General features: G+C 45.4%; 11 protein-coding genes across 19 annotated transcripts; 5 read left to right on the top strand and 6 right to left on the bottom strand.

Annotated features, from left to right (window-relative positions):
- Positions 1-70,781: 70,781 nt before the first annotated feature.
- LOC120960716 (myosin-I heavy chain) lies at positions 70,782-110,929 on the bottom strand. 3 transcript variants are annotated; one of them, XM_049605053.1, is made up of 15 exons: positions 110,775-110,929; positions 109,205-110,007; positions 95,301-95,416; positions 92,768-92,830; positions 83,676-84,770; positions 82,427-83,595; positions 80,829-81,359; positions 79,470-80,754; positions 79,144-79,373; positions 77,330-77,507; positions 76,302-77,253; positions 75,639-76,145; positions 74,312-74,613; positions 73,789-74,232; positions 70,782-73,711 (listed from the first exon to the last, which is right to left on the bottom strand). In XM_049605053.1, exons 2-15 carry the CDS (start codon positions 109,227-109,229, stop codon positions 73,409-73,411), a joined length of 7,200 nt encoding a protein of 2,399 aa, XP_049461010.1. In that variant the 5' UTR covers positions 109,230-110,007; positions 110,775-110,929; the 3' UTR covers positions 70,782-73,408. The 3 variants fall into 3 exon arrangements, with proteins under 3 accessions (XP_049461010.1, XP_049461012.1, XP_049461011.1); XM_049605055.1 differs by having other exon boundaries at positions 80,829-81,104; XM_049605054.1 differs by lacking the exon at positions 110,775-110,929 and adding an exon at positions 110,650-110,756.
- A 1,779-nt stretch (positions 110,930-112,708) lies between these two features.
- LOC120950988 (cytochrome c oxidase subunit NDUFA4) lies at positions 112,709-113,984 on the bottom strand. The gene is made up of 3 exons (XM_040369441.2): positions 113,788-113,984; positions 113,428-113,574; positions 112,709-113,210 (listed from the first exon to the last, which is right to left on the bottom strand). The coding sequence occupies exons 1-3, from the start codon at positions 113,827-113,829 to the stop codon at positions 113,148-113,150; spliced, it is 252 nt and encodes an 83-aa protein (XP_040225375.1). The 5' UTR covers positions 113,830-113,984; the 3' UTR covers positions 112,709-113,147.
- A 597-nt stretch (positions 113,985-114,581) lies between these two features.
- On the top strand, positions 114,582-115,794 carry LOC120949886 (NAD(P)H-hydrate epimerase). 3 transcript variants are annotated; one of them, XM_040367462.2, is made up of 4 exons: positions 114,583-114,695; positions 114,759-114,958; positions 115,026-115,609; positions 115,709-115,794. In XM_040367462.2, exons 1-3 carry the CDS (start codon positions 114,648-114,650, stop codon positions 115,579-115,581), a joined length of 804 nt encoding a protein of 267 aa, XP_040223396.2. In that variant the 5' UTR covers positions 114,583-114,647; the 3' UTR covers positions 115,582-115,609; positions 115,709-115,794. The 3 variants fall into 3 exon arrangements, with proteins under 3 accessions (XP_049461015.1, XP_040223396.2, XP_040223395.2); XM_049605058.1 differs by lacking the exon at positions 115,709-115,794 and having other exon boundaries at positions 114,582-114,692; positions 115,026-115,666; XM_040367461.2 differs by lacking the exon at positions 115,709-115,794 and having other exon boundaries at positions 115,026-115,666.
- Positions 115,602-120,370, bottom strand: LOC120949884 (kinesin-like protein KIF17). The gene is made up of 4 exons (XM_040367456.2): positions 119,674-120,370; positions 118,128-118,417; positions 117,862-118,011; positions 115,602-117,776 (listed from the first exon to the last, which is right to left on the bottom strand). Exons 2-4 carry the CDS (start codon positions 118,200-118,202, stop codon positions 115,749-115,751), a joined length of 2,253 nt encoding a protein of 750 aa, XP_040223390.2. The 5' UTR covers positions 118,203-118,417; positions 119,674-120,370; the 3' UTR covers positions 115,602-115,748.
- Positions 120,371-120,603: 233 nt separating this feature from the next.
- On the top strand, positions 120,604-123,163 carry LOC120949885 (saccharopine dehydrogenase-like oxidoreductase). 2 transcript variants are annotated; one of them, XM_040367458.2, is made up of 5 exons: positions 120,615-120,734; positions 121,362-121,519; positions 121,623-122,445; positions 122,514-122,867; positions 122,928-123,163. In XM_040367458.2, exons 2-5 carry the CDS (start codon positions 121,399-121,401, stop codon positions 123,031-123,033), a joined length of 1,404 nt encoding a protein of 467 aa, XP_040223392.2. In that variant the 5' UTR covers positions 120,615-120,734; positions 121,362-121,398; the 3' UTR covers positions 123,034-123,163. The 2 variants fall into 2 exon arrangements, with proteins under 2 accessions (XP_040223393.1, XP_040223392.2); XM_040367459.2 differs by lacking the exon at positions 121,362-121,519 and having other exon boundaries at positions 120,604-120,734.
- Positions 123,164-124,451: 1,288 nt separating this feature from the next.
- Positions 124,452-126,234, top strand: LOC120949154 (ruvB-like helicase 1). The gene has a single exon (XM_040366212.2). It carries the CDS (start codon positions 124,759-124,761, stop codon positions 126,127-126,129), a length of 1,371 nt encoding a protein of 456 aa, XP_040222146.1. The 5' UTR covers positions 124,452-124,758; the 3' UTR covers positions 126,130-126,234.
- LOC120949153 (glycine dehydrogenase (decarboxylating), mitochondrial) lies at positions 126,223-132,231 on the bottom strand. Its single transcript, XM_040366211.2, has 4 exons — positions 131,716-132,231; positions 131,439-131,517; positions 126,510-129,103; positions 126,223-126,438 (listed from the first exon to the last, which is right to left on the bottom strand). Exons 1-4 carry the CDS (start codon positions 131,932-131,934, stop codon positions 126,325-126,327), a joined length of 3,006 nt encoding a protein of 1,001 aa, XP_040222145.2. The 5' UTR covers positions 131,935-132,231; the 3' UTR covers positions 126,223-126,324.
- LOC120950172 (uncharacterized) lies at positions 132,020-159,546 on the bottom strand. 3 transcript variants are annotated; one of them, XM_040367984.2, is made up of 6 exons: positions 156,791-159,546; positions 147,216-147,765; positions 139,403-139,602; positions 138,690-139,324; positions 138,422-138,622; positions 132,020-138,349 (listed from the first exon to the last, which is right to left on the bottom strand). In XM_040367984.2, the coding sequence occupies exons 2-6, from the start codon at positions 147,352-147,354 to the stop codon at positions 134,116-134,118; spliced, it is 5,409 nt and encodes a 1,802-aa protein (XP_040223918.2). In that variant the 5' UTR covers positions 147,355-147,765; positions 156,791-159,546; the 3' UTR covers positions 132,020-134,115. The 3 variants fall into 3 exon arrangements, with proteins under 3 accessions (XP_040223918.2, XP_040223919.2, XP_040223920.2); XM_040367985.2 differs by having other exon boundaries at positions 158,729-159,546; XM_040367986.2 differs by lacking the exon at positions 147,216-147,765 and having other exon boundaries at positions 156,791-159,545.
- A 488-nt stretch (positions 159,547-160,034) lies between these two features.
- LOC120950045 (piercer of microtubule wall 1 protein) lies at positions 160,035-160,935 on the top strand. The gene is made up of 3 exons (XM_040367785.2): positions 160,035-160,324; positions 160,399-160,507; positions 160,582-160,935. Exons 1-3 carry the CDS (start codon positions 160,219-160,221, stop codon positions 160,691-160,693), a joined length of 327 nt encoding a protein of 108 aa, XP_040223719.1. The 5' UTR covers positions 160,035-160,218; the 3' UTR covers positions 160,694-160,935.
- A 5,465-nt stretch (positions 160,936-166,400) lies between these two features.
- LOC120961078 (synapsin) lies at positions 166,401-208,680 on the bottom strand. Of its 2 annotated transcripts, XM_040384699.2 has the most exons (12): positions 208,305-208,680; positions 200,121-200,213; positions 199,508-199,929; positions 196,705-196,781; positions 194,806-195,170; positions 194,335-194,705; positions 193,287-193,391; positions 172,812-173,032; positions 172,628-172,724; positions 170,649-170,816; positions 170,295-170,568; positions 166,401-169,169 (listed from the first exon to the last, which is right to left on the bottom strand). In XM_040384699.2, the coding sequence occupies exons 5-12, from the start codon at positions 195,056-195,058 to the stop codon at positions 168,997-168,999; spliced, it is 1,662 nt and encodes a 553-aa protein (XP_040240633.2). In that variant the 5' UTR covers positions 195,059-195,170; positions 196,705-196,781; positions 199,508-199,929; positions 200,121-200,213; positions 208,305-208,680; the 3' UTR covers positions 166,401-168,996. The 2 variants fall into 2 exon arrangements, with proteins under 2 accessions (XP_040240633.2, XP_040240634.2); XM_040384700.2 differs by lacking the exons at positions 200,121-200,213; positions 208,305-208,680 and having other exon boundaries at positions 194,806-195,155; positions 199,508-199,547.
- LOC120961079 (tissue inhibitor of metalloproteinase) lies at positions 174,871-193,236 on the top strand. The gene is made up of 4 exons (XM_040384702.2): positions 174,871-175,364; positions 191,516-191,664; positions 192,162-192,247; positions 192,384-193,236. Exons 2-4 carry the CDS (start codon positions 191,535-191,537, stop codon positions 192,810-192,812), a joined length of 645 nt encoding a protein of 214 aa, XP_040240636.2. The 5' UTR covers positions 174,871-175,364; positions 191,516-191,534; the 3' UTR covers positions 192,813-193,236.
- Positions 208,681-209,163: the final 483 nt, after the last annotated feature.

Here is a 209,163-nt window from a genome sequence, read left to right as displayed (position 1 = left end):
ATATGGGAAAGATGGACACCATGAAGGGTAAGATGGACACCTGTATAAATCGTTGGAAAGTGAAGAGTTTTACAGTATTTTAACAAATTCTATCGCTTTCCACGTCCTGGTACGTTTTTAAACCAATTCTTGGCTTATTTCAACGACGATTCATTCAGCCGTGGTTTTAGGACTTGTAAGCACCGCTACTAATATATCGTAGAATGCAGCATCTAAATCATTATTGAAATGTCGCGCACTTACAGCTGACGTTGCTCCAGCTTACAGAACAACAGTCTAGAACTTCCTTTAAGGAAATTACTACGCGAAAAGACCACGACCCCAGTATTTTTTGAGGGACTTGTTAATAGTTTAATCCATTTCCACCATGTCAAAATTCATGTCAACCATGTCAACATTTGATGTTTGTAATCCCATAGAATTTTTCATCTATTCCTGAACAATATCGTATCAATGCCTCATCTTTTTATTGTTTAAAGTTGTCCAAGTTGTGACAAGATATTGGATTTCGTGAAGCGCCTCATCAGCGTCGAGCGTGGAATAGTTTTGTATCTTCGATCTACAACAATAACTTTTATTAATATAATGTAATATTTTACACACGGACCAAACGATACGTCCTTTGCCTTAGCCGGTCGGGAGAGAAGAGAACGATCTCTCTATCCCGAAGAGCGTCGATCGTGCTTTCACGCATACGGTCGCCTAACATCGGGCGCATGACGAACTCTGTCAAGGCTTGTACAGGGTGGCTCCCAACATCCCTCCTTTTCAATTTCTCTGGTACGACCGCATCCACTGTGGCGATCTTCGAACACGCGTAGAACGACGTAGGGGCTGCACCGGTGAAGGCGATGATGCACTGTCAGCTGTAGCGAAATCTGGAGAACTTAGAACATCCGTATTATTTGACGATAACAAAAGGGACGGAGACGATTCAGACATGAAAGGTAACAGTGACGGGGATGACGATGAAGACGACGGAGACGACGTCGAAGACGAATACGACGATGACGAAGACGCTGACATTAAAGACGATGACGATGACGATGGCACAGAAATCCCAGGAGGTAACACCGCCGAGGTAAAGCTGTCACTAACAGTGCTTCGACATTCATCCAATAAAATGTTCAAAGCCATTGAAGTTTCCGTAGCGTCTGGTTGGACAGTATGTGTACCGATATTCAATCGTGGTCGTAGCTGGTTGATGTGTGAACGCCACTTCTTTCCGGCTGCGTTCTGTACTTCATACATTACGTTTCCACGCCGTTTGGTGATCTCACCAGGAATCCAACTCCAGGAATTATTACGGAACTCCTTAGCATAAACCGTTTCACCAACGTGGAACTTTCTGGGTGGCATCTGCTTGCTCGTTGATTCAACTTGTACTGGGGGACGCAGCAGTTCCAAGCAAGTACGGATTTTTCGTTCAAACATGACCTCTGCTGGAGTACGCATTCCTTCTAGCTGCTTGTTCGGTGTACTTCTGTAGGTCAGGAGAAACGTATCTAAGGCTTCCTGTAATGACACCTTCCCCACCTTTATCTTTTTGAGCGCTCTTTTAAAGGAATCAACAAACCTTTCTGCTTGCCCATTCGACTGAGGGTGATATGGGGCAGTCTTAATATGCTCGATTCCATTAGTGTTGCAAAAATCGGCAAAAATTGCACTGGTAAACTGCCTACCATTGTCGCTCACTATCGTGTTAGGCATGCCAAATCTAACACACAATCCTCTCAACATAGTGACGGTTGCATTAGCGGATATACTTGAAGTCGAAATAATTTCAGGCCACTTAGAAAAAGAATCAATCACCAGAAGAAAGTAGACACCATCTATAGGTCCAGCGTAATCTATATGAACACGCTGCCATGGTGCATCAGTTTTCGGCCATGATATTGGAGAGCTATGAATTGGCGATTTAGCTGCTAAAGCACACGATTTGCATAACTTTACAAGTTTCTCAACATCCGCGTCTATCAATGGCCAATAAACATAACTTCGTGCTATAGCTTTCATACGATCGATTCCTGGATGACCACGGTGCATCATTTCTAGCACCCGCCGACGCTGCGACGCAGGAATCACTAACCGCTCTCCAAAACAAATACAATTCTCAATTGTTGAAAGGGACTCTCGTCTCGCGTAGAAGTATTTCAATTCCGCATTATCTATATTCTTTGGCCACCCACTTTGTATGTAGTTATACACGACCTGAAGCAAAGGGTCGTTATGCGACTCGCGCGCTACATGTTCAAATGCCAGCGGTAAACTCTTCGCTGCATTTTTCACAAGGGCTCCGACATCATTATCTAGTTCAATACTGGCAATTATAAAATCTTGTTCCGGTTTTTCATGTTTATCCATCAACCGGGATAGCACATCTGCATTTCCGAACTTCTCAGTTGGTACATACTCTATTTCAAAATCATAAAGCAGTAATGTCAAAGCGAAACGCTGTAGACGGTTTGCGGTATATACAGGTATACCCTTTTTCGAACCAAAGATTCGGAGCAATGGTTGATGGTCTGTTTGTAGAAGAAAATGTCGTCCAAACAGCATACGGTGAAATTTAGTGACGGCAAAAATAATCGCTAGCCCTTCACGATCAGGTTGGCTATAACGCTGCTCAGCTGCTGTAAGTGCTCGCGATGCGTGTTGGACTACTTTTATCTTTCCATCCGGCCACCTATGCGATATAGTAGCTCCTAATCCAATCGATGAAGCGTCTGCCGAAACAATTATGTCGAGCCGTGGGTTATAATGCGTTAATAACAAATCTGAAGATAAAATCTTCTTGAATTGCTCAAAGGCATGCTGACATTGTGGCGTCCAGCAAAAAACCTTTCCTTCCTTGAGCAAATCATCAAGAGGATGTCGCAGCATTCGCATATTATGGACAAATTTGCCGTAAAAATTTATAGCTCCTAGGAATGACCGCACTCCCGGCACATCAGTAGGGGGCAGCAATTTTAAAATGGCCTTAATCTTGTCCGGATCTGGACGTAACCCTTTTCCATCTAATAGATGGCCCAAGTATTTAATCTGGGATTTATAAAAATTGCACTTACTTGCGCGTATGGTAAATCCATACTCTTGCAGCTTCTCCAAAACCGCTCGCAGGTTGCCATTATGGGTTGCCATGTCCTTGCCTCCAACTACGATGTCGTCCATATATGCTGCGACACCATCCAAGCCAGCTAACATTGTGTCGATTAACTGCTGGAACGCTCCCGGCGCTGCCTTGACTCCGGGTGGTAAACGGTTATATCGGAATAAACCTCGATGCGTGTTGACCGTTAAAAGTCCGCGATGATTTTCATCTACCTCTACCTGCAAAAATGCATCAGAGAGGTCAATCTGGCTAAACACAACACAATTACTCAAGTTGGCAAAAATTTCCTCGGGTAATGGCAGTGGGTACTGGTGCGCCATTAGAGCATTATTCAAACCCGTTGAATAATCTCCGCAGATCCTGATGGTTCCATTCGCCTTGCGTACCACTACAATAGGTGCTGCCCAATCCGAATATTCCACTCGTGTAATAATGCCATCATTTTCCAGCCTCAGAAGCTCATCGTCGACTGCTTGCAACATCGCATACGCTACTGGTCGCTTGGGTCTGAACACTGGTGTCACTCCTTCTTTCAGCATCAACTTCACACAACCTTTCGTACATCGCCCTAGCTTCGACGAAAATAATGCAGGAAAAGCTTTTTGCAGGGTCTTCGTATTCTCGCTTGCTTCTACGACATTTATTTCACTGCATATTGATGCCAAAGGAACATTCCAAAGACCAAATGTGTCCATTAAATCCGCTCCCAGCAACATTAGGTCAGCTTCTGTCACCCGTATTGTACAACACTTGCACTGCTGGCCAATTGTTATATCACATTGGAACTCGCCCAAAATGTGTAAAGGATCACCAGACGCCGTCCTCGCTTTCACGCTTGCAGGAATTAATGCAGGGCTACCGATTGCGTGCCACTGCTTGCTCGAAATTATGCTTATATCGGCTCCGGTATCTACCATCATCGGGATCTGGGTGTTATTCAAAAATAAATTTACACGGCCACGGCTAGCACTATTCACCCTATTCACGATCACCGATTTCACGCATCGCTTTTTTCTATTGGCCCATCTCAAAGCTGACTCGCAGTACCCTTCCTTGTGTCCGTATCTATGGCAATTATTGCACTTATAGGACTTGTGGAAATACTTTCGCGCATGGTGTCCTTCGCCACACAGCCAGCATTTTATTGCATTTAGCTTATTCGGCTGTTTCCACGCTTGGTGCTCCTTCTTAGGGTATTTTTCACGGGATCCACGAACGATGCTCACACTCTTCTCTCCCTCGCCTATCATTGCCGTATCACGCTTCAAGTTCACCATCCGTTTACACTCTTCTGCCATATCCGTTACCGTTTTATCGCTTTTCTCCTCTAGTCGATTTAGGAGCCTTATGCGAATCTCGGAATAACTGTCGTCTTTCAGACCACATACAAAAATTAGACATTTTAGTTCCTCTTCGGATAACTTTCCCAGCTCGGATTCTATAACAGCCTTGTTCACGCGGCACGAGTAAGTCATGTAGTCTTCTTCCTGCAATTTACACATCTGCAAGCATCGGTACCGTTTGGCGATGACGGATTCAGGAGAACCGAATAATTTTCTCAGCTTGCCAGTCGTCGATCTAAAATCGAAATCATTTAGTTTAGCTGGAAGAATGTGACTTACATATCGCTCGTGTTCCGCTGCACCCAGCTTCCGCAACAAAAGACGCACTCGCGCGGCATCGTCCAGACGTTCCGCATCCCTTTCGAAGAGATCTTCGTATCGCGCAAACCAAGCACTGAATGTAACAGCATCCTCCGGATCATAGTGGAACTCTTGTATGTGTTTTGCTAGGGCATCAATAATGTGTTCATTTCCCACAGGTTGTCGCGATCCAATTGAAGCTAGCACTTTAGTAATTAGCTGCTCCTGCTGTTGCAAAAAGGACTGTTGTTGCTGATGAAGAACTTCCTGTTGCTGCTTAAATATGTCTTGGATGAAGGCATTCGTGTCCAACGGTAAATTGGTGACGGTTCGCTGGCTTGAGTCATGGCTGCTCCGCGATGGCGATGGTTCACCATTTCGTTCCATCAGGTCAAAGACACGGATCCTCCGTTTACACAGAAAACGGGTAAAATAGAAATCAAAATCGATAAAATCACGGGAAACAGCTCGCCAGAATTATTCTCGTCGCCACTTTTGTATCTTCGATCTACAACAATAACTTTTATTAATATAATGTAATATTTTACACACGGACCAAACGATACGTCCTTTGCCTTAGCCGGTCGGGAGAGAAGAGAACGATCTCTCTATCCTGAAGAGCGTCGATCGTGCTTTCACGCATACGGTCGCCTAACATCGGGCGCATGACGAACTCTGTCAAGGCTTGTACAGGGTGGCTCCCAACAAATAGCATAACGCATGATAACTATTTTGACCGGTGTTTCATTTCTCGCTTATTTCAATACTCTCTCTAGTTGCTGATTGGTTTATAGCTTCGGAATACCCTTATTTAAGGTATTTGAAGAAATCTATTTATCACCAATTGATATAAGAAGTAAAATAAATCAATAAATTTGGTGTCCATCCCCAAGTGCCACAAATCCACTAAACGACCGCTAAACGGCTTCTAAACGACTCAAGTTCTCTACCTAAACGGAATATAGAAAGACTTCGTTTAGCAGACGGCAAACGACTCGTGCATTCTAAAAATAGCAAAAAAGCTGGTGGCGCTCTTTGTTGGTGGGATACCCCAACCAGTTGAGCTTCATCGCTTGGAGGAGAGCTTTCTCATTTTCTCTGTACTGTTGTACGGTTTCGCATTGAAGTTATGCATCGCTAGAACTAGAACGGCGATACGATTGTTTAAATACTAAACTCCAACGGAAACCACCAGCACTGAAGCAAGTGAGATTTGATTAACGGTCGTTGGTGTTGATATCCACGTATCTGACCCACACGACCATTCATATAGATTTTTGCTCATAATATTAGAAGGCTATATAGGTCATGATTAGATGAAACTTGTCGAAACACATTGCAAGAAAATGACAGCAAATATAATGATGAGTTGTAATGAGCCATCTATTGAGCAAAAACCAATGAGAAGCTATGGAGCTTTCGTTTTTTTTCTATGGATATTTGATTTTCCAGTCGTTTAAGCTTAATCTGTGGCGCTTGGGACCCTAGAATAGTTTCGAGCCGAAACGGATTCCCGGTGTCACCAGGTCCATCAAGGAAATATATTTGTTTATTGTGTGTCTCCTCTCCACTGGATTGTTCTGTCAAACCGTATTTGTCCACTGCTGCGGTAATTACATAATACACACTTCGTTGTTCGTTGTTTACTCGGTTCACGTTTACTAATACGTTTTCCTGCACATCGAAAGCATATGAGTGCTCCAGGGAAAATATTTCGGCAGCGGATATGTCACATTGTAGCAGGTTTGGCTGTATCTGTACAAAGTCGCCTGAATGCGGCATACTCGGAAACATCGTCAGCGCCATCCACGGCGTCTTTCGCACAGGTACTGATTAATGAGTCGTAGCGCTTTGAGGTTCTCGACAGCTCGCAGTAGCCAATTCTGTTCGGAGTTTTCGACGGTGTACTGATCCTTTGAGCCGGTCTCGTAGTACAGTTGTCAACTCGTACGACTTAACAACATGCCCGTCATGGGTTCAATCCCCAAATGGACCGTGCCGCCATACGTAGGACTGACTATCCTGCTATGGGGGGAAATCTATTAGTCACTGAAAGCCAAGCCCACAAGTGGGTACAGACAGGCCTTGACCGACAACGGTTGTTGAGCCAAAGAAGAAGAAGAAGACTGATCCTGAATTTGTGTATTTGCGGCCTTACATAACTTTATACACGTATGGACGATATTTGAATGATTGTTTATTGATATGTCGCAGGGAATATATGTTGAGAAAAACACAACTGCTTTATTCCTTAGTTCAGAATGGAATCGTCTTTATTCACTCTGATCGAGTCTTGCAATGTTACTGCGTTATGCGTGTTACTATGCAACATCTCCCCCCTTAATTCACCAATACGGTTCAAACCTGGCTGGTGGCCTACGAATTCTTCGAGGTCTTTCCGCTTTCACAGGTTGAGCAGAAGATGCAGGCATCGGTGGAGTGGCTTGAGTAGTAACTGTGGACGATGATGTTTGCCAATTTTCTCCTTCAATTTCTTCAGCGGACTCTTCATCAGCTGAATAGTAATGTTCTTGTTCAGTCATTTCAATTGAGTTTTCAACTGCCTGTGGAGTTCCCAATTCAAATTCGTCAAAGAAAATAGTTAACAAATTTCCAGTGTCGTGACAATTTCTATTTCCACACGATGTTTCCTCCTGTAGACGCTTCTTCAGTTGATTTCCATGTGAGCGAATAATTCGCTGGTTGTCTTCCAAAAACACGTTGTAATTCACTCTACCGACTCGTTCGACTATTGATGCCGGTTTCCACTCCCAGTAATTATTGCGGTGGACTTGGGCATAAACCGCTTCTCCAGGAGCGAAGAATTTTCTACCAGCTTCTGGCTTTTCATTTCGTGACCGTGAAACTGGAGGTAGTAATAATGACTGAACTGTTCGAATAGGCCGCTGAAACATCAATTCAGCTGGAGACTTATCTGGTGTAGGTGTGGTTCGATAAACTTGCAAAAAAGTCTGCAAAGCTTCATCTAAAGCCTCTCCTCTTGCTCGAATTTTTCGCAATGTACGCTTTAGTGTGTCCACGAAACGTTCTGCCAAACCGTTTGACTGCGGATGGTATGGTGCAGTACGGATGTGACAAATACCCAATTGTTTGCAAAATGCTTGGAATTCAAAGCTGGTGAACTGCGTACCATTATCAGAGACTATAGTTTCTGGAACACCAAACGTAGCGAATGATTGCGTTAAAAACTTGATAGTTGTCTTTGCTGTTGTAGTTTTGGTTGCATATACTTCTGGCCATTTTGTATATGGATCAACTACAACCAAAAAATACACGCCATCTACAGGACCGGCATAGTCCACGTGTACCCGTGACCATGGCTTTTCCGGCACAGGCCAAGATTCAGGTGTTTCTTTGATTGGTGCTTTGCCAGCAGTGCAACATGAAGTACAACGCCGGACAAAGTTTTCGATATCGACATCCATTCCCGGCCAGAAAACGAAACTTCGAGAAATGGATTTCATTCGCACCATTCCAGGATGACCGCGATGGAATTGTTGCAGTACCTTTTTCCTGTAAATGTTTGGAACAACAACTCTGTTGTGAAACAAGATACATCCATCTACATGCGTTAACGATTCTTTTCGTGTGTAATACGAACGAATGTCTTGATTTTTGATTGACGACGCTTCGTTCGGCCAGCCTTCCCGGATGAATTTCAAAACAGCTTGCAGTGTTTCGTCCAATCTTGTTGCTTTTTGAATGTCAGCAAATGATACTGGTACTTGTTTCAATGATTCGTGCATGACGTTTTGAATATCCTCTTCAAGTGAAATCGAAGCTACAACGTAATCTTCCTCTGGTTGCTTGCAACGGTCGATTAGCCTTGATAGCATGTCAGCGCACCCAAACTCGGTGGTTGAAACATATTCGATGGTAAAATCGTAGTTTAATAACATCAATGCCCACCGTTGGAGTTACTATGCAACATTCATGGTTTGTCGTTTTTCGTCCAACGCCTACATCGATGAATCGCTATGTCGGAGGAAAGTGTGCGGAAAAATCAACACGGTACAAAAATCATTCAAGCTATCTCCTCTAACATCAACTCACTAACCAACATCATCTCACTATGGAGTGAAAAAGTAACGCTCTATAGTGAGAGATTGAAAATGAGAACCTTTTTGTAAAATTTGTTATAGGATATGCCAAAAATGTTCTCAAATGTGTTGTTTAACTTTAAGTTAGGATGCTGCATTGTTGATTTTTTCGCAAATTAACATTTTGATGCATTTATGAGAAGTGTCCATCTTACCCGCAGTGTCCGTCTTTACCTACCTTCCCCTACTGGAAAGAACAAAGTTTTATGCAGCTTCCCTGAAAATTTGAAGATATTTCAATAACTAAAACAGAAGATATTATTGGAATTATAGTAAGCCGTATTTGGGTTATGAGTAATTTAATTATAGTAACCTATGAATTTGTGTAGCTATAAGTTTTTGTATGAAATACATTTCATTCTGTTTCTAACCGTACCAAGCTGGTGGACTGCACTACTTCCAATAGATATGATCAATTTATCATCCAGAAATGCTAATATAATCTGGCCACACTGGCCCCCAGTGCAAAAGCTCGCTCGAAAGGTCAATAACCGTCGCAAAACGTCAAAAACGACCGTCGCCAGCGCCTCGAAATCGTTGCGAGTTTCGCTCGCTGGCGACGTCGGTTTGCAGTACATGCGACGCCGGTTTTGACGTTTTGCGACGGTTTTGCGACGGTGGCCGCCAAAAAGCTCGCCTTGCCCTGTGGGCAAAGTGACCAGAAATACCGGTGTATATATATATCTAGGGTTTGAAGGAAAAAATCTAAATTTTTTAATCATCGAACTACAAAACTCAGCCAAACAATTAAATCAATCTAAATAATCTAGTGAAAACCAAATGACAGCATGTACAATAAAATCGTATCCAATGGAGCACTGCTGCGGCCCTGAGTGGTCGCGTGGAGCCCCGAGAAAAAGAACTTGTCACCACTGAAAAAAAAAATGTGCATCGTAGTCCTTCTTTGGCTTAGAATTCCAATTTTCAGATCGACACTTCAGAAAAATCTTCATTTGTGTAATTGATGAACCAAATTTAATCCATATCCTTAATAAAGGATGCATATTCTCGTGAGATGGAACTTTATTTTTAGCGCATTAGCACCCCCCCCCCCTCCCCTATCTCGCTTAACACTTCTTTCGCTTTTACTTCTTTGAAGTTTCGAGTTTTTACCTACCAAAAACTACCGATAAAATTTTGATGCGCCTACCGAAAACCGCCAAGCAGCTGTGGGCGCGAGGCTTTAACAGCCATTTTGCAGTGTTTTGTGTAGTTGTTAATGGTGAAACTAGTCGTAGAAGCTATATAAAACAAAGATGAGGTACATAGTGAATGAACATGGTTGTCGTTTTCATTAAAGTTGAGTGCAAAGTTACAATGTTGATATTAACCCTTCTGCTCGTACGCCAACGATCACCAGGTTTCGGTGAAACATGAATTTGCTATTCATAAAAAGAGCGGTAAGTACGGATTTAATTATCGCTATTAAAAATGTGTGCCAAGCATTTAGATGTTCAGTATTTTGAACGCAGAATAGATTGAAACAAAGATTTCATGCATGATTCCAGAAAACTACAAGATAAACCTTATTCAACCATGTAGGAACTCCCCCGATGTGCTTCCACCACAATCTATTCACGGTATCTTACGTGCCATTGAATTTTTGTTTACTGGATTTGGCGCAACAATCGCTATCGATCTAGTCGGGCAGCCTAAGCAACCAATGCGATTGGCTTGCTGTGACTTCTTGATGACTGTTGGTGTACTCATAGCAGGATAGTATGTCCCGCTTATAGGGGTTCGGTCCATACGGGACTTGAAAACATGAATGGCATCTTGTTAGGTCGGTTGCTGCAGCTAAAATCCTAACCGTCTTATTTTCGTACGGGACAAAAATAGAATGATTTGAAGTCAATATTCTTCATCATAATACCTTACCTCTTACCTTACTGCTGACGGTGCTGTGTTAATCTTGATTGCCTGTTCCAAATTCTTTATTTTATTTTTTTGGACGTATGTTAAGAAGGATCGTCGCTAACCATATGTACATCATTGTACAAGGATTGGATGACGGAAAAGTCCTGCATGATGATTTTTCTTCTGCTTTGGCACAACAACCGTTGTCGGTCAAGGCCTGCCTGTTCCACTAGTGGGCTTGGCTCTCTGTGACCTATTGATTACTCATAGCAGGATTGTCAGTCCTGGGTATGGGGGCACGGTACATTCGGTACACGATACATAACGATTATAATTCGAGGATGAAGCAATACGGCCGGGCCGTCCCTACTGAACCATAAACAATAAATAAATAATTCGAGGATGAATAATTGATTTGGGCCGGCATCGTAGTACAGTCGTCAACTCGTACGACTTAACAACAAGCCCGTCATGGGTTCAATCCCCAAATAGACCGCGCCGCCATACGTAGGACTGACTATCCTGCTATGGGGGGAATCAATTAGTCACTGAAAGCCAATCCCACAAGTGGGTACAGGCAGGCCTTGACCGACATCGGTTGTTGAGCCAAAGAAGAAGAAGAAGATTAATTGATTAAGGCAGACATGTCAAACATATGGCCCGCATAATTTTGGCAGTTATTTGAATGAAGCAGAAATAGATTGTAAATTATAAGATAAGAAAACTGGGTATATTGTTGTTTATCCCCTGAAGAAGAAGGTTTCAACAGTCAAGGTTTTCAATTGTCAATTATCAATTATTCAATTATCGAAGAGGGAGGTAAGTTACCCATAGTTACTTGTTTGGGAAGGTATCCGCGAAGATGGCATGTAGCAAGAGTTTTAGTAGTTGTTTCCAGAGAGCACTCTAAAGTCGGACTACCAATATTTTCACCCATTTTAAGACTTTGAGGCTTTCTGGAAAGTTCGGAAATCATGTAATGGAATACCACTTTCTTCACTTCATTGATGAGGGTACAGTCTGTTCCCGAGTTGCGCGGTTTATGCGGTCCCAAGGAATCTGCGTATCTCGAATATCCGCGTATGTCGAATTTTGTGGTATTCGGCCAAAACAAAATTGGTTACTCGATATTTTTTTATTAAATTTAGTACTTTTATACACTTTATCATTTAATAAATACGATTCGCGCAGAAAATTCTTATCATTCTGGCATTCTGGATTGATTTTTTAGCAAAAATGTAATTTATGCTGCATTGTACAGTTCTTGAAGCAAATTGTACTGATTTGGCATCTGATCTGTCAAATATTGAAAATCGCGTATCTCTGAATACGCGTAAGTCAAGAACCGCGTAACTCGGCAACAGATTGCACTCTTAAGATATGGTTATATAGCATATAGCAGTCAAAAATAGGTATGAACTGTATGCCTGCGCCTAAACGTATGGTCCAAAACAGCCGAAGTCATACAAAATCATGAAAATGTCTGCGCCCTTGTGTTCCGGCGTCCTCGTGAAGTTAACCGAGCCGTACCGAACAGTTGTGTTCGATAAATATGTGTGCGTATCAGGTAGCAGCATTTGTACTGCTTACCTGCCGTATGCCGCTGTGATACCGAGCGAGACGCATAGACAACGCATCAAAAGGACATGTGTAGCCGTGAGGAAATTTTTCTGTGTCTCTTTTGCCTTGTCCTTTCCTTTAGATCCTGATGAGTGAAGCATGCATTCCTTTCGGGTACGTTCGGGGTATTAGCTGTGTCCCTCTCATGTTAATGGGTAAGATAGAATCGTATGCCATCGGCTCTGCATTCGGGCGTGGGCAGGCCCGTGGACGCTGTCTGTTCGCACACTATAAGGTCGACTGTATGCTGGTAGTCTCTTTTCCTCTACAAATGGTCACATATCACGCAAAAGTTTTTGCGACAATCGCAGAAGTTTTTGCAATACTTTTTGCGACAATCGCAAAAGTTTTTGCGACAATCGCAAAAGTTTTTGCGAAAATCGCAGAAGTTTTTGCGACAATCGCAGAAGTTTTTGCGACAATCGCAGAAGTTTTTGCGACAATCGCAGAAGTTTTTGCAACAATTATTGCGACAATCGCAGAAGGTTTTGCGACAATCGCTGATGTTTTTGCGACAATCGCAGAAGTTTTTGCGACAATCGCAAAAGTCGCAGAAGTTTTTGCGACAATCGCAAAAGTCGCAGAAGTTTTTGCGACAATCGCAAAAGTCGCAGAAGTTTTTGCGACAATCGCAAAAGTCGCAAAAGTTTTTGCGACAATCGCAAAAGTCGCAGAAGTTTTTGCGACAATCGCAAAAGTCGCAAAAGTTTTTGCGACAATCGCAAAAGTCGCAGAAGTTTTTGCGACAATCGCAAAAGTCGCAAAAGTTTTTGCGACAATCGCAAAAGTCGCAGAAGTTTTTGCGACAGTCGCAAAAGTCGCAGAAGTTTTTGCGACAATCGCAAAAGTCGAAAAAGTCGCAAAAGTTTTTGCGACAATCGCAAAAGTCGCAGAAGTTTTTGCGACAATCGCAAAAGTCGCAAAAGTTTTTTGCGACAATCGCAAAAGTCGAAAAAGTTTTTGCGACAATCGCAAAAGTCGCAGAAGTTTTTGCGACAATCGCAAAAGTCGCAGAAGTTTTTGCGACAATCGCAAAAGTCGCAAAAGTTTTTGCGACAATCGCAAAAGTCGCATAAGTTTTTGGGACAATCGCAAAAGTCGCAGAAGTTTTTGCGACAATCGCAAAAGTCGCAGAAGTTTTTGCGACAATCGCAAAAGTCGCAAAAGTTTTTGCGACAATCGCAAAAGTCGCAGAAGTTTTTGCGACAATCGCAAAAGTCGCAAAAGTTTTTGCGACAATCGCAAAAGTCGCAAAAGTTTTTGCGACAATCGCAAAAGTCGCAAAAGTCGCAGAAGTTTTTGCGACAATCGCAAAAGTCGCAAAAGTGTTTGCGACAATCGCAAAAGTCGCAAAAGTTTTTGCGACAATCGCAAAAGTCGCAAAAGTCGCAAAAGTGTTTGCGACAATCGCAAAAGTCGCAGAAGTGTTTGCGACAATCGCAAAAGTCGCAGAAGTTTTTGCGACAATCGCAAAAGTCGAAAAAGTCGCAAAAGTTTTTGCGACAATCGCAAAAGTCGCAGAAGTTTTTGCGACAATCGCAAAAGTCGCAAAAGTTTTTGCGACAATCGCAAAAGTCGAAAAAGTTTTTGCGACAATCGCAAAAGTCGCAGAAGTTTTTGCGACAATCGCAAAAGTCGCAAAAGTCGCAGAAGTTTTTGCGACAATCGCAAAAGTCGCAAAAGTTTTTGCGACAATCGCAAAAGTCGCAAAAGTGTTTGCGACAATCGCAAAAGTCGCAAAAGTGTTTGCGACAATCGCAAAAGTCGCAGAAGTTTTTGCGACAGTCGCAAAAGTCGCAAAAGTTTTTGCGACAATCGCAAAAGTTGAAAAAGTTTTTGCGACAATCGCAAAAGTCGCAGAAGTTTTTGCGACAATCGCAAAAGTCGCAGAAGTTTTTGCGACAATCGCAAAAGTCGCAAAAGTGTTAGCGACAATCGTAGAAGTCGCAAAAGTTTTTGCGACAATCGCAAAAGTCGCAAAAGTTTTTGCGACAATCGCAAAAGTCGCAAAAGTTTTTGCGACAATCGCAAAAGTCGCAGAAGTTTTTGCGACAATCGCAAAAGTCGCGAAAATCGCAGAAGTTTTTGCGACAATCGCAAAAGTCGCAAAAGTGTTTGCGACAATCGCAAAAGTCGCAAAAGTCGCAGAAGTTTTTGCGACAATCGCAAAAGTCGCAAAAGTGTTTGCGACAATCGCAAAAGTCGCAGAAGTTTTTGCGACAATCGCAAAAGTCGCAAAAGTGTTTGCGACAATCGCAAAAGTCGCAGAAGTTTTTGCGACAATCGCAAAAGTCGCAAAAGTTTTTGCGACAATCGCAAAAGTCGCAAAAGTGTTTGCGACAATCGCAAAAGTCGCAAAAGTCGCAGAAGTTTTTGCGACAATCGCAAAAGTCGCAAAAGTTTTTGCGACAATCGCAAAAGTCGCAAAAGTGTTTGCGACAATCGCAAAAGTCGCAGAAGTTTTTGCGACAATCGCAAAAGTCGCAAAAGTTTTTGCGACAATCGCAAAAGTCGCAGAAATTTTTGCGACAATCGCAAAAGTCGCGAAAATCGCAGAAGTTTTTGCGACAATCGCAAAAGTCGCAAAAGTTTTTGCGACAATCGCAAAAGTCGCAAAAATAGCAGAAGTTTTTGCGACAATCGCAAAAGTCGCAAAAGTTTTTGCGACAATCGCAAAAGTCGCAAAAGTTTTTGCGACAATCGCAAAAGTCGCAAAAATCGCAGAAGTTTTTGCGACAATCGCAAAAGTCGCAGAAAGTTTTGCGACAATCGCAAAAGTCGCAGAAGTTTTTGCGACAATCGCAAAAGTCGCAAAAGTTTTTGCGACAATCGCAAAAGTCGCAGAAGTTTTTGCGACAATCGCAAAAGTCGCAAAAGTCGCAGAAGTTTTTACGACAATCGCAAAAGTCGCAAAAGTGTTTGCGACAATCGCAAAAGTCGCAAAAGTGTTTGCGACAATCGCAAAAGTCGCAAAAGTGTTTGCGACAATCGCAAAAGTCGCAGAAGTTTTTGCGACAATCGCAAAAGTCGCAAAAATAGCAGAAGTTTTTGCGACAATCGCAAAAGTCGCAAAAGTGTTTGCGACAATCGCAAAAGTCGCAAAAGTTTTTGCGACAATCGCAAAAGTCGCAAAAATCGCAAAAGTTTTTGCGACAATCGCAAAAGTCGCAGAAAGTTTTGCGACAATCGCAAAAGTCGCAGAAGTTTTTGCGACAATCGCAAAAGTCGCAAAAGTTTTTGCGACAATCGCAAAAGTCGCAGAAGTTTTTGCGACAATCGCAAAAGTCGCAAAAGTCGCAGAAGTTTTTGCGACAATCGCAAAAGTCGCAAAAGTTTTTGCGACAATCGCAAAAGTCGCAAAAGTGTTTGCGACAATCGCAAAAGTCGCAAAAGTGTTTGCGACAATCGCAAAAGTCGCAAAAGTCGCAAAAGTTTTGGCGACAATCGCAAAAGTCGCAAAAGTTTTTGCGACAATCGCAAAAGTCGCAGAAGTTTTTGCGACAATCGCAAAAGTCGCAGAAGTTTTTGCGACAATCGCAAAAGTCGCAAAAGTCGCAGAAGTGTTTGCGACAATCGCAAAAGTCGCAGAAAGTTTTGCGACAATCGCAAAAGTCGCAGAAGTTTTTGCGACAATCGCAAAAGTCGCAAAAGTCGCAGAAGTTTTTGCGACAATCGCAAAAGTCGCAAAAGTCGCAGAAGTTTTTGCGACAATCGCAAAAGTCGCAAAAGTGTTTGCGACAATCGCAAAAGTCGCAAAAGTTTTTGCGACAATCGCAAAAGTCGCAAAAGTCGCAAAAGTCGCAAAAGTCGCAAAAGTCGCAAAAGTCGCAAAAGTCGCAAAAGTCGCAAAAGTTTTTGCGACAATCGCAAAAGTCGCAAAAGTTTTTGCGACAATCGCAAAAGTCGCAAAAGTTTTTGCGACAATGGCAAAAGTCGCAAAAGTTTTTGCGACAATCGCAAAAGTCGCAAAAGTTTTTGCGACAATCGCAAAAGTCGCAGAAGTTTTTGCGTCAATCGCAAAAGTCGCAAAAATCGCAGAAGTTTTTGCGACAATCGCAAAAGTTTTTGCGACAATCGCAAAAGTCGCAAAAGTGTTTGCGACAATCGCAAAAGTCGCAAAAATCGCAGAAGTTTTTGCGACAATCGCAAAAGTCGCAGAAAGTTTTGCGACAATCGCAAAAGTCGCAGAAGTTTTTGCGACAATCGCAAAAGTCGCAGAAGTTTTTGCGACAATCGCAAAAGTCGCAAAAGTGTTTGCGACAATCGCAAAAGTCGCAAAAGTGTTTGCGACAATCGCAAAAGTCGCAAAAGTTGCAGAAGTTTTTGCGACAATCGCAAAAGTCGCAAAAGTGTTTGCGACAATCGCAAAAGTCGCAAAAGTGTTTGCGACAATCGCAAAAGTCGCAAAAGTCGCAGAAGTTTTTGCGACAATCGCAAAAGTCGCAGAAGTTTTTGCGACAATCGCAAAAGTCGCAAAAGTTTTTGCGACAATCGCAAAAGTCGCAAAAGTTTTTGCGACAATCGCAAAAGTCGCAAAAGTGTTTGCGACATTCGCAAAAGTCGCAAAAGTGTTTGCGACAATCGCAAAAGTCGCAAAAGTCGCAAAAGTGTTTGCGACAATCGCAAAAGTCGCAAAAGTGTTTGCGACAATCGCAAAAGTCGCAAAAGTTTTTGCGACAATCGCAAAAGTCGCAAAAGTTTTTGCGACAATCGCAAAAGTGTTTGCGACAATCGCAAAAGTCGCAAAAGTTTTTGCGACAATCGCAAAAGTCGCAGAAGTTTTTGCGACAATCGCAAAAGTCGCAAAAGTGTTTGCGACAATCGCAAAAGTCGCAGAAGTTTTTGCGACAATCGCAAAAGTCGCAGAAGTTTTTGCGACAATCGCAAAAGTTGCAAAAGTCGCAGAAGTTTTTGCGACAATCGCAAAAGTCGCAAAAGTGTTTGCGACAATCGCAAAAGTCGCAAAAGTTTTTGCGACAATCGCAAAAGTCGCAAAAGTTTTTGCGACAATCGCAAAAGTCGCAAAAGTTTTTGCGACAATCGCAAAAGTCGCAAAAGTTTTTGCGACAATCGCAAAAGTCGCAAAAGTTTTTGCGACAATCGCAAAAGTCGCAGAAGTTTTTGCGACAATCGCAAAAGTCGCAAAAGTCGCAAAAGTTTTTGCGACAATCGCAAAAGTCGCAAAAGTTTTTGCGACAATCGCAAAAGTCGCAAAAATCGCAGAAGTTTTTGCGACAATCGTAAAAGTCGCAGAAAGTTTTGCGACAATCGCAAAAGTTGCAGAAGTTTTTGCGACAATCGCAAAAGTTGCAAAAGTTTTTGCGACAATCGCAAAAGTCGCAGAAGTTTTTGCGACAATCGCAAAAGTCGCAAAAGTCGCAAAAGTTTTTGCGACAATCGCAAAAGTCGCAAAAGTTTTTGCGACAATGGCAAAAGTCGCAAAAGTTTTTGCGACAATCGCAAAAGTCGCAAAAGTTTTTGCGACAATCGCAAAAGTCGCAGAAGTGTTTGCGACAATCGCAAAAGTCGCAGAAAGTTTTGCGACAATCGCAAAAGTCGCAGAAGTTTTTGCGACAATCGCAAAAGTCGCAAAAGTGTTTGCGACAATCGCAAAAGTCGCAGAAGTTTTTGCGACAATCGCAAAAGTCGCAAAAGTTTTTGCGACAATCGCAAAAGTCGCAAAAGTCGCAAAAGTCGCAAAAGTCGCAGAAGTTTTTGCGACAATCGCAAAAGTCGCAAAAGTGTTTGCGACAATCGCAAAAGTCGCAAAAGTGTTTGCGACAATCGCAAAAGTCGCAAAAGTCGCAAAAGTTTTTGCGACAATCGCAAAATATTTGCGACAATCGCAAAAGTCGCAGAAGTTTTTGCGACAATCGCAAAAGTCGCAAAAGTTTTTGCGACAATCGCAAAAGTCGCAAAAGTCGCAAAAGTTTTTGCGACAATCGCAAAATATTTGCGACAATCGCAAAAGTCGCAGAAGTTTTTGCGACAATCGCAAAAGTCGCAAAAGTGTTTGCGACAATCGCAAAAGTCGCAAAAGTTTTTGCGACAATCGCAAAATATTTGCGACAATCGCAAAAGTCGCAGAAGTTTTTGCGACAATCGCAAAAGTCGCAGAAGTTTTTGCGACAATCGCAAAAGTCGCAAAAGTTTTTGCGACAATCGCAAAAGCCGCAAAAGTTTTTGCGACAATCGCAAAAGTCGCAGAATTTTTGCGACAATCGCAAAAGTCGCAAAAATAGCAGAAGTTTTTGCGACAATCGCAAAAGTCGCAAAAGTTTTTGCGACAATCGCAAATGTCGCAAAAGTTTTTGCAACAATCGCAAAAGTCGCAAAAATCGCAGAAGTTTTTGCGACAATCGCAAAAGTCGCAGAAAGTTTTGCGACAATCGCAAAAGTCGCAGAAGTTTTTGCGACAATCGCAAAAGTCGCAAAAGTTTTTGCGACAATCGCAAAAGTCGCAGAAGTTTTTGCGACAATCGCAAAAGTCGCAGAAGTTTTTGCGACAATCGCAAAAGTCGCAAAAGTTTTTGCGACAATCGCAAAAGTCGCAAAAGTTTTTGCGACAATCGCAAAAGTCGCAAAAGTGTTTGCGACAATCGCAAAAGTCGCAAAAGTGTTTGCGACAATCGCAAAAGTCGCAAAAGTTTTTGCGACAATCGCAAAAGTCGCAAAAGTGTTTGCGACAATCGCAAAAGTCGCAAAAGTTTTTGCGACAATCGCAAAAGTCGCAGAAGTTTTTGCGACAATCGCAAAAGTCGCAGAAGTTTTTGCGACAATCGCAAAAGTCGCAGAAGTTTTTGCGACAATCGCAAAAGTCGCAAAAGTTTTTGCGACAATCGCAAAAGTCGCAGAAGTTTTTGCGACAATCGCAAAAGTCGCAAAAGTTTTTGCGACAATCGCAAAAGTCGCAGAAGTTTTTGCGACAATCGCAAAAGTCGCAAAAGTTTTTGCGACAATCGCAAAAGTCGCAGAAGTTTTTGCGACAGTCGCAAAAGTCGCAGAAGTTTTTGCGACAATCGCAAAAGTCGAAAAAGTCGCAAAAGTTTTTGCGACAATCGCAAAAGTCGCAGAAGTTTTTGCGACAATCGCAAAAGTCGCAAAAGTTTTTTGCGACAATCGCAAAAGTCTAAAAAGTTTTTGCGACAATCGCAAAAGTCGCAGAAGTTTTTGCGACAATCGCAAAAGTCGCAGAAGTTTTTGCGACAATCGCAAAAGTCGCAAAAGTTTTTGCGACAATCGCAAAAGTCGCATAAGTTTTTGGGACAATCGCAAAAGTCGCAGAAGTTTTTGCGACAATCGCAAAAGTCGCAGAAGTTTTTGCGACAATCGCAAAAGTCGCAAAAGTTTTTGCGACAATCGCAAAAGTCGCAGAAGTTTTTGCGACAATCGCAAAAGTCGCAAAAGTTTTTGCGACAATCGCAAAAGTCGCAAAAGTTTTTGCGACAATCGCAAAAGTCGCAAAAGTCGCAGAAGTTTTTGCGACAATCGCAAAAGTCGCAAAAGTGTTTGCGACAATCGCAAAAGTCGCAAAAGTTTTTGCGACAATCGCAAAAGTCGCAAAAGTCGCAAAAGTGTTTGCGACAATCGCAAAAGTCACAGAAGTTTTTGCGACAATCGCAAAAGTCGCAAAAGTTTTTGCGACAATCGCAAAAGTCGCAGAAGTGTTTGCGACAATCGCAAAAGTCGCAGAAGTTTTTGCGACAATCGCAAAAGTCGAAAAAGTCGCAAAAGTTTTTGCGACAATCGCAAAAGTCGCAGAAGTTTTTGCGACAATCGCAAAAGTCGCAAAAGTTTTTGCGACAATCGCAAAAGTCGAAAAAGTTTTTGCGACAATCGAAAAAGTCGCAGAAGTTTTTGCGACAATCGCAAAAGTCGCAAAAGTCGCAGAAGTTTTTGCGACAATCGCAAAAGTCGCAAAAGTTTTTGCGACAATCTCAATAGTCGCAAAAGTTTTTGCGACAATCGCAAAAGTCGCAAAAGTGTTTGCGACAATCGCAAAAGTCGCAGAAGTTTTTGCGACAGTCGCAAAAGTCGCAAAAGTTTTTGCGACAATCGCAAAAGTTGAAAAAGTTTTTGCGACAATCGCAAAAGTCGCAGAAGTTTTTGCGACAATCGCAAAAGTCGCAGAAGTTTTTGCGACAATCGCAAAAGTCGCAAAAGTTTTTGCGACAATCGTAGAAGTCGCAAAAGTTTTTGCGACAATCGCAAAAGTCGCAAAAGTTTTTGCGACAATCGCAAAAGTCGCAAAAGTTTTTGCGACAATCGCAAAAGTCGCAGAAGTTTTTGCGACAATCGCAAAAGTCGCGAAAATCGCAGAAGTTTTTGCGACAATCGCAAAAGTCGCAAAAGTTTTTGCGACAATCGCAAAAGTCGCAAAAGTCGCAGAAGTTTTTGCGACAATCGCAAAAGTCGCAAAAGTGTTTGCGACAATCGCAAAAGTCGCAGAAGTTTTTGCGACAATCGCAAAAGTCGCAAAAGTGTTTGCGACAATCGCAAAAGTCGCAGAAGTTTTTGCGACAATCGCAAAAGTCGCAAAAGTTTTTGCGACAATCGCAAAAGTCGCAAAAGTGTTTGCGACAATCGCAAAAGTCGCAAAAGTCGCAGAAGTTTTTGCGACAATCGCAAAAGTCGCAAAAGTTTTTGCGACAATCGCAAAAGTCGCAAAAGTGTTTGCGACAATCGCAAAAGTCGCAGAAGTTTTTGCGACAATCGCAAAAGTCGCAAAAGTTTTTGCGACAATCGCAAAAGTCGCAGAAGTGTTTGCGACAATCGCAAAAGTCGCGAAAATCGCAGAAGTTTTTGCGACAATCGCAAAAGTCGCAAAAGTTTTTGCGACAATCGCAAAAGTCGCAAAAGTCGCAGAAGTTTTTGCGACAATCGCAAAAGTCGCAAAAGTTTTTGCGACAATCGCAAAAGTCGCAAAAGTTTTTGCGACAATCGCAAAAGTCGCAAAAATCGCAGAAGTTTTTGCGACAATCGCAAAAGTCGCAGAAAGTTTTGCGACAATCGCAAAAGTCGCAGAAGTTTTTGCGACAATCGCAAAAGTCGCAAAAGTGTTTGCGACAATCGCAAAAGTCGCAGAAGTTTTTGCGACAATCGCAAAAGTCGCAAAAGTCGCAGAAGTTTTTGCGACAATCGCAAAAGTCGCAAAAGTTTTTGCGACAATCGCAAAAGTCGCAAAAGTGTTTGCGACAATCGCAAAAGTCGCAAAAGTGTTTGCGACAATCGCAAAAGTCGCAGAAGTTTTTGCGACAATCGCAAAAGTCGCAAAAATAGCAGAAGTTTTTGCGACAATCGCAAAAGTCGCAGAAAGTTTTGCGACAATCGCAAAAGTCGCAAAAGTTTTTGCGACAATGGCAAAAGTCGCAAAAGTTTTTGCGACAATCGCAAAAGTCGCAAAAGTTTTTGCGACAATCGCAAAAGTCGCAGAAGTTTTTGCGACAATCGCAAAAGTCGCAAAAATCGCAGAAGTTTTTGCGACAATCGCAAAAGTTTTTGCGACAATCGCAAAAGTCGCAAAAGTGTTTGCGACAATCGCAAAAGTCGCAAAAATCGCAGAAGTTTTTGCGACAATCGCAAAAGTCGCAGAAAGTTTTGCGACAATCGCAAAAGTCGCAGAAGTTTTTGCGACAATCGCAAAAGTCGCAAAAGTTTTTGCGACAATCGCAAAAGTCGCAAAAGTGTTTGCGACAATCGCAAAAGTCGCAAAAGTGTTTGCGACAATCGCAAAAGTCGCAAAAGTCGCAAAAGTTTTTGCGACAATGGCAAAAGTCGCAAAAGTTTTTGCGACAATCGCAAAAGTCGCAAAAGTTGCAGAAGTTTTTGCGACAATCGCAAAAGTCGCAAAAGTGTTTGCGACAATCGCAAAAGTCGCAAAAGTGTTTGCGACAATCGCAAAAGTCGCAAAAGTCGCAGAAGTTTTTGCGACAATCGCAAAAGTCGCAGAAGTTTTTGCGACAATCGCAAAAGTCGCAAAAGTTTTTGCGACAATCGCAAAAGTCGCAAAAGTTTTTGCGACAATCGCAAAAGTCGCAGAAGTGTTTGCGACATTCGCAAAAGTCGCAAAAGTGTTTGCGACAATCGCAAAAGTCGCAAAAGTCGCAAAAGTGTTTGCGACAATCGCAAAAGTCGCAAAAGTGTTTGCGACAATCGCAAAAGTCGCAAAAGTTTTTGCGACAATCGCAAAAGTCGCAAAAGTTTTTGCGACAATCGCAAAAGTCGCAAAAGTTTTTGCGACAATCGCAAAAGTCGCAGAAGTTTTTGCGACAATCGCAAAAGTCGCAAAAGTGTTTGCGACAATCGCAAAAGTCGCAGAAGTTTTTGCGACAATCGCAAAAGTCGCAGAAGTTTTTGCGACAATCGCAAAAGTTGCAAAAGTCGCAGAAGTTTTTGCGACAATCGCAAAAGTCGCAAAAGTGTTTGCGACAATCGCAAAAGTCGCAAAAGTTTTTGCGACAATCGCAAAAGTCGCAAAAGTTTTTGCGACAATCGCAAAAGTCGCAAAAGTTTTTGCGACAATCGCAAAAGTCGCAAAAGTTTTTGCGACAATCGCAAAAGTCGCAAAAGTGTTTGCGACAATCGCAAAAGTCGCAGAAGTTTTTGCGACAATCGCAAAAGTCGCAAAAATCGCAAAAGTTTTTGCGACAATCGCAAAAGTCGCAAAAGTTTTTGCGACAATCGCAAAAGTCGCAAAAATCGCAGAAGTTTTTGCGACAATCGCAAAAGTCGCAAAAGTGTTTGCGACAATCGCAAAAGTCGCAAAAGTGTTTGCGAAAATCGCAAAAGTCGCAAAAGTCGCAAAAGTTTTTGCGACAATCGCAAAAGTTTTTGCGACAATCGCAAACGTCGCAGAAGTTTTTGCGACAATCGCAAAAGTCGCAAAAGTTTTTGCGACAATCGCAAAAGCCGCAAAAGTTTTTGCGACAATCGCAAAAGTCGCAGAATTTTTTGCGACAATCGCAAAAGTCGCAAAAATAGCAGAAGTTTTTGCGACAATCGCAAAAGTCGCAAAAGTTGCAAAAGTTTTTGCAACAATCGCAAAAGTCGCAAAAATCGCAGAAGTTTTTGCGACAATCGCAAAAGTCGCAGAAAGTTTTGCGACAATCGCAAAAGTCGCAGAAGTTTTTGCGACAATCGCAAAAGTCGCAAAAGTTTTTGCGACAATCGCAAAAGTCGCAGAAGTTTTTGCGACAATCGCAAAAGTCGCAGAAGTTTTTGCGACAATCGCAAAAGTCGCAAAAGTTTTTGCGACAATCGCAAAAGTCGCAAAAGTTTTTGCGACAATCGCAAAAGTCGCAAAAGTGTTTGCGACAATCGCAAAAGTCGCAAAAGTGTTTGCGACAATCGCAAAAGTCGCAAAAGTTTTTGCGACAATCGCAAAAGTCGCAAAAGTGTTTGCGACAATCGCAAAAGTCGCAAAAGTTTTTGCGACAATCGCAAAAGTCGCAAAAGTGTTTGCGACAATCGCAAAAGTCGCAAAAGTGTTTGCGACAATCGCAAAAGTCGCAAAAGTTTTTGCGACAATCGCAAAAGTCGCAGAAGTGTTTGCGACAATCGCAAAAGTCGCAAAAGTTTTTGCGACAATCGCAAAAGTCGCAAAAGTTTTTGCGACAATCGCAAAAGTCGCAAAAGTTTTTGCGACAATCGCAAAAGTCGCAAAAGTTTTTGCGACAATCGCAAAAGTCGCAAAAGTGTTTGCGACAATCGCAAAAGTCGCAAAAGTTTTTGCGACAATCGCAAAAGTCGCAAAAGTTTTTGCGACAATCGCAAAAGTCGCAAAAGTGTTTGCGACAATCGCAAAAGTCGCAAAAGTTTTTGCGACAATCGCAAAAGTCGCAAAAGTGTTTGCGACAATCGCAAAAGTCGCAGAAGTTTTTGCGACAATCGCAAAAGTCGCAAAAATCGCAAAAGTTTTTGCGACAATCGCAAAAGTCGCAAAAGTTTTTGCGACAATCGCAAAAGTCGCAAAAATCGCAGAAGTTTTTGCGACAATCGCAAAAGTCGCAAAAGTGTTTGCGACAATCGCAAAAGTCGCAAAAGTGTTTGCGAAAATCGCAAAAGTCGCAAAAGTCGCAAAAGTTTTTGCGACAATCGCAAAAGTTTTTGCGACAATCGCAAAAGTCGCAGAAGTTTTTGCGACAATCGCAAAAGTCGCAAAAGTTTTTGCGACAATCGCAAAAGCCGCAAAAGTTTTTGCGACAATCGCAAAAGTCGCAGAATTTTTTGCGACAATCGCAAAAGTCGCAAAAATAGCAGAAGTTTTTGCGACAATCGCAAAAGTCGCAAAAGTTGCAAAAGTTTTTGCAACAATCGCAAAAGTCGCAAAAATCGCAGAAGTTTTTGCGACAATCGCAAAAGTCGCAGAAAGTTTTGCGACAATCGCAAAAGTCGCAGAAGTTTTTGCGACAATCGCAAAAGTCGCAAAAGTTTTTGCGACAATCGCAAAAGTCGCAGAAGTTTTTGCGACAATCGCAAAAGTCGCAGAAGTTTTTGCGACAATCGCAAAAGTCGCAAAAGTTTTTGCGACAATCGCAAAAGTCGCAAAAGTTTTTGCGACAATCGCAAAAGTCGCAAAAGTGTTTGCGACAATCGCAAAAGTCGCAAAAGTGTTTGCGACAATCGCAAAAGTCGCAAAAGTTTTTGCGACAATCGCAAAAGTCGCAAAAGTGTTTGCGACAATCGCAAAAGTCGCAAAAGTTTTTGCGACAATCGCAAAAGTCGCAAAAGTGTTTGCGACAATCGCAAAAGTCGCAAAAGTGTTTGCGACAATCGCAAAAGTCGCAAAAGTTTTTGCGACAATCGCAAAAGTCGCAGAAGTGTTTGCGACAATCACAAAAGTCGCAAAAGTTTTGCGACAATCGCAAAAGTCGCAAAAGTTTTTGCGACAATCGCAAAAGTCGCAAAAGTGTTTGCGACAATCGAAAAAGTCGCAGAAGTTTTTGCGACAATCGCAAAAGTCGCAGAAGTTTTTGCGACAATCGCAAAAGTCGCAAAAGTTTTTGCGACAATCGCAAAAGTCGCAAAAGTTTTTGCGACAATCGCAAAAGTCGCAGAAGTTTTTGCGACAATCGCAAAAGTCGCGAAAATCGCAGAAGTTTTTGCGACAATCGCAAAAGTCGCAAAAGTTTTTGCGACAATCGCAAAAGTCGCAAAAGTTTTTGCGACAATCTCAATAGTCGCAAAATTGTTTGCGACAATCGCAAAAGTCGCAGAAAGTTTTTGCGACAATGGCAAAAGTCGCAAAAGTGTTTGCGACAATCGCAAAAGTCGCAGAAGTTTTTGCGACAATCGCAAAAGTCGCAGAAGTTTTTGCGACAATCGCAAAAGTCGCAAAAGTTTTTGCGACAATCGCAAAAGTCGCAAAAGTCGCAAAAGTGTTTGCGACAATCGCAAAAGTCGCAAAAGTTTTTGCGACAATCGCAAAAGTCGCAAAAGTTTTTGCGACAATCGCAAAAGTCGCAAAAGTCGCAAAAGTTTTTGCGACAATCGCAAAAGTCGCAAAAATGTTTGCGACAATCGCAAAAGTCGCAAAAGTGTTTGCGACAATCGCAAAAGTCGCAAAAGTTTTTGCGACAATCGCAAAAGTCGCAGAAGTGTTTGCGACAATCACAAAAGTCGCAAAAGTTTTGCGACAATCGCAAAAGTCGCAAAAGTTTTTGCGACAATCGCAAAAGTCGCAGAAGTTTTTGCGACAATCGCAAAAGTCGCAGAAGTTTTTGCGACAATCGCAAAAGTCGCAAAAGTTTTTGCGACAATCGCAAAAGTCGCAAAAGTTTTTGCGACAATCGCAAAAGTCGCAGAAGTTTTTGCGACAATCGCAAAAGTCGCAGAAGTTTTTGCGACAATCGCAAAAGTCGCAAAAGTGTTGGCGACAATCGCAAAAGTCGCAAAAGTTTTTGCGACAATCGCAAAAGTTGCAAAAATTGCAGAAGTTTTTGCGACAATCGCAAAAGTCGCAGAAGTTTTTGCGACAATTGCAAAAGTCGCAGAAGTTTTTGCAACAATCGCAAAAGTCGCAAAAGTTTTTGCGACAATCGCAAAAGTCGCAAAAGTTTTTGCGACAATCGCAAAAGTCGCAAAAGTTTTTGCGACAATCGCAAAAGTCGCAAAAGTTTTTGCAATCGCAAAAGTCGCAAAAGTTTTTGCGACAATCGCAAAAGTCGCAGAAGTTTTTGCGACAATCGCAAAAGTCGCAAAAATCGCAGAAGTTTTTGCGACAATCGCAAAAGTCGCAAAAATCGCAGAAGTTTTTGCGACAATCGCAAAAGTCGCAAAAGTTTTTGCGACAATCGCAAAAGTCGCAAAAGTCGCAAAAGTGTTTGCGACAATCGCAAAAGTCGCAAAAGTTTTTGCGACAATCGCAAAAGTCGCAAAAGTTTTTGCGACAATCGCAAAAGTCGCGAAAATCGCAGAAGTTTTTGCGACAATCGCAAAAGTCGCAAAAGTTTTTGCGACAATCGCAAAAGTCGCAAAAGTGTTTGCGACAATCGCAAAAGTCGCAAAAGTGTTTGCGACAATCGCAAAAGTCGCAAAAGTTTTTGCGACAATCGCAAAAGTCGCAAAAGTGTTTGCGACAATCGCAAAAGTCGCAAAAGTCGCAAAAGTTTTTGCGACAATCGCAAAAGTCGCAAAAATGTTTGCGACAATCGCAAAAGTCGCAAAAGTGTTTGCGACAATCGCAAAAGTCGCAAAAGTTTTTGCGACAATCGCAAAAGTCGCAGAAGTGTTTGCGACAATCACAAAAGTCGCAAAAGTTTTGCGACAATCGCAAAAGTCGCAAAAGTTTTTGCGACAATCGCAAAAGTCGCAAAAGTTTTTGCGACAATCGAAAAAGTCGCAGAAGTTTTTGCGACAATCGCAAAAGTCGCAGAAGTTTTTGCGACAATCGCAAAAGTCGCAAAAGTTTTTGCGACAATCGCAAAAGTCGCAAAAGTTTTTGCGACAATCACAAAAGTCGCAGAAGTTTTTGCGACAATCGCAAAAGTCGCGAAAATCGCAGAAGTTTTTGCGACAATCGCAAAAGTCGCAAAAGTTTTTGCGACAATCGCAAAAGTCGCAAAAGTTTTTGCGACAATCTCAATAGTCGCAAAATTGTTTGCGACAATCGCAAAAGTCGCAGAAAGTTTTTGCGACAATGGCAAAAGTCGCAAAAGTGTTTGCGACAATCGCAAAAGTCGCAGAAGTTTTTGCGACAATCGCAAAAGTCGCAGAAGTTTTTGCGACAATCGCAAAAGTCGCAAAAGTTTTTGCGACAATCGCAAAAGTCGCAAAAGTCGCAAAAGTGTTTGCGACAATCGCAAAAGTCGCAAAAGTTTTTGCGACAATCGCAAAAGTCGCAAAAGTTTTTGCGACAATCGCAAAAGTGTTTGCGACAATCGCAAAAGTTTTTGCGACAATCGCAAAAGTCGCAAAAGTTTTTGCGACAATCGCAAAAGTCGCAGAAGTTTTTGCGACAATCGCAAAAGTCGCAAAAGTTTTTGCAATCGCAAAAGTCGCAAAAGTGTTTGCGACAATCGCAAAAGTCGCAGAAGTTTTTGCGACAATCGCAAAAGTCGCAAAAATCGCAGAAGTTTTTGCGACAATCGCAAAAGTCGCAAAAATCGCAGAAGTTTTTGCGACAATCGCAAAAGTCGCAAAAGTTTTTGCGACAATCGCAAAAGTCGCAAAAGTCGCAAAAGTGTTTGCGACAATCGCAAAAGTCGCAAAAGTTTTTGCGACAATCGCAAAAGTCGCAGAAGTTTTTGCGACAATCGCAAAAGTCGCAAAAGTTTTTGCGACAATGGCAAAAGTCGCAAAAGTTTTTGCGACAATCGCAAAAGTCGCAGAAGTTTTTGCGACAATCGCAAAAGTCGCAAAAGTCGCAAAAGTTTTTGCGACAATCGCAAAAGTCGCAAAAGTTCTTGCGACAATCTCAATAGTAGCAAAAGTTTTTGCGACAATCGCAAAAGTCGCAAAAGTTTTTGCGACAATCGCAAAAGTCGCAAAAATCGCAGAAGTTTTTGCGACAATCGCAAAAGTCGCAGAAGTTTTTGCGACAATCGCAAAAGTCGCAAAAAGCGCAGAAGTTTTTGCGACAATCGCAAAAGTCGCAAAAGTTTTTGCGACAATCGCAAAAGTCGCAAAAGTTTTTGCGACAATCGCAAAAGTCGCAAAAATTGCAAAAGTTTTTGCGACAATCGCAAAAGTCGCAAAAGTTCTTGCGACAATCTCAATAGTAGCAAAAGTTTTTGCGACAATCGCAAAAGTCGCAAAAGTTTTTGCGACAATCGCAAAAGTCGCAGAAGTTTTTGCGACAATCGCAAAAGTCGCAAAAGTGTTTGCGACAATCGCAAAAGTCGCAAAAGTCGCAAAAGTTTTTGCGACAATCGCAAAAGTCGCAAAAGTCGCAAAAGTTTTTGCGACAATCGCAAAAGTCGCAAAAGTTTTTGCGACAATCGCAAAAGTCGCAAAAGTTTTTGCGACAATCGCAAAAGTCGCAAAAGTTTTTGCGACAATCGCAAAAGTCGCAGAAGTTTTTGCGACAATCGCAAAAGTCGCAAAAATCGCAGAAGTTTTTGCGACAATCGCAAAAGTCGCAAAAGTTTTTGCGACAATCGCAAAAGTCGCAAAAGTTTTTGCGACAATCGCAAAAGTCGCAAAAGTGTTTGCGACAATCGCAAAAGTCGCAAAAGTTTTTGCGACAATCGCAAAAGTCGCAAAAGTTTTTGCGACAATCGCAAAAGTCGCAGAAGTTTTTGCGACAATCGCAAAAGTCGCAAAAGTTTTTGCGACAATCGCAAAAGTCGCAAAAGTTTTTGCGACAATCGCAAAAGTCGCAGAAGTTTTTGCGACAATCGCAAAAGTCGCGAAAATCGCAGAAGTTTTTGCGACAATCGCAAAAGTCGCAAAAGTTTTTGCGACAATCGCAAAAGTCACAAAAGTCGCAAAAGTTTTTGCGACAATCGCAAAAGTCGCAAAAGTTTTTGCGACAATCTCAATAGTCGCAAAAGTGTTTGCGACAATCGCAAAAGTCGCAAAAGTTTTTGCGACAATGGCAAAAGTCGCAAAAGTGCTTGCGACAATCGCAAAAGTCGCAGAAGTTTTTGCGACAATCGCAAAAGTCGCAGAAGTTTTTGCGACAATCGCAAAAGTCGCAAAAGTGTTTGCGACAATCGCAAAAGTCGCAAAAGTCGCAAAAGTTTTTGCGACAATCGCAAAAGTCGCAAAAGTTTTTGCGACAATCGCAAAAGTCGCAGAACTTTTTGCGACAATCGCAAAAGTGTTTGCGACAATCGCAAAAGTGTTTGCGACAATCGCAAAAGTCGCAAAAGTTTTTGCGACAATCGCAAAAGTCGCAAAAGTTTTTGCGACAATCGCAAAAGTCGCAAAAGTTTTTGCGACAATCGAAAAAGTCGCAGAAGTTTTTGCGACAATCGCAAAAGTCGCAAAAGTTTTTGCGACAATCGCAAAAGTCGCAAAAGTTTTAGCGACAATCTCAATAGTCGCAAAAGTTTTTGCGACAATCGCAAAAGTCGCAAAAGTGTTTGCGTCAATCGCAAAAGTCACAAAAGTGTTTGCGACAATCGCAAAAGTCGCAAAAGTGTTTGCGACAATCGCAAAAGTCGCAAAAGTGTTTGCGACAATCGCAAAAGTCGCAAAAGTTTTTGCGACAATCGCAAAAGTCGCAAAAGTTTTTGCGACAATCGCAAAAGTCGCAAAAGTGTTTGCGACAATCGCAAAAGTCGCAAAAATAGCAGAAGTGTTTGCGACAATCGCAAAAGTCGCAGAAGTTTTTGCGACAATCGCAAAAGTCGCAAAAATAGCAGAAGTTTTTGCGACAATCGCAAAAGTCGCAAAAGTCGCAAAAGTTTTTGCGACAATCGCAAAAGTCGCAAAAATCGCAGAAGTTTTTGCGACAATCGCAAAAGTCGCAGAAAGTTTTGCGACAATCGCAAAAGTCGCAGAAGTTTTTGCGACAATCGCAAAAGTCGCAAAAGTTTTTGCGACAATCGCAAAAGTCGCAGAAGTTTTTGCGACAATCGCAAAAGTCGCAAAAGTCGCAGAAGTTTTTGCGACAATCGCAAAAGTCGCAAAAGTTTTTGCGACAATCGCAAAAGTCGCAAAAGTGTTTGCGACAATCGCAAAAGTCGCAAAAGTGTTTGCGACAATCGCAAAAGTCGCAAAAGTCGCAAAAGTTTTGGCGACAATCGCAAAAGTCGCAAAAGTTTTTGCGACAATCTCAATAGTCGAAAAGTGTTTGCGACAATCGCAAAATTCGCAAAAATCGCAGAAGTTTTTGCGACAATCGCAAAAGTCGCAAAAGTTTTTGCGACAATCGCAAAAGTCGCAAAAGTTTTTGCGACAATCTCAAAAGTCGCAAAAGTTTTTGCGACAATCGCAAAAGTCGCAGAAGTTTTTGCGACAATCGCAAAAGTCGCAGAAGTTTTTGCGACAATCGCAAAAGTTGCAAAAGTTTTTGCGACAATCGCAAAAGTCGCAAAAGTCGCAGAAGTTTTTGCGACAATCGCAAAAGTCGCAGAAGTTTTTGCGACAATCGCAAAAGTCGCAAAAGTGTTTGCGACAATCGCAAAAGTCGCAGAAGTTTTTGCGACAATCGAAAAAGTTTTTGCGACAATCGCAAAAGTCGCAAAAGTTTTTGCGACAATCGCAAAAGTCGCAAAAGTTTTTGCGACAATCGCAAAAGTCGCAAAAGTGTTTGCGACAATCGCAAAAGTCGCAGAAGTTTTTGCGACAATCGAAAAAGTTTTTGCGACAATCGCAAAAGTCGCAAAAGTCGCAAAAGTCGCAAAAGTCGCAAAAGTCGCAAAAGTCGCCAAAGTCGCAAAAGTCGCCAAAGTCGCAAAAGTTTTTGCGACAATCGCAAAAGTCGCAAAAGTTTTTGCGACAATCGCAAAAGTCGCAAAAGTTTTTGCGACAATGGCAAAAGTCGCAAAAGTTTTTGCGACAATCGCAAAAGTCGCAAAAGTTTTTGCGACAATCGCAAAAGTCGCAGAAGTTTTTGCGACAATCGCAAAAGTCGCAAAAATCGCAGAAGTTTTTGCGACAATCGCAAAAGTCGCAAAAGTTTTTGCGACAATCGCAAAAGTCGCAGAAGTTTTTGCGACAATCGCAAAAGTCGCGAAAATCGCAGAAGTTTTTGCGACAATCGCAAAAGTCGCAAAAGTTTTTGCGACAATCGCAAAAGTCGCAAAAGTCGCAGAAGTTTTTGCGACAATCGCAAAAGTCGCAGAAGTGTTTGCGACATTCGCAAAAGTCGCAGAAGTTTTTGCGACAATCGCAAAAGTCGCAAAAGTCGCAGAAGTTTTTGCGACAATCGCAAAAGTCGCAAAAGTTTTTGCGACAATCGCAAAAGTTTTTGCGACAATCGCAAAAGTCGCAAAAGTGTTTGCGACAATCGCAAAAGTCGCAAAAGTGTTTGCGACAATCGCAAAAGTCGCAAAAGTCGCAAAAGTTTTGGCGACAATCGCAAAAGTCGCAAAAGTTTTTGCGACAATCTCAATAGTCGCAAAAGTTTTTGCGACAATGGCAAAAGTCCCAGAAGTTTTTGCGACAATCGAAAAAGTTTTTGCGACAATCGAAAAAGTTTTTGCGACAATCGCAAAAGTCGCAAAAGTGTTTGCGACAATCGCAAAAGTCGCAAAAGTTTTTGCGACAATCGCAAAAGTCGCAAAAGTCGCAAAAGTCGCAAAAGTCGCAAAAGTCGCAAAAGTCGCAAAAGTCGCAAAAGTCGCAAAAGTCGCAAAAGTTTTTGCGACAATCGCAAAAGTCGCAAAAGTTTTTGCGACAATCGCAAAAGTCGCAAAAGTTTTTGCGACAATCGCAAAAGTCGCAAAAGTCGCAAAAGTGTTTGCGACAATCGCAAAAGTCGCAAAAGTTTTTGCGACAATCGCAAAAGTCGCAGAAGTTTTTGCGACAATCGCAAAAGTCGCAAAAGTCGCAAAAGTTTTTGCGACAATCGCAAAAGTCGCAAAAGTTCTTGCGACAATCTCAATAGTAGCAAAAGTTTTTGCGACAATCGCAAAAGTCGCAAAAGTTTTTGCGACAATCGCAAAAGTCGCAAAAATCGCAGAAGTTTTTGCGACAATCGCAAAAGTCGCAGAAGTTTTTGCGACAATCGCAAAAGTCGCAAAAAGCGCAGAAGTTTTTGCGACAATCGCAAAAGTCGCAAAAGTTTTTGCGACAATCGCAAAAGTCGCAAAAGTTTTTGCGACAATCGCAAAAGTCGCAAAAATTGCAAAAGTTTTTGCGACAATCGCAAAAGTCGCAAAAGTTCTTGCGACAATCTCAATAGTAGCAAAAGTTTTTGCGACAATCGCAAAAGTCGCAAAAGTTTTTGCGACAATCGCAAAAGTCGCAGAAGTTTTTGCGACAATCGCAAAAGTCGCAAAAGTGTTTGCGACAATCGCAAAAGTCGCAAAAGTCGCAAAAGTTTTTGCGACAATCGCAAAAGTCGCAAAAGTCGCAAAAGTTTTTGCGACAATCGCAAAAGTCGCAAAAGTTTTTGCGACAATCGCAAAAGTCGCAAAAGTTTTTGCGACAATCGCAAAAGTCGCGAAAGTTTTTGCGACAATCGCAAAAGTCGCAGAAGTTTTTGCGACAATCGCAAAAGTCGCAAAAATCGCAGAAGTTTTTGCGACAATCGCAAAAGTCGCAAAAGTTTTTGCGACAATCGCAAAAGTCGCAAAAGTTTTTGCGACAATCGCAAAAGTCGCAAAAGTGTTTGCGACAATCGCAAAAGTCGCAAAAGTTTTTGCGACAATCGCAAAAGTCGCAAAAGTTTTTGCGACAATCGCAAAAGTCGCAGAAGTTTTTGCGACAATCGCAAAAGTCGCAAAAGTTTTTGCGACAATCGCAAAAGTCGCAAAAGTTTTTGCGACAATCGCAAAAGTCGCAGAAGTTTTTGCGACAATCGCAAAAGTCGCGAAAATCGCAGAAGTTTTTGCGACAATCGCAAAAGTCGCAAAAGTTTTTGCGACAATCGCAAAAGTCACAAAAGTCGCAAAAGTTTTTGCGACAATCGCAAAAGTCGCAAAAGTTTTTGCGACAATCTCAATAGTCGCAAAAGTGTTTGCGACAATCGCAAAAGTCGCAAAAGTGTTTGCGTCAATCGCAAAAGTCACAAAAGTGTTTGCGACAATCGCAAAAGTCGCAAAAGTGTTTGCGACAATCGCAAAAGTCGCAAAAGTTTTTGCGACAATCGCAAAAGTCGCAGAAGTTTTTGCGACAATCGCAAAAGTCGCAAAAGTTTTTGCGACAATCTCAATAGTCGCAAAAGTGTTTGCGACAATCGCAAAAGTCGCAAAAGTGTTTGCGTCAATCGCAAAAGTCACAAAAGTGTTTGCGACAATCGCAAAAGTCGCAAAAGTGTTTGCGACAATCGCAAAAGTCGCAGAAGTTTTTGCGACAATCGCAAAAGTCGCAGAAGTTTTTGCGACAATCGCAAAAGTCGCAGAAGTTTTTGCGACAATCGCAAAAGTCGCAAAAGTGTTTGCGACAATCGCAAAAGTCGCAAAAGTCGCAAAAGTTTTTGCGACAATCGCAAAAGTCGCAAAAGTTTTTGCGACAATCGCAAAAGTCGCAGAACTTTTTGCGACAATCGCAAAAGTGTTTGCGACAATCGCAAAAGTGTTTGCGACAATCGCAAAAGTCGCAAAAGTTTTTGCGACAATCGCAAAAGTCGCAAAAGTTTTTGCGACAATCGCAAAAGTCGCAAAAGTTTTTGCGACAATCGAAAAAGTCGCAGAAGTTTTTGCGACAATCGCAAAAGTCGCAAAAGTTTTTGCGACAATCGCAAAAGTCGCAAAAGTTTTTGCGACAATCTCAATAGTCGCAAAAGTTTTTGCGACAATCGCAAAAGTCGCAAAAGTGTTTGCGTCAATCGCAAAAGTCACAAAAGTGTTTGCGACAATCGCAAAAGTCGCAAAAGTGTTTGCGACAATCGCAAAAGTCGCAAAAGTTTTTGCGACAATCGCAAAAGTCGCAAAAGTTTTTGCGACAATCGCAAAAGTCGCAAAAGTGTTTGCGACAATCGCAAAAGTCGCAAAAATAGCAGAAGTGTTTGCGACAATCGCAAAAGTCGCAGAAGTTTTTGCGACAATCGCAAAAGTCGCAAAAATAGCAGAAGTTTTTGCGACAATCGCAAAAGTCGCAAAAGTCGCAAAAGTTTTTGCGACAATCGCAAAAGTCGCAAAAATCGCAGAAGTTTTTGCGACAATCGCAAAAGTCGCAGAAAGTTTTGCGACAATCGCAAAAGTCGCAGAAGTTTTTGCGACAATCGCAAAAGTCGCAAAAGTTTTTGCGACAATCGCAAAAGTCGCAGAAGTTTTTGCGACAATCGCAAAAGTCGCAAAAGTCGCAGAAGTTTTTGCGACAATCGCAAAAGTCGCAAAAGTTTTTGCGACAATCGCAAAAGTCGCAAAAGTGTTTGCGACAATCGCAAAAGTCGCAAAAGTGTTTGCGACAATCGCAAAAGTCGCAAAAGTCGCAAAAGTTTTGGCGACAATCGCAAAAGTCGCAAAAGTTTTTGCGACAATCTCAATAGTCGAAAAGTGTTTGCGACAATCGCAAAATTCGCAAAAATCGCAGAAGTTTTTGCGACAATCGCAAAAGTCGCAAAAGTTTTTGCGACAATCGCAAAAGTCGCAAAAGTTTTTGCGACAATCTCAAAAGTCGCAAAAGTTTTTGCGACAATCGCAAAAGTCGCAGAAGTTTTTGCGACAATCGCAAAAGTCGCAGAAGTTTTTGCGACAATCGCAAAAGTTGCAAAAGTTTTTGCGACAATCGCAAAAGTCGCAAAAGTCGCAGAAGTTTTTGCGACAATCGCAAAAGTCGCAGAAGTTTTTGCGACAATCGCAAAAGTCGCAAAAGTGTTTGCGACAATCGCAAAAGTCGCAGAAGTTTTTGCGACAATCGAAAAAGTTTTTGCGACAATCGCAAAAGTCGCAAAAGTTTTTGCGACAATCGCAAAAGTCGCAAAAGTTTTTGCGACAATCGCAAAAGTCGCAAAAGTGTTTGCGACAATCGCAAAAGTCGCAGAAGTTTTTGCGACAATCGAAAAAGTTTTTGCGACAATCGCAAAAGTCGCAAAAGTCGCAAAAGTCGCAAAAGTCGCAAAAGTCGCAAAAGTCGCCAAAGTCGCAAAAGTCGCCAAAGTCGCAAAAGTTTTTGCGACAATCGCAAAAGTCGCAAAAGTTTTTGCGACAATCGCAAAAGTCGCAAAAGTTTTTGCGACAATGGCAAAAGTCGCAAAAGTTTTTGCGACAATCGCAAAAGTCGCAAAAGTTTTTGCGACAATCGCAAAAGTCGCAGAAGTTTTTGCGACAATCGCAAAAGTCGCAAAAATCGCAGAAGTTTTTGCGACAATCGCAAAAGTCGCAAAAGTTTTTGCGACAATCGCAAAAGTCGCAGAAGTTTTTGCGACAATCGCAAAAGTCGCGAAAATCGCAGAAGTTTTTGCGACAATCGCAAAAGTCGCAAAAGTTTTTGCGACAATCGCAAAAGTCGCAAAAGTCGCAGAAGTTTTTGCGACAATCGCAAAAGTCGCAGAAGTGTTTGCGACATTCGCAAAAGTCGCAGAAGTTTTTGCGACAATCGCAAAAGTCGCAAAAGTCGCAGAAGTTTTTGCGACAATCGCAAAAGTCGCAAAAGTTTTTGCGACAATCGCAAAAGTCGCAAAAGTGTTTGCGACAATCGCAAAAGTCGCAAAAGTGTTTGCGACAATCGCAAAAGTCGCAAAAGTCGCAAAAGTTTTGGCGACAATCGCAAAAGTCGCAAAAGTTTTTGCGACAATCTCAATAGTCGCAAAAGTTTTTGCGACAATGGCAAAAGTCCCAGAAGTTTTTGCGACAATCGAAAAAGTTTTTGCGACAATCGAAAAAGTTTTTGCGACAATCGCAAAAGTCGCAAAAGTGTTTGCGACAATCGCAAAAGTCGCAAAAGTTTTTGCGACAATCGCAAAAGTCGCAAAAGTCGCAAAAGTCGCAAAAGTCGCAAAAGTCGCAAAAGTCGCAAAAGTCGCAAAAGTTTTTGCGACAATCGCAAAAGTCGCAAAAGTTTTTGCGACAATCGCAAAAGTCGCAAAAGTTTTTGCGACAATCGCAAAAGTCGCAGAAAGTTTTGCGACAATCGCAAAAGTCGCAGAAGTTTTTGCGACAATCTCAAAAGTCGCAAAAGTTTTTGCGACAATCGCAAAAGTCGCAAAAGTGTTTGCGACAATCGCAAAAGTCGCAAAAGTCGCAAAAGTTTTTGCGACAATGGCAAAAGTCGCAGAAGTTTTTGCGACAATCGCAAAAGTCGCAAAAGTTGCAGAAGTTTTTGCGACAATCGCAAAAGTCGCAAAAGTGTTTGCGACAATCGCAAAAGTGTTTGCGACAATCGCAAAAGTCGCAAAAGTTTTTGCGACAATCGCAAAAGTCGCAAAAGTCGCAGAAGTTTTTGCGACAATCGCAAAAGTCGCAGAAGTTTTTGCGACAATCGCAAAAGTCGCAAAAGTTTTTGCGACAATCGCAAAAGTCGCAAAAGTTTTTGCGACAATCGCAAAAGTCGCAGAAGTGTTTGCGACATTCGCAAAAGTCGCAAAAGTGTTTGCGACAATCGCAAAAGTCGCAAAAGTCGCAAAAGTTTTTGCGACAATCGCAAAAGTCGCAAAAGTGTTTGCGACAATCGCAAAAGTCGCAAAAGTGTTTGCGACAATCGCAAAAGTCGCAAAAGTGTTTGCGACAATCGCAAAAGTCGCAAAAGTTTTTGCGACAATCGCAAAAGTCGCAAAAGTTTTTGCGACAATCGCAAAAGTCGCAAAAGTTTTTGCGACAATCGCAAAAGTCGCAAAAGTTTTTGCGACAATCGCAAAAGTCGCAGAAGTTTTTGCGACAATCGCAAAAGTCGCAAAAATCGCAGAAGTTTTTGCGACAATCGCAAAAGTCGCAAAAGTTTTTGCGACAATCGCAAAAGTCGCAAAAGTCGCAAAAGTTTTTGCGACAATCGCAAAAGTCGCAAAAGTTTTTGCGACAATCGCAAAAGTCGCAAAAGTTTTTGCGACAATCGCAAAAGTCGCAAAAGTTTTTGCGACAATCGCAAAAGTCGCAGAAGTTTTTGCGACAATCGCAAAAGTCGCGAAAATCGCAGAAGTTTTTGCGACAATCGCAAAAGTCGCAAAAGTTTTTGCGACAATCGCAAAAGTCACAAAAGTCGCAAAAGTTTTTGCGACAATCGCAAAAGTCGCAAAAGTTTTTGCGACAATCTCAATAGTCGCAAAAGTGTTTGCGACAATCGCAAAAGTCGCAGAAGTTTTTGCGACAATCGAAAAAGTTTTTGCGACAATCGCAAAAGTCGCAAAAGTTTTTGCGACAATCGCAAAAGTCGCAAAAGTGTTTGCGACAATCGCAAAAGTCGCAAAAGTGTTTGCGACAATCGCAAAAGTCGCAGAAGTTTTTGCGACAATCGAAAAAGTTTTTGCGACAATCGCAAAAGTCGCAAAAGTCGCAAAAGTCGCAAAAGTCGCAAAAGTCGCAAAAGTCGCCAAAGTCGCAAAAGTCGCCAAAGTCGCAAAAGTTTTTGCGACAATCGCAAAAGTCGCAAAAGTTTTTGCGACAATCGCAAAAGTCGCAAAAGTTTTTGCGACAATGGCAAAAGTCGCAAAAGTTTTTGCGACAATCGCAAAAGTCGCAAAAGTTTTTGCGACAATCGCAAAAGTCGCAGAAGTTTTTGCGACAATCGCAAAAGTCGCAAAAATCGCAGAAGTTTTTGCGACAATCGCAAAAGTCGCAAAAGTTTTTGCGACAATCGCAAAAGTCGCAAAAGTGTTTGCGACAATCGCAAAAGTCGCAAAAGTCGCAGAAGTTTTTGCGACAATCGCAAAAGTCGCAGAAAGTTTTGCGACAATCGCAAAAGTCGCAGAAGTTTTTGCGACAATCGCAAAAGTCGCAAAAGTCGCAAAAGTTTTTGCGACAATCGCAAAAGTCGCAAAAGTTTTTGCGACAATCTCAATAGTAGCAAAAGTTTTTGCGACAATCGCAAAAGTCGCAGAAGTTTTTGCGACAATCGCAAAAGTCGCAGAAGTGTTTGCGACAATCGCAAAAGTCGCAAAAGTGTTTGCGACAATCGCAAAAGTCGCAAAAGTCGCAAAAGTTTTTGCGACAATGGCAAAAGTCGCAAAAGTTTTTGCGACAATCGCAAAAGTCGCAAAAGTTTTTGCGACAATCGCAAAAGTCGCAGAAGTTTTTGCGACAATCGCAAAAGTCGCAAAAGTTTTTGCGACAATCGCAAAAGTCGCAAAAGTGTTTGCGACAATCGCAAAAGTCGCAAAAGTGTTTGCGACAATCGCAAAAGTCGCAAAAGTCGCAAAAGTTTTGGCGACAATCGCAAAAGTCGCAAAAGTTTTTGCGACAATCTCAATAGTCGCAAAAGTTTTTGCGACAATGGCAAAAGTCGCAGAAGTTTTTGCGACAATCGAAAAAGTTTTTGCGACAATCGAAAAAGTTTTTGCGACAATCGCAAAAGTCGCAAAAGTGTTTGCGACAATCGCAAAAGTCGCAAAAGTTTTTGCGACAATCGCAAAAGTCGCAAAAGTCGAAAAAAGTCGCAAAAGTCGCAAAAGTCGCAAAAGTCGCAAAAGTCGCAAAAGTCGCAAAAGTCGCAAAAGTGTTTGCGACAATCGCAAAAGTCGCAAAAGTTTTTGCGACAATCGCAAAAGTCGCAAAAGTTTTTGCGACAATCGCAAAAGTCGCAGAAAGTTTTGCGACAATCGCAAAAGTCGCAGAAGTTTTTGCGACAATCTCAAAAGTCGCAAAAGTTTTTGCGACAATCGCAAAAGTCGCAAAAGTGTTTGCGACAATCGCAAAAGTCGCAAAAGTCGCAAAAGTTTTTGCGACAATGGCAAAAGTCGCAAAAGTTTTTGCGACAATCGCAAAAGTCGCAAAAGTTGCAGAAGTTTTTGCGACAATCGCAAAAGTCGCAAAAGTGTTTGCGACAATCGCAAAAGTGTTTGCGACAATCGCAAAAGTCGCAAAAGTTTTTGCGACAATCGCAAAAGTCGCAAAAGTCGCAGAAGTTTTTGCGACAATCGCAAAAGTCGCAGAAGTTTTTGCGACAATCGCAAAAGTCGCAAAAGTTTTTGCGACAATCGCAAAAGTCGCAAAAGTTTTTGCGACAATCGCAAAAGTCGCAGAAGTGTTTGCGACATTCGCAAAAGTCGCAAAAGTGTTTGCGACAATCGCAAAAGTCGCAAAAGTCGCAAAAGTTTTTGCGACAATCGCAAAAGTCGCAAAAGTGTTTGCGACAATCGCAAAAGTCGCAAAAGTGTTTGCGACAATCGCAAAAGTCGCAAAAGTTTTTGCGACAATCGCAAAAGTCGCAAAAGTTTTTGCGACAATCGCAAAAGTCGCAAAAGTTTTTGCGACAATCGCAAAAGTCGCAAAAGTTTTTGCGACAATCGCAAAAGTCGCAGAAGTTTTTGCGACAATCGCAAAAGTCGCAAAAATCGCAGAAGTTTTTGCGACAATCGCAAAAGTCGCAAAAGTTTTTGCGACAATCGCAAAAGTCGCAAAAGTTTTTGCGACAATCGCAAAAGTCGCAAAAGTTTTTGCGACAATCGCAAAAGTCGCAAAAGTTTTTGCGACAATCGCAAAAGTCGCAAAAGTTTTTGCGACAATCGCAAAAGTCGCAGAAGTTTTTGCGACAATCGCAAAAGTCGCGAAAATCGCAGAAGTTTTTGCGACAATCGCAAAAGTCGCAAAAGTTTTTGCGACAATCGCAAAAGTCACAAAAGTCGCAAAAGTTTTTGCGACAATCGCAAAAGTCGCAAAAGTTTTTGCGACAATCTCAATAGTCGCAAAAGTGTTTGCGACAATCGCAAAAGTCGCAGAAGTTTTTGCGACAATCGAAAAAGTTTTTGCGACAATCGCAAAAGTCGCAAAAGTTTTTGCGACAATCGCAAAAGTCGCAAAAGTTTTTGCGACAATCGCAAAAGTCGCAAAAGTGTTTGCGACAATCGCAAAAGTCGCAGAAGTTTTTGCGACAATCGAAAAAGTTTTTGCGACAATCGCAAAAGTCGCAAAAGTCGCAAAAGTCGCAAAAGTCGCAAAAGTCGCAAAAGTCGCCAAAGTCGCAAAAGTCGCCAAAGTCGCAAAAGTTTTTGCGACAATCGCAAAAGTCGCAAAAGTTTTTGCGACAATCGCAAAAGTCGCAAAAGTTTTTGCGACAATGGCAAAAGTCGCAAAAGTTTTTGCGACAATCGCAAAAGTCGCAAAAGTTTTTGCGACAATCGCAAAAGTCGCAGAAGTTTTTGCGACAATCGCAAAAGTCGCAAAAATCGCAGAAGTTTTTGCGACAATCGCAAAAGTCGCAAAAGTTTTTGCGACAATCGCAAAAGTCGCAAAAGTGTTTGCGACAATCGCAAAAGTCGCAAAAGTCGCAGAAGTTTTTGCGACAATCGCAAAAGTCGCAGAAAGTTTTGCGACAATCGCAAAAGTCGCAGAAGTTTTTGCGACAATCGCAAAAGTCGCAAAAGTCGCAAAAGTTTTTGCGACAATCGCAAAAGTCGCAAAAGTTTTTGCGACAATCTCAATAGTAGCAAAAGTTTTTGCGACAATCGCAAAAGTCGCAGAAGTTTTTGCGACAATCGCAAAAGTCGCAGAAGTGTTTGCGACAATCGCAAAAGTCGCAAAAGTGTTTGCGACAATCGCAAAAGTCGCAAAAGTCGCAAAAGTTTTTGCGACAATGGCAAAAGTCGCAAAAGTTTTTGCGACAATCACAAAAGTCGCAAAAGTTTTTGCGACAATCGCAAAAGTCGCAGAAGTTTTTGCGAAAATCGCAAAAGTCGCAAAAGTGTTTGCGACAATCGTAAAAGTCGCAAAAGTTTTTGCGACAATCGCAAAAGTCGCAAAAGTTTTTGCGACAATCGCAAAAGTCGCAAAAGTTTTTGCGACAATCGCAAAAGTCGCAGAAGTTTTTGCGACAATCGCAAAAGTCGCGAAAATCGCAGAAGTTTTTGCGACAATCGCAAAAGTCGCAAAAGTTTTTGCGACAATCGCAAAAGTCGCAAAAGTCGCAGAAGTTTTTGCGACAATCGCAAAAGTCGCAGAAGTGTTTGCGACATTCGCAAAAGTCGCAGAAGTTTTTGCGACAATCGCAAAAGTCGCAAAAGTCGCAGAAGTTTTTGCGACAATCGCAAAAGTCGCAAAAGTTTTTGCGACAATCGCAAAAGTCGCAAAAGTGTTTGCGACAATCGCAAAAGTCGCAAAAGTGTTTGCGACAATCGCAAAAGTCGCAAAAGTCGCAAAAGTTTTGGCGACAATCGCAAAAGTCGCAAAAGTTTTTGCGACAATCTCAATAGTCGCAAAAGTTTTTGCGACAATGGCAAAAGTCGCAGAAGTTTTTGCGACAATCGAAAAAGTTTTTGCGACAATCGAAAAAGTTTTTGCGACAATCGCAAAAGTCGCAAAAGTTTTTGCGACAATCGCAAAAGTCGCAAAAGTCGCAAAAGTCGCAAAAGTCGCAAAAGTCGCAAAAGTCGCAAAAGTCGCAAAAGTCGCAAAAGTCGCAAAAGTTTTTGCGACAATCGCAAAAGTCGCAAAAGTTTTTGCGACAATCGCAAAAGTCGCAAAAGTTTTTGCGACAATCGCAAAAGTCGCAGAAAGTTTTGCGACAATCGCAAAAGTCGCAGAAGTTTTTGCGACAATCTCAAAAGTCGCAAAAGTTTTTGCGACAATCGCAAAAGTCGCAAAAGTGTTTGCGACAATCGCAAAAGTCGCAAAAGTCGCAAAAGTTTTTGCGACAATGGCAAAAGTCGCAAAAGTTTTTGCGACAATCGCAAAAGTCGCAAAAGTTGCAGAAGTTTTTGCGACAATCGCAAAAGTCGCAAAAGTGTTTGCGACAATCGCAAAAGTCGCAAAAGTGTTTGCGACAATCGCAAAAGTCGCAAAAGTGTTTGCGACAATCGCAAAAGTCGCAAAAGTTTTTGCGACAATCGCAAAAGTCGCAAAAGTTTTTGCGACAATCGCAAAAGTCGCAAAAGTTTTTGCGACAATCGCAAAAGTCGCAAAAGTTTTTGCGACAATCGCAAAAGTCGCAGAAGTTTTTGCGACAATCGCAAAAGTCGCAGAAGTGTTTGCGACATTCGCAAAAGTCGCAAAAGTGTTTGCGACAATCGCAAAAGTCGCAAAAGTTTTTGCGACAATCGCAAAAGTCGCAAAAATCGCAGAAGTTTTTGCGACAATCGCAAAAGTCGCAAAAGTTTTTGCGACAATCGCAAAAGTCGCAAAAGTGTTTGCGACAATCGCAAAAGTCGCAAAAGTCGCAGAAGTTTTTGCGACAATCGCAAAAGTCGCAAAAGTGTTTGCGACAATCGCAAAAGTCGCAAAAGTGTTTGCGACAATCGCAAAAGTCGCAAAAGTTTTTGCGACAATCGCAAAAGTCGCAAAAGTTTTTGCGACAATCTCAATAGTCGCAAAAGTGTTTGCGACAATCGCAAAAGTCGCAAAAGTTTTTGCGACAATCGCAAAAGTCGCAAAAGTGTTTGCGACAATCGCAAAAGTCGCAAAAGTTTTTGCGACAATCGCAAAAGTCGCAAAAGTGTTTGCGACAATCGCAAAAGTCGCAAAAGTGTTTGCGACAATCGCAAAAGTCGCAAAAATAGCAGAAGTGTTTGCGACAATCGCAAAAGTCGCAGAAGTTTTTGCGACAATCGCAAAAGTCGCAGAAGTTTTTGCGACAATCGCAAAAGTCGCAAAAGTTTTTGCGACAATCGCAAAAGTCGCAGAAGTGTTTGCGACAATCGCAAAAGTCGCAAAAATAGCAGAAGTTTTTGCGACAATCGCAAAAGTCGCAAAAGTCGCAAAAGTTTTTGCGACAATCGCAAAAGTCGCAAAAATCGCAGAAGTTTTTGCGACAATCGCAAAAGTCGCAGAAAGTTTTGCGACAATCGCAAAAGTCGCAGAAGTTTTTGCGACAATCGCAAAAGTCGCAAAAGTTTTTGCGACAATCGCAAAAGTCGCAAAAGTTTTTGCGACAATCGCAAAAGTCGCAAAAGTGTTTGCGACAATCGCAAAAGTCGCAAAAATAGCAGAAGTGTTTGCGACAATCGCAAAAGTCGCAAAAGTTTTTGCGACAATCGCAAAAGTCGCAGAACTTTTTGCGACAATCGCAAAAGTGTTTGCGACAATCGCAAAAGTGTTTGCGACAATCGCAAAAGTCGCAAAAGTTTTTGCGACAATCGCAAAAGTCGCAAAAGTGTTTGCGTCAATCGCAAAAGTCACAAAAGTGTTTGCGACAATCGCAAAAGTCGCAAAAGTCGCAAAAGTTTTTGCGACAATCGCAAAAGTCGCAGAAGTTTTTGCGACAATCGCAAAAGTCGCAAAAGTCGCAAAAGTGTTTTCGACAATCGCAAAAGTCGCAAAAGTTTTTGCGACAATCGCAAAAGTCGCAGAAGTTTTTGCGACAATCGCAAAAGTCGCAAAAGTCGCAAAAGTCGCAAAAGTCGCAAAAGTCGCAAAAGTTTTTGCGACAATCGCAAAAGTCGCAAAAGTCGCAGAAAGTTTTTGCGACAATCGCAAAAGTCGCAAAAGTTTTTGCGACAATGGCAAAAGTCGCAAAAGTTTTTGCGACAATCGCAAAAGTCGCAAAAGTTTTTGCGACAATCGCAAAAGTCGCAGAAGTGTTTGCGACATTCGCAAAAGTCGCAAAAGTGTTTGCGACAATCGCAAAAGTCGCAAAAATCGCAGAAGTTTTTGCGACAATCGCAAAAGTCGCAGAAAGTTTTGCGACAATGGCAAAAGTCGCAAAAGTGTTTGCGACAATCGCAAAAGTCGCAAAAGTTTTTGCGACAATCGCAAAAGTCGCAGAAGTGTTTGCGACATTCGTAAAAGTCGCAAAAGTGTTTGCGACAATCGCAAAAGTCGCAAAAATCGCAGAAGTTTTTGCGACAATCGCAAAAGTCGCAGAAAGTTTTGCGACAATCGCAAAAGTCGCAGAAGTTTTTGCGACAATCGCAAAAGTCGCAAAAGTGTTTGCGACAATCGCAAAAGTCGCAGAAGTTTTTGCGACAATCGCAAAAGTCGCAGAAGTTTTTGCGACAATCGCAAAAGTCGCAGAAGTCGCAGAAGTTTTTGCGACAATCGCAAAAGTCGCAAAAGTTTTTGCGACAATCGCAAAAGTCGCAAAAGTCGCAAAAGTTTTTGCGACAATCGCAAAAGTCGCAAAAGTTTTTGCAACAATCTCAATAGTCGAAAAGTTTTTGCGACAATCGCAAAAGTCGCAGAAGTTTTTGCGACAATCGCAAAAGTCGCAAAAGTTTTTGCGACAATCGCAAAAGTCGCAAAAGTGTTTGCGACAATCGCAAAAGTCGCAGAAGTTTTTGCGACAATCGCAGAAGTTTTTGCGACAATCGCAAAAGTCGCAAAAGTGTTTGCGACAATCGCAAAAGTCGCAAAAGTTTTTGCGACAATCGCAAAAGTCGCAAAAGTCGCAAAAGTCGCAAAAGTCGCAAAAGTTTTTGCGACAATCGCAAAAGTCGCAAAAGTGTTTGCGACAATCGCAAAAGTCGCAAAAGTGTTTGCGACAATCGCAAAAGTCGCAAAAGTCGCAAAAGTTTTTGCGACAATCGCAAAAGTCGCAAAAGTTTTTGCGACAATCGCAAAAGTCGCAAAAGTTTTTGCGACAATCGCAAAAGTCGCAGAATTTTTTGCGACAATCGCAAAAGTCGCAAAAGTATATGCGACAATCGCAAAAGTCGCAAAAGTTTTTGCAACAATCGCAAAAGTCGCAAAAATCGCAGAAGTTTTTGCGACAATCGCAAAAGTCGCAGAAAGTTTTGCGACAATCGCAAAAGTCGCAGAAGTTTTTGCGACAATCGCAAAAGTCGCAAAAGTTTTTGCGACAATCGCAAAAGTCGCAGAAGTTTTTGCGACAATCGCAAAAGTCGCAGAAGTTTTTGCGACAATCGCAAAAGTCGCAAAAGTTTTTGCGACAATCGCAAAAGTCGCAAAAGTTTTTGCGACAATCGCAAAAGTCGCAAAAGTGTTTGCGACAATCGCAAAAGTTTTTGCGACAATCGCAAAAGTAGCAAAAGTTTTTGCGACAATCGCAAAAGTCGCAGAAGTTTTTGCGACAATCGCAAAAGTCGCAAAAGTCGCAAAAGTGTTTGCGACAATCGCAAAAGTCGCAAAAGTCGCAAAAGTTTTTGCGACAATCGCAAAAGTCGCAAAAGTTTTTGCGACAATGGCAAAAGTCGCAAAAGTTTTTGCGACAATGGCAAAAGTCGCAAAAGTTTTTGCGACAATCGCAAAAGTTTTTGCGACAATCGCAAAAGTCGCAAAAGTTTTTGCGACAATCGCAAAAGTCGCAGAAGTTTTTGCGACAATCGCAAAAGTCGCAAAAGTCGCAAAAGTCGCAAAAGTCGCAAAAGTCGCAAAAGTTTTTGCGACAATCGCAAAAGTCGCAAAAGTCGCAGAAAGTTTTTGCGACAATCGCAAAAGTCGCAAAAGTTTTTGCGACAATGGCAAAAGTCGCAAAAGTTTTTGCGACAATCGCAAAAGTCGCAAAAGTTTTTGCGACAATCGCAAAAGTCGCAGAAGTGTTTGCGACATTCGCAAAAGTCGCAAAAGTGTTTGCGACAATCGCAAAAGTCGCAAAAATCGCAGAAGGTTTTGCGACAATCGCAAAAGTCGCAGAAAGTTTAGCGACAATGGCAAAAGTCGCAAAAGTGTTTGCGACAATCGCAAAAGTCGCAAAAGTTTTTGCGACAATCGCAAAAGTCGCAGAAGTGTTTGCGACATTCGCAAAAGTCGCAAAAGTGTTTGCGACAATCGTAAAAGTCGCAAAAATCGCAGAAGTTTTTGCGACAATCGCAAAAGTCGCAGAAAGTTTTGCGACAATCGCAAAAGTCGCAGAAGTTTTTGCAACAATCTCAATAGTCGAAAAGTTTTTGCGACAATCGCAAAAGTCGCAGAAGTTTTTGCGACAATCGCAAAAGTCGCAAAAGTTTTTGCGACAATCGCAAAAGTCGCAAAAGTGTTTGCGACAATCGCAAAAGTCGCAGAAGTTTTTGCGACAATCGCAGAAGTTTTTGCGACAATCGCAAAAGTCGCAAAAGTGTTTGCGACAATCGCAAAAGTCGCAAAAGTTTTTGCGACAATCGCAAAAGTCGCAAAAGTTGCAGAAGTCGCAAAAGTCGCAAAAGTTTTTGCGACAATCGCAAAAGTCGCAAAAGTGTTTGCGACAATCGCAAAAGTCGCAGAAGTGTTTGCGACAATCGCAAAAGTCGCAAAAGTCGCAAAAGTTTTTGCGACAATCGCAAAAGTCGCAAAAGTTTTTGCGACAATCGCAAAAGTCGTAAAAGTCGCAAAAGTTTTTGCGACAATCGCAAAAGTCGCAGAATTTTTTGCGACAATCGCAAAAGTCGCAAAAATAGCAGAAGTTTTTGCGACAATCGCAAAAGTCGCAAAAGTTTTTGCGACAATCGCAAAAGTCGCAAAAGTTTTTGCAACAATCGCAAAAGTCGCAAAAATCGCAGAAGTTTTTGCGACAATCGCAAAAGTCGCAGAAAGTTTTGCGACAATCGCAAAAGTCGCAGAAGTTTTTGCGACAATCGCAAAAGTCGCAAAAGTCTTTGCGACAATCGCAAAAGTCGCAGAAGTTTTTGCGACAATCGCAAAAGTCGCAGAAGTTTTTGCGACAATCGCAAAAGTCGCAAAAGTTTTTGCGACAATCGCAAAAGTCGCAAAAGTTTTTGCGACAATCGCAAAAGTCGCAAAAGTGTTTGCGACAATCGCAAAAGTTTTTGCGACAATCGCAAAAGTCGCAAAAGTTTTTGCGACAATCGCAAAAGTCGCAGAAGTTTTTGCGACAATCGCAAAAGTCGCAAAAGTCGCAAAAGTGTTTGCGACAATCGCAAAAGTCGCAAAAGTCGCAAAAGTTTTTGCGACAATCGCAAAAGTCGCAAAAGTTTTTGCGACAATGGCAAAAGTCGCAAAAGTTTTTGCGACAATGGCAAAAGTCGCAAAAGTTTTTGCGACAATCGCAAAAGTTTTTGCGACAATCGCAAAAGTCGCAAAAGTTTTTGCGACAATCGCAAAAGTCGCAGAAGTTTTTGCGACAATCGCAAAAGTCGCAAAAGTCGCAAAAGTTGCAAAAGTCGCAAAAGTCGCAAAAGTCGCAAAAGTCGCAAAAGTTTTTGCGACAATCGCAAAAGTCGCAAAAGTCGCAGAAAGTTTTTGCGACAATCGCAAAAGTCGCAAAAGTTTTTGCGACAATGGCAAAAGTCGCAAAAGTTTTTGCGACAATCGCAAAAGTCGCAAAAGTTTTTGCGACAATCGCAAAAGTCGCAGAAGTGTTTGCGACATTCGCAAAAGTCGCAAAAGTGTTTGCGACAATCGCAAAAGTCGCAAAAATCGCAGAAGGTTTTGCGACAATCGCAAAAGTCGCAGAAAGTTTTGCGACAATGGCAAAAGTCGCAAAAGTGTTTGCGACAATCGCAAAAGTCGCAAAAGTTTTTGCGACAATCGCAAAAGTCGCAGAAGTGTTTGCGACATTCGCAAAAGTCGCAAAAGTGTTTGCGACAATCGCAAAAGTCGCAAAAATCGCAGAAGTTTTTGCGACAATCGCAAAAGTCGCAGAAAGTTTTGCGACAATCGCAAAAGTCGCAGAAGTTTTTGCGACAATCGCAAAAGTCGCAAAAGTGTTTGCGACAATCGCAAAAGTCGCAGAAGTTTTTGCGACAATCGCAAAAGTCGCAGAAGTTTTTGCGACAATCGCAAAAGTCGCAAAAGTCGCAGAAGTTTTTGCGACAATCGCAAAAGTCGCAAAAGTTTTTGCGACAATCGCAAAAGTCGCAAAAGTCGCAAAAGTTTTTGCGACAATCGCAAAAGTCGCAAAAGTTTTTGCAACAATCTCAATAGTCGAAAAGTTTTTGCGACAATCGCAAAAGTCGCAGAAGTTTTTGCGACAATCGCAAAAGTTGCAAAAGTTTTTGCGACAATCGCAAAAGTCGCAAAAGTGTTTGCGACAATCGCAAAAGTCGCAGAAGTTTTTGCGACAATCGCAGAAGTTTTTGCGACAATCGCAAAAGTCGCAAAAGTGTTTGCGACAATCGCAAAAGTCGCAAAAGTTTTTGCGACAATCGCAAAAGTCGCAAAAGTCGCAAAAGTCGCAAAAGTCGCAAAAGTTTTTGCGACAATCGCAAAAGTCGCAAAAGTGTTTGCGACAATCGCAAAAGTCGCAAAAGTGTTTGCGACAATCAAAAAAGTCGCAAAAGTCGCAAAAGTTTTTGCGACAATCGCAAAAGTCGCAAAAGTTTTTGCGACAATCGCAAAAGTCGCAAAAGTTTTTGCGACAATCGCAAAAGTCGCAGAATTTTTTGCGACAATCGCAAAAGTCGCAAAAATAGCAGAAGTTTTTGCGACAATCGCAAAAGTCGCAAAAGTTTTTGCGACAATCGCAAAAGTTTTTGCGACAATCGCAAAAGTCGCAAAAGTTTTTGCAACAATCGCAAAAGTCGCAAAAATCGCAGAAGTTTTTGCGACAATCGCAAAAGTCGCAGAAAGTTTTGCGACAATCGCAAAAGTCGCAAAAGTTTTTGCGACAATGGCAAAAGTCGCAAAAGTGTTTGCGACAATCGCAAAAGTCGCAGAAGTTTTTGCGACAATCGCAAAAGTCGCAGAAGTTTTTGCGACAATCGCAAAAGTCGCAGAAGTTTTTGCGACAATCGCAAAAGTCGCAAAAGTCGCAAAAGTGTTTGCGACAATCGCAAAAGTCGCAAAAGTTTTTGCGACAATCGCAAAAGTCGCAAAAGTTTTTGCGACAATCGCAAAAGTGTTTGCGACAATCGCAAAAGTTTTTGCGACAATGGCAAAAGTCGCAGAAGTTTTTGCGACAATCGCAAAAGTCGCAGAAGTGTTTGCGACAATCGCAAAAGTCGCAAAAGTTTTTGCGACAATCGCAAAAGTCGCAAAAGTTTTTGCGACAATCGCAAAAGTCGCAGAAGTTTTTGCGACAATCGCAAAAGTCGCAGAAGTTTTTGCGACAATCGCAAAAGTCGCAAAAGTGTTTGCGACAATCGCAAAAGTCGCAAAAGTGTTTGCGACAATCGCAAAAGTTGCAAAAATTGCAGAAGTTTTTGCGACAATCGCAAAAGTCGCAGAAGTTTTTGCGACAATCGCAAAAGTCGCAGAAGTTTTTGCGACAATCGCAAAAGTCGCAAAAGTTTTTGCGACAATCGCAAAAGTCGCAAAAGTTTTTGCGACAATCGCAAAAGTCACAAAAGTTTTTGCGACAATCGCAAAAGTCGCAAAAGTTTTTGCGACAATCGCAAAAGTCGCAAAAGTTTTTGCAATCGCAAAAGTCGCAAAAGTTTTTGCGACAATCGCAAAAGTCGCAGAAGTTTTTGCGACAATCGCAAAAGTCGCAAAAATCGCAGAAGTTTTTGCGACAATCGCAAAAGTCGCAAAAGTTTTTGCGACAATCGCAAAAGTCGCAAAAGTCGCAGAAGTTTTTGCGACAATCGCAAAAGTCGCAAAAGTGTTTGCGACAATCGCAAAAGTCGCAAAAGTGTTTGCGACAATCGCAAAAGTCGCAGAAGTTTTTGCGACAATCGCAAAAGTCGCAAAAGTCGCAGAAGTTTTTGCGACAATCGCAAAAGTCGCAAAAGTGTTTGCGACAATCGCAAAAGTCGCAAAAGTCGCAAAAGTGTTTGCGACAATCGCAAAAGTCGCAAAAGTCGCAAAAGTTTTTGCGACAATCGCAAAAGTCGCAAAAGTTTTTGCGACAATCTCAAAAGTCGCAAAAGTTTTTGCGACAATCGCAAAAGTCGCAAAAGTTTTTGCGACAATCGCAAAAGTCGCAGAAGTTTTTGCGACAATCGCAAAAGCCGCAAAAATCGCAAAAGTTTTTGCGACAATCTCAATAGTCGCAAAAGTGTTTGCGACAATCGCAAAAGTCGCAAAAGTTTTTGCGACAATGGCAAAAGTCGCAAAAGTGTTTGCGACAATCGCAAAAGTCGCAGAAGTTTTTGCGACAATCGCAAAAGTCGCAGAAGTTTTTGCGACAATCGCAAAAGTCGCAAAAGTGTTTGCGACAATCGCAAAAGTCGCAAAAATCGCAAAAGTTTTTGCGACAATCGCAAAAGTCGCAAAAGTTTTTGCGACAATCGCAAAAGTCGCAGAAGTTTTTGCGACAATCGCAAAAGTGTTTGCGACAATCGCAAAAGTCACAAAAGTTTTTGCGACAATCGCAAAAGTCGCAAAAGTGTTTGCGACAATCGCAAAAGTCGCAAAAGTTTTTGCGACAATCGCAAAAGTCGCAAAAGTGTTTGCGACAATCGCAAAAGTCGCAAAAGTGTTTGCGACAATCGCAAAAGTCGCAAAAATAGCAGAAGTTTTTGCGACAATCGCAAAAGTCGCAAAAGTTTTTGCGACAATCGCAAAAGTCGCAAAGGTGCTTGCGACAATCGCAAAAGTCGCAGAAGTTTTTGCGACAATCGCAAAAGTTTTTGCGACAATCGCAAAAGTCGCAAAAATAGCAAAAGTTTTTGCGACAATCGCAAAAGTCGCAGAAGTGTTTGCGACAATCACAAAAGTCGCAAAAGTTTTGCGACAATCGCAAAAGTCGCAAAAGTTTTTGCGACAATCGCAAAAGTCGCAGAAGTTTTTGCGACAATCGCAAAAGTCGCAAAAGTGTTTGCGACAATCGCAAAAGTCGCAAAAGTTTTTGCGACAATCGCAAAAGTGTTTGCGAAAATCGCAAAAGTCGCAAAAGTTTTTGCGACAATCGCAAAAGTCGCAAAAGTTTTTGCGACAATGGCAAAAGTCGCAAAAGTTTTTGCGACAATCGCAAAAGTCGCGAAAATCGCAGAAGTTTTTGCGACAATCGCAAAAGTCGCAAAAGTTTTTGCGACAATCGCAAAAGTAACAAAAGTCGCAAAAGTGTTTGCGAAAATCGCAAAAGTCGCAGAAGTTTTTGCGACAATCGCAAAAGTCGCAAAAGTTTTTGCGACAATCGCAAAAGTCGCAAAAGTTTTTGCGACAATCGCAAAAGTCGCAGAAGTTTTTGCGACAATCGCAAAAGTCGCAAAAGTTTTTGCGACAATCGCAAAAGTCGCAAAAGTTTTTGCGACAATCGCAAAAGTCACAAAAGTCGCAAAAGTTTTTGCGACAATCGCAAAAGTCGCAAAAGTTTTTGCGACAATCTCAATAGTCGCAAAAGTGTTTGCGACAATCGCAAAAGTCGCAAAAGTTTTTGCGACAATGGCAAAAGTCGCAAAAGTGTTTGCGACAATCGCAAAAGTCGCAGAAGTTTTTGCGACAATCGCAAAAGTCGCAGAAGTTTTTGCGACAATCGCAAAAGTCGCAAAAGTTTTTGCGACAATCGCAAAAGTCGCAAAAGTCGCAAAAGTTTTTGCGACAATCGCAAAAGTCGCAAAAGTTTTTGCGACAATCGCAAAAGTCGCAGAAGTTTTTGCGACATTCGCAAAAGTGTTTGTCGCAAAAGTCGCGAAAATTGCAGAAGTTTTTGCGACAATCGCAAAAGTCGCAAAAGTTTTTGCGACAATCGCAAAAGTCACAAAAGTCGCAAAAGTTTTTGCGACAATCGCAAAAGTCGCAAAAGTTTTTGCGACAATCTCAATAGTCGCAAAAGTGTTTGCGACAATCGCAAAAGTCGCAAAAGTTTTTGCGACAATGGCAAAAGTCGCAAAAGTGTTTGCGACAATCGCAAAAGTCGCAGAAGTTTTTGCGACAATCGCAAAAGTCGCAGAAGTTTTTGCGACAATCGCAAAAGTCGCAAAAGTTTTTGCGACAATCGCAAAAGTCGCAAAAGTCGCAAAAGTTTTTGCGACAATCGCAAAAGTCGCAAAAGTTTTTGCGACAATCGCAAAAGTCGCAGAACTTTTTGCGACAATCGCAAAAGTGTTTGCGACAATCGCAAAAGTCACAAAAGTTTTTGCGACAATCGCAAAAGTCGCAAAAGTGTTTGCGACAATCGCAAAAGTCGCAAAAGTTTTTGCGACAATCGCAAAAGTCGCAAAAGTGTTTGCGACAATCGCAAAAGTCGCAAAAGTGTTTGCGACAATCGCAAAAGTCGCAAAAGTTTTTGCGACAATCGCAAAAGTCGCAGAAGTTTTTGCGACAATCGCAAAAGTCGCAAAAATCGCAGAAGTTTTTGCGACAATCGCAAAAGTCGCAAAAGTTTTTGCGACAATCGCAAAAGTCGCAAAAGTGTTTGCGACAATCGCAAAAGTCGCAGAAGTTTTTGCGACAATCGCAAAAGTCGCAAAAATCGCAGAAGTTTTTGCGACAATCGCAAAAGTCGCAAAAGTTTTTGCGACAATCGAAAAATTCGCAAAAATCGCAGAAGTTTTTGCGACAATCGCAAAAGTCGCAAAAGTTTTTGCGACAATCGCAAAAGTCGCAAAAGTGTTTGCGACAATCGCAAAAGTCGCAGAAGTTTTTGCGACAATCGCAAAAGTCGCAAAAATCGCAGAAGTTTTTGCGACAATCGCAAAAGTCGCAAAAGTTTTTGCGACAATCGAAAAATTCGCAAAAATCGCAGAAGTTTTTGCGACAATCGCAAAAGTCGCAAAAGTGTTTGCGACAATCGCAAAAGTCGCAAAAGTGTTTGCGACAATCGCAAAAGTCGCAAAAGTTTTTGCGACAATCGCAAAAGTCGCAAAAGTTTTTGCGACAATCGCAAAAGTCGCAGAAGTTTTTGCGACAATCGCAAAAGCCGCAAAAATCGCAAAAGTTTTTGCGACAATCTCAATAGTCGCAAAAGTGTTTGCGACAATCGCAAAAGTCGCAAAAGTTTTTGCGACAATGGCAAAAGTCGCAAAAGTGTTTGCGACAATCGCAAAAGTCGCAGAAGTTTTTGCGACAATCGCAAAAGTCGCAGAAGTTTTTGCGACAATCGCAAAAGTCGCAAAAGTGTTTGCGACAATCGCAAAAGTCGCAAAAATCGCAAAAGTTTTTGCGACAATCGCAAAAGTCGCAAAAGTTTTTGCGACAATCGCAAAAGTCGCAGAAGTTTTTGCGACAATCGCAAAAGTGTTTGCGACAATCGCAAAAGTCACAAAAGTTTTTGCGACAATCGCAAAAGTCGCAAAAGTGTTTGCGACAATCGCAAAAGTCGCAAAAGTTTTTGCGACAATCGCAAAAGTCGCAAAAGTGTTTGCGACAATCGCAAAAGTCGCAAAAGTGTTTGCGACAATCGCAAAAGTCGCAAAAATAGCAGAAGTTTTTGCGACAATCGCAAAAGTCGCAAAAGTTTTTGCGACAATCGCAAAAGTCGCAAAGGTGCTTGCGACAATCGCAAAAGTCGCAGAAGTTTTTGCGACAATCGCAAAAGTTTTTGCGACAATCGCAAAAGTCGCAAAAATAGCAAAAGTTTTTGCGACAATCGCAAAAGTCGCAGAAGTGTTTGCGACAATCACAAAAGTCGCAAAAGTTTTGCGACAATCGCAAAAGTCGCAAAAGTTTTTGCGACAATCGCAAAAGTCGCAGAAGTTTTTGCGACAATCGCAAAAGTCGCAAAAGTGTTTGCGACAATCGCAAAAGTCGCAAAAGTTTTTGCGACAATCGCAAAAGTGTTTGCGAAAATCGCAAAAGTCGCAAAAGTTTTTGCGACAATCGCAAAAGTCGCAAAAGTTTTTGCGACAATGGCAAAAGTCGCAAAAGTTTTTGCGACAATCGCAAAAGTCGCGAAAATCGCAGAAGTTTTTGCGACAATCGCAAAAGTCGCAAAAGTTTTTGCGACAATCGCAAAAGTAACAAAAGTCGCAAAAGTGTTTGCGAAAATCGCAAAAGTCGCAGAAGTTTTTGCGACAATCGCAAAAGTCGCAAAAGTTTTTGCGACAATCGCAAAAGTCGCAAAAGTTTTTGCGACAATCGCAAAAGTCGCAGAAGTTTTTGCGACAATCGCAAAAGTCGCAAAAGTTTTTGCGACAATCGCAAAAGTCGCAAAAGTTTTTGCGACAATCGCAAAAGTCACAAAAGTCGCAAAAGTTTTTGCGACAATCGCAAAAGTCGCAAAAGTTTTTGCGACAATCTCAATAGTCGCAAAAGTGTTTGCGACAATCGCAAAAGTCGCAAAAGTTTTTGCGACAATGGCAAAAGTCGCAAAAGTGTTTGCGACAATCGCAAAAGTCGCAGAAGTTTTTGCGACAATCGCAAAAGTCGCAGAAGTTTTTGCGACAATCGCAAAAGTCGCAAAAGTTTTTGCGACAATCGCAAAAGTCGCAAAAGTCGCAAAAGTTTTTGCGACAATCGCAAAAGTCGCAAAAGTTTTTGCGACAATCGCAAAAGTCGCAGAAGTTTTTGCGACATTCGCAAAAGTGTTTGTCGCAAAAGTCGCGAAAATTGCAGAAGTTTTTGCGACAATCGCAAAAGTCGCAAAAGTTTTTGCGACAATCGCAAAAGTCACAAAAGTCGCAAAAGTTTTTGCGACAATCGCAAAAGTCGCAAAAGTTTTTGCGACAATCTCAATAGTCGCAAAAGTGTTTGCGACAATCGCAAAAGTCGCAAAAGTTTTTGCGACAATGGCAAAAGTCGCAAAAGTGTTTGCGACAATCGCAAAAGTCGCAGAAGTTTTTGCGACAATCGCAAAAGTCGCAGAAGTTTTTGCGACAATCGCAAAAGTCGCAAAAGTTTTTGCGACAATCGCAAAAGTCGCAAAAGTCGCAAAAGTTTTTGCGACAATCGCAAAAGTCGCAAAAGTTTTTGCGACAATCGCAAAAGTCGCAGAACTTTTTGCGACAATCGCAAAAGTGTTTGCGACAATCGCAAAAGTCACAAAAGTTTTTGCGACAATCGCAAAAGTCGCAAAAGTGTTTGCGACAATCGCAAAAGTCGCAAAAGTTTTTGCGACAATCGCAAAAGTCGCAAAAGTGTTTGCGACAATCGCAAAAGTCGCAAAAGTGTTTGCGACAATCGCAAAAGTCGCAAAAGTTTTTGCGACAATCGCAAAAGTCGCAGAAGTTTTTGCGACAATCGCAAAAGTCGCAAAAATCGCAGAAGTTTTTGCGACAATCGCAAAAGTCGCAAAAGTTTTTGCGACAATCGCAAAAGTCGCAAAAGTGTTTGCGACAATCGCAAAAGTCGCAGAAGTTTTTGCGACAATCGCAAAAGTCGCAAAAATCGCAGAAGTTTTTGCGACAATCGCAAAAGTCGCAGAAGTTTTTGCGACAATCGAAAAATTCGCAAAAATCGCAGAAGTTTTTGCGACAATCGCAAAAGTCGCAAAAGTTTTTGCGACAATCGCAAAAGTCGCAAAAGTGTTTGCGACAATCGCAAAAGTCGCAGAAGTTTTTGCGACAATCGCAAAAGTCGCAAAAATCGCAGAAGTTTTTGCGACAATCGCAAAAGTCGCAAAAGTTTTTGCGACAATCGAAAAATTCGCAAAAATCGCAGAAGTTTTTGCGACAATCGCAAAAGTCGCAAAAGTGTTTGCGACAATCGCAAAAGTCGCAAAAGTGTTTGCGACAATCGCAAAAGTCGCAAAAGTTTTTGCGACAATCGCAAAAGTCGCAAAAGTTTTTGCGACAATCGCAAAAGTCGCAGAAGTTTTTGCGACAATCGCAAAAGTCGCAGAAGTTTTTGCGACATTCGCAAAAGTGTTTGTCGCAAAAGTCGCGAAAATCGCAGAAGTTTTTGCGACAATCGCAAAAGTCGCAAAAGTTTTTGCGACAATCGAAAAATTCGCAAAAATCGCAGAAGTTTTTGCGACAATCGCAAAAGTCGCAGAAGTTTTTGCGACAATCGCAAAAGTCGCAAAAGTTTTTGCGACAATCGCAAAAGTCGCAAAAGTCGCAAAAGTTTTTGCGACAATCGCAAAAGTCGCAAAAGTTTTTGCGACAATCGCAAAAGTCGCAGAAGTTTTTGCGACATTCGCAAAAGTGTTTGTCGCAAAAGTCGCGAAAATCGCAGAAGTTTTTGCGACAATCGCAAAAGTCGCAAAAGTTTTTGCGACAATCGCAAAAGTCACAAAAGTCGCAAAAGTTTTTGCGACAATCGCAAAAGTCGCAGAAGTTTTTGCGACAATCGCAAAAGTCGCAAAAGTTTTTGCGACAATCGCAAAAGTCGCCAAAGTCGCAAAAGTTTTTGCGACAATCGCAAAAGTCGCAAAAGTTTTTGCGACAATCGCAAAAGTCGCAGAAGTTTTTGCGACATTCGCAAAAGTGTTTGTCGCAAAAGTCGCGAAAATCGCAGAAGTTTTTGCGACAATCGCAAAAGTCGCAAAAGTTTTTGCGACAATCGCAAAAGTCACAAAAGTCGCAAAAGTTTTTGCGACAATCGCAAAAGTCGCAGAAGTTTTTGCGACATTCGCAAAAGTGTTTGTCGCAAAAGTCGCGAAAATCGCAGAAGTTTTTGCGACAATCGCAAAAGTCGCAAAAGTTTTTGCGACAATCGCAAAAGTCGCAAAAGTGTTTGCGACAATCGCAAAAGTCGCAGAAGTTTTTGCGACAATCGCAAAAGTCGCAAAAATCGCAGAAGTTTTTGCGACAATCGCAAAAGTCGCAAAAGTTTTTGCGACAATCGAAAAATTCGCAAAAATCGCAGAAGTTTTTGCGACAATCGCAAAAGTCGCAAAAGTTTTTGCGACAATCGCAAAAGTCGCAAAAGTGTTTGCGACAATCGCAAAAGTCGCAGAAGTTTTTGCGACAATCGCAAAAGTCGCAAAAATCGCAGAAGTTTTTGCGACAATCGCAAAAGTCGCAAAAGTTTTTGCGACAATCGAAAAATTCGCAAAAATCGCAGAAGTTTTTGCGACAATCGCAAAAGTCGCAAAAGTGTTTGCGACAATCGCAAAAGTCGCAAAAGTGTTTGCGACAATCGCAAAAGTCGCAAAAGTTTTTGCGACAATCGCAAAAGTCGCAAAAGTTTTTGCGACAATCGCAAAAGTCGCAGAAGTTTTTGCGACAATCGCAAAAGTCGCAAAAGTCGCAAAAGTTTTTGCGACAATCGCAAAAGTCGCAAAAGTTCTTGCGACAATCTCAATAGTAGCAAAAGTTTTTGCGACAATCGCAAAAGTCGCAAAAGTTTTTGCGACAATGGCAAAAGTCGCAGAAGTTTTTGCGACAATCGCAAAAGTCGCAGAAGTTTTTGCGACAATCGCAAAAGTCGCAAAAGTGTTTGCGACAATCGCAAAAGTCGCAAAAGTCGCAAAAGTGTTTGCGACAATCGCAAAAGTCGCAAAAGTCGCAAAAGTTTTTGCGACAATCGCAAAAGTCGCAAAAGTTTTTGCGACAATCGCAAAAGTCGCAAAAGTTTTTGCGACAATCGCAAAAGTCGCAAAAGTTTTTGCGACAATCGCAAAAGTCGCAGAAGTTTTTGCGACAATCGAAAAATTCGCAAAAATTGCAGAAGTTTTTGCGACAATCGCAAAAGCCGCAAAAGTTTTTGCGACAATCGAAAAATTCGCAAAAATCGCAGAAGTTTTTGCGACAATCGCAAAAGTCGCAAAAGTTTTTGCGACAATCGCAAAAGTCGCAAAAGTTTTTGCGACAATCGCAAAAGTCGCAAAAGTGTTTGCGACAATCGCAAAAGTCGCAAAAGTTTTTGCGACAATCGCAAAAGTCGCAGAAGTTTTTGCGACAATCGCAAAAGTCGCAGAAGTTTTTGCGACAATCGCAAAAGTCGCAAAAGTTTTTGCGACAATCGCAAAAGTCGCAAAAATAGCAGAAGTTTTTGCGACAATCGCAAAAGTCGCAAAAGTTTTTGCGACAATCGCAAAAGTCGCAGAAGTTTTTGCGACAATCGCAAAAGTCGCAGAAGTTTTTGCGACAATCGCAAAAGTCGCAGAAGTTTTTGCGACAATCGCAAAAGTCGCAAAAGTTTTTGCGACAATCGCAAAAGTCGCAGAAGTTTTTGCGACAATTGCAAAAGTCGCAGAAGTTTTTGCGACAATCGCAAAAGTCGCAAAAGTTTTTGCGACAATCGCAAAAGTCGCAAAAATAGCAGAAGTTTTTGCGACAATCGCAAAAGTCGCAAAAGTGTTTGCGACAATCGCAAAAGTCGCAAAAGTGTTTGCGACAATCGCAAAAGTCGCAAAAGTCGCAAAAGTTTTTGCGACAATCGCAAAAGTCGCAAAAGTCGCAAAAGTGTTTGCGACAATCGCAAAAGTCGCAAAAGTTTTTGCGACAATCGCAAAAGTCGCAGAAGTTTTTGCGACAATCGCAAAAGTCGCAGAAGTTTTTGCGACAATCGCAAAAGTCGCAAAAGTTTTTGCGACAATCGCAAAAGTCGCAAAAATAGCAGAAGTTTTTGCGACAATCGCAAAAGTCGCAAAAGTTTTTGCGACAATCGCAAAAGTCGCAGAAGTTTTTGCGACAATCGCAAAAGTCGCAGAAGTTTTTGCGACAATCGCAAAAGTCGCAGAAGTTTTTGCGACAATCGCAAAAGTCGCGAAAATCGCAGAAGTTTTTGCGACAATCGCAAAAGTCGCAAAAGTTTTTGCGACAATCGCAAAAGTCACAAAAGTCGCAAAAGTTTTTGCGACAATCGCAAAAGTCGCAAAAGTTTTTGCGACAATCTCAATAGTCGCAAAAGTGTTTGCGACAATCGCAAAAGTCGCAAAAGTTTTTGCGACAATGGCAAAAGTCGCAAAAGTGTTTGCGACAATCGCAAAAGTCGCAGAAGTTTTTGCGACAATCGCAAAAGTCGCAGAAGTTTTTGCGACAATCGCAAAAGTCGCAAAAGTGTTTGCGACAATCGCAAAAGTCGCAGAAGTTTTTGCGACAATCGCAAAAGTCGCAAAAGTTTTTGCGACAATCGCAAAAGTCGCAAAAGTGTTTGCGACAATCGCAAAAGTCGCAAAAGTGTTTGTGACAATCGCAAAAGTCGCAAAAGTTTTTGCGACAATCCCAATAGTCGCAAAAGTTTTTGCGACAATCGCAAAAGTCGCAAAAGTTTTTGCGACAATCGCAAAAGTCGCAAAAGTGTTTGCGACAATCGCAAAAGTCGCAGAAGTTTTTGCGACAATCGCAAAAGTTTTTGCGACAATCGCAAAAGTCGCAAAAATAGCAGAAGTTTTTGCGACAATCGCAAAAGTCGCAAAAGTTTTTGCGACAATCGCAAAAGTCGCAAAAGTTTTTGCGACAATCGCAAAAGTCGCAAAAGTTTTTGCGACAATCGCAAAAGTCGCAGAAGTTTTTGCGACAATCGCAAAAGTCGCAGAAGTTTTTGCGACAATCGCAAAAGTCGCAGAAGTTTTTGCGACAATCGCAAAAGTCGCAAAAGTCGCAGAAGTTTTTGCGACAATCGCAAAAGTCGCAAAAGTTTTTGCGACAATCGCAAAAGTCGCAAAAGTTTTTGCGACAATCGCAAAAGTCGCAAAAGTCGCAGAAGTTTTTGCGACAATCGCAAAAGTCGCAGAAGTTTTTGCGACAATCGCAAAAGTCGCAGAAGTTTTTGCGACAATCGCAAAAGTCGCAAAAGTTTTTGCGACAATCGCAAAAGTCGCAGAAGTTTTTGCGACAATTGCAAAAGTCGCAGAAGTTTTTGCGACAATCGCAAAAGTCGCAAAAGTTTTTGCGACAATCGCAAAAGTCGCAAAAATAGCAGAAGTTTTTGCGACAATCGCAAAAGTCGCAAAAGTGTTTGCGACAATCGCAAAAGTCGCAAAAGTCGCAAAAGTTTTTGCGACAATCGCAAAAGTCGCAAAAGTCGCAAAAGTGTTTGCGACAATCGCAAAAGTCGCAAAAGTTTTTGCGACAATCGCAAAAGTCGCAGAAGTGTTTGCGACAATCGCAAAAGTCGCAAAAGTTTTTGCGACAATGGCAAAAGTCGCAAAAGTGTTTGCGACAATCGCAAAAGTCGCAGAAGTTTTTGCGACAATCGCAAAAGTCGCAGAAGTTTTTGCGACAATCGCAAAAGTCGCAAAAGTTTTTGCGACAATCGCAAAAGTCGCAAAAGTTTTTGCGACAATCGCAAAAGTCGCAAAAGTCGCAAAAGTTTTTGCGACAATCTCAAAAGTCGCAAAAGTTTTTGCGACAATCGCAAAAGTCGCAAAAGTCGCAGAAGTTTTTGCGACAATCGCAAAAGTCGCGAAAGAGTTTGCGACAATCGCAAAAGTCGCAAAACTGTTTGCGACAATCGCAAAAGTCGCAAAAGTCGCAAAAGTTTTTGCGACAATCGCAAAAGTCGCAAAAGTGTTTGCGACAATCGCAAAAGTCGCAGAAGTTTTTGCGACAATCGCAAAAGTCGCAAAAGTTTTTGCGACAATCGCAAAAGTCGCAGAAGTTTTTGCGACAATCGCAAAAGTCGCAAAAGTTTTTGCGACAATCGCAAAAGTCGCAGAAGTTTTTGCGACAATTGCAAAAGTCGCAGAAGTTTTTGCGACAATCGCAAAAGTCGCAAAAGTTTTTGCGACAATCGCAAAAGTCGCAAAAATAGCAGAAGTTTTTGCGACAATCGCAAAAGTCGCAAAAGTGTTTGCGACAATCGCAAAAGTCGCAAAAGTCGCAAAAGTTTTTGCGACAATCGCAAAAGTCGCAAAAGTCGCAAAAGTGTTTGCGACAATCGCAAAAGTCGCAAAAGTTTTTGCGACAATCTCAATAGTCGCAAAAGTGTTTGCGACAATCGCAAAAGTCGCAAAAGTTTTTGCGACAATGGCAAAAGTCGCAAAAGTGTTTGCGACAATCGCAAAAGTCGCAGAAGTTTTTGCGACAATCGCAAAAGTCGCAGAAGTTTTTGCGACAATCGCAAAAGTCGCAAAAGTTTTTGCGACAATCGCAAAAGTCGCAAAAGTTTTTGCGACAATCGCAAAAGTCGCAAAAGTCGCAAAAGTTTTTGCGACAATCTCAAAAGTCGCAAAAGTTTTTGCGACAATCGCAAAAGTCGCAAAAGTCGCAGAAGTTTTTGCGACAATCGCAAGAGTCGCGAAAGAGTTTGCGACAATCGCAAAAGTCGCAAAACTGTTTGCGACAATCGCAAAAGTCGCAAAAGTCGCAAAAGTTTTTGCGACAATCGCAAAAGTCGCAAAAGTGTTTGCGACAATCGCAAAAGTCGCAGAAGTTTTTGCGACAATCGCAAAAGTCGCAAAAGTTTTTGCGACAATCGCAAAAGTCGCAAAAGTCGCAAAAGTTTTTGCGACAATCGCAAAAGTCGCAAAAGTCGCAAAAGTTTTTGCGACAATCTCAAAAGTCGCAAAAGTTTTTGCGACAATCGCAAAAGTCGCAAAAGTCGCAGAAGTTTTTGCGACAATCGCAAAAGTCGCAGAAGTTTTTGCGACAATCGCAAAAGTCGCAAAAGTTTTTGCGACAATCGCAAAAGTCGCAAAAGTTTTTGCGACAATCGCAAAAGTCGCAGAAGTGTTTGCGACATTCGCAAAAGTCGCAAAAGTGTTTGCGACAATCGCAAAAGTCGCAAAAGTCGCAAAAGTTTTTGCGACAATCGCAAAAGTCGCAAAAGTTTTTGCGACAATCGCAAAAGTCGCAAAAGTTTTTGCGACAATCGCAAAAGTGTTTGCGACAATCGCAAAAGTCGCAAAAGTTTTTGCGACAATCGCAAAAGTCGCAGAAGTTTTTGCGACAATCGCAAAAGTGTTTGCGACAATCGCAAAAGTCGCAAAAGTTTTTGCGACAATCGCAAAAGTCGCAGAAGTTTTTGCGACAATCGCAAAAGTCGCAGAAGTTTTTGCGACAATCGCAAAAGTCGCAGAAGTTTTTGCGACAATCGCAAAAGTTGCAAAAGTCGCAGAAGTTTTTGCGACAATCGCAAAAGTCGCAAAAGTTTTTGCGACAATCGCAAAAGTCGCAAAAGTTTTTGCGACAATCGCAAAAGTCGCAAAAGTTTTTGCGACAATCGCAAAAGTCGCAAAAGTTTTTGCGACAATCGCAAAAGTCGCAAAAGTGTTTGCGACAATCGCAAAAGTCGCAAAAGTTTTTGCGACAATCGCAAAAGTCGCAGAAGTTTTTGCGACAATCGCAAAAGTCGCAAAAGTCGCAAAAGTTTTTGCGACAATCGCAAAAGTCGCAAAAGTTTTTGCGACAATCGCAAAAGTCGCAAAAATCGCAGAAGTTTTTGCGACAATCGTAAAAGTCGCAGAAAGTTTTGCGACAATCGCAAAAGTTGCAGAAGTTTTTGCGACAATCGCAAAAGTCGCAAAAGTTTTTGCGACAATCGCAAAAGTCGCAGAAGTTTTTGCGGCAATCGCAAAAGTCGCAAAAGTCGCAAAAGTTTTTGCGACAATCGCAAAAGTCGCAAAAGTTTTTGCGACAATCGCAAAAGTCGCAAAAGTGTTTGCAACAATCGCAAAAGTCGCAAAAGTGTTTGCGACAATCGCAAAAGTCGCAAAAGTTTTTGCGACAATGGCAAAAGTCGCAAAAGTTTTTGCGACAATGGCAAAAGTCGCAAAAGTTTTTGCGACAATCGCAAAAGTTTTTGCGACAATCGCAAAAGTCGCAAAAGTTTTTGCGACAATCGCAAAAGTCGCAAAAGTGTTTGCGACAATCGCAAAAGTCGCAAAAGTGTTTGCGACAATCGCAAAAGTCGCAGAAGTTTTTGCGACAATCGCAAAAGTCGCAAAAGTGTTTGCGACAATCTCAAAAGTCGCAAAAGTGTTTGCGACAATCGCAAAAGTCGCAGAAGTTTTTGCGACAATCGCAAAAGTCGCAAAAGTTTTTGCGACAATCGCAAAAGTCGCAGAAGTTTTTGCGACAATCGCAAAAGTCGCAAAAGTTTTTGCGACAATCGCAAAAGTCGCAAAAGTTTTTGCGACAATCTCAAAAGTCGCAAAAGTTTTTGCGACAATCGCAAAAGTCGCAGAAGTTTTTGCGACAATCTCAAAAGTCGCAAAAGTGTTTGCGACAATCGCAAAAGTCGCAGAAGTTTTTGCGACAATCGCAAAAGTCGCAAAAGTGTTTGCGACAATCGCAAAAGTCGCAGAAGTGTTTGCGACAATCGCAAAAGTCTCAGAAGTTTTTGCGACAATCGCAAAAGTCGCAGAAGTTTTTGTGACAATCGCAAAAGTCGCAGAAGTTTTTGCGACAATCTCAAAAGTAGCAAAAGTCGCAGAAGTTTTTGCGACAATCGCAAAAGTCGCAGAAGTTTTTGCGACAATCTCAAAAGTCGCAAAAGTTTTTGCGACAATCGCAAAAGTCGCAAAAGTGTTTGCGACAATCGCAAAAGTCGCAAAAGTGTTTGCGACAATCGCAAAAGTCGCAAAAGTCGCAGAAGTTTTTGCGACAATCGCAAAAGTCGCAGAAGTTTTTGCGACAATCGCAAGAGTCGCGAAAGTGTTTGCGACAATCGCAAAAGTCGCAAAACTGTTTGCGACAATCGCAAAAGTCGCAAAAGTCGCAAAAGTTTTTGCGACAATCGCAAAAGTCGCAGAAGTTTTTGCGACAATCTCAAAAGTCGCAAAAGTTTTTGCGACAATCGCAAAAGTTTTTGCGACAATCGCAAAAGTCGCAAAAGTGTTTGCGACAATCGCAAAAGTCGCAGAAGTTTCTGCGACAATCGCAAAAGTCGCAAAAGTTTTTGCGACAATCGCAAAAGTCGCAAAAGTCGCAAAAGTTTTTGCGACAATCGCAAAAGTCGCAAAAATTTTTGCGACAATCGCAAAAGTCGCAAAAGTTTTTGCGACAATCTCAAAAGTCGCAAAAGTTTTTGCGACAATCGCAAAAGTCGCAGAAGTTTTTGCGACAATCGCAAAAGTCGCAGAAGTTTTTGCGACAATCGCAAAAGTCGCAAAAGTCGCAGAAGTTTTTGCGACAATCGCAAAAGTCGCAAAAGTCGCAGAAGTTTTTGCGACAATCGCAAAAGTCGCAGAAGTTTTTGCGACAATCGCAAAAGTCGCAAAAGTTTTTGCGACAATCGCAAAAGTCGCAGAAGTTTTTGCGACAATCTCAAAAGTCGCAAAAGTTTTTGCGACAATCGCAAAAGTCGCAGAAGTTTTTGCGACAATCTCAAAAGTCGCAAAAGTGTTTGCGACAATCGCAAAAGTCGCAAAAGTGTTTGCGACAATCAAGTCGCAGAAGTTTTTGCGACAATCGCGAAAGTCTCAGAAGTTTTTGCGACAATCGCAAAAGTCGCAAAAGTGTTTGCGACAATCGCAAAAGTCGCAAAAGTGTTTGCGACAATCGCAAAAGTAGCAAAAGTCGCAGAAGTTTTTGCGACAATCGCAAAAGTCGCAGAAGTTTTTGCGACAATCGCAAGAGTCGCGAAAGTGTTTGCGACAATCGCAAAAGTCGCAAAACTGTTTGCGACAATCGCAAAAGTCGCAAAAGTCGCAAAAGTGTTTGCGACAATCGCAAAAGTCGCAGAAGTTTTTGCGACAATCTCAAAAGTCGCAAAAGTTTTTGCGACAATCGCAAAAGTCGCAAAAGTGTTTGCGACAATCGCAAAAGTCGCAGAAGTTTTTGCGACAATCGCAAAAGTCGCAAAAGTTTTTGCGACAATCGCAAAAGTCGCAAAAGTCGCAAAAGTTTTTGCGACAATCGCAAAAGTCGCAAAAGTCGCAAAAGTTTTTGCGACAATCGCAAAAGTCGCAAAAGTTTTTGCGACAATCGCAAAAGTCGCAAAAGTCGCAGAAGTTTTTGCGACAATCGCAAAAGTCGCAGAAGTTTTTGCGACAATCGCAAAAGTCGCAGAAGTTTTTGCGACAATCGCAAAAGTCGCAAAAGTCGCAAAAGTTTTTGCGACAATCGCAAAAGTCTCAGAAGTTTTTGTGACAATCGCAAAAATCGCAAAAGTTTTTGCGACAATCGCAAAAGTCGCAAAAGTCGCAGAAGTTTTTGCGACAATCGCAAAAGTCGCAGAAGTGTTTGCGACAATCGCAAAAGTCGCAAAAGTTTTTGCGACAATCGCAAAAGTCGCAGAAGTTTATGCGACAATCGCAAAAGTCGCAAAAGTTTTTGCGACAATCGCAAAAGTCGCAAAAGTCGCAGAAGTTTTTGCGACAATCGCAAAAGTCGCAAAAGTTTTTGCGACAATCGCAAAAGTCGCAAAAGTCGCAGAAGTTTTTGCGACAATCGCAAAAGTCGCAGAAGTTTTTGCGACAATCGCAAAAGTCGCAAAAGTTTTTGCGACAATCGCAAAAGTCGCAAAAGTTTTTGCGACAATCGCAAAAGTCGCAAAAGTTTTTGCGACAATCGCAAAAGTCGCAAAAGTTTTTGCGACAATCGTAAAAGTCGCAAAAGTTTTTGCGACAATCGCAAAAGTCGCAAAAGTTTTTGCGACAATCGCAAAAGTCGCAGAAGTTTTTGCGACAATCGCAAAAGTCGCAAAAGTTTTTGCGACAATCGCAAAAGTCGCAAAAGTCGCAGAAGTTTTTGCGACAATCGCAAAAGTCGCAGAAGTTTTTGCGACAATCGCAAAAGTCGCAGAAGTTTTTGCGACAATCTCAAAAGTCGCAAAAGTTTTTGCGACAATCGCAAAAGTCGCAAAAGTGTTTGCGACAATCGCAAAAGTCGCAAAAGTGTTTGCGACAATCGCAAAAGTCGCAAAAGTCGCAGAAGTTTTTGCGACAATCGCAAAAGTCGCAGAAGTTTTTGCGACAATCGCAAGAGTCGCGAAAGTGTTTGCGACAATCGCAAAAGTCGCAAAACTGTTTGCGACAATCGCAAAAGTCGCAAAAGTCGCAAAAGTTTTTGCGACAATCGCAAAAGTCGCAAAAGTGTTTGCGACAATCGCAAAAGTCGCAGAAGTTTTTGCGACAATCGCAAAAGTCGCAAAAGTGTTTGCGACAATCGCAAAAGTCGCAAAAGTCGCAAAAGTTTTTGCGACAATCGCAAAAGTCGCAAAAGTCGCAAAAGTTTTTGCGACAATCGCAAAAGTCGCAAAAGTTTTTGCGACAATCGCAAAAGTCGCAAAAGTCGCAGAAGTTTTTGCGACAATCGCAAAAGTCGCAGAAGTTTTTGCGACAATCGCAAAAGTCGCAAAAGTCGCAAAAGTTTTTGCGACAATCGCAAAAGTCTCAGAAGTTTTTGTGACAATCGCAAAAATCGCAAAAGTTTTTGCGACAATCGCAAAAGTCGCAAAAGTGTTTGCGACAATCGCAAAAGTCGCAAAAGTTTTTGCGACAATCGCAAAAGTCGCAGAAGTGTTTGCGACAATCGCTAAAGTCGCAAAAGTTTTTGCGACAATCGCAAAAGTCGCAAAAGTCGCAGAAGTTTTTGCGACAATCGCAAAAGTCGCAAAAGTTTTTGCGACAATCGCAAAAGTCGCAAAAGTCGCAGAAGTTTTTGCGACAATCGCAAAAGTCGCAGAAGTTTTTGCGACAATCGCAAAAGTCGCAAAAGTTTTTGCGACAATCGCAAAAGTCGCAAAAGTTTTTGCGACAATCGCAAAAGTCGCAAAAGATTTTGCGACAATCGCAAAAGTCGCAAAAGTTTTTGCGACAATCGTAAAAGTCGCAAAAGTTTTTGCGACAATCGCAAAAGTCGCAAAAGTTTTTGCGACAATCGCAAAAGTCGCAGAAGTTTTTGCGACAATCGCAAAAGTCGCAAAAGTTTTTGCGACAATCGCAAAAGTCGCAAAAGTTTTTGCGACAATCGCAAAAGTCGCAAAAGTGTTTGCGACAATCGCAAAAGTCGCAAAAGTCGCAGAAGTTTTTGCGACAATCGCAAAAGTCGCAAAAGTTTTTGCGACAATCGCAAAAGTCGCAGAAGTTTTTGCGACAATGGCAAAAGTCGCAAAAGTTTTTGCGACAATCGCAAAAGTCGCAGAAGTTTTTGCGACAATCGCAAAAGTCGCAAAAGTTTTTGCGACAATCGCAAAAGTCGCAAAAGTTTTTGCGACAATCGCAAAAGTCGCAAAAGTCGCAGAACTTTTTGCGACAATTGCAGAACTTTTTGCGACAATCGCAGATCTTTTTGCGACAATCTTAAATTTTTTTGCGACAATCGCAAAAGTTTATGCGACAATCGCAGATCTTTTTGCGACAATCGCAGAACTTTTTGCGACAATCGCAGAAGTTTTTGCGACAATCGCAGAAGTATTTGCGACAATCGCAGAACTTTTTGCGACAATCGCCGAACTTTTTGCGACAATTGCAGAACTTTTTGCGACAATCGCAGAACTTTTTGCGACAATCGCAGAACTTTTTGCGACAATCGCAGAACTTTTTGCGACAATCGCAGAACTTTTTGCGACAATCGTAAAAGTTTTTGCGACAATCGCAAAAGTCGCAGAAGTTTTTGCGACAATCGCAAAAGTCGCAAAAGTTTTTGCGACAATCGCAAAAGTCGCAGAAATTTTTGCGACAATCGCAAAAGTCGCAAAAGTTTTTGCGACAATCGCAAAAGTTGCAAGCGATGAAGGCGGTGAACGATCGATGAGTCTACGTTTCGATGTGTTGGACAGGTCTTGTTGATGTGTTGTGTGTGCGGTGAGTGATGGTCTGCGTAGTGACGTTGTCGGTGCAAGTGGAGTGGAATGGGTTTGGGCTATTGCTCGAGGAACCATATCACCAAGTGCAGTGGCTAACGCTTTTTTAGTTTCGTCCAAAGCCGAAGCCACGCGCCGCTCAAATTCCTCTATTAATTGCTCTTTGAGAGATGAGAGAGCAGATGACAGCTCTTGTAGCATCAAGGATCGACCAGTACGTCGCGACTCTAGGCAGTCCAAACAAAACCACAGGCACTGTGTGTCTGTTTTAGTGAGTTCCTTGTACACGGCACTTGTTACAATAATACAGGAGGTGTGGAACCGGCGTTTACAAACACCATCACACGTGTATGTCGGGTTATCTGAGGACACAGGGCGCGAACAAGTTACGCAAATATCGGTCATTATGAAATACGGTTACACTCGAAAATTTACCGAACTGTAACAAGTGTAACAATTCACTGAAGCAGGAGATACTTGGGAAACTGTTGAGTTTATGTGGCGACTGTCGGAAGTGATCAAACAGAGTAGTGTAGATTATTCACGACGATAATACTGTGGACGAAATTGGAATGAAGGAAATATGTTATGGATTTCGTACATTTGGTTTTTAAAATGTGTTTTTATCACAATTAAAGTTAATTGATATGAGGTGCAATTTATACATTGTATCGGAGTGAGGTGTCTGTCAGTATGTGCCTATGCTGCGCTTTTAGTATTTTTACGCAAGTTCTGGAAAGTCTCTTGAAGAATTGCTTATGTTGCGTGTTTCGGTTGTTTTCAATAAGTGTGTCTCAATAGTTTTTTTTCTATGAACGGTATGGTCTGGGTATGTTGCTATGGTGTGGAATGATTTACTGAGAGTGTTATAACGAATGTGTTGCAATGGTGTGATTTGGCTTTCCGAAGTGTGTTACAATGTGTCTATAGCTGATAGTGTGTATTATAATAAGTTCTGTATTGTAGATATGCTACAATATGAGCAATTTAATGTATTTCATGAACTGTTTATTGAAGGCTACGAAACAAAATGTAGATAAGATTCTTGGTCCAAGAATAAGTCCTTAATGATTTTTGCCGATTGAAAGCATTCCCACCCCACCGCCGCCCAACTGCGGCCCGCGAGAATCTTTTGAGCCGTAATCTGGCCCGCGACCCAAAACGTGTTTGACACCACTGAATTAAGGAATGAGCAAGTCAATCATACAGGATGTTTGAAAGTATTGGAAATATTTCAAAGGAAGATTTTCTTCTTCCCTTTCTTATTGGAGTACAAATAACCATGTCTTAAAAAAGGTTCCCATAGTCCGATTCCCCTAATAAAGTTCACTCACTGAAAGAATCAAGAAAGTGTCTTCCAACGTTATGAGAAAATTTGAAAAACCCTGTATGGGTGCCAAGGGAGATCGATAGTGGAGAACTTTTGCACAAGAATAGAAAATGTATATTGAAAATATGATTATTACGTAAGTTGTGTCCTGAGTCTGTAAAAACATTAGTGCCGATTATCTGATTCAAACGGAAAACTATCAAACAAAACCGCGCTACAAGAACTGAAACAAAATCGGTATTATACAAGCTTGTTAGAGACTTCTTTCGTTGACTCGAGACATTGCTGCCGAATTGCATTGAGTCAGGTAATGCAAATGACCTTCGTTCGATATATCAAATCAGAGACAAATCGAGTGCTCTAACACGGATCATAATAGAAAATAAGCATTTTTGATACTTTTTCTCAAGCAGTTGAGTCACATAATCGGCACTATTATGTGATATGTTGAAATCAAATAAATCATAGTTATTGATGACAGTTCGAAACATAGCTGACATAGGATCAGACTGGCCAAAACGAGTTCTATTATGAGTGACGGATATGAATTGACGTGTACGTAGATTCCTAGATGGCGCGTTGAATTCTATCGTAGCTAATAGAGTAGGAGCATCAATGTGGTGGTTGAGTAGTCCTGATATAAAAAGGCATTTAGCTATCTCATGCCGCTTTTTCAACGGCTGAATCCCTAAAAGCAGACACTGACTGGGAATGGTATGACGGTAACACATCGCCCTGTCGCCATGGTAAGAATCTTACAGCATATCTAGTCGCTTTTCTTTGCATGGCCTCGATTCGATTACTCCATTGTTCGGTGCAGGGGTCGCTAACCATACTGCGATATTCTAACATTGATCGGATGTAGGCACAGTCGATGCTTTGATCCAATTTGCAGGTGATGCATTCTGCTTTATAACCATGGCATTCGATAAATATGTGACGGACGGTAATGTCGACGCCACAGAAACTGCATAGTGGTGGGTTGGATTTTTACAATAAAAAGGTGTGGGTGAACCGTGTGTATTCAATCCGAAGTCGTGATAGAATTCTCTGTTCTTGGTGTGATGGATGGTCTCTCCATGGTGATGTTGTGGTCTTGATGGTTCTCAGGAAAAAAGCGGCCGCTGCAAACCCAATAACCATTCCAACCATTCTATTGGCGATGATGGTTTGGCTAAGGCGAATGAAGTCACGACGTAGAAGAGTGTTATGGCAGCATTCCGGGTTACTACGTCCTGCGTTGGCCAGTCGGTCTGCTATTTCGTTTCCCTGGATACCTGTGTGACCAGGAATCCTGCAGAATGTTACTTGGGGTGAATTTGATATACTGCAGAGTTGCTGGATGTTCGGGTCGCGGGTGGTTCTAGATTCAAGTGCTTGAAGAACACTTGCACTATCGCGTAAAGATCACGTTGGGTTTATTTCTGCGTAGGCTTTCGTCACACATGTGATGTTGGTCGTTGATCATTCAAACTAGCTAGCTTATCATGGCTTGGACTTCCGTGAGCTGTATTGTTAGACTTAAAAATCCAACAACAATTTGAATGTGTTGACAGTATTGCTCAGTCATCGTATTGATCCAGGTGATGTAAATTCGAAAAATAAAAAACGAAGTTGATGCAGCTTAAGTAACCAATATTTTTGGATACATTTCACGCTCTCAAAGCCCCATCGATTCTTTACCCCACTGTGAAGTTTATCAATTACGGACGCCTTGTTGCACTTCTGCTCCCAACGGGTTCGCTTTTCGGGTTTGTTTGAATTCAACGCAAAAAAAAGTCATACACCAACTACATTTTCCTCAATAGTTGTATTACTGGTTTAGTTTTGGATTGTTGTTTTTCACTTTCCCCAACAACAACAAAACATGAATTCTTCAAAAATGGGGAAAGCTTTTCAGATTTCAGACCTTTGGGTATTGTTCCAGCGCACGTGCGTTGTATACTGTTTTAGCTTTATTTGTTTGTTTGCTTTTTTTGTTTTTGTATACGGAACGATTACCAATATAGTGTTTTATTTCTATTTTGTGTAATAATGATCGGATAACATTATACGGCCACCAGCGCCGCTGTGTTAGATACAGCTGTGCCTGGTGACCGGGCTTATTTATTTGATATTTTGTATGGGTTTGAATATCTCATCTTCGTGGCACTCCTGTTCGAACGAGAGAATGCTAACACCTAGCAGCAAACGCTCTCCTTGCTTATCGTTCTATTTGTCAGGGAATTGGGTTTCTGTATTCAAACCAGAATGGGGTTTCTGTATTCTGTAAGGTGTAGTTTAAAAAAAAACGCGCACACACACCCATTCACACGTACGATTGAAAATGAGAGGAGTATAGTAAAAAAAGAGTTAAAAAATAAGAGTCCATAGTTAAAATATTGCCAGGGTTTTTTTTTGAGAAATGTTTCAGCTTACACAGAACCATAAGCACATTGCCCGTTCTCTCTATTCCATTCCATTCTAAACCATCATTCGTTGAACATAAAAAATAACATGCAATAAAGTGAAGGTTAAAGTGAAAAGGCGTTTTAAAAAAATTTAAACTAATTCAACCGTACGCCTGTGACTAGTGAAGTTGATTATTTGTGCTACACAAATCGCTTTTAGCAATAGTTTGCCTGCGAAACAAATCCCATTGTACAGCATCATAGTTAAGAGTCCTTCAAACAAACATAAAATCAGATCGGTTCTTGGGTTATTCTAAAGATTATACGCCAGATCCACACCATCCAAAAGGCGTTAGGGGAGAGGAAACTACAGTAAAGAACTTTATCCTTCGCTAGATGAAAGGGCGTTCGTCTAAGGGGGATGAGGGTTCTCTCTATTCAGCGTGTTTGGTGAACTTCAATCTTCAATCGACTACAATGTTTCTTTCTATAACATTTCCTTTTCTCTCTCGCTCTCTCTTTGTTTCTGTCTCTCCGTCTTGTCTTGTGTCGTTAACATTTGCTAACTTTAAGATTGTTTTCCTACATTTTCGATATTCACTCTTTATGTTTTTTTGTTTGTTTTGTACAATTTACCTTAGCTACATTTGCTGCAGAACGTCCTTAGTCTTTAGCTGTTAATAAGGGGGAAAGGGGGGAACCTAATTTCGTTATCGTTAAAAGCCAAACATGGGTTTGTTTATAAAATAGTTTTAAATGCGAGTAATGAAGCGGTAAAGTGATGAAACTAATATTAAATAGCATTTGCACTAAATAGCGTACCCATTCGTTACGGTCGTGGTGTGTATCTACATAAAGCTTAGCACTAAAACGTGACTCCTCAGAAGCGCACTGGTGCACGTGGTTACTTGCGTCGTCGTAGTGCGTGGAAAGTAGTAAAGAGATTAGAAAAGAGCGTGCATTTCAAACATGTGTCGTGTGTCGTAAAGAGACACACACACACGAGCGCATGAAATACGAACGCACATATCTGTAAATAATGGCCTGAGTCCCACAGTTTTCTTTTGAGGGTATGTTGTTTCGTCATTAAAACGCACACAAACACACACACATGCATACAATCATTCACCATACGCACCTGCTGGTATTTAAAAAAAAACCCCGGCTAGGATTGGGAGCTTTGGGGATGAAGAAGATGCCCATCCAAAATGATCATGATGGTGTAGAAAAAGTTACATAGATATATAATACAATATAGCCTAAATCACAACGTAATACATACTCTATTCGCAAAGAAGTTAATACAAAAGGGGAGGAAAAAAACTATTCCCGGGGTCTTCTCTGTATCGTGACAAAAGGGCAGTGAAAGAAGAAATCGTTGCACGCACGATGCACTTACGGCATTACGGTGCAGTTTGGGTTTTTTGGTACTGTTACTGTGTTTTTCTTCAATAGTTAGACACGTTGTGTGCTGTAAGCGAAACCTCACTAACACGCACAAACACTCACACAAACACACCCACAAACACACATACCCTTTTGAATCAATCTTATGATATTGTTCTTGAGTTGCAAACAAAACAACGCGCATTTAGCAATAAATTCCCTAACATCTCATCTCGTGCCTAGTAGGAGTGGTTAATCAGATCTCCTATTGGCTAGGTTTTAACAATAAGCAACGATTGTGGGTTTGTATATGGTTTGCATTTTTGTTTGGTTTTTGGTTTATCGTTATCATGCTATATGCTCCTGTCCGATTCCACCTCCCCCTAACTCGCCCGATTCTGCCCAGCAAGTGTGAAGCGCTGTCGAAATAATAACTGCTTGGACTAGCTTAGCGGACGATACCACCGGGTACAAGGGGACCCTGTACCAGCTCAAACCGTCCGTTGTGTTGGTTTTTGATTACGTTTTCGTTTGATTTCCTGTTCCACTCTGTCTGCATGGAAGTGCTACAGACAATAGCTGTCAGTGCCTTTAGTGCCTGCGGAGGAGTAGTTGCTGGGGTTTGGCGGGTTTCGATGCCATCTAGCTAGGTTGTGGTGCGACCAGCGCCGCACTGGACTGACGCAGCAGCATTGAGGGTGGCCTTTGGCCGCCCTTTCGTAGATCAGTGCCCGGTGCTGCAGCTGGGCCACCCTGGCCGGATGGTGGCTGCACTGGAAGATGCTGATGGGGCGGTGGCAGCGGTTGGTTGTGCGGTGGAACTTGGGGCACGGGCGGTTGGTTTGCGCCGGCCGATTGGTTTTCCTTCTGCGTATCGTCCACGTGCGTTTGCTGGCGCTGCAGCACTTCCATGTACTCGCGGATAAGGTTAGCAATTTGGAAGGCCTAAGCGGGTGGGGGGGTTTGGGAGAAAATACAGTTAGGATACGAAAAAGACACTCCAGCGAACGACATCAACGTACCTGCGCCGTGGTCAGAATCACCTTCGACTGTTTCTTATCCGAGCCGGTAATGATCATCAGACAGTTCATGTTGGGCGAGAACGACAGTATCGACTGGTAGTCGTACGTGCAGAGCGTGTTGCGCGAACGGTGCTCGAGCAGATGCAAACCCTTCTGGTCGACCGCTAGCCACAGCATCCGCGGCCAGTTGGAGGTGAACGACTGCATCACGTCGAAGATGGTGGCCTTGTGCAGCGGCCAGCTCTGGATGAGATTCAGGAAGGATTTCTTCGCCTCGGCCGGCGTCGTCCCGCGCAGGCTCTGATGGTGCATGGCCACGCTGTCGCGCGGTATGTTCGGCACAAAACGCGGCGGCAAACAGTGCGCCGCTATGGGCCGATAGTCCTGCACGATGTCGGAACTGTCGCCGAGCTCAAGTTGTCCTTGTAGAGCAGTTAACATAATCTGTGGAAGGGCAAAGAGAACCGTTTAATATTAGAGATATGGAACAAAACACAGACACGACAACTTTCGCGCTACTTACAGCCTCCATTTCGGTGATTGGAAAACGTTCGGTACGCAAACCGTGTAGCACCTGGTGATAGAGCAATTCCTTTTCGACGGGATCGTCCAGGTTCATGTACTGGTCGCAGAACAGATGCTTCTTGAACAGAAACAGATGGTGCTGCCGGCGGCAGGCGGGCGGTAAGTTGGAGCTCTGATTTTGCTGCACTGCCTGGGCGGCCGCCGTGCGGTACTTTTCCCACTTGGACATCACGTCAGCAACCTTCTCGTCCGGCAGCAAGCTGCGTTCCGATGCGCCCAGCACTTCGTAGATAGCGTAACCTGCAGCCCACCGAAGCGAATTAGTTGCACAAGCGACAAACGAGTCAAAACGGGTTTTAGAAAATGGGTGTTAGTATGGGCGCATATGATGCATTTCAGGTGTGGATCTAACGGAATTTACAGATTGAAACTGGTCCAATGTATCTTAGTGGGTTTGGACATGTAGTAATTTGCCGTAAAGTGATTTTGGCGCCTGTCCAGTAAGAACTTACTTTGTTTTAAGTCAACACATTAAAACACTATCGTTTAAGGTTACATGCAAGTGATTTAGTTGCCAAACAGATGCCCCAATAGAATTGCACAATGAGCACGTGCTCCAAAGGGAGAATAGTTCCGATCGTACTTAAGAAGATTCTTCTTTGATACTAACATCGTAATTGAAAACCCTGATAGGAGACGAACTAACTCTGGCTTTAACGAAGCCATTACGTTTATGATTAGAATTCTGAAAAGTTCAACTGATACCATAAAGATTGCCATCAAATATCCCAATACAGTCAGAATTCAATAGTTGAACGCTTGACAGTTGGCTGAAAGTTGAAAAAGTAACAAATATTCATGGCATGTTGATGATGATGATGATGATGATCGTATTTACTATCACCATAACTAAGACGTAAAATCCTGCATGAGTGAACTTCTCCTCTATACGATCAGAATTGAACAGTCTGTTTTATCGGTCCTATAAGTCAACGCATCTTTAGTTCATCAATGCACGGCCCCTTGGTACAGTCGTTATCTCGCACAACAACTTGGAGTCCAACAGTTTACATTTGGATTTAATGTACCGGCCAATTAAATTGCTCTTCAAATAACATCAAGCTACAAAGTTGGCAAACACTTTCGCCGATGGTTTAAACATATTTTTTTAATTTAAATGTACAACCTGATGTGTATCCTGTATCTTGTTAGTATATTTGAGCTTGAAGATTATATGGTAAAACCTAAACATTACAACTGGCAAGCAATTATCCACACATTGCGCACTGATGCGAAAGCCACACCCCACACGGAAAACAACTTACCGAGTGCATTTTCCTGCAGTCCGATCTTCTTCTTCACGATTTCCATCACCTCTCGAGAGGTCGAGCTTGGGTGGAACTCGACCGAATGGTACTGCCCGTCCATGAAGTGGAACCGCGCGTAGATCGGCCGCCGGTTGATCGTGCAGATGATTTCCTCGCGCGACGGTGGCCACTGCCGACGCCGGGTGCCCTGCGTTTTGAAGAAACATTTCTCGGCAAAGCGTGCATACTTGCCCTCCTCGGTGATGAAATCGCTAGCGCAACGTTTCAGATGGCCTAGCAGATACTTGCGCACCACCTTCTGCGGTGGCAGTATGACGCTACAGGCAAGGGAGAGCAGCGCCCAGTGGCGCAGGTTGACGCGCGAGTTGGGATCGGGATGGTCGGTCGTTTGCTTGATCAGCTGCAGATACAGTTCGTTCAGCAGTGACTCCTTGCGCATGCAGCGATCCATGATCGACTGTATGAGCGTAATGTGTTCGTCCTCTGCGCGCTGAACTGTTTCGCCTGCGATCCAGCATGATATGATGGTTGGAGGTGGAAAGGACGATGATAGGCAGAAAGGCAAAAGATGAATAATGGAAGATTTACATTAGCGTACGTGTATGATGGCGCAAGGGACGCATTTGTTTTTTTGGGGTTCGTCATTCTCTCCCCACTTACCATTCTGTCCGAGGCCGGCGTATGTGAGAATCGAGTTGAACACCTGCAGCATTGCCTGCTCCTCCTGGTCGGGCAGCTTGCTGAGGCTCTGGGGCAGTGCCTGGCGGCTGAACGCCCAGTACGCGTGCGGGAAGCCCTTGTACGTTTCGCCGTGGTCGTGAACCGGGCTGCCGTGCTCGGCCCGCAGCTTCTCAAGCCGATGCTTCGACAGCCGGCGCAGCGTGTTGCGCAGGAAGCCACCGCTCGGGTCCTGCGGTTTGCGCAGCAGCTCCGTATCGACCAGGTGGCGCCGGCAGACGACCAGGTTGTGGTGCAGCCGGACCCGGTCCTCGTTCGTGATGCCCTTGCTCTTCTTCGGCGGCACCTCGTTCTCGGTGATCCAGTTCGAAAGGGCGGGATAGTAGGACACGATCAGCGAGCCGATCTCGTTCTTCTGCGCCGTCTCGAACACGAAGCACCGCTGCTGATCGGCGCTGCCGGTGCTGGTGTGCCGGTTCAGGCTGATCGTGATGAAGCTGTCGCTCGGATCGAGCATGATCGACTCCACCTCGGCGTACCGGAACTCGTACAGCACGAACTTGTCGTCCGGCTTGATCAGGATGATACCCTCACAGTTCACGCCGAGTATGAGACTGTTGCCATAGCTCCAATAGCCACGGTAGGACACGGCGAACATCGTCGTGCCGTACAGTGGGTACTGCATGACACACGACAGGTACAGCACCTTTGCCGTTAGCTCCGTGCGCCCTGAACCGTACTGTCGATGAGCTTGGGCCAGTATCGGCACCCAGAACTGTTCTTCGCGGGTTTTCGAGATGCGCTCCGGCAGATAGCTCGGCACGTCCGAGTAGTACTCCGGCTTCGGCTGGTTCGATGGGTCGCCGAGCGCAACCTGCGCTTGCAGGCCCGCCAGCTGAAGTGCAACCTTCTCCGAGACAGGGAAATCGTCGCACTAGAATGGGACAGAAGACGGGGTTTGTTTGAGAGCTGTGTGGAAGGAATGAGACTTGCTTGCGAGATCCTTTTACCTTCACGACACTGTAAACGGCTTGCGCGTACAGCATGTTCACCTCGACCGGATCCTGCGAGAGCTCCCGGGTGCTCTTGAACAGCCGCTTCTTAAACACGAACCGGTTCTCGCCCGAACCGAGCGTCGTTGCGTTCTTGCGCAACGTCGAGCTGGATGCGTGAATCTTCGTCTGCTTGCTGTAAAAAGGATACCATCCGTAAAAGAAGCAACCAAAAAAGCATACACGCGCAGCGGTGTAACGCTATAGCCCGCGGGAGGATGAGTGAGACCCTTTCGAGGCATGCGAGGCATCGTCCACTGTGTCGTCGAACTGTCGTACGACCGAATTGGGTTTCGTCATGTTTTCCCATCGTCACGTGGTGGTTTGCGTGTCAGGTGGTGTAGTACTTGGGCAGTTTTGTGCTCATCAGTTCCTCGGGCAGTTTCAGATACAGTACGATCCGGTACGCCCGCCGGTTGACTTTTTTCACTATGTTCGTCAGACGACAGTCCCGGTCACGTCCACTGGAGTTGTTTGTTCGGGGGTGGTTTTTGGTTTGTTTTTTTTGTTTTTGTTTGGTTCATGTGATGGGCAACGTGTTTGTGCGCGAGCGTATTGCGTATTTGTGGACACAGTTTGCGAAGGGTGCGTTTGGCCGCAACAGTATTTTGCCGGAGAAAGAGTGAGAAAGAGAAGCAGTCCGTGGTACATTATTTGAACTTGCAGGCGGAGGAAATATGGGTGAACTTTTTAGCTATGTACAAAACTTGTTTCCATTCACTTTTTACCCAGTCAAATGTTGTGAAAAAAAAAACCGCACGGCACACCATCACTCACAGCGTGGGGGGATGAGTTTGGGTTGAGTTGGGATGATGAATGAATGATTCCATCTATGATCCTGCTAAAATGGCCACTCTACTAAGGGCAGATATTTACACCACATGAAGCTTAGATTGGGAAATGATGTTAATAAAATTCAAACTGAACAAGTATTTTACAATGTCATTATTGTTTAAGCAAATCATGGAATCCTATGAAGATCTGCTAAACTGCAGAAATTTATGTTTTTTACTTGAAATGATTCTTTTTGTCATTTTCGAATTGGTGAGATATTTTAGTCGAAGTAATTTCTTCGTGTGAGTTAATTAATATATTTTATCACAAAAAAACTAACACCTGGGAATCAAACAGGGAATTTGAAGAATCTTTGTACAAGTTTTGGTTATATCAAATGTCGTATACCGTTGGTTTAAAATGTTAGTATATAATCACGCAATTAAAATATTTCGCAAAAGTCTTCAATCTGAATCTTGAGATTCTTTAGTCTTCTAAACGATTCTTGAATGAATCATAAATTTTTAAATATATTGTGAATCAGTTCGTCAAACAGAATTGTAAGATTAATGAATCTCGGGAAGTAATGAATCTCAAAACAATCATGAATCTTTAAAAATTTGCAAATAATATGATGTGTTCGGTTCGTCAACTCTTTTTAATGATTCATTTGATTGTAAAGAATCAGAATCATGAATCCGACTGAGAATTTCCCAACACTACCACTTACACCAAAGATGCGTATTATCGCCTTGTTAGTTTCGTCGGAAAGGTCACCGTCCTCGTTTTCCGTCAGTCTTTTACAAAAAGGGAAAGGTAGTCTTGTTAGAGAGGTTTACGTTAGAATCCGTTACAATCGTCTGAAACAGTACGCCAATCAGTCTCCACACGCCACAATGCCAATCCCGGAGACCCCAACGGTCTCGCACACACAAATCGCAAACGCAACAAAGCCAGCAAACGAAACGAATGGAAGAATGGGCAAGAAAAATACTTACGCTTCCCAGGCCGCGATAATGTCGTACAGATAGTCGTGCGATTTGACGTGCTCTTCGCCGTCCGGGCGGGACTGATAGATGGCCCAGCCTTCGATGTTGCCCAGGCCGAGCTTTTCCGCCAGTTTAGCGACCGCGTCGCTCGCCGTATCGGTCGGATGCACATCGATCGCTTTGGTGCGCCCGTCCAGGAAGAAGAATCGACACACGATCGTACCGAGCCGTCGCATAGCCTGCGGGGCGAAAAGGGGAATAGCGTTAAGAGTTAACAAACGTCATCGCTTCATCTGGGTCGCGTCACCCCAAAGCGCAATTGCTCCACAACTTACGGCCACTTCCACACTCGACGGGGGATACTGGCGGCACCGGACCTTGGTGTTTTTGCAGTTGTCCAGACACCACTGGACGTACTGGCGCAGCTTGCCCTCGAGCGATTCGAGGTTCTTCTTCAGGAAGCTCACAAAGTACCGGAACAGCAGCTTGCTCGGCTGGAAGGCGACGATCGTCAGGCAGAGCAGCAGCCAGACACGGTCGGTCCAGTCGACGCTCGGGTTGTTGGTGGCCTGCCGCATGCACTGCACGAAGATCTCGTCCCGCAGCTCCTCCCGCTCGATGCCCTGCCCGATGATGAACTGGATGACCTGCAGCTCCCGCTCGCTGTTCAGCTCGCCGCGGATGTACTTGCACAGGTCGCGGAAGATGTTGCACGCAATCGTCACGTTCTCCGGATCGTACATGTGGATGTGGGAGGACGGGATGGTCGTCCCGCGGTAGTACGTGATCATCTCGTACTTCGGCACCATGTCGACCGATTTGCGGCCCTTGCGCGTGAGCGTCGCCATGATCGTGCCCTCCGGCGACCGTTCGTGCGTGTTGTAGTAGCTTTCGGCAAACTCCAGTATGTCGTAGTAGACGTCGTCCCGCAGCAACTCCTTCTCCCGCTCGGTAATGTCCAGCTGCTGCATCTCCTGCAGCTTCTTCTCCACGCGGTACTTGCGGCGCTGCTCGCGCTCCGCGAACGGATGGCCCCCGCCGGTCGAGGAGGCACGCGAGCTTGGCCGGCTGTGCTTGGGCGACGAGGGGCTCATTGGCCCATTGGTGCCGGTGCGCTGTATCGGGCTAGCGGAGCGTATGACGGCCGGGCTCTTGGGGCGCAGCTTGTGGCCCGTTCCGTTCTCGAGATGCACGTACGCGTGGCTGGGTGCGGCGTGTGCGTGGGGCGGCGGCTGCGGCGGTGCTTCGCTGTGGGCCGCATGCGCCGCTACCGGCTGCGCTACCGGACCAGCGTGATGCGGTGGAGCGGGCGCCACGTGTGTTGCATGTGGCGGCGGTACCGGTTGCTGATGGGCGTGTACCGGTGGAGGCGGCGGTGGCATAGCCGCTGCCAGCTGCTGCGACTGATGCTGCGGTATTGGTGGAACCTTTTCGTGCCCGTCCAGCGGCGGCGGTGGAAGCTCCTTCAGATGAATGACGGCCTCGTAGATCGGTTCCTCGTGGCGACGGATGTGGTGCAGCGTGGCCGGATGGTGCGACTGTGCGACCGGCAGCGTGTGGTTGTTGTTTTCGATCGGTGGCGGCGGTGGCGGCATCGTCGGCTCGGGAAGTGATGGGATGCTGAAAGGGTAGAAGAAAAAGGTGTTAATCATTCTGGCATTCGCTTCCTGCACAAACTCGACCAATTCGCTTACCCGCCCAGCGGCTTCGGAGTGGTTGGCTTGTTGTTGTTAATGCTGTTATTGTTATTGTTGTTGCTGCTAATCGCATTGTTGGCACCGGTGCCATTTGCCAGCGGGCCCGCCGCGCTCTTCACCGTCGCGACGTTATTGTTCCGCTCGCTGGTCAATCCCTCGATCTCCTGCTGGATCACCGACTCCAGCTCGACGTCGAGGTCCTCCACCAGGTTGTCCATCTTCTCGCCGATCTCGTCAATGATGGCGTTCGAGTTCGCGTTCGGCTGCACCTCGCTGAGGAAGGCAAACAGATTGTCCAGATCAACCGAGTCGTTGCTCTGCAGGCTGGCCGAACCGGCCCCCCGTGCGCCACCGGCTGGCGGAGGCCCAGCGCCCTTGCCATCGCCCCCAGTGGCGGCACCGTTCTGTGCGGCCTGCGCGGCCAGCAGGCGGCTGTTATTGTTTGCGGCATGCTGTTGCTGTGAGTGCAGTTTCGAGTTGATCTGCTCGGCCATTTGCGACAGAGCGAGTATCTCTTCTTTGGCAACCCTGCAGGGAAAGAGTGAGTGTTGGTGTGAAGAAAGCATTAGTTTCGCGCGTAGGCAAGGTTAGACCGGTGGTGCTCGAGAGACAGCTATTCTTTTTTTTTTGTTATTAACGGGACAAGAATTAGCAGCACTACAAACTAGCAACTAAACGGTGCAATCGACAGTTTCCTAGTGGCATTTTAGGGGAGGGCGCTAGCCAAGCAATTAGCGGGACACACAGCGGCAGACGGAAGCAGTGGCAAACGACGCAAGTACAACGGACAGACTACAGACAGACAACTACACGTTTAGGGCCGCGGACGGCCCCACTCACCCGATTCCGTGCCCATCTCCGGTACTACACATTAGCATGCTTATACAATGTACGAAAATCAAAACAAGGATTCAGGGTTGGTCGGTTTGTTTGAGCTCGTTTGTCGAATTGTGGCAGATTAGTTTGGGGTGAGATGTAAATGGCAAGCAAAACAGGTACGCAGAGGGGATAAGGGGTGGAGGTATGTAACCTAACCCATGACAGCGGTAGTGACAATCGAGAGGGAAATTAAAAGTATCACCAGGGTAAGGTTTGCAAAGCTGGAAATGGTTGCAGTCATTGCGTTAAGTTGAGAAGGTTGGTAGAGAGAAAGAAGACACATAAATATACTGCCAGCAACGTTCGAAAGAAATGCGAGAGTACCGTGAGAATTGAGGTTCATGCTCGTAATAACTACTTGATTAATAAAACAAAAAAACACACTGGTTTTGAATTCAAAGGATATGCTGGACCAATACGAGCAAGATCTTGACAAGTACACAGGCTGTTCCCGAGTTATGCGGTAGCTTCCAAAGACAACAGCATTATTGTCGAATTATTTTCCTTTCGATAATGAAAATATCTATAATTGGTTATACATTTCCATGTTTTTCATCATTTATGATACCAACGACTCTAAGTAACTTGGGAACGGGCTGTGTACACTTGAGAAGTCATTCCAACTACCAGTTTACAGTAACAAATTAAAGACAAAACCCCCAACTACTACTGTTAGATCATGAAATGCTGAACCCCGCCAAAGCCCAAGAACAGACCTTTCGCTTTCCTCCAGCGCCTTCCGATCCGCTTCCGCCTGGGCCGCTTCCCGCTCGCGCCGCTCCGCCTCGAGCCGTTCGCGCTTGCGCATCTCCTCGTCGACGCGCCGCATCTCGCGCAGGGCCGTCGCGACCTCGCGCGCAAACACGCCCCGCAGGTGGCTCTGGATGACGATGGCGGCGCGCCGCTTCTTCAGGAACTCGATGCGCAGCTTCCACCCCTTGTACGCGTGCTGTATCTTGAGGGCGGCCGACCGGGTCCGTCCGTACTGGCGCTGCTGGCTGAACCGCTTCCAGTTGCGCTGTATGATCAGTGCCTTCGCGTTGATCACCTGCTTGCGGGCGTCCTCGAGCGGCTCGTGCACCACGCTGCGCAGGAAGACCTTGGTGCGCCCGAGCTGCCACTCGGTGGTCGGCACGTTCAGCTCGCGTATTACGGCCAGCGCCTGGTCCTGGCTGGACATGTTGCGGAAGCGCTTCGTGAGGCACTGGTACTTCTGCACGAAATCGTCAAACGTCAGGTGCACCGGGAAGCCCTCGCGCCGTATGCGGATGATGTCGAGCATGCCGAGATAGCGCAGCTGATCCAGCACCAGCCGGTCGTCGTAGTCGTTCGGCAGCTTGGCCGCGTTCGGCTTGATGCACCGCACGTACCACGGGTTCGTGCTCTGCAGCACATCGACCAGGGCCTGCAGCTGCTGGCGGAAGGTGTCACTGACGGTGAGCTTGCCCTTGGACGTGCCGCGCGACACCGTGCTGGTGGTGGACGATGCCGACTGGACGTGCTGGATGGAAAGCAGATCCTGGAAGGAGGCGATCTCCTGCACGAACGTGTTCGTGCTGCGACTCATGTGATCGAACAGCACGTCCTGCTGCACGTCCCGGTTCTTGTCGACGAATCCCTTCACGGTGTAGCTTACGCAGCCCGCATAGTGCCGGATGCCAAACTCCGACTCCCAGTGGCGCCGATCCTGCCCCTTGACGTAGCTGCCATGCGACTCGAACTCGCCGTGCAGGTTGGTGAGGTACGCCGTGTCGGACCCCTTTGGCATATGGCACTGTTCCGTCAGCAGCTTCAGGATGCAGCGCGGCGGCTTCTCGATCAGCTCCAGACAGAGCGTGTTGTCGGTGAACTGGATGTGGGAGAACTTGATTTCCTCTTGGCGGTACTGGAAAGTTGGAAAAGGCAAAACAAACAAAAACATACAGTCGCAACACCGATCTGGCGTACTTACGGGCGGCTACTTACAATCTCCTGCTCGAGCGCAAACACGTAGTGGTTGAAGAACTTGTGCAGCTTCTCGTTCGTGTAGTTGATGCACAGCTGCTCGAACGAGTTGGTGTTGAAGTTCTCGAACCCGAAGATGTCCAGCACGCCCAAAAACCGGGACGCATCCTGGCCCGGGTTGATGCACGTGTTGATGTGGCTGATCAGCCAGGCGAAGGTGCGCGAGTACAGCGCCTTCGCCATCGCGTGCCGGTTCTCGCCCGCCTCCTGCAGCTTCAGCGGTATCTCGGTGATGTTGCCGCGCACGTTGATCTGCCGCTTGAGCAGCACCTGCACCAGGTCCGCCTCCTGCAGCCCGAGCAGCTGGGCCACGATCGCCACTATCTCGCCGTCGCCCGGTGCCAGCTCGCACCGCTCGCCGTCCACGTCGGCAAAGTCCAGATTGCCCAACCACATTATGGCACTCAGCACGCGAAAGATGCCGTCGATCAGGGGCTGCGAGATCTGCAGCACGTTGAACGCTAGCCGCAGCGCCTCGAACCGCTTCGACTCGGTGGCAATCTCGAGGGCCGACTGATCGGTGCCCGCCTCACCCGTACCGCCCGAAGCGTTCAGATAGCGGTAGAACGAGGCGTCCCGCAGATGGAGGGCCGCCGCCAGCTCGCCGTTCGTTTTGCCCTCCGCCACGAGCTGGTACAGCACGTGGTAGTTCCGCTCGCCCGGGCTCTGGAACGTGATGCGCGACTGCTCGAGCAGATAGTCCTGGATGATGCAGCCCTTGATGCACCATTTCGCGTCGAAGCACACCTGCATGAACTTGCCGAACCGGGAGCTGTTATCGTTGCGGATCGTTTTCGCATTGCCGAACGCCTCCAGGATCGTGTTGGCCTCGAGGATCTGCTGCTGCACCCAGGTCGACACATCGCACGTCACCGAGCAGAGGTACTGCAGGATGAATTTGGTCGTTTCCGTCTTGCCGGCGCCCGACTCGCCCGATATGACGCACGATTGGTTCGTGTTGTTGTCGCGGATGTTGCGGTAGGCGGCCTCAGCCATGGCGAACACGTGCGGTTCCAGCAGACCCAGCTTCTGGCCGTGGTATTTGGCGACATATTCCTACGAGAGGGGAAATAAGGAGAAAAGACGGGGGTAAAGAATAAGTAGAAGCTCATTAGTTGCCCCCATGTGACTCGCATGACAGTCAGTTTTGCTCGCAGAGTGCTTTCTTCATCGTCACTCGTCGACCATTAAATCGCCATTTCGTCGTCAAACACAAAAGCGCGCTAAGCTTTCGAGTGCTTGTCATATCGCTTCAACTTTAGCGTCGGCCAGTAGTAGGTCAACGAGGTAACGAGGGTGTGTAAAGTATTAATGCAATGACCTACATTGACGCCCTACCGCCACCTTCGGGCTACTGTTGCGCAATGAGTACAGGAAGGGAAGAAATCTCATTTAGCGCCCGGAAGTGCACATGGGCTAGGCTCGGGTGTGCAAAAGGATACTAACAACCTTTGGCTGCAACGCCTAACGCGCACGGCATGCCGACAGGCGGACATGGTTGACCTCATTTCGTTGCACTTGCCAAGTGCGCGCTGATTATGATTTTGTTTAGGCTAGGTGAAACATCATTTTTACAAGATTGTGCATCGTGTGTTGTATGTTTGTAAGAAATAGGTAACAAAACGGAGCGTGAGTGTCGTTTAAAATGATATGAATCTAGAGTAAACTGCAAAGCATATGTGTTGCCATCTACATGCGATGCCTTTGCAGGTTATAATTTAGTTTTCTTCATTTGGATCTGCTTCACATCTATTTTTTTTTTTGTTTTGTTTTGCTGTTTCCATTTGTACAAACAATCTCCCACACATGCACACACACACACACACACACACACACACACACACACACACACACACACACACACACATTTTTCTTCCATATCTCATGCCATCAAATGGCTCTTCATCGTTAGAGCACTCTCATACTCATAAAACTGTATAATTTAAATTTCAAATCATCTTACACAGGGTAGCGTACACGAAATGGTCATTATTTAACTAAATAAAAGAGGGGTCTTTTGGGTGAGACAGCAAAAAAAAAGAAGAGTCGTAAAAATTATGCCCGTTGTGCTGGCAACACCTGGGACCACATGCGGGTGATTTCCAGCGGCTAAAAGAGTGGATTTCCCGACCGCTCAAAAGCGTATGCTACGCATCGTTGAGCCTCAGGGACCGAATTTCCCACCATTAGCATTAGACAGGAAGAACTGATCGCGACGATCAAGAAGCACCCCTACCAGTAGTGGTGTGATCTTTTGTGATAAACATGAGCCGAAATGTGTTTGCTTGCCAGACAAGGATTTCCCCACTTTGTTGAGAGTGTGACAGTGTGTAGGGTAAGGCGTCTTAGTTCAATCCTTTACCCTGGGAATATGTGACGACCTGGAACAAATATACCCATCATTCGTAGATTTAAAACAAAGGGTACCGGCGGCACTGTGCTTCTGGTGGGTCCTCATCAGGCCGGGAGGCGTCTCCCAAGGCCAGGCGTGCTGAAAACAAACCAGCCCAGATAGTATATTATGCGCTGGGTGTTCACCGTCGAGCAGGTGATTTCACTTCGCGCACTTGCGCTGGACACGCAAACTCACGACTGTGTGGCAGACACGCTTTTCATAGGAGCGAGATGTTATCACACATACCCACCAAACGACTATCTTCTACTGATGATGATTGTATTTTATTTGGCACAGACATGGTGATGTGAAGGAAAAAGTTTCGCCGAGATACATTCCTCCTCTACCTCTATCATGGAAAGGGTGTTGGTGTGGGGTCTCCACTAGTGGCAGTGGGCAATGGGAAATGTGGGATGCGGAATGAGCGGTAGTGCAAATTCCACCAACCAAAGGGTGTAATGTTCCGCGGTGGTCATAGATTGATTAGCGCGATTTGAGCCACACACTCGCATGAACTCTTTCTCTCTCTGTCTTTCTCTCTCACCACATTTGGGAGTATCCATCCCGAACCACACACTGACTGGTGATGATGATTGATCTTTTCGATTCGAGCGCTGGAGCTTTGGATGCGTTTGATAAGCGCGTAGACAGCGTGCATGCGTTTTCTATTTCAATCTGCAAGGTACTGATGCTTGATGAGTGGCCTGAAAAGGGGGTTGCGCGATCGTTTGTGCGCCAAAAGCAAAAAGAAATAAAAACACGCTGCCTCGCTGCCAAAGGTGCGTTGTTGAGCTACAATTTGTGAACTCAATGCACCAATAAAAAGCCCACCACCTTTAATAGCCCAGAGCTGATTGTAATCAATTAAGCTCTTTCTTTGCACTGCTGCGAAAAAAGCGGAAAACAAGCTCAAGCAAATTCGGCGCGACGGAGCCACGGCGCACATGCGGAGGATGCTTTTTGCCGTGTCCCTGAAAGACCCTGAAAGGAGGAGCACCAGGTTTTTATTATGCCACAGAAAGATTGCACTTTTTAGTAGCGCTTCGACAATTAATCAATTAAACAATCGAAACCGCGACGCGTCGTGTGCACACAGCACAGTCCGAAGGTTCGTTTGGCAGTGGACGAGTGGTTTATTCGATTTTCTTGCTAAGTTGGTTTTGGTTAAATTGAGTGTCTGCTGCTTCCGTTTTCTGCTCTGCAATAAACTTCCGGTCGTAAAGGTCGAGGGGAAGAGACATTTAAAAAAATTAACGCCTGTAAATTGCGAAACGAGTTACAGAAAATGAAGACGTAACCGAACTGGAGTAGGATTAATGCCAGGTTTGGAGTTTCCTTTAAAGTAGCTAGTCTCGGGGTCCAATAGAAAAGTGTTTGCGAATTTTGCAATATTGGAATATTGAATATTATAAATCCTATCAACTGCTGTTAGATGATTCTTCGTGTGATGTGTTTTAACTGAGAAGCATTATAAGTCGGTAATGATGTATGATTATATATTTTCAAGACATTAGCTACTCGCCCTACCCAACCTCTCACCATTGGAATATGAATAAGAAATTCCATTTCCAAGCATCTCATTGAGAATGCTGGCTATGTCGCTGTGCAGGAGAAGTAGACCCCCTGACGGCGGAAAGAAGCTTCCTACGTGACTCTCATTGTAGTGTATAAAAGGGTGTGTGTATGCGTGTGAATGTATGCTTCTACCTGTTACATTTTGGACATGTCAGTAAAACTATGACGCCACCGGGGTGGTGTGTACGATCGAGCGCGACCGGTCAGTAGTAAAACGGAAGCATCGCTCCAAACGCGCGCCCGATTGCCTTATGCGTAAGGCTTTAGGGCGATAGCGTGAATCACACGCTATCGCGCTTGAAGAGTGTTTACCGGCATTGGGGTTGAGAGGAGGGTTAATGCGTGACTCTTGCGATCTTGGCTTTTGCTAACGCACGTGGCCACACGGTTACAATAAAGCTTTATTGAGCAGCTGATTTTCAGCAATTCAGCCCAGTCCAATCGACAATTGTCGGCACAATTAGCGCCGCCAATAATGCCGCACTGCCACCGGAAGGACACACTGAGGAAGATAATAATAAGTGAAATAAAGTCGCTTGTGTAAATCATACGAAGCTTACTGGCTTGCAACGCGGTGACACACTGCTTTAGGGAACGAAAATCAAGAACTTGATTGGTGTGTGCGAAGCAAGTCTTATCTCGGACAACAGTGAATACACGCCCCCAATATCTTAATGCTTGCGGTCGAACCAATGTTGTCTATGGTGTAGATAATTGCATCCCTTACGCTTGCAAATCGTAATGCAAATTAGGCCCGTCGTTCATTCGTTCGTCGATGGCGTGGGAAATTCTGTCACGTAGTGGCCGGTATTTGGTGCACACAGGGCTCCTAGTATGCGCGATGTGGTGTTTGCTTTTCCGCGGACATTCTTATCCGGACCGGGTAATTAAAGGCTACGGTGGTGGTAGCAACTGCAACGCCGTTTACTGCACAACGAGTGCTCCGCAATGTTTAGCGTAGCCCATGGAAGGATCTCAGAAGCGGTAAAGTTGTCTCGAACGTCAGCGTCTAATCTTCAGAGTCCGTGGGAAAAACAACCCCCAATGGACACGTTTAGAAACGTGTGTAATTAGCCGCAGGTAAGAACGGCGGTGATCATGCTTACCTACTGCTGACTGGATTGAAAGGTGATCTTGGACGACAGGGTGGTGGGAAAGCACAATTACATCCTATTTCACGAAGGATTTTTCCCAGCATAATAAAGATGTAAATTTTTGGATGACATTGTAAAAAAATGTGAAATGTAGCGCTTGTTGCTGGGTCGTATAATGGAGTAATTTGTAGGTAATATTAATTATTCAAGTATTTCTTGTCTTTTCGGAGAAAATTTTGTTGACCCTGAATTTGATAAAAGTTTAACCCGATGCAAGAGATGTTTCGGTCATCGGTAAGCCATAGATTATACAAGGAATTAAAATATTGGACATTGTTGCTATTATCCAACAACTTCTTTTGAGGATCTTCTTGGACTTTGACGATTGGATGACAAAAATACAGACGTCAGCCATTTTTAACATTCGCCAAACATTTTTATTTAAAAGATGAAAGTGTGATAGAAACAATGGAAAAATGTGAAAGCAGATTAAAGTATAAACTCCAGAGTGTTTAATTGATGGTGAAAAGCTTTCGACATTTTAGCATAACAAGTTCTGAACCGGATAAACAAGTAACGCCCCAGCATCTCACATGAAAGTAATCTCTCACAACTAATATTTCGTGTTTTTTTGGGGTGTCACACACACACGCACACACGCATAACCGGGTTTGACGGTGATAGATGGCACACATTGGATGGAAAGTAAAATCCCGCACGAAAATGAAAGTTTAATCCTCCCGAAAAAACGGCCCGGGATAGCTGCTAAAGCCCGACTTTTGGGTGTACGGGCACACTTGTCGGAAGTGGCACAGTGCTTCTTCCTGTGCCCCTCACCGATGTTGCGAAAGTAAACAAAACACAGGCCCAAAGTTTCACCCTGCCCAGTTAGATTCAGCGAGCAAAAAAAGCCGATTCCCACTTACACGTGCAAATAATGTATCCCAATTTTGTTCGGACACACATCTGTGTCGCCCGGCCGGGCTGCCGGGGAAGCAGCGGCAAATGGGGATCATAATCATCGATAACTACGGTAATGAGGTAAAGTCAGGGGTTCAGGCTTAAGCCACCCTGATAACGGTGCACGGCTGCGGGCATTTCGGGCGCACGAAAGCGTGCCGTTTTTGCCTCAATTATGCGCGATAGCATTATTCGGCGGACGGGAAACGATGTTACCACTGTCGACAGTACGCTGTACGCAGTAGAGAGAGAGAGAGATAGAGAAAATCAAAACTGGGTGCACAATCGGCCTCTCCCAAAGGTGGGCCTTTTTCGTTGTGTCCTCCTCATCGTGGATCGATTGAATTTCGAGACGAGTGTTTGCAAGTTTGATTGAAAAATGTAGTGCATTGTGGGGGTTTGGCCTCGGTGGAATTCGGCCAACGAACAGGGAAACCAGGAGGAGAGCAAGAGAGAAAGAGAGAGAGAGATTCAACCGTCCAAACCGTCCAGCCGGCATATGCCTGCGGGTCCGCTGCTACCGGGCATTTGACCGGGCGAGTGAGATAGTTCACCAGGCACGATGGAAAACAAATTTATTTACGTAATTAGTGATTCCTACCGACACGCCGCCGTACCGCACACGGATCCTTTTGCCTTCTCCTCTAGTCACTCTCAAACTGAACTGAAGATGAAGATTCCCGCTGTACAGTGGCTTCCCAGTGCGGCCTTTCCGGCCCGCCGTCGCAAGTACGCACATGCACTTTTCCTCTGGCGATCGAGCGCGGCTCCGTTCATGCACCAGATAGTTTCGGCTTTTGGTGCGAGTTTTGCGACCCCAACGGAGCTCCCAAACGGTGGGGAAGAAAAAGAGTGGTTGTGTTTCCACTTTCTGACCTCTCTCCGTCGGTGTGCGCCAGCCACAGATATCAGCCACAACACCGCAACGAATGTGGGTCAACTCAAGCGCAGGCCGAAAAAGCGTGCCGAAGCAATCGTTCGTACACCCAACGCTAAGCCACAGGCAGCCCCATCGTGGAGAATCTCCCTTTGTGCCCCCATCCAACAGCAACAAAAAAGCGGGATGTTACGAGGGAAAGAAAAACAAAATCCAGAGGAAAAAATATGGAACTGCCAGCTTCGCAACGGGGCATGGAGAGCCGGGTGCAACGGAACCCGAAAAAAAGAGGCATGCTGTATTAATCTCTTCATCCTGCGTTGATGCTGCCGCGCCGCCTAGTGGATGTGGGTTGCAGCTAGAGGTAAAAGTGAAAATGTGGGGCTGTCGAGCGAAGATCGAGTGAAAAATAAATGGTAGGCCCAGCGGGCGGTCGTTGGAGGTGGTGCTGGTGAGGCCGTGGTCTAAAACCGGAGAAATGCGTTTGCTATGTTGATGGAGGCGTATATTAATGGAGTTTTCCCAACAACCCACTACACCAAAGGGAAGGTAAACGAAGTAAAACGCGTTGCATAAACTTGTGTTCCGTCGCTTGCAGCTGCCTCTCCTCCCTCGCTCACAATCTGCCGCTGGTGTTAAGCCTTTCTTATGAAATCTTTTTAGAACATCAAAAGCAGATGCTGCTGCTGCTGCTCCCGTTGCTTTTTGATGCCAACGCATCCAATAGAGCGCATCCATCGCTTGCGGGGGCCAGAGCCGGTTAGCTATCCACCACTGCCTTCTTCATGTTGGTGTGGAGTGTTTCTGTGCCGTAGTGTCTTAATCATTTTCGGTACGGTCGTTTTGCCTTTCGCTGATCGAGCAAAGGGGGACGATGGGAGGAAGGCGATGGAGATCATAAAAATTGAATGATGGACTTCAATTCTGCCGCCCGCAACCGCTTACGGATTACTTAGATACGGGAAGTAGCGTAATAGGGGATTACGACGTGGTGAGGCCGATGTTCCTTTAATGTTTTGGGGGAACATAATTCAACGTCAGTTCTCCCGTGTCCATACTTCGTTCCTTGTCCGTGTCACAGCTCTTTCCCTGCCGAAGTTCCAACGCGTATGAGACCAACCCGTTGGTTGGCAAACATTCCGAAATAATTGCTTATTGTGGAGGTCTTTTCCACGAAACAGGAGCGCGCGATCTCATAACTCCAGGCACGCCAATTATTTTTGGGAGGATGACATTTCAGAAATGTCATCGGATGTGTAATACTTTGTTCGCACCGATCACGTTTTTACCCACGCTCCAGGCACAATCGCGGGGTCGCCACCGGTCAGGGGGTCAGCTGGCCCGGTTCAAAGACCTCTTGCCGGCCACCAGACCAGGTTGATGAATTTATCACGCACGAGGCGGACGAAACACGAGACACGGGACAAAAACTCGCTCGCCACCGTGTCAGCATGTCGTAAACATTTCGGCTTACACATTCCAAAATGGCCCGCGTACAACAACGCGTACGTGCATCGGGGCCGAGAGTGTGCATCTTCTAAATTTGTACCACGCTTTGGATTGACGTTCTTTATGTTGTTGTTTTTTCCTCCTATGCTCCCTCTAACGCAAGCAGTTGAATGCAACAGACTAGCTTGCAGTACCAGAGTGCAGCATGTCTCCGTCACACTCGTAACAATCATCGTTTATGATCGCTACGCTCTCGATGGATGCCGTATTTCCGTGACGCCCGTTAATGCTTTCGTCGTCGCGCGAAGCATCGCCACACTCGCCCATATGCTGCACAGAACCCCGCACATCAAGAACTGCAGAACTGTTGCATAATCCGAGAGCGCGGTTCATCGGCCAGCCTCAGGCACACACAAGCTGCTCACATTCTTCCATGAAGATCTGACTTTTCGTTTGAATAGCTCCACACACACACAGTCGATGCTGCTGCAGCACATCAAACGACCGGCAGTATATAAAGGGAAGGCAAATTTATTGCCACCGACGTATAAATCACTTTGGTTTAATGGTTCACACTACCCTCTTCCTCCCCTTCGTGTACGATTGTTCCCTTGGTCCCCGAAAACGTTGGTGGGATTTATTGGACGGGACACATCATCCACGTATCGGCTCTAAACAGTACGTGGAAACAGGGGCAACTTACCTGCGTGTAGCAGTCGATCTCTTTGTACGGGTTGACGGCAATCAGTATCGAACCGGTGTACGTCTGTGAGGGAAGCAAACGATCTTTAGGTTAAGGAAAATTGGTCGAGCTGGGTGGAGCGGTAGCTTCTTTTCTGTCCGTTTGCGCCGGGAATGCTGCAGCTATCCGTAACTCAATGCGTATGCTCGCTTTCGTTGAAACATTGCGCAACGCGAGTAACATAAACCAGAGATGAAGTTGATGGGGGAATAACCGTCAGGGGAAAATGGGGAAACTAATTTGTCACTTTAAGTTTGAAACAACACATATCCGATCTTGTGGTGGTAGAAAAAAACTGGGAGATTAAAATTGATCTTAGGTTAAACATTATTCGTTTCTGTGGTGGAAATACTTTTTTAACAACAAACGCTCTAGACACGTGCGACGATCATGTACGCGAGAGAGCAAAGGGGGCGAACCAGCATTTCGTTGTAATGTGCAACTTCAAGTTAACTCCAAAGTAGTAATTAAAATTGAGTATTCGATTAACAAACTGCCCATCCATTGCATCACTTATTAACAAACACAAATCCATTAGCATGCATGCACTACCAATAATAAAAACAAATGTTGCATCAACTCCACTCAAGAATCAACCAAAGTTTGTTTGAGTGTGTCGAGATGTGTGTGAGTGTGTGCTGTACATTTAACTTTGTTTATGCATTTCTGTAACCTTCCCCCTTTTTGTTACATACGTACTACAAAGGAATGCGGGTGCAGGGCTAAACCCTCGGACAGCAGGCTTGGTGCGTGTGGGCCACCGCCACGGCTCAGAACGACCCAGAAGTGAACCAATTAATGTGCTGAGACATTCAAACTTTTTAGGGCGTAAATTAGTGTCGCGTGGGCATCAAAATCAGCCTGGAATAGAGCTGTAGCGGTCCGCCGACCAGGACGCCCCAGTAGCGTTGGCGGTGCTTTATGTGACACGCGGCTTTACTTGTGTAGCGTTGTGCTGCTCCCTTTCTTTATTATTTAGCGTGCTGCTGCTGCTGGCCTTTGGTTACAGGGTTTATCGGGCTGCCCGATATAAAAGAGCACGTGCGTTTACTTATGTTGCGCCTTGCGGGCTAACAATGTTATCCAAAGACGGGTTTGAAGAGCTCCCACGCACAAATACAGTAAAGAAAGATAGTAACTTTTCGTTCATCAGCTTGTTTGGACAGCCAGCAGAATTGGAATCGATGAGTCAACCGCCCATTCTCAGAATAAATCATAAAGAAGGGCAAACGAATCTCAAACATTAGCACACACTGCGATGGAGGCTTATCATTCCGCCGCGACTGCAGTTCGCCGGAGGGGAATTTCCAACACTTCCCGACCAGTAGACGTAAAGCTCTTTTTAACGGTATTCTATTCCACTCCGGTTTCGCTAAAGCTCCGAACTGCTGATTCATGCGGCAAGCGAGCGGTGATGATTCATCGACCGTTTGTCGATCGTGTCGTGATGCTGGATGCGTCGTGATTTTCTGCCGCGATCGCAGAGCAGGACCCGAAGCAAAAACCCGTGATTGACGACCGGTTTATGGCCAGGCGTTTGTGCGCTCAATACACCGTTTTGATCCGGTCGGAATTTTGGAGGCTCAATAATTGGGGGACGAGATAGAAAAAAAAGCATTAACCCAAATGTACAGAGCCTCTTAAGCACTTTGGTACGAATATTTAACACTCTCGAAGGGTTTTTAGTGGTGAAGCCTATTTTGGTTTTTATTCGAGAAAAAGATAATCGATTCTCGCGAGCGAATGTTGTCAATAAAACTGAGCAGCTGAGATAAATTCCTGCCTGATGATTCATTGCTGGAACAAAATATCCATCTTCCAAGGAATCTTCCCAGAAACTGCATTCTTTTAATCTACACCGCAAGAAATAAAAAAAGCTAGGAATTTGATGAACTGAAAATGAGCTAAACAGAACGGAAAAGGAAAGCATCTTTCCTTCAGAAGGCGTCTTTACGGCTTTTATGCGTCTGGAGGAGAGTTTATTTTACATACTTCTCCTCTCCCAGAGCTCTCGGCTCAGATGCGTATCATGTAACAGCTCACCGAAACCGAACCGTAGCACACTCAGCCAGAAGAAGAACCCCGTGCACAGCCAGAGATGCGTAAAATGTGTTTTATATTTATTGCACCACCGTATCCCAACCGATCCTCTTGGGCCGCCCAAACACAAAACACTGAAAACAATTAGGTACGGTCGTGTATTTGTTTTCAAATTATGAAACCACTCTTGAGATGAGGAAGGGTTTTGTTTAATGCGATGAGAAGAATGGGGAACGAAATGATGAGAAGGCATAAGAAAGAGAGATACATGGTTCTCACACAAAGTTTGACGAATTACTACCCGGACAAACGGTTTTACGATCAGTGTTGGTTCCGTCCGAAGCGGAGGGCGGGTTTGCTTTACGTACGCTCTGTTTTGGTTACACTTAAAAGAACGCTTTTGAAGCATAGAATAGGTCGTGTGATTGATAGTTTCAGTTTTGGAAAAGGATACGTAAATTTGGTCTCGCTCGTAGCGCACTTTCAGGTTGCGGTTGATGCCATTCTCGTCAATGTCCGATATGCAGGTCATATCGGGGACGCCCTTGTCCGGTGTGGAACCGATGCGGCCTGAAATGAAATGAAGAAAACCAGCACATGGTTAGAGCATTTGATACATTATGAATATTACAAAAAGTAACTCTAAATTAAAATAAAATATGTAATACAAATATGATTGCGACAAAAACAATCGGTTAGAATTGAAATCTCTGCCAACAGAATCGACCACAGGCCTATCATCTCGAGTAGAGCGCTAGAACTCGTGTGTGTCCAAGCACGTGGGCATCGACCTCACGCCGTAAAGGGTAACCGGCACCGTATTTCATACACCGTTTCACCACCTCTTCGATGCACTGGACCGAACCGTACCGTGGCATCGAGCAGTGGGTTCGCTTTTTCTTTCCATTTTGCACATCATAAGCAGCGGTGCGGCGATGGTGCACCAAAAAGAGCACATCGTCCGGCCGTTGGCGTTGTTATTGCTGCAGTCATGCCTCACCGGCTGGTCGATGCTACCTACCCAGTCAGTCCGGAGGGTATTCCCTCCCCCTTCCCCTGGTTTGCGTTCTTCCTGCAAGAACCAGTTCCGGACGAATCGGTGCGATTCTATCGTCGCTCCTCCTCCAGCAAACCCAAAGCAACAGCCAGGCTCAAAGACAGCCGCGCAACAGTCGACACGAAAAGCTTGGAAGCAAGCGAAATGGCTGGTTCATTCGCATCTATTTCTGCCGTATGCTAGGTTTATAAAAATAGCACCACCACCACCACCAACACCACACCGCCACCAGGAAGCATTGGCGATTCATCCGAAACATGAATGGAAGATGCAAGAACTGCAAGTACTCGTCCCTTCCACGCAGACGACGACGGACGAGGGAATTCCTTCCCTTTTCCTTTTTGCCTTTGTTTTTTGTTGTTGGTTTGCCTCAGACAGGTTCTTCTGGCGGTGGCTTGCCGCTGTGTGTTGCTGCTGTTCAATCATGCCAGACAAAAGGCGACTTCTTGTGTTTAACCACAACTGCGCTGAGAGCTAGTGGGGCCTCCCGTTGTACAGCGGAAGTACTTGACGGTGCAGCGGTTGGGACGGTTGAGACAGTATGGCACAGTATGGAACGTGCGGATTGCAAATGAAAAAGACCTCTAGCCATATCGCTGGGATAGCACCACCTGTCGTCTAGACATGACAGATTGATTTTGCGGCTCTTGATCTGTACGACAGTGGAAAATGGAGAAGAAGTTTGCATTATAACCAAAATCCCTAGAAATGGTGCATTGGAGTGACGGGACACTCGTTTGTTTTGAGCTAGACAGATTGTGTTTTTCATGTCGGTGAGGAGTGAGTAAATGTTGGTGGCTTTAATGTTCACGTGCTTACGACAAATTAACCATTAACAAGGTGCATTATCCCGAGCATTAAGCTTGTACTTAACGCCTCCAATCGCGGCACCGTAAAATTCCAAACCATTTCCCAAGTCGGATATCGCCACAACAACACAACACTAACGAGACTCTCATTAATCTCGTATTGTATCGCGGACACCGTGCCAACGGAACAAAGGATCATTTAATGACCTTTCGATACGCAACCCCCTCCAGTAAAAAAGCTACAAAAACTCCATCCCACCATTTATGAGGACGCTTTCGGTTGTGCCACGTGCGCGGGTCAGCAGGCAAGCCCTTAACGGGTCTTTAGTCAAGATAAAATTATCAACTTTGTTAGCTTTGTTTTTCGCTTTTTCGATGGGCTCATTCTGAGACCGAGCTGACCTCATTGGAAACGCGCTGGACTACGGCGTTAGTAAGCGTTGCCCTTGCCAGGACAACAAAGTCCGTGACGGTGCGACCTGATTTCTTGGACGACGTCATCAAGACGTCAAAGAAGGGCGGAGGACAGTCGAAAAGCGAAATCGAATTTCTTGGCGTCGGGCGGCAGTTTGGCTTTTGTTCTTTCCTTTCCAACCGAATGCTGGTCAGCTGCTCAGCCGGGTGCGAGAAGGCGCGTGCTTACCGATAAACAAGACACGAACACGCCGCCACACTTGCCGCCGCTCGACGGACGGACGGACGGACAGCTGAACAACAAAACGGCTCAATATCAACGCAGCAGCAGACAGCAGCGGCATGTTGCGAGTTTTCGATGTGTCTGCGCGCCGTGTCTTGTTGCCCGTGTTCAGTTTTTTTAATGCTCCTTGACTGACAGACCTGACTGAATGGTCAAAATTGAAAGCAATGATTGATACAGCCGATCAGAGCAGGCAAAGTCCACTTGGAAACCACCCTGCTCCCGTTTGCGCGAAGGGTTCTGCTACAGCGAGGTGTGGTGCGGATTTCGTGGCAACGTGAGTAGCAGTTCAATTTTGGCGCAAAAACACTGATGTCTTTGGGGGGTTTGGGGTTTGGGCGACCAGCGTCCGGCACCAGGTTCCGGCTAAAACCTTGATCTTGGACAGTGTGCGCGCGCGCCCAAGTGGTTTTGCTTTCAACAAATTGCCGTACAACCAGCGCGCCACCCTTCTCGAACGGTAGCGCGCCCCGTGTTTGCTCGATTGATGGTAGTAAGCATACGCCTGCTATGTCCCGGGCAACATTGTGGTGCAAACGCGTGTTGTTTGCCAAGCCCAGCGTGCGCGCATATACACATATATCACTCCGGGCAGGATCGATACATCGGTTGGAACATGAACACCCTCTAGACGCGTTTCGAGAAGCGTTTCGCTAATAATGCTCAGCCGTCAGCCAATCAGTACGTACGGACGTACGTCGGCGCTGCATACATTTGCCACAAACTAGCGTTCGATTGCTTTCTTCACACCACCGCAGTGGATCATGCACAGTGAATATTATTATCCTGCTGCTTGACGGTAATTCATCGCCGTGTCTCTGCGTGGTGATTGCTTCCTTCTTGCTTCGCGAGAATTACGGCAAGAATTAGATAACTACCATTTGCGGCCCGCCGCAAACCGGCCTAGACGTGTCAATCATCAGCTGTTGGGAACGCTCGCGTACAGTAACTGGACGGTAATTTATGGTCATGATACTGCCGCAGTACACAGCACTCCACCGAGCCCGGACAACATTCAGGGAGCAGCAAACTCAATCAAGCAGGCAAGCAATGTCGGTTGCGTTGTCAAGAACGCATGTGGAGCTTTACCGAGATAAGAATCGGTAGTAATCGCGTACAGTTCACGGCATGACACTGGAATATATCCCGCAACGGGAGGTCTTGAGACGTTTGCAAAAATCTGGAATTTAGACCAATTTTTTTTTGTCGTCACGCTTCGTGTAAGCCCCGTGCCGGACCAGCGCGGGCCGCGAGCTAATGACAGACGGGGACGCCCCGGGAGCTGAGAGCAGCCTTCCCCCGGTTGCTATCACGGTACGGGAATTAATTGGCCGCTAATCAGCAGTGGGGTGGAGGATGGGGGGGGGGGGGGGGGGGGGGCGTGCATATGACATCCGACGCCGGTCGTGTGTACCGGTCAGGCGATTAGATTCAATTACGTGACATAAATTGATACAAACTGATCCATAAATAGTAACGGGCGGGTATTTTCTGGCCACCCGGTGGGGCTACGCTTGTCTATCTTTCGCTCTTTTTTTTGTGGTTGGTAGGTCACACAAATCTCCTGCCCGGTTTGATACCGAACCAAGCGAGGGTCGCCCCGGACGACGCCAAGCTGCGCCGAAGAAAAATGAGCCCAGGGACGGAAAGTGACCGTTCTGGCGAAAGGTGCTGACACCTGGAGCGGTCCCCGGTTTGACAGTTTTAGCAGCATAATTTAGAACGTAAAATATGGTTGCGTTTCGGTTCGATTGGCACGGTACACGCAGGATCTATGCTAAGACTTCGGTTGGCAAAGTATCGGTACACATGCAAAAGTAATAAATTGGCTGGCTCTGTTTTCTCTCTCGCGCGCGCCCGCTTTCGCTACATTTCAAATTGAATACCCAGCCAGCCAACAGAACAGATTGAAACGGTCAATAAAGTTGCATTAATGCCCGGTGTGCATGATGAATTTTGCAACCTTCGTTTGATGCTTCATTTTTTTTTCATTCGTATTGTAATCGATCAGCATAAAGCAGCAGCATTAAAATGATTATCGTGAGCGAAACTTCTCATTGATCACACAGTATGGTGCCCGGTCCTGTCAGCGAAGGAAATCAACGTTCAATGGGCTTTGGTCGATCGTTTGATGCACTTCACATCAAGTCGGGCACACTATCAACGGACGTTGTCAAGCATAGCGAAATCACTGATATGGTTCGGTTCAGTGGTTGTGCAAGGCGGACTGGGATGATCCACTCACCCGTCATTGCATTCATGCGATTAAATGTAGTGAACTTAAATCGATTCATTCAACTCTGTTGCATTGATGTGATTTTGTACCTTAAAGTACTATAAATAGCGCAAAACATCAGCTTCATCTAAGATTAGGCAACAAAACGAGAAAATTATATTAACCTTTACATTTTTATGGGTCGTTTATGGCAGCTTGCCGTCCACTGGAACGAACGCGCAGTCGTGCATAGAGCAATTGCCACCATTGCATGCCGCTTATCGAAGTCATAAATTAGGAATCTGATCAAACTGTTCGCAGCGGGACGGGAAGTGGTAATTATTATTCTCACCAGCAATCGTACTGCAAGTGACAGATTAGCTTCTGCCTCGTTTGCCTAGTTTGCTTTCTCTGTCGTGGTGGTGCACTTGGGTGGGTGAGTAAATGCCCCCATACACAATGGCGATGTTTAATATTCGATGCTATTGAAACATAAGCAACGGTGGCAAAGGCTTTGGCCAGGCTCTAGCAGCTGTCGTCGATTGTCTGGCTGTGGAAATGTTTTTAAATTTCAGTTCCGCATCACGCATGCCGTATTCAGAACGTTGTTGATCGTGTGTTTGTCCGTTATCTTCCAAGACCTTGGCTGGTAGCGTCGGTCAGAAGTTGCGACAGCTAAAGGCGAACCGGTCGGAGCAGATGGTTATGTCGTCTTGGTAGAGATTATGTCGATACAGCTGGATACAACGACTCACGAGCATGATATTTCAGTTTGCCAAACATTCCTTCTCGTAAGGAACTGGACGGAAGAGAATAGAGACCCGAGAAGGTCGTTTTGTGTTTGTGTGTGGTGTTGATCGAAAAGACCTTTACCCACTATCACTTTGCATGTTGATGAACCTGTTTGTTCTACCAGTGCACAACCGGTGTTGGGTTGGTGTCTCAGGCCGAGCTCATCCCCTAACCTTGGCTCACTGGGCAGCTGATTGTACGATAAATAGTGTCCGTGAACTTTTGCGCTAGTTGAAATGGACAGCTATCCGCGTACCTTACTCATAATATGCTCTGCTCGCGCGTACAATGTTGCCTTATTTCCGGATTTAAATGTGACCGTACCTTTACCATACACGTCGAGCATTCCTTTGGTCTGTTTCCTTCCCGGACAGGCTTTTCTATGACTAATCGGCACCGGTCGACAGTAAGGTTTTCGAAATGGCAAGCCCCTTTTTCCAGTTATCCTTTCACCGTGCGATTGCTTTGGCCCAAGCACACGCTGTAAAAGGTTGGTTTCCTTTTGTTTTTGCTACTTAAGTTCTCGCGTACCGCTTTGTTTGCGAACGAGCGAATGGTGTTATTGGCTGAGCTTTAACGTTGTTCTTGCTCAGGCGCCATTTGAACAATTCGTCGAACACAATGATGCCTTTCTCTATTGATAGGAATTATTGATTCGATTCAATTAAAATAAAGTGGAACGTACATAAGTTTATGCTGCACAGGGAGCAGCAAATAGATTTCTTTCGTACGAATGATTTAACATATCAATCAGTTCGGGGCTGTGTCTGCGTCCAACAGCAAAGTGAAATAACAACCGATCGACCGAGAATGTGTTTACCATATGGTGGAAACTGTCGTGTTGTGGGCCACTGTTTGTATATGTGACGCACCACACTACCACAAACAGCCATCCGATCCAAAAGCGAATCGTCATTTGCGAGCAGAGCACAACCAACCAACCCCGACCACAACACCAATGGATTCGACCCCATATCTTATTTGTTCTCCATGTTTTTTTACAACCCCTTCCGAAGAGCTGTTCGTCTTGTGTGTGTTTACCGGCTCCAGCCAAGAAGACGACCAATACTATGTGTGTGTGTGTGTCTGTGTACTCAGCACTATTTCGCGATTGTGATGAGTCAGCGGCTATGAGTGCCTTCGTGTGGCCATACACCGACCACATTACACCACACCATTCGCACCAAGTGGTGAACGAAAAGGTGTCACACATAATTTACGTAACCAGGATTTATCCGGCATGTGTCGTCGTGGTCGTCGTCGTCGCTGGTTGTTCCGGAACTACCCGGAGTTTCCCACCAAAGAGTGGGAAGGGGGGTTTTTGACATTCAGAGGTGTGCTTTTCTTTCGTTTCGTTCACGGTTGCTTGGTTGTGCATGTAATCTTTGCGAGGCACACCGGTGTGTTGGCACTGGTATTTGGGCCACGGTAGGAGCTAATGGGTCTTTCCTCCCGCATGATGATTTGTTTCGATGAGGCGTTGATTTTTAAATTAAGCAATTTCTCCCCTTTGACTAGCGGTGTTTGTGTTTGTGCTGTGTGCTACTGTGCCGAGTGTGTGTGTTAATTAACCGAAGGGTAAATCAATGTTGTACCCGCGGCGTACCGGCGAGAAATAGGAACAGGAGGTCTCACTAATTGATTGCCAGTGTCGGTGTGTGTACGCGTGTGTAGCCTCGGACAAGCAGGGAAGCAATGCTTAGCAGGTGTACTTATTTAATATGATTAGATTAGTGCAAATGGACTGAAAGTTGGACGGCACCAGTAAACAACCCACCTCACTTAACGAACTACGACGAAAACTGAGTGATGTTTTGATTGATTGTGAAATACATTAACACTAGATGGTTGAGAATCTTCAAGAGTTTATTTTGCAGCTCATAAAAGTCAACAGTAAACGAGTTAATAAAGCTTTCAAAACCAGTTAAAAGCTCTCTGTGGTAAAAACAAACTTCTGAATAATTAATTACCGCATTTATTTTAAAGAGTATTTCCTTCGCCTCAACTACTCCATCCAAGATATCAAGAAGATCGAACAAAAAGCCAATATGTCTGACGGACACGATACCATTCCAATTAGGGACAAATTTTAGCACACTTCAGTAGTAAATCAACGACAACGACGGCTACCGTGCTCATGGTCCGCGGGTAAAAACACAGTCATCATAATGTGCCCGTGGTGACCACCAAGAACTCGTAGCAGTGAACGTGGCGAGGCGTGCCCCAACAACACCCAACAGCCCTGGGGACTTGGGAGCCCGGACTCGGTGAAGGGAATATGAGCAAACAGCAAATTTTTGACTCGATTGAAAGTAATTAAAAACGTTTGCCTGTTCCACTTGCTACCGGTGGGTTGGTTGGGCTTACCACCCCCCCCGCCCGCGTGCGGTTCAATCGTTCTCCAATTCCAGATTCTTTCACCCTGCTCCCTCCCGCTCGGTAAACAGACAACGGGTGGGGGCAATTGGCCCCGACTATCCTCCCGGGGGGAGGCCAAGGGTGCACCGTGTAACTGATAAAGCATAACACAACACCACCAACACCTTTGGGGCGGAATATATCTTAGAACCCCGTAGCCCCTTCAGGCACTAGGGGACACGCGCCAGTGCCTGCGAAATCTGACAACTTCTTATCTAGCAACCGAACACTCCTACACAAACACACGGAGACCGCATGCTGAACCAACGCAGGGGACAATTTCGTGTGGGTGAATCGAATGGAACCAGTTGCACATATTGCTCCATAGGAAGAAGGAGAGGTTGGCCGGCAGCGGTGCCCTTTCCTTCTCAGAAGCCGATTGGTTAAGTGTTAAGCGCGTTTTTTTTTTACCGGGCGTAATTAAAGCTCCAGTTTGTCGTTAAATCGTGTTTAACCGGCTTTTGGATAACCGGGGCTGGTCAGAACAGCGCGCCAAACCCCGAAGACCAGACGGCGAACCCAAGCCTCTCCCCCTCCCCCAGATTAATGGGAGCGATCAAGCGTGTGCGTTTGAAGAGAGCAGTTTAATATTTCAATTATTGGGTCCCTTGGGTCGCCGATGATAACACCGGCGAGAGCTGGGCCAGAGTGGTTGGACAGGCTATAATTTACGGCTTCATTATTGACCCGGTATCGACACTTGACGCCCTGACAGACCGTGAAAAGGTTCGCCTCCAGATCTCTCCCCACTCGTTTAATTGAGCAGTTGATTTTTGTAGCTTTAACCAACTGTTCTCGCCTAACGAGAACACGCCGGGGCTTAAGTTTGCGCCCAATTAATTATGCCATAAATTTGCAAACCACTCACGTGGCCACGGCAGACGTGTAGACGGTCGGAATGTCGGATTGGGGGTGGTGCTGGTGTCCCTCCGGTCCCCCCGGAAAGCGGAAGTGCTCGAGCCACCCGTGTTCCGTGTTTTCGCGGAGCACGGAGAAATGGTTTGATCACGATTCCACGACCTCGTCTGCAGTTGAGCAGTGCCAACTGCTGTCGCGTATGTTTGCGTCCTGGGGTGGCATAATATCGTTGGCCGCGACAAGGGACAGCCAAATACTGAGTGGGAGAAAACTGCAACTGACGGTGCAACATTGTAGCGAATGCGACTTGTCGGGGTCAAACAGAAAACGGCCGCGCATGCCCTCCCAGCTGGGGTGGAACATAAAAATGTGCATTTGTTAGAGACGAAAAAAATAACTGCCCCCTCAACTGTATCGGGCTGTAGCAATGTGTCGTACACATGCGGTCACAGCTAGATAAAGGATACGGGTAAGAACCTTCACCAATGGCGAACAAAAACATGTCAGCAGTGTGACCGGTGTCCGGAGGGGGTAGTAGTATCCGTATTGCGCACCGTTCGTGGGCCCAATTTCGAGCCAACCGTGTGGTCAGTTCCATTTTGCCCTACGTGTGCTACGTTTTGCTACAGCCTGTCAATTCTATAAATCATGGCTGAACAATTGGCAGCGACTGCTGCTTCAAGATATTCGCGATGGAATGTCGCGTGTGTGAGAATTGTTTGCGTCTGTCGCTGTGCCGCGTTATGATAGGCGGCATGTAATTTTAACCACACACACACACACTTGTCACCTTCGCACGGTGTGCGGTGCCCTGCGGCTCATTTGCGCCGTTGTACCTTCGGGCAGCCGCCAAACAAAAGGACATTTTGTTATTTCACCAGGCACCAACAGTCGACGACATTCTTTGGCACGGCACAGAAGCCCAATAAAGGCGACCCCCCACACACACCACAGCGTCCACAACCAGGGCCAATTAACAACCAACCGCTGGGTAGCACCCGTAGGTAACAACAACAATTGCCATAATCGTTAGTGTAATGGCGCGTTTGTTATCTTTCCGATTGGGTCGCGTGCAACCCGAGAGCGCGAGAGTGCAAATGAATTATGGAGACAGCTGCATTATGGTTTATTATTGCTTTTATTGAAACCGATCGCCTTATCGGCACCGTGTCCACCAGGCACGCCGTCAACCAGTGGCAGCCGTTCTTTATTGCAGATATAGTTTTATGCTGCAATGGCCGATACTCTATTGCCGTTTGTCGCATGAGGGATCGGCGACCAATGCTATCGGCGTCGGAATCTGTCGTCTGATAATGGTGGGAATCTCCACTGACCTTGGGGAATGCCTTGGGAGGGACTGTTCGAACCCTGCTGCGGCTATGAGTCACACGCTGGCGAAATTGAGTACATCGTTGCATTTAGGGCAGAGCAAATCGGAAACTCTATTCTCCCAGATTGTGTAATTTTAACAGACTCTATTGATGAGTCATATAGACAATTTTCTGAGGGGAATTCCAGATAAGTCATTGTACAAGAGCATGCCTATACATAATGATAACATATTGTTATCTTGCTATCTTTGTTTTGCACAGTATGCTGGGTCAGATTGTAATGTTAACGGAATTATTCAAAATTCGCAAGATGTTTTTAGCAACCGGGCTGTCACAAATAATGACAGCTGTAGAAAAACATCTCGCAAAGTTTTGAATAATGCGCTGTTCACATTGAAACCAGTGAATGCTCGGTGTTAGTAATCTAAGGTGAAACATTTGATTTTGTTTCTCCATTCAGTAGGAAAGGTTTAAAGGCCGTTTTGCGCACATGTTGTTTACATTTAAAAAGTACAATACATTTTATTATATTTTTTTTTTTGTAAATATTTGTAGTTATTTAACTCAAAATGCAAGTTACAAATATTATTATGATTAAAAAATCTCAACAAAACGTTATTTGTTTCATTTAAAAATGTAATACATGTATTTTCCCTATCTCTCTCTCTCTCTCTCTCTCTCTCTCTCTCTCTCTCTCTCTCTCTCTCTCTCTCTCTCTCTCTCTCTCTCTCTCTCTCTCTCTCTCTCTCTCTCTCTCTCTCTCTCTCTCTCTCTCTCTTCCAACACATCAAATATGATTTCGCCTGAGATTACGCTATTCATCTGTGACGATTGGTTTCATTTGGCTTTTGCTCACCACTGCATTCAGCTTTTCTCCCATTCTCCATCTGTTGTCGTCCTGTCGGTCTATCTCAGCCGATAAAAAAAAATATATGCCATGACAGGAAGATAAACCTCTACACAGACACAAATACATGCACACGAATGCACCAGGCACCAGTGCTGGCAGCTCCCGTTGTTAGCACGTCCCTGCCTCTTCTCTTATCTGTCCCATTTTATTCCATTCTACGTCACACCCTGCTGATTAAGCGTCTGGTAAAAAAGGATATTCTCTGCTCCATTCTTTGCATTGAATGCTTCCAGCAGAATAAAAAAAAATAAACACAACAATTTCTTTCTTAATCCCTTGCGAAGTAAAAGAAGAATCGCCCACATTGTTTACATTCTCCGTGCTCGGTGGAGGTCGGGCGTTGCTAGCAACCTGAACTGAATGATGAAGCAAAATCGAGCAGGAAGAAAGGCAGCTTTCCAAACTTAATCCACCCGCATCGGTCCGTTTTTCCAGCCTCGTCGTCGTCGTCGTCGTCGTCCTCATCGTCTCTTCTTAGTATTGGTGTTTGATTCGAATGTGTTTATGTGAGCCCTTCCCAATACACACATCGGGGCCGCTTTGTTTGTGTGTTCGCTGCCCAACTTTGACAGCTGCCAGGTCGTCGCTGTATCGCGTGCATGCGCACGTGCGCTCCTCACCGTTGCACTGGCACGTGTTTGTATGTGCGCAACACACGGTGCGAATGTATTGATGCGCTTTTATAGCTGCTTCAGCACCAAAAAAGGACTAACCGTACAGTGGTGTTTGTGTGTGCGTGCGCGCAGCATGATGAAACAGAGGCAAGAAGAAGAAGAAGAAGAATCTTGTCTCATAATAGCTTGCCATCGCGACACAGACCAGCTGCTTCTGTTTTTCGGCCGACAAATGTGGACCTGCACCCGAGACCGAGTGCATATGATATGATGGGAGGGACTGCTTTCGGTACAAATCCTTTCAGCTGCCGCCCTGCTGCATGTGTGGCGCGTACCGCGTCGGCCAATGTCTGTGCACAACGTCTGCTTATTTGTTCTCGTTGCGCTTAATTTAGTATTGGCTTACAGCGTCGCCCAAGAACAATCCGTTTCCCGAGAGCTCGTCTGAGGTGGGATAGGCAAGCGACGGACAGTGAGAGGAAGAGGGAAGAGGCAATCAAAAACATTGCACTCGTCGATGCACTTTGCACGCAAATTTATTATTTCCGGCCGTGTGGCTTGTTTGTTTGTTCCGCTCAGCTCTCCCCAGTCGATGATGCTCTTCGCTGCAATCTCTCGCGATGCATGGAAGGCAACGAACGGAGCCGCGAAGTGTATATTTATTTATTAAGCCCATCGCCGCAGTCTTAGAAAGTTCAGTCTAAGAACTACATCGGTTGGCCAGGCGAACGGCCGAAGTCCGATCACATTGTAGAACTCGGTTCTCTTGACGGGCTCAAAACTGTTCAAACGTCTTTGAAGGGGCACTCGGAACGACCGATGCGTTTAATATTTGACGCATACACACACATCGTCCGGAAGTGAGGAAGCGCTACCGAAACATTTAAATACATATATTATACCTTTCTTTCTTTGTGCTTTGTTTCGAGTGTACGGTCCCTTTTGCTGTGTGTGCCCCTCGGACATCCAAACCGCGTGTAGCTATAGCCTCTATCGGATCCCAACAAAAAGGTACCCAAATCCTCCAGAGGGTCAATCGTTCGTTCGGGAAAGGGGTGATATTGTGTCCATTCGAACGCTCCGTTGCGGATGTAGGACCCGCAAAAGGATGTGTTTAATTCAATTTTTGATGCGTTACGGAGCCCATGCATCCCAGCGGGAGTTTGTTTAGTTGGTGTGTGTAGAATAAAGGAGGTAAAAAGGAGAACTGGGTGTTTTTTTAAATACCTTAAAACAAAAGTATCAAATTACTGTTGGCTTATATTGTACCGGAATGGAAGTAGTCGAACAAACGTAACCATATTTCGTGGAGAAAAAGCGTTTGTGGTAATCAAAATATTGATATGAAAAGCTAAGACAAAAAACCCCCCTTAATGTTGATGGTTTGTTGAGGAGATAACGAATTTCAAGTTGCTAAAAAGCCCTCAGAAAACAATAAGACCAAATTAAAAGTCCACCCATTTCCCAACGCGCGCTCGTGCATTTTCGTTGGCCAATCATTTTTATGGTTCCGTTTCCGAACCGGTCGACGATAAGGTGCCGCCCCCGTGTGTTCAGCAGTGGCCAGTAGCACCAAAGTGGTGTAAATTAATTGATGATTATTTTCGTCCCTTTTGGCGTAGTTTGCTGTTTTCTGTTTGCTTTACTGTTCTAAATTCTAGTAGCCCACCCCGCCTTTTTAGGAGTTTTTACTCCTTTCGGTGCCGATGAATAAATCAGAAAAACTGTTCACCTTCCCTCGCCTTCGAAACCCATTCCCCGGTGGGGTTAGGGAGCAGAAACGAGGCTTTCCCACATCCCCCACTCAAGGTCAATCTAATCAAATCGCGATGATTTACGCCTGGATACGGTCCGTGGCACTGCCCCGAAATCTCACCCAACCGTGACACCGGTGCGGTCCTCTCCACCGTGTGCGTAAGTGCGAATCGCGAGGCTTCCGGGCGGCTCCTGTATTCCTGGCCAGCGCCCACATTCCTCGGTAAAGGGAAACCGAGCTTCTTCAATCGGGAAAAAGCAGCAGCAGAGCGTTCGATATGATCGCGTGGTAGTATAAAAAAAAATAAGAGTTGTGCATCAAACACAGCAGGAAAATTTCGGACCCAACCCGTTTTCCGTTCTGTCGAATGTCTGACGCTTGTGGAGAGATGGGCTCGATACCTCACGTGAGGTGGGCACACGGTGCCGCGAAGTAGAAGCGAGATAACACACACCCCAGAACCATTGGTGGGGGATGGTGTTACCCGCAGAATGGAAAAAACAGGGAAAACTAGGGACGAAATTGATACGGGAAAAACGCACAGGCTTTAGGTGTATAAGTGTGCCGCAGCAGTGTGTATGCTGTTTTACTTTACTGGGTGTGTTTAGACGGTTTTTTGGTGTTGTTGGTGTTGACCCTGTATCTAGAATATTTAACGTTCTTTCTGACTTTCGTCACGAATATTTGTCCATTTCGTGTGCCCTTTTTACGGTGCTTCGAACAAAGCAAGTATTTTAATCTCGGACAAAACACTTAATTTTAATTCCTATGTCGGGTGCATGTTAGTGTAATGCACGTTAATTTAATTATCTTCTCCTTCATTACGGTTTACGTTTAATTAAGCATTAAAGGAAAAAAATGAATACAAAAAAGTTTGCGTATATGCGCGATAGTACCATACCTTCGAGAAACACTGGAACGGCCATGTTTGTATGCCTGTGTATTGCAGCGACACGGGAAGAAACGTTGGGTGTGGAACAGATTTCCTCAAGGGGGTGGTGGGACGCTGTGTTGCTGCCGTCTGGCTAGTGAGCAACTGTCGCCAAACGAAACGATGCGCCTATTGTTTTTCTTTCAATCGGATAATACGAAAGGGATGTTCGATGCACAAACACACACACACACGCGAACTAGGGCCCTGTGTGCGTCAGCGACAGATTTCCACGCTCCCTGTGTATTGGTGAGCTTTTCTGTTTTGCCTACAAGGATGGACAAGGATGTCTGGCACACGGTGGTTGGGTGGTTGGTACCCGCCGCCCCGATCCTGGACGCGAGCCAGCACCCGTGCAGGGGTGCGCACACGAAACCCTGCCCACTGCTCACCACACACAACCGTCGCACTCGTCGCCCTCGCCCCTTCACTATCGGGCACGCACCGCAGCAACGGCACACTGACGCGCACACACAGCAGGGACACACATTTTGGGTGGCAGCGGAGCACACACACACACACACAAACACTTACACCACACACACAAACACCCTCAAGGAGCATAAAACGATGGTGCCCGAGCCCAATGTGCCCTGCCCTACATCTGCACGGGTCGGAACACAGAGGCGAATTTTCCTTGTTTGCACTTGCCCAAAAGGACGAGCAAATTTTCACACCAAACTGCTCATATAACACACACACACGCACTCACTGTCACACAGAAACACACACACACACACTCTAGCGTTGAATTTTCACCACTGTAAAATTCACTGCAACCAAATACAAACAGAAAAAAGGCTTGTTATATTTGCCACCCCTAGGGAAAGGCCCCGTTTTTGCGGCCAACTATCCTTGCTCACAACACTTTGCACCCGCCACAAACCTACTCTGCTGGTTCGCCGTATGTTGCGTTACTTTGGCACTTTGTGCGTTGCTACGAAACGGGCTGGCGAGTGTGTTCGGGCTGTGCGCCTGCCCTGCTTTGCGCCTACAGATTCAACATTTTCTTCGCTTTTCTTATCAAACGGCAAACTTCCGCTGTCGCAACTGCACGCGCGTTCCGTTTCGCTTCCTCCCAACCCCGGATTCGGGTACAGTGGAGGACGGCCCAACACAAAACAGCCCGGACGCGCTAGCATAAATGCGCGAAGCGTTCGCTCGAGAGACAATGCGAAAAATGTGTGCAAAGAATGTCACCTACGGCGGCTGCAATGGGCGGGTGTAGTGCGGGTCATCCTTCCTTCTCCGTTTCTGCCGTAACGGGAGGGTGCGGTTGACGCAGAACTTCCTTTTTCTACCCCGTTTCCCTAGCCCCACCCCTGTTACTGGTGTCTTCACTTTCTTTGGTATGGATTTTTGTTGTCTTCCTTTTCAAACGCTGCACTTTCTTGTGGCTGCTTTGCAACACTTACACGCGGGCACACGTTTGTATGCCGATGGATGGCACAAGATAAACGGTCAATTCTTTTGAGCTAATACAATCTGGAGTAGTAACACTAAATGCACACACAGAGCCGTTCTTATGTTGGTACCGTACCGTTTGAATGTTTCAGAGTTCAGGGTGCCAGCAGAAAGATGCGAGCGTGCGGGTAGCGGATGTAGTTTTTGCCGGAACGACGACACGCACGTCCGCACGCTTCGAGGGGTCACAGAAAACACAACCGCGCACCACGGCGCGAGCGACCAGCATGCTCTTGGCGCATAGCGCATTCGCATTTGAAAGGAGGGGAGAACGGTTTGAGTAAGCAACACGAGTCTCCGTTTTCGTCTCGCACGCGCTACTCTGCCTTGCTTACACACGCAGCAGGCTAGGGATGCAGGCTCTCTTGCTCCCTTGCACGCATGGTGAGAGCGGTTCGGTGAACTGAGCGGTAATGCGATGGCTCACTCTCTGCTCACTGGAAGCGATGGGTGAGAAGGCCGCCGACTCACTGCCTGCTGCTGTACCTGGGGCTAATGACCCAGCCTGCAAATCCCTACAACAATTCACATGATTTGTTCACGATCCTCGATTCACTCACATGGTGATAGTTCACGATCGTTTGTAGTTGGAATTTCAACCAATTTTTGTACATCAGCTCGTCAATTATTTCAAAGGTGAGGTAAGCTAGAAAAACTTTGCAAAACACAAGTAGATAAAATAACCGACCAACCCATCGGTAGAATCGGGACTAGTGTTTCTTGCTATAACTAGATTTATGATTCCTTTTGATGCAGGTGTATTTCGATTTTTCTTTGCTGATTTCAGTGTAATAAATTGCACTGCAATGCATAACATTGAAAGATCATTCAGTTGATAACTATTTGAAATATTGACACAGCAAATTTGTAAAAGCATTTATGCTCACTATGGTGAGAATTCGTTTTCTATCACACGGGATGCTCACGATATGCTTGGGATAATCTAAAATGAAAATAGAGAGAGCTGTGATAGCTTAGGCAGTGCTTGTGGCAAAGATTCGTCCTACCATGAGGACAGTCAAGACATGTCCATGAAATAATTTTTTGTATGGTTTTGAATTTCAAGGACACTTACGACTTTTCAAAAAAAATTTAAATATTATCATGTCATTATAATATAATTTATGAGAATATAATCTGGACTACTTCAAAACTGATAATTTCAAAGATCTTTAACTGCTTTAATATATTCTAAATATGTTGTCACACTTGCTTGTGGCAAGATGGTAATATGGTCAGCTAGCTGTTGTTATTGGGTAGGTCCTTTTTCTTGGTATAATGAGAGGGAACATGTTAACCCCACACGGGCTTGCTAGACTTCTTTACCAAACATTGCCAATCCAACTGATACTGATTGGTTGAAATCAACTAATGCATCTTGATATTATTTCTTTCGTTTTATATATTCGATTCTGAACAAAAGCTGCCGTTATCATCTTAGCTTTCCAATCCCTTACTTAGCCTGATTATCCAGGATTGTCTCCTTGACGCTTTGCAGGGTCATCAGTGCGTTGCATTTCTTTCGTATCGATCGTAAGGTAAACTCATTGTAGCTTGCTTTTTTATACATTACTCCACATTTGCAAGCAGTGAATGCTCTAAGCGGTCACAAGAATGTAGCGTCCAGCGGGAAGGTTGATTAAAAGATCCTCAACTGAACAAGGCACAAGATGAAAATGTAGTTCAGAGATGGGACGGTCGTTTTTCACACGGGGATCACAGGCGGACGCCTAGTTTGGGCAGTCGCAATAGATCGCGTGTGCTCCTAGTTCCAATAACTGAAATGCACCCTTATCTTGAAATTAAGTTCACTTCAAACACATCAACTCTCGATCGTCGTGTTATGGTGGTGCTAGAAATCTCACAAGTGCAAGGTGCGCGGGCATCGAACTTGCTTGTTTACCAAATCGTTCAAAGTAAGGCAGCAAACAACAATGCCAGACAATAATCATCCATAGCCGAAAATAGATGGCCACCGCAAATAAACGTTTACATCGCTCCGTCACCGGCTTGGTTTTCAAAATCAGCAGATTTTATTTGCCGCGCAATTGGTTCCGTTTCACCACACACACACACACCCATACAGATTGGACCATATTTACAAATAAGAAGTTCTAACTGCCAACCAAACTAGAATAAGCACCAATCGTCCCGTGTCTTGTTGTTTTGGGATGGGATGTTGTTTATCCAAAGTATGCGCATCATCACTGCGTGCTAAATGTGTTCCAATTAGTCGATCGAATTCCGTTTATCCTTTGAGTCTTTTCCAGCGGCTGCTCAAATGACAAATAATACATCTGCACTACTATAGGGGAGGGAGAATGGGCGTCCGGTGTTGTCGTTCCGCGGCCAGTTTTATTGATGCTAGGGTATATATTAGAGTGGTGATTCCCCGTCCCCATTCTATAGCCGGTGGCGCCTCTTCAGTGGCTGACAATATGCTGACACTTTAGTCGGTGTACTTCGGGGCCGGGCTGCTAATGTTGGAGTAATCCCTGACCGGAGAGTAGAACTGAACACGAGAGTGGAAAGTGGAAAGACGGTCGATATCAGTGCATTTGTTTACAACCTTCCGAACCAGAGCGAACGGTTCCATCTAATTATAAGTGGTCGCTTCAAACGAAAATAGAGCCTCCTCCTTCGCGGGACAGCCGGGGTCACCGCGGGGAGAGTGGATCGTTTTGAAATTGCTGCACCACACATTTATATAACGCGACGCGACGGGTCACCTTATGCTGCTTGGTCCGGTATTCCTCCCACGGCTCGGGGTTGTTCTTGCGGCTCCAGGTAACTTCGGGGCTCTTCAGCGCCAGACGAAGGGTGTAGAAGACGGCTCCAGCCGAACCCATCGCGATACACACGTACAGCGGGATCAGCTGCGGAAAGGAAAGGAGGCGGGGGGATGAAAGTGATTAGTAAGCACTTGTGACCAGCAGAAGAAGAAGAAGGAAAAAAACGAGAGGAACTGGGCAGAACCATTTTTCACGCCATCCATATCGTGCCCTTCCAACAAACACTCGTGACGTAACCACACAAAATGGACCAATAAGGTCGCAATTTTCACACATCACGCCAGTACGATTACCTACCGCTGGGTTTTTCTTCAAACTAGCCATCGTTAGTCCCTGCATCTTGCCGAGGATATGGGTTTTCTTGCGCTTGCAGAAAAGTACAACTTTAGGAGTGAAAAATAGTCCGACACTTCACTGGCGGAGCAAAAATGGACAATTGCGATTGCGAGCAGAAAGATTCCGTACGTCAGTCGGTCCGTGATGCGGTTTGACAGATGAATAGTTTTGAATCGGTTCGATAGAGGGACAGCGTAAGGGGGAGCTCTACTGCGTTTAAGTTTTGAATTGCACCGGCGGCATTCATATGCGTTGCAATCGCATCCACTCTAAATAATTGGCCTTATCTTAATTGGTTTCTTATCGGAGTACATATTTAGCACACACGTTGCCAAACCGGTTTGTATGCGTTTTGCACGGATGCGTTCGATCATTGCCTTATCAGGCGATTAGCGAAAATATTCGCAAGTATAGATAACACAACACATGGATAGAGGGAGCAAGGTGCATATCGGTTTGGCGGGGTTGTGGGAATTGTTTCCACACTGAGTCGGGGCAGGAACATATTTTTGCGAATAGAGACGAACATTAAATCAAAGCTGCAAAGTAATTTATTGATGATTTTGTGGCCTGTTTGCAATAAGATAAAAAAAATGGGAAAATTATTTTGATGACGTTATGGAAAAGCATATAGAGCAAAGAAAAGTAATACAATTCTAAAACATATCAATATTGGTAGTGAACTGATTTAAAACAGGAAAACTAAACTTAGAATAACCGTCCATTTTCCTTCGATTCAAAAAAGGCGATTGTTGAGCTGGCCGCTTTTGGCAGGCGGCTGTTGGTACGCAAACTGTCAAATATGTAAACAATGCGCCGGTATGTTGTTGCGAGTGATAAAGCGAAATTTTGCGCTCTTCTCGAGGGTTGTGAGTGATTTTAGTCGTGTTCCTGTTACAAAAGTACAGTTTATCATTTTTATTATATTTTAGCAAACAGTCCGACATAGCAATAAGCATATTCTGACCACTGCTAGGGCACACTACGGCACGATGAAATATCTTAACCAGCAGGAAGCGATCAGTGTCGATGAGGAACTGTTCAATGAGTACAAGTTTAGCGTCGATCAGCTGATGGAATTGGCCGGCCTTAGCTGTGCCCATGCGATTGCCGATGCATACAGCCACGATAGGTATAACAATATATGAACAAAGTGCATGGATTTTTGTTTTAAAAACTCATACTCGTTTGCATTGCAGTTTGAGATCAAACAAGGTTCTAATCTGCTGTGGACCGGGCAACAACGGAGGCGACGGATTGGTAGCCGCACGACATCTCTCCTTGATGAGCTTCGTACCGTACGTGTACTATCCGAAGCGAACCGACAAGGAGCTGTTTAAAAATCTCCAACATCAGGCCGAATCGATGGGCATCACCGTATCGGTGGACTGTCCGGCCGGCGAATGGGTGGAGGCAGAGTTTGGTCTGATTGTGGATGCGTTGTTTGGGTTCAGCTTTAAACCACCGGTACGGGAGTCCTTCCGACCGATCATGGAGGTTCTGCAAAAGACGAAGCTTCCGATCGTAAGCGTTGACATACCGAGCGGCTGGGACGTAGAGTTGGGCCCCCAGACGGACTGTGATATTAAGCCGGACTGTCTAATTTCGCTGACGGCTCCGAAACTGTGCGCCAAACATTTGGTAAACGCCAAACACTATCTTGGTGGACGGTTCGTGCCCGGCAAGCTGGAGGAAAAGTACGCAATGAATCTGCCCGGATACAAGGGCCGTGATCTGTTTGTGAGATTAAGTTAATGCAATCGATTAACAGGAGCTTTCAAAGGTAATTGTTTATTATACAAAAGAAAACACGGTAAATAAAATATTAATCAAATAACAATCTCTCTCAAAATCTCTCCACATGTTCTCCAAAACACGAAAGCGTAATAGCGCAACACAACGGTCACCCACCCTCATGGTCATCATTTTTGCAAAGATCGCCACCCACTTTTGTACACCAGCTCGGCGGCCCGCCGCGGCCGAAAGTAAGTCATCGCAACGTCCTCAATCTTCGGAAAGGGATTGCTGTTGGTGCTTTTGCTGAGGAAATCACCTTTGCGCTGCTGCTGCTCGTCCGGCGGTTTCCGGTCGTGCTGCTGGAATTCGGGCAATTTGGCAAGAAACATGGTGGAGCTGCGCTCCAACCGACCCGGTGCGGTAAGGGACGTTTGGCTTTCGCGCCCATTCAACTTCCCGGGCGATGAAACATCCGACGGTGGTGGTGAAGGTGCTGGCGGTGGCGTTTCTGCCGGCGGTAAGCGCAACCTTAGCAGCGTATCATCCGGCAACCGCCACTTGCGCAAATCATCGTTCCACTCCGATTCGCGCTCCAAACACTCCAGATTCCAGTATCGGCCATCCTTGCGCAGCACGGGCATTGCCTTTTGAAAGACGGTCTCGTAAAACAGAACCTTCTTCTCGAGCAGCCGTATCGTGGCCAGATAGTCGTCCCGTTCGCGCTGAAACTCGCCCTGAATGTCGGACACCTCCTGCTCGAGCAGTTTGGTGCGCCTGCGCAGGGCCCGTATCTGCTCGTAGCGCACCTTAAGCTCCTGCTGTATGTCGGAGTAGTGGCCCTGGAGCAGATCGCGATCCGCCGACTGCTCGATCCGCCCGAGGGCCTGGGCCAGCGCGTTGATCCGCTTCTCGGACGCCAGTTTGTTGCGGTACCGCTTCTCCTTCAGCTGTATGTCGTTCGCTCGCTCGCCCCCGATCAGTGCGTCCTTGATTTGCTTGATGCGATCGTAGATTTCCTTACGATCCCGCCCGGCAAGGGCCACGGCCGGTGTACTTTGCCGAAGCTGCTCGGCGTCCGCTGCTTGCTGCCGGCTCGAGGTGAGCAGCTGCATTTGCTGCTCGTAGTACGCCTTTATCTTCTCGATATCCTTCACCAGCTCCTGTTTGGCGATCCTTTGCTGCTCGTACTCGCGGCGCAGATGCGTCACCTCCTGATCGTACTGCGATCTGAGTGCTTGCTTTTCCGCATCCAACCCGTTCGCGTCGTAGTGCCCATTTACCGCGGCCGGTGGTGTACTTCCCTCGCCCTTTAACAACTCCTTGAGACGCATAATCTCCTGCTGGTACTCGCGCAGCATCGTATCCTTCGGATCCTCGTTCACGCGCGGCTTGTTGGCAATGTTTTTCGCCCTGCTAGCGTACCGCAACGTGGACAGCGTTTCGTCGTAGTTGTAGTCGGCCGGCGAGATGCACGCTATCATCAGCGTTTTCGTATTGCCCCCGAGCGAGTCCTGCAGCAGCCGCGTAAGCTTCGAATCCCGGTACGGAATGTGTCTCGTTTTGCCATCGACCAGTGCCGATATGACGTTGCCGAGCGCGGACAGTGAAAGATTGATCTTTGTCGCCTCCTTCAACCGGTCACCCGTGGCGCCGGTTTTGCTCTGCCGTTCCGATCCCGCCAGATCGACCAAATTCAGCTTGCCGCGCTTGATCGCCACCCCGCTGTCCGCTTCCACGCTGGTCGACATCTGCTCCAGGCTGATGCTGAAGATGGAGTGCGAACGGGAGCTTTCGATGTTCATGAGCGTTGCACCGACCATCCGATTCTTTGCACCGGCCTCCAGCAGCTCGATGCACTCCTTCATCCCGTGCACGGTGTGCAGGGAAAGGTTCTGCACAATCACGCCCTCCCCAGGCACTTCCTTGATCTGTAAGGTGCTGGCCGTTGCGGCGGGTGACTGCGGCTGCAGCAGGTCCCGTATCGTTTCGTTGTAAATCTCAAGATAGCTAACCAGCACCAGATAGCGTACCTCGCTGGCCAGCGAGATCGCTTCGAAGATGTGCTCGAACGAGCGCGGTATGATGCCGATGTTGTTCGCATTGTTCGGATCGGCCGCGGATAGGTTGTAGGTCGTCCCTTGCATCGTGTGCGATTTGCCGCAACCCGTCTGGCCGTAGGCAAATATCGTGGCATTGTATCCTTCCAGGACGCTCTGAAGGGTGTAATGAAAAGGAAATGGAAACGTTAAGACGACTCGGCACCCCCCCCGGTTCACTGTACAGGATGTATCAGCTTACCTCCACCAGCGAGTAGCAAATGTCGCTGTAAATGTTCTCCGTCGTTGCCGCATAACCGTACGCGTTGTCGAACTGGAACGATTTCTGCGACGCGTTCGGATCGTTCGGATTGTCTAGATTTACCAATGAGTTGTCGATTTGTATAACGCTCTGGAAAAGAAACCAACGCGGGAGCGAGGGGAGGGGGGGGGAGGAGGGTAAGTACAACCTAATTGAATCCCTTAACCGTTTGTTGCATCGGCTCTAATGCTCCTTCCTCATCGTACCTTGCAGTTTGATTGCTGTTCCCGCTTGTTCATCGGCCGGCACCGCACTACCACCTTCACGTTTTCGCCCATCATCGGTCGCACTGTAGTGAAACTAACGAATCGCCGCTTGGTGGGTGAATAATTTAGCACGGCATCATATTTGGCCCCGTTTGACCGGGTCAGGAGGGGGAGGGGGCGATTGTTAGTGCCGCGTTTGTGAAAACTGACGAACCGTTCGGCGTAATAACGAGCGAGAAGAAATGCTGCTGCACGCCATTTCCGCTTTCCGTGTGCGTGTTACATCTAGCCTGCAATAGGACATAGGACGACTGTAGGTGAAAGGCTACACAGTGCTTTAGAAATTATCGTTAGCCGAATGGGTTTGGCTTTGTTACAGCGGTCCGGTTACGGGTGGGTTGATGATAGATCACCTCTGATTACATAGGACCGAAGCCACTACCCGTACACTATGTTAGTGTACTGTAAATGCCTTTAAAGTGGCGTGTTTTTTAATACCGAAAAGGAACGTTGGGAGACACATTTGCGTCACTCTACGCTGTACAATTTTGAAAACCACGCATGTGTGTTTTTACTGTTTGTTAAATAGTTTTTCCACAAATATTTGTTCAATGTAGTATGGGAAAAGGGTAAACATTAGCATTCCCATGTACACGAATCCGATGGATCGGGAAATCCATTATAGATATAGGTCAAGGTTGAACGATTCCCCGTAAACGAAAGTACAGGCGATAGACACACAGGCGCGTGGGGTAGATAAATGTTTAGTAAAAAAAATCGAAACATATTTCTAGCGATTATCCATTCCCCACATTCTAGTGCTGCAAATGGATTTAAAACTATTTTTTTGTTCACCGCATTGGTGCAAAAAGAAAAACGAAACGAAATCAATCATTTAAACACAATCCCCATCCGACCCGACCACCGGTCACGCGATTTTAGACTTGGATGGACGCTTGGTGGACTTTCCCTATGACTAAGTGTCGGGTGCCCCCTATCATCTGCTCGCCATTGACCTTGAACCTCTAAGGGTATGGAAAATGATTAAGCAAAACAAAACAAAAGAAATGGAAAATCGTCATTGTCGCCGTTTGCTAATGTTCCTGTGTGGGTCTGACGATTCAATGAACGGAGCCGCTTATCCGGATGGTGCGAGGCATTTTTCCACGAACCCTCTAGTTCCTTGTTTATCTTTCCGTTCGTTCCCTCTCCACGCACCAGCAACCTCTGGAACGTTCGATTCCGCCGATGCCACCCGGCTGATAACATACATACGGGAATGTTGTGATGGGGAGGGAGTAGGTATAAATTATAAAACGTGTACCGCCGATCATCAGTCATTATTAGTTCCTGCTATCCTTTTCCTGTCCGCTTGGCATTGCTGCCGAGTTGAAGAGGGAGCGCGCCTACGAGCCCAATAGAGGAGCCTTTGCGCGATAGGGTTTGTTATGGTGTCCCCGTCACCAACGCGACACAAATGCTCTCACACTTTGATTATTATTTTCAATTAAAACACTGTAATATTTTGAAACACCTCTTCACCTACACTTTATCTAGTTTTCCTCGAATCGTGTGTAATGTAGTGTACACACTCCGGTAGCACCAAACTTTTCCAAACTTTGGCCTCAGTTCAACGAACTTTCAGCCAAGTTCAACAGATTGCGTGTTATGGCCGGTACAACCGATTGTCGATTGATGAGATGAATACGCACTTTTCCGAACACGAAAGAAGAAGAAGAAGGGGGGAAAGAAACACGAACCCGATCGACACGTTTGCACGGGTTTGACGGAGAACCGTTATCCTTACGCGACGCACCGTGGACAACTGAACGATGTCGAGCTGGTAGGAAGCTCTCTGGGTCCTTTGCTGTCGTTGGGTTCGAAAACTAGCTGCGCATGTTCCGCGTTATGGAATGTTTGGGAAGGTGGACAGTTGACATTGTGATACATAAGACTTCGGTGTCGGTGCTGTTGTTGCTTTGTTCACCTTACCTTGTACACATGTCCAGCACACGTGTTTCCGTTGTTGTTGTCCTGGCTGCCGGTTCGATCGGGGGGGTTTGTGAATTATGCTGTTTATGTTTTTGCGCTGCTGGGGTTTTCTTTTTACTATTATCTGCAGTGATTGAGAAGACACAAACCTTTTTATTGAGAAGTTCAGCTCCATTCTAAAACATGTTTAGCCTAGGTCAGTTCTTCGTCACGTGTTTCTGGACGGAATTTCTGATTTTTGGCATTGTGATGTGATAACACACTTTGAATTTATGTTCATCTTTTTAGTCATAAAGCATTAAAAAAAAAAATTAATTTAATTTCCATAACATCTAATATTTTTTAAATTTAAATTCAATCTCAACATCGAGAGATTCCTTCAGCGCAACCACCCTGTATAGGGCATTTAACTTTTGGACTCGACGAATCTGCGCTTGTTTATCTCCCTGTCCCTGGGCTCATGTGCGATTACATACTGTACATAGCGCCGAGCATACCTAGCTGACAGACGGATTTTTTGGACAGCAGCGTAAAGTTCGGTTGTGAAATTGCTCCATCGCGTTTGGGGGTAGAAAAAGTAATCTAGAACGATTGGGCTTTAGTAAATTAACTAAGGTAAGCAAGATTTGAGCCGCGGTGAAGTGATATTCACGATAAACAAGCAGGAATTATGTGGTGATCCAAGGAGCACTATGTGTTTTTATACGTGTTGCTATGGTAGATGATTCGTAGCTGGTGCTAGTGTGCAGGCTTGTTTTGGTGGACAGCATCATTCATATGTGATGCTTTTTAAAAAGGGGATGTGATGTATGTGACCGCGCGGCTACATGAGGTGAAATATACAGCGAAATGAACTATTTGACAGGTGAAATATTTGACAGGTACAGCTAAAGGGTTGGGGGAGACACAACATCCGTTTTCGAAATTCTATTAAAAATAATATATTCTTAAGCAGAACATTCCCCAATTAGAAGAAATTATGAACTGTTGACTGAAAATTGACTATGTACTCGATATTGAAGTTATTTAATGGATCTAATTACGATTTTGTGCACGTTATTTGTTTACATTGCACATCAGCTGGTTGCTGAGATGCTTTATCCGTCAGATATTTCGCCTGTCAAATAGTTCATTTCGCTGTATATTTCACCTCATGTAGCCGCGCGGTGATGCTTTTTTTGCTTCTACTGAAATACCTTATTTTAATAATAAGCTAAATTAATGATATTCTTTTGTTTTAAGATTATCACGAAATTTATTTGCCGCTACTTACCCAAGAATGACTCTCCTCCCCATCGTCATCCCTTTGCTCGCCGTCCAACCACTTTTACTCTTCCCGCTCGTTCTCCCACTCAGAATGTCAGCTGCCTGGACCAAAAAAGCCTGCACAAAGCCCACTGGTGATGTGAAAAAAAAAAAAAACAACATAGCGGTCAAAGTCGCTACACAACTTTACGTTTAACGACATGAGACTAAACTCTTTCTTTTCTTTTTCTTTTTCAGCAATGAACATGGCACGTCGACTGGATGTAATAATTTTCGGAGCAAGTGGATTTACTGGCAAGTATGCCGTGCTCGAAAGCGTTAAGCTGTTGGCCAACATGAAGTGGGGCATTGCTGGCCGTAGCCAGAACAAGCTGCAAGACACGCTGAAAGAGATTGGCGAAAAGGCCAAGACCGACCTGTCGCACGTACCGATCGTGCTGGCGGACGTTAACAATCAGGACTCGCTGATCAACATGGCACGGGACTGTCGGGTGATCGTGAACTGCTGCGGTCCGTATCGATTGTACGGTGAGCCGGTGCTAAAGGCGTGTCTAGCCGAACGGACGCACCACGTGGACGTGAGCGGGGAGCCACAGTTCCTCGAAGGCATGCAGCTAAAGTACCACGAGGCAGCGAAGGAGAAAGGCATTTATCTAATATCGGCCTGCGGGTTCGACAGCATTCCGGCCGACATGGGTACGGTGTTTCTGGAGCAGCAGTTCGATGGTGTGGTCAACTCGGTCGAGAGTTACATCGTGTCGAAGCAGACGGGCCGCCGGGAGCTGGGCGCGATTCACTACGGAACGTGGGCATCGGCCGTGCATGCGATTGCGAACATGAACGAAGTGGGCGAAATTCGGAGGAAGCTGTTCGCGAAGAAAATGCCCGACGTGAAACCGAAGCTTCCGGAGCGGCCGACGCTTCATCGCTCGGAGCAAGGGAATAAGTGGTCGCTACCGTTTCAGGGTGCGGATCGATCTTGTGTCGCACGAACGCAGCGCTTTTTCTACGAGACGGAAAACAAACGTCCCCTGCAAATGAGGGCTTACATTTCGTTTGGGTAAGAGGTCATCTTGCGATCGCCAAACCCGATTGGCAATAATGATTCGTTGCACCCTTTTTCAACAGTGGATTAGCAGAAGCGTTAGCAGTGTCGTTTGTGGGAGCGATCTTTTGGATGATGGTAAAGACGAACTTCGGCAGACAGATGCTGCTGAACCACCCGAAACTGTTTTCGTTCGGTATGGTGTCTCACGAGGGCCCGAGCGATGAAGCCATGAACAACACGCACTTTGCGCTTTACTTCGAGGGTAAGGGCTGGGAGGAGAAGCTGGCCAGCCCGGAGGACAAGTATACGACCCCGCCGAACAAGGTCATTCGAACGAAGGTGGCTGGCACAAATCCGGGCTATGGTGCAACGTGCGTTGCGTTAGTGCTTTGCGGTCGCACCATTCTGGAGGAAAGCGATAAAATGCCTGGAAGGTAGGGTGGGTCGCGATGCGAGAAGGAGTTCATTTACATAACCGCATCTTTTCTTTGTAGTGGCGGTTTTCTGACCCCAGGAGCAGCTTTTGCCAAGACAAACTTGATCAACGAGCTATGCAAGAACGGATTCACTTTTGAAGTGCTGTCGACAGCAAAGCTGTAAATACGCTCCAAACGGAAGAGCAGGAAAATTTGGGCTGTTTGGGCAATATTAGCATTTAAAGAACAACATTTTACCTCACGTGGTGGTTTTTTATGGTTTAAAAATATATTTGGTTCGGTAAACCAGCAAACACCTTGCAGAGTTATTCTATGAACCTATCAATCCAGAAGCTGGTGCTCCTGGGTCGCAGTCTGACACGAAACGTCAAACAGAGAGCTGTCAAAGTTGTTTATCCATGGATCAGTGTGGCCAGATTATTTTGGCGGTTTTCGGTAGGCGAATCAACATTTTATCTGTAGTTTCCGGTAGTTTAAAACTCGAAACTTAAAAGAAGTAAAAGCGAAAGAAGTGTTAAGCGGGATGGGAAGGGGTGCTAATGCGGAAAATGAAAGTTCCATCTCACGAGAATATGCATCCTTTATATAGGATATGGATTAGATTTGGTTCAGCGGTTACACAAATGAAGATTTTTCTGAAGTGTCGATCTGAAAATTGGAATTCTAAGCCAAAGAAGGACTATAATGCACATTTTTTTTTGTGGTGACAACCCAAGCGCCACAGATTAAGCTTAAACGACTGGAAAATTGAATATCCATAGAAAAAAAAATGAAAGCTCCACAGCTTCATTGGTTTGATCAATAGATGGCGTATTACAACTCATCATTATATTGCTATCCTTTTCTTGCAATGTGTTTCGACAAGTTTCATCTAATCATGACCTATATAGCCTTATAACTTTCTGAGCAAAAATCTTTATGAATGGTCGTGTGGTCAGATACGTGGGTATCAACACCAACGACTATTACTCAAATCTCACTTGCTTCAGTGCTGGTGGTTTCCGTTGGAGTTTAGTATTTAAACAATCGTATCGCCGTTCTAGTTCTAGCGATGCATAACTTCAATGCGAAACCATACAACAGTACAGAGGAAATGAGAAAGCTCTCCTCCAAGCGATGAAGCTCAACTGGTTGGGGTATCCCACCAACAAAGAGCGCCACCAGCTTTTTTGCTATTTTTAGAATGCACGAGTCGTTTGCCGTCTGCTAAACGAAGTCTTTCTATATTCCGTTTAGGTAGAGAACTTGAGTCGTTTAGAAGCCGTTTAGTGGTCGTTTAGTGGATTTGTGGCACTTGGGAACGGACTTCGGATCCGATCTTGGGCCGGACCCCCACCGTGTGTTTCTACCTTCCCCTCGCCTGAAAATTTCATTCTCTTTGTCTGTCTTTGAGCTTTAACCGTCGACAGCGAGATTCAAATTCAAATTTAAATGATTTCCTTTGACGAGCAATTCTCGGAATCCATGCAACTGACATTTTCTACTTATTATGAACATTACATTTTAACGGAAAAAATAAAAAAAGTGCCAGGCAAACAAACGTGCATCAGCGCGATAAGTAACAAATGAGGTTAGCAATCCTTGAAACAGCATCCCATGCGCCACAGATTAAGCTTAAACGACTGAAAAATCAAATATCTGTGATTTTCGGTAGGTTAAATGAAAAATCGGTAGTTTTAGGAGGCTTATCTGTGAATCGGTAGGCATATGAAAAATCGGTAGGAATACAGATAAATCGGTATTTCTGGTCACTCTGCCATGGATGCTAGCAAGCGCACGCTACACCAAGGAAACGAACGACTGTGTTTACCGGCAATAAACACGCCAGAAAATCGATCAGAGTAGTCCTGTCCTCGCGCAAGTGACCCGTCTCCACTCAGTTTCCACAATGAAGATTGAAGAGGTAAAAAGTACGGTGAAAACCCAGCGCATTGCCGCCCACAGCCACGTGAAGGGGCTCGGGCTGGACGAGAATGGGGTGCCGCTCCAGATGGCTGCCGGGCTGGTCGGGCAGAAGGACGCTCGCGAAGCGGCCGGCGTCGTGGTCGATCTGATCAAGTCGAAGAAAATGTCCGGCCGCGCGCTGCTGCTGGCCGGACCGCCCGGCACGGGCAAAACGGCCATCGCCCTGGCGATTGCCCAGGAGCTCGGCAACAAGGTGCCGTTCTGTCCGATGGTCGGCTCGGAAGTGTTTAGCAGTGAAATCAAAAAGACCGAAGTGCTGATGGAAAACTTCCGCCGCTCGATCGGGCTGCGCATCCGCGAAACGAAGGAGGTGTACGAAGGCGAGGTGACCGAGCTGACGCCGGTCGAGACGGAGAACCCGATGGGCGGGTACGGCAAAACGATCAGCAACGTGGTGATCGGGCTGAAGACGGCCAAGGGCACCAAGCAGCTCAAGCTCGACCCCAGCATCTACGAGACGCTGCAGCGCGAAAAGGTCGAGGTCGGTGACGTCATCTACATCGAGGCAAACAGTGGCGCGGTGAAGCGCCAGGGCCGCAGCGACAACTTTGCCACCGAGTTCGATCTCGAGACGGAGGAGTACGTGCCGCTGCCGAAGGGTGAGGTGCACAAGAAGAAGGAAGTGGTGCAGGACGTGACGCTGCACGATCTGGACGCGGCGAACGCGCGACCCCAGGGCGGCCAGGATGTGCTGTCGATCGTGGGCCAGATGATGAAGCCGAAAAAGACGGAAATCACGGACAAGCTGCGCACGGAGATTAACAAAATCGTGAACAAGTACATCGACCAGGGCATTGCCGAGCTGGTGCCGGGCGTGCTGTTCATCGACGAGGTGCACATGCTCGATCTGGAGTGCTTCACCTATCTGCACAAATCGCTCGAATCGGCCATCGCACCGATTGTCATTTTTGCCACCAACCGTGGCCGCTGCGTGATCCGCGGCACGGACGATATCATCTCCCCGCACGGCATTCCGCTCGATCTGCTGGATCGGTTGCTGATCGTGCGCACCGCCCCGTACAACACGAGCGAAATGGAACAGATCATACGGCTGCGGGCCCAGACGGAGGGGCTGAACGTGGAGGACGCCGCCATCCAGGCGCTGAGCGAGATCGGGTCCAACACGACGCTGCGGTACGCGGTGCAGCTGCTGACGCCGGCCAACCAGACGAGCAAGGTGAATGGGCGCACGCAGATCACCAAGGACGACATAATGGACGTACATTCCCTGTTTTTGGACGCGAAGCGGTCGGCCAAGTTTTTGCAGGAAGAAAACACCAAGTACATGATGTAAAGCGCACCTTTTCTTATCCATCGACTCTAATCGAGCCCCTTTATCAAGATTACTAATTGTAAAGCATCAGACAGGAAATAAAACAACCGAGCGTTCCGTACAGTACTTAAATATGTTTTAATGGTTGATTTTTGTGCAGGGTAGAGGATGTTTTTTTTGTTTTTTTACAGAGAAGACGAGGACCGAAGGAACGCTTTACTCGTAATCCGGCACCATCGGGGGACAGGTGCAGACCAGATGCTTGTCGCCGTACAGATCATCGATGCGTCCAACAGTGGGCCAGATTTTCGTTTCCGGCTTGACGAAAGGCTGTCAAAAAGAGAAAGAGAGAGATAAAGCTACTTGCGCTCCAACCACACTGCACCACCGCCGTAACTTACCGCTGGGAATGCACCGAGCTCCCGCGGATACGGCCGGTTCCACTCCGACGAGATGGTTTGCTTCTGCGTGTGCGGTGCCATCTTGAGCGGGTTCACCCGCACGTCCAGCCGGCCCTCCTCGATGTCCCGGATCTCCTTGCGGATCGAAATCATGGCCTCGCAGAACCGGTCCAGCTCCTCCTTGTCCTCCGACTCGGTCGGCTCGACCATGAGCGTACCGGACACCGGCCAGGACATGGTCGGCGCATGGAACCCGTAGTCCATCAGCCGCTTCGCAATGTCGACCGCCTCCACGTTCGCCGTCTTCTTGAAGTCGCGCACATCGATAATGAACTCGTGCGCCACCAGCCCCGTCTTCGGATCGGTGTACAGTGTTTTGTAGTGGTTCTCGAGCCGCTTGGACATGTAGTTCGCGTTCAGGATGGCGACCTGCGTCGCCCGGCGCAGCCCCCGGCCCCCCATCAGCTTGATGTACGACCACGAGATGGGCAGAATAGCCGACGAACCGTACGGCGCGGCACTGACCACACCGAAGCTCTGGCCATCGTTCTCCGGGTGCGGATCGATGACCGGGTGCGTCGGCAGGAACGGCGCCAGGTGAGCTTTCACCCCGATCGGTCCCATGCCGGGACCACCGCCGCCGTGCGGAATGCAGAACGTTTTGTGCAGGTTCAGATGGGACACATCGCTGCCGAAGTCGCCCGGCCGGCACAGACCCACCTGCGCGTTCATGTTCGCCCCGTCCAGATACACCTGGCCGCCGTGCCTGTGTACCAGCTCGCACACCTCCACCACGTTGTCCTCGAAGATGCCGTTCGTCGAGGGGTAGGTCAGCATCAGGCAGGAAAGATTGTTCGAGTGCTGCTCCACCTTCTCCTTCAGATGCTCCATGTCCACCACGCCGGTCGCACTGTTCACCCGGATCGCTTCCACCTTCATGCCCGCCATCTGGGCCGAGGCCGGATTCGTGCCGTGCGCACTGACCGGAATCAGACAGATGGTGCGGTTCTGCTCCCCGCGCGACTCGTGATAGCTGCGGATCGCGCGCAACCCGGCGTACTCGCCCTGCGCCCCACTGTTCGGCTGGAACGAGATCCGATCGTACCCGGTGATCTCGCACAGGTCCTTCTCCAGCTCGGCAAACATCTGCATGTAGCCGCGGGCCTGTTCGCGCGGCGCAAACGGGTGGATTTCGGTGAACTTCGGGAACGAGCACGGGATCATCTCGGTGGTCGAGTTGAGCTTCATCGTGCACGAGCCGAGCGGTATCATCGAGTGGACGAGCGAGATGTCCTTGTTCTCCAGCTGCTTCATGTACCGCACCATGCGCGACTCGCTGTGGTGCTTGTTGAACACCGGGTGCGTCAGGAACGGGGACGTGCGTCGGAACTGCGTGCCGTGGATGGTGCGCCCGGTGGCTTGCGGATCCGCCACCGCACTGTCCAAATCGGGACACCCAAACACCCACAGCAGATCGGCAATGTCGGACGTTTTGACCGTTTCGTCCATCGACACACCGATCGAACCGTCCTCGAAGTAGCGCAGATTGATCTTCTTCTGCTCGGCCCGGCCCCTAATCTCGGCCGTCGTCGCCCCGGCCCCGGGCACCACGTGCAGCGTGTCGAAGAACGCTTTGTTCAGCTGCTGGTGACCCGCCCGCTCAATCCCGGCGTTCAGCGTGAGCGCACAGTTGTGCACCCGGTTGGCAATGTTCTTCAGCCCCTCGGGGCCGTGGTAGATCGCGTACATCGCGGCCATGTTGGCGAGCAGCGCCTGGGCGGTGCAGATGTTGCTCGTCGCCTTATCCCGCCGGATGTGCTGTTCGCGCGTTTGCAGCGCCAACCGGTACGCATCCTCGCCGTCCATGTCGCGCGTCACCCCAATCATGCGGCCCGGTATCAAGCGCGTCAGCTTCTGGCGGCAGGCGAAGAACGCCGCATGCGGACCACCGTACCCGAGCGGTACGCCCAGCCGCTGGGCCGACCCGATCGCAATGTCCGCCCCGAACTCGGCCGGCGGGCGGAGCAGCGTGAGGGCGAGCAGATCGGTCGCCACCACCACGAGCGTACCGTTCTTCTTGCAGTCCTTCGACACCTGCTCAAAGTCCTGCACGTCGCCGAACGTGTCCGGGTACTGCATCAGCACGCCCGAGATTTCATGGTCGCCGAAGTCGATCTCCTTCACCGAGCCGAACACGACCTCGATGCCGAACGCTTCCAGGCGCGTCTTTACCACCGCAACAGTCTGCGGGTGCAGCTTGCGCGATAGGAACACCTTGCGGCGCTTGTTGTGGCGGAAGCAGAGACTCATCGCTTCGGCCGCAGCCGTACCCTCGTCGAGCAGGGAGGCGTTCGCGATCTCCAGCCCGGTCAGGTCGGTGACGAGCGTCTGGAAGTTGAGCAGCGACTCGAGCCGGCCCTGGCTAATCTCCGGCTGGTACGGCGTGTACTGCGTCGTCCAGCCCGGGTTCTCGAACACGTTGCGCAGTATCGGGTGCGGCACCAGGCAGTTGTGGTAGCCCATGCCGATGTACGAGCGCCAGATCTCATTTTGGTCGCTAATTCGCTGGATCCGTTCGATCAGCTCGTGCTCGTCTGGGAATGGTGAAATGAATACCAACAAAAAAAGAGAAAGAAAAAAAGATGAAAAATTAGTAGAAAAACAAATACCATCAGTCCAAAAAGTATTCGTTTAGCTGAATATTTTACCGGAAAAGACTAATTTTGGCCACAATAAACATAGGGCGATAAAAGTAATGATGAGATTTGATAAAGGAAACATCAATACACACGTATTGGTAAAAAATAATCATTAAAATAGTACATTAGCAACCAAAATACATGAAAAACTAAATAAACTCGTTTGATGGGCACGCAAAAAACAATACGTAAACATGAATTATTTGTTATTATTATCAATTTGCTAGTGACTTCCTCCTAACTGAATGCATTTCTGTTGTTGCGATTGCAATTCGAGTGGTCAGAGAGGCACTAAAGGTGGGGGATTTAAATGAATGGAGCATGATCGCGAAAATCGTATCTTAATCCAATGTATAACCTATCCTACCCATTTTTAAAGGTTACAAAACATGTGGGAGGCCTCATTCCTTCATTTGATCAGCGTTTGGCTATTTTTCTGACACTAATTTTGTGTCAAACTGTCACCCATAGCAACCATTCTTTACCGTTTATCTAACGAAAGAAGCGGTTTAATGTCCACAAAATCAAACATAACCCAAGATTTAGAGCATTTTATGATGACCAATAAGATCAGGAGAAGAGATGGATCACATTTAATTGATGGGCCATGCTGCATTTCATTGTAGCTGGTCGTGTTATGGCTTGAATGATTGTGTTGTTACAAAAATGTTTTGTTTGAATAGTACTTGTTGTAATCTAGCAATCGTCTAATTGGCAAACGTATATGTAGATCACAGTAGTCTATGACCACATAACGGATTAGTTAGTTGTAATAAAACCTTCAGTAAGAACAGACGTCTTTGATACCACACCCCAAATCTGGTAAGGAGCATCCAATAATTCAAAAATCGTTTCAAATTAGGCTCTACTAGCATATTAAAACAAGTTTAACACAACAAGTTAATGCGGCCGCCGTCTACTATAACGAAAACAGTCTACTAAGATGCAGCAGCAAAATCTCGTGTAATGGTAGCACCATGGTGTCAAGGTGAGCAAAAAAAATGATTCAAATTGATAGGACACGAGATACGTAAATATATTCTTGCAGTTTTTAAGTACTTTGAGTCCCAGTTCTGAGAAATTGTACTTAAAAAGTACCACATGGTTCAAAGTGAGTCGAGCTGGAGAATATACAGAGCATTGTCATTTGCCCAAAATACCAAACTAGCTGAAACCAAACTGATGAAAATGTTTTAATAGACTCTCAATATAATATCAGGTACCAATTATTCTAAGAAACGTGGTCCGGAAATGAAATCTTTCTACCAGAGATTAATTGGAACAAGTCTTGTAAGATGAGTGGGTCAAAAATACGCCCTTTTTAAGGTTCCAATCAGTTATCGCGTTGGTCAAGTAGTGACTAATAGTCACAAATGCAATCAGAAACAAGATCAAAACACAGACAGGTTTTGATTCCCTTGTTTTCTTACACACATTACGCCAAAAGGCTGATAGACGAATACTTTTTGCGCGCCAATCAAATGACTTTTTTTTAAAGTAATAGTTGTTAATGCACTATTTTAATGGTTATTTTCTAGCAAAACGTGTGTATTGCTGATCCCTTTATCAAACCTTATCATTACCTTTATCACATCATGCCTGTTGCGGCGTAAATTCAACTTTTATGTAAAATATTCAGCTAGACGGATACTTTTTGGACTGACTGTAAGTAATACACGCAACATTCAATGGCTGCAGCTGATAGAGAGAGAGAGAGTGAGAGAGGGGAGTAGGGGGCTTATCGCTCTGCCTCGCCCGCGTTGACCCGAGCCCTGCGTAGCGCTTCCGTGGGGGTCAATCGGTTAGCGTTGTAGAGCGGGCGGACGCGCGTGTTTGTGCTATCATCAACGAAACGAAAGGATTCACAAACAACGGAGACCCAAATCGGAAAACGTCATCGTTGCCATAGAGCCCGAAGCACGCTCGTTCGCTTTCGCTTTCAGCCAGTGAGAAGGGCCTTGAGAGCGCCTACTACGTCGAGTCAGCAACGTCGTGCCCGTTGTTTGCGGGATGATCTTTCACGGGGTTATCGGTGAAGGGAAAACACACCACACGCCGACACACACACACACACTACAGCCAATCGATCGATGCCATGACGCGTACGCGATCCCCCTTGCGAAGGAGCCGCATGGTGTCTGAGCCGCGCAAGGAGGCGCGGTTACTGTGCCGGTGGCGACATATCGCTGGAAGTTGTGAAATTCTTCCTAACACCGCTCCCAATACTCACTCAAGGGGTCTTCGATGTTGAGGATGCGCTTGAATTTGATTGCATCCGGGACGGCCTTCTCGGACAGCTCATCCAGCGACTGGTAGTGGCGGGAAAGAGATTAAAAAGGGGAGTTTGTTGTTTTGTTAATCGTTGCCACAATGTAGCATCATTCACAGTCCTGTCGGAAGAGCACACACACACACACACGCAACCACACTCATTCACACAAACAAACATACACACACACACTTCATATCAGCGCTTCAAGACACAACCGCGCGCGCGCAATAATCACCTTGAATCCGATCGAGTTCAGCATGGTAACGACGTCAGTTTTGCGCGGCCCAATGTGGCGCGAGGCAAAGTCCGGCTTGTTCGGGAACAGCTCCTCCACCGTGGCAAGATAGCGCTGGAGCTGCAGGCTGGCGGTGGCCAACCGGGGTGCCAGCAGACCGCCGATGCGGCTGTAGCCCTGCCGCAGCTGCTGCCTGCTCAGAACGATTGTGCGCTGCATTGTGGTATTTGCGGGATGGAACGTTCTTGTACGTCTTGAAGTGGTAGTACCCGGGTTTTAGTGAGATGCTGCTTCCGTTGTGTCTAGAGTGCTTATCGCATTGCACAATAACACCAGCACCTTTGCACCAACAGTTGCAAATGTTGAGGTATAGTCGCACAATTTCTTTCACCCTTTCTTAAAGGAGGCTCGTCTTTTCATCACACCACTGCTGCGTAAGCCAACCACAAACGCAAAACGACACCCTGGAGTGCCGGTCCGGACCGCCTAATCGAACGTACTGAGCACGCATCCGGCCATCGGAGGCAGCTTATATACCGGATGCGTGGCTTATCAATGGAGCAGGAAAACACGACCCGACACGATCACTTCGACCGATCAGCTCCGAATGATTAAAGCGGCTCGAGATGGGGAACGTTCCAGGTCTGCAGGCTGGGTCCGGGTCCGCAGATTGTTGTGACCGTCGGGGAGTAACCGAAAAATCGGCACGGCCGCGGGACTACGGTACGACTACAGTGTGTAGTACTAGTAGCGGCCGCGGCATGATAAGCCAAATCATCCCCTACGCGGATGATAGATGACGTTTACTCCCGGGGCGTGTTACGGCGTATCACGTGACTTTGCCATCGCCTGGGAAAGGGAAGCTGGATGGGTGGGGAAAGAATTGCCGTGTCGTTTCGGAAAAAAAAGGTCAAATGATTTGGAGTGTCGGGTTATCAGGACAGTTGTTCCGGCCCAACGGCTCAATCACACATTTGGATGCGATGATTTTTTTTCCCCTTTTTTGCTTTCTTTCTTTAGTACACCGAGAGAGAGAGAGAGATAGAGAGATGCGAGAAATGCAATAGACTCTCTTACACACACACACACATTTCGTCAGTTTTTCGTGTATATTTTCTCTAGTATTGGTATTCGTTCCCGTCAATGAATGTGTCGTTTTGCCTGTCTGGTTTGTTCTTCTATTCTTCCTTGGGGGGATCCACCTCCGAAGGCAGAACAATCAGACAGGCGCCAACGCAACAGCTGACTGACCTCTTCTTACATATTTGTTTGTTTGTTTGTTTCAATTCATATATGCCCGCAAAACCTGCCCTCGTTTCCTTTGCTTAGTGGAAAGGGGGGAAAAGGAGAATGGGGACAATAATACATCCGTTTTGCTTATGCGTTTGCTTTCGCCTCCGGTCCGCCGATAATATCAAATGTAACCCAATAACTATACAAGTACAATGTCGAATATATGATACAATCAACGTGCGATAAACAACCGATGTGTAGGGCAAGGATGGCGGGAGATGAGCGAACGAACGATATAGGTAACAACAATGTTGGTGATGGTGATCATGATGGTGGTGCGCACACTGTGCTTATGTCCGCAAGTTTCCGGATGCCGATGCGATCGGGGGAAAAAGCGGAAAAACGGAAAACATTTCAAACGATCGCAGAAAGGTTTTGCTTTTTTATAGTTAATCTCAATATTTTCTCCTTCTTCCTGATTTTACCCTCAGCGTTCTGATACTGCTAGTTTTACTGAACAAAAAGAGCAACCCTGCAACGTATCTGCCTGCAAAGCCTTTTTTTCTCGTTGCAGTAGCTGTACTGGATTGGATGTAACCTTTCTGCTAATAATGTAAGTTGATTTTCCGTTCGTCGTCTGTCGCTCATAAAGCTCACCCAACGCTCTAAGTATCTCCTGTGCCACTTTTAGTGCCTTTCGTGCCCATTACACAACCATTCATATCTAATGTAGATAGTCAGAGGGTGTAGTTACTAGAAGCATAAGCGCTCACCGCTCCACAACACGCCACTTACTTCTGATTGCAGGCGTTTTGGATAAGGGTGCGGTGCCGTGAGACTTGAGGCCCCGTCCACCACTACGGGGAAACCTGGGAAGCTATCTCACTAACGATAACACTTTGATTCGTTGACCTCTGCCTCTTATACAAGCGCAATGAAGAGAGGTGTAATGATCTGGTGACATCTGGCTAAATCTCGTACTCACTGCCTCTGAAGAATTGGGTTGTGGACTTTCCGTGCATTTTCTTTTTTCTTTTTTTTTTGTTTCGGTTGGTTCTATACACAATGAGTTATCACAGAAATTGTGGATCAAACAGAGCGAGCGAGAGAAAGAGCGTGAGAGAGCGCGTGAGAGTGATGCTAACGATCGTCGTTGTGTTCAGTCCGTTAGTGTAGGGACTTGTTGTTCGGCGAGGCGGCCAAACTGCCCAGGCTGAGCGCACCGCCACCACCGTCCTGCTTAAAGTCGAGACTGCTGTACTTGGTGGGCGATGGCGAGAGGGCACTGCTGATGGGGAAGCTGGCCGCGATCGCGGAGATCCGCTCGTAGTCGAACCGCATCAGTATGTTCTCGCAGCTCTTGATGTGCGAGTGCGCGTCTGGGTCGTGGTAGGCGGTTGCGCTGCGCAGCGTACCAGCCTGGTAGCGGCCAATCTGCACCGAGCTGGTAGGGGACAGGGCGACCGGTTGGTTCGGATGGTACGGGGGTGAGTTCTCGGCCGAGCGGGTCGTCCGCCCGGACGCTACCGGGGTGGCCGGCTTGAGCGACTCCAGGTAGGCTTTGGTAATGATCGGCGACGATGGCGACTTGTCGAAGCGCGAGGGCGACGAGGGATGAGGCCCGAGGGCGAGCGTGTACCGATCGTGCGAGGTGCTCTTGAGCGTGGTCGGCCGCGCGTTCGCCGGTTCCGGGGGCAGCTTGCGGGAGGGCGACACGAGCCGGGGCGTTATCGGCGGTGAGTGGCTGTAGTACGAGGCGTACGTGTACGTTTTGGGCGATTCCCGCTCGACCGACTGATTGTCGGACGAGTAGTCGCTGCTGTGGTCTTTGCGCGCGCGATTGTTGCTGCCGGAGACGCTCTTGCCGTCCGCGTCGCGCTCCTTGTCCTTGCGCCGGCGGGGCGAGTACTCTTTGCGCTTGCGCGGCCGGCTCGGCCGATTGCAGGACGTTGGGCGGCAGGAGCGCGCCTCGTGGTGAGTGGTCGAGTAGTCGTGCACCATGACGAGCGGCGGCTCGGTGCCGAGCGGGCCGGACGAGCGGCGCGTTGGGCTGAGCGGGGGCGCCGGGTGCTGAGCGTCGAACTGTTTGAGCGATTTCTCCAGATTGTCGATCGTGTCGTTGATCCGGTCGGACTGTATGTCCGACTCGTAGTCGCAGTAGTTGTCGATCGTTTTGATCGAGTTCTCGATCGACGACAGCGTCGCGAGCATGTTCGCGTTCGAGCGCTTCAGATAGTCGATCGTCTTGATCGTGGTGATGTAGTCGTCGCCCAGCTTGATCTTCCCGTCCTCGATGCCCCGGATCAGCTCGTCCGTTTTGCAGGTGCGCACCTCGTCCGGCAGCTGGATCGTGCGCAGCATCTGCTCCTGCACCTGGCGCACGATCGCCGTCTCGTCCAGGGACGAGAGGCTCTCGCTGCGGATCGATTCGCACGACCGGCTCAGCATCCGCTCGGTGCAGCCGTTTTCGGGCCGCAGCAGCTCGTCCAGCTCGTGGCGACTTTTGCGCTTTTCCGCCGTGCTTTCGGCCGCCGCCTTGAAGCGGGCCAGCTGCTCGTCCGTCTTCTTGATCAGCTCCTCCGTTTTGAGGCTGATCGTGGGGGCGGGGTCGGTGGCGCTGTGGTCGGTCGCGCTGTCCAGCTTGAAGCGCGTCGGGGATTTGCGGGCCAGTGCGAGGCGCGAAATTTGCTCCTCCGATTTCTTCAACACCTCCTCCGTTTTGCTCGACGCCACCGTGGCGGACAGTGTGGTGGTGGAGGCGGTAGTGGTGGCTAGCGGGGTGCTTTCGCCTAGCTTCATGTCGATCAGCGACAGGCGCTTCTCCAGCTTGTCTATCATCTTTTTGTCGTGGGTGCGGAAGCGCGCCAACTGTTCCTCCGTTTTCTTGATCAATTCCTCCGTTTTCGACGATACGGCCCTCGTATCGATCGCATTAAAGCTTAGGTTCAGTGGTGCCGTCGGCGAGACGGGATCTACAGGGTCCGGTTCCTTCACGACCGTCGGTAGCGGTGGTTGTGGCACAATCGAGGCCGGCGTCGACTCAACAATGGCGCCCTTGGCCGGTTCCGCCGTCACTTTCTCCTCTTCCGGCGTTATGATCTCGCGGAAGTTGTCCTTCCGCACGTAGTACGTCGGTTCGGGCGGTGCAAACCGTGCCAGCTGCTCCTCGGTACGCTGGATGAGCAGATCCGTCTTGGATTTTATGTCCTCGCCGGCGAACATCGGTACATCGGTCTCCCCCTGAGTACTGGGAACGGTGGACTCACACTCAAACTTTAGCCGAAAGGGCGAGAGCAGCGGTTTGTCCGGTTCCGCACGCTCCAACAGCTCGTCCACCACGCTGTGCGTGAGCTTCAGGTCGGGCGAGTGCTCGCCGTGCTGCAAACTCGGCAGCTGCTCGATCGTGCGGATGAGCATCTCCGTCTCGTCCTCCTTGATCAGCTGATCCGTCCGCTGCTCGTCCTGGTCGCGCGTTTTGCGCACTATTCGCCCTAAGATGAGCGAGTTCTCTTTGATGATCTCCAGCATTTTGTCGCTCTTCAGTGGATTGCTGTCGATCGCTACCAGACCCTCCGAGGCGGACCGTTTCGTGATGTCCTCCGGCGGCAGATCCTCCCCCTTGATCGGGTCGTCCATCGAGAAGGATTTCTCCTTCAGGAACTTGACCCGGTTGGCCAGGTAGCGCTCGATGTCTTCCGGGCTTTCGCCGGGCGCCGTTTCGTCCTGCGGCGTCGGTGTGCAGAGCGCATCGGCAATCTGGTACTTGGGCTGCTGTTTCGGCTGGGACGATTCGCGCTCGACGACCGCCGCCAGATCGACGCTGGGCGGCAGGAGCGGACTGTCGTGCTGCAGCGTGCTCTTGATCGGCAGCTCCAGCACAAAGGACGACGACATGGACGAGCGGTTCGAGACGTTGGTGAAGCTGTAGTTGTCCAGCTTGGAGGTAGCGTCGCTCCGATCCAGCACACTCTCCGCGGTGGTGACGAGCGATTCGCTCACCCGCCGCTCCTTGATTACGTGCAGGTCGAGCTTGCTGGGCCGCTCGGCCGCATTGATCCGCTCGAACAGCTCGTTCGTGACGCCCTCGTCGCTGACCTTGAACGCAGCCGGTTCGGCATCGACCCGAGCGACCTCCACCATCGGGGTGGGGCTTTTCGTCACGTCCACGGTGACGGTATTGTCGGTCGGTATGTTGGCCAGATAGTCGGAGTAGTCCATCAGCGAGGAGGGCGTCTTGAGCGGGCTGATGGTGGACATGCTGACGTACTTGGTGATGTCGGGAATGGGCGACAGTTGGCTCGTGCTGGTGATCGCCACCGAGAGCGAATGATCTTCCGGTTCGGGTTGGATCGGTCGACTAGTAGGGGACAGCTTGTCTGGCGCTGTTCGCGGTGGCGGTTCCACCACCACGTCCGACAGAGGACTTAGCAGCTCACCCACCAGCTGTGGATCGACCTCGGACGCTCGGCTAAGCTCCTCGTCCTCACCGTACGACGACGGTTCCTCCTTAATGTCGGTCAGCTCACTGTCGCTCGGCACGATCACCACCAGCCGCTCCTCGTCAGGCACTTCCCGGATGATGGACTCGGGCGTGATGCGCCGCTTCATCGGCGAAGCCTCCAGGGAGGACGCACTGAGCGGCTGATTGTCGTCGTCGCACAGGGACGTGCTGGTGCTGGACTCACCGTCCGACTCCTCGCTGTAGGAGGAGGATTCGCTGCGCCGCTTGAGCGCACCGCCGGTTCGCGCACTGGACGAACCGTCGCCCCCGCTGCTGCCCGTTTCCGACAGGTTGCTGATGGCGGAGGACGCACTCGCCGACTTCTTCAGCTTGGGCGAACTGTCCGGCTTGGAGCCTTCGTCCGGCGGCTTTTTGGTGGCCCCGTCTTTCGGGAGATCCTTCCACTTGAGACTGTTGCGGCGCTGCTTCGTCTCGTCCATATCCTTCCAGTGGAGCGTCTCGACCGGTTTCGGCGACCGGGACGGGCCGGTGGACTGTTTGCCGGACTGTTTGGAGGAGGATTTCGAGCCGGAGCGTACGGGCGGCACTGCCCCCTGGGGCGGTCCGAGCCGCTTGCCTTTGGCACTGAGCAGAGCGTTCTTGCCGACGAGCAGCTGGTTCACCTGCAGCGTCCCAGCGTTCGGCGAGGGGTTGGCCGGTTGGCGGGCGACGGCCGCCGTAAGGATGATATGTGCCTGCCGCTGCCGTTCGCGCAACTTGTCGTACTGCTTCTTCAGCAGGGAGATGTCCAGGTTCATCTTTTCCTTGCCCTCGGCGCGGGCAAAGTTGGGCGGGATGCCGAGCGAGGCCCGCCGACCGGACCGTAAACCCCAGGCCGTTGCCGTTACCGCCAGCCGGGAGTCTTCGTCCGATTCGCCCTCGTCGTCGGAGTAGAAAATCCTGGAAATTGGTGGATAAAGTGAGTGTTAGTAACGCCTTCATCTGGCGAAGTGTCGGGGAGTGCAAACTTACTTCAAGTTGGAAGTGTCCTTCAGCTGGGTAATACTGTTGAGGTGTTTATCCCGCAGCCTCTGCAGGTCCGCTATTGGTCCAATGTCCACGACCCGCTGTATCAGTGCGTTCGAGTCGACCAGACTGCCGTTGACAAGCTCGGACGAGAGTGCACCCATCTTGCAGTAGAAATCGTCCGCCGTTTTGGTGGCGAGGATTTTGCTGCAAAAGAAAAGGTTCGATTGTCAAGTAGAGCCTGGGTAGAGCCTTCAATGCACTATCACACTACCTTTCCAGTATGCCCCAGATCGCTAGGGCCGTGCGCAGCAGCACATCGCTACCCTCGATCAGTATCAGATCCCAGACGCGCAGCACCAGCGGTATCGGCAGGCAGGTGCAGAACAGCGTCAGAAACCATTGCATCGTGAACACATTGGTCAGTGGTGGCTCGAACGCTCCCTCCGGTCCCTGCAGCTTCTGGAGGTGGCGGGCCAGCTTGGGCAGCCGCGTCCCGAGCAGATCGCGAAACACGGCCATGTCCGCCTGCAGCCCACCGAGCGAACCGCAGAAGTAGCCCGCCGGCAGCAGACCCTCGATCAGCAGTATCATCACTTTGATCGAGTCCGATTCGCTCTTGTCCATCACCTGCAGGATCAGTGCGCCGAGCATGTTAAAGCCCTGGCAGTAGCCCACCTCCGGGTTGAAGCGCGAGTAGCCGAGCAGGACGCGCTTCAGCTTGCCCTGGTTGATCGTGCCGGACGGGCCGGAGCAAAGGCTCGACCCGGTCCGGTGCAGATCCTTCACGATCTGTATGCCCAGCTCCTCGTCGTCCTCGTCCGACTGCTCGCTGAGACACCTGGCCGACTCTTCCTCCCAGTTGAGCGAGCGCGTCTTTAGGTACCGGTCGGCTAGCGCCATCCAGAGCTGTTTTGGGATGGGAGGAAAATTGAAGATCAATTGTTAGAGGTAAGCCCCGCCCAACAAGCGATGCGTCCCCGTTACCTTTCGCCGAAATTCCGAGGGCATGCCGCCCGGCAGCCGGGCCACCATCTTCATCGCGTGCAGCCATTGGTTAAAGTCGGACTGCGTGTCCGGGACGCCCATCTTCTTGCTGATGTTGTAGTCGGAGCTCGAGGCCGACGGTGGGGGCGGCGGGGGAGGTGGTGGTGGTGATAAAGCATTGAATCGCATCTCTTCCGATTCTGCAAACGAAACGTTAGTGTAAAGCAGGGAGTTTGGAATAGGAATATAGTTCCAAAAAACTTCGTTTTTAGGTGCACTAGTGTCAGATTTGGGTTATTAACTGAAGCGAATTTGAACGAATGAAACGAACGAACAGAGTAAGAAATATTAAAATGCATGCAATAAACGAACTTCTGGCTACAGGAAAAAACTGGGGGGAAATGGGCACTGAGGGCACTGAAGCTGAGAAATGAAGAATCACAAAAATCACTGGAAATTGCTCGCACGAAACAACTTTTCCTTCCTGAATGAAGCTAAACTTTTTCTCCAAGATCTTTTGGCCGTAAGCTCTGTCTGGTCAGGAAGCTTAGCCAATCGGGCTGAATAAAAACTAACAATTTAACCACTCAACAAGCATAAGCACCTAATCTTTCACCTGTCTGACACGGCCGGTTTATCTCAGCATTACTGCGAGCCGTTAGGGAAATTAGAGTTGGGCGAAGATTACTTCTTCACCGCTGATGGAAAGTTGTGTTAGAGATGTGGTGAGAAAGTTGTTCATCACATTTTGCTGCATCGTAAGTCGCTGGAAGTCTGTTTACCGAGCCGCTTTAATCCGCCCCGATAATCCGTACCTACCGGATTGAGTTGTAAGCGAGTCAGCAATGATAACAACTCAAACCAAGACACACACACAAACACAAAAGATGCTAACTGCACTGCAGATATTAACTAGCGCCGATAAACAATCTCTTCCCTCCCTCAATCTTTACGAAAATCCACCCAAGAAACCAGTTGGTGGATTAGCAGCTAGGTGGAGGAGAGTAAAAAAAGTCCGAAACAAGTCACACGATTGCTTCACGATGGATGATAATCGAGCTCGTTTGTCGGAAATCCGGAACGGAATCTGATGTCGGCACAATGGAGAAGGAGGCGAAAGTAAACAACCACAGGCACAGGCACAGACACATTTTACACAGGCACGGGGACAAACTGTTTCTGGGGAAAGAAAGCACGAAGTGGCGCCGTTTTTCGCGACTTTTGCCTCATTTCCCTTGAACCACCTGTTGTTTGGTGGCCTCTTGGTTGGTGGCTGACTGGTGGTCGGTTCGAACGAACGGACGGACCCGTTTTTATGTGCGAATGATGAGGAAATAAAATTTGCCTTCCAAGTGCAAAAATCAACGAACGCGGGGACTGCGCCCAAGGACCGACCAAGGAAGCAAAAGCCAACGGTGCAAATTGAGATTAATGTTGCGCCAGGGAGGGTAGCGAGGGAAAGAGCAGCTGCCCGTTGGAAGCTTCCGAGGGAAGGACAAATTCATTAGAAAGTCGTTCGAGGGCATTGTGGAATGGAAAAAACATTAAAAATAGCGCTATCATGGTTCGCCGCTTCTAAACGAGGAGAAAAGGGCCATGGCCTGTCAACGCTGGACGCCAGACAGCTTAGGGCGCGACGTGCGATTAACATGCTGTACATGCTTCCTGATGAGTTTATTTTAAAACGATGGATTACACGTTTTATTAAGCTTGCTATTTAGTTTGATTCTATTTTCGAGCGCCCCTCGAAGCTTTCGTGCACGGCTGTGGGATTAGGATGCAGCGATTGAATTGCCAACAAACGGAGGATAGGTAAAGCTTCCGCTCTTTTTCTTCTTCTTTCTTTTGGCACCAGTCTACCATCAACCATCCCCAAAAAACAGGGTCCTTGAATGACTAATCTCGTATTTCTCCTCGCACGCTTGCCAGGAAAATATTCATTTCCATCCGATTAAGTATTCATTTTCGGCTGCCCCGTTTTGTTGGGCGTTGGGAACCTGTCAATAATGGTGAAGGACGAAAATAGACGTCGTTTCCCCGATACTGTGGCACCGTATGCGGGGGGCCCATTTTCGGTTGTATGGTGAAAGTGTTAAAGATAACGGCAACTGACACTCTGGAAAACTTAAGAGAGACAGAGAGAGAGAGAGAGGATTTGAAAGCAGAAAATATTGATACCGACGTCACCATCGCCAACCTATCAACAAAAGCTCGTGCTGATAAAGAGCTGGCCCCAGGAGAAGGCAAAGAAGCAGGGAGCGCGTGCCCAACGGAAAAGCGCCCACTCACAAGACGGCAAGCAGGCGGCAAAGTGAAACGGAAGCAACTAGTTCATTTGTTGCACGTTTTGCCGCTTTTCGTAGGCTTTTTTTTTTTGAATGCCCTTGCAGCCGACGATGAGCCTCCCGTTGGCGGTGCCAAAAGGGTGCAGAGTGCGAAAAAGGGGCCAACGCAAAAGAGAAACCGTGTCTGCACGAGCCTTGTGTGTGAAGTGCACCAGGGGTAGGGCTACTTTTGCGCATCACCACCGCAGACACTGTCCGGTCAAGGTGGGGTGGGTGGATGCATTTTTTTGTTTGTGTTTGTTTCTACTTTGTTCACAGGCGCGACCCTACCGCGCTTATCCATCTACATGTTTTCTAATTTAGTCGGCTCTCAAGTCTCATAAACAGCACAAAAGCAGCGGAAAGTAAGTATGGCTGGTGTTGATGTTGTTGTTGTAGCTTTTTTTGCTGCTGCTGTTGTTTGAACAGCATACAGCAGCAAACAATACACTCGTCCGAGTCGTACTTGAACTCGGAGCAGCCTGCATGAACGACCGGGTGAGCTTTTTATGGTTCGCATTGCGTGAAAAAAGCATGCTGTTGTTTGGTTGCATGGACTTTTCCGCTTCCGTCGCTGGAAAATTGTTGGATGGTTTTGGTCGACGCACAACAAGTCCTGCTGAGTGGGGTGCGGTTTTGTGGTGGCTAGGGTCAGTGAGTAACATTGAAGTAACGTTTCACAATTACTATTATTAGCTTTGATGTGCGCCTACTTTTATAAGCAGTTCGAACAGAATACTTTTTAAAATTAATGAATGGTGTATTTTAAAGTACGAGTTGGACAGTCGATACACTTTAAATCGAGCTTTTGGACTTACTTCTCAGAGTACTTTGTTGATATATTTAAGGCAAATCTTTTAATAGAACTGATTTAAGCGTAAACCATTAAGAGGCGAAACGAAATACTGAAATATCGAAGTCTCTGAGAAAAGAGTGTAAGCTATTGCATTTCATTGTAAAGGCACACATTTGATTATAGTGGTGTTGTTACGCCTGGTAACAATCTGTTTATTTTGGAAGCTGGTTAGACTTTTTTGTTACTGGCTCTCGGTTTTTGCGCACAGTTAAAAAAATAGTTTTTCTTCTTTCAATGTAAACAGATTGTTACCGGGCGTACCAACATTCAAAAAATACGTGCGAACATTTCTTTCTAAAACTACAATTCATGCAAATAGTTATCGCGATGAATCAACGCGGTTTTAATTGTGGTGGCTGCGAGCGGCATATTACTGTGAATGATATGGTTCTGTGCAATAAGAGCAAAATGAGGTACCACGGATGTGTTGGCGTCACTACAATGACAAAATATCGGGCATTGTGTTGCGATGCGTGTGTGATAAAGGTGTCAAAGCGCGAAGCTAAGGAGACGGGTTACCCAATGACCTCTCAGGAAGCCAACGCGAAGACGAGGAAGCCTGCAGATAGTTGTGACGGCGATAATAGGGCCAAAGAAGCAGTATCTAGCGAGGGCGAAACCTCGGCCAACAAGCTGTCCACAAGAGAAGAAGTGCCCATGATGATCCACGCTGCAAGGATGACATCTACCACGAACGCATCAAAAAGGGCGTCAACTAAAAGCACAATACAAGCTGCACTTACACGACTTGCAAAAGTGCAGCATCTAGAACGAGAAATGGCCTTGAAGAAGTTCGAACTCAAAATGGCCAATCCGAAGCTCGAGCAAGAAAAGATTCGGCTTCAATACGAGTAAGAACGAGAATTGATTCGATTTTCGGTGAAGAAAACATTCACAGATCAGACGAATTGCAAGCAGCTGCAGCAGCAGCAACATTAACCGCACCAACATCAGCCGCAGCAACAGCAGCCGCAGCATCATCAGCAGCATCAGTAGCAGTAGCAGCATCAGCAGCCGTGTGATGTAGCTACAAATGAAAGTGCATGCATCAAATCGAGGATTCCTTTGGCAGTGGCAGTCAGGGAAGAAACAATCCTTCCTGAGCTTGATGCGGAGGATCGGCGATCTTCCAAATCACATAATAACGCACTCCTGCACGATGCGTCGAGAACGTGGGTACCGAGAGAACCATTTGGTGTAGAGTCTGTCACACCTTTGCTACATGGACAACAAACTGTCAACACCCTCGACGACGGATCAGCATCAGCTCTTCTGCTATCAGAACTGGTACGAGGCGCCGGAGTAACCGGTAAACCAGAACCATTGCACAATGGGCAGTTTAGAACAAATTGCGGGATAAAATTATTTTCGCAGAAATTGTTAGTTTTTATCATTTGTAGTAGAGTATTATGATAGTAAATAACATTTTATTTGTAGTTCGCATCCATACCACCAGGTGGCGCTACATAAAATAGTGTTTTAATGGATTTTTGCTTAGTTTTATTAATTTTGTGTGTTTTTTTCTTGTATTATTTGTTGCTAATAGTATAAACCATTTTAAAATATACTGTAATGTTCCATAATGAAGATTAAATAAATAATAATAATAATAATTTATAAACAAAACATAATAATTTTGAATAAAATAATTTTTTCTGCTTTGTATAGGACAATTGTAGCTAATTCTCGTCACTTTTACTCACAGGTAGTACAAATATTAAAAATTTACATACACAACTTAGGTGGATGCTATTACAAGCTCCTGACGTCTAGTTCACTTTTCTAAAGACATGAATAAAGGCATTTAAATAATTAGATAGAGCAGGTGCATTGAAATAAAGTACTTCCCAAATTCATAATGAAAAGCAGCACATATTGTTTGTCTTTGAATATTCATCCAATACTTTTCCAAGTGCTGTACTGCCTTCAGAAGGGGTAATAAAACTAAAAATCCTTCTTGGTTTTACAACTATCTGAAAAAATCAAAATTGCACGATAGCTACAAACTAAGTATTTACTTCATTTGTAAAGTTAAACCCTGTCTTTGTTTTAGTGCGTGTAGCTACTGATATTGAACTGGTTAACGAATCAGAGAAATACAGCTCATTATACAAAATGTCCTTCTGGATGCATTTTCTTTCTTGCAAAATATTCTTTGTAGCATCTCCCCTCTATCCTTATATTTAGTTTGTCATGAGTTTTGGGAGTTTCTTCTCCCAAAACGCCAATAGATGCTACTGCATTCATAACGTTTTCCTGTTATGCGTATAATTTAAGAATTACTTTCCTTATATCCTTCTGTAATCTGCAGTAGGACCAAAAGGTATTTGGTTCTGATTTGCTTCATTATGTTTAATGATAAAGTTAGGTTAGAATAGAAATTTACATATAAGATAAGTACATGAGCTGAAACTAAGATACAAAGCTTCGTAATTGAAATGAAAGTTGATCAAAAGCACGTAGAATATATTTTTGTAGAATACACGAAATACGCTACACTAGGCACCTATGGAGCCGCCTAGTTACGCATGTGTCTGTTTTTAGAAAAAGTTGATGTGAAAAAACTTCAATAAAATTCGCGTTCGCAAACTTTCGCAGAATATTTCTTCACAGATTGATAGCATATATATTACACTATGATGTGACATATATGAGACAACGCCACTCTACGCCACTTCCATAATGGCATCAAGTCAAAACTTAAAATGAAGAAAATTTTCGGGAATTTTTTTCAGTTATTATCGTATATTTTTGCATTAAATTAACTTAGCTCAAAAATTTTCATGTGTTAAAAAGCTGACTAAATATCCTTTATAAAATGTCTAAATTTATCAAAATCGGTTCATATTTGAAAAAGTTACAAAGGTTTAAAGTTTTCCAAAAAAGTGAAGATTTTTCTGCGTTTTTTTAACAAATCTCGACTTTGAGAGGTGTTTTCTAGAGAACCAGAACAGATAAAGAGCTCATATTTGGAATTTTTCTTAGTTTAACCCTTAGTATTAAAACCTATTATTTGGAATTGCGCTATGACAAAGTTGATTTTTTGAATTTCATCCCGGCAAATGCCCATTGTGCATTGGAGAGGAGCTGCACAGTTGATTCGACACGGCATACAACAAAACGGAGTAGCAAACTTACATTGAAAGAAGAAAGACTATTTTTTGAATTGTGCGGCGAAAACCCTATACGCGAGAGCCAGTTACAAGAGCGTCTGCAAAGCTACCAAAATAAACGGATTGTTACCAGGCGTAACAACTAGTGGCACACATGCGATTCACAGATGGTGATCGCAATTCCTTTAAAACAAAACGGAGCTGGAGTGCTAATGCAGTTAGCCCTGCTTTCGTCATAGTTGATCGTTGGTCGTACTTCTTTGGATATATGAAAAATGCAGACGAAACTCCTGCAAACAGTACTGATTTTGTTCGTAATTTGTAAGAATAGATTCATTGAAATGAACTATAATAAATTTAAATTGTTGATTCAATGAGGGGTAGAAGAAATGGTTTGTACTACGATACTGATATGTAAAGAATCTTATAGGACTTTTTTTTAACTGTACAAAAAGCTCTATAAATATGATAAGCTTAGAATAAAGTGTTGCATATTTCAGAATTACGCAACTTAGCAACAGGTATATCAACCTGTTGGGTAATCAGAAATTCTGTACATGTGATGTGTATAGCAAAGGAAGCGTTTTGTTGAAATAAACGAAATTTAATTATAAAGGGGTAAAAAAATACAGTATGAAAATAAATTAGGTAAAAACTATGAACTCGAACAAAGTTAAATAAGCTATCAGGCAAACCTTACTTTACCGGGAGTCTACGTCAATCGGGATAACCATATGATGTGTCTATTTCTATTATCATCACAATTTATTATTCACTCCAAAATCACAATGTCTAACACGCTTAACCCTAATACTGTCCGTAACAAACTATCTAGCGGAACAATTAATGCTACCAAGCGTGTTAACGCGTGAAAGCGGTGTAACCGGTGTATCTATGTGGAAGCCCTTTGTCACACATGTCACACACCCGACGGCACCGATTTGAATAAATTAATTTAGCACGATCGCTCCCAATTGCTCGCACCCGGTGGTGAAATTTATGTATCGCACCAATTCACGATCGATTATGGGAAGTGATAAATATGCAATTCGACTAAACAAAAAAAAAAACAAAAAAAAAAGAAATGAAATAAAAGCAAAAAGAACGTACATGCTCGCTCTCTCTCAAACAATGTAACCGTTCAAACCGCTTATGAATCAATGAACACGACTTCCGCCCTTCGGCGTGTCCTTCGGCGGTTCCGGCATGCCGCTCCATTCAACAACATCCTGCCGACCGACGATTTCCGTCGGCGTCCGTCACCGTGCTATTGATTCATAAAAAACTAAACTCATGCAATAAAACCACCACCATAAGCGCCCGGGTATGTGGATGAAGAAGGCAAGCAGAACCGGGAAGCACTAAAGTAGTAACAAGCAAACCGGAGTGTGTGTGTGCGAAGGGGCCAACGGTGAAGGGCGCAGCCTTCGGACACCAGAGCGAATGTGTGGGGAGTCCAGCACACACCTAAACACGGTGGGTGGACAGCGTTTGGGGCCTCTGTATCGTTCGGAATGTACCTTGATAGCAGCTGACGATCGGGCTAGTGCTGGCGGCGGTCGGGGTAGTTGTCGCCGGAGCCGCACTGCTGCCGACCGCTGAGGAAGCCCCCGTACCGCCGACGGTAAGGTTCTTAATCGAGCTGAAGAGAAAACTCATGTCAAGAGGCTAGCCCGAACCGGGCTGGGGCAAGCTGCGGCGGAAGACCTCGGTACGGGGCGCGTGGCACTCGGTGGCACTGGCGGTACGGGTGGTCGCTGACGGTGCGGCTCCGTTCGGCTGTTGCGTGGGTATGGCAATTGGTCCTTAGCTGCGGAGCACCATCATAAATCATGGCGCTCGTAAATTCCATGCTACACCATCGGGCGGCAGGGAGCGGTGGAATTTGCACTACACTCTCAGTACACACACGGGAGACACAGCACAAACGCACGTAGCACGCACAATCGTCTAGGGTCAGTCCTTGATTTTGTGGCTGGTCGTGCTGATGACGACGACCACGACGACGACGACGACGACGACGCTCTCCGCTGCTAGGCCACTAGAAATTTGACCGAACGTGCCCGGTAGCTAAGGTTGGTATTAAAAGCAAAGTGGTTAATGAACGACGGTCAGTCAAGACGCCGGAGCTGCCTATCTTTCGGCCAAGTGACGCTTTATCAGGAGCAAAGTTTGGAGCTTGCACGGAGACCGGCACAGGCAGGATCGATTCCTGTCGTCGTAAAAAGCTCATCAAGCATAAATGCAAGCATCAGGAGGAGCTCCATCTTGCCGGATGGGACGAAGATGATGACGATGATGATGATGACGATGAGCTGGATGACGATCGAACGCTTGACTGTGATGGGTTGGATATGGAGTTATGGCTATGGGATTGATATGTGTGGATTCGGTGAAGCGGTAATTTAATTTTCGTTTATGATCCATCGATTGACGTAATACCGAGTGCGTTCGAGCTAGGAGCCTCCCTCGTTTCACCGGAAAAAACTGGATTGTAATGTACGTTTATAAATGGATTACAGAAAACCATATACATTCCGAGATTGAGAAAATTTTAATCATGCTCCTTTTAGTGCGCAAGTGGTAAGCGTGCGAATTATATTGTTCTTGGATGATATCTCACAAAACACCCATCAACATATAAATATGGTTAGTTCCCAAACGAGTTTGGTATTTGTTCGTCGCAGGCCAAGGCATTAAAATCTAATCATGAACACATCGTAAAAATTTGCGAGGAGTAAAATGTACGATAATTATGATATCTGTTTTGTTTCTAATTTGGTGTTGAGGAATAGTTGAGGAATTGAACATTCTTTTTGCTGGTAAATATAACATTATATTGCGATAAAATTTTGTGCAATCTAATAAAAAAAAGGCTAGATTTAGATATCTGCCTGAAATAAGTAACTCATGCTAGCTATTCCACCAGCTACGAAAAACCTTGTCGAGGAACTTCATTAAAGTGCCACATCACTTAGAAATTATTAATATTAGATGATTTATAACTCCAGCACATTCTTCCATTTAGAAAACCAACAGACGGCTGACGGTTACTGGTTAATTTGATTTTCATACAATATTACAGATATTGTCTCAGCTTGGAGCAGGAAGATTCCTAAATGATATAGTTAATTAGGAAACTATCGATTATGTTTTAAAGATGTAGTCATTTCAGAATCTCAGATTTGGTATCTTGTCCTTGTGTGGTACTTGATCATCAAATGGGCCTTAAGATGTTATTGGTTTTAATTTGTTCGTTGAAATAATTCAGTTAAAAAAAACAAGCTGAAATATTATCCAGAAACTGTAAAACAAAGATGGACGTTTAAATGTATGATATAAAGCCCTCTCTTTCTCCCTTATCACTCTTTCTCGTTCACGGTAGCTCACTCGTCTGCGTTAAAAATAATCAAAATTGGTTATTCTCAGAAGGACCATCCACACGGTCCCACCACATAGCGAACTAAAACCTTTCAGTGAGAGATTTTTGTTAGCTTAAAATATTAAGCAGCGGGTGGCTTTTGACCCAACGAAGGTTGAAATTGTGGGACAACTTCAAAAGGCGTCCTACAACACCCGTGCGAAACCTATTCGCTAATGAATGCCTTGTTAGTATGGGCGTTTATGATGTCAAAATCACTTGGAGGCTATTTTACTCGGACCAGTACTATACACTGGGTGCGAGTGGTTGGTTTATCTCGTTTGCGCAAGGTTTCAATGTACAAGAAAGTCTCAAAACAATGCCTCTAGGGTTGTCCACGAATCTAGGTTTGTCTTTTCGATGGTGGGATGGTATGGTATGGGTCTTGCAAAGCATTCCAAACCGGGATAGCATACCGGAATGGTTGTCATACTTCAGGGCTAACCTGTCTTGCCTAATCCAACTTCTTGGAACAAAACACTTAAAGGCAAATTAAAGTAAAGTAAACCCTAGAATCATTGAAATTACAATTTAACTTAATGATCTAAATATTCAGGAGCGTTCAATTGAAAACTCATTGCTTATCTCATGACTGTACAATCAATTCAAGCCTGTATTACGGTGCAAAGATGCCTTTTTCCCAAGTCTTTGTCCTTTTTCCGTCGAAAGTATGATAGAAACACATGCGCACCATCCATCACAAAAGACTCCGTGGCCTTTGCATACACGATCAAAGCAAACAAGCGAAGGTTACTTTCACCTTTTCACAATATTACGTTTCACAAATCATGCCCCTCGCTCTCTCCTTTTCCGCATTGTACTCCCTTTCCATCAGTGGATTTTGTTAGCCAGCTTGCCAGTTCTAGTGCTTCCTTCATCATATCATCTTCGTCCACGTGCTGTGGCATTGTAAAATTTCAACTTATTCCACCACAAAAACGGACCCACACACAAAAAACAACAGCTTGGAAACGGATCGTTTGCTTGTTATTTGAGTTGGTTGGTGTTTGGATTTGTGTTGCTGTTTTTTCTCCATATATTGTTAGACGTCACCGAACCTAAAACCACAATGCAGCGGCATCATGTAGACTCCACTCGTTACCTGTTTCCCTTGCACTCCTGCTGACAAGGCGTGCCATTTACATGCCAACGACCGAAAGATGATGAACCGCAACAACACGACGACGACGAGGAGGAGGACGGGGACGTATGTTGGCCAGTTGGTATTACCACCGGTCTGCAAAAGACATCCTTTCCGGTGGTGGTTACTGTGTAGGCTGGTTCGCTGTAGTGTAGTTAGGTCGTTATTTTCCTTATCATAGTTACGCCATCCGGTGCGCGTCGCATTTACGCCCACTTCGCCGTTGGACGCTCGAGCCGGGGCGACGACGCGAAGGGCAATTTTGATCATGATGGAAAACATAATTTCTCTCCCAGGACCCATTCCGTTCCGGCTAGGCAAGGTTTGGCTGGAAGTTCATTTCTTTCTCTGCAATCGAACCACAGAAAAACATGGTACGAGACGAGAGACACGAGCTAGCGCCTCCATTTCCTACGCATCCGTACGTTCGATGTAAAATTCCAAAACCCACACGATTGATGACGTCGTAGCGACTCGCTTGCCATTCTCATGCTCAACCATATGCTCTGGTTTGGTCCGTTATTTGCTTCCTACTGCAGGTGGCGTGTACATGCCCGCCTAACAATCTGTTAATGGCAACTAGGGCGGGGATAAGCTCAGCTTTCGTTGGAAAACAACAGCGAAAAAAGCGAAGAAAATCACACATTCACTTGTAAGTGAGGTAAAAACACAACACGATAAGAGGTGGGAGTACAAACCGCACGAAGATGGTAGGAAAATGGCTGACTGCTGGAGCACAATGCTTTTTAAAGGATGCTTTGAAAGGGCATTCGGCTTTCAATTGATTCGTCGAATACACTTGCGTGTGTCAAAAACATTGATTGGATACCCTGACTACGGGCCCACACATGGGCATAATTAGTAAATGTGTGTGTGTGTGTGTGTTGGCTGAGATTGTTGGTTTCAAAGAACTGTGCATTAATTTCCTTTTGTTGCGCTTGTAATAAATTCCGTTTGTTCATATGACGGAAGGGAACGCCTTCCGTAAAAGATTCACAATTTTCTACAGTTGTTTGTTTTACAATGTGATGACTGATTGTATGGGATTTGTTTAAAAAAGGTATTTATAAAACTTTTGGAACAAATATATTGTGCATAAAACGATACGTAAAAGTGCGTATGCAGAATTCTGATATATTAATCAAATAACTCTTGAGGAACTGTATATAACATTCTAATAAAGTTTATTTAGGTCAGCTCACGAATTAATTTAAATGAAATTTGGCTGCCGACTAGTTAATGATTTATTTGATTATATTTATTTAATGTTTTTTTACAATAAAACGCCGATGTATTGGAAACTGGCGATATTGAATGGCAAATTCCTCGGATATCTTGAAAATATTTGCCTTAGAATCAGCTGGAGAGCGGGGAACAGATCGATAAACTGCCAACCGTAGAACAATCTGCCGAATGTTAGCAAATTTCCCGAGTTGAAATGAAGACGCTGGGTCAATTGCTCTCGCACAAATAAGACAAATAACGTCCGTTTTTATTGCATTTTTATACAATTGCGAAGAATACAAAAAGAGAATATTTCAAATCAAGTAAAGCGACAATTGATTGTAGTTTAATTGTTCAATTGTTATACTATTAATTAGAAAATGTGTGAGTCATAAGATGTAAGATGTCTAATTGAACCATCTAATAAAAGGAATACTTCTATTTTTAATGTCCTTTCAATTTTCTAAGCGCTGCTCATAATGATCTCAGCCGTATCACATCAAACACGTGACCAATTGAACGTCGATAATCCGGTGTCATTTCACCAGTTTTTGTTGAATTTCCTCCACTCTCTCTGTGCGCTAATGCGCTAGCTCGCGTGCCGATGTGGATCAATAGTGTGCTTTCGATTAACGAAGGTTTTTTCCCCTGATCAGATTGCGATTGTTGAACCAGTGCATGCGAACCATTAGACGCACCAGGGGGTCAAACAAAAACTCAGAGCATAGATATCGGAGGGAAGATAGAATACAAAATTAATGTGCTTGGAAGTTTATCGCGCATGTTGTTTATATTACCCGTCCTCCCCGTGGCTGATAGGCTGAAAGAAATCAACAACATTAAGGGAGAAAGGAAAGGTCAGACCGGGTCAGGTCGGGTGAAGTATTTTCATGTGGATGAATATTTAACGTGTGGAAAGGTCACGTTCGTGAGAGTAAGTAAGTCCGTGCTTGAGAGCTGCCGGGTTTAACGTAACATTTCCCCGCTGACGCGCGCCGGTCGGGGCGGAAAATCAACAGCTTCATCCAAGTGGAAAGGTGGCGAAACACGTGGGCGGTTAAACTGTCGTTCCATTACGCGTTGATCGGAGAATGAGTCCGACCGAAGAAGAAGCAGAAGAAGACAAAAAGGGAAGGCAGACGGTAATTAAACATCCTCTGAGGCGACAGCCGCATCGAGCGAACGTTTTTATCGAGAATTGCGTTGCTCAGCCGGTACGTTTGTCAAGTACCATACCGTTTCGAGGAAAGCTTCTGGCCGGTGGAGACGCGCGAGCAATGCGAGTCTATGTTAATGCCAATACCACAGCACAAGGTGTAACAGCACTTAGAAAAATAATCCCCGAACAGAGACGGTACAACAGAAAACACAACCCATTAGCAATAGCCTACGCTTTCTATTCCATGCATTTCAGTGCCTCGCTACCGAGCAAGGCAATTCGTGCCCGTGTTCGGATTTTCCGGTTCCGGGTAGATTTTCCCCATCCTTCATACGAATTCTATTTCGGTGCGAGATCACACACACATACATACTGTGTGCTCTCGCGATCTGTAATCGATGCGGTGAATTCAATTAAAAACGATACCACACTCATACAGGTGCAAACCGGAGGCAGTACGGTGATTGCGTCTGTGCGGCAATCCGTTGCACAGGTCGGGGTAGTCTGTGGGGGGGCATTCATCGGAAGCGGAAGGGAGCTGAGGATCGTGGTGCCACGGGTGCCAAATGGAAACTAGGGCGAATGATAGCAGAAAGGATATTGGCACTGGAAATTAGAATTCAATGAAAGTGGTGACTGCAGCAATGTGCAATCGTGTACCTGTATTGGCGGGCGTGTTGGAAAGTTGTACCGAATCGGCCCTTTCAATCAGTTACGGTTGAATTTGTTTGTATGTTTTGTGTGGAGAAAATTTTACGGATCGAGTTCGTAGAAATGGAACTGTTATTAAATTAATTGTCTGTATAATACCAATCAGCTAATGAAACCCTTTTCGATGAAACGGGGTTTGAAGTATTAAAAAAGTGACAATGCATTATGTTTTGTTAAAACCAACAAAAGATGGAATTCGTATTCAATCGTCTGTAGGAACTACGCATTCAGAAAAATTCAGAGACAATGTTTAAATATGTTATTTAGTAGGGAGTCCAAACCACAAAGACTTTTGTAAGATGCGAGTTTCCTTAGTTAAAAATTTAACTTTACATCCAAAGATAATGCTGCTTATTTAGATGAGCTGGGATAAACATAGATATTCGATAATGGGTTATCATTACTTTTTTTCTAAAACGTTTCTTTACCAGATCAATTTTAATCTATGGAGCGTAGTATTTGGGATGAGAGTTTCGGGTAATAATCGGGCACTTCTTCTATTTAGCGTAACGATCTACACGTATATGCCAGCCTATGCCTTTCGAGACTTGTTCGTTCGAAGGCAGTCAGCTTGCTACGTCAGTCCTTGCTATATGGGGACGGCTTGCATTAGGCTTAAACCTATTACAGGCATAAGACATACGAGTCGACAACTGTACTATGGGACCTCCTCTGCACCATATATAATGTTCATATATTACTCATATCCCCGACACTATACCCTGCTAAACGTGGGTAATTGTTTCCAACAACTGCCCGCCTCATTTTAGTTTGTGCTGCTCCGGTTACATGATATGCATTAAATATCGATTTTTTCCAGCAGTTATTTAGTTTAGTTTTCTCACTCAATTATTACGCACTGTGTAAAAATTACGCACACACTGTGCAAAATGAGATTTTTAAAATCATTTAAACTGTAAATTTTGACTGAAATATAGAAAACATAGTTTAGCTCTCACGACTTATTGTAAATAAATGCCTATTTTAATCAACTGTTCAATGATTAGATCAAATAAAGTGCTTCGATTCTATTTCATTGTACACCCCTAGTAGCCTTATTTAATCTGACAAGATTTTTTTGTTTATCATTATCGTTTTCAATTTGTTTGGATGAATTTAAGAGAGATTTAAGATAGTTTCTATCTTACATCGAACTCCCTGATAAGGTTGCGAATGAAATATCCTTGAGTGCTAAAATATCTAAAATATATCTTAAAATATACAATAGTTTCGTTGAATTCTCTTGGTACCGTATTGTCTAATATGAACGTACTGATCAACTTGAAAAAGTCTAAGAATCCATCAATTATGTGAGTGGAACGTTAAAAGAGCGTTTGCAATAATGAATTCATAGGATTACTCCTAAAATTAACTCTGAATCACTAATAACGTATAAATCAGTTCTGAAATATTTAGTGTGCTTTTTTCAAAGCCTGTTATCTACTTTATCACTTTCAGCATGTATCTTCTATTAGCACTCAATATCTAACATGATCCTGTCGGTTCATCAAAAGTGTGATGCGCAACACGCTTCATACGAATTCAATGTACCTATCGTACCAGTACCAGTACCATTCCCATGCATCACAGGAAGTACGATATGAACACCGAACAGCTCGAAAAAGCTGGGCCAAAGCTGGGATCCTGACCTGGAGCGGGGTATAGTGCACCAGAGACACGTTCTCAATTTTCCACCGATGGCAAAACATTCTATCACTGCCGGTCAATAAAGCGAAGGTGCCACGCTTTACCAGCCGATCGGAAAGTCAGGCACAGGTCAGACAAGGGTCAGCAAACATTATAATAGAATGAGAGAAAGAGAGAAAGAGAAGAAGAGAGAGTAAGAGAGAGAAAGAAAAAAAAAATAACACAAACCACCCGTCACCCGTAGGCCACGGCACACAAAACCACTGCAACGGGCAGCTGCAGTTGGCACGTTTGGTTTTTATCGCTCGGTGTGCGCTTTGACGCTTCCGTTTTGGAAAGCGGACTGCGGTGGAGAGGGAAATAATTGCAACTAGCGGGACGAGAGTTTGTTCCGCGTACCGTCGCCCGACCCCGTGGTGGACAATCCGGTGAATCATCTGGGTCATCGTTTCGAGCGCCAATGGTAGACAATGAGGCAGACACACGGTATGCCATGTTGTCTAGGCTGCTGCTGCTGCTGCTGCTGGCGGATACGAAGCCTGTTTCGCCGTTCCGGGGTAGAGAGTATCGATTTTTTCTCCCTAGCAATGCCGCATTCTAGGCTCTCCGTCTCGAGGATTTTGGCTTTTCCGAGTGGTGGTGATCTCTCAAGATGCGGCAGAACAGACCCGAGCTAGCAGGGTGTATGTTCAGCTGCTGGTAGATCGGGAAAACCCGGGAAGGGGGTCCATTTTTCGCAGTCGTTTACAGGAAAGATAACTGCCAACGGGCAAGCAATTTACTCAAGCCTCAAGGACAGTGTTGTCCAACGGAGGCTTGGCTTGCATAGAATTGTGTGGTATCACCGGGTTGGAAAAGTGAGCAACTGTTATTAATTGTGTGGTGCTGCACGATTACCCCTTTTAATTTAATGCCATCGTTACGTGCTTGATAAGAAAGGCACAGGTGGATCAAACGCTTTTCCCCGAAACATGGAAAGTAATGAGCTGTTGAAGGTGCTCAGAAGGATTGTGTTACAATCTTTGCTATGTAACAGTACACCCAATTTACGAACGTAGAAGATACGTATTAGGGGGACACACAAATCCTGGTTCCGAAACCAGGAAGAGATGAGGTAACAAAATTCACGTGTAACAAAATAACATATGGGGTTTCAATCCAATCATCTTGATGCATAGGAGGTTTTTTAATTCTCCGAATATTATTAATTATAAAGTCTCAAATAAATATCATTTATGATATTGATCTTGATTTTTTATCGTTAAGCGTATTATTTTTTTCTAACAAAGCTTCTTCAGAAGTAAGAAAACATACAAACATTGACTTGAGGGTAATAATAATAATAATACAACCGAGTATGACCGGTATAAGGCACAATAGCAAGGGGAAGAGAATTATACCAATTGTTAGCACAATAAGTAGGCTTACAAAACAAAACAAAAATAATAATAAACAAATAAATAAATTAATAATTAATAATACTGATTACAATATGATGCATCAAATAATAAAGGTTTTTTTTCAATTCCACCAACAGTCACACTAGTAAACAGCGATAACGTTACCGCATTTACCCAAAGCCCTTGAAACACAGATAGGGAAACCATAAATAGTACCGATTGTACCGAAAATGTACCCTACAATCGCTGGCATCGTAGGCTCGAGCGGACCAAATGAACGAAACATGAGTTGGCAAACGAATCGAAATGTGTGTGCATGAGTGAAAATGTGCGGTGGGTAGTAAAGTACGTGCGTCTGTGCAAATGAGTACAATCCAAAAAAATACTACTACCATTCATAATCGTTGCCCGTGTGTCCGATTTCGCCCACGTTTACGTATTAACTGCGCCGTTTTCAGCTGCCCGTGTCCAGGAGTTCGGCAATTCGCAGGGACAATGGTGCGACCCAAAAGCGACCACCACCACTACCGATAGAGGCGGGCCGGAGGCGTGAGAGCGATTTATCACCCTGACAAACGACGCAGATGACGAAGGGCTGATGATGATGATGAGTCTTGATGATGAACTTATTTCTGGATGAAGATGAATGCTCGCTGCACGCGACGCGACTGTGCAACAAATCCGGAAACCCCGTACTATCGCTCTTTGCCGCTCACGACGGAAGCGGACTTGGAACGCACAACACTTCTAAGATCGGTAACGGTGGTGTGTGGTTAGCGCACGGTAACATCATAACTGCAAAGCAGAACGGCACCTTCTACTGCTGGCAGGATGCTGCATAACGCTCACCACGCTGTTTCGTTGCACAGGAAACACACTCTCCAAGCACACCGCACGCTTTTGCATCGACATCCGATTGCCAGTACGTTCATCGTGGAATCAAAGCAGACGGAGGAGGCTCCATTTGCTTCCTTCCTTCATTGTCGCTCCTTCTCACACTCACACAAACTTTAACTTAGAATTGTGCACTACCACCCCCGCTTTTGTAATACTTCCGCTGCACTCAAGAGCAAAAACGCAAAGCAAAAGAATGCCACTTTACCCAAAAACAAAAAAAGCCACACTGCACAGACTGGACGGAGATGTGTGTCGTCGCTTTTCCTTAACGTTTTTCACTGCGATGTCAACCCATCTTGCGGTATGATTCACTGCTCACTTCCATCGGCTCACTGGTACCACTGCACTGTACGGCTCCTCTGTGTTGGTTGTGTTCTCCTCCCCCCACTCATCACTGTGGCGAATGGGCCATCGCAACAAAGGCGATTTTCGATTCGATTTTAAGCTACAAACGGCTCTACTTACAGCACCACAGAAGCACACAGGAGCGCAGCGTTCACAATTACGTACACACAAGTTCTAATTAGCAACAAACAGTAAGTATTCCTTTGCACCAACACGCACGGCTCAGGCAGTGGAAAGCGTTTCGATCAACTTCGAAATAATTTTGACAACACACCGCCGTCTAAGAATGTTTTCGTGTTTTCTCACCCTCGTTTCTCTTGAACGGTGGCAAAGAGAGGGAGAGAGACACACACAGTCGAGAGAGAGACACCGCAAAAGAGCGAAAGTGTTCTGTTTATCACTAACACACGCGCAAACACACACACAAACACAGGAGGCTCTGATGTTCTGTATCTTGATAGGTAGCGTACTTCGACGCGATGACTGGAAAGTGACCACGTTGCCTGCCGATGGAGACGCCCCGTCGTTGGTTTGTGGTGGAGTTTTCTCGGTGAGGCACCACTCAAGCCCACCCGTGCGGAGTGGGACCCTCTCCAAGCTCGGCTTCCTCGCGGGGAGTTTTAAAGGATTAGAGGGGTTTCTTTTTTCCTTCCTTCCCTTGCCTTCAAAGGAACTCGATAGTGCTGCTGGAGGTTTCCCATTCGTTCTTCCCAAGGAATTTTGTACAATTCATTGGTAGTAACTGAGTTTGGCAGTTTGATTACGACTGCACGCCACCTCACGGTATCTGCAATCTGCGGCGCGTACGATCGATAAAGCTTCTTCTCGCTGTTAAATTAAGGCTCCACTTGAACACTTCCCGATGAGGGGACTGCACTAATTGTTAGTAAGTAAGAACACCCAGCTTTAGCGCTTTATTTCACTCTCAATTCCACCTGCTCCGAATGACGCTGCAGGAAAACTCACGATATGTGTTTGTGTGTGCGTGTGTGCACTAGTTATGTAGCGTATAATTGAACGAATTGTTTCCCTTTTTCTTCCAGCTTTACAAGCACACAAAGAGGGGTTGCCGCCGTGTCGCACTCCACCTGTAACGTTTAGAGCACTTCGATCTGCTTCGATGTGATTACGAGCTGTCTTCCCAATTCCTTCAGAAACGGGAACTCCTCTTGCTGTTCGTAAGAGGGGAGGGGGCGGCGAGATATGGTCAGCGAACGACCACCGTTTTTTTTGGCGTAAGCTCCGCTACGCTCGATGCATCTGCGCGACCAACAAAAACGACACTGACTGGGAATGCTGGCTTTGAGGTGAGGTCGTGAAAATTCGTTTGCCCTTTTGCCGAGTGTGTGTGCGTGTGTTGCTTTTTTTCTCACGCACCATGAGGGACGATGTTCTCACTGACAGCACTGCGAGCCCGTACATAGAACCAATGGTTCGCATGCTGCTCGCTATCATATGGTACCCGTTCGGGTCGGTTGAAGTTGCTCAGGAGAGTGGTTCGGCATTTTCACCATTGCTTTCGGAATGCATGTGGTAGGCTCATGCGCACTTCTGCCTCTGGTGGGAATGTAATGTTTGTATGGGAATTGATAAGACTCTCTCCCCGACACTCGGAGCAGTTACGGTGTCGTGATAAGCTGTGGCGTTTTTTTTTCTTCTATTCTCGTCTGCTTGTGTGGTTGTGAGCCCAATCTGACAGCTTGTCATATGATTGCCGTATTGTATCCATCATGGTGGGGAGGACAAAGCGGGACCTCGTAAATCGTTTGCTGGCCTTGTTTCGCCTGCAGAGCGTGGAAAATGTGTCACGAAGCGAACGCAAATAGTGTACGGTTCGTCCTGCGAAACGGAAGACGGAGAAAATGAAGCATTGAATCGGTTTCACAGGGTGTCGCGTGAAAGATGCATTTGAGAAAGAATTTTGGGGTAGTAAAATAATTTTGGAAAATAAAATTAAAAAAAAAACAACATACAAATGATTTGAACGATGTTTTTTGCATTTACAAACAGCTCAATTTTTAGATGATTGATTTAAAAAAGTAATTATTTAACTTAAAAAGCTTTCCATTATGACTAAAATTGAATTAAAATAGCTCAAAACTGGAACGGACTCATAAAAACTCTGTTCGTCCCTTTAATCCATTCTCAGGAAACGGTCTAGTTACCTGATAAAACTGAATCGATCATAAATGAAAAAAAGTTTACGTTGTTTTTTTAATTGCTTTTTCCCACTTTGAAAGTTAGGCCAGTTTCACGAAATTTCCAAACGACCGTTCGCGTACATTCGAACTGCTTGGTAGTCCCAATTCAAACTTTTCCCCCTTGATATCTATCGACACCGCCCGGATGCCGTTGCTATGCAGCAGCGGCCCACTTGTTATTGTTTTATCAAAACCTCAGTAAACAGTGTGCCGTTGGACGGATACGAAGCGGTAGCAAAATCTAAACCTTTGTCAACAAAACGCGTCACGCGCCCGCAGCCTATAAAAAAGCCGTGCACGGGCAGTGTTGCAGTTCAGTTAATTATTCAAATTTCCAGACAGTGCAGCGAGTTTGCTGTGGGGGCAGCTTGTGTTGAATGTGGTGGGAAATGGATAGCGAAAATCAGAAGATTAGCGAGCAAGCGCTCAATACGGCTGATATCTACAAGGGACTGTCCCTGCCGAAGCGTATCGATAGTCCCTGTAAGTGGTTGGGACGGTGTGTGCTTGTGCAAGTAACTAAAAACGGTGTGCCTTTATCCACATTTCGTTTACAGATCAATTCACTGGCTACGGTTCGCAGCAGGAGGGGCGCAATCCCATCTATCGCACCTCGAACGCTGACTACGGGTACTATCCACCGTGTCCCCATACCGTGCCGCATAAGTAAGCATCGAGCAAGTTTGTAGCGAGTTTATGAGCATCTTTAGAAGCATGTTTTTAATTTTTGTTTTCCATAGATATTTTCCCAAGTCGCACAAATTCACCGGCCATCTTTATCAGTGCGGTATGTTCCGCAACTACTCGCTCAATACTGCCGTGGATCGTCCGTATTGTAAGTTCAACGAATAGTGCGGGGAAGCGTTTGCACCAGCACTAGAGGACTTTTGCTTATACCTTCACCTTTTGATACCATCTACTACTTACTAACTGAGTTCGACAGAGTGCAACAAACATGTTAGCCTAGCATCAGCAACTTTCACTTCAATCGATTGCATCGAATATTAACCTATACGCTTCGTGAACTTTGTATTAATGTGTTCTTAACTGAAAGGAATTTGCACGTTAATAAATTATTCACCTCTCTATCAAAAGTTTTGCTTTGTATAAAAATTCTTAACCCCATCCGATAAGAGATTCGAATATATTCTGATACTGTTGTTTGAATAAGTGGCTCCAAAAAAAAAAATGTTTTAACATGCACGTTAGTAAAAAAAATAAATTGATAAGAAAATTAATTACAACAGACACACCAATCAAAAGTACACAGTTCTTTTCCAATGTTGCTAGCATCTCTAACTAGTTGTCGCTGAGATTGAATAATGCAGCATAATTTAACATTATTAGTTAAAAGTAAGTAGAACAAGCTACGAGTAATTGTACGGCATATTAAAACTCAATAGAGTATCTAGTTCCGAAATTGTCATAGAATAATTAGTTACTTTTTGCAGGTACGGTGAGAACATCTCTAGCCAGCGCGCCACCTACATGCTAGACGTGAAATCTCTTTTTATGCAGCAAAGCAGACTTGCATGCAATAATACAACTTTGAATCAAATTAAAGCATTTTGAAAATGGAGACTAAACGGAGATCCCAAAAAGAAACGAATTAAGCTAAACAATAGCTCTCTCTCTCTTTCTCTCTCTCTCTCTCTCTCTCTCTCTCTCTCTCTCTTATTGGCCTGCTCACGATAGAGCACGTCTATGTTTATATATGTTTATATGTTTATATGTTTATTGATTAATCCATCGGGATCTTGAAGATCCTACATGAATACGATCCTATGTGACATGGCCTGGTCAACAATCATTCTACAGGATGCTCGGTCCCTGACTGCAGCCTCCCATCCATATAGACACCCGATCTCCGACAGGTTTCGCTTCACCTGATGCAGTCACCGAGTTCGCTGTGCTCCCCTGCGCCTTATGCCAAACTAGGGATCGCTGTCGAACACCTTCTTGGTGGGACATGAGTCCGGCATCCTCATAACACGCCCCAGCCATCGTACCCTGCCAGTCTTCGCCAACGTCAGGATGCTCGATTCGCCGTACAGCTCAACAAGCTCGTGATTCATCCTTCTCCTCCACGCTTCATGCTCGAACACAGCGCCTAAGATGGTCCGGAGGATACGTCGCTCAACCATGCCCAAAGCGTTTGCATCCTCCTCTCGGATGGTCTAGGACTGGTGGCCATTAAGGATTAGTCGAAGTCTTCTGGCTCTCAGCAGTCGGTGCTGAGCAGTATGCACGATTCCCGTGCACAATGCATCTCCGGATTTCGCTGCTGATGTCGGACAACGACAACGAAGTAACGATCGTCCCGAGAAAGCAGAACTCCTTTACTACATTACTTACTCCGGCAAGCAGGTACTTCGTCTTCGTCGCATTGATTCTCAAACCAATTCTTGCTGCATCACGTTTTAGTCGGGTGTACGCTAATCAATAGCATATATTATTGAATGGCGTTGCATTCAGTCCCCTAATAGATTGTCTTGAAGACTACGGACTGGATTTAAAGCGCATTGGAACCACATGCATAGAACATCGTCATCATTCAATGGGGCAAATATAAATCAACGATTGTCTTTTCCGTTGAAGGCCGATCATTGCCAATGACACTTGCAGTGTTTATGAAGGAAAATCCTATTGAATCTATTACCTTTTGTAACCTTATTGTAAAGTGTTGTGTATCTTCCTGTGTAACACTTACCGTTTCGAATCCCACGACTGGCTCACGACACTCCGATTCCATTTCTTACCTTACACAAAAGCAAACGCAACAACACACTTGCACGTTTTGTTTACTTTATTTTCGTAACTTCCATTTCAGTATTTGCTTGGTTTGGTTTTAGCTAGGATAATTAATATTACTTCCATTGTATTTTACGGTTATCGGTTGCCTAACGACACTAACGTATCCCTTTTCCCAAACGGAGTCATGGTCTATGGCTGTGTGTCTATGTGTTTGTGCCAGATGATCAGTTAAATTATGCATTATGCTGCTGCTGCTGCTGCTGCTGCTGCTAATATGGTATTGGTTTTGGGTAAATTTTACTCCGTTGTTATTGTGGTAGCTTTCGCAAGGTTTTGACTGGTACCGGTTACTCTAATATCTTATGTTCAACATTGATTCTGTAGCTAGTGTAAGTTTATACTTCTAGAAACATTGTCGCATCTACTATAAGTCTCGTATTCCATTGTGTTGGTTTTGCTTTGCTGCAATTGTAATTGATTACGGTTTGGTTGTATGCTGTTTCACCACTCAGTTTGTATAGTATATATCCAGTAATAATAATATTATCTTTCCTGTCTGTATCGCATCGAACCATCGGCAAACGAAAATGTTCCTTAACACACGCACATTAAATGGTTGGCTGTTGGGAAGGATTTGCTCGGGGTTGTTGGGGGGTTGCATATGAGTATGGTTGAATTGTGTTTTAACAGTAACATTTTAAATTACATCCTCATAGTACATCAATGAATGTAGCGTTCTGTTTGTATGTGTTTGTCTGCTGCATGTAGCGTTTGGTTGTCGTAGCATAGAGACACACACACACAACTGCAGTGTAAGCAAAACGAGAGTTGATGGCGTTGTTTGAAAGTTGATGATACAATCGCTGTGAAGCGAAGAGTGGAATGGTTTTTTTTTTTTTTTTTGGAATACAACATCACTCGCCGTGACATTTAGGTGTTATTGATCATTTTTAACTTCGGGGTTTTGCTCACACACAAGCAAACAAACACATACCGACAGACACATTACACACGAAAACGTACCGTCCTGTTGATTAACAAACTGTAACACATCATATTTGCTTTTAATTTCGTTGTCTCTATTTGTATAATTCTAACACAGACGCAACACGCAAACACATACGTACACGCAATCGCGGCACGGATCGTCACTGATGATCGGTCACGCCGCGTAATGCGATCGGAGAGGAATGGTGGTTTTTGGGGGTTTTGTTGGGTTTGGGGCGAGGGGTTGCATAGCGCCAGCAGCAAAAAGGGAGAAAGATTATTTGTTTAACGATTGAAACAACAACACTATTACACTGATATTCTTTGACATGCTTCGCTTACAGTGCTAGTTTTGCCTATATATATACGATAATATCATCAACCCTGCCCTCCTCCTGCGCGCTCTGCTCGTACATAATAAATGCATTATTCGGTTCGGTTTCGTAACTGCAAAAACATGAACACACTGATTGCATTCTTTGGTGCTATTGTAGTTGTTTTGTGGTGACGGTAACGATTGTACGGAGAAACAATTTGAAAAAACATTTCTTTAAATAAAAAAAGGGCAGTAAGGGTGTTGTATTTGATGGCCAGTGCACGAAGCGTAGCACGATAGTCTAAGGGCGGACATTAGGCACAAATAAAAAAATTGTATTATTTAAAAATTAAGCAGTACTACTAAAAGTAGGATAGTTGCTTAGTATTAATCCAAAAATTCACGTTTTTTCGTCGATTAGTTTTTAAGATATGACGATTTGAACTAAAAAAATGTGTAAAAAATGTATTTCATATGAAATATTAGAGAATGTTTTTACTTAAATTTTAATTATATCAAAGCAATCACCCATGGTCGAAAGCACGACTTTTCTTAAAGGTTTTTTTCTCCTCTTTCACGTAGTGTTATTCAAAGTTTTGTTTTATTATCAAACAATTGAGATTTTTTATAAAAAAGTCAAATAAGCCCAAGCATTTTACATCACTGAAAGTTTAGACACTTCGCATTTTTTTTTCCTGTAATCTCCTGTTCTTGAAACTTTGTAAGATATTGAATCAATGTGTTGTTAACATGTTCTGAAAATTTCAGCTGCCCCTAGCTGCCCCTTTTGAAATTATTAGCTTAAAAGTTGAACCATTCCATCCTATTTTGGAGAAATTCGAAGGAGTAGATGCAGAGAAAGATGATGAGTAAAATAATTCCCTTGATTAAATTTTTGGTAGTATAACCAAGAAAATGAAACGCATATGAGAGGAACTGAATAATAGGAAAATATTGTTAAGTTATGGAGTGGTTTGGTAATGGAGAAATGAAACACAATTCCGTACTAGTAAATGAAATTAAAGTAAAGCAAATAAAAAAAAAGTCGCTGAAGTCAAATAGATTGGTTGGCTGAATCGAGCAAAAAATATTTTCAAACATTTGTATGCTATAAAAAAACACACACACACACACACACACACACACACACACACACACACACACACACTCACACACACACACACACACACACACACACACACACACACACACACACACACACACACACACATATATATATATATATATATATATATATATATATATATATATATATATATATATATATATATATATATATACACACACACACATATACACACACACACACACACAAATTAAAATCTTTAGCACAAATACAAAAAGTCCGCCAATTGCTCCCAAGTAAACCACTGTGCGTAGGTTTCATTGCAAACACAACACAACAATAACGCACTTCCATGGGGAGAGAAGAGTGTACGGGTAGTCGACTATGTTTCAAAATTCCCACCCATTCATAGCATTAACAATAAGACTACAAAAGAACAAAAAAAAGGTTATTTGTGTATTTGCTTCTTTGATTTTTTTTAGAGGATTTTGGGAATGATTGCAATAAACAGTGGCAAACATTCGAATCATTTGCTCAAACGGGGATATTTAAGTTGATAGATACTCTCTTTTTCGCTTCTTACGCAGGATTATCAATTGATGGCAGCAATTATAGTTAACCATTTCCAATTACAGCTTGGGGATTATGCATGAGATGAGTAAATAGCACTTTTCCTACTCTCATAGCCTCTTCCATTCTTCAGTTTCCATTTTGTCACTCGCAAATCAGTTCGCGCCTTTCTGCACACCTTCCTTTCAGTGGGTTTTTTTTCTCTTCTCTACCTTGCCTCTCCCCGTCCAGGCTGTCTGTGTTAGTGTAGAATTTGTGTAAATATCAACTAGTCATATCTTAATAATATATTGTCCTCATATGATATATGTAATGTACTGGCGATCTGACCACTCTGACCCAGTACCCGCCCGCCCGTACACACCTGTGCGAATCGGTACACGTGATCGTAGCGACATCGATCTTGGCCCGCTCGTCAAAACGGCTCGACGGGCGGACGGGCGGGATGGAATGGTGGAGAGCAGCATTTTAAATTGTAATTATTATTAATCTAACAACATTCATTCATGCCGCACGCTGGGAGAAAAGTGGATTCGAAGGAAAGTGGCTACGCTTGCCCAGCTTAGCCGCTGTGCATTTCTCCACAGGTGGCGCCTTTCCCTTCGCTAGCCTTTTATGCTGTATCATGCTTTACGTGTATACGGGTGAGGAAGAGAGTGAGAGAAAGATAGGGAGAGTGTTTGTGTATAATTTGCGTGTGTTTTTGCTTTCCTCACACGCAAGTACTTTTTAGCCAAGAGCATAGTAAACGATTAGCGTTAGTTTAGTAGTTAAGGTCTTACGAATTAAAATCAATACTGACATGTTTGTTTGTTTGTTTTTTTTAATGTTTTTTAGAGAAACGCAACGCAACTGTGCTTGCGCATCGGTGTAGAACTAGCTAGGCGAGCCGGAAGGGAGCATTTCTACCGTGTGCGCGCAATGGTGCCAGCTAACGACCATTTCGAACGTCTAAATGTAACTGTTTTGCTAGTGGTGCAACGGAGACGGCAACTGTGCCGGATCGCTCGTGTCGTGCTCTAGAGGGTGCTCCTTCCGGCTGGCAAATAAAAACAAAAAAACCAGTACGTCTAATCAGTCGTAGTAAGGTAATTTCAGAAGTGCGGCAAATCAACGCGCCACAAACAAGCACACATAGCGTTTGAATGGATTACCAAGCAAAAGGGGGTGACACAATGATATGCATAGGACATTTAGGTATAGCAAACACAGTGGCTTGTCTTCACCGATCGTACATCGATTGCTTGCAGCACTTAGCTTAACATTCCACCACGGAGCACTCGTACTTGTGTCGGTAATGTTGATCGATCATTTTCATCATTCTCATTGTGAATCCTTCAATGGAACATTATTTGTTTTTTAGGAGAATATAATGGTACCCACTAGTAGGCGAGGAAAAAGGACAAACGAAAACTGCCTCCTCGTCCTGTGGCTCGCTCAATGCTTACTTTGTTTTGCCTTCGGAATACCTCTTTCGGATCTGTTTGTGCGCAAAACTGATTCACCTCAGTTTGCAACAAGCTGCTCGATAAGTGGCCACCGTAAGGGCTTTCGGCATTCTGTGGCTGAGCCAGAATTTTTTTTAGAAGTTATGTGAATATCGCTTATAATTTACAGTTGTTTTACCCCTTTCTTTCGGTCCTGTGCTGTACTGTCCAATGCTTTCCAACCGATGGTACCGAAATACCCTTCACGTTGGCATTCCCATCGACGGTCCCCTGTCGGTTTGTCCGTTCGCAATTCTTCGTTCGGCCTGTTTGAAACCAGGAAACGTCAGAGGCAAATTTGGCAGATCTCTCGCGCCCGGCGCAGTGCCCGGAAGAGACCCCCATCTGCATGTGTCGTGTCGCTGTGTGTGTTTGTGTACTCGGGTATGTATCCTGTGTGTGACTGTGTGTCTGGTTATCGGTATTACATTTAAAAGCTTATCAGATAACATTGCCATTCCCCCCCGCGAGACAGCGAACGGGCGAACGGGTTATGTGGGTACCCCGGCACACAACAGGAAGGGGAAAGCCGCCGAGCGGAACAAGAACATCAAAGGGGAGGCGAAACAGAAACAGGAACGGGCCGCCACGGGACAAACGTCCCGCGCATTTACTTTAAATCCAGCTCTTCCTCGTCCTCGTGCACTGCGGGGCGGGCCCAGGGCCGGCCCGGAATTGTCGAACGATCGGACGCGACGGACATGCTCTTGGTCAGCATGCTCGGGTCCTTCCGGCCGTACGCAAACTCCGTGTCGGAGGTGGTGGTGCTGCTGAAGCTGGCACTGTCCCGGCTGCCGTACGTGCCGTACCGTCCCGCCGCCGATCCGGTGCTGCTTGCGGCGGGCGAAAACGGAGCCGCACTGTTGGGTGGGGTGGGGGCCGCCGGCCCCGTCACCGCGCTCGTGCCGAAGATGAGCTCCGCATCCGTGAGCGACTCGGTGCGCTGGCGGAACTCTCCGCCGGCTCGCTCGTAGCGCTTGGCGAAAAAGTCGGGCCCACGGTCGCCGAAGATGATTTCCGCGTCGGACGACGCACGCTTGGTGCGGCCAAACTCTTGCTTCCGCTGCTCGCTGGTCGGTACGGTGGCGGAGGCGCCGGCAGCGGCCGAAACCGGGGCCGAGGCCGTCGGCAGGCCGCCGCTGGTGACGCTCGAGTAGCCGGACGAGCCCGACGCGGAGAACGACGAAACGGTGGAGGATGAGAAGGCAGAGGAGGAGGAGGTGGCGGAGAAGGAGGTGGCTGAGGAAGCGGTCGTTGCGCCTGTAGCGCCAGTAGCGGGCAGGGTGACCGGCGGTGGGACGACGGCTGCACCGAGCCCGGCGGTGGCGGCGGGTGCCTGGAAGCGCCCGGTTAGCGATGGTTGTTCCCTGATACCTTGCTGTATAGTGTAACGAGCGGTGTCGTCGTTGGTTGTGATCTTACTGCTAGTGGGGTGGCCGGTCGCGCCGCTCACACTGGCGCTGCGCCCGGGCGTGCCAGCGATCCGGGCCTCCTTGTCGAAGGGGTTGATGCGCTCGCTGAGCGCCGGATCGTACGCCGGGCGCTTCGGTTCCGCGGAGGTGCTTTGGCCGCTGCTGTTGCTGCTGCCACTGCTCATGCTGATGCTGGTGGATGCGCTGGTACCATCCAAAGAAGAAACATTGACTTTATGTACACTGCTGCTGATGCTGCCGGCGGTGGTGCTGGTGACTGACGGCGCACTGGCGGCGATAGCACTGCCACCACTGCCAGCCGCACCGATGTACGGCTGGCCGGGCGCACCGTTGCACTGCTGATGGACCGGTGGCGGCCGGTCGCCGGGTGGCTTCTCGGCCGGTTCGGCGACCGGTCGCACCAGCACGCTGTCGATCGAGCTTTCGCGCGTGCTCAGCACGCTGCCGGTGGCGCTGCCGGCCGTGCTGCTGCTGCTGATGTCGTTGCCTCCGCGGGTCTGTTTCTTCTTCTTAGCCAAATCCTACATGTCGCCAAATATGCCGGCGAACGTTTTGCGCAGGTTTTTCATCGTGTCCTCCGCGTCCTCCACGACCGAGGGACCGCCAGGGCCGGCACCGGCGGCTGGCACCTTGCCGACACCGGAACGGGCGGCCGACGCGGACGATACGCCCGACACGCTGCTCGACTGGGAGGCTGTGAGGGAGAAAACAGGCGATTATTGTCACTTGGATGTGTAATCGGCGATCGTCACAGTTCAGAACGATTTGCAATTTGACTGCACTTAAAGTGCGACAGGATGGGAACTTTTATTGCATTTATTCAAATTTGAATCTCAAAAATGGAAAATAAGTAAAAAATACATCGAATTAATAAATGGCAATTATTTATCAGTTTACTTCGGGATATTCGATGTTCAAACGCGTTCAGAGAACTTTTTGCTCTATAGTTTTCGTTTGAAGTTAAAAAAATAAAGAAACAAATTATTAAATAAATTATACAGCTCAAAGTCAGACACAGTTTTTATGACCTTTTGGATAGTTCCAGGAACCAATTATCGGGTTATAATCTTCACACATGAATAAGGAATTATTTACCAACATTCTTGCAACATATGGTGCTGATATCTGAAATTTATATTCTATAGAAATTCAAAATAAATAAAATTATAAAATATTGCTTTAAAGATCTGGCCCAGTACATCATGAATTCAATTCATCAATTTGATCAATATATTCTAAGTTTGCTGATTCCTGATTTGTTTAATTGTTTATTTGTAAATGTTAAGTGATTGGCCATCTTTGGCCTTATCACTGATCTTATAAACTAAACTTATAATAACGCAAAGCATCACGGTACAATGTAACATCAGCACAAATTAAATAACAAAGAGTATCATAGCAAGAAAAACAGGTTAACTTAGGGAATTCCAGCCAAAAGAGTCATAGTGTGCATTAAATCTGATTTCCATCGCAGTCAAAGGTACATTATCGCTATAAGCACGTCTAGTTTGGTCGACTCTTAGTAGCCTAAAGTTTCTTAGAATACGAGCAGGTACGTGGAAATTAACTCTAGCTCAAAGGTCCAGTGAATCTATCTCTGCTAGGATGATTTTTTTCATGAACAAGATTTGCGCCGTTTCGCGACAAGAAGCCAAAGACTCGAGTCCAAAAATTAAACACCGGGCATGATAACTAGGTCTGATCAAAATAATGTTTCACAAATAGAAGGACCAGTATATTGTCGTTCATGTCCATGTGAACCTTCTATCTATGTTCAATGTTTATGTTATTGAATATCCTTCAGCAATTGACTACCCACCTTGCGAGTCGCGCCGTCCCACCGAGTTCAGGGTTGGTGCCCGCTCGGACGGTTGCTCCGGTGGTTCGCCGGACTGGCTGCTGAAGCTACCGTGGCGTCCGATCGAGCCAACGCCCGGCGTAGTACGCTCCGGGATCGGTGGCGGTCCGCCACCAACCGGGACCGGGCGCGTACCGATCGGTACCGGCGGCGCATCTTCCGTCGGGCTAGTGCCGCGCGACGAGATCGAACTGCGCGAGACGGCCTTGGTCATCATCGAAGGACGGCAGACGTTCTAGATGGCGGACAGGCAGAGTGGCGAGAGTAGCGAGAGATTCACTCACAACGGCATTCCAAACGCGTGCCAACACTTACCTGCATGCGTCCGACGACCAGATCCGCAATCTGGCGACGATCCTCTTCCTGGGTGTCGCCCATGAGCGGGAACGTCGAGTCGGCTGCGCTGATGATAAACTCTTTGCCCTCCTTGGAGACGATGACGGCAACACCGCACACCTCCATGCCACCGAACAGCTCGGACACCTGTGGCACAACGAGAGCGGAAACGATTAATCAGCGTGCGTGTTGGTGCGTCGTGATTTGCTTACGGTAAGCAGCCCCGGAGAAGGAAGGAGTGGGCGCCCAATTCGTGGGAACGGTGGGAGACATATACACAATTAATTGATGCGCCATTTAATCAAAAGCATCAACCAAAACAAACCACAAACCAAAACACTTTGGAATTAGTCAGCCATTGGGTCAGCGTGAATGGATCCATCCTCCGTCGCTTTGTGGTTTAATCGCCACGTTCTAGTACTTGCGGCACTCCTTAGTCATAATGTACATCCGGTTTCAAGGCATTCGAAGCAGTTTATACTCTCAAATTAAACCCACTCGTTTCGGTTGTTCTCGGATCCAGATTGCTCGTATCATACCCGCTGACCCGCGAACGAACGAAAACGTCATTGATTGAGTCATTTAACTTCCCTCGTTGTTTCGCTCGCAACGTTCGTAGGCCTCACAGAATCGCAAAATACTGGCCGCATTAGGAATTTGTGCACGCACGTGCCGCCGGCGCTTGACATCTGGTGCGTTTGCGGGTGAGGTTCGGGCTGAGATCATCGCCTCGCGATTCCTCGCCATTAGTGTGCACGAATCTGATCGCCCTTCAGGCCAACCGCACGGCTGTGGTTGATGGGTTGATTTAATTATAGAGTATTGTACTCATCGCGCCAAGAGGGAATTCGTCGTAAAGCGGAGTCAGATTGTGATCGATGTGTAGGAAACCAGTGGCAGCTGGAAAAGGTCTTCCTCGTCCATTCATCCATCCATCCATCGGTTGCACGCGCTCGCCTACGCAACGAATCGAATTCCTTAGTCTTTGCGTGTACGAGGGAGTAGTGATGGTTGGGGGAATCAAAACGCAACCAAAGTGGATGCGTCTGGCGTTATGTCGCATTGTCTGGACACGCCAATGACATGGATCATCTTTTGCATGAAGGAATGTACATTCGTAATTGATTTTGCGAGGTAAAAAAAACAAGAAATGTCTTCTTCTACAACATCCAAATGTCAGTTTAAAATGTCTTTGGAGATACATGATGCAATAGGGTTTTATCCATGCTGGTGCTTCAACACTTGAAAGGACTACAAGGTTCTTACTAACTTTTCAATTGAGTTGCCCGCACCTTTAACGTACGTAAGTGTTTTGATTGTCCGCAACATCAAAACGCGCCGTTCGTGCTGGTACTGGAATGCAAAATTCGCGCACCGAAATGTACTTTTCGTGTAGCCGATCTGGGTAGCCGGTGTACGGTCGCGTGTCTGCCTGCGTCCCGATAGTGCCCTTAAAAGGACATCTTTACCGCTGGTCCAGTCCACGGAACGAGCATTATCTCGACGTCCCTTGACTGGCGGTCTCGAGGTCGTGGCGCGGGGTTCCACGCATGCAACCATTTTCAGAACTGGATTCGGTTATGTCGTACGGTGCACGACGATGATGATGGTGACGATGATGTCGATAAATCATTTCAGACGATCGGCGACAAACGCAACGTTTAATGCCGTCAAGATTAGGCGCAATAAATAATCCCCGGATACGCGCGAGGTTCAAAGAAGGCCGCACCACCATTCGGGCGGATTGGAATTGAGCGACGAATGCAAAAAATGCAAAACATGGAGGATCATAAAGAGCAGACCAAGCACACCGGGCAAGGTGCAAGGTAGGAGCAGGGTGTCGTTTTTCCCACCGTACCGTACATCCACGACGCGATCGTGCCAGAAATGTCTCAATCGTTTGGGATTGGGAAAGGAATACACCGTAGTCGTATATGTGTGTGTGTGTGTGCACTTACCTCGTCGACCCAGGTTTTGTACTTCTCCGTCATCGGGATCTGCTCGAGCATGGCCGAGCCCTGGTTCGTTTTCCAATTGCCGGAAATGGATTTTCTCCTGCAAGGCGAGAAACGGAAACGGAGCAGTTAGTAGTATCGCTTGTTGGCGGAGTTATGCTCGTCGCGGACAGCTGCCGGAACGTACATGAACGCCTTGTAGCTGGTGCCGATCTTCTGGATGTGCACGTCAAACTTAGCGTCGATGTACGGCTCGAGGCTGCAGTAGGAGCCGTTGTCGGAGAGTCCGGTGCCGCACAGCAGGCCCGCCGCATCCTGCAGCGCCCCGGGGTTGTCTAGCTTGGCGGTTGCTTTGCCACCGTGACAGTGGCCCGCCTTCAGCACGCAAGGGAACCGGGTCCAGGTGAACTGCAATGGTAGATCAGAAAGAAGAAATCGTTACAGAAGTATGCAAGAAGCTGGTGAATGAAATAGTTTAATGTTGTGACTTTGTGTGTGAAAAGATTTAAAATAGAATATGATAAGTTTTTGTAACACAATGTTCCATTTAAGATGTTCTATTGGATTGATCGATCTTCCCTTTGAGTCTATTATTTCAACACCTTTTCTTTACCACTGAAATCTAGCGTTTTCATTCGCACAAACCACCAGTTTAATGATCATAACACGTGCCACTTTGCACACCGTTGGGACAGCGTTATACTACCTCTAACCACACCGGCCTAAGGCATTCATGGTCGTCGTTGTCGTCGTCGTCGTCGGCATGATCACACCGTTGTAACCATTCGTAGTAGTAGTCGCAGTCGACGTCGTCGTCGTCTGGTGAAAATTAATTACGCCTAGCGGTCGGATGCGTCTATACGGACACGGCCATTGCGGCCAAGTGCATCACTCCATGCGTCCGGGTCGTCCGGGTTGATCGACCACTGGACGGGTTGGGCTGGACCGGCGTGCATTGGGCACTGGGCCAAGTAGGAAATCCGGCTGTTGGGCGGTATTGGGCGATCACGTGGTTCCGGATTCTAGCGATCAGTAGTTGGTGGTGGTACACAGACGGTGTTGGACGGGGGCCCGAGGGCAATAATGGGAATATTTCTTATTTTTAACCCAGAGCAAGATAAGCATCCGGGATGGGGTACACGTTTCTGGTGTGATCTTTCACGCTTACGTACTGTAATGTAGCCAATTGAATGCAATCGATTGATAAATGGCACGAGTGCATTTACGCCTTTGTTCGGACATTAGCAATGGTTTTGGGGTGTGAATTATTTGCTCACGACGTGGAATGTTTGCTTTTCAATTTAAGCAAGACAAACATTTTCATTGGCCCAAAACAGGGCATTTATTTTAAACCGTTTCTTCCCCTTGGGGACAAAGTATATTCACTATGTTGATTAGTGGTGATGCATTTTCGAGTAGGTTCTTGTGTGTTGTAAACATTTTTTTTTATTTGAATTGGAAATTCAATATCCAAACCAACATAAAAAAAGGAGTCTGGTTTGTGGAGAATAATACACTGTTTATTCATAACCTAAATAACACTTTTTATTATTGCTATCCAATAATGACTATAACAATACAATCAATGATTATTGCTGCAGGTTTCAATTGAATTTAGCGTGACAAAATATTGTAGAACGTAAGAGCTACTTTCGAATTGAGTACAACTTTGCATTGTTAGTTAGGAGCATGGTCAGATTAAATAATACGTCATTAATGTAACATGAAATTCATAGCTCAATTTCATAATATGTGTAGTACAAATAGATAAGCTAATTTTAGTAATTTTTCGATAAAATCATGCATTACTTTAATGTTAAAATATGTATTACCTTCCCAATATTATTGAATAGCCAATCGACAAAAAGTCATAGAAATTGTTGATTGTATACTGTGATTTCCCAAATTCTGCTCATAACGTTTGAGCGTTACATGTGATAGATGTACAAACCCCCTAAAAATTACTTTGGCTGTAGTTTGTTTTTGCTGTAGTTTGTTTTTGCCGCAAATGTTCTCTTCACCCGTTCGCGCGATGTGAGTAATCAACCCCTAAAACAAGCCGACGCACAACCACGTCCTGCACGCGTGAAGTGTAAGCCATTGCGCACACCCCAAGAGAGAAACGCACGCTAGAGAGAGAGAGAGAAAGAGAGTTTGTAAGAGAGAAAAATGTAGCCCACCCTCACCGGTTCTCGCTCACGAGCACAGCGCGAGCAGGCGCACATTTATTAAAGACCGCGGTGCATCGCCACCGATCTCAGAACACGATCGCAGAAGGTATCGAACTAGCGACCGTGCTAGACGTGAGCCGTGTGCGTGTCCCGGACGACTTTCGCGAACATATCCGTACTGTGTGCGAGAAGGGTGGTGGTGGTGTTGTTTTGAAGTGTTTAATTCCTGTCTATTTTTTGCAACCCGCATCCGCAAACCGCGACTCGAAGCAGCAAACTGAAACGCAGTGAAAGAGTGTATCTGGCATCTTGTTGGTGTGCGATTGTTACTACTTTTCTCGGCGAGCGGCAGGCAGCGATCACGAGTTAAGATTGTGTGTAGTGTGTGTGTGTTGTAGTAGGCAGTGCGAAACAACAAAAAATCCAAACTTTAGGGGGAGAGAAATTTACGCCGTTCGGGTTGTACGTGACGAAAGATCAAGGACGATCCTGTTGGCAGCCGACCGGGAGGAAGAAAGCGCACGTGTGTCCTGCAGTTTTGGAGGCGAACAAATTCAAGCTAAAGCGTTGTAAGTGTTTAAAAAATATTATGAAAACCCTCCCACAAAAAGCAATGATTTCTCCCAAGGGAAAATGGAGCAGTACTGGTGCAGTGTTTAGCACAATAAATCTCGAGCCAGAGTGCGATCAGCACTCGGTACACTACGACACTCCTGGGGATTAGCTAGATGAATCATGATAATTTGTTTGACCGCAAGCGATCCATATTAAGCCACACCATATCGGTGGGACTCGAACCCACCCACTCTCAGCTGACTGAAAAGTGTCGACACTGTTTTTTTCTCCCCTTTTTATTTTGATTTGCCAATGACCGACTGCATTCTGTCGCTTGTTTTCGATCCTCCCTCACGGGTTCCTTTATTATTATGGCTGAGCGACAAGTGTGCGTGTGTGTGTGTGTCGGGCAGTGCAAATTTATGGGTGAAAATTATGGACGACCGGAATCTCCTGTTCCGCTGGCTGTACACACACGGGGCCCCGGGATGTTGCTGTCCACCAGGGCGGAGGGAGCGAAATGTTTCTCCACAAAGTTCACCCACACCCGTCTGCTGTTTTGTGACGCACCGGAGAGGGTGAAATTTCAAGAAAGAGGGATTGTTGCTTACACACTCCGTACTTTATTAATGGGTTTTCGGGTTGTGAGCATTTAGAGTTTGTAAAAAAAGGGGAGAAGGCAAAAAATCGACTGAGCTACACACGAACGAGGCTGACGCCAACCGTGAGGCCGGAGGCTGCGGCCGTGTTGTGCAAGAAGCAGGAAAAAATTGAGAAAGGGAGATATCGGAGACGATAAAGGCAGGTTGTAAAGTAGGGAAAGGAAGGGAGAGTGGGTTGTTTAAAACAAGGAAAACAACGTTAAACGTTTAAACAATCACCAATCCGGGTGGACACCAGTGTAACCACCGGTTAGCAGCAGCAGCAGCAACACTTGCTGCTTCGCTGTTGATTATCGTTGATGAGGTTGTTGAGCGTGTGCATTCACTCGACGAGGGCGCCCATGCACACGCTCCACAACCTTAAACGTATCATCTTTCGCCGTGCGCTTTAGCCAAGAGTTATGAGTAAAGTGAGTCGTTTGGATGAACTTTTGTTTCGTTTCACGTTGTTTTTTTTTTATTCGTCTGTGTCACCTCATCCTCCGATTACATGTGATTGGTGTGAGATGGGGGACGTGGTCGCTATTGCTTCCCGTTTGTAGATTGAAGGTATGGTTTTGGGTGCATCTGTGCACCTGTGAAGACACCACTCATCGATGAGCTGGTGTCCAGTGGGGCTGTGCACGACGTACATTTTCAGTGGCGCAGCGAGCGGAAACAGCTTTTTATTCCATTTCTCAGCCACTTGTGGTTACTGTTTGCCAATACACTCTTAACAGCATTTGATGCTAAATATATCGACACAGCACTTGTGGTACCTTTACGCTTATACAATGTATAGAGTGGAGTGTGATTCATTTGTGTTTCACAACTGCATAATGCATAATTGAACACATTCGTTAAGGTGATTTGAATGTTGTTCCTTATCTCATTTGATAAAGCGACTCTATTAAGCTGTCTGTCAGAAAATTAATTGACATGACTCATAGTAAGGATTTTATAAAGTTTTTATATTGGATATTGGAAATCAAGACTCTTAGCAGGGCATCAGTGCATCAACTTTTCTTAAAGATGTAAGTCTTCCAGCAGCAGTTAGATGAGTGTGCCCTAGGTTTAGATCGGTTAATGACTTAAATAGAACATCATTTGGTTAAAAATACACTATTAGTGTTTTGTCGAGGGTTTTTGTGCTAGGCTTATATGCCAATGACATGTTCACTATTAACCGTGAAAGCTCGAACGATTGTGAACTCCTGTACATCTGTACTTGTTTCATTTAATTCTTGTAGTCTGATGAGTAGATTAACAAAAAGAAAATAAGATTCAAATGAAACCATGAGCATGTGTGCTATACTTGGCACTAGCCACATCGGTTTTAGATCATCCACAAGTAGCAGAGACAAGTTGTAAAGAGCATTAACTACAAAATCAACAAAGATATCTTTGCTTCTGAAGCTTTTAAGGTATAATGTATTATGAAACGAAACTAATTAACGATTCCCCTCTTTTTAATAGGCTACGGCAATCAAACCCGTTGTCTTATTTATGTGTGATAAATTTGCAAATTTTTACATACTCTACCCACCCAACGTCCACGATTACCAGCCCTTTTCCAAGAAACCGATGCGCTAAAAAACAAAAGCCTGACGCAATGTAAGCACATCGTTTACCCTTCGCGCAAATAAAGATAACGTATCGCCAAGATAATGCCAACAAACTGGCCGTGCACGGTGATCGCAAGCACAGAAACACACGCACACACCAACCCCCTGACGGTACGTAATGGCAATGCCAAACGGTTTCAGTTATTAGTTGTCGAGTTGATGGTCCCATCAGTATGCCCGGGATGAATACAAGTACCACCACCACCCGTAGCGGCTTTTAACGCATTTGGGGTGAATAAAACTCTTCCCCCTCTCTCTCTCTCTCTCTGTTCTTTGCAGCAGCAGAACAAGTGTTCCAGACGGGGCTTACAGAGATATGTGTCGCCCCCGGCCCCCCCCCCCCTTCTGTAAAACACTGTAAGAAAGAGGAGCAAAAAAAAAATCAACCAATCGATGTAAATGAGGTTTAAAATTTGCATAATAGTTTCCGAACCGAGTGGAGCGGTGCCGTTTGGAAGCACACACTTCTGGTAATGTTGCAGCGGCATCCCTCTCTTCCAGCGTGTGGGAAATAGCACACATTCCATACGAGTGGTTTGACCCGGGCACGCACGCACGCACGCACGCATCTGACCGAAGAAGTTGTAACAGTGAGTAATCCACTCGAGTGGAGAAGAACAGTGAAGCAAAACACACAAATTTGCCTTCGCCATCGCTACTTCAAATACGGTCGGCTTACGCCACACACGCTCCTGCTCTCCGGTTGCAACACGGTTGCGTACTTGGAAAGTAGAGCACACACGCTTGAAATCCGGTACGCCGGGTTTCCGAAACCCGAGACTGATCATGCTGATCGGTGCTGTGTGGCAGCAGTCGTCGGTGTGGCTGGTGACCTTGGGAGAGCTGCAGAAGATCAGTTCTAGCCGCTGGTTTCCTTTGAATTTTGCACAAGTGTCCCAGCTCAAGGCACGACCACGACACAAACCTCGACCATGCGGTGAAGCCTTCGGGGGGATTTATGACCGAGAAAGGGAAACAGTCACACACGCGGGAACAATGTTATCGATTGTCTTATTGTGATGTCATACCGTCTGCTCTGTCCTGCCGCGAAAGGCTTTAGATATTAATAATAAAATCCCGATGGTGAATAATGCCTAGGCCTTAGACCCACTGCGTCAACCATTGGGTCCGGATGAGATATCGTTTTTAAGTATGCGGTTACTGTGGCCAATCGATGGCCCTTTGGGTAAGGTCATGGTAATCGGGCACCACAGAGTGTGGCGATGATGTGTTCGAAGACACCCTCGAGGTATTTTTCCACCCGGTCGGACGTGATGCAGGCACATCTGCACCGCCCAAAACTCACTGCATACCGTCGGCCTTGGCCGGCGGGCGACAGTCGAGACGCTCCATAAAGCGACCATTGCCCCGAACGGGGTCCAAACAGCTGGCTAGGGTTAACGAAAAAGCCATAACTTTTGCCCGGGCGAAACCAGCAGCAGAAACAGCCGTATCAGCGTGCGATCGTGCGATACTTGCCTTGCGGTGTGACATTCCAAGATGCTGGCCGCAACAATAGCCGTGTTGGTCATGAGCTCGAGCACTGGAGGGCAACAAGCAACTCAAAGGGATTAACAACCGCACGAAAATTGCTGATCACGTAAAGCCTTCGCCACGGTTGAAGGTTGATCGAAAGAGAGTGAGTATGTTGGCGCTTCTCGGAACCGTACTCCAGATAGAGTTGGTGAAGTGCCCGTCATCATGCCCTCCTTCCCCATGAACGTGATCTGGTTAATGTTACGTACACAGTATTCCGCACGGCCAAGATAGATCACTCTGGTGCGTCCCGGAGGGCGAAGTGAACCATTTCGGGCCTACGCTGGCCTGCTTAGCGCTACTACAGCGTGTTATTAACCATGATGCGATCGCAAACATCCCGGCAGTTTCCGTTGTTTATTTTTGCAAAATGCAGGGGGGGGAGGGAGGAGAGCGTACTCTATTGCAAAACAGCCAGATGGTAAACGATAATCCGGTAAGCATCTTCGAGCAGCTCCAATTGCCCCAATCCATCAACAGGTGCCGTGATATTTTATGATCCTGTCCGCCATAAACATACGGGTCCGGCGGTCCACAAGAAAGTGGGAAAGGCCCACCATATTGTTTTAACTCTCTGTCCATCACGATCATCTCCTTGACTAACCCTTGATAGAAGGAGCTCGCTTGCACGACCACCACCATTGCTGGCGGTGCGGTTTTCGAGTGTTTACAAAATAAAATGCTCCACATCGATCGGAGTTCCCCAAAAGGGCTGACCGTTAGAAGCGGAGCACACCGATGGGGAGAGAGAGAGAAAGAAAGAGCAAATACACTGCGTGATGTTGTTTTGCTATTTAAACTAGTTCACAATCAAGCGTGTGTATCGTGTCGATGTATATTGCCACACACGCCCACCAGGTCGGATGCGGTTCTTGGCATGGGTTTTCTAACCGAATTCCAGCGGCGACTGCCTGTCCAACGCCTGGAACCATACTTTCTGGAAGGTTGCGTGTGTCCGTCCGTCCGTCCGTGGTTACTGGTTTGCATGTAGTGCATGTTAGCTAAATGATGTGTTTGATATTTCAAACCCCCCTTCACCTTCTGGCAGTGCAAAGAGTGTAGTGGGCACAAGAAGAGAAAAAACAAACTTCTGTATGCACTTTGACGTGCGTGCGATAATTAGCCAGCAAATGTGTTGCAACGCTCGCGAAACGATACAGGAAGCTTGGCCGTAGTTTAGAATGCAGCACTCGGTGCCACTTTCCACATGTCGAGGGAGTTTAATTTTCTTGAGGTACAAACAATCAACAGCACGGCATGGCACGTTTTGCGATATGAAACGGTACCAAATGACTTCCTCTAAAACAACAGGGTCTACACGGCGCTAAGAACTCGTCTAAAGGGCGACGAGAGCGGTGTTCCGTTTTCTGCGTCCCATTCGTCTTATGTTTGGAATAGCTGCGCTTCATCGTGCTGTCAGGCGCAACAGAGGAACAGCCTGAAGATCGTCATTAATTTAACCGAAAATCCGCGCAATCAATATGCGCTCAGTAGGGTAGGGACAGCATTGGTTGAGATGCACACGTTCTGTTGCCCTTTCCTTCGGTGTCATCTCGCCCCGACCCGTATCAACCCCCAATCCCAATCGGATGTTGTACATTTTCCGAATTCTTTGGCCACTTTGGGAACAACTGTGCACCGTCCTCGCGGGGCTTTGTTTTTACGTTTTGCGTCACCCTGTCATCGCAGGCGCAGGCGGTCTTCTTTTCTGGGGAGTAGACAACTGAAGATAAACTTCCTGCACGAGGCGTATTTCTTTTCGATTTGGTTTTTTTTTTCTTGGTTCACCCATCTGGCGTGGCGTGTGCATCAAATCGTTTGATTTCTTTTCGTTCGCCTGTTTGCTTGGAACGATTTCGTCCCTCTTGCTGTGACAGCCGTACGCAAACATCAAACGCGAACCTCAGCGCCGATTTGATGCTCCAATTCTTAAAAAAAACCCGGCCCAGAGACCCCCATCATGCTGCTGTTTGCTTTCCTGTTTATTTGTTGCAGTTGTCTTCGTGTGTGTGCGCGCTGCTCGACAAATAAATCAGCTGGTCGGCGGGCAAAATTCTGGCCCAGGATGCCATATGTTCGACAATGGTTGGTGTGTGTTTTTTCACCCTCCCTGGCGTGGTGTTTGGCTTTACTGGCGTCAGCGTTCCGTCTTGACGAAGTGCCAGTGCTCCGGTCTTTATTTGAATGCGAATTGTAATGGGAAAAATCAACAACCATCCAACGCTCCCCTTACTCCGTTTTCGGACAGGTAAAAGAGGCTTTTCGCTCCATTTGATCGATTGAAGTTGTCTCGAGAGGTTTGGTGAATTTCGTGATCAAGAAATTGCAACTGCACTATGTGCATTGTTGGGCCGCCGCAACTTGGCCGCATGTGTTGGAGTTAAGACACGGTGGAGCGATACAAGGGAGCAAACAAATCGCAAAATTGTTTCTGCATGTCACCCAGCAAGTGTGAACGTGTTATCGTTCAGGGTGTGGGTGTGGGTCAAAACAATTCGCCATCCGAAGGGAATTTGCACAGCCACAGCCCGGGCTAGTGCCGGCAACCGTACGACAAACCGCCCAACCAGACCGGGGGGTGAGTTGCAAACACACACACACACACACACCGTTCGTTTAGCTTGTTATCACCTTCCATCTAGCGTGTGTCTTTCAACGTTTGGCAGGGCGTTTTGCGAGCGAAAGTGCATGTATTTTCACCCCTCTCCCCTAGAAGGGTTGAGCTTGGTGGGTGTAGTTTGGCAGCACACCGCAATCACTGACAATCTCTTTGCCCCCTTACCATGGGCGGGTGAGGTAAAAGGGTATCTTTCTACTGTACCGACCAGACCCTATGCTATCATTCCTCGGGCACGGTGTGTGTGTTCCATTTCTGCACGGGAGCGGGTCACGCGCGAAAACTCCCCCAGCAAAAGAGACGGCGTTTCCTGTCCATCTCTAGGAATGGGGTGAGAGGGGGGATGGGGGAAGGGAATCAAGGGTTATACTGTCAGGGTGCTGGAAAATGGAAAGTTTTGGTAAGCGGAGCACATGCATGCAATGCGACCCATTGAGAGAGGTTTACATTGTTCGCGCTTCCCTCGGTGAAGGCAGCGACTGGCCATGACGATGGAAAACGAACGGCTGGTGCATGCATTATACCGCCAGGTGTGGTAGAAGGGATGGCGCAGTATATATGTGTGTGTGTGTGTGTGAGGGCAACTTTATGATAATATGCATCTATCCAGTGAAGGTTCCCATCTGAGAGCCGCATTTTGCGTGCAAAGTAAAAGGGGGAAGATGGGAATGACTGGTGTAACTTGGCAAGTACATACTATTTGCAAACAAGTTATATCACTTTTCTACCAATGTTTGGCATATTATATGCTATAAATTTGGTTAAAATAATGATAAGTACGCATAGGTTATGTCAAAGATTAATTGCAAACGATTTTGGCAGCGCGTTTCGAACAGTAATTTAACTAATTCAACATTTCAACATACAAAAACGAAACAAACAACGCTTCTGTCAATATTTCTGTAAACTAAAATACTCTAGAAATAAAAAATATGTAAATTTTACATATACAAAACAATCAATCTACTAATTTGCTTAGTTTTGAGTACATATCGGTTAGAAAACCCCTTGTGTTTGAATATTGTTTTGAATATTTTCATTTTGTTTGCAGTCATCTTGACCATGCCCTTCAATTATCTTCCCGCAATTTACACCAAACCGTTGCGCATGTTGCAAAATGACGCGCGCTTAAAGGATTGATCAAGTTTCGCATCCCCTTCATCCCGCTCCCGGAAGTGGCCATTGGGTCTGGGCTGGGTTTTGTAACAAAATAGCGCAACCGCATCATCCATTGCACCTGACACGGGCCGGCAAAGGGAGCGTCGGTTTTCCGGCGATACTCCAAATCATTTATCACACACGATCACACAGCACCAGCAGCAACACATGTTTGCGTAACGAGGGCCAAGGGAATTGGCAGCAATTCTGACCCACCACCCTGAAGTGGGATGCTTACCCGCGGGTGGCCAACTTGTTATTGCCGTTCCGACGATAAACGATCCGACCGTATCATGGTGTGTGGGTCGTGCTGTGCTACTGTGCGCACAGCATATCACCCGTACCACCCCGGTCGGTTTGGTGCGCAGTGGGAGTGAGGATGAAAGCGGGCTGACTATTGGCCGAGCCACGGAATGGGTGGGATGTGAAGCACTACAGGGGTTGGAAACTTTTAAGCATACTCACAACCGAAAAGAAGAGCCAATGACGATGGGAAATGGCTGAAATCGGTTCACCAACTTTATCGTGGACGCTTCACACTAGGATATTGAACTTTTAAGTACTTATGCGAATGCTTTTTTTGTTTATGTGTCTGTGTCTTTATCTCGCTTGTATTCATTTTGTAAGATAACCATTTTGTTCTGATGTGTTCAGTACAAAAAACTAAAATACGACAAAAGGCGTTGATGCATTTGACGTGCAGTCGACCCTAGCAGGACAACATTGCCGTTACGGTTCGTAGCAAAACAATCAACCGTGACAGATGCGATTTAATTTTTTATTCCACCGCACATCGCACCAACACTGATCACACTGATTGTAGACGCTGATTTATCAACACGCGGGACCGGATTTTGCTGATCGAGAGCGCGCGCGCTCGAAACATTCCAATTAGGGGAAAGCGGGGCAAAATGGGCATGTGGGGCAAAATGGGCACCCTCTATTTAAGCATTATTTGACTACAAAGCTACTTTCCAATGCTCAAAATGTATTCATTAGAGTGTTTTATGAACACCATGTAAGTTTCATAACGCTAACACAAAAAATAACCAAGAAAAGTGCAAAATAAGGTTTAGTAGCATATTGATGTAATTTTTGTCACTTCGAAAATAAGCTTAACCCAGTGTCACAGGGATGCGTTGAAGTTTTACATTATATATTATTAAAGATGTGATATTTCTATACAATTTGTCTGAAGAAAGCAAGGCGATCGAATGCGTATTTTTACTAATATAACATAAAATACAAAAATGCTTCACGTGGGGCAAAATGGGCAGTTACGCTTGGGGCAAAATGGGCAGATACTTTTGACAAATGGCGTTTGGTGAGGCTATGGTGTTATATTTGTCGCCTCAATAATGATAACAGACACAGCTTCAAAAGAATCGATTTTGTAGATTTAAACGTGTAAAAACTGTTTTAATTTTGATAACATATTTTTGGAAGAATTTTAAGGGCTTTCCTGACCAGCAAAACAAAAGATAGAACGAAAATACAATTCACGAAACGGTGCGCAAAAGCATAGACCATTACCTAAGCGCAGTTGTTGTGGCCCATTTTACCCCAGTGTTTTGACGTTTCACAGTTTGTTTACATATGCCCATTTTGCCCCAGGGCTATGCCCATTTTACCCCGCGAGTCAAAATAGCTTCTCGTAAAACATCAACTTTTATTTTACACTGTTTTCATGATTTTAAGTTGTTTTCATTCTATGTGGCAATTTTAATCCATAGATAAATAGTGGAGGCATACAATAATGCATGAATAATTGTGTTTTGTGGCATATTCAATGGAATATTCAGTAAACTGCTTAACATGCCCATTTTGCCCCGCTTTCCCCTATCTTATCGCAGGGGCGCTGTTTTGGGTTCCAGCGTTGAGGTTGAGATGTAAGCGAGTCTTGAATCATCCGATTTGTGCACGTCCACAAATCATCGCGAGCTGAATAGTGCTCTGTTCCGCCTTAGTTTTGTTCACCGATCTGGAGAAGCTGATTAGCGTGCGGAAGAAACTGCTTGCTGCGGTGCATCGTGCATGTGGAATGCAAATCGCATCGAGGAAGTGATCGCGCTCCGGCGCGGTGCTATGTATCGATGATGGAATCAGATCGCGCAAAACTCTGCCGATATGCAGCCCCGAGCCCTGCTGAGTAATCGATCGTCAGTCAGCCGAGAATGCTGCTTACCCGGGGGTGACGAACCGTGCGGGGCCCGATGGACGACGTTCCTCGTTGGCGCCGCGGCCCTTTTGAAGCATGCAGCTGGGCTTGGATGCGCGTGTGTTTGATAATTTTAACTTGCAGTAAAACTTCCCACCGTAAAAACACGGCCCCGATACGATGACAAGATATGGCCGTTTAATATCGCTACACAGCTTGCTCTTGCTCTCGTTGCATCGTGGCCGACGGTGCATCTTTGGCTCGCGTGTCAATTAGCATAAATTAGTCGTAAAAGTTAATGTCCGCTACGTGTCCCCTCGTCGGCAGCCGCATACCACGTGGAAATACGTGTCTGCCCTTCGCGCTCCGTCTCTCTGTTTCGCTCTCCTTGGTGACGAAAAATGCAGCACTTCCCCCCCCCCCCCCCCCCCCCCCCTGTCACGACAGCTTGAACGATCGAGCCGGTTCGATTCTGGGTTCGTTTCGTTCGAGGGCCTCGAAAGATTTACTACCGTTTGATGGGCTTTAGCGACCGAATGGCTTGTGTAGTGGTGTGCTGAACAACAATAGCTACCGACCAGATGAGAAGCAAAGAATCTGAAAGCGGAGGAAGGAAACCATCCCATCACGAATTGAGGCGGAAGAATAGAATGGATGGAATCAGATGCTTTTTAATCTGCTCCATCTTGCACCTGGAGCGGTGAAGATCGATCGGACGTTTGGTTTTGGGCGCTTGGGGCATGGCACGCAGCGCGAGATTTTTATCGATCACACACACACACAAACCAACAAATAGTGCCGCTACTCCATGACGTTCGTACCGCGTCGGTGTGGCCCTGTCTTCTTGCTTCCAAATTCCCGACAAGATCTTGAGTGTGTAAGCCGCCGCCATACGTAGCGAAGTCCACAAGGTGAGACTTTCGATTTCATGCTGGGCCACTAATGACACATTCGCCGCATGCGGCTCATGCTGCCGTCCTCATCTGGGGCGAGCGATCGGGACTTTTAAAGGGCGTAAAGTAATTTAAACGCCGAGCCGAAGTGAATGGAGCCGTAAATGAGATCATTATTCCGGTATCGCATGAGAGCGACGAGTGAACCGTACTGTGCCGATTACTTTGCGGAAAGTGTGGCCGATGAGAATGTCCCGCCCAAAGGCCGCAAGATGCTGAACCTGTTGTGGGTTTCTTTCCCGCTCTCTCGTAAGTTTACACACATGAACAAACAACGGCCGGTTCGGATTTGTCCTTGTACTTGTGGAAATGTGTGCGGTAAATTGAGTTTGGCTCTTCCCTCAGGCAGCGTGTGATTCAACCGTTTCGAAAAGATGCTCTGTAATAAAAAGGTCCCAAGCACACGTTAAAGAAACTTTATTTATTGTACCGATCGTTCCGCTTGCTGGTTAGTGGATTGGCCCCAGACATTGTGCAATTGATTGTGGTGTGGCGGTAAAGAAGTAATTAGGCACGGTACTACTACTACTCCACCTTGTTTGGTTTTATAAGCTTCACTATAATTAAATTATCGTTTGGACCTGTTTTAACAGCCCACAGCAACTGCAGCTCCCGACGATCTGAACTATTAGACCACGCGACTCCGACCACAGAAACAATGTCCGTTCGGTTGCGTATCCTATGCGCTGACGTTGGCGGCGTATCAATGAAAACCTGTTATTTGCAAATGAGTGGCTCTCTGTCCGGGCCGTTCGCGCTAAAAGCTAGCGTCTCCTCTGGCGGTAATTATTGAAATCAATTACAAACCTTCGGTCGTGCCCGTTGCCGTGAATGGAGGGGATCAATCAAGCGATGAAGCACGGGGGTAGGTCGTACTTTTAAATGGGGGAATTCACGATGTACTAATTTATGTGACAGCTTACCAACTTCTTGCTGCTTTTTGCTGTACTGGCCCGTGGTATCAATATGGGGAGCACGATTATTTTCCCCCTGATTGACAAATACAGTACAATTACGACGAACGTAGCCGGGAAGGTACATAGCCCCATCGATGGAGGGAAATTTATTGCCCGCCCGGTGCATATGCTAATACATTGATCGAGGCATCAGCTACTGGACGGCACAAATGACTGATGTCGACCGGCCGAGCAGTGCTCGTTGTTACAAATCAGGAGCAACCGGTTCACGGCACCCCTGTTGACCTACAAAAAGGAGAAAACTCGAAGAAGCCGGGGGGTAAGGACGAGAAGGAACTTGTCCACGCACAGAGGTGCGTTCACACATTGCGTCATCTGTACGGGCCATTCAGCAGCACCAAAAAGAAAGAAAGTAAAGAAGCAATGCATCATCACGACGAGACAAAAGTAAACAAACCATTAGCACCCATCGCAGTGTTGTCGCGTACGCATCTTCGTGCAACCTTTTTTTTTGTTTCGTACCCTTCCTCGGTTGTTGGAATTGCACTCTTTAGCCGCGGCCCGGTTGCGACCGTCGATGGAGCGAATCCAGCGAAGATCAAGGCTGCACTCAAGGCGTAACATACCGAGGCCGAGTTCTCCGTTTTCGCATGCTCCGAATGCCAGAACGGTGCGGGGCGGTAACCATTACCCCGTTCGCCCTGCGACTACTTTTATGATAGTGCCGCTAGTTAGTGTGTGTGTGTGTGTGTGTGAGTGTATGCCCAGGCCGGCCACGCCGTGTTGGTGCGGTGTCAAAACAAAACCACCGAGAAATATGACTCAATTAGAGCTATTTTTACCCGATGCCGGTCCGATAGAAGCGCGGTTTGTTTGAAAATTCTAGGACACACACCCTGGGGAAGAATGAGTGATACAAGCACACACACACACACACATGGGCGCACACGGTAGCGTATTTAAAGCAGTACCGCAGCCCAGCACTACCCGCCGCGCACCAATAAACTAGGTGCGTTTGCTGACAGCTGTCACTTTTGCATCTTCGCCCCATTCTCGAGCGCCTGCTCCTATCGTATGCCGATCTCGTTTGCCCGAATGATGATCGCGATGATGCGCTTTGGTGCAATCATTGAATGCACGAACGCGATTCAGGATTGTTTAAAAAAACGAATCAAAACAAAACTTAGATCAGCTGCAGCCGTCAGGGTGACGAGCGGTGGGTGACACAAAAAAAGAGTGTAAAATTCCGATCCGATCGCACGAAAACTTTTGTCAGCGTCGGTATTCCCACAGCCCCACAGCCATTCAGTAGGAAAGAAATTGTCAAACACCTTTGGCACATAATCCTATCAAACACACATCTATGTTGCTATTTGGTTTCAGCCGCATCCCTCGCATCGGACAGCTGCGCCAAGCTGACAAATACACTCCGGTTAAACTACTGCGGCGGCTGCCGTGCCTGCTAATAGGGGCTAACTGATTTTCTTCCTTCCCACAATCACACTTCCAGGGACGGGGGAGGACAGTTCCTACACATCCTACGCATTCACACGCATAGCCGATGCGTGCGCGTGTGTGTCCCCGTATGCTCATCCCTTTCGTGCGGGTGCTAAATGGTGGTGAGATGACGATATTTTTTTCGTTGCTGTTATGTTGTTTAATATCTCTGTCACATGAGTCGCACCTTGTCTAAAGGCGGAGAAAAAGTAGGGAGAAAAAGAAAGAATGCACCCCTTTTGGGCCGTTAATCTTCCGGGTGAGATGTTTAGGGCTAGCAGTATTCGATGGAACTCTGCCGCATCGAATCGGGTGTTCGAATTGCCTGCTAGCAAGTGCTGCCGTCAGCTCTCTATCGAGCGGCAGTTTTGCCTCATATTCTACGCCCAGACCAGACGGGACCGAATGAATCACTACTGAGGCGGCCTGAGGTTGTGATTTATGAGGAACACAGCAAGAAGCGAAGTGGACCCGAGTTCTACACCGACCGTAGCAATAACTGGAACTCGGTGGGCGATTATGAAAGCGGCTGTAGTAAAGAAAAAAAAAACTCCAATAAAGAACAAACACCGCTGCTCTCGTATGTCGGAAGAAGGAACTTTCTCATGCCTCACGGCCTAATCGGTACCGATTGGTACAGTGTCACGCACGGCTTAGTACGCACGTTTGCGGGATGTTAATGGAGCGGCTTTGCTTTTGCTTTCGACTTTTAGCACGAACCAAAACGGTAGCTCTCCAATCTTTGGGGTGAATCCACCGCATTGTGAATGTTTCATGAGGCGAACGCACTTCTGGAGCACTTCGACGGGAACTTGGTTAAGTAATTAACCATTAGCTGCCCGGTTGTGTTTGGGTGTGTTATGCGGTTGTCATTACTGCAATTCTGTGGATCACTTTCGGCTCGACAATCGATCCTGAATGGCCCAGTGAGGCACGGTCGTGTGAAGTCGTCGCTATGATCCTTGGAAATGGAACCAGCCTAATGGAAGGAACGATATTCTTTTCTTTGCGATTGTTTGCATGCTGTGTTTCTGTTGTCGCCCAACATTTATCGCTCCACAGGATCGACACCACTTGAATGACAGGGTCGTTCTTCCCCACTTTAAGACTGTTGGCAATTATTATTAATTATGTACCACCGCACTCCGTCCACCCTCCATTGCACAGCCATTCCATTCCGTTAGCGTAATGGAACGAAATGGTAATTGAAGCATGGGCTTGCCACTACAAACAGCTTACACTGCCATTTCCCCAGCCTGTTGTGCCTGTCCCTGTAGTACTGTTCCGTTAGCGCCTCCAAATATGGGGTGAAGCGTACCGAACTGACCAGTGATTTCAATTAGTAGCACGATAAGTGAATGCCACCGTGTAACCACCAACCGGGACCGGGACTGACTGAAATTCCGAGTGCCTGAGGCATACTACAACAACCCACTGAATGGCCGGCTAAAAGGTGTGAAGTGATGTGACAGTGACCAGGTACACAATCGAACCGTTACATCGATTAAGCTTTAAAAACGAATCATGATGGATTACACCGGGTGCCAATTGACAGGAGCATGAAAAGTGCCTCCGGTTTGGAGGTGTGAGTGTTGGAGTGTAACGCGATTCGGGTTACTTGAGGAATTCAACAAGCAAAGCGGCATGTGTTTTGCTTCTGTCAAGGTTGTTCCGATTTGGCAAGTGCATGCCATATATAACGGCGACCCCAAGTGTTGGGGTAGGCAAAAACGTCTCCACCAAACGAGCCGACCATGGCGGCGTGTGTGTTCGGAGAATTTTCGGTACACTTTACATTAAAAATTTGCCCTTTGGGGCGCGCACACACACACACACACACACATACACACACGTTAAATAGCATCTCCTCCCCTTGTTGAAGGCCGGCAACATTGAACGTGGTGAGCACAGGAGTGTATTTTTAGCCGATGACATCGAGAGTACGAGCCAAGAGAGCGATAGGAAGTGGCGGTGTACGGCGGGCTGGCAACCGGGGCTAGATCCGGTTGTTCGGGATCGGGATGATGAAAATACATGTTTATCAAGAATTTTATTTATTCCCGGTCGTGGCGCACGGCACCGTCTCCACATCGCCGGATTGCTCCACAAATCCCAAGTCCTCAAGTCGGTATGATTTATTTCAAGTCAAACTCCAATCGGCAAAGTGTCAATATCTGGTATCGTGGTTGCCGTCGTATTCGTTGCGGTCCCGACCATCGCCGGCAGCTCATAACGCGAATGGCCAACTTTTTTGTACCGTACGCGAAGTTATTCCGCGTCCCATCAATAATGCATACCCGAATGGAGAAAAAAAGGTTCCTTTCTTTTGCCGCGCAGAACCCTCCTTTGCGCAAATAGCAAATGTTTACTGATTGTGCATGTGAGCGATGTGAAGCGAGTAAAACAAAACTGTGTACGAATGTACGAAAAATAAAGACATACAACCCGTGCACACGGGACAGTGATTGGATAATTTATCGCTGGAGTATCGAAACAATCAGATAGCTTAGCTTGGTGGTTAAATGGATGATTGTTTTCTCCCAGCGCGATGTCTCGTGCACTGGCAGATGGGGATGATTTGTTGCCCGAAGATGCGCGATCGGGATCGATGGGCCGAAGATTAACTACCGTGCGCGATGAATGCTAAATGCAGCACAAATAAACACGCGTACGATCGTGTGTGGCGCATGGCGTATAAATTACATCTTTGGCTTTTTTCCAGATACCTGGAAAAGACTTCAAAGAGGCACGAAACAAGAAAAGGCTAGGGTTGTTTAAAAAATCATTTCCGTTCGATGGCAATGTGCGCTTGCGGGTATGTGTGCAAGTGTGTGTGTGTGTGCTCTCCGGCAAGAGGTGACCTTTTCCACATTCTTGCCCCGTCAACACTTCGTGCCGATTCAGGGATTATGAGATTTTAATTTCAACCGTTTCAAAGCACTTTGAGAGCGACGCACAGACACCATCGTGCGTGATATGATTTGCCGAGGCATTGATCGTGTACCTCATTCTTCCCATGCTAACTGTTCTTCTCTCTCTCTCTATCTCTTGATTTCGTTTCAGTTGAAATATCGGACCAAAAATGAAGACGAACCGTCTGCTACCGCTGTTGTTGACGATTGTCGGGCTGGCGATGGTGATGCTTCCCACGGCCGAAACCTGCAGCTGCCTCCCGCAGCATCCCCAGACGGCTTTCTGCGACTCGCAGTACGGTAAGTTATTAATGTGAAAGGTTACACGAGCGATTACTGACCCCATCCAGTCATCCTCCGGTCACGGCGGCATCCATCAGTTGTGTCTGCTGACGGTGCAGCCGGTGTGTACCTCATTTCGTTTGCCATAAAATCGGTTTATTACTGTAGGCTCGGAGCAAACGAGACGAGGTTGCCTTCACCTTCGGAGGTAGAGTTAAATCATTTTTGCGCCCTTGCTGGATCAATGCGAGATGGTTAATAATTCCGGAGTGCACTTCCCTGGACATTGTCATGTATTATAACATTATTCGCCATAATCATCAACCCTGTTTAATGGCGCTTTCTATCGTTAATGGGGTTTGTGGAATGACATCATCGTGCTAGGTGTCACCGCGATCGCTAAGCAAGTGTTTCACGTTATTCGTCGCCCATTGAGCATTGGTGAAAGATTACAAAAAAGAGGGACAAAAATTAACGTCTTCTGTCGCTTGTTTTATCTCCCACTTTTTTTTTAGTAATCGTTGCACAAGTGCTGCGCAAAACGGCATCAAAGAACGAGGCCATGGATGCGTACAAGATTGCAATCAAGAAAGAGTACAAGGTAAGATCGCGTGCAATGTTGAGTACGATCCTGCACGCAACAGCACACAAATTGTAGCGCCTGCAGGGGAGATCGTACCAGGATTTCTAACTCATTGCCTAATTTCTCTCCTTCTTTTTCTCCTCCTTCCCAACAGATGAGCGACGAGGCACGGCAGCTCCTCAACCACGGAAAGCTGTACACATCCACGATGGATTCGACGTGTGGCATCAAGCTGAAACCGTCCACGCTGTACGCGATTGCGGCCAACAGCGAACAGGTTGGCCTGTGCGACTTTATCCGACCGTACGACGAGCTGTCGCTGGTGGAGAAGCGCGGCCTGGCCGGCGTCTATCGCAAGGGCTGCAAGTGCAAGATCAATCACTGCTGGGACGACAAGTGCCACCAGCGGCTCGGTTCCTGCAACTGGACCCCGTTCGCGCCGAAGGGTATCTGCGAAACGAGCTACGGCTCGTGCGTACCGGCCGGTGTGACGAAGAAGAACGGAGCACCGATCAAGTGCCACTGGCGCCGATCGCCCCGCTTCGGGCAGTGTGTCGCCGAGAATAGTCCCAAGTACCCGTGAAACCCTATGGAAAGCCTGGCAGCCTGAATTGTTGTTATAAACCGTTTACAAGCATATTTTAACTTTGTTCCGGACATTATTCTCTGGGTGCGTCGGTTGGTATCCAAAACAAATGGTAACTAGCGAATGCCCCCTGAAAATGTCCTTTATTTATCAAGCACGATCGATGGTGTAGAAGAAGGTTGTATTGGGCGGCGACGGCCAACCAGAAAGAGAGGTCGACCGGCCAGAGCAGTGTGCCAGAGTAGAGTACTGTGAAGGGAATGGCAAATCTTACTTTCGTTAAGTACAAATTACAATTAGCCACAACGCGGACAGGGAAGCCGATGAGTGTCGTAGCGAATGGTACACGCGTGTTGTGGATATGAGAGAGGGTATGATATTTTCATGAATAAATTATTGGATTATACTTAGTGTAACTGTAGCATGGGTGTGTTTTTGGTTCTATTGTTCGCCTGCGCGTTCTGCACTTACCATGTCCTTCGGGTTCGGGAAGAACGTCTGCTCAACCAGCGGGAATGCATCGCGACCGAGACGACGCTGCAGCTGCAGCAGATGAGCAAACACCCACGGTTTGTCCTGCCGGGGCGTAGGAAGATTGAAAACGAAAGCGAATTAAGTAACTGTATTACAAACAATCTTGCGATATGCAGTGGGCAACATTTGACAAGCCACCATTGCTTACAGTAAACATACATAAAGAAGCGCAACACACAGTCAGCCCAGTTGGAGTAGCATTGGAATGGGAAGCAGTGGACTGGAGGTCAGGATGTTTTTCTTTCCAGGAGAGAGTGGTGCTGACGTCGCAAAAGCAATCGGGAAATTGGTGCTGAAGGTTATTTAAAAGCCTGAGGCTACCAAGCAAAAGCCAATCGTTGTATAGCACTTGGACAATTGTTCGGTTGCTTTAGAATTTTAAACTAGGCGTGATTTTGTCCTTCGCGTGTTTGTGTGTGTGTAAGTGTGCGACTAGAAGCAAATAAGGACAGTGCAGGGAAAATGGCGAAGGGAAATGCAAAGCATTGCGTGTTTAGCTAGAGATCTGTATCAAACGTAATGTTGATCATTCTTTAAAAGCTTTATGATTTTAAAATGCCACGATGGCACCCGTTTTTTGAATTGTATTGATGTGCTGATGCCAAAAGATGTCACTAACAAAAAATGAATAAAAAACGTATGTTTATACGAAATATACATAGAAAAGATGCCCATCAACGCTAGAATAAAAGATTCATCTAAAAATAAAATTACAAAATCAAATAAATAGAATACAAATCGTATATCCACTCCTAATGTGACTTTAATCTTATAAAAGCTAATTTATTGGAGGCATCTAGATGCTAGTGACATTAAATTAACTATAAATTTTCAAAAAAAGTCTTGAAACCCTTGAAAAAAAAAACCTCAAATTAACAAATTTGCCCAAAAGCAGATGATAATGGCACGAGGATAGGAAAGCTTAAGAACAATAGTACACTATATCACACACCTTTGCTAGTAAAAATCCTCCCAAATGACTTACCTGGAACTGGTACAGTGAGTGCAGCGAGTTAATGCTCGGCACACCGCCATACTTCAACCCGAGCAGCGTCGAACGATAGTCCTTCGAGCCGTCGCGCGGTGGCTGGCGCACCAGAATAAAGTCCGGGCGGAACGGCTTCACCTGCTTCGAACCGGCCCGGTTGCAGCCCACCATCGGTCCCGAGTCGGCACTGGCCGTCAGCATGATCTCGCGGAACTCGGCCTGCTCGACGCGAATGTCGTAGTCGCTGTGCAGCCGCTTGCCGCGGAAGTACTTCGACCAGTCCGTGTTCTGATCGTCCACGACCAGCAGCGTGAAGCACTTGTCCCGATTGAACGGCTGCACCCGGCTGGCAGTGGACACGGCCGCACCTGTGGGTAGGAAACGGTGCACCAGAAAAGCGAACCTTTAAATCTGGCCAGGCAGTGCAGGCAGGGCAGGCGGAAAAGCGTCATAGCGGCGGTAGCTTACCAATGATGGAGGCACCCTGGTCCCGGGCCGCACCGGTCAAGCTTTGCACGCGCTGCAGCAAACTTTCGCGCGACTTGGCCGGGCTGGAGGGTGCGCTGGTACCGCGCTGGGCCGGCCCCTTGCCAAAGCTTAGCGACAGCTCCGGGCCACCGGTGGGCGGTGCGGAACCGGGCGGTACCGGCCCGCCCGGCGACACGGACCCGGCCGTACCGGGGGCCGGCGGGGGCGGAATGTTGGGCGGACCGCCCGGCATCGGTTGCTGCTGAAGCGGGGGCTGTGGGCGAGCTGCGGGCGGCAGGTCTTTCGGATCGACATCCTCGCACTCGGAAGACAGGTCTCCCGAGCTGAATCTGCCAATGAAATCACTAAATCAGCACAGCGACAGATCATGCAGGAGGCAAAACCAATGAGACAAAAAGAAACAAAGAAAGACAAGAGAGAAAGAGAGAGAGAGAGAGAAGGAACACACAACGTAGGCAGTGGAAAACGGTGCAAATAGGATGCGGAAGGAACAGGATGAAAAGAGATTGATTGTTTGTTTCCCATCAACAAGAAACAAGGTAAATATTTGTATAAAAAGATATCAAAAGGCATGAATTTAATACAAAAAGTAGAACATTGTTCAGTCAAATACGTCCACAAGAACAACAGGAAACCCAAAAACATTAAACAAATAAAGTATAGAAATCGAAACAATCGAACGGGAAACGGATGTCAGGTGAAAGGGACATGTACAGTTGAGAACAATAGCATCGAGAATGAGTAGTCGAAACAGCAAAATGGAAAGAGACATAGCAAAAGTTGGAGAGAGAGAGATGTCATGGCATAAAGATAACAAACGGTAGAATCAAGTTTAAACATGTTTGCACAAAATATACAGTTTGGACACAAGCATACCGTCGGGTGTGGTTTATTTGGTGCGTTTCACATTTTGACATTTTGGCGAGCACGGGGACAGGTGTGTGTGAGAAGAAAAGAAGAAAAAAACAAGATAACAACACATCAAAGCAGAGAAGAGAAGAGAGAGAGAGATAAAGAGAAAGAATGAAAAAGAGAGGGAGAGAAAGAACAGGATTACAACATTAGTACAACACACACACACACACACACACAATGTGGGGTGTCAATCTCCCACTGAGGGAAAATCGGGGAGTAAATGAATTTCCCCTGATTTGTGCTACTTCATCGATCACTCCATTTCCATTAGTGTGGGTGGGTGTAGAGTAGTGCTGCCCTGCTAGTCGCTAGACATGGCGTTATGTGTGCGCTTGGTGTATCTATCATTCCACGTCGCTTGGTGAGGCACGTGTAGTGGTATGTGTTAAGTAGTTTGTGCGTGTACTTTTTTTTCAAACTGTTTAATTTGACAAGTGAAAGATCGTGTCAAAGGAAGGCATAGTATGATTAAGACGAATGTCTTTAAAGCATGATTTCGGGAAGGGGTAGAATGTGTGTTTTTTTTTGTACTGCAATCAAGAATTGGAAACCGTACGTAGCTTGTCCAGAGTATAGTGCAACATTGTTTTTCTTCTTTCCAAAACTAATCTAATTGGCCAATGTCCGGAAGCAACAACTGGACAAACGACGATTCGCCGGTTAAATCAGCACCAACGAAAATCGCAATCTAATGCCAAATGAACATGACTGCAGGAGATGATCTAAATGAGAGCCAACATAATTTCGATGCAATGCAATTTGAGATGAGTGAAGGAAAAGGAAGACATGGTTCGAATAACGGTTTGAATCTAGGAGAGACTAAGCTTGATGAAAACGACGAAACGAAAGAAAAGGGGGTTCGGTAAGATGTAGATGGATAAGAGTGAACTAGCAAGAGCTACGGGGAAAAGCAGCGAATCGAGTGGTACTGGTACAGGTGGCCGCAACCGCGACGCTACTTACCGGCGCTTCAGGAAATTAACATTGCTGGTGAAGCTACTCTTGAAACTTGCGAAAGACAGTGTGCCGGCTTGTGGATCCTGCGTTTGAACAATCCAACGGTGGGAGTCGATCCGAAGAATGAAACATAAAGAAACAGAGGTTAGAATATATTGATGCAGCGGCGTGAGAGAAGGATTAAAATGAATGGTACGTTGATGAAACAGGTGAGTAAAGCGCAAGGAAGTTGCTAAAGGTAGCTGGGCAGATTTGTTGCTATTCAGAGCAGAGTGCTTGCTGTGTTTTAGCCGCGAAAAAGGCAACCCGTGAGGCGAGAACGTAACGTAAACCCGGAACGGCTATACGCAGTAGAGGCGAGCTAACTTTGCTAACGTGCTGCCATCGGGGTTTGGAAAGGGCAAAGTTTAATGCATTTTTCTGCGGTGCTTGGTTAAATGTTGGAGCATGTTCAAAGAGTGTGCACAGGATGAAGTTTTAATGTAAGCTTTTGCAGACGACAGGAACAGAGTGCATAATGTGGCTGTGGAAATTATACTACACAAGAAGCTAAAATAATGATCGAGAGAGAGAGAGAGCTGCGCCAAGAAGGGAAAATTCAAATGTTGAAAAAGATTCTTGGCCCCTGATAAAAGCAAAAGGTTGATGAAAGATTTCCATAAAAGGTAACTTTTAAATTGTTCATTTCAAGTGAGTAGCAGCGCTGTTTAGCTTTAATTTTGTTTGCTCCAGCTATAACGACGTAAATACTTGGAATTCCGTCAAAAATATTTAATCTACATGCCATGTTTCAATGGCCTTATTGCTTCCGTTTGACATACAATTTGACGGAATACATGTTTAATTTTTCGTGCGATTTAGGTTTCAATTTCATATAAAAAAATTATCATGTTAATATTGTGCCACTAGTAAAACTTTCCACTATTCTTTAGTAACATAATGGTTACGGTTAAAATGTACATAATCTATCAAACTAGTATTAGATTATTAGTAGAAAAACGAAAGAAATAATTGTGAGACTATATTGCAAAATACAAAACGGAATATAATCAAGTCTCATAGGAAGCCGGTCTCGTGGTACAATCGTCAACTCGTACGACTTAACAACCATGGCTCCGTGGGTTTCAAGCTCCAAATGGATCGTGCTGCCATGCGTAGGACAGACTATCCTGCTATGGGGAGTAATCCATAAGTCACTGAAAGCCAACACGATCTCATGACGTGAACATTATTGCAAACAGTGTAATGACTAACAGAGATAAATAGTTCAAAATTTATTAGGACACTGGACACTAAAATAAAGAGTAAGAGCAAAAAGCGTTATATAGCTGACAATATAAGATAGATAGAGATATTTATGGATACTTAATGCACACGAAGGCACGGAGGTAAATGACCTACGTTGGTAATGCCACCTTTTGATGGGCTCATGCCAACGTACTGTGACAGTGTAGCTTTACATTCGGACCATCCATCCTTTGCTTTTGAAAAGTCATTTATCAAGAACAAACCATCATCTTATTATTCGTCTCTTCGTTTTCGTAAGTCGTTTCGAGAAATCGAGAAACCATTTGGAAGCAAAACTATCCCCACCATGATATAGATACGAGCTTTCAAAGGGAAACAAAAATACGGCCCGAGTTTATCCAGCACTAACAAAATGTGCTAAAAAGTTTCTCTACCCTCCCAAACAAGCGCAATCCATTCGCATGTGAAATGGGCATCGAGAGTGGAAACCTTTTGCACACTGATTCATACCGCACTTCGGTGCTTCACGACATTCAATCGTGTTCGTCTGCTGCTTGATTTGAGGCGAACGAGCGAACGAAAAATGCACGAACAAAACTTTACCGTACCGCCGCTGCCAGAAAGTTTTAGAGGTTTCATTATTGAATCATCACAAGTATTTGCGAGCATGCATGCGTGCCGTATGGGCGCGCGCGCGTTTGTGTGTGTGTGTGTGTGTGTGTGTGTGTTTATGGTTGGTTAAGTGTGTGGGTAGTTTACGGTGGTTTTACCAGCTCGGTTGGCAGTTTGCCCGAAAAAAACATAAACTTTTGCAAGGAAGGAGCAACATTAAGGATGAAGCAGTTGTGATGATGTTCCATTTCGTTCGCCCGGAAACCAAACCCGTTTCTGATAGAAACGGAAATAAAGCACGCAAATGGACGGTGTGATTCCTGTTGTTAAAGCTAGCACAAGTTTTGCTCAAAAAAAGGAGGATATGAATGTTAAAAGCTAGGATGAATGGAGTCCCATCTTTCATGTGATGATGATGATGATTATTGTGGAATGATGTAATACATAATAATTGCGAGAATGAAACATGATATCAAAGAACATCGTTTGGCTAATTATAGAAAACTGGCAGCACTCGGAAGAAAATAAAATAAAGAAGGCGAAGCAGGAAAAGCTCCGTTCACAGCCCAATGGAGAAGCCCGGTAGTTCACGGGTGTCGATGATGTTACTCAACAAAGTTGCACTAGTTAGCCGCTTGTGGCCACCCGGCAATACATCCAACGACTGATGATCATGCACCGGACGAACCGGATACTGTTTCTATCAAGCTGCAGGGATAGTTTGTACACATCTAAAGCTTCAAAGTAATGGCTCACGCTCTCGCTTGCATATGATTTTACCCTTCCCGAGGCACCAAGCACGCGACAGTAAGCCGGATGATAGGATGGGACTGTATATGGGAGGCCAGCGTAAACCAAGCATCAGAGAAAGAGACAGATAGTGTGTGTTCGTGTGTTTGTGGATGAAGATGCAAAGCAGATACGATGTACGATGGAAAACAATTATTACCTTTGGCGGGGCGCAGATTCGCCCGCACCCAGCGTCAGATATGGCGCTAATATTGAACGGAACGGAACGAAAGTGAAGACAACTACGCTACGCACCCGAGTGGCGGCTTAGTCGAGACTTCCGGCGTGGGTTGTTTGTTTGGTTTTCGTTTGGTGTTGGTGTAGAGTGGCAACGAGAGAACGACCGCTTGTATGTTGCTAGTAACGCACGAGCTGTTACTTGGGCGCTGCCCGACTAGCTGCTGAAGATGGCGGATGAAGAATGTCGTGGTTGGTCGCTTTGTCGTTGGTGGTTTGATAGTTTTCTAAGCACCGAGTAGTACTCTGACGGCTACGGCTGATGGTGATGGTGATAACGATGGCAATGGAGTCTCTACTGAGATGCAGTTATAAAGGCTGGGGCGGAGGTTTGATGATTGGTAGCTAAAGTATTAGCCGCAACCGTACCGTAATCGAGGAAGATGAAAGGGACGATAGGAAATGGGTTGTGAAAATTCACGAATAAATCCAAGAGAAAAGGTTTTGTTACAAATGATGCACGTGTGGTACGTGTTGTTATGGATGAATAGGTGAGCGGTTTGATAGAAATAAGGTAATTATGTTGAAATACATACCTTGCTGTATATTAGCTACCTTTAGTGAAGTGCAAGTTATTCGCTCTTTCTGGAAAAGATGACGGTGGCGAAGATACTCGGTCTTGGGGAAATCTGAAATGTAAGTTAAACAGAGGAAAAAAGTCAATTAAAAAAGGAAGCATCAAACGTCTTAAAGAAGGGACATTTATATTTCCTTTTATTTAAGAAAACTAAATGTCTTTTACATTTTTAGCTTTGATCAACGAACCGTGAAAGAAAAAGAAAACCGTTCCTTAAGTCTTTGCTTGCAAAAAATGCTGTATTATCTTGTTTCCTCTCAGTAAACACACACACACTCACATAAATTCCTCATGCCCTTAAGATATTTCTTCTTCATGTTTATGTTTTTGGTGTGTTTTGTTTTCTTTGTCACTACGAGTTTTTCATTTCCGTCTCGAGCTCTCGGCGTTTTTCCACCGTCTCCCAAAGCTTCTAATGTAGCTGCAAACATTGAAACAGGCAACCGGCAATACCCCGTGCGCCCAGCCCTGATCGGGAGCCCACGTGTGAGGAGGTAATGAAAAATTCATTAGCTTCAGAGTTTGCTAAAAAGTGCCTCCGGGGTGGAGGGGTGCGAGTCTTTGACGCAAACCTTGTCCCGATGAAGCGACGCCCGGATGTTGTGCCCGGTTGTCATCGGAAATGTGTTCATCGACTCGGGGAAAGTTCTTTCCATTTGCACATTTTCAATGCCGGCACTACTGACCTATGCCTTTGGGTGAGCGAAATTTTAGCACAGGCGTTTCTAGATTGATTAAAATAGGATTGATTGGGCAGTGGCACAATCAACGGCACTGAACCGGACGGAGGATTGTTTGTGCTTTGTTCCGGCTTTGCAAACAGACGCTGAAATACTGGTTTATTAAATTGTGAAGGAAGCATCTCATCAACGTCTGTTTTATGTGGTGCTGGAAAAGCGAACAGCAAGAAAGAGGTTGTACACGTTTATTTGATTTAGAGCAGCTTTATTGCTTTAGATGTAATACAGTTCAAAATGAAACAGAAAATAAATTGTGAGCTGCTTTGAAAAGTGTAAGGCTAAGTTGAAAAGATGCACATCCTTAGACGTACTTAAGGTGCATATGTTTCAAACGGAACATCTTGTGAGGGCCTGGATAAGTGTAGCCATCTCAACGTGAAGGACGGTTCCTGAAGAACCCTAGAGGGTATGCTTTAAAGCGGTTGTCGAACGCTGTAAAGCAGAAAGACAGTCAGCATTCTTTATGTTAAAGTTGTTAAAGTATTGTAGATCACTGCAGTTTCTTTTTCCACCACAAGCTCGACGGAACAGAAACGCTTACTAATGAACAAGGGAAACGCATTTACGGTGTCCTCAATTCTGTAGAACAGCGCTGTGAAAGGTAATCCATCAGCGCTGTAATACGTCAATAGCCCAGGGGATAATTCAATTCCAATTTCGAATTCGGATTCATTCGTGAAGAAAAATCAAGCCTCCAATTCTGTATTCACACTGTGTTAGTACGTAAGGAAAGATGGTGTGCTACGTGCTTACTAGCCGCTGCAAAGGGTCAGTACGGTTTCCTGCTGTGAGCTAACCGTTATCGTGCGGCAAAGGATGATGCATGCCCTAGTGAGTCAATCTAGGACACAGCGGGACAGTGAGTGATTCTATTTAATTCCCTGTTTGCGGGTTCCGTTTACAACAAGGTCGAACAAGCAGTGCTAAAATAGGAAACAGAACTGTGTGGACTGTGTTTATGCATGTATAATTAAGTCTCGTGTTTAATGGTGCCGACTGTTTTTGCGCCCAACCGATAGAAACGTTCTTTTGCACACAATATCAACTGCTGGGAAATATTGTAACAATTTTTGTTTGTATTATACAGATTTTTGCCATAAAGAAGTAGGGAGTCATAAGCACTATCATTCAAGCACAGTATTCTATCATACTACTTACTTACATTACCAGTATATTAAGATAGTAATTTCAACATTTTCTTTTTCATGTTTAAATAACACAATATCCTTTTGATGAGTAAGCCACCGGTGTTATCGCTAAAAACTCACTTAAACCACAGTAGAGTATAAACTAAATCAATATCATTTAGTTTCTCCATCACTGTCACATGATTTTCACGGATTAACATGGATTTGCAATTATCTCACTTCATTGAGACCATAAATATTTGAAAATCGATAAAAAAAATGTTCATCCTTCTCAGAAAGCTCGCTAAGCATGGGATATGCTTCACACATCATGAATAGGTACCGGATGGAGATGGTACGATGTTTATTGGCTCAACATTAACGGGCAAGAACTCGTAAAGCTGGTTATCGCTCTTGGTACTTTTCATTAGGGGTAGGATTTAATAACTGTTCAAGAAAATGAAGGTTAAAAGCTAAAGATAACTGCCTATTTATTGAACAGCTTTATTTAGTTGCGTTTTGAAGAAATAGCATTACACAAAAACAAGGTTATGGTTATATCGTAAGGCCTTTCGGAATGGGCTACCACTTGATGGAGCTCTTTAAAAGTCATCATTTCCAAGCCAACATTTCCCAGATCTTCCTAACTTTGCTCTAGGATTTAATCTAGCAAAGCGCTACAGGTACAGCTACTCCACGCAGGCAAATAGCTTCCAACAAAGTTTGTTCACTGAGTCGCTGAAATCGCAGCCCTCGTCCGCACCATCTATCCTCGCTGACATTCATTCCCTCGGAACGGTAGTCACTTTCAATTAGATTTTAGTGCCAGAGGCTTGAGGCAGATAAATCTCAAGGCGCGATTCGGAGACAAACGGCTGGCGGAAAAAAAAGATGAACGAGACACGGTAACAAACCATTCAATTTCGTACATTTATTTCCCAGCGGACCACTTGGACGCACGCAGCTGGGGCTCTCCTTTGCTTTGGATTTGACCGAAAACTTTCGCAATAAGAAAAGTAATATCAATGCGGGAGAGTGATCGAGAGTGACTGGCGGGGTAAGGTGCCACCGCGTTACGTTATCTGGTGTAATGGTGCGAACATCACAACCCCGGAGCGGCTTATCGCGTTTTGCACGACAGGTGACGGAATCCTTTTGCCGTGGAGAGGTGCGTTTTCGTGGAACGATTGAATGAAGCTGGTAGCGGTGAATCAAAGATACGAAGCATCAACAAGGTGAACGTAACCCAGCGCTAAAAGGGCATCAGGATCATGATTGTTTATTATTTTTCCTTTATAATACTGATGGCCTGCAGGGTAAGATTTGGGTTGTTTTTAATTCATTAGTTAAGTAGCTGTTTAAGAAGGATAAACGACTCATACCACTTACAGTTTTAACAGAAACTAGCTTTACGTCCTAAATGATGTTATGTGTGACTCAAGCAGTAATTGATTGATGTATACCCGCTCTGTGATCCTATGAATTGTTTTACTACTTCCAGTAGATCCTTTTGCGTAAAGAAAACTCTTTATCGATTTTCTGCAACCCGTTCACAGTTTCTTTGAAATATCATCCCCCACTTGCTGAAACTGAAAGCCAGCACTGGGTCCGCTGCTGGCGCCCACGATGTAGCGAGGCGCCGGAAAGTCTGTGTAGTTGCAAGAAAGCAACCAACCGTTGCCGTCTTTCAACAGCAAAAGCACGCAGCAAAAAGGGACACATCAAGGGTACTACCATCTACCCGAGTGACGGTATAAGTGACACAATTCACACGCCCACAGGAGCTTCGATGGGAATAGCAACAATCGGACGGTAGCAATCGGTTTGAAGTTTCGGGATGGAGAAGAAAAATTACATCACGCGACACACATTCTACGTGTCTCAGTGGTACACTGTTAAATCGTGGGATTTACATCCAACCGTGTAAAATTGAGCCAATGTTACAGTGTGAACATTTTCTACGCCCTGTATGCCGGAGCATTTATATATTTTTGGATGCCATTTATTCACTGCTCATGCTCACGCGCACATGTCAGCGAGCGCCTCTTACTAGTCTGGCTTACAAACGCTTGCTGTCAGATCGCTTTGGTTTGATAAATTTTTGATGTCAAGACAGTGGCAGCATGGAATGTGTGTGCCACCGTACATCCATTCGGCGCTAACGAGAGCTGGCGCAATGTCGTATCAGGTTCTAGTGTCATGAAGCCGATGGCTAACAAATCGATCGTTTGATGGGTCGGTTTTCTCTTCGGGCGCCACGAAACAAGAGAGTGGACGAAAGAGGCTGGTTCGTTATAATGTTTCGTTTTGTAATGTTTGATATAATGGGCCATGAATCAATAAGGGCCACCATTGCGACAGACAGGCAGACAGACCGGTGGAATTCATTTATCTTTCTTGATTTTTGCCTTTTATCCGGCAGTTGTTTTTATCGATTTAGGGTGCGTTAAAGAAGCTGTCTCAATGTTCAGGCTGCTTCAATCTATGCTCAATGGTTTGTTAACGCGAACACAAATAGAAAAACAGTTGTACCGCTCAAAACGGTTAACCGACTTTCAAAGGGCATAATGCGATCTGTAAATCAGAAATTATTGCAGACACTTCTAGAAAAAAAGAAGATGAGTAACCATTTCTTTGCGGCTTACAGGAGCCGACTAAAGCCGCATTGTTTGCGAGATTCTGATATTAGCTTTCACGCCAACGTCACACCCCGCTCGTACCGGCTGCAAGACAAAAACAAGGAAAACTCTTTCTCAACAATGAATGCGCCAACAAGAATGTAACCTTTCTTTTTCAACGCGCATGTGTGCGTGTGTGTGTGTATATATGCTTCTCTATGTGTAGAGTGTTCTGCGTTGCTATGGTGCAGACAGACAGAAAATATGCTCTGGGGCTTATGTTTTTTTCTTCTTCATCTGTTTGTTTGCCAGCTCTTTCGACCAAGTTTCGAGACAGCAATAAGCGATTTTACGGGTTTGCTGCGGGTTTCCTTCGGTTTTCGGTTCGCTCCAGTGCTAAACCACAAATTGCCGTTTTATTGCGGTTGATGTGTGTGTGTGTGTATGGCTGTGTGTATTTCAGATTTTATTTTTCACAAACCCCTTTTTCTATTGACTCATTGTTTGCGTTCGAACGGGGCGGAGGAGCGTCTGTTTTGTTCGTTTCTTTGCAAGCTAATTGGAAAAGCTTAAGCAGGAGAAAAGTATTTAGCTCAACTTAGCGCAATAATTGTTTCCCACCCCCTGCGGGACCCACGTACGGGCGAAAGAAGATAGGCTTAACACGAAACGCCGTGTTCCATTACGCCATACACTTAGTTTAACGCTGTTGCGATGCGATAAATGTGTTATGAAGGTTTCTGTTGCCGCATAATGTTTATCCTGTCACGATGACAAATGAATCAAATTGTACTGATTGATGAAAGAGAAAAGGGATGCTAGTGAAGGTGGCAGTGTCAAACAAATCAGGCAAGAAATGTCCACATCGCTGGTAGACTTTTTTTTTTGGTTATGGTGAAAATCACTCTTTATCCGCCTGTCATATTAACAGCGTGCAGCTTTTAAATAATTTATATCACAACTCAGATAGGAGTAATGTTTTATCACAAAGACAATATTGGTTTAGTAATTAAACGGTGTGAAGGTGTTATGAATAATTACCAAGCATCAATAGCAGCGTGCTGAAGTGTTTGAAGGTATTCATTCCATTTGTAGGGCTTCTTTTCGGTAACGGGCATGGTTAGCCTGTTTCCGCTTGACATGATGACGAACAAAATATTTAAGGATATATTGTTGTGACATAAAAAAAAAACAAAATATCATCTCAACCAATGTGACCAGGCATGTACCATGAAAATGGCTTGCTAGAGCACAAATATTTGTGATCTTGAAATTCCATTTGCGGTATTTCACCGCCAGACATATTTCATTCGGAAACGCAAACATGAGTGGAGTGTTTTTTTTTGTTTCCCATTCCTACAGATTGCTTCCTAGCTTTCCGGATAAAATGGATCCATCGTGACTGGAAGCAAAAACTGAATAGGCAAATACAGCGTCATTCCGAATGGTTGAAATTGTAAAAGACAATAAACAAGTAAGTTCTTGGACAGTAGGAGTAAGGACAGTTTGCTTTCAATCTAATAGTTTAAGAAATCTGCTTTTGGAGACATCAATGGACTAAAAACACTCAATTGAATCTTCAGCACCCAAATGATGCGCAAAGTGCAAAAGGACAGAACAAGAGAAACTTGATAAAGTTTATCTACAGTGTATCTACATATTTATAGCATCAAGCCAGAGAGCAAGTTCGTCAAAGATTTACGACATAATTTACGATCCACCGTTAAGCCAAATCCATCCCCTCGCAAAACTACGTCCAATATTCACAAATTAACGATGATTTACAGCACTTTTTGCTCGATTCGCACATTCCATGACCGACGCCAGATGAAAGCATGCTCCCCTTTCTCCTTCTGCATTCTTTTGCAAAACCATTGCAACAGTATATTCTAGATCCTGTTTCAGCTGCTCTGTGCACACCGAGAGAAAACTCAATCATAAAGCTTACACACATTTACACGCTGTATAGCGCAGCTCGATCGCCACAAGACAGAGCCGGGATAGGGAAGGGTGTTGTTTTTTCAAGCGCAACAAAAAGAGAAATCCGAGTCTTCGTCCTTTTGCCCACCCCGCCCCATCCGGAGACTCCCATCAGCTACCCAAGCTACCCACTGAGGGTGTTACGTAAGTGTCGGCATTTTGCCGTACACGTGAGGACGTTTTCCCAGTCCGGCGAGGATGCGAGAACGTGTTGTCACAGGCGGGACGCTTTGGTGGTGTGAGTGTGTTGGATTGCCTCGGGGCCAGGATATATACTTGATCCAGTTAGCACCCTTGTGCGCTGTGCTGTGCTTCACGGCTTAGGATGTTTTATTTTTTTTTTGCTCTGCAAAAGTTCCCGCTCCCTGTCGGGATGGCTGTATTAGGTACCAGTAGGGCGTTTTTTGAACGAATTAAAATCCAACCGTACAGCTCCGGGTTGTGGGAAGAAATAATTTTGGTGCGCTTCTACGACACCTTTCTGCGTTTCCATCGACGTCGCCGTTGGCAGCCTATAATCCCATTTTCCCATCCAATGCAAACATCCGAGAGAAACTGAGATGCGGTCTCATTAGCAGGAGAGAACTGTAGCGTTCGTTGCGCTGTAGGATGGAAAGAGAAAGTGAGTGGTACAAAGCGATCCCTCTCTCGCTCGAAAAAGAAAGAAAAAAATGTTGAGGGTTGTGGTTGTGGGTGGATGAATTCTGGACGCCAAAGAACTTTGAGTGGCGTTCCGCTAGGCGTTACAACCGATTAGAGTTTCAACCAGTGGGTTTAACCCCATGCCAGGGAAAGAAAAGCTTTCTTTTACCCAAACCGTTAAATAATCAATGTTGTGAAATAAATGTAATAGACAAATTATCTCCCCAATGCATAATTTTCATCGATAGCTTTAGTTATTACGGTCAGCTTCGATTGCCCTTAGCAGAAAGCTACGAAACTGTGAAACTCATTCTACTGTTACACCCTCTAGGAAACGCGTGAACCCTCTCTTTCAAACCATTCCCGGTCGGGAGAAGCGGTTGAAAACGGAAGGAAACAGCTCCCCATTTCGTTTGTTGCTCGAGACAAACATACCGCACGACCGAAGGAATAAAAAAATCAGGTCATCAACGGGCTAGCTTTTCCGGCATGCGAGAACAAAGTTTTCTGCTCCCGCCACTCCCGCAGGAAAAGTTGCTGCTCAAGCTAAATGTGCGCAAAAAGGACGGCAAACCGGGACGCCCAGGATCCGGAACGCATACATGACCGCAAAAAAGAGACAGGGAATCCTAAAGCCCCCCTCCTTTCACTGAAGCGAACGTGCCCCCGGAAAACGCAGCGTTACTTGCTGAATGGAAACGCTGTTCAATGGGAAATTTGAATGAAAAATTACGCTAGTTCCTGTTACGCCAGTAGCACACGCACGTAGTTTTTCATGCATGTGTTTTTTTTGTTCCTTACTCAATCCAAAAGTACAAAGGAAAACGGGCTTTTTTCCAGTTTTCAATATCGATACATAGAACACAATTCTGCCCTAAGCAGGGACTCATCGGGGCTGGTACACTAATTTCACATAACGAACTTTTCACATGGGTCACATGGGTCCGTCGGTCGGGGTTGTTGGTCGAAGAGATGTACGCGTACATACACACACACACACTCTCACGCATGCTTATACACTCATACACACACTTACCTGCGTTTGTGGTTGGAATAGAATGGGGGGTTTGCTTGGGCTTTCCTCACGTTTCACCCGCTCCTCGTCAAGTCGACTCGGTGGATGAAGAACCAGTCGCTTATCGTCGCTTTTTTCCTGATGCTGGAATCGAGTTAAATCGATTACCAAACTCGCAAGCTCGCTAGCTTTGCTTTATTTGCACGTATTTTCACTGCACAGCCACACTGAACGAATTTTTCACACCTGCAACGGAAAAGCGCACAAGCAAAGATTGGACAGACTTTCACTGATAGTTGAGATTGAGCGCACACATGAACGGAGCCGACGAACGCGCGTGAGGTACGTTTTTCTCCGACACTGAACGGTACGAGAATGAAAATCTCCTATTCACGCTCCTGACAGCTATCCTTCCAATTTCGTGAAGGAAAGGGACAATTTCGGTCGCTTGTAGTAGTCGTCGGCTCCACACATACACTCACACAAATTGAGAAATACACACAATACAAGCACACGATGCACGATGGAAATACTACCACACTGCAGACGGTTATCAATGTATACACGTACGCTTTCTACGCCTACTACCGTTGAGACACCCTTGAAGAGAGCACAATTCGTCGGGCAGAGCGATGTGTTTCGGAGAGGAAAAGCTATCCAGCGGACGCTTTATAGGACGTGCACGTTGCCGAGCGGTAGCTTTTCAGTGGAAGCTTTCTGCAATTATTTCTATACGCTCTGTAACGCTTGAAACCACTTGCAAGGTATTGTTGCTGTCTATTTACTGTAACAGCTAATCGCTGACGCTATTTACAATTCATATGTTACTACCACAAATCTAACGGATTACTTACAAACAGGAGAATCACCAACGGGGATA

This window comes from Anopheles coluzzii, chromosome 2 (genome assembly GCF_943734685.1).
Source record: "Anopheles coluzzii chromosome 2, AcolN3, whole genome shotgun sequence".
In the NCBI taxonomy this organism is placed as follows: Eukaryota; Metazoa; Arthropoda; class Insecta; order Diptera; family Culicidae; genus Anopheles; species Anopheles coluzzii.
Note: the sequence above shows the minus strand (reverse complement) of the source record. Positions and strands in the feature narration are given on the sequence as shown.

What these genes read in the sequence shown, in the direction of transcription:
- LOC120960716 (XM_049605053.1), bottom strand. Translation starts at nt 109,229, where the DNA reads ATGGCCGTTCCAGTGTTTCTCGAAG. An exon ending in ACTGCAGGAAAATGCACTCG is followed by an intron (nt 74,614 to 75,638) that starts GTAAGTTGTTTT and finishes GGTGGGCTGCAG; the next exon opens with GTTACGCTATCTACGAAGTG. An exon ending in TGATTCTGACCACGGCGCAG is followed by an intron (nt 73,712 to 73,788) that starts GTACGTTGATGT and finishes CCACCCGCTTAG; the next exon opens with GCCTTCCAAATTGCTAACCT.
- LOC120950988 (XM_040369441.2), bottom strand. Translation starts at nt 113,829, where the DNA reads ATGCAGGGACTAACGATGGCTAGTTTGAAGAAAAACCCAGCG. An exon ending in GTTTGAAGAAAAACCCAGCG is followed by an intron (nt 113,575 to 113,787) that starts GTAGGTAATCGT and finishes TCCTTTCCGCAG; the next exon opens with CTGATCCCGCTGTACGTGTG. An exon ending in ACCGGACCAAGCAGCATAAG is followed by an intron (nt 113,211 to 113,427) that starts GTGACCCGTCGC and finishes TCTCGTGTTCAG; the next exon opens with TTCTACTCTCCGGTCAGGGA.
- LOC120949886 (XM_040367462.2), top strand. Translation starts at nt 114,648, where the DNA reads ATGTTGTTGCGAGTGATAAAGCGAAATTTTGCGCTCTTCTCGAGGGTT. An exon ending in TTGCGCTCTTCTCGAGGGTT is followed by an intron (nt 114,696 to 114,758) that starts GTGAGTGATTTT and finishes ATTATATTTTAG; the next exon opens with CAAACAGTCCGACATAGCAA. An exon ending in GATGCATACAGCCACGATAG is followed by an intron (nt 114,959 to 115,025) that starts GTATAACAATAT and finishes TTTGCATTGCAG; the next exon opens with TTTGAGATCAAACAAGGTTC.
- LOC120949884 (XM_040367456.2), bottom strand. Translation starts at nt 118,202, where the DNA reads ATGATGGGCGAAAACGTGAAGGTGGTAGTGCGGTGCCGGCCGATGAAC. An exon ending in AACAGCAATCAAACTGCAAG is followed by an intron (nt 118,012 to 118,127) that starts GTACGATGAGGA and finishes TTTCTTTTCCAG; the next exon opens with AGCGTTATACAAATCGACAA. An exon ending in TTTGCTACTCGCTGGTGGAG is followed by an intron (nt 117,777 to 117,861) that starts GTAAGCTGATAC and finishes TACACCCTTCAG; the next exon opens with AGCGTCCTGGAAGGATACAA.
- LOC120949885 (XM_040367458.2), top strand. Translation starts at nt 121,399, where the DNA reads ATGACTCTCCTCCCCATCGTCATCCCTTTGCTCGCCGTCCAACCACTT. An exon ending in AGGGCTTACATTTCGTTTGG is followed by an intron (nt 122,446 to 122,513) that starts GTAAGAGGTCAT and finishes CTTTTTCAACAG; the next exon opens with TGGATTAGCAGAAGCGTTAG. An exon ending in AGCGATAAAATGCCTGGAAG is followed by an intron (nt 122,868 to 122,927) that starts GTAGGGTGGGTC and finishes TTTTCTTTGTAG; the next exon opens with TGGCGGTTTTCTGACCCCAG.
- LOC120949154 (XM_040366212.2), top strand. Translation starts at nt 124,759, where the DNA reads ATGAAGATTGAAGAGGTAAAAAGTACGGTGAAAACCCAGCGCATTGCC.
- LOC120949153 (XM_040366211.2), bottom strand. Translation starts at nt 131,934, where the DNA reads ATGCAGCGCACAATCGTTCTGAGCAGGCAGCAGCTGCGGCAGGGCTAC. An exon ending in CAACATCGAAGACCCCTTGA is followed by an intron (nt 129,104 to 131,438) that starts GTGAGTATTGGG and finishes CACCATTCCCAG; the next exon opens with ACGAGCACGAGCTGATCGAA. An exon ending in AGCTCGGTGCATTCCCAGCG is followed by an intron (nt 126,439 to 126,509) that starts GTAAGTTACGGC and finishes TCTTTTTGACAG; the next exon opens with CCTTTCGTCAAGCCGGAAAC.
- LOC120950172 (XM_040367984.2), bottom strand. Translation starts at nt 147,354, where the DNA reads ATGAGTTTTCTCTTCAGCTCGATTAAGAACCTTACCGTCGGCGGTACG. An exon ending in CCTCGGAATTTCGGCGAAAG is followed by an intron (nt 139,325 to 139,402) that starts GTAACGGGGACG and finishes ATCCCAAAACAG; the next exon opens with CTCTGGATGGCGCTAGCCGA. An exon ending in AAGGACACTTCCAACTTGAA is followed by an intron (nt 138,350 to 138,421) that starts GTAAGTTTGCAC and finishes ACCAATTTCCAG; the next exon opens with GATTTTCTACTCCGACGACG.
- LOC120950045 (XM_040367785.2), top strand. Translation starts at nt 160,219, where the DNA reads ATGTGGTGGGAAATGGATAGCGAAAATCAGAAGATTAGCGAGCAAGCG. An exon ending in GAAGCGTATCGATAGTCCCT is followed by an intron (nt 160,325 to 160,398) that starts GTAAGTGGTTGG and finishes TTTCGTTTACAG; the next exon opens with ATCAATTCACTGGCTACGGT. An exon ending in CCCCATACCGTGCCGCATAA is followed by an intron (nt 160,508 to 160,581) that starts GTAAGCATCGAG and finishes TGTTTTCCATAG; the next exon opens with ATATTTTCCCAAGTCGCACA.
- LOC120961079 (XM_040384702.2), top strand. Translation starts at nt 191,535, where the DNA reads ATGAAGACGAACCGTCTGCTACCGCTGTTGTTGACGATTGTCGGGCTG. An exon ending in TTTCTGCGACTCGCAGTACG is followed by an intron (nt 191,665 to 192,161) that starts GTAAGTTATTAA and finishes CTTTTTTTTTAG; the next exon opens with TAATCGTTGCACAAGTGCTG. An exon ending in CAATCAAGAAAGAGTACAAG is followed by an intron (nt 192,248 to 192,383) that starts GTAAGATCGCGT and finishes CCTTCCCAACAG; the next exon opens with ATGAGCGACGAGGCACGGCA.
- LOC120961078 (XM_040384699.2), bottom strand. Translation starts at nt 195,058, where the DNA reads ATGCCGGGCGGTCCGCCCAACATTCCGCCCCCGCCGGCCCCCGGTACG. An exon ending in TCCCGAACCCGAAGGACATG is followed by an intron (nt 173,033 to 193,286) that starts GTAAGTGCAGAA and finishes CTACCATTGCAG; the next exon opens with TTCACCTGGACCCGGTTCCC. An exon ending in GGGACGGCGCGACTCGCAAG is followed by an intron (nt 169,170 to 170,294) that starts GTGGGTAGTCAA and finishes TCTCCCTCACAG; the next exon opens with CCTCCCAGTCGAGCAGCGTG.